A 248,792-nucleotide genomic window follows, 5' to 3' on the forward strand; every position below is an offset into this window, starting at 1 on the left:
GGAGAGAGTGCCGGCCTGTGGACTCAAGGGTCCCAGGTTCAATTCTGGTCAAGGGCATGTACCTTGGTTGCGGTCACATCCCCAGTGAGGGAGTGTGCAGGAGGCAGCTGATTGATGTTTCTCTCTCATTGATGTTTCTAATTCCCTCTCCCTCTCCCTTCCTCTCTGTAAAAAAATCAATAAAATATATTAAAAATATTTCCCACTAGAATGGTGTATTTGTCACAACTGATGAACCTGCATTGACACATCATTATCACCCAAAGTTCACAGTTTACATTAGGGTTCATTCTGTGCGTTTGGTCAAATGTATAATGACATGAGTCTACCATTACAGTATCATGCAGAGAATTTTCACTTCCCGAAAAGTCCTTTATGCTTTGCCTATTCATCCCTCCGTTCCCACTTAACTCTGGCAACCACTGATCTTTTCACTGCTTCCATAGTTTTGCCTTCTCCAGAATGTCATAGAGTTGGAATCACACAGTAGGTAGCCTTTTCCGATTGGTCTCTCTCACTGAGTAATATGCATGTCCATTTCCTCCACGTCTTTTGTGGCTGGATAGCTCATTTCTTTTTAGCACTGAGTAGTATTCCATTGTCTGGATGTATCATAGTTTATTTATCTGTTCACCTTCAAAGGACATCTTGGTTGCTTCCATGTTTTAGCAATTATGAATAAAACTGCTATAAACACCCATGTGCATGCTTTTTGTCGACATGAGTTTTTATTTAACTTCTTTGGGTAAATACCAAAGAGCAGAATTGCTGGGTTGATTTGTACGAGTGTGTTTAGTTTTGTTAGAAAACACCACTGAACTGTCCTCCAGAATGCTGTGTCAGCTTGTGTTTCCATCGGCAACCAATGAGCATTCCTGTAGCTCCACATTCTCTCCAGCACTTGGTGTTGTCAATGTTCCCGATTTTGGCCATTTCCGTGATAACATATGACAGGAAGCCTCGTTTCCTGTGCTTACTTGTGGTCTGTATATCTTCTTTGGTGATGTATCTGTTAAGGTCTTTGGCCCATCTTTTAATTAGGCTGTTTGTTTTCTTATTGTTGAGTGTTAAGAGTTCTTGGTATATTTTGGATAGCAGTCCTTAATTAGATGTGTCTTTCGCAAATATTTCCCTCAGTCTGTGGCTTTTCTTCTCATTCTCTTGACACTGTCTTTTGCAGAGCAGAAGTTTTAAATTTTAACGAAGTCTAGCTTATCAATTATTTCCTTCACAGTTTGTGCTTTTGGTGTTGTATCTAAAAAGTCATCACCATATCCGGGGTCATCTAGGTTTTCTCCTAAGTTATTTCCTAGATGTTTTATTCCTTTATGTTGTACATTTAGGTCTGTATGCAATTTGAGTTAATCTTTGTGAAGGGTGTCTAGGTTTATTGTTTTGCATGTGATGTTTGTTTGTTCCAGTACTATTTGTTGAAAAGACTATCTTTGTTCCATTGTTTTGCCTTTGCTTCTTTGTCAAAGGTCAGTTGACTATACATACTTTTAAACATATTTAAGGCTCTGTGCTATCCTGAAGTAAAGAAACCTAATCAACTTGCCCAAGTCCAAAATTTGCGTGATGTATTTTGCCATGAACTGTCCTCAAATGCATCCTCCTCCTCCTTCTCTTCCTCTTCTTCTTCTCCTCCTCCTCCTCCAGCAGAACTTGAACTGACACTTATTGGACCAACAGTTACTGAGATCCTATCGTACGTCAGGCATTGTCCTGCTTAAGGAGAACACAGCTGAGTGTATGGCAGACATGGGCCCAGCTCTTTTCCAGCAAAATCTGGAGAGTTCATGTTGTGCATGCCAAGCACTTGTCATGCTTCATGTAATTTAATCCTCTCCTGTGCTCTAGGACTTAGATGCTATTGCCCCATTTTACAGACATGAAAACGAGGCTTGCAACAATTACATGATGTCTCCACAGAAACTGAGCCAACAGAGCTAAATGACAGGGTTAGTATTCAAACGCTAGAACTCCTGACATCCGAGCTCAAACTTAGAACACTTGGGAGTTACTGCTCCAATTCAGTGCCCCTCCCCAGCCAAGGCCAAATCCCCACCCCAGCCCTAACCTCAACCCAACCCCAACCCCAACCCCAACCCCAACCCCAACCCCAGCCCCCTAGTCCTGGCTTCATCCTTAGTCCTAGAAAGCTCCTAGTCATGCTTCACAACCCTGTTGAGGACCTATAGGAGCCCCATTTGTTCCCTGGGGAACCTCAGCAAAAATGCCAACCAAAGCAAACGAACAAGAAAACCTCGTGAGTCCAAGTGATAATTTTTACAATTCACATTTATTTTGGAAAAAAAAAAAAGGTTCTGCTATCAATAAAAATACTCCTACAAAGGCATTGGAGCAACAGGGTCAGGGGCTCATGGACACAGCTGGTGAGGTTTCCTTGGTCACAGCAGTGGGCGGGGGGGGTCGGGTCCAGGTCTGACCCACGGCCATCAGAACTCCCGACCGCATCACTTCCCGACCCCCTACATTATCAGAAGAATCGTGTTTATGACCAGAAGAAACAGCGTTCTGTGAAACCCTGCCAGACCCCCCCAGTTGAGAGTTCTGGCCTGATGGCCCAGGCTGGAACTAACATCTGGGCGGTAGGGGCGGGGTTTGGGGGTAGGGTGCGGGAGTCCAGGACAGCGGCTCAGACAGTGGCTCTGAGACGTTAGGATGTCCCAGGGCCCCCAAACAGAGTGCCCCCTGGAGATCTGGGATTTGACTGGGTTTCTCTCTCTGGGGCTGAGTGAGGGTCACTGGTAGCAGCATAGCAGAGTGATTCAGAGGCAGATGCTGGGGGTCAGACACCACTGGCCGACTCTGAGACCTGGGAAAGCCCCCAAGCGGGTCTCAGTTCCCCGGTCTGTGGAGCAGGAATAACTGTACCTGCCTCGCAGAGCTGAGTGAGGATTTAGCGAGACCCTGTGTATAAAAAGGTAAGCACGGCCTCTGGCACATGGTTGGCACTCAAGAAATAGCAGCTGTGATTAGGATTTGGGGCTGAGCCTGACCAACCAGTAATTGCTCTTCTCTGTTCTCCAAAGAGGCTGGCTGTAAGGGAGGTTCCTGCCAGGCCTACCCTGGGCCAGCCTCAGGGGCCCCACCTTGTGGCTCCTGCCTACCAGAGTCCCTGTCCATAGAAGGGAAAGTAGGCAGACTGATGACTGAGCTACGAGGAGTCCAGAGGCACCTCCACCGGCTGCCCTCCCAGATCCCAAAGGCCATAGCCTCCTTAGAAAGGGTCAGAGGGCCCTTGGAATGCGGCAGGGACTGTGTGGCCATGACGCTGTAACCAGAGTGGCTCTGGGGTTTGCAGCACGACCTTATAGTTTCCCCACTGCTAACAAATAAACAACAAACAACAAACAAACAAACAAACAACAAACTGGCTCTGCACAGGAAGGCAGTGTACCTGGGGAAGACTCTTCAGCAAATTTCTGGCCCTTCAGTCCCTCCCCAAACCTAACCAGTGGGGCCCCCACTTGGCTCCTGAGCTGAGCTGTCCAGCTCACCAGCCAGGGGCACGGTGTGGTCTGGTCTGCACAGGGCCTTGCCCGCTGGGGGCAGCCAGATGTGGCACGTCTGCTCCTCTCCCAGGGAGAGAATGCCAGCCTCACAGGCCCCTGTCAAGGCGCACCTCTGATTCAGACTCAAAGGGGGAGCTGTTGTATTTGTTGTTACCTGCCCCCCCACCCTCCCTCACCATCTCTCTCTCTCTTCTCATTCTTGTTCTCTCTTTGTGCTTTGTCGTTGCCACGGTCCTCAGGTTTGGGGACCAGAGACGAACAAATGGGTAGTGAAGTCTCAGGAATGAGCAGCATAGAACCATATGGTGATGGAATATTAAAAGCATGGAATCCTCCCACCGGGATCTTAGAATCGGGGGCTTTTGCCATCTTGGAATCTTTGACCCATGGAATGTTAGAACTGCACTCTCTGCAGGAACCCACGGTGTATGTGGTCCTGGCTCTGACCTCCTCCCTCCCCTCTCCCTTTCCCCTCCTCCAACATGGCTGTGAGGCCTGAGTAGAGACAAGGACCTTCTCTTCCTCTCCCTCCTCCAGGGAGAGCGTGTGTCTTAGTCTGGGAGGCAGGGGGTTGGCGGTGGTGGGAAGGGTGGTGGCATATGAAGCTCCAGGTCCAGCTGGAAGCCCTAGCCTGCCTTCGCCTGGCCAACCTGGCCAGGTGTTGAGTGAACAGCTCTGGATCGTAGCCTTGGGGTCCGTGGGATGCCCACAGGGAGGCCCTGGGGGAGCTGCCGGGCCCCCTCTGCAGTTTTAAGTTCTTGCTTTATCTTTCTATATCAGCTTTCCTGGGGCAGCCTCCACGCTGGGAAGCTGAACTCAGACAGACTCGGGGTCTGGGGAGGTCTGTCTAATTTCCCTGAAAGCTTAGCACAGCCTGAACACATTCCTGAGGGTCAGCCCTACCCCTCACTTCATGGGTCCTAATCCATGTCTGAGTTTGGCCATCTTATCTGACGATGTCCTGCGTTGTCCTAATCCCTGTCTACACCAGCCCCTCTCTCCGCAGACACGGGGCACAGCGGGTGGAGGGGAAAGTGAAGAGAGGATTTTAGTCTGGAGGAGTCTCCCAGGAGAGCTTGTCACAAACAGAGGCCCCTGGGCCTGACCTGGGGGATTCTGACTGGGGGGGGGGGGGGGAGCTTGGGGAGGAGCCTGTGGGTCTGCAAGCTTATCAAGAGCCGGGGTGATTCTGGTACAGGTGGGCGGTGGCAGACATTGGGGAAATCCTGGGAGGTGGGAAAGAGGGAGCCCCGAAGGCAGAGGCCCTGGAGGGAATCCTCTGGCAGCACCTGTGGGCATGTTTCCTCACCGGGAGAGTGGGGATGGTGACACCCAAAAGGTCCCTGATGTATGGTAAGTGTCCGGTGATTAATGCAATCCCTGTGGCCTCAGCCTCCTGTGACCCCCTCCAGTGGGGTGTCCCTGAGCTTGCCTGTGTCAGAACAAAGGCCACGTCACCCTCTGGGACCAGCTCTCTGACCTTGGTTTCCCTGAAGGGACACTGGCCAGCTTCCAAGATGTCTTATGGCAGGACCTATGTCCTGGGAAGCTGGGTCAAGGCCGGCAGGTGGTGTGTACATGCAGAGTGGCTCCCCAGCTTCCCTCTGGGTTTCCCCAGCATAACACTGTTGTAAAGGGCAGGACTCAGTCCTTCCTGGGTGATCCTGCCAGGGCCAAGGCCTCCAGGGCGGAGATGGGCATCCTAAGCAGTTGGTATGCCCCCATGCCACCTCCAGCGCACAGCAGGGCTCGCTCTGTCCTCTCAGGGCTCTGCCATGCCCGCCTTCCTGCCTGCCCAGGCCGTCACTGCCACCCACACCTACTCAGCTCTGGTCAGAGCCTGGTAGCACTCACAGAGGCCTGGAGGAAATGGGCAGGCACCCTCACACAAAGCTGAGTTAAGAACCGGGCAGCATGAAATCCAACCCTGCCGCTCCCACCAGCTGGAGTGACTCTGTGGGTTACATGCGTCCGTGAGGATGGGTACTGACACAGCAGGGCCTGGGTTCTCCTGGAGTAAGGGAGGGCTTCTCCAGGGGACTCTCCTTCCCGGGGAGGGGGAAGCTGTGGGGCACTCTGTCCCCACCTGATGGCTGACCTGACGCCTCCCGGAACCCGCGGCTCACTCTGCTCCTCTTCTGCTCAAGGACCCGCTGTGGCTGCACTGGGGATCGTGTGCAAACTGCCTCACCCTCCGAGCACATCAACTTCCACGTCCCAGCACTCCCGCTGGCCCGGGCAGACACAACTCCTCACTGTGGGGGCCTTCCGGCCTCTGGATTGTTGGTGACACTCCACCGCCCACCTGGAATGATCTTTCTCTCAACCTCTGTCCTTTTCAAGACCGCCTCCTCCACGAAGCCCTCCCTGATAACCCCAGCCCACCTGAGCTTTCCCTTCTCTTACCAGCCATTATCAGACACCACGTCCTTGCTGTCCTCTGATGGAGTGTGGTGGAGAGGGCGGTGGAAGCAGATAAACACAGCCTTGCCCTGCCCATTCCTGGATGGGTAATGCCGAGCAAGCTACTGAGCCTCAGTTTCCCCCTTTCCTAGGGGAGAAACGAGTGCCTCCTCACCCGGCTCACCCAGCCCAATCCTCTCATTTTACATGTGGGAGGGAGGCTGCGGCCCAGAGACAGGAAGTGGCTTGCCCAGATTCACATCTTCAGTGACAAGAGCAAGGCCGCCAGGATGCATTTTCCCTACCAACCCACGGCCTCCTGTCCTTTGAATGCGTTTACACTCCTTTCCCTGGCAAGAGTCTTCCATCCTTTGGTACCCGTCTTGGAACTACAGGGGCCCAGGAGAGAGCCGGGAGTGGCCAGGGGCTCAGCCCTGGGGGGAGGCGGGGACCAGAGGCCTGGGTCCTTCCTGTGCTTCAGCCAGGGGTGCGGAAGAGCTAGTCAGGGGCAGGGCCGAGGAGCCCCCGGATTGCAGAGGGGTGCAAGGCTGGTGACTGCACACAAGGGGGTGGCGGAGAGCTCCCTGAGCGGAGACAGTGTGGGCACCAACTAGAAAAGACGGGGAAAGCCCAGCTGATGCCATGTGGGCAGGAGGCACCCCTCGTTAGTAAACAGCCATGGCCCGGAGTCCCTTAAGTGTCTGCTGCACGTCCATCATCTATTCTGATCGGTCTGCCCACGCTTTACTGGTTGAAAGATATCATCCCCCCAAGAAGAAGCCTGCTGATTGTCAACCACCGCTCATTTTGAGGGCTTCTGAGCAGTAGGAGCGGAGGCGATGGCACCGCTATTGCCCAGTCTGGCCTGCGAAGATCGGCTTGTCACACTCTGGGAGCAGCTGGTCCCATTTCCACGGTGCCCTGGCCCGTGTTCACAAGGCAGCTTTTCTTTCCTCCAGCACCCACTGCGTGCAGAGCAGCCGGAAACGCCTCTCACGCTGCTGGGCAGGTGGGGCTGGCACTTGGGGCGATGGAGCCAGGAAAGGATTAGTAACCAGGCAGCGGGCAGGCGGCTCAGAGCCGTGTGCCCGGGCCAGCAGCTCGGCCGGCCACTTCCTGCTGAGATGCAAGAGGCGGTGGGGGAGCTGCTCTAGCAGCAAGAGGCGGGCACCCTGGATGGTCACAGTGACCTCTGTCTGTCCTTCCGAAATGGAGACACAGAGGGTCCGGGGAGCACCCTTACTCTTGAGAAGCAGGCACGAGGGGGGCCCAGGACCACGGAGGACGCAGGGCCCTGGAGGGTGGATGGGCAGACGTGCTGGCGAGCAGACACCAGCCTATCGGCTTAATGCAGGAAGCCATCTGACAGGAAGCACTGAGTGCCAGCCCCTGTGGTGGCCCCAGAGCAGTGGGAGGGGCGGGGCAGGCTGGGGAGACAGAGTTAATCCGAAGAGCATCAGGGCAGCTCTCTCCAGAAGGTGACCTTGTGTGCTGGGACAGCTGCCACCCGTGCTGGGCATCTTTGGGGCATAAGGGTGGCCGACTGGGCCAAGACTGGCCAGTTCTAGGGAAACCAGCCAAGGCCTTCCCTGTGGCTTACTCTGCTGTCCCCCCACTCCTCTAATCCCTTCCTTCCCTGTGCATCTCAGGCTCTGGAGAACAGGTGAGTGACAGACGACAGGCTGGTCCATGCGGGATGCTCTGTCGGACCACCGAGAGGCCGTTAGCTGGCCAGCTGGGACCTGGAACGTTCCCTCTGGTCAGTCTCCCGCGGACAAAGGGAAAGGTCCTGAGATGAGGCCTCCCCGGCCTCGCCCCTTTAGATTCCCCGACTCCCCCTGCACAAAGAGTTCTGAGTTTGTGTGAGTGGGAGCCCATTTGCACAGAGATGAGTTGACCAGGAAAAGGTGATCCTTCCTGTGGCTTTGACTGGGGGTCCATGAGTACTCCGGGACCCTCCCAGTCCACTTCACAGCTCACTTAGTACCTAGACCCCCTCCTCCTGGCCCGGGGGAGCCGAGTGCTCACAGCTCACCGCCAACTCCCTGCTCCCGACGCGTCCTGCAGAGGCAGCAAGCGTTGCTTCCACGTCATTTCTTCCACTGCCTGTGCTTTTGACAAGCCCGAGCCAGAAAGGCCACATGGACTCGGGCACCCTCCATGTGCCTTCTCAGCCCTGGGCCTTCTCTAACCCTGAGCGAGGAAGAGCATCACGAGTCACAAGTCCCAAGGGTGCCAGGGTCTCTCTCTCGGAACTTACAGAGAACAGAGGTCTTTTTTTTATAACTAAAGTGTTTATTTCCATTCAGTTCACTAACCGGTTGGTCCGCTCAGGTGCCTGCGTTTGCTCACAGGAGGGAGACTGGCCTGACCCCTTGGCTGATGGGTTTTCCCATGGCCGAGACCCTTCACATTTGGGCCGAGGTCTGGAGGAGGGAAGGGGGTAGGAGAGCAACACGTTTTCTCCCAGGGAGGGAAGGAGCATGCCTGCACGCGTCTCTGAGGGCGGGCGATGCTCTGGAAGCTGGGCTATCACAGTGAATGATCCGGGGCCGGGCCTGGTGCAGCGTGGTGTAGGCTCCCAGAGGCGACACTGGGATCTGGCCAGGTGAGGGCAACTCAGGAACCTCACAGGGGCCCGTTTGCCTCGAAAGCACGGAATAGATGGGGGCAGAAGGAGAGTGGACAAGTGGGCAGAGGATTCTGGCGCTGCGGCCTCAGAGCCTATTTCCTGCTCAATCTGCTGCGTTCAAGAAACAATCCCGGGGGGGGGGGGAGATGCTCCTTCCCCTTGGCCCCCCAGCTCTGCCCGGATCTCACTCAGTCTCAGAACGGCCCAGATGGCCCCGTGGCAGTTGGCTTTGGTGAGGCCTGGCGGCAGGCGGGAACTCTGTGCAGGCGGAGGAGGGGAGGGTGTCAGTGAAAACCATATAAAAAATCCACGTTATGTGCATATAAAATCTCGCCCTTGGTGTATTGCCTAAGTCATTAAGCTGAAAGCACCTTCTTCCTAGAGAAGGATCAAGTCCTCGGAAAGTAGGAAATGTCAAAGTGTCACTTCATTGTCATTAAAAAACAAAAACAAAAACAAAAAACAACCAACCAACCAACAAACCCCTAAACCAAATTCACCCCTGACCAAAATATCCCCACCCCAGTCCACGAACCGCTGTAAACAAACCCAGACGCGGGCACAACCGTCCTCAGTGGCAGTTGCAGCTGATGGTGGTCACGGCAGCACCAGTCCTCCGGGTGGGGGCTGTTCGGAGTGGGCGCCCCGCGGGCCGAGCGGCCGGCTGTGCCCGTGATTCTGGACGTGGAGCTGCGTGCCTGGGAGGGTGGCAGCCTCAGGAAGGCGGACCTTCCCGGGGGCCTGTGTTCTCCCAGACCCAGGGAGACAAGGGTCCCTTTTCAGCCCCACACGCCAAGAGGGGAAACACATCTTTTTTTCTTTTTTTTTTTTCCTTTCACTGGAGTTCCTCAGATATCCTCCAAAGACAGAAAAATTCTTCTGTGTGCCCAGAGGCAGTAGGCATGGGTATTCCCAGAGTGGCTGCCCGTCTGTCCGCCAGGCACGAGGCTGTGAAGCGAGGCCCGGAAGAGCAGCCCGGGGGGCAGGAGAGGAGAGTGACCCTGGTCCCCCCTTTTCACATTTGTTTTCCTGAAAGTGTTTCCGTGGCTCCGGCCAGGTCGCCTTCTCCGAGGGAGTTGGAGAGAAACGGCTTCTGATCTCCGATCGGACCATCGCATGGATCTCCCAAGCCCTTTTTCTTTTCCCCCAAGAACAATGCTCGCTTTCCTTAGGAGAATCCTCTTTGAAAAACAGTCCGTGTATTTCCCGCCCCCTCCCAGGACCTATTTTCGTTTGTCCCCATTCCCTTTTCCCCCCCCATCATCTGAGTTGCACGTGTTCTTGGCGACGTCTCATGGCTGGCGGGCTGCTTGGTGCTTCCTGTTGCCGTGGCCTCCTGGCAGGTGGCTGACCCTTCGGTGGACAGAGAACCAGGGAGGCCAGCGTGTGGGGCGGAGGGGGCAGGGCCTGGAGGAGGAGGTGAGCCGAGGCAGGTGAGTGTCAAACCTCCACTGACTGGATCTGGTTCATCTGTGCCCGCATCACCTGGATGCTGTTCAGGATTTTTTTCTGGTGGCCGGCCAAGGTGACCCCAACCCGGAGAATGTCCCTTTGGGGAGAAAAGCACGTGTGTTAGGGGAATGTGGGGGTGGAGGGGACTCTGGGTCAGGCAGAGAGCTGCCTGGGCTTCTCCAGCGTTTCCTGCCGAAAAGAGCAAGGGGCCCAGCCGGCGTGGCTCAGTGGTTGAGCTTCGACCTATGAGCCGGGAGGTCAAGGTTCCATTCCCAGTCAGAGCACATGTCCGGTTGCAGGTTTGATCCCCAGTGGGGGATGTGCAGGAGGCAGCCAGTCAATGACTCTCTCTCATCATTAATGTTTTTCTCTCCTTTCCCTCTCCCTTCCTCTCTCTGAAGTCCATACAAATATTAAAAAAAAAAAAAAAAAAGAGAGAGAGAGAGAGATAGAGAGAGAGCAAGGAAAGGGGGAGGGGTGTGGGGGAGGGGTGTGCATCTGGAGCGGAAGTGTGTGACTACATGAGGTGGAAGGAGAATGCGGCTGGGAGTCTGGGATCGAGGTGTGCCCTCTCTTCTGCTTCTGGGAAAGGAACCTGCACTTCTTAGGCATCCACTCTACATCTCTGTTGCTCCTCCTGCAAACCCCCAGGTCACAGAAGGAAAAACTGAGGCTGAGGGAGCGCCTGTGATTTGCTCAAGGTCACTCAGCCAGTGGGTGGCAGGCGGACCTGGGTGTCGATCAGAACGTGACTCCAAAGTTGGCCATTTCACCCTTTGGTCCCCACATTCTCGCGGGGACACTGCCTATTTTCCACTGTCCTGAGCCCCCCCTTCCCTCCTTACCCCACCCGCTTGGGAGGGTTGGTGGAGGCCGCTGGGCACTTACTCCATCATCATCTGTGACACGACGTCGAAGGAGGTGAAGCCGGCATTGGCGAAGCTCTCCTTGTACTGCCCCATCTTGATGGCCTCCAGCCACTCGTCCACTGTGTTAAAGCTGGTGTAGTCGGGGATCGTGCGGTCCAGCAGTGGCAGGTTGATTCTAGGGGTGGGGTGGGCAACAGAGACAGTCAGGGCACATGCTAGGAGAGGGTGTGGATGGGCTGCAGGTGTGCCTGCACTTGTGTATCCGTCAGCATGAACACAGGTGATTGTGCATGTATGTGCGTATCTCCCTGTGGGAGGTTGTGCGTTTGAACCCGCATACATGTGCACACATCAATGTGTGAATACGAGAAAGCAAGTGTGTAGGACTCAAAGCTGGGGCTACCTGGGAAGTGGGGGGAAGCCTCTGCAGGGACCGCTGAGAGGCCGGGCCACGTGGGAGGCGGGACACACTTCCTATTTCAGCAGGAGGGAGCTCCGGGGGACTCACTGCTGATGACCCTCCTCCCCCAGTGCCACTCTCCATCCTTGTCCACCCTGGTGGTGCTGTAAGAAGCTGAGATGTGGACCGACTCTCCAAAGTCCAGACGAAGCTGGTGCGCTAATGGGAATGGCTTCCTGGCTGGCTCATACGGCTACAAGCTCACAGTATTTGTATCGGAAAGTCAGGAGCTGTTGACTCAGGGTCAAGGTGAGAAGCGACAGGTAGAGGCCAACACGAAGACCTGCTGGCCACAGGAGCCAGGTGTGTGAGTCTCTGACCCAGCTAGCCCTGGACCCCAAGGACACCTGACTGGACCCCTGCTCCTCAGAATCCCTGTGTGACTGAGGGTCCCAGAGAGGGCTGGGTTATGAGTGGGGCCTGTGACAGCGCCCAGGCAAGGCTGTGGCAGCTACAGGTGTGATGAGCCCTCTGTGGGGGCACGTGTGTATGGTGAGTCTGTACTGCTGAATGTGAGTGCTCAGGTGCCTGTGTATGTATGTAAGTGCGAGTGTGAGAATGGGTATATTCATGTGTGAGATTGTGTGTGTGTGAGAGGGAGAGCATAACCATGAGCATTTGTGCCTATGTTCATACGTATGTGTAGGACTATGTTCTTGTGCATGTGTGCACCTGTTTGTGTGTGTGTGTGTGGGGGCTGTGTCAAGGAGGATGCAAACGCAGAGAGTACAGGTTTGAGTGTGAGGGCAGTTCGGGAGGAAGCTTAGGAATGAGTAGATCCATTTACTAACCAAGGTTCTGCTAACTTTGCTTAGACACAGTTCTATCTGATCATTCTTTCAAAGGGCTTCCTCTCGCACCAGCGGGCACTGGGTCCCGCACTCCTCTGCACCCCACAGCAGTGCAGATACCCCACAAACTACCCTGCTCCATCCCAATCCGGGCAGAGTATCTACGTGAGGCAGGGCAGCCAGGGTGGGAGGGTATGTGAGAGGGCTAGGGCCAGCTGGGGTGGAGCCACAGAGAGGGGCAGGGCCGTACCCAGAAGAGAGGGGCGCCATGGCTTTGAGGCTGTTGGGGTTGCGGATCATCTTGTCCAGCGTGTTGACGATCTGCCCAAACTTGGGCCGGTGGTTGCGGTCCTTCTGCCAGCAGTCCAGCATGAGCTGGTGCAGGGCGCTTGGGCAGTCCATGGGCGGGGGCAGCCGGTAGTCCTGCTCTATGGCATTGATCACCTGGGGACAACAGAGGGGGCTGAGTGGGGTGGGTGGGTGGGTAAGAGCATCTGTCCTCTGGCCTGGCCTACCTTCCCTACAGTGCATTTCACAGCACACCTATGTGGTTGCCCTCCAACTCTTCCCGGCAACCTTCCAGGCCCAACCCAGGGATGGGCCTCCAGGTATAGCCCCAGCCTCCCCCGGCAGCTGGGTGCTTGCCTCCCCCGTCCCAGTCTTAGGGAGGCCAGAACCCTGAGATAGCCTCTTGTCTCAGGATCCACCCTCTCCCCCAACTCGGGGCCCCCTCCCGGCTTTGATGGCCCGAGGACTCCTCCTCCTGGCTCCTGACCACCTCTGGACTTCAGTGCGGTTTTCAGCTCCAAGTGAGAGATGCCTTCCTTGTCAGGCCTCACGGCACAGACTGGCACCCCTTCCCATGGCTCCCACCTGGTTCTTCTGTCAGGAAATGGAACTGAAACACCTGCCTCCCATCTGTCCTGCCACTGGGGCCAGACTCATCTTCCCCAGCTTGACAGGGTCACCCTCCCTGCCAAGCAGCTCCTTCGAGTCCGCCCTGTCCGCATTGTTGCAAATAGGAATTCCTTGAGTTGACTTTCGTACACCCCATGATTGAACCTCATCTACCTTTCCAACCACTTTCCTCCCCACTGCTCCCAACGCAACCCCTCACCACCCCACCTCTGGGCCTTCTTTCCACTGGAATCCCTCACGTCTGCAAGTCCCACTGCTGTGTGAGTCCCTCTGTCCCGTGAAGACTTCCTAAAAGGTTAGCACCTGATCCTAAAAGTTCCCAATAACTGCACCTGGTACCCGGAATAAGTGTATTGTCCCCAAATTAAACACGTGAGGGGCAGACATAGTGTCATTCAGGGCAGGCCACAAGATGAATACATCCTCAAGATTTGCTGATTTGTAGATGATGGACCTTCCTACTCCTGAGCCCCCGGAGAGTCCAGGGTCCTGTGCAGACATGTGACTCAGCCATTACAGGATCTCAGAGATGGTGCTCCCACTCTCCGGGAGATGGGCAAAGACCAGGAATGTGGGGACCCCCCTTGCCCCACCTGGCTGGCCAGAGACACTCTCTCCTGGAGACTTACGTCCTGGTTGGTCATGTCCCAGTAGGGCCGCTCCCCGTACGACATCACCTCCCACATGACGATACCATAGCTCCACACGTCGCTGGCTGAGGTGAACTTGCGGTACTGGATGGCTTCCGGGGCTGTCCAGCGGATGGGGATCTTCCCACCCTGGGGAGCAGAATGAGGAGGGTGGATGGGTGGGATGCGGGCCAGTCTGGCCTCTGCTCTCAACATGCCCCGCCATATGCCCTGTGCTGTACCAGTCCTATGAAGCATCTTACTGTTCCCAACCTCAGCATACTGCTTCAGATCTCAGGGCATTTGCACATGCTATTTCTCTGCAGGCAGTAGCTTTCCCCAACCTCCCATCTGGAAACCTCCTTCTCATCCTTTAAGTCCCTCTGAAAGTCTTTAAGTCCCAATTGTTGCTCACTCTATTGAACCCTACAACTGTGCCTGTATCTCCACCAAAGAGGCACTTCCCATACGGAGGAGTACTCTGGTCATCTGCTACTTGTCTGGCTCCGAGGGCAGGGACTGTGTCCTGTTCCTTCTTGTTAAAACCCTTCACCAACCCAAACTGCTTTCAGGAGAGGGTGGTAAGCCTGGGCATTCAGGATCTCCAAGATCTGGCCCTGCCTCACTCCCCAAACTCTTGCCCACCACTTTTACCTCGCAGCTTGCGTCCTGGTATCATCTTACCATGAGACCATGGCCTCTGACTAACTTTCACCGGCCCTTCAGCCTTAAGCTCAGATAGCACCCCATCTAGCAAGCCTCCCCAACCTTGTGTCCTGGCTCCTAGCCCTGTCCCTCCATATTGCTCTGTACATATGTGTCCCCCTCCAGCCTGTGAGCTTCAGGAGGGCAGGAACCATGTTTCTGTCTCTGCATCCCCAGGGCCGGGCACGGTGCTTGGCACGAGCAGGTGAAAATGTACTGCAGGGCAGTTGGATGTGTATGCCCTCTTTCCTGGCACCGTGACTCCATCAGCATCTTACCAGGGCGCTGGTGTAGGTGGGGTCTGAGGTATCATCCTCCAGGAAGCGTGAGAGGCCGAAGTCGGACACCTTGCAGACCAGGTTGCTGTTGACGAGGATGTTGCGGGCGGCCAGGTCGCGGTGCACGTAATTCATGTCTGCCAGGTACTTCATGCCGGCCGCGATGCCCCGCAGCATGCCCACCAGCTGGATGACTGTGAACTGCCCGTCGTTTTGCTTCAGGAGAAGTGGAGAAGACGCCAAGTCAGTGGGAGGGTCTGCATCAGACTCTGGATGGTGTTCACATTGGGAAGGCAGGGCCCACCCCCTGGCCTAGGCTCCGTTTCAGGGGCTCAGGGACCATAGGCCTGGGGGATTGGGGGAAGTTTCAGGGTGGTGGAGAGAACAGACTGTGCAGCAGACACGGTTGGTTTGAGTCTGGCTCTACCCCTTGCTGTCTGTGCAACCTTGGACACATGACCTAGTGTCTCTGAGTCTCAGTTTCCTCGTGTGTGTGCTAAGTGGAGATAAGTGACAACCACCTTCCGGGGCTGTCTGAATTAAACAAGAGGGTATATGGGAGGGGCCTGGCTCATATGAGGTACTTGGAAAATATCTGCTAAATAGTAATTAGGCCAAAGCATACTTCCGACTCCTCGTCAGTGCTGTCTGTCTGTCTGGTTGACTGCGACCTCCTAGGGGGCCTGGAGTTTTCTTCGGGGCTCTGAACAACTCCTCTGGCCTGTAGTGCTCTGGAGGAATCCAAAATCAGTGAAAATTCTGGACTGGGGGTCTAAAGACCTGGTCCCAGTCCTGGTTTTCACCTTGACCCTCTGGATGACCCTGGACAAACCCTACCTCTTGAGCCTCAGTTTTCCTTTGTGCATAATGTGGAGGCTGGCTAAGAGCATGGATGGCAACCACTTTCAGGTTGTATGCTAACTCTGGTCAACTGGTTGTGGTTTCCTGGATGGAGTCTGAGATGTGCTTTGGAGTGTGGTTGGAGAGATTTCTGGGATTGATAAGTGATGTCGGCCGTGGGCAAGGGAATGGAAACTGACTAATGTACAGGCCGTTCCTGATCTAGATCTTTTCCAAAACCCTTTGCGGCTCTGACTGTATAGGAAGCTATGCCCGCCGCTCCTTTTCCTGCCCCGCCCACGGCCCCCTACCCGGAGGAAGGAGTCCAGGGAGCCGTTCTCCATGAACTCGGTGACGATCATCACAGGCGTGCTCTTGGTGACAACACCCTCCAGGTGGATGACGTTGGGGTGGTCGAACTGGCCCATGATGGAGGCCTCGCTCAGGAAGTCCCGGCGCTGCTTCTCCGTGTAGCCCGACTTGAGCGTCTTGATGGCCACAAAGATCTCTCTCTTGCCTGGCAGTTTCAGGTGGCCACTGCACACCTCACCAAACTCCCCTGGGCAGACACACCAAGAGGGGCAAGATGTCACATGCCAGGCAGAAGTGTCACTTCCCCGCGCCCTGTAACCCCCATGCCTGGGGCTTCCTCAATGTCCAACTCATCCTCTTGGACACAGAATCCCTTTGTAGACTGGGGGGGCCCACCTTTGAGAGGAAGAGTCAACTCTTCATGGCTGTCCAGTGGTGTTTGGCTGGCATGGGGTGAGGATATAGGGGGTCCTGGGGAGATGGAGGATGGGGCATAGGATGAGTGTGGGAAGGACAAAGAACTGGGCGGAGTCCAGAGAACTGGGTTCCAGGCTTAGTTCCATCTCTGATGTGATGTACACATTCCCTCCCAGCCCTGTGCCTCAGTGTCCTTATCTGTGGATGAGGTAGTTTTACTGGATGGCGTTTGGGGGACTTATCCATTGGGCATTCTGAGCCTTCAGGCCTTGGACGGTCCTTTGAGGGTTCTGCCCCACATCCTACACTGTCTCAGGAGTACACATGGGGGTGGATACACGTGGTTGATGTCACAGCACCTGGGAGGGCACCAGCCACCTACCTGCTCCGATCACCTGCTCAATTTTGACACAGGAGATGTCAATTTCCTTGGCAAACTCCCGCACTGCCTCATTGGGGTCCTCGTAGGTGAATGGGTCAATGTAGATCTTCATGCCTGGGGTCACTGAGGGATAAGACAAGGCTTGGTCAAATGCACAGATTGAAGATGTGGACACATGAAAAGGGGAGAGCCAATCCATTCATGGATGGACATGTACCCCCCTGGGGTCCCCCCCCCCTAAGAACTTGGCCACCCCCTGCAGGCCACTTGACCTCTCTGGGCCTCGGTGAGCAGATGGGCACTGAACAGAAGCGTGAGGGGAACAGATTGCTCAGCAGGGATAGCAAATAGGTTCTAGCTCTTGTTCCAATTCTAATGGACTTCCTGGAGCTGCTGAAATACGGTCAGGATTGATTAGCAATGTCTGTTATGCGTGTGGGCATAAAAGGAAGAAAGGATAGATAGGGTTGTCACTATTGAGATAGAGAATCAGGAGGAAGGAAGTCAAGAAGGAAAGGGAAGAATTGTAATAAAAATACAGAAAGAGAAGGCAATAGATTGTGTTCTTGGGTTTCTGCTAAGGAGGTCTTCCTAGTTTTTAAGGCCTAATTCAAGCCTTCTCTCCCCCAGGAGACCCGGGCTGCCTCACCATGGCTCCTGGGACCACCTCCGGGGTCCCTCACTGGCCAAGTCTTTAAACCTTTCTGGATCTCAAATTCCCTGTTGATCAGCATGAGGCAGGATACGGACATAATTCCTGATGTGATGTGAATTTTTATTTTTTTATGCAGAGGAAGGAAGGAGGTGATTTGGATTTCAAAGACCCAATTCTGACCCTAGCACTGAGTCCACAAAAGCTTTGGGGGAAAAAAAGGGAAAGATGATCCATCCCACATTGCCCCTCCCAGATAAATGGTCTTCTGCTTCTCTGACCATCTGGCCCTCTCTCAGCCCTGGCTTCCCTCTGGCTTCCCCAGCTCCCTGCCCACATCCTCCCACTGCTCTGGGGCTGGGACTTTCTGGTAGCAGCTGTAGGAGTTGGGAACTGGAGTCCCTGGGTCACAAGGAAGACTTGGTTGGTTGATGAGTGGGGCCATTAACCCTGAGCAGATAGTGTGACCTTGGACACGTTAGTTGAGCACTCTCAGCCTCTGTTTCAGACATTCCAGGAATCCAGAGGTGGAACATCTACATAGGGATTGGCAAACTGGCCCACTATTTGTTTTGAAATAAGGTTTTATAAATAAAGTTTTATTGGAACACATTCCTTTTGCCTGTGTGGCTGAGTTGAGTAGCTAAATTAGAGACTATATGGCTCGAAAGCCTCAAGTATTTACTATCTGGCCCTTTACAGGAAAGTTTGAGAACCACCACTCTAACACCTGAGCTTTATTTTGGATTATTTGTCTAACAGTGGTCAGCAAACTCATTAGTCAACAGAGCCAATTATCAACAGGACAATGACTGAAATTTCTTTTGAGAGCCAAATTTTTTAAATTTAAACTTCTTCTAATGCCACTTCTTCAAAATAGACTCGCCCGGGCCGTGGTATTTTGTGGAAGAGCCACACTCAAGGAGCCAAAGAGCCGCATGTGGCTCGCGAGCCGCAGTTTGCCGACCACGGGTCTAGCCCTTTAGGTCAGGGTTTCTTAATCTGAGTCTGTGAACCACTTGGCAGTTCTAGGGTGGGTTTTGGGGCAGGACAGGGGGTGGAGTCTGGTAACCTCTTAAAATGGAATACATTTATTACTATTGCCCTTTTTAATTAAAAAAGTAATGCTAGTTCCTTATAGTCTGAAAATTCTGGAAGTAAATATTGTTGAAAGTAAAAGTTCTCCAAAACCTATCCCTCAGTGTAGACTTTTCTGGGTTTTCCTATCTTGTAATTTTATACACACACATAGGCAAACTTTTGTTTCTCTGGCCATAGGATCCAAAACTTTTAGCTGTCTCAGAGGAGCCTGGGACCCTCCCCACCAAAGGGGTTCAGATCCACAATGCTGGCCTGTGGGAGCCTGGGGGGGGGGGGGGGGAGGTGGGAGTGTGATTCTCTCTCACTCGGCCCTTCCCTGGGGCACTGCATAAAGCTCTGCACAAAGCAGACACGCAGTGTCAGAGCTGAGCAGAATCCAGATGACGGAGACGGAAGAATAGCAGTTCCTATTTGCTGAGGCCTTTGTCTGTGCCTCACTCTGTGGCAGGGTCTTGATATGCATTCTCTCTCTCCTCTGCTCGACAACTCGAGGAAGGTGTCATTATTCTCATTCCACACACGTGGAAACTGCAGTTCAGAGAGGCAAGTCATCTGCCCAAGGCCACACAGCTAGCCAGTGGCACAGCCGGGATTTGAACCCATGTCTGTCAGGCTTGAGCCAAGGGCCAGTCCTCTTAATTACCATGCTCCCTGCCTCCTGGAGTATTCAGCCAGGACTCCTTCTTCCCCAAGCCAACCCCCCTCAGAGCAGGGACACAAGCTCCCTGGGGATGCTCCTCCTTTTTTTGTTCGGACTCTGATTGGCCTGTGGGTCTGGGGGGCTGGCTTTTAGCCTCCCTCCTCATAGAACTGGGGGAAGCCCTTCCTGCTGGGTCAGCTGGGAGGGACGACAGGAATGGGTCAGTTCAGGGAGCTAAGGAGAAGCACAGAAAGAGCTCAAAGCCTGCTTGGGTGCTGCTAACCGATCAGATGCCATCCCCAAGTGTCACCAGAGTGATGATCAGGAGGACAGAAGCCAGTGCCTTCACTGGCATTCCATGCCCTCAGTGATGGGTTCCACGGATAGCCCCCTGATCCTCTGCATGCCAGCAAAGAGGAGTTATATACCCAGAGGTCCCAGAAACACCTCGCAAGTTACATTCATGTGGTTCCAATCACGTGGCTCCCTCCACCTGGATCACCCTTCTCTTCCTCTTTTGTCCAGAACAAGTGCCACCTCCTCTGTGAAGCCTGCCTGGGTCCCTCCCATGGAGACCCATGCTTACTCCTCCGGCTCCCGCAGCCCTGTTTCCACACCCACTCCTCTGGCCCTGATGTCTACGTGGCTTTTTTTAACCTTGTATTAGGGGTCCCAGACATGCATGCTCAAACCACACCCCCTCCTTTCTGGAACACTCTGCCGCCTGGGAGGGCTTGCTGTACCCTTGCTGCTCCAGGGCACAGAGGCTGTGTCTGTTGTACACGCTCCAGCCCAAGGGCTGGCAAGGAGGCTGCTAACTAAATGCTTTTTGATGGAAGAATTGCATCACTCACTGACGTGCCCTCTTTCCCCCTCTCCACCTCTTTGGGGTCATGAATGCCTTTGAGAATTTGGCAAAAGCTATGGATCCGCTCCTTGGAAAAACATCTACATGTGCATACACTCCCATATTCAGAATATCATTTTGGAAGTATAGGCCCTGAAGCTCTAGGGCAGTGGTCGGCAAACTATGGTTCGAGAGCCACATGCGGCTCTTTGGCCCCTGAGTGTGGCTCTTCCACAAAATACCACGGCCTGGGTGAGTCTATTTTGAAGAAGTGGCATTAGAAGAAGTTTAAGTTTAAAAAGTTTGGCTCTCAAAAGAAATTTCAATTGTTGTCCTGTTGCTATTTGGCTCTGTTAACTAATGAGTTTGCCGACCACTGCTCTAGGGGTTTGTGAGTCCAAAATAATGAGCCCAGAATATTTTCTCTGGAGCACATATGTGAAGGAGGTACACAGTAGATGCTCAGTAAACACTCACTGAAGGCAGGACTCTGAGCGAAGTCATCCTGCTTCTGTGACCCTTTGGCTTCACCTCACCCTTCAGAGCACCATTGGCTTGCAGTTCAATGTGGATTCCCAGGCAGCACACCCTGTTCTAGGCATTCACAAGGTACCGACCCAATTAATCCTCCTAACAACCCTACCGGGTAAATGCTATTTATTACACCGAGCCTTATGAAATTGTCACTATTTGACTGCTTTGGACCTATAAAAACGACAATTTCATTTGGTCCAACCTACTGTTGCACCTCCCTTTTCTTGGGTGAAGAAAGGATAGCATAAGAAAGGTGAAATGGCCGAAACCGGTTTGGCTCAGTGGATAGAGTGTTGGTTTGCGGACTGAAAGGTCCCAGGTTCGATTCCGGTCAAGGGCATGTACATTGGTTGCGGGCACATCCCCGGTAGGGGGTGTGCAAGAGGCAGCTGGTCGATGTTTCTCTCTCATCAATGTTTCTAACTCTCTATCCCTCTCTCCTCCTCTCTGTAAAAAAATCAATAAAATATATTTAAAAAAAGAAAGAGAAAAGAAAAAGAAAAGAAAAAGAAAGATGAAATGACCTGCCCAAGGGGACACAGACCAGGCCGTACGTGGCAGGAGTGGGGTTTGAATCAGGTAGTCTGGCTGAGTCTATCCTGCCAGCATTTTCTGCTGCTTCCCAGCTCGTATCTCGGAATCGAAGGGGAGCTTATGGCCACAGCCGTGCACAAGACCTGGCCCGAGGTTGGGTGATAAGCCCTGCATGCAGACCCTTCAGAAAACACTGGGCTGTTGTTCAGAGGAGGCATGACTGTCAGGGCCATCGCCTCGCATCCTGAACCTACAGGGGAAATCCAGGATGAGCAAGGAGAGCCCAGGCATTGAGAGTCCTGGGTTGGAATTCTGGGTCTGCCAGAAATGATGTCACAGAGAAACAGGACATCCCACCGGGGGCTGGCAGGGACTCAATGAGGATCTTTTCAAAGGGCTTGTAGAGTAGCTGGCAAATAGAAGGCACTAATGGTTAACTGTTATAATGAAGAGTTGGCTATTGTTAAATACTATTATTACAAAGCACTTTAATATCCATCCATTTATTTAATTCTCACAATTTTGTGAAAAAAAGTATTATTCCTGCCACTTCCCATATAAAGATGCCAGCCGGCCAGCGTGGCTCCGTGATTGGGCATCGACCTCTGAACCAGGAGGCCATGGTTCCATTCCCGGTCAGAGCATATGCCCGGGTTGCAGGTTCGATCCCCAGTGCGGGGCATGCAGGAGGCAGCCAATCAATGATTCTCTCTCATCATCGATGTTTCTATCTCTCTCTCCCTCTCCCCTCCTCTCTGGAAACAAAGGGGAAAAAAATAAAATAAATAAAGATGCGGAGACTGAGAGAGGTTCGATGACTTCCCCAAGGCAACCTAACTGGCCAGTGGTGGAGTAAGAATGAGACATCAGGTCAGTCCCTCTGGCTCTACATCCAGGCACCACAGCCCCTGGCATTCATTCAGCACCTGCTGAATGACGGAATACAGGAGCCCACAAAGGGGACACAGCCAGTCACACCCCTCTCAGCTTCCTCCCGTGCCCTGACCACACAGGGAGGTCTGCTGGTGGACCTGGGACCCCGGGGCTGGCAGTGCTTTGAAACGAACAGACCTGCTCGGACACAGGGAGTGAGCGTCGGTTTTCAATTGCGTTGGTCTATGAGTCAATCCCGGGTCTATTTTTTAAAATAGGTCCCTGCTGTCCCCTGTCTCCTTGTTACTCTCTCTCTGAACAGTGATGCTCCCAAATGGCTCCAGGTGACAGCGTGTGCGAGCCTGTCTTCTAGCCCAGCCAGGTGAAGGCAGCACCGTGTGGCTGAGAGGCTGCACGCTGGAGCCTGACACCCTCGGTTCCCACCCAGCCCCTGCCCGAGCGGCTGCTGACTCGTATTCACAGTGGGAAATTATAAGGACCAAAGGAATGCGCACATGAAAAGCAAGAAAACAACTCTTGGCACACAGAATACAGCCAATATGGTTAGCTACCTCTGCGACCATGATTTTATAACTTGGGGAGTCGGAGGCGTGATGTAATTTATGACCTTTACGTGGATGTGCAGGTGATGTTTATTTCCGTGTAGTTAAATCTGTCTGCCCTTTTCTTTGCTTTTACACTTCCGACAGTCCTTTTCTTTTCACAGAACAGTTAAATGGTTACCTAAACTGCCTTCTGGAAATTTGAATGGTTGAATCGTTGTTCCATTTATGTCCACAGTGATTGTTAAGCTTAACAGGAACATTTACTTCAAACTGAGTTTTACCCAGAGGCTTCACCTGGAATTCCCAACTCTGCCCTTTTTGCCGACCCCCCACCTCCAGTCCTGTAACAAAGTTAGTGGTTCTACCTTCAAAATATGTCAGAATCCAACCACCTCCCACCATCTCCATCACGGCTCCTGGTCTAGCCATCATCATACCATCCCTGGATTATCCCAACCACCTCCTACCATCTCCATCACGGCTCCTGGTCTAGCCATCATCATACTATCCCTGGATTATCCCAACAGCCCCCTCCCGGGTCTCCCTCCTCTGTCCTTGCCTGGCCACACCTCACCCTTCCGTGCATTTTCCACATGGCAGCCAGGAGAGTCTTGTCCGAACTGTAATGCAGAACCCGTCTGTACTTTGCTTAGGTCCTTCTAGAAGCTTCCCAGTTCATTCAGAATAAAAACCTAGGCCCTGCTCTGATTGACAAGAACCTGCATGTTGTGGCTCCTCCTAGCTCCCCCTCCTGCCCCCTCACCCTGCTCCAGTCACACTGGCCCCGTGGCTGTTCCTGAGCCCTCCCAGACACAGAGCAGGCTCAGGGCTTTTGCATTGGCTGCTCCGCGGCCTTGGATGCTCTTGGCTGAGGTCTCGCTGCACAGCTCCCCTCTCTCTCCCCCTCTCCCCCGCCCCAGCTCCTTAGTATCTTTCTTCAAACGAAACTCTCAGCAAGGCCAACCCTGACTCCCCTAGTTAAAAACACAGCCCTGAACCCACCACTCTGCTTCGTTCTTGCCTTTCCCCACAGCATTTCCATCTTTTAATATATCATATGCTTTACTCGTTTATGACATTTTTTTTTTTTTTTTAATTCTCTGTCCCTGACACTAGGATAGAAGTTCATGGGGGCAAGGGATATTTGGTCTGTTTCCTTGTATGTCCCAGCACCTATAACGGGGCTGGCAGACATGGGAGGCTACAACAAACATGCGACAAGTGAATGGCCAGGCTGATGGCCCCCCTTTATCCAGGGGCCATCTGTGGAACCCTAGGGTACCCCACTGAGTACAGTTTGAGAACACAGACGGCAGCCCTGAACCCGCTGGGGTGGGGTCAGGAAGGCTTCTTTCTCAGAGGCAGAGGAAGAGACGCTCAGGTCAAGAGGACAGGAGAGTGATCAGGCAGAGGGAGCACCATGTGCAGAGGCCGAGGTGGCGGCGAGCACGGCACGTTCAGATCACGCGGTCTGACTGCGGCAGAAAGAAGGCTGGAGGAGTTGCCGGGAACTGGCAGTGCAGGGCCCGAGGGCGGCAGGCCCCTGGGGGATACGTACTGTGGCCGCTGGTGTAGTGCTGCAGCTTGTCAGTGTACTCCGAGTCCGCACGCTCAAACCCCCGTCTTCTGGAACAAGAGCAAAGGGCTGGAGCCACCTGGAGGCGCTGGGAGCCACAGCAGGTGGTAGGGGGAGGGGCGGGGGGGCAGGCCTTTGAAATCACATTCCTGTCAGAGGCCTCCCTGCCTGCCCCTCGCCTACAGCCTCACCCGTCCGGGCCCCACTCATCTCTCCCCACTCTCCCCCTTCAAGTCCAGGCTCGCTGTTTCCCCATCCCCTCTCCAGCCAAGCCCCTTTCAAAGAGCAAAGTCATCTCCTCTGGCCATGGCCCCTGGCCCCAGAAACCCTGGGGCTTCGTCCATCTGACCTTATGACCCATGTCCTCTAAAGTGGGGAACTCCTGCCCAGCCGGTGTGGCTCAGTGGTTGAGCTTCAGCCGATGAACCAGGAGGACATGGTTTGATTCCTGGTCAGGGCATGCGCCCAGCTGGTGGGCTTGATCCCCAGTGTGGGGCATGCAGAAGGCAGCCCATCAATGATCCTCTCTCATTGTTGATGTTTCTGTCCCTTTCTCCCTTTCCCTTCCTCCCTGGAATCATTACAAATATATTTTAAAAAATAAAGTGGGGAACTCTTTAAGGAAGAAGAGTTTCTCTTTGCCTTTCCCCAGCAGAAGTTAGGGAACCACACCCCCTTCCTGCACAGCCCACCCCAGCCAGGTGGGGTGCTCTTCCCCCACCTCCTCCTGCCAGGGTCCTCTCTGTCTTTCCAGCCACCTCAGCCAGGAGGCCTTCCCTGAGCGCCTCAACCTCCCGTCTGACACTGCTTCTGGCCCTAATCATGAAGGGGCCTCAACCAGGGCAAAGGCAGGGCGATCTGTTTTCCCTCCCCATCCCCTCAGCTCCCAGCATCCCGCGGTCCTCCTGCCCGCTGCTCTGAGATGTTCTTCATGCTGACGTATTAGCGTCTCAGGGCGCCACCCTGAACAGTGTACTTGTCCAGGGCAATGGGATGGGCTGCTAAGGGGGCCATTTAGGAGGGGGTGGGAGAGGCCAGTTGGGGGTACCCAGGCCGACCCGGGCCTCTCCCCGTCCCTCGTACTGCTGGAAATGCCTCCTCTGTTCACAGGAATGGCTGGATGGCCGCACGCCAGGCCTGGGGAGCGGGGGGCACCCACCCACCACCCACCTGTTGCACACGATGGCGATGACGACCACGGCGATGAGGAAGACCAGGGCCGCCGCCGAGGAGCCGACGATGAGGGGCAGCTTCTCCTGGATGCTTGTCTGGTACTCGGCTGGGGAGAGAGCGCGGCGCAGTGTGCTCAGCCCGGCCCCGGGAGTCCTCCCAGCCCGGCGCCCTGTGGGGTCTCCCTGGAGGCCAGGCTCCGTGCTCTGTTCCTGCTCCTCCCAGGGCACCTGCCCCAGGCGCCGGGGGAGAACTGGCTGTCCCCGGCTCACAGGTAACCTTGGACAAGGCCGGGAACTGCTCTGACTCTCACGTTCTCACCAATAACACGGGCATCACACCCACACCTCAATGTTGATGTGAAAATCAACAACAATAAGCCGGCACAGAAGGAGAGTCAGGGATAAGCACAGACGCTGAGGCCAGACTCCCCGGGTTAGAGTCCCAGGGGTGCCACTTTCTGTCTGTGTGAACTCTCGTACAGGGACTGACCTCTCTGTGGCCCAGTTTCCTCCTCTGTAAAGTGGGGAGAATCATACTTCCCATTTCCTAGGACTGCCGTGGAAAGCACCTGGTAAACACTCAGTAAATATCAACTATTAATGTTACCGAGTGTTTTAGGGGTTGGTCATTGCACTAAGTATGCTATGTATCTTGTTTGATTCTCGGAACAGCCCCGTGTTGCACTGCCTATGTTAACCCATTTTACAGATAAGGAAACTGAGGCTTAGTGAGGTCATGACTTGTTTGAGGTCACACAGTTAGAAAGGCCGTAGGCTTAACTGAGATGATTCGTAAAATGCACTCAGCATTGGCCTTGCTCTTGCAAACCACTCAGTACTTTCTCAATGTCACCAACATCATCATCGTTTTAAATTCTATTATTATTCCCATTTGCTTTCATGGCCAGACGGGCTTGTCAAAGTCAGGGACAAGGTCAGTTCTGGGTCTTAGCGCCAGCACACACTTGTTGAATAATAAAGGAAGGATCTGGGACACTTCCTTAGTACCCATGTCAGTAACGCTCACCCAGCATTCTGGAGGGCTGAGAAAGGTGAAAATGTTGGCTGTGAGAAAGGGGCTTGGAGAGAGAAACTAATGCTGGAAGAGATGGGGGCACTGTGAGGGACAATGCTGGAGCCTCATCATAAAAAAAGCTTGGCTGGTTAGTGGAACGGCCCCAGGCTCACGGAAATGACAACTATAACCTAAAGTACTATTTGGTGAGCGCTATGTGAGAACTAGCACCAACCCTGTGCTAGGTGCTGTACATTTATCCCCATCCTTATCCTATGATGACAATGAGATAGTTGTTATCATCCCCCTCTATAGAAGAGAAAACCTGAGGCTCAGAGGGTTAAGGTAAGTTGTGTAGGGCCAGACATTTAGGGCTGAATCTCCGTTGTAATTTCCATCTGTCAGGCACCAGAGTACGCTCTTTAACTATGCTGCCCTTAAAAGATTATTAGAGCGGGAAAGGTACTTAGAGACCATGTGGTCCCAGACTGGGAGACACAACACATCATGGCTTCAACCTCCCATGCTCTTCCCCGGGGGGTAGACATTATTAATCCATCCCAGCGCTTCTCCCCGCTGAACTGGTGTAGAGATGAAGTAGTTTTGCGTTTTCAGATTGCATAGGATGCTTTCGTTTTACAGAGGAGGGAAATCTGGACCACAGGATGGGTGTGACTTGCTCAGAGGGACTGCAGGACAGGGCTGAGCTCCCAGGAGTCGTGGGAAAGGAAGTGGCCTGGCTGACACGCTGGTGACGGAATATCACCATCCTTTATATATGGCTGTGCCGTCTGCACAGGGCACAGAGGCTCCCAGCCAGGAGGGAAGGAGGGCTGACTGACAGCAAGGGGCAGGGGCGCCGTTTCTAATGTGCACCAAGGCGCTTTGTAGGAAGGTGGCTCTCGAGTTTGTTCTGTTGGGGGAGTCGGCGCCCCCCCCCCACCCCCCCTGCCCTCTGGCACCTCTTACCTTCTGTCATGGTCTGGAAGTACATCTTGCCACTGTAGCGCCCATAGCCCGCCACGGTGCGTGCCCGCACCTGGAAGACATAGATGGCGCCGGCTTTGAGGCCCTGCACAGTGACTGTGTTGGTGGGGCTTTTTATGGCCGTGGCGTTGTACTCACTGAGCTCCTGCCGAGGAACAGAGAAGACAGTTAGCGAGGTTGTTGCCCACAGCGGGCCCACAGCCCACTGACCACTCCTGCCACTCGCAGGGGAGTGGCGGGGGGTGGGGGGTGGGGAGGATTCTGGCCACCAGATAGATAAACATCTGTGGTTATCAATTCTTCACTCCCTCCCAGGAACAGAATCACACACCTGCAGCCTTTGCATGTGATTTTTGTAACACAAGAAAAGGCAGAGTGTGTTTCTCCCCCCTCATGGATGCCGAGTTTGTCTACGTGACCTGCTCTGGCCACTGGAATATTCTAGGGGACATGATGCACGCAGGGGCGTTACATATGCTTGTTGATTTGGCTTGGCCTCTTGTGATTCTGCAATCTGCCATGAGGTGGGGCTTAGTCTGGGTAACAACTAGTTCCAGAAAGAGAAAAAACGGGGAAAGGATCCTGACCTAACTTCTAGAGTGAAATGGAGCCGCCTCCAGCTAACAGACAGATACAACCTATGAGTAAGGAAAACAGCTACTTGCTGTAGGTTACTGGATTGGGGGTTGTTTGTTCTGCGGCACCATCTCAACAACAGGTGACTAATACACATATACTGAGTGGTCACCCTGGGGTCTAGACTGTGAATTCTTGCGGACAGCAGGGAGAAGGCCCACATTGCTCACTTCTGCATCCCTCTCTCTGACTCATGCCTTGATGGATTAAGGATTCAGCCTTAGCACACTGAGCCAGATAAGAATTAAGACCCAGAAAAGGAAAATTATGCTCAAGGTGACATGCATCAGTTGATGGCTGCTTTGGGACTCAAAACCACGCAGGAGCCACCTCTAATGTTCACGTCCTTGGGTACCTTTGAGAGATGCAGAACACCAATTCACACCTCCTAAGCACTGCCCAGGGTGACCCGAGGAGCCTGGACAGGACAAAGGGCCAGCTGCTGCAATCACGGTGATGTGTTTGAATTGAATGCAAATGTTTACCTGCCTAGTTGGTGCTCATTCAGGCATCTGTCAGCTGCCCAAATAGCCTTCTCCAAATGCCCTCTTTGCATTAGGTGCCAGGCTGGGCACTGGGGACCCACAGAGGTTAAAGCACAGGCCCTGGTCTTGGAAAGCTCAGTTCAGAAAAGCAAACAGGGTGGAGAACTTAACACTTTGAGGATCTGGAACCCTTTTGGGAAGCTGATGGAAAGCTACGACCCCTGATGCAGAGAAACACGCACATACCAGTCATGCACATGTCAGGGATGCACAGAGCCCCTGAACACTCCCTGAAACAATTAAATGAGTGCGAGCAATTGCATTAGAGATAAAAACAGTGAGTACAATGATACTATTAAAAAAAAAATTCAAATGTAACCCTGATGTCCGTTATCTTGTTTGGCGGCCCTCCCGTGCCTGAGCCTTTGCAAGCCCCGCTGCCCCATCTGAAATACCCTTTCCTCACCTGCCTGCAGGTCCCTACTCCTTATTCAAGTCCCAGCACCAGGACTGCCTCAGCGGGGGAGACTTTCCAGATACCCCAGCCAGATGGCGCAGGTCCACTGTCCCCCACCTATTGTTCTGATATACACGTCTTTCTTTTAAAAATATTAAAAAAATTTTTTATTGATACATGTGTCTTCTCTAAGGAGACTGTGGTTCCTCGAGGGAAGGGATCTTATCTCATTCATCTCTGGGAACCCCCAGGCTCCACACAGGGTAGGTGCCCACTAATGACAGACGGGAATGAAGATACTGGTAGACTATTCAGTCTATGAACCAAGCGTGCACTACCAGGCTTGGCCACTAGGGGCCGCCGTCTAACATGCGATCTTCTCGGGCTTGCCAAAGGGATCGATTGTGCAGACTGGGTGGGAGCCCACGTACATTGGAAGTTTTATGTTCCCGAGCATATGAGGGAGCTGGGAGGTAACAGCCAGTGGCCCAGGTGCCTTGGGAGGATGGAGGACAACCCGAGTGGATCCCTTCTCTAGCGTGGGGCACAGGACCCGGCAGGGGATTGGAAATCATTTCCAAAGCCAGGTCTTCCACTTGCTTGCCTTGTGACCTTGGGAAAGACCGTCTCCCCGAGCCCTGTTTTCTATCCAGAAAATAGAACAATAAATTCCAACCGCTCAGGGTTGTTGTGAAGATAAAATTTGTCCCTGGCTCAAAGTTGCTGATCTAGAGCCATCAATTTTTTTCAGACATCCCCCCCCCCCCCCCCCCCGCAAGAGTACCCTTATCTAAATAAGGGTTATGTGGGTTTGGGGAAATACATTTAGTATGAAATCCACTAGTCCTTTGTTTGAGTCCTTATCCAGAGACTAAGGGCCAATGAGGCAGAGGGTGCATTGCTCAAGCCCTATGAGCCTCAGTTTTCTCATCTTTAAAATGGGATAATACCACTATATGCCACACACAGTGGTTGTTGAGATTCAATAGGAAGTAATGGGTAAAGATTTTCGGAGAGTCTCTAACACACAGAAGGACTTAAGTGTCCGCTATTACCACTGTTGTCATCATCACCAACATTCATTAAGTGGATGAATGAATGTGCAAGTGGAAGAATGAACAAACCTCCCCCTGTAGATACTGCTCCACATATACCAGGCAACACCTGGAATACAGTCTGGACTTCCATTCACCCCCCTCTGCCCTCAACCTTTGCTCCCTCTGCCTGGAATGTCCTTTCCCTCCACTTCCGCCAAGTAGAAATTTCTGTTGAATAGATACAAAAGTCCATGTGGCCTACAAAGGCCCATCTGCCATAGTTGGCCTCACAAATGACTCTTCTGCTTAAACTCTTGGGGAGCCAAAGGGACCATGAACCTGTGAGCTCTGGGGTGGCTGCCACTGGAGGCCACCTCCCCTGGGATGCTGGAACCAATGGACCAGGCCACTCTGGTCTGACTGACACTATTTACCAGCGGCATCTAGAAGACATATGGCAAAGTGGCTGTCAGCTCTAGGCTCCGGGCCCCGGGCTCCGGGCAGAATGGGAAATCCCAGTGGAGCTGGGGAGAGGCCAGATGAAGAGCCTGCTCCACCAGGAGGAAAGGAAAAGTAGGAAAGGAGATAGGAGTGGGACTCCCATGGGGCCGCAGGGCTCGGTACCTAACTTCCCTACCTGGGAAGACCTAGAGCATTCATTCAAGAAATCAACCGCAGGCACCAGGAGGATTCTGACGTATTAGGTAGGCGCGGGCTTGGACTTGTCAGAAATATTAATAATCTCACTACTGGCAGCCTGGCTGTCCCTCCCCGTGGAAAGGAGGAAAGTGTCTCCAACACTTTCACCGACTGCATTTTCTTTCCGCCCTTACATCTTGCCATGTTCCTCCACCGGTCCTTCCCCTCTAGTCTTCCTCTGCACACTCCTGTCTGCGTGGCTACACCTCCCCGCGCCCGGCAAGCTCCACGCCCACATCTGCAAATCCCAAACCCACGTCTGCTGGGAGTGGACCGTCACCCTTCCCTCGTCCCCTGAGTTTCAAAACATTATCTGGATCTGTCAGTTTCTCACCATCGCCGCTGCCAACGCGCCAACGCCATGCCACCGTCATTTCTCACGCGCTGCCCCACGAGATCCCTGTATACAGTCTACCTGCATCTCCACAGAGCAAGCTACAGGAATTGTTTGAAGTAACGAGCCAGATCGCATCATTCCAAAACCTCCTGAAGGCTTCCCATCGCACTTTAAATGGAATCCAGACTCCAAAAGCCTGGAAGGCCCATCATAGAGTGCTCTGCCTCCCTCGCCAAACACCACCCCATGCACACCTCTCTTTTGTTCATGCTGCTCCTGCCACACTCGCCTGCTCTGTTCTGAGCGCCGCCGGCACATGCCTGCCCCAGGGCCTTTGCACATGCCGTTCCTGCCTCCTGGAACGATCCTGCTCTCATCCCTCGTCCTAGCCTCTTTCAAGGTGCAGCTCAAATGCCATCTGCGTGAAGACTTCCTCTCACATATACCGGGATGATGGGGTCCCTCTTAGTGCCCCCATGGGACCTATGCTGGCCCTTGTGTGGTGTGTATCTCATCTTGTCTAATGGCTATTTGTACCTGAACCAGTCATTTCCTCTGGACTGTACAGGGAGGGCCTCCAGGCGTGTCTAGTTGCTCTTGGTGTTCCCAGCACCCAGTCCGAAGTGGGTGACAATGAGTGTTGAATGCACCAGTGTCCCATCTCCCCTCTCTCCGGACCTCGGGCTCTGGGAAGAGGGGCTGATAGGAGCAGGGCCACGTCTTATCACGACCACACCTCAGGCTGTTCATCTCTCGCCATTTCTGCTGAAAACCCTCCATCAGAGCCAGGCTCTGTCCACCTCTTAACGATTACCCCAGGAGCATCACTGGGAGAAAGCGGGAGACAGCAGAGGCAGGTGAAGGGTGAGAGCACAGGCCCAAACCCCTGCTCTGCCGCTCAGCAGCTGGGTGCTCTTGGATACGTTCCACAATTTCTCCGTGCCTCAGTTTCCCCTCCTGCCCAACGGGGTGAAGAGCAACGCCGCGGGAATGAATGAGACAATGGGTGCGGTGTGCTTAGCGCACTTAGCAAACGTGAGCAGGCGGTGACCGTGGCTGCTGCCAGGCCTGCTGGTCCGGCCCTGCGGCCGGGGCCTGGGGATGCCCAGGCAGCGGCGGAAAGTAGGGCAGTGCTGCCTCCTGGTTCACACCTCCACCGCCTCCCCGGCCCCTCGGTCTGGGTGGGAAATGGGTTGTGGGCAGGACCGGTGCCGGGATTCCTCATTTCCGATCCAGTCTTTGGGGACACACACTTTGGGCTTCATTTAATCATCGAGCTTCTTAATTAGTTTTTTTTTTTTTTTTTCCTTTTTGAAAATCCGAGTTGCTAAGCTGTCCGCACCAGAGGAAGTGGACATGATTGGTCCTGCAGGGCCCTGGCTTCCTGAGCCTGGCCGCAGCTGGTCCTGCTGCCTGGGAGGCCCGGCTCCATCGGGCCCTCCAGGGCCAGCGAGGGGCGGAGCTGCGTCCCTCACCTCACCCCCTGGGGACACAGCAGAGACGAGCCCAGGGCTCTGCCCGTGAGGGACAGGCCATGGGAAGGGATCCATCGCTCCTTCATCCAGCCGCCACCTATCCAGTGTCCTGGGTGCCAGCCAGGCCCCCGTGCGGGGGAGCACGCTGGGAAAGGGATGGACGTGGTCCCTCTGGGAGCGCATTGCCAAGAGGAGGGAGGGGCCAGGACACAATCGTAAACCCGCTGGGTGAGGCTGGAGAGGTCTGAGGAGCCCCTAGGACCCCAGGTTTGGGGGACCCCAGCAGCTGACAGAGTGAGGAGGCTGGGCCCGCCCAGGACTGGCGGGACGGTCTCCCCCTCATTCCCTCTCAGCCCTTAGGGAAAGCCTTTCATCATTTCCGTTTCCAGTGGGCTCGGCCTCGACTTAAATCCCATCGTCATTCACTCCTCAGTCCGAAAGGGAGCCCCGAGAAGCGTTTTCCAGGGGCCCCTGCGGCCTCTGTGGCTGTTGTGTGTCCGGGAGCAGGTAAGAGAAGTCACCAGTCACAGAGCGGTCCCTGGGCCTCTGATGCTCAGCTCGTCCTGGCCCCTGCACTGTGCAGGTCTCATACACGCGCGCACACACACACACACACACACACGCTCAGCTCCCTGACCTTCCACCGTGTGGCCTGGCCCACCATGCAGCCGGCAGGGCAGGAGCGGGAGGGGGGAAAGCACCCTCCACTTTGCTGAGGGCCAGGCACCTGCTGGCACTGCACCCGCACAGCCCCCGGCGAGAGAGGCAGTCTCACTCGGAGGAAACCAGGCTGAGAGAGAGAAAGATGGTTGCCCACCTTCACACAGCTGGCAGCTGGTGGAGCTGGGATTTGAACCTACGGCTTCAGACTCCTAGTCCAGTGCTTCTCCTACGACACAGTGGCTCCAGACCCGGGGCCCCTGGCTCCTAGAGGTCCCCGGAGGGAATGACAAGGGTCTGATTTAAAAGCTGAACGAGAAAGGCTCTCTCCCCGGACAAAGGGCACGCAGGCAAATGGAAAGCATTGTTTTAGCCGGAACCCGAGCAGCTCAGGAGAGAGCGCCACGCTGGGCGGAAACGCTCGCGAGCGGTCTCTCGGCTTCGGAACGGGCGGATGACCAATGCTTGCTGAATGAAGGCAGGTTTTTGGAAACCCAGCTCTTCAGAGCTTCGGGACAGCTGGTCACGATGGAGGGATCTTGGTGGGGAAGGGCCTGTGACCACGGCATGTCCCTGAGGCTGCCGGCCAGGGCCCCAGACCAGAAGAGAAAGACTCAGAGAGGTCCAGGCACCCCCCTGAGGCCTCACAGCCAGGGAGGAGCGAAGCCAAATTCGAGCCTGAGGCCAGTGCTCTTTCTGCTTCAAGGTGGGGTCTCATCTTGCAGGACAGCAGGCCCCCAGCCCAGCCTGAGAGGGTCCCTCAGGGCGGGGGGTGGGGGCGGGGGCGCGCCCGGGACCTAGGTACCTTCTCGTAATACTGCAGCTCGTAGTCCAGGATGACGCCGTTGGGCTGGTCCGGCTGGGACCACGACAGGGTGATGCTGTCCACGGTGCGGCTCACCTGGTGCATGATGGACACCGCCGATGGAGCTGGAAGAGAGGTCGGAGGTCAGAGGTCAGGGTGGGCAGGAGAGGGTGCAGCGTCTGGCCCCACCTCAGAGGTGCCCGGAGAGGGGAAGCGTGTAGCTGAGGCCACACCCTGGGGAGATGGCAGGGTGCAGAGGGACTCACACAAGGTCACAGGTGCCCCCCCCTCGGCCGAGGTGATCCAGCCCCGGAGGGACCCTGCTCCTCCCTTCGCCTCCTTCCCTGTGATTCACCTCCTAGCAACGAGGAAAAGTGGCAGACTGTGACCCCACAAAAGGACTGCACCTTTCAAGCTCGAGGGGCATCAGGAGGCGGGTGCAAACTTGCATGGCTGGGCACCGCCGCCCGGATTCTGACGCCATCGGTCTGGGCAGGGCCCAAGATCCTGCAGCTCTAAGAAGCTCAGGTGCTGCTGGCCACCGGGCAGGGAGGTACCTTGTCCGAGGTCACCGCGCAGGCAGAGGTGGGCCAGGACCAGAGCCCAGACCAGCTGGTCTAGTACCTACCCACCACGCTGCTTCCCCACAGCCTGGCTTCTGCCCACGATGGGCCCTCTCACTGCCCAGCCAAACCTGCTCCTGAGGTTTCTGGGCCCAGGTAGTCATGAGGCAGAGGGACAAGTAGCTCCAAGAGGCGCGGGCCGAGGCTGCCGGCTGCCAAGCATCTGGGGGCCGGACCCCCAGGCCCAGGGGCCTGTCCTGGCCTGAGGCACCGGGGAGCCGCGCAGACCTGCCGTGGGGATGGGGACCTGCTCCTCCACAAGCTTGTCATTTTGTCTAACACTGACCAGAGAAGAGAAAAGGTCCTCACAGCTAACACCTCACACTTCCTGGTCCACGCTATGCCCGGCCCTTTCCCAAATGCTTTCTGTGGGTTGATTCATTTAACTGTTCTATCCACCCCGACGAGGCTGCTGTTATTGACCAGCATACCCATTTTATGGATGAGAAAGTGGAGGCACTGAGGCATGGAGTAACTTGTCCCAGTGAGCAGGTGGTGGAGCTGATGTCTGAATCCAGGCCCACCTCGGTCCCGCATATCCGCCCTCCTCCGGTGGCCGTGGCTGACGCAGGCTGGCCGGGGAGGTCTGGGAAGAAGCAGTGACCCTCAGAGCACCCGGCCCAGCTCCCACGCTGTTGCCGCAAAGCCTGCTTTCCTCGGCTCCTGTTGACTCAGCTCCCTGCCACCCACCAGGCCCGCCCCGGCTCCGGGAGCTCAGCTGTCGGTGGAGGCAGGTCCCCCGCGGCCGTGGGGGTCCGGGGCCGGCCGGCTTAGCGGGCAGATTTGGGTTACAGGCAGCTCACCCGCCTCTGATCCCGTAAGCCCCGTGTCCCTGGGTGTGGCAAGGAGGCGGCATTGCTGGGAAGATGATCAAGGCAGGCCCAGGGGGGCCGGGCAGGGCCGGCCTTTCTGCCGGAATCCGGAGGGTATTAGCTGCGGAGGACAGGGAACAGCTGGATGCTCTCTCCTCCCCCCTGCCGCCCGCTGCCCACCCCGGGGTGTCAGGTTTCCCTATGAGCTGGCCTTGGGGGATTCTGGTATTTTCAATTACCCGCCGGGCACACTGGCAGGGGATGGGGTCAGCGATGTCCTGTGACCCCTGCAAGGAGATGAAGCCCCTGGGAGGAAGCACAAAAGAGGCTTGTGACCGAGAGGGGGCGGGGAGGCCAGCCGGGCGGGGCCGCGTGGCTGGAGCAGGTGGTCAGGGGCCCTGCTGCCTCCGGTGAGCCCTGGGGGAGGATCAGCCCCTGCATTAGCTGAGACCTGGGGAGCGGCTTCTGTGTGCGCCCCCGTGTCCCCCGCAGGGCACGACGGGGTGAACGAGGTGGTCTCCCAGGGCGTTCGGGACGAGGACCCTCTGATAGGAAGGAAGTCTGGAGGCCTATGACCCGCCTGTCAGCTTTGCCTCCATAGCCCTGAGCTCTGAGGAATGAAGGCGACCCTATACTTGGCTTTTGCTCTGCACCAGTGAGAAGACCCCAGGAGCTTAGAGGGCATGGGGGTCGCTGGGCGTTGGACACCCCGAGACGCCAGCCCGCCTCTCTGATCCCCGGCCTCTCTGACATCTCCACTCCCGCAGACAGCCCTCAGTGGCTCCCACTGCAGCTGGACTAGAACACAGATGCTCCATGTGCCCGCAAGGCCCACCTGCCTGGTGCCTGCCACCTCCTGCCGCTCACCGCCCCGCTCCCACGCGCCAGCCACACCGGCTGCCTTTCCGTTCCCAGTCACACCAAGGCCATTCCTTTCCCAGGGCCTGGGCCTCACGTGCCTGCCCGCTACCCTTCCCCCACATCTTCCATGGCCGGCTCCGCCTCTTCATTCCGGTCTCAGCTAAACCGCCGCCTCCTCCGAGAGGCCCTCCCTGACTTCCCCTCCACCTGCCTACCCCTGTCACTCACCCTCTCACACACTGTTTGATTCAACCCTTTACGCCTAGTGCCTGGAACAGGGTGTGGCTCAGAGTAGGTGCCTTGTTGATATTAACTGGAGGAAGGAAGGGAGGAAAGAAGGAAGGAAGGAAGGAAGGAAGGAAGGAAGGAAGGAAGGAAGGAAGGGATGAAGGAAGGATAGAAGCGAAATGTGGCACTTGGAGGGGGTCTCTTTCAAAGGGAGGCGTCCCACCCTTAGCCCTCTCCTTCGTCCATGCTGCTCGGGACACGGAAGTGACAGCAGGAGCTCTTGCAGCCAGTTTGGCCCACAAGGACAAGACGCTGTGTGCTGAGAAACCTGGCTGTCCTAACTCCGGTCTGTGACATCCTTTGCCGATAAGAAAGAGACAAACCTTCATTCGGTCCAAGCCATTAGGATAGACAGGTTGTGTTTATCGCCTTCCTATATCTACACCCTTTGCCCTGTCCCTTGTTCGTCCCCACGCGCTCTGACCCTGGGCTCGGCCATGGACTTGCTTTGGCCAGAGGGAGGTAAGCAAACATGACATAAGCAGAGGCTTGGGAGTATCTGACACTGTCTTGGTTCCTTGGGATTGCCCAAGAAAGAGCATGCCCATGCCGAAACCGGTTTGGCTCAGCATCGGTCTGCGGACTGAAAGGTCCCAGGTTCGATTCCGGTCAAGGGTATGTACATTGGTTGCGGGCACATCCCCGGTGGGGGTGTGCAAGAGGCAGCTGGTCGATGTTTCTCTCTCATGGACGTTTCTAGCTCTCTATCTCTCTCCCTTCCTCTCTGTGAAATATCAATAAAATAAAAAATAAAAAAAATAAAAAAGAAAGAAAGAGCATGCCCAGGCTGACCTGCTGGGGGCTGAGACTGGGAGCAGAGCTGTTGTCTCAGACGGGGCCACTCCCACCAGCTGACAGCAGGCACCCCCAAACATGCACGAAAGCCCGACAAAACCCAAAGAGCTGTCCGAGAAGATAGAACGCAAACGTGTGAACGCTCCCCGCCCGGCCCCCGCCAGCCCACCCGGAGACTCCTGAGCTAAAATAAGAGCTGCTTGCCTTCACGCCATAGGTTTTACGGTGGCCGAGCGGCCTGTTATTTCTCTTCCTGTTACCTGTAGCCAAACCCGATCTTCACCGACACCCGGGGCGGGCCATGCCTTCCCTGCAGAAAGCTCGGGAGGATCAAAGAGGACGATGCATTCAGGGGGCTCGGCCCAGGGAGGGGAGCGCCCTCTCCCTCTCGCTTCCTTTCCCCAGGCACGGGCCCCCTCTTGGCCCGGCTCTCTCTGATCCTCCCCACCCCCGGGGAGAGGAGTCAGTGAGCGCACGCTCACGCCAGTTCCAGAGACGGAGCCGCTGTGTGCCCACCCCGCAGGAGGGCAGGAGGATCAGAGCAGAACACGGTGGCGGGAAGGGCCTGGGCAGGTTGAGAGTCTTTTCACGTGAAAGCCGTGGGGAGTGGGGTTACCGGGCCGGGCTAACCTGGAGACGGCCTCTGCCAAGGAGCTGCTGACTTACCTTGGGCCGGTGGTCTGCAAACTCATTAGTCAACAGAGCGGCAAACGTGGCTTGCGAGCTGCATGTGGCTCGTGAGCCGTGGTTTGCCGACCACTGTCTTGAGCAACCACTTAGAAACCTCTCTGGGCATCAGTTTTCTCTTCTCTAAAAGGAGGCGTTGGCACTGGCTCAACGCCAAGGCCCCTGCCAATGCTGATGGGCTTGCATGTGACTTGTGTCCTCTTTTAGGATACGCAGTATCATGGCCCCTAGAGATGTCCATGTCCTGATGCTGGAATCTGTGGGTACGTTCCCTGACCGGTTTGGCTCAGTGGATGGAGGGTCCCCAGTCAGCTTGCGGACTGGAGGGTCCCAGGTTCAATTCCAGTCGAGGGCATGTACCTTGGTTGTGGGCACAACCCTAGTAAGGGGTGTGCAGGAGGCAGCTGATCAATGTTTCTCTCTCATTGGTGTCTCTGACTCTCTATCCCTCTCCCTTCCTCTCTGTGAAAAATCAATAAAAAATGTATTTTTTTTAAAGAGGGACTTTGTAGATGTGATTAAGGTTACGGCTCCTGAGATGGGGAGATTATCCTGGATTACCCAGGTGGACCCAATCTAATCACTTGAGTCCTGAAAAAAAGGGAACCTTTCCCAGCGGAGAGTCAGAGACCAGAGAGCCGGAGTGGCACTCGACGCCAGATCGCTGGCTCTGAGGCGGGTGTGTGTGTGGGTGTGTGTGTGTGTGTGTGTCACATGCAGGGACCAGAGAGAGGGCAGCTCCCGGCCAACAGTCAGCCAGGACACGGAGACCTCCCTCCTACAACCACGCGGCACCGAATTCTGCTACCGCCCAAGTGAGCCGGGAAACGGGTCATCCCTTAGGCTTAGAGCCTCAGAAAGGAACACAGCCTGCCGACACCTAGGTGTTAGCCAGCCCCACGCGATCCGGACTGGCCTGGGCCCTTGGAACTGTAAGATGAGACACGGGTGGCATCCTAAGTTGCTAAGCTTGGGGCATTTTGTGACGACAGCCATAGGAAATGAGCACGCCTTCTGACTTCATGGGAAGCCTGACTGTCACGTGTTGTGCACCTACCATGTCCTGGGTGCTTTGTCCGCATTTTTGTGAACCTGGCAACTGCCTGGCGAAGCTGAGAGGCTGGGCAAGTGCCCGTTTTGAAGGGGCGGACACCGAGGCGCGGAGATGGGAGGTCTGGCCACGCAGCTTGGAAAGGGCCGTGCTGGATGAGGGCCGAAGCTGCCAAGCCCGGAACGGGTGCCCCTTCTCCCACAGGACCCAGTAGCACCTGATGACAAGGGAGCTTCCTCACTGGTCACCCTGCCGTTCAGCACGAGAACGACCCACGGGCTGCATTCACCCCGCCAGGCCCATGTGCACAGCCCGCCTGACCTCGGCAGAGGCTTGGGTCCCGCCAAGACCTCAGTGACATCACGATTTGGGTTCTGCCACTGACTGCCTGGGACCACGGGCAAGCCCCCTAACTCCCCACGCCTCGCTCTCCTTACCTAAAGGCCAGGATAATGACAGGACGCGCCTCCCTAGCGCTGTGGTGAGGTCACCGGGAAGGACTGGGGGGATGTCCGGTGCATGGCAAGCGCGTGGTAGGTAGACGTGAGCTGTTAGGATGATGAGAGCGACGGCAGAACGACCTCTGTGTTTGGAGAGCCCGCCCGCACCACCCAGACGCCGGCGAGGCACCTTGGGAACACGAGCTCCAGGCCTCACGGCGGTCCCGCAAGGAGAGGTGACGAAACGCACGCAGAGGACGCGGGCTAAGCACCTTGTCCATGGCTACGTGCTGGAGAGCAGCCAGGCTCCATGCAAAGCCAGGTTGGCTTGGCTGGATGCCAATGCCCAGACTCTGCCCACCCCTTCCCACCGGCCCTGGAGCCGGGCAGAGGCACGGCTGCTGCTCGGGGCCGGCGAGGGCGAGATCGCATCCAGTGCGCCCCTGGTGGGCGGCCAAGGGCTGGATGCGGCCCCGAGGACGAGCCCCCCCTGACGGCCGTGCTGTCCACACCCAGGCCTGCCAGGCTGCCTCTGCCTCTGGCTCTCAGTCAGAGCTCAGCTTAAATGCCACCTCCTCGGCGTGGTCTTCCATCATCTGCCCCGAGGCCCGTCCTCCCTCCTGTCCTTTCTGGTCTTGCTTGTTTGCGTCAAAGGCCACAGACTCTGGACAGCCAGACCGAACCCTGGGTCTGCCTCTTCCTCGCTGAGTGATCTGCTTAGCCTCTCCCAAGCCCTGTTTCCTCATCCTTCGAGTGGGGACTCCCAGCCCAGCCTCCTTCCTCAGGGGGTCCCTGCGAGGGCTCACGCACGGGGGCGGGGGGTGGGGTGGGGGAGCGCAGGAAGGCGTGCTGGAATGGCGGGGCGTGGTTCACAGATGGCAGGACGGCTCCATGAAGCCAGAAGACAGCTCTGGCTCCGGCGAATGCCCGGGGATCGCGCGCCAGGCCCAGTCCCTTGCCCCAAAGACATACTTTTTCCTTTTAAGGCAGCGGGCTGGATATTTACATATCAAATTTTAGGGCCTGATTAAAACCGGCCACTGAAGGCATGTGTCTGGGAATCGAGTCCCCAGCCTTGCTTCCCAGTCTTATCAGACTTCTCCACGCCCCACCCCGCTCCCTGCCTCTCCGAGCCCCGCTGCAGACGCTCACGGAGCATTCCTGTGGTGCACCCGTCTAGGTGCCGGGAGAACCCGTGAGGAAAAGCAGAGCCGGTGGTGATGGCGTGTGTGTGTGTGTGTGTGTGTGTATGATGGGGGGAGGAGTGGGAGGGGGGGAACAGGAAGGAAATGATTGAAGACATAAAGCAAAAACTCGGCTGCAGGCACGTGAGGGCCATAGGACTGGCGCATATGATCAAGTCAGGAGGAAAGTCAATGAAGATGGATTAAGGTCTGAAGGAAGGTGGGAGGGGAGAAGCATTCCAGGCGGAGGGAACAGCAGGTGCAAAGGCCCTGTGGCAGAGGAGTCTGATGCTGAGGAGAAACAGAACTCTTCCTCCCGCCTGCCTCCTGTACGTCCCTCCCCGGGGGCACCTCCTTCCCTGCAGGGCTCCACAGAGAGGCGAGAAGCCTCTCGTTCTTCAAAATGCCTCCGCTCCCCAGAAGCCTTCCAGGGTGTGCCTTTCTGCCACGCCCCAGGAAGAAATAGTCTCTCCTGCCTATGATCTCCCTCGCCTCCCTGACCCCTCTGTGGGCCCTCACCCATGCCATCTTGTATATGGACTCTGCCCAGGTCTCATCTTCCCAACCAGTACAGAAATCCATGAGGGCAGGCACTGACTTCTCCAATGTAGACTCAGAGTCACCTGCTCCCAGGTTTAAATCCTAGCATAGGCTATTTAGGGTTGAGACTCAGCATAAAGGATTCTGCTTCTCTGGACTTCCATTTCCTCATCTGACCAAGGGGATACTGCGGGGAGGGCATGGCGTGGCGGCACAGTCCCCCGCTCGGCTCTGGGCATCCCTGAGAGTGGGGATCCCTGACACGCGTCAAGGAGCTTAGAGCAGAGGAGGGGGAGGGGGAGTTATGACCTAGAAAGCCTCAGGGATGGAGGGCTTAGATGCCATTAGGTCTGAGTTTCCCACACTTGTCTGATAGCAAGGAACATCTGAGCCGCTTGATAGAAATGCAGATTCCCGCTCACTCCTGGGGTTCTGACTCAGCAGGTCTGGGGTGGAGTCCAGAACCTGCATTCTGAAAGCTCTCCTTTAGTGCTGATGCATGGTTTGGTGGGGGGAATGAGGCCCGGAGGGGGGCGTGCCCTTCACGAGTGTGATAGGATGGATCCCTTACCTTCCTTCTTCCTCTCTGTAACAGGATTATGCACCCACACGCTTGGCCATGGATTCTGCAGGACTCATGTATGTGGGTGACTGCACCACCAGCAGAGACATGTGTTTGTGTGGCGTGGCTTGGCCCGTCACGTGTGCTCCCACCATTCACCAGGAGAGAGAAAGAAGCCTGGGGGCTGCTGGTCCAATGAGAGTGAGGAGCCATGTGGAATAGGCTGAATTCAGCCCACATTCTGGAGCACTGCCCAGCACAGCCTGTGCCGATGAGCTAAACCCTAGCTGACCCGCCGACGAGCGAGTGAGAAAACAAACGTTTGTTGTGGCAAATAACTGAGCAGTGGGGCGTTTTTGTTACGCAGCATTACGGCAGCAACGACTGACTAATACACGAAGGTCACCCAGCGAATGCATGGCAAAGCTGGGATTCAGACTCAGGTTCCCTGCTCCTAATCCAGTGCTAGTTTCTTACTGCATCTGCCCCTCAATCCTGAGGGCTCCTTGGGCACCCTCCTCTCTGAAAGCCCCTCACTTCTTCTCTGCCCCACCTCTGTTCTCTGGGAGTTTGCGGCTGCAGACAAGAGGGCTCCATCCCAGTAGCTCAGACTCCATCCTTGCTGCTAATATGCCAAGGCTTCTTGAGTAGGCAGTCCCACACTCAGGGATCCCAAATGGGTTCCGGGAAAGGTCCCCCACTTTCCCCACAAGGGAAAGAAACCAGGGGCTCTGGGGAATTTTGCTTCTCCCAGCTGGAAAGAGTCCCCTCCCCTCCACTCCCCCTGGGAGCCTGGCTTCCCTGACTCGGGGCTTTGTCAGGCGGGAGACACTCGCAGCAGAGGCATCACTATCTGTGAGGTGTCTCTGCCAACAGCTGCTGGCTTTTGAGGTTCTCTCGGATTGCCCACCTCGAGTCAGCTCCATCCGGACCCCAGTCTGAGCGGGACTTTGATGCACCCATGGCCCCTGGAGAACTGCAGGCACATGCTCAGAAACATGCCCGCTCAGCCACAGCGATACCACAAACACTCACAAACCAAACCACACTCCTCCGTCTCAGACACACACACACACACACACACAGGCAAACCACCCTCAGACATTCAGACATACAAATTCATGTTCAAACACCCCCCCCCCCCCATATCCCTCAGATCCAGACACACCTACGCTCAGGAATGTGCGTGTCAGTAAGAAGTCGTCCACCAAAGTCACATGCAATCACACACACACACACACACACACACACACACAGGCAAACCACCATCAGACATACAAACTCATGTTCAAACATCCTCCCCCCCCCCCCCCCCACACACACCACGTTCCTCAGATCCGGACACACCCACGCTAAGGAATGCGTGTATCAGTAAGAAGTCACACACCAAGGTCACACGCACACACATACACACACACACAGTCACCCAAACAATAGGACATACCCACACCTTCCCCAAATACACTCCCTCACACGCACAATCAGACCCACAGTCACACTCAAGGCTCCTTGGACGTACCCTGAATTAAGCCCAAGCACTGGAGTCTGTTAGACGCAGTTAATTCCTATCTTGTATCTTCCTGCTTTGTGACTCTACTTTTCTGAGCGTCATCTGTAAAATGGGGACACGGATACCTCCTACTCAAAAAGACCAGGGGGACGCATTGAGGTCAAGCTTGGAAAGCACCCCCCAACCAGGTGGAGCTGGTTGCCCTCTCTCCTTCCATGTCCTAGGCGTGCCCTCCTCACCCCCTGAATTCCATTTTTCTTGATGGCTCCCTTCCAATTTCAATGGGCCTTTAACCTACAGGTCAAATCCTGCCTCCTAGGGCCATGGTCGGCAAACTCACTAGTCAACAGAGTCAAATAGCAACAGGACAACGATGGAAATTTCTTTTGAGAGCCACATTTTTTCAATTTAAACTTCTTCTCAGGCCACTTCTTCAACACAGACTCGCCCAGGCCGGGGTATTTTGTGGAAGAGCCACACTCAAGGGGCCAAAGAGCCACATGTGATTCGTGAGCCACGGTTCGCCGACCACTGTCCTAGGACAAGCCTCGCCACCTCCACCTCTGGATCCCCTGAACAAGAAGCCGGAGAGCCCATTCATTTGCTTTCCTGAAGCCTGGCCACCCCTGGTTCCCCCTGAGACAGGACCCAGATCACACCCACAGCAGGGGCTTGGCAAGGATTGTTGAGTGAATAACCGAGGGGCACAGTCACAGTGCCAACCACAGAGTTCTCAACCCACAGGCACCGTACGGTCCTTGAAAGTCTCACGTGGCCCTTGGTTGGGGGGATGAGGCTGCAAGTGTCTCCTGGACCTGGCCACCCGGAGGTCTCTGGGGACCCTGAGGACAGTGGTCTTGGTGGAGAGAAGGGACCGGACAAGGGGCTGGGGTGAGAGTGCATTGTTTGGCAACGTATTCTGCTGTGCAGGGTGGAAGATGGAGGGTGACATGGGGCCACAGAGAGGATTATTAAAGGTGGGCGTGGGGAGAAGAGTTTGGGTGGAGTTAGATTGAAATGGGCTGCAGGTTCAAGGAAAGCACCCATGGGATCTGCTAGAGGTCCACTCTCCGCTGTGACGGAGTCAGGCTGCAGAGATTATGCCTCCTCTGTGGCTCGGTGACCCCACACGACCAAGTTCCTGCCCGTGGACAGTGCACAGAAGTGATGCACCTCTGCACTCCTTGCTTAAAACACTGTCGCTGCCCGGGTCTCCCCCCTCCCGCCCTTCCTGCAGGCGGGAGCACAGACATGCTGACTCAGCGTTGCCCACAGAGCAGCAGCGGGGTGAGACAACAAGACGGGAGGGGTCCCTGTCCCTGGATCTCCAGGGATCAGAGCCGGCCCTGTGAACCTGACTGCTCACTCCTGGACTCCTGCGTGAGAAAGAAATGCATGGCTGTCCCCACAGCCACCCGGCCCCGGGCCCTTTTGTTACAGCAGCTTCACTTTCACGTTCACTCACACACGTTCAACAAGTGACAGCAACGACTAGAAGCACCACCACAAGGGTCACGCCCTCCCAGGTGGCAGGCTCACACACTCAGCCTTCAGAGGGAGGAAACCGCAGGTGCGAGGGCGTCTTGGACGGAGGCTGGCAGGACACCCAGTGGGCGCAGTGTGGAGCTCGGCCCTGCCCCCTGGGAGTCTGCCTCGGGAGCGCGTACCTGCTTGGTTGGTGGTGATGTTCACGGAGGCGAACTGCGGCGAGAAGGGGCTCTGGTCGGTGACGCCGTTCACGGCCTGGATCTCGAAGGTGTACTGGGTGTGGGCCAGCAGGTCGCTGATGTAGACGCGGGGCTCCGTCAGGCCCAGCTGGCGGGGCGCGTACTGCACGTTGTCCCCGCAGCGGGTGCAGGCGCCCCGGCCCGAGCCGCAGCTCTTGCAGATGATGTTGTAGACGAGATCCTCCCGGCCCCCCGAGTCGCGGGGCGGGGTCCATTCCAGCATCAGGGAGGTCTCGTTGACGCTGGAGATCACGGCCTGGGGTGCAGAGGGGATGGCTGTGGAGGGGGAGGGGGGCCGGTCAATGGGGGGCGCTCTGGGGGTACGTTCCTGCCCCGCTCCAGCCCACGCCTCCCAGAAGGCTTCCTCCAGGGACTTTCTCGTCTTCTCCCACCAGAGAGATGTTTCTAGAACACAACTCTCATCCCGTTGCACTTCTGCTCAAACCCTTCTCCCTGGACGCCAGCCTTCTTGGTGTTTGTTATGAGGGATAGTCTTTTTTGTGTTGGGGATTATGCCCACCCAATATCTACTTCCCTTTCCCCCTTACAACAGAACCCAACTTTATTCAGGCGGCAATACGTCCCCAGCCTTCCCCGATGGGGTGCTGGCTACGGTTTGTAGCAGAAGCTGTTGGTTAGGACTTTTTCTGTCCTTTTTTTTTTTTTTAAATAAATCTTTATTGTTCAGATTATTACAATTGTTTCTCCTCTCCCCCCGCCCCATAGCTCCCCTCCACGTGGTCCCCACTCCACCCTCTGCCCTTACGTTTCCCTTGCCCCCCTGTTGGGGCCCGCCCCCCCCGCTGTCCTCATCCATAGGTGTATGATTTTTGTCCAGTCTCTTCCCGTATCCCCCCACAGACACCCCTTTCCCCCTGAGAATTATCAAACCCCCTCCCATTCTATGCCCCTGATTCTATTATATTCACCAGTTTATTCTGTTCCTCAGATTTTTAATTCACTTGACTTTTACATTCACTTGTTGACATGCATTTGTTGTCCATAATTTTTATCTTTACTTTTTTTTCTTCTTTTTTCTCTTTTTAAAGAACACCTTTTGGCATTTCATATAATACTGGTTTGGTGGGAGTGGCAAGAAATACTCAAAGTGATGAATAGCGAGAACCTACAACCAAGATTACTCTGCCCAGCAAAGTTATCATTCAGAATTGAAGGGCAGATAAAAAGTTTCACAGATCAGAAAAAGCTAAAGGAGGAGTTTTTCTTAAAAGGAGGCAGCTGCAGAACATCCCTTTATTCCTTCCCTCCTCCCTGCGGCCAGGACCGTGTGTGATGGCTGGCGCCTCGGCAGCAAAGCTGGACTACGAAGGGACCCGAAGGACAGAAACTGCGTGCTGGGAATGGCAGAGCAGACACGGAGCCGGGTTCCAGAGAACCCCCTGGGTCCCCCATACTCTCCCGACACTGCCTACGCCCGGGCTTCTGTTATTAGGAGAATAAACCCTCCTGGTCTCTGCCTCGGGGGCCAGCTCTGTAACTAGCGGCCAAGGACCGTCCCTGTGGGAGGCAGGGGTTGTAACACTGCCCTCAGACTCACCCTTCCTTGGAGAGCCGTGGCCTGTGCCTCTGGCAGCCGCTGCCAGGTTAGAACCCCGGGCAGCCTTTTCTGCCACCGACACCACCTGTGTCGGTTCTTTCTCTGCCAACCCTGCCATTGTCTGTCCTTTCGTAAACCCAGACCCTGACTTTATCCTCCCTGTGACTGACTTCACAGAAGGGGACAAGGAGCCAGAGGCCAGCTCCATGGCATCTGCACGTTGGCAGCATGACCCACCCCAGGGACTGCCCCCGATAGTCCTTTTCCAACCAGTTTTCCACCCTGTACCTCCTCCCCCCCCCCCCCCCCCCCAGGTCCTCCTCACTCAGGAAAGGCTGGCTGTAGCCGGACAGCCGCCCAGCCTTCGCTCTGGGCCTCTCTGCAGGAGACTGGACTCAGGCACCGCCCTCGAGGGGCCCCCGACGTACTTGTGCAGGGCATGTCCAGCGGGTCCAGGTCCGCTCGGTAGTAGCCGTTGCGGCACACACAGTTGGTGGCCCCTTCGGAAGTGGTCCGGCTGTTGATGGGACAGTGGGTGCAGGCCTCGTCCCCCTGGTTGGCCTTGAAGGTTCCAGATGGGCAACCTGAGAGAGAAGACAGAGAGAGTGGAACAACCGTACAACTGGTTGCTATGACGTGCGTGGACCACTAGGGGGCACGTGAAGAACATGGCGGGCTTCGGCCACAGCAGGATGGTGGAGCAAGTGAGCAACTAGTGGACTCGGAGAGGACCCCGCAGTCTCACGGAGGGGCACCAGAAGAATCACGAGGGGCCAGGAGGCCGGTGGGAGGGGCCACGCAGTATCATTGCTGAGAAATACCATCTCCTGAAGTCCGTGGGGATTTCCACTCCCCCACGAGGCAGTCCTAGCTGTGCCAGGAGGTCCCAGGTGCCTGCTTTCTTGTCTCTAAAGCTGCCTATGTGTTCAGCTGGGCCCCTGGCAAGCCTTCCTTACCCACCCCAGGTCGGCTGTGCCACAGCTCCTAGGACCAACCCTGACGTAGCCCGAAGACTCTGAAGAGGCCGATGGCAGTGCCTGAGGCCCAGTCTCACTTACCAGTGGCTGGCCCTGGGTTCTGGATGACTGAGGTTGCATTCCAGTAGGCAAGCCCTGGCACAGTGCAGAGCACAGAGAGAGGCAAGACCACTGGCTTTGGAAGCAGACAGGCCTGGGTGTGAGTCCCAGTTTGGCCTTGTACTAGCGGTGTGGCCCTAGACAAGTGGCTTAACCATTCTGAGACTCAGCTTCCTTACTTGCAAAATTATGATTCTAAGGCCCATTTCTGCAGGCCATTGTGGGCCTTTGGTGTAAGCGTGTAAAGTACGTGACATGAGGTATAGGTGCCGGATGAATAGTAGTGGTTATAATAGGTGTTTGATCAGTTTACTACGTAAAGAGCTCCGAAGTACCAGGGACAGCCTGAGGAGGGCAGTGTTTGCACTTGGTGGGCACGGAGCCCTCTGGGATCTCACAGGGTCTTTGGTCTCTCTTCCCTGCTCTGGGGGATGCTGAGGATTTGGGTCCAGACCCGACAGCTCAGGCTTCGGGCCTACAAGAGGTCATCCCTCCCGTGTGGGCCTGTGGGCCCTTCCTCTGGCCCTGGCTCCAGGCCCTGCCCCTCTCCTGGCCTGTTCCTTCCTCCACCCACTGGGGTTCAGCATCCCAGCTCTGCTGTGGTGCCGTGGGGGGGGATCATGCAAGGTGCAGTGAGAAGGTGGACAGGGAAGAGCTGTGCAAGGGGCAAGTTCCTCCTTGGGATGAAATGCAGCTAAGCTGTCCACCGGCCTGGGCTCTCACCTGACCCCATTCCAGGCTGGAGTCCTGTGTGAGCTCTGGCCAGCAGCCCACCTCCCTGAGCATCCCTCCCTCCCATGTGGAAGGCTAACATACATTTCCCAAATCGTTTTTCCAGCTGCGGACTCCGAGCGTATCTTTCAAGTCCAAGGCTTAGCCAATCACTCCAGGGGTCACCTGGCCCCGCCCTCAGCTCCCCCGGGGTTGGAGCAATGTCTGGTTCGCAGCCCCGCCCCTGTGCCCAGCACAGAACCTGGCAGTCAGACGCTCCATCTAAATGCTTCTAGAAACTGCCTGCTGACGAGGAAAGAGCTTGGGCATTGGAGGCCTTGCATGTAGCAAGGCAGTGAAGGGCGGTGGTCAGCAAGCAGGCTGCCTGCAAACCCAGCTCCACCCGTGCCAGCAGTGTGTCCTTGGGCAAGTCACCTGAGCTGTTCCCTCACCTGTAAAACGGGGACAATAGTACCTACCGCCTAGGGTCATGGTGAGGAGGACATTTGGTTAATTTAGGCAAAAATGCCTAGAACAATTCCTGGCATTATTAAACTAGCTGGTTCAAATACCAATCTGCTGGGTGACCTCAGACAAGTAGTTTGACCTCTCTGAGCTATAGTTTTCTCATTGGGAAGGGCATCTACTCCCTCACGTGGCTGTGAGTATTGCAATCGATGAGCAGCACTGGGCCAGGGTTGGGAGGGGTTGGGGTTGCAGTTGCGATCTCAGGGCTTGCCGCTAGAAAATGCGCCCCCCCCCCCCCCCAGCACTTTGCAATCACCCTAACCAATACCCCCTGGGCATGCCTCTAACTGACCAGCCCAGTCTTAAAGGAGCTGCCAAGTGTGACAGACTGACACACCGGCCAGGTTAGCGCGACACCAGCGAGGACGGCGCCGGCGCCTCTGGAGGGGGTGTTGGCCTCCCATGGCACCGCTGGGAGGCGGCTCTGGAGCATGCGCGGGAGGCGGCCGGCGTGTACTGGGTCCTGATGAAATGCTGGCTGTTGTAAGGACGTAACTCGTAATAACTCATCCGAGCCTCACCCGCCCATGACGGGGTGATGTTATCACCCCCGTTTTCAGATGGGGAACCAAAGCAGAGGCGAAGTAACTTCCCAAGTGGCAGAGCGGGATTCGATCCCAGGTGGTCTGACTCCAGGGGCCACTTTCCTAACCACCACACATACCACACCACACACACCACACACACCACACACACCACACCACACCACACCACACCACACCACACCACACACACCACACACACCACACACATCACACCACACACACCACATCACACCACACCACACCACACCACACCACACACACCACACCACACACACCACACACATCACACCACACACACCACATCACACCACACCACACCACACCACACCACACCACACACACCACACCACACCACACCACACCACACCACACCACACCACACACACCACACACACCACACACATCACACCACACACACCACATCACACCACACCACACCACACCACACCACACACACACACCACACCACACCACACCACACCACACACACACCACACCACACCACACCACACCACACCACACAACACCACACACACACCACACCACACACACACAACCACACCACACCACACCACACCACACCACACCACACCACACCACCACACCACACCCACACACATCACACCAGTACCACACACACACACACCACACCACACCCACACACACCACACCACACACACCCACAACCACACACACACACACCACACCCACACACCACCACACCACACCACACATCACACCCAGACCACACACACACCACACCACACACACACACCACACCACACATACCACACCACACCACACCACACACACACCACACCACACACATCACACACACCACACCACACCACACCACACCACACACATCACACACACCACACACACACCACACCCCACTACACACACCACACCACACCACACCACACCACACCACACCACACCACACACACCACACACACACCACACCCCACCACACACACCACATCACACTACACCACACCACACCACACACATCACACCATACCACACACACACCACACCACACCACACACACCACACCACACACACCACACCACACCACACCACACCACACCACAGAACACCACACACCATACCACACACACCACACACACCACACACACCACACATACCACACCACACCACACCACACACACACCACACACACCACACCACAGAACACCACACACACACACACACACCACACCACACCACACCACAGAACACCACACATACACACCACACCACACCCACCACACCATCTTGATGTGACTTGCATTGCGTCAGTGGTTCGAGTGCTGAGCAGGGACTGGCAGCTTCTGCTCCAGGCACCTGTCCAGGACTCTCTCCACTTTGGTGTGCTGGCTCTGGGGTCCCTGCGTCCTCCCGTCCTCCCTCCTTCCTTTCCTCCACTCTTCCTCTTAGGTACCAACCTTTCCCTGCTGGCTCTATAAAGGGGCAGCCCCGGCTCCAGTTGAGCAGTTGACCTCTCTGAGCCTCAGTTTTCTCTGCTTTAGAATGGGGGCGCAGGGCTCCTGTGAGGGTCTAGGACCATTCTGATAGATGCCAAAGGGTTTTGGCTTCAAGACCAAGACCCTCCTGGCTCCATGGTTAGTGTGCCTCTTCCATCTGCTGGCGATTCCCCGGGCCCGGCTGCAGTGGCTGCCCACTCTCCCCTCCGCCTGTGCCAGCCCCTCCATCTGGACCGCCTTCCCGGCTGTCCTCTCCCATCACCGGGTCCTGGCCCCTCTCAGACACTCCAGGCTGCCTGCTCCAGGAGCTCTCTCTCATTAGGTGTGCTGCCCAGCCACGCCTTGGCCCTCCCACCGGGCATCCTGTGGTTTTTGTATCTCTTGGCACTGTGCTTCATAAAACCCTTTGTCCTGTTCTTCCTCCCGCTCCCCCCTGCAGCCAGTCAATTACCGTGTCTTCCCTCCCCAGCAGTGCCCAGTCCTGGCTGTTCTTTGCTGCCCTCCCATCCTCTCTTTAGCTTCTCCTGGCCATCTGGCCTCCTCCTGCCCACCCGCCCTCCAGGACCAGCGTTCCAAACTGTAAGCCTTTCTGTGCCACTTAAAAACCCGCCCCGGCTTATAATGGAATATTATTTGGCCCCAAAAATGAATGAAGGACTGATGGATGATGCAACACGGGTGAAGCTCGAAAACACTGCTCAGTGAAAGGAGCTGTCACAGAAGGCCACAGAGTATCTGCTTGTACGTCTATGAAAATGCATGCAGAGAGAGGCACACACAGAGAGAGGCACACGCAGAGAGAGGCACAGGCGGAGAGAGGGAACGTAGATGAGTGGTTGCTGGGGCTGGGGCGAGCAGAGCATGGGGAATGATGCTGATGGGCGAAGGGTTTCTTCCTGAGGCGAAGAGAACGTTCTAAAACTGACTGTGGTGATGGCTGCACAATTCTGAATATGCTCAAAGCCACTGACTGATACAATTTAAATAGGGGAACTGTATGGCATAGCAGGTATCATCATAATAAAAGGCTGATATGCAAATGGTTGTCATGCAGTAAAGGCCATGACGCCTTAAGGACCCATCGGCAGAGACCTGAGGCTGCATGGTGCCGGGCCGGGGCCGGGGGACCTAAAGCTGCACACCCCTGAGCAGCGTTTTTCAGCCGCTGTTGCCTGGTGTGTCGTAGGTGCAGACAAGACAAGAATTTTATAATTTTTCACTATTTTGTTTACTTAATATTTCATAATAAAGTAATTATAAAATACTTTCTTTGTGTTTATTTGATTCCTATTCAAGAGAATTACTTTATATATAGTCAATATAGGCACAGAGTTAAATTTTTTAACATTTTCTAATGGTGGTGTGCCTCGTGATTTTTTTCATGAAACAAGTGTGCCTTTGCCCAAAAAAGGTTGAAAAACACTGCCCCTGAGGCCATGCTTGACTGGGGTGGGGCCTTCCTGGTCTTGGTGTTACTCAATGGGGGTGGGGCCGGCTGGACACTTCTATTATAGACAAAGGGCAAATAGCAATATTAAAATATTTCCTCTAATTAATGCCCTTTTAATGTGCATGAATTTCATACACTGGGCCACTAGTATCACAATAAAATGGCTATTTAAAAAAAAATTCAAAATAGCCCCTAAGCACCTCAGGCCCCCAGGGCCAGAGCTGGCACATGCCCATCTCTCAGTGCCCACTACCCAAGCCTGTGCCCAATGGTCTACACAACCAACTGCATAGGGTGTCGCCCCAGGTCCCTCCATACCTCTGGCCTTGGGGGGTCCTGCCCGCGTTCCCTGGCGTGCCCTCCCTTTGTCCTAAGGGGAAGTCCTACAATCTTTAAGACTCTCACAGGTACCACCTCTGCAGGGAGGTCTTCCCTAAGATCCTTGGCCGGGCTGAGCTGACCATTTTATTTATTTATTTTATTTTATTTTATTTTATTTTATTTTTAAATGTTTTCAGAGATTGATTTTATTTTTATTTATTTATTTATTTATTTATTTAAAATCAATCTTTATTGTTCATTTTATTACAAAGGTTCCTCATTTCTTCCCCCCTCCACCAGGTTCCCACCCCACCCTCCGCCCCCTTCCCCTTCCCCATTGTCCTCATCCATAGGTGCACAGTTTATGTTCAGTTTCTTCCTCCCTCCCTTTCCCCGATAGTAAATCCCTTTTCAGATAGTAAATCAGTTACTCAGCATTTTCTCATATCAATAATACCTCCACATGCCCAATGATACACTTCACACAAAAGACATTTCCAAATAGGTCAACCAACCTCATCCAGGCCCTGCACAAGGCACTCACAGATCAACACCCCAGCACTACACCAACTCAACATATCCAGATCTAAGCTTTCATCACTTGATTCAGCAGACCCTCAAGTTCCCGCAAAAGCTTCCAGCCATGTCTGAGAGGCAGCCTTGGGGCGAGGGCAGGTGAGGAGCGAGCTGTTCCGGGCCTGGCCTCTGTCGTTCTGGTCCGTTCTACAACCAGCTGCTCCGGGTCTGGCCACTGCTGCTCCCGACCTGGTTGCTCCAGGCCTGGCCACACCCAACCCGGCTGCTCCGGGCCCGGCCGCTCCGGGCCTGGCTGCTCCCAGCCTGGCAGCTGCTGCTCCAGGCCTGGCTGCACAAGACCCGGCTGCTCCGGGCCTGGCCGCTCCCAGCCTGGCAGCTGCTGCTCCGGGTCTGGCCGCACCCAACCCGGCTGCTCTGGGCCCGGCTGCTCCGGGCCCGGCCGCTCTGGGCCTGGCCTGAGCTGACCATTTTACTTACTTACTTGTGAAATTGTAAGTACCTGGCTGGACTGTAACCTTCCAAAACGGTGCCGGGTACCCAGCGGGCGATGGGTGGATGAAGGCAGGAGAAGAACATCCAGCTCAACCACCTCACTTGACATTTGAGGAAACTGAGGCCCAGAGAGGAGCAGACACACACGGCTCTTTTCTGATCTCAGCTGCGGGATGTGCTGGGGCCTCAGCTCCCACTGGTCACCTCCTCTCCCACGGAGAGGCCTGGGGCAGCTGCCATCCACAGAGCCCAGTGCCCTAGGGGCCATGCTGCTCGTAGCTTCTCAGCTGGGAAGGCGCCCGTCCCACCAACAGCTGAGTCTTGTATAGCAGTGGGAAGACACAGACTCGGCAGCGGTGCCCCTGACAGGAGTGTGGGCTCAGTGCACCTGCCGTCTCAGTCTTCCCAGAAAGGGAGCTGAGGATACCTGCATGGGGCAGACGAAGTGAGCGTCTCACAGAGGCCTCCCTGCCCACGATGCTCCGCGATTTGATGAGAAAGAGTCGATCCACCACACCCTTAGAACCAGCCGCGGCTCCCCGCCAGGCACCAGAGTGAACCTCCACACCACACCCGGGCCCGTAAGCCCTGCACGGCTGGCTCCGCTGTCTTCCTGCCACTCCCTGCCCCTCCCCTTGTTTACTGGGCTCCAGCTGCCGGTCATCAGGAGTGTCCTCACCCAGGGCCTCTGCCTGGACCGCTGTCCCTGCTCCCCACGCCTGATCCTTCTCATCCTTCGGGGCCCAGCTCACATGTCGCCTTCTGGAGAGGCCTGCCCTGGCTATCCTGACTACAGGGATTCTCTCACTATGATGTCTGTCTCTGTCTCCTTCATCACAATGTGTAATTACAGTCGACCCTTGAGCCTGGGCTGACTGTAGAGTCAAAAGTTATAGGCAGCCACCGAAACGAGTTTGGCTCAGTGGATAGAGCATGGGACTGCGGACTGAGGGGTCCCAGGTTCGATTCCGGTCAGGGCATGTGCCTCGGTTGCGGGCACATTCCCAGTAGGGGGTGTGCAGGAGGCAGCTGATCGATGACTCTCTCTCATCGATGTTCCTGGGTCTCCATCCCTCTCCCTTCCTCTCTGTAAAAAAACCCAATAAAATATATTTAAAAAAAAAATGATTTGCCAGTGATTCTACCATCAAAGCAAATAGAAAAAAAAAAAAAAGTTATAGGCAGATTTTCAACCACACGGGGGTTGGTGCCTCTAATTCCCTCATTTTTTCAAGGGTCCACTGTATATTGGAAACAGCGTACAAACGTGCGCGCCATATTTCCCCTGCACTGGGAAGACTGGAGAGGAACCAGTTTGTCTGGTCTCAGGGGGTCCCTCGCTGGTGGGACAGAGTGGTGGGAACATAGTAGTGCTCAGTATATATTTGTTGAATGAACAAACATACCCCTCACAGGAAGTTGTGAGGATCAGATAAGAAAGTGGGTGAGGAAATACTTAGTCAAGTCATTACCAGGTCTGGTGCCACCACCATCATCTCAATGTCACCAGGCCGCATGGACGCTCAGATCCCTCTCCACTTCTCATTTGTTCTCCCCAAGGGTCTTCCCAGGGGCCTGCCCACGGGGTGCCCTATGCATCCTAACTGCAAGCCCCGGATCCTGGAAACAACCTAAGTCTCCAGCCCCATCTGTCATCTCTCATCTGTTTGCAGTCCCCTCGGTGCCATGGCTGCACACTCCCGTCCCTTTGCCTGAGTGCCCCCTCCCCTACAACCCTGTCCCTGGATTGGTGAATCTGACCTCTGCCCCTCTGAGAGGCCTGCCCTCCACTCCCCACAGCAGATAACTCAGACCTGCACTGAGCATGCCTGGCACATGCTCCGTAGGCAGTCATGTGCTGGTAAATGGCTGACCTGGGTGGGGAGGAGCCGTGATTTGTCGTATTTGCGGATTTCTGTGCTGTAAACACTCCCACCAGGGCCGTTTGAGAGACCTGAGCTGGGAGGAAATGCCCACAGCTGGCTCTTGTAAGCCAAGCTGGCACAGACCAGCTCCTTCCCACCACTGGACCTAACCCATAGGCCTGTGGTCGGCAACCTGAGGCTCACAAGCCTCATGCGGCTCTTTGGCCCCTTGAGTGTGGCTCTTCCACAAAATACCATGGCCTGGGCGAGTCTATTTTGAAGAAGGGGCTTTAGAAGAAGTTTAAGTCTAAAAAAATTGGCTCTCCAAAGAAATTTCAGTTGTTGTCCTGTTGATATTTGGCTCTGTTGACTAATGAGTTTGCCGACCACTGTCCTAGGTGACTGCTCTGTGTTCTGCCCACTGGTTGGGGTCGGTGCTGGGTCTTTAATCTCCACATGCCCAGCACCCAGGGTAGGGTCTGGCACATAGAAGGTGCTCAGTTAATCAGTTTTCTGAATGAAGGTAGGTCTGTCTCCCCACTGGACAGGGAGCAACCTGAGGGCAGGGACTGTGGGTTTCACAGGTTCAGACACACAAAGCGTTTAGAACACACAGCAAGCGCTACCTAAATGCTAGCGATGCCTCCTCACCCAGCATGCAGGGACAATAATAATTCCCACTGATCCCATGCTTCCCAGGCGCTGGGCCTAGTGCAAGTGATTTACACGGGTTTTCTCACTAAATTCACATGACTGCCCATTGAAGTACCATTAATACCCCCTTTTTACAGATGAGAAAACTGAGGGGGGGGTCACACAATTTCCAAATGGCAGAGCTGAAGACTAATGGCTCTGTTGACTAATGAGTTTGCCATTCCAAAGACCTTGTGCCCGGGTATAACCGGACACAGAAATCACCGTGTGGCTGAATATGAGGGCCGGAGACCATCTTGGGATGGAGCCTGAGGGAGCCATTCAGACACAGAACTTGGGGCCAGAGCAGCCAGCCAGCACCGGCCTTCTGCTGCCGCCCCAAGCCCTTGGCCAGGCAACTGCAGGCGGGGATGGCAGCCGGCCGGCCGGGAGGAGGATTACAAAGAACACATTTCCTCCTGCCTGCCCCCGGGCTCCGGGGATAGGTGATAATTGACCGAGTGAGCCCTCAGTCCGGCCAAGGCAGGGCTCCATCTGGGCCTGGCACGGTGGGGCCGCTAATTGGCACTGGGTGATCTTCAAAGCCTCCCTGGTTGGCTTGCTGCTCTGCCCCCTACCCCCCACCGTCCTCCCATATACTCCAGTTTACTCCCCCCGAACGACTGATGCTACAATGAAGCTGAAAGCTCGCGGCCCAGAGAGGCCGGCTTCGGGGCAGGGAAGAGCATCTCTGTCTTTTAAAATTTTTATCTTATTTTGGTATTTTTATTGATTTTTAATAGAGAGGAAGGGAAAGGGATAGAGAGTTAGAAACATTAATCAGCTGCCTCCTACACACCCCCGACTGGGGATGTGCCCACAACCAAGGTGCATGCCCTTGACCTGGGACCTTTCAGTCCACAGGCTGATGCTCTATCCACTGAGCCAAACCAGTCAGAGCCATCTCTGTCTTCTGGGTGTCCAGTGGCTCTGGGCAGAGGAGTGCTCACCATAGTTTAGCTCCTGCTCCTGAGCATTGAGCAGGAGGTCTGAAGACATTGAATCTGGGCATGGACTGGGGAGCCAGCTGCCAGGGCTAAGTCCTGCCTCTTGCAGACAGTGGCAAGTTAGCTAGCACCGTGCCTCAGTTTCCTTGTCCATACAATGGGGGTACTGATAACACCGACGCTGTATTTGTTGCAAAGATTACACGAGGCAACCTAGAGAAAGCACTGGCCACAGTGTCTGCCCGGCTCACGTGAAGCGCTACACGTGTTTGATGCTGTTGTCCTCATCTACTCTTGGCCCACCACCGGCTGTGTCAGCGGTTCTCAACCTTCCTAATGCCACGGCCCTTTCATACAGTTCCTCGTGTTGTGGTGACCCCCGACCACAAAATTATTTTCGTCGCTACTTCATAACTGTAATGTTGCTGCTGTTATGAATCGTAATGGAAATATCTGTGTTTTCCGATGGTCTTAGGCTCTACAGCAGCGGTTCTCAACCTGCCGTGACCTACATGTTGAGAATCGCTAGCAGGGTCGCCTAAGACCATAGGAAAACACAGATATTTACATTATGATTCATAACAGCAGCAAAATTGCAGAAGTAGCAATGAAAGAAGCAACAGCAGTGCCATGTGCTCAGCCCTGGGGATACAGGGACGAAGATATAGCCCCTGCCCTCGGGACAGTGGGTCCAGTTGGGGAGATGTACTAAGCCCCTATTATGTGCCAGGCACTGGGACCCTGAGACCAAAGGCCCAGGCCGTGCTTCTCAGAGTGGAGGCTAGAACACCCTCTTTTAACCAGCCTGAGTGCTGGCCGCGGGGGCAGAGGGGCCAGGGGCTGAGTTCTGGGCTCAGCGGTGCCAGGTGGTATGAAGGCAGAGGGTACAGTGTCCTGCCTTGGGATCTCCAAGAAGCCCTGGGCTTGGGTCGGGGAAAGGCATGTGACTGGACAGAGGAAAGCCCTGGCCCGGAGCAGGGAGGCCCAGACTCCGCCGCCCTCGCAGCCCTCGCTTTGTGAGCCCGCTCCGGGCACTCTGGCTGTGGACAGGCTCAGGCGCCCGGCCCTGGGCCCTGCGTTCTCCGGAGCCACGGAGAAGCTGACTTGTGTATGTTCTGGGGCTTGTGCACATGCCGGGCTAAGCCTGTGTTGTTCTTGTGGCTGAGGGGGCGGGGCTTGGGGTCTCCCTCATGCAAAGTGGCTTTTGCATTTTGCACGCTTCTTGTTTTTGCTGCTGCGGTTGAGCCAGGGGAGTCCGTCCTCTAGGCTGGCTGGGCAGGGTGCCCAGTCCTCTGTGCCATGGGCCAGGCCACGCTGGAAGCAGACGGCAAGCTCCTGGGTTAGAAGGAGCTTCTATCCCTGTGGCTAACGTGCGCCTGCCCGGTGCTAAGCCAGGAGTGTCCCTGGCCCAGTGGTCGGCAAACTGCGGCTCGAGAGCCACATGCGGCTCTTTGGCCCCTTGAGTGTGGCTCTTCCACAAAATACCACAGCTTGGGAGAGTCACTTTTGGAGAAGTGGTGTTAGAAGAAGTTTAAGTCTAAAACATTTGGCTCTCAAAAGAAATTTCAATCGTACTGTTGATATTTGGCTCCGAGGACTAATGAGTTTGCCGACCACTGCCCTAGCCCATCCCCTCGCCCAAGGTCACCCAGGGAGTTAGGGGCTGAGCCTGCGCTCACAGTTTCCGTGTTCTCTCTCACACCTGCCTCCAAAGCCCTGTGTTCCTCTTCCGTCCCCTGAAGAGGGGGTAGGGGGGAACTGCCTGGCCAGATTACATCCAGGGAGCGCCTCAGCGCCATTCCCCTGTGGTGGTAGCTCCTTCTGGGACCACCCAGGGGATGCCAGTCATCTTGCCCCCAACCCTCCACCATCCTCACATGCCCAGGACCCCTGCCTGCCCCTGCTGGGACCTGGGCTCTGTGGATCCCCACCAGCAGCTGGCAGGACTACAGACATCAAAAGGCTGTGTGAACACACCTCCTCTGTGCCTGAGCGGGGAACCCAGGGCCTCCCCAGGCCAGACTCCACACCGGCCATCTGCCAAGCCCTCCTCTGCTCCAGACCCTGCACTGCTCCCCTGAGCCTGGGGTGCGTCCTTCCAGCTCCCGGCACCGCCCAGCTGACCCAGGGACCCCGTCACAGGAGGCAGCGTCAGCTCCCAGCAAGCTGGGCTCGGCCACTTCTGGGCCTTTGCTCAGGCAGTCCCCTCCACCTGATACACTGCCCAAGCGCCAGCCCAGCCAACTCCTTCTCAGCCTTCAAATCTCAGCTCCAGCCCAAATCACCGTTGGGTCCTCCTCCTAGGACTGGGGTTTGGGGCCGCCCCACTCTGCGTCTGCCCTGCACGATTATACGATCGGAGTTCTCTGCCTCCTGCGCCAGGCTCTGCGCCCGGCTGGCAGTGGGAATCCATAATGTCCGGGGCGTCTCAGCTTTGGTGTTTGGCCGAGAGGTGATGGACAGGAGGTCTCTGGAAGTGTCTGCTGACTGGCTGAGGCTCAGGAAGGTGCATTCTTGTGCTTAAGGTCACTCATCTTGTGTGTGGGCTGGAGATTTTGTTCTAGGCCTCTGGAATCCCACCCAGCCACCCCCCCCCAAGACTATGTCAGAGCCCCCAGAACCCCTCCCTGTGCCCCCAGGAATAGCTGTCAATGCATCCCACCTTCATCTTTCTTCTTGGCATCTCGTTAACATCTGTCTCCCCATGTTCCACCTTCCCACCCACCCAACTGTCAGCTCCATGGGGACAGCCACCTCGCCTGCCTCGCCCATTGCTTGGCACAGAGCCTGGCACAGAGCAGGCCTGTAGATCCCTTGGCACCAAAGCTAGAGGAACCAGAACTTTCATGACCACTTTGTCTGTTGCATGTGGGTGTGAGGGAGTGGCAGAGCTCAGTCACCTGGGGAAGTCAGACCCTGTACCCCACAACCTGCAAAGGCAGGTGAGGGTGCTCCACGCCCGGCCCTTCCAGCCCCCTGGATCCTATGCTGGTCCCCCAGTCTGGGCTCTGGCCTGCCTCCCTTCGTGCTATCCCCACGTAGGGGCTGGGAGCTCCCACCCAGCAGGCAGCCCCATTCCTCCAATTTCCTCCCAATTAATCAAGCTCTGAACTTTTTAATTATCTGCCTGCAGGGTGACTCCCCACTCTGGTGAAGCAATTAAGGACATTTCCAAGTGCTGTGCCGCTGCTACCAGGCCTTGATGGAGGAGGTGAGTGGAGGGAGGGGCTGGTGACAGGAGGGGTGGACAGGAACCCCCCTGGGCCATGGGGCAGCTGGGAGGCTGTCCTGGCGAGGGCCCCTCAAGGGATCTGGGGCAACACTGTCCAGGGCGACCCCCAGTGTTCACCCAATGGCCCTTTCTCTGCAGCTAGACTCTGGCTTCCCCTGGGCACGTGTTAGGTGCCTTACAATCTTACTGCTTCCTCACCTTGACCCTGGGAGCAGGAAATAGAATTATCTCTATTTTACAGACAAGGAAACAGAGGCTCAGAACCATGAGGCAAGGCCCGAGGTGCAGCTGGGATTTGCAGCCAGCGCCGGGTCCACTCCACTCCATCCTATTGTCTCTCAAATATGGGCAGGGCCTGTCCATGTGCCCGGGAGCACCGAGGAAAGGGGGGGCTGAGGGGGAGCCTCTGGAGGAGGCGCCACCCAGCCCCGATGGAGTACACAGGCTCTCCACCTGCAGGGCGGGCTCCAGGAGAGGGCGGGGCCGGCAGTGGGCACAGCCCGTGCCAAGGCAGGGAGGCATGACCGGCACGGTGTGTGCCCGGGGAGCCACATCGCTCAGGATCGCCGGAGCATGAAGTTCGAGGCTGAAAGAGGTGAGAGAGGAGGCTGGGGAGCCAGGTGGGGTCGGGTCATGGGAGGTCAGGAGACTATTCATGACCTTCTGGTCCAAGCTTCTCATTTTATGACGACAGGCGACATGAGTCAGACATGGACAATGACTTGCCTAAGGTCACACGGCGAGGCCGGGGCTGATGGAGCCAGGGCTGCAGCCCCAGAGCCCCGCTGCCCTGGTGGGAAGGGAAGGCCGAGGGGAAGAGGAGTGGCTGCTGTCAGATGACTGCAGTAGCCTCCTGCCGGGAGTCCTGGCTTCTGCCCCAGCCCTCCCGCCTCCCCTCTGGCTGTGTCTGCTCTCAGCGTATCAGCCAGAAGCATCCTACAGAACAGGAGTCGGAGGTGGGCTGCTCCTCTGCTCAAAGCCCTTCCATAGTTCCCATCTCCCTGGGGGTACAGAGAGCCCTCAAAGCTCACTCCACCTCGCTGTTTAAACTTATGGCCAGGCATTTCATTTTTATTTTATTTATTTTTATAACCATATCCCCTTTACCTCTCTGCATTCACCTCGTCCTACTCTCCTTTCTGTCCACTCCATTCCAGCCACCCTGGCCTCCTGGCTGTCCTGGAACACATCTGCCACCTCTGGCCCCAGGGCCTTTGCACGTGTCCTTTCCTTTGCCTGGTTCAAGTCCTAGCTCCGCTGCTTCTTCACTCTGCTCCTCTCTGAGCCCCACACCTTTCTTCCAAAATTGAGGTTAATGCTCCGTGCTCTGCCTTCCCCTCTAGGTTAACAGGAGGTCCCAGTGAGAAAGTGGGGAACACACAGAGCCTCACCACCTCTCTCTCCCCAGCGTGAGGTCACCGCCACATGGGGCTTCTAACGGTCCTCGCCGGGTCCTTGAGAAAACAGCCCCCCACCCCCCCCAGACCTTACACGGGATCGACACGCCAGGGCCTCCCCCCGGCCTGCAATCCTCAGGCCTCGCAGGCGCTGGAAGAGCGAGTGTTAAATAATAATCACAATGTGCCCGGGGGGAAGCCGGATGTGTCGGGGACGCTTGACACATCTGGTGGGGCCGGGCCCGCGTCCCCCAGCACATCTGGCGGCTGTATTGACAGGTGGTGTGGCGGGTCACCGAGGGAGGGCCTGGAGGGAGGGCCCAGGCCCGGTGCTCCGAGCGGGTGGTGGCCGGATGGAGCTGGGGCACATCTCCCAGGCTGCCACGGGCCATTACCCCGCGGTGGGTCGCTGCGGCAAGCCGCCCACTGTGCTTCGGTGGCCGTGTTCTGGGGGGACAGCTCAGGGCCCAGAACGGGGCTGCCAGATTTCCCAATCCCTGCCTCCTTTTGTCAGCGCCTGCCACCCCTGCTGGCCTTAGGGAGCCTGGGAAAGTCCCCCTCCCTCTCCAGCTGGTGGGGGGAGTGCATTTTCGGGGTCACCTCCTGTAGCACTTCCCCTTCTATGGGATCCAGAAATGTGGTCATCAGCTCCACCTGAGGGAGCCCCCCCTCTCCCCCATGCTGAGACCGGCCGCCCCCTCCTCCCACCTGCCCCAGGAAAGCCATGGTCATTAATAAAGGACACAATTAGCTGTCAGCGGAGAACATGTCTGGAATTTTTTACCTGCCCACGAGCTCGGTTAAGGCAACAAACGCCTGGACCCCCCAGGGAAGCAGCTGCCACACACCTTTCAGGGGCCCCTCCGCCGGGCAGTGGGGGGGCCGGTGACGTTTCCAGGGTGGGTTCCGCAGGCCCGGGCCTGCGCGGGGCAGCTTTTTCCAGGCCAGTGGAGAAAGTGACAGAGCAGGAGAGATTTCCTGGCAGAAGTGGTTTTTTTTTTTTTTCTTAACCCAACAGGCAATACAAATTCAACACAATTTTCTCCCCCTCCCTGTGCCGACGTAGAGTCTTTTAGAGCAAAAAGGTCTTTAGAGAAGAGATTGTTCGATGTCTCACTTTACACCTCGTTTTACGGCTGGGGACACGGAGGGCCGGGGTGGGGACGTGGCCTTTTGTTTGTGGCAGAGGGAACTATATCTGCTTCTTCTTCTTCTTTTTTTTATTTTTATATTTTATTAATTTTTTACAGAGGAAGAGGGAGGGATAGAGAGCTAGAAACATCGATGAGAGAAACATCAACCAGCTGCCTCCTGCACACCCCCCACTGGGGATGTGCCTGCAACCAAGGTACATGCTCTTGACCGGAGTCAAACCTGGGACCTTTCAGTCCGCAGACCGACGCTCTATCCACTGAGCCAAACCGGTTTTGGCTAAATTTGCTTCTTGATGCAAGAATTAGATGATTAGAATGTGTAGCCAGAATCCGAGGGCATGTTTCCCTGTTCCCGGCGGCCATTCACATACACTGCTGAGCCCGCTCTGTGCTGGCGCCGGAGGGACAACGGCTTACGGTCCCCGCCCTCATGGAGCAGAGGGTCTAGCCAGAGAGCCAAGGGGAAAGGAGCAATGGACAAACACAAACACTAAACACAGTCTGTGACTGCCTTTAGGGCACCGATTGCCAACCGGTGGTCCACAGGCCACTGCTGATTCATGAGGACCGAGAGGTTGGCAACCACCGAAAAGGTGGCATTTAAAACACAACCCCTGGAGAGAAGGATGTGTGGCCGAGTGGGAATAACATTTGCGAAGTGGCACAACCTCAGTGCCTCGGTCCCTCCTCAGGGGAATAGGGTCACTCCCAGGCGCCTGCCACCTGGTTTGCTTGGCCCCAGAACAGACACCGGAATGCCCAGGAAGGCACGTTCTGTCCGGGCACCTCTGTCCTAACGACACCACTCGGTTGGCATCAGTCACCTCTATTCTGCAGACGAGACACTGAGGCTGACAGCGTGACGAGCCTTTCCCCGAGGCACACGGACACCAAGCTCAGGAGCCCAGGCCTCCGACGCCTGCCCGTCTCTCCTTGCCTTTCTGGGTGCTTCCCCGAAGCCCCGCCTCCCCCAGGACCCTGACACCTGGCGCCTCCAGGAGAAGGACTAGGACGCAGGAAGAAGGGGAGAGCTTGCCCACATTCACGCCGAGGCCTGGGGGGGGGGGGGGGGGGAAGCCCTGCCATCACTCTTCCTCCTCGGGGTCCAGAACCCGCTGCCCTCCTCCTGTTGGCTTCTGGGGATCAGGCCTAGGCCTCAGCGAACCCGGGCCATAAATCAAATGCACAAGATGTGGCTTTGGCAGCTATCCCGGCGAAAAAGATCTGGGGGTTTGAGTTGACCACAAGCCAAAAGCTGCTGAAAAAGCCAATGTGGTCGTAGGCTGTCAGAGTGGAAGCGGAGTGACAGCCCAGCATCCTCCCTGCTGCTCGGGCAAGGTCAGGTTTGAACTCCGCATTGAAAGGAGGCCCAGCGCGTGAGAGCAGACAGCACAGCTCAGGCCCCCAGCTTGTTCTCCATCTGTGACCGTCTCTGGATGGTGCTGGGGGGTGGGGGAGGCTTCGAGTGGGGTCTCAGCACAAGCTTTCCCCAGCGGCACTTTCGAGGCACACAGCCCCTCTAGCCCAGGAGCCTCCTCTTGTCCGGATCCCTGGGAAGTATGAGCTCTCTCCTACAGGTAGCTCAGCTTCTGCCTCCACAGCCTAGCCCTTCTGGACACTGGGGATCTTGAGATCATGTGAGATCACGTGTGTGGGCCTGCCCTTGATTTGAGAACAGACTTATTTATTAAAAAAAAAAAAAGCCTTTTCTAAGTAATATCTGTATACCCAACTCTATGTTAGGCACTAGTGGATTAGGATACCATCCTTGGCCTTGAGGTTCACTGCTAACAGGGTCCCCAAAGAAGACTCTCCAGAGGAGGGGCCATTTGAACTGGGTATTGCAGGGTAAGTAGGAGTCTGTTAAGGCCAGAAGAGATGTAGGACATTTCAGGCAGATGGACAGCATGTGCAAAGGAGGAGTGCCGGACATGGCGGGGTGGCTGGAGCATGGAATATGTATGTGGGGGAAAGGGTAGGGCTCAAATAATGAAAGGAGATCTGAGGTTATGCCACAGTGGGCTTTGTGTGCTCAGTGATGGGGTTTGGGGTTTTATTCTCTAGGGCAGCGGTCGGAAAACTCATTAGTCCACAGAGCCAAATATCAACAGTACAACGGTTGAAATTTCTTTTGAGAGCCTCGTGTTTTAAACTTAAACTTCTTCTCATGCCACTTCTTCAAAATAGACTCGCCCAGGCCGTGGTATTTAGTGGAAGAGCCACTAAAGAGCCACATGTGGCTCGAGAGCCGCAGTTTGCTGACCACGGCTTTAGGGGAACTAGTGCTGGCCCTATGCTGGCGCTCAAATGGCCCCGGGACCCTCAGGCCTTTCGTCCAAGCCGCCTGCCCGGGACCTGGCCTCCTCTCACTGCAGTCCTCCTGCTCTGGCCTCCGCTGGCTCACGCTCAGTCTCAACTCTGCCTGTCCCCTCTGTTTTCCCCAGGTATCTTCCTCCTCTAGCTCTCAAGCCCTTCCTCCTCTGGTCACCAGCACTACTGCCCTACCTTTAAAAATGAACTGGGCTATCAGTGCAGCAGCCACCACCTGTTGTGCGCCTACTGTGTACCAGGCTGAGGCTTCTGTACGTTATCAGAGGGCCATGCAGCACAGGAGGGGTCAGGAGCACAGCCTCTGCAGCCAGGGTCTCTCTAGCCTTGAACCCTGGCTCTGCCACGAACCTCGGGCAAGTTACTAACGTTTCTTTGTGCCTCAGTTTCCTCACCTGGAAAATGGGTCTGTGCGACTTACTTTCTAGTGAAGATTCAGAGTTAAAACCATAGCGTGTGTTAGCCTTGATCAGCAATGCTTACAGTAGTCCTGTAAGGTAGGTACCATGGATAATCCCATTTTTAGAGGAGACAGCTAAGGTCTTGTGAGGGTAAGTAACCCAGCCACAGGCAGCATCAGAGCTGGGAGGCGAGCGCTACACCTGAGTCCAAAGAGGGGGTTGGTACGAAGTACTCTATGACCTCCCCTCTTCCATGCTGGTATCCAGGCTGGGCCTAAGGACCTGAAGTTCCAACCTGGTGGGAAGATGCCCAGGTAAATGAGCAGTTTCCAAATAGTGTGACCAGTGCCAATGGATGGATGGGAGTGGTGATTGGGGGTGGGGGGAGTGAGGCTAGGGGGAAAGAAGGTGTTGGGGCTGGGAGCCCCCTTGGGCCTGGACATTGCTCTTTCTAGAGATGATAACACTGGCGTCAACTTCAAAGACATCAGAGGACAAGACAAAAGGATCAGAGGGGGGCATGCTGGGCAGAGGAACAGCCTGGGCGAAGGGTGGAGATTTGAAGGTGCACAACGAGGCTGAGGACCTTCGGCCGCAGCCCCGAGTCTGTGAGTGTGGGGGTGCAGCACATGAGGCTGGACAGGCAGACAGGGGTAGGGGTGGACAGCCACGAGCCTCCCCCCCCAGCCCTGGATGATGGGCTGATGCCTCTGTGCCTGCTGCCAGCTCGCAGTGCCTATGGCAGGACGGTCAGTGAATCCACAGAGGACTGGGATTCTCGGGCCACGAGGCCCCCACGGCAGAGCAGGGACGGGGGACTCCAGCCTCCTCCGCAGGGCCCCTTTGAGTCCCGCTGATCCCGGACTTTCCCAGGGATAGACTCCTTCTTCAAAAAGTTCCTTGAAGAAACACCTGGATCCCCCCAATCTTACAAAAGTCCCACAGCGTCTCCGTGTTTAAGGGCCAAAAGTTGAAAACTCTGAGTGAAACAGCAAGACTTGCAGAACGAGCGGTCTTTGGCCGACAGCTGGGAAACCTCATGACAAACGGGCCAGACGCGGTCCTTTCAGAGCGATCACCTTTACAAGGGGCTCCAACCTGCCCCTAAATGTCTCCTTTATTTGAACAGCCTGTTTATGGGGCCCAGACTGCCGTTCCCAGCTTGGGCGTTGATTTTATAAAACAGGAGGAAAGTGAGCGAGGGAGAGACAGACATCCAAACAGAGGACGATGACAAACCCCTAATCTCATAAACGCCTCTTATCTCGGTCCTTATAAAAATGGGGAGGCCTGGTTGTCGCCGAACGTGGCTCTGAATGCTCATAAACCTGACAAGCATGCCGCCCTGGCACCTACCGGGAAGGACTCTAATCCTCGAGAAAAATGAAGATAAAGAGGGAAGGCAGCTCCCGGGGAGGGGCTGCCTGCTGGGCGAGCCCACACCGTCACCCAGCTTCCTCGCCGACTTTCTCTGACCTCGTGGCAACCCTGCTAGAGAGAGTCTCCCTGGTGACGAGGGAGGCCAAAGCTAACATTTTAACATGTGTACTCTCTCCTGATAACCAACAGCTCACACTCAGAGCATACGCTGGGCCAGGTATTGTTTTAAGGGCCTTAGGTGGATTAATTCCTGTACTCTCAAATCACCCTCTGATGATCCTGTTTACAGGGGATAGGGGCACAGAGAGGTTGGTCCCTGCCCAGCGTCACCCAGCCAGTGAGTGGCGGAGGCAGGGGTGTAAGCAGAGATGGGAGCCATGTGCTTTCTGTCATTCGCTCATCAGGCAGGGGGTGGGCTCCAGGCCGGATGGGGGCCGTTGCTCAGCTCCATCACCTCCCTCCTCTCATTACAACATCCTGGCCCTGCTTTATAGCTGAGGAAACTGAGGTTCCGAGTGGTTGAGTGGCCTGGCTGAGGGCACACAATGCGGGAGTGGCAGAGCTGGGATCCACCTCGGCTGCCTGGCTCCAGGGCCTGGCAGCACCCAGCCTGCAGACCTGACCACCCCGAGAACCCCCAAGAGGCTGGGGTCAGTCAGGGTCCCAAGGATGTGTTTTCCGATGGTCTTAGGCGACCCTGCTAGCGGTTCCTGAGAACCACTGTTGTAAAAAAACACAGGTATTTCCATTACGATTCCTAACAGCAGCCAAAGTATGGTTATGAAGCAGCAACGAAAATAATTTTACGGTTGGGGGTCACCACAACATGAGGAGCTGTATGAAAGGGTCGAGGCATTGGAAAGGTTGAGAACCACTGGGGTAGAGGGAAGAGCTTATGCAAAGGCCCTTCCTCAGGAGGAAGTGAATGGGCCAGGGTGTTTGAGGAGCAGCGAAGGGGAGGCCCAAGTAGCTGGAAAGGAGTGACAGGGGCAGGAGAGTGGGAGGTGGGCAGAGCAGGAGGAAGGAGCCGAGCCAGGCCCCCAAGGCTCAGAGAGGAGGTGCAGGTGGACTCTCAGTCAGTGGAACCACTGGAGGTTCTTTTTTTTTTTTTTTTTTTTTTTTTAATATATATCTGATTTTTTACAGAGAGGAAGGGAGAGGGATAGAGAGTTAGAAACATCGACGAGAGAGAAACATCTATCAGCTGCCTTCTACACGCCCCCTACTGGGTAAGTGCCTGCAACCAAGGTACGTGCCCTTGACCGGAATCGAACCTGAGACCCTTGAGTCCAAGGACCGATGCTCTACCCACTGAGCCAAACTGGTTTGGGCTCCACTGGAGGGTTTTAGGCAGGACTGGGAAACGGCCTGTGATTTGAGCAGGTCCCTCTGCCTGCTGAGCGGTCTAGGCAGAGATGACAGTGGATGGATAGGGTGGTGACAGTGGGGGTGTAGAGAGTGGTCGGGTTTAATGAGGACCCACGAGCAGCTTCTTCTGCCCCCAGAAACACCCACCGGGACGCGAGGGGTGAGAGGTGAGGCGCCAAGGGAAGGGATGAAAGTGTTTCCTTCCGAGCATTTCGAGATCTCAGCAGAGCCTCCTCCCCAAGGACTCCCCGTCAGCATGCTGACTGCCCAGGGGGAGCCGGCGATTGGGCTTCGGGGACAGGTGCCCGAGGGGCTGGCAGTCTCTCCTCGGGGCCGCGGGGAGCCTGTGGCCACGCTGCTCCTTGGCAGCAAGTTCAAAGGGAAGAAGGCCGCTCCGGGCAGCTACCCGCTCCTTTTTTAGGGTCCTCCTGTTGCTCCTCACCCCCGAGCCCAGGCATGTGGCTTCCCAGCTGCTCGAGGTCTGTTCTTGACCGGCTCCTGACACCCGTCCTCTGCCCTGAGCCACGCGTGCACCAGGCTGGTGCCGGGAGGGGCCGAGGGCACGTCTTTGCCAGGGAATCAAATGTCACACTGCCTGTCCCCAGCGTGCATGTGAACAGGATCCTTCCCGAGGCACCAGGCCTTCCTGCCAGGAGTTAATCAATCAAACAGTGGCCATTTCAGGCACTGTGACAGGGAGGGGAGACGTGACTTTGGGGCTGACAGGGCCCAGGGATGCCGTTCCTATTTCTACGGCCTCCCGCCGCTCCCACCTTCGTGACGGACGCACCTGCTCCTGAGGCCGCCTGTCAGAACAAGCACCCCTCTGGCTTCGGTTTCCTGAGCAGTAAGTCTCCTGGCCACGGGTGCACCTCGCCAAGAAGACGTTGTTATTATTCCGTGGTGCTGATGAGGAAACGGAGGCTCAGAGGGGGGACACGTGTGTGTTGGTGGCAGGAGTGGGCCACGGTCTCCACCTCCGGCTTTGGGTTGAACGTGGTGGTCCTGGCACCACGACCTCCTGCTGCCCAGGTTCCCTCCTGCTCTGCAAGGACGGAAAGGACAGCAGGCGGCTCTGGTGAAGATCGGGAGGGGGGGGGGGGGAGATAACCCACAAGGTCACTTACGGCGAATGACAGACAGGAAGGGACAGCAAAGCGCTTGTCCTAAGAGAGCTAGTCTGACCATGACAATCACTCAGCTTTGCCACAGTCATCTTAGATGACTCGGGCATGAACCCCTGCCCTTTGTCCACTAAGAGCATTATCAGAGCCTGTCACCCTGCCGTGAGGGCTGGTGGGGTGCAGATTCACTCATTCATTTGTTCGTTCATTCATTCTTTCCACAGACACTGACTGAGAACCTGCTGCATGGCAAGTACCTTGCTGGGGACAGAAAGACATCAGATGAAATCCTTGCCCTTGGTAACTGCTACTCAGTAGCACGGCTCTGTCTCTCTGAGCTTCTCAAGGGGTGGTCTTGGCTGTAAGGCCCTGGGCAACTTACTTCACCTCTATGTGCCTCAGTCTCCCCATGTGAGAAATGGGGATAATAGCAATGTAGACCATATAAGGTCATTGTGGGGGGTTAAGTGAGTTAATGTATGTGAAGTGCTTAGAACTGTATGTCTGCACAAGGCATGTTCTAAAGACTAATAGGATTTCGCAACCAAGGCCTTATGGTTACTCCTGCGTTTTCTTTCTAACAATTGTGTCTCAGGCTCTCTTCTCTTTTAAGCATCCTAGCAGAGAGTATGCAGAATTCATTTGCCAGAAGCTATCTATCAAGAGTGTCTTTACACTTGTGCATAAGCAGTCATTGTTATCCCTTCAATAAATATTTTTTCTTTGAATGACTGGCACTATTCTAAGGGCTTTATCCATATCACCTTATTTAATCCTTACAACACCCCTGGGAGGTTAGCTCCATCTCCTCTATTTTGCAGAAGAGAATGCAGGCTTAAAGAGGCTGCATGACCATCCAAGCACCATCCATCCATCCATCCATCCATCATCTATCCAGGATTTACCAAATGCCTATTATGAGCCAGAAGGCACTGTGCCAGGACCAGGTTCAAGTCCCAGCTACAATAGTAACAAAGAGATCCAGCCCTAACCTCAGTGGATAGAGCGTCTGCCTGTGGACTCAAGGGTCCCAGGTTCGATTCCAGTCAAGGCCACGTATCTTGGTTGCAGGCATATCCCCAGTAGGGGGTGTGCAAGAGGCAGCTGATTCATGTTTCTTCTCATCGATGTTTCTAATTTTCTATCCCTCTCCCTTCCTTTCTGTAAAAAAAAAAAATCAATAAAATATTATATATATATAATATTTTACATATATATATATAATATTTTACACACACACACACACACACACACACACATATATATATATATATATATATATATATATATATATAGAGAGAGAGAGAGAGAGAGAGAGAGAGAGAGAGAGAGAGATATCCAGTACCTGCCCCCTATCAGGACCTCCAGTCTAGCCAGGAAAACTGGCCCATGGTTAACAACAAGCAGGATGATGAGGGCCACAAATGAAAAGGAGCAGGGGAGGAGGGGTGAGTTCAGTAGGGGCCTGACAGTGTACGAACAAGTCTAAGGTTGGGATTTTGGGTTGGTATGTGAATAGCTTCATCTTGCCCTCCAATTTTAACCAGTTTGGTTGGTAGCTACCTGGAGTGTTGTGCTGAGAAGGATCCTGAAGTACCAGTGGGTTCAGTGGGAAGAGTGTTGTGATCGATTAATAATGTCTGCCTTGGATTCAGGAGGAGCAGCAATGGGTGCTCCTCATTTCTGATATCCCGGGAAAGTCCCTGTCCTCTTTGTTTTTCCCATCTGCAAAAGGAGGAGCTTGAACTCAAGATATCTGACACCCTAGGATCCTCTGATATGATTTGTCTTTGGGGACAAGAGCCACCTGCCAGCCTCGCCCAGGGCCTGGTGCACAGCAGGTGTTCGGGAAGTGCTGGCTGGATGAATGATCCTTGGTCATCGTGAGACTCTGCAGGAAGAACAGGGTTTGTCCCTCCAGTTTAATACGAGGAAAGTGGGGCTAAGAGGAATGAGGATTCGAGCTCAGAGGCACATAGAGCCCACACCGGTCCCTGGGTCTTTAGACTCCTCGGCCAGTGCTCCTGTCCCCGGTCAGTTTCATGTACCTAACTGGACAGATACTTCCTCTTAAGCCAATCACAGAGCATTTTTACATTCCTGGTTGCATCTGAGCTTCACAAAGACTCTGGCCAGAGAGGGGTGACCACCGCCCTCAGCCAGCCGATTTGGACACTGATGCTCAGAGAGGGTGTGTGATTTGCTGGGGTCCCACCGAGCGGGGGCGTCTGGCTCCAAACACCATGTGCCACCCACCTGCCCTGACGAGCCGTGGCTCCTCGTCCCAGGGCCCTTCCTCTTTCCTCGCGGCCACCTCTGCTCTTTTCAGGAAAGATGAAAGACCGCAGACATAAAGGGGATGTAACAGGAGCCAGCCTCCCCTCTCCCGGGGGTCAAGCCCCACCTTGGGCCACCTCTCTCAGGGAGGGGCCTCAAAGCGGAGAGAAGGGGTCACAGGACCCGAGCAGTGGGGCGCCAGCTGGACGGCAGGCTTCTCAGGTCTCCCCCGCGACCCCGGCCGCGGCTCCCAGCAGCTGGGTAAATAGAAGCCAGCCCCATCCAAGGGCAGCGGGGGGCATTCCTGCCCCTCTCAGACTGCCCGTCTGTTGCTAAGGATTCTGGGAAGGAGGTGGGGACAGCCAAGGTGAGGAGCTGACCTGAGCAGCCACACGGAAGCACTGGTCTGGGAATTTAGGGATGACCGGAAACAGATGGGAGGGGAATGGCTGGACCTGGTCTGGCCTCCACCCGCTCCCTCTCCCCAGCACTATGCAGAGGTAGTTGCACGTAGTTATCCAAACAGATACTGCCTCTTACGTCAATCAAATAATGGTCCCATTTGAATGTTTCATTCAAAACGTTCTTGGCCTCCTATGTCTCAGCTTCATCACCTATAAGATGAGCCTAGGGACAGATACTTCAGGACTGAAAAAGCTCTTTTTTTCTCCCCTCTTTCCAAAGACCCTGACACTCCACAAAGAGCAGCTCCTAAAAACGTGTGACTCTGTGAACGCCACATGGTCCCCCGGCCCGCCCCGTGCAGGAGGGAAAGCAGGTGTCTGTGTGTAGGGAGTCACACCAGGTGTCTCTCACCCCTGACTGGGAAAAGGTCCTAGACAGGGATTCGGGGCCCCTCAGAGCCCCTGTGACGAGGAAATCCACATCCTCTCTCCAGGCCTCGGTTGCTTTCTTTGTAACGCCTGGGAGTTGAGGAAAATCCCCCCTCTGACTGGGGCTCTTTTGAATGACTCTGTGCCTCTGCTTACCCAGGGCCCTCCGAATGTTCAAATCCAGTTCTGAGAGCCCTTCTGTCATCCTCCCCGTGGTCTGCCCAGCCCTCCGGAACTACAAGGCCTCCCCTCCCACCTCCTGCGCCCCCACAGGGCTTTGCATCTTCTGCCTTTCCCATTGGTGCCCCGGTTGTCCACCTCCTGGGACTGTTGGTTCTTCTTCTTCTTTTTATTTTTAAAAATATATATTTTATTGACTTTTTACAGAGAGGAAGAGAGAGGGATAAAGAGCCAGACACATCGATGAGAGAGAATCACTGGTCAGCTGCCTCCCGCACAACCCCTACTGGGGATGTGCCCGCAACCCAGGTACATGCCCTTGACTGGAATCGAACCAGGGACCCTTCAGTCCACAGGCCACACCCTACCCACTGAGCCAAACCGGTTTCGGCGAGACTGTTGGTTCTTAAAGGCAAGACCCTGTCTTGGCTTTTCCAGCCTCCTGAGTGCCTGGCACAGGGCCTAGAGCACAGCAGGTCCCCAATACAGAAGTGTCCCCTGGACGGAAGACATGAGCAAGAGAGCCAGCCACACCCCTCCTGACCGGGTGCAGGCTGCACAAGGCCGAGGGGCGGCAGCTCTGAAACCCCCTCCTTTTCCGGACACAGAAAAGGTCTGACAGAACGAAGCCCAGCCAAAACCGGTTTGGCTCAGTGGTAGAGCATCGGTCTGCGGACTGAAAGGTCCCAGGTTCGATTCTGGTCAGGGGCATGTATGTTGGTTGCACACCCGGTAGGGGGTGTGCAAGAGGCAGCTGGTCGATGTTTCTCTCTCATCGACATTTCTATCTCTCTATCTCTCTCCCTTCCTCTCTGTAAAAAAATCAATAAAATATATTAAAAAAAAGAAAAAGAAAGAAAAAAAAGAAAAAGAAAAAAAGAACGCGAGCCCAGGCAGAGAGGGCTCAGATTTACAGCCACCCGGCGGGCTCCGGCGCGGCAGGGCGCCCGAGGGCCCTTAGAAGGCCAAGTTGAATGAACAGCTGGCTCTGAGACCTCGGCTGGTTGACCCCTGACCCAGCAGCAGCCATCCTGCATTCCTTCCTATTTGCAAGGATGAAAGCTTCCAGTGCAGAATAGTCTATGGATCAGTGTGTCGTGGAGGCATCTCTCGTGAAAACCACAATAGCGGCCTTCCTCCGTGGTGTTCTCAAATAAGGGGCAAACGGGGACAAGCAAGGTCCCCTTGACAGGCTTGGTGCAGAGCGGGACTCAGCAGAGCCTGGGGAATGAGCAGCTGACCCCCCACTTCCCCCTCAGCGCACGAACTGAGCTCTCTATGCACCGCCCCTCGGACGCACAAGCTCTGTGGAGTGTAGACGATCAGAAGGCTTCGGGGAAATCAAAAGCAACTCCTCAGGAAAGGCCGGGGCCCTGCCGGAGAGACGGCTCCATGGGCTGCTGGGCCCCCGGCCGGTGATTCATGTCTCACTTGCTTGGGGTGGGAGCGCAGGCCGGGTTATGAGCTGAATTCATAAGACCTTCTCTGTTTTATCTCACAGATGTTTCTGGGATGGATGTGTCAAGGAAAAAAAAAAAACGAGGCTGAAGTTGAAAAATTCCAACTCAACACATGTCCTCCAGCCCTAGGAGACGTGACAAGGGATTAAAACGCCTTTTCTCCTCATTTGCCCAGCATCAGGGGAGAAAGTGGAATTACATTCCCGTCAGGGCTATTCCAGGCACCTGCTGGCTACGAAGATGACCTCCTCATTAGCCCGGCTTTCTTTGGAAACAAGCTTGCAAAAAAAAAAAAAAAAAAAAATTGCATTGTGGGTACATGTGTGAATGTGTGTGCTGTCATATCCCTCCTTGCTTGCCTCCAGAATCTGCGCCCACAAGTAATCAAAGCTAACTTCTGACTGCCTACTATGTGCCAGGCAGTGCACCAAGCATCATCTCACTTGATTCTCCTAACCCCATGAGGTCCATGTTCTCTCTCTTTTTTTAAAAAAAATATATATTTTATTGATTTTTTTTTTTTTTTTTTTTTTTTTTTTTTTACAGAGAGGTAGGGAGAGGGACAGAGAGCCGGAAACATCGATGAGAGAGTAAGAGAAACATAGGTCAGCTTCCTCCTGAACGCCTCCCACTGGGGATGTGCACACAACCAAGGCACATGCCCTTGACCGGAATCAAATCTGGGAACCCCCAGTCCATAGGCTGACACTCTCTATCCACTGAGCTAAACTGATCAGGGCGGTCTATGTTCTTATTATCCCATTTTCTAGATGGTTTATCTACATGTACAAGCACATGCTCATACACATGCACTTCTCCTTGAATGCACAACATTTCTTCATTTGTATACCTCAGTCTTTCTCTAGAGACACATATGCAAACATACCTATATGCCTGTCTTTGTACATACATGTATATACATGTGTACACGCCCTCATGTTATGTTCTTATTCACAACAGGGACCCCTGCTTTTCAAGCTGATTCTGTGTAATGTGCTGTATTCATAATATTATTCTTCAGGTTATCACTAACTCTGGCAAGGCAAACAGTATTGCCCACATCAGGGTCGGCACACTAGGGTCAACGAGCCAAATCCAGCCCGACAGTTGTTTTTGAAAATAAAGTTTTATTGGAATGCAGCCATGCCTGTTTGTTTTTGTATTGTTTGTGGATGCTGTTACGCTACAATGGCAGATCTGCGTTGTATATTAATCCTCTGGATCTCTACAGTTTGTTGACTGCTAATCCATATTTTTCACCTATGGAAACTAGGATCCAAGGGTAGGTAACTGTCCAAGTCATGAATCAGGGGCTTTTAGCTAGCTAATTGATATCCCCATCTTCCTCCCCCCCAAATCTTCGCATGTTTTAATTCCAATGTATTCCTCCTATCTTCCATATGATGGCTATAATGTTGTTCCACCTATTACTTTAAAAATCCCCTAAATTAAAAAACTCACATGGAAAAGAATGAAATCAGACAGCTACCTTACACCATACACAAAAATTCACTTACAATGGGCCAAATTTGGCCTGCCGCCGGTTTTTATAAGACACTGTCTTACACAAACACCTGAGCTCTAAAGCTCTAAGAAGAACACATTACCAGTAAGTTCCTTGACATTGATTTTGGCAATGATTTTTTGGATTTGACACCCAAAGCGAAAGTAAACAAGCAGGACTAGATCGGGCTAAAAGCTCCTGCACAGCAAAGGAAACCATCAACATGTAAGGGGAACTGACCGAATGGGAGGAAATATTTGTAAATCGTATACTTAACAAGGGCTTAATATCCAAAATATAGAAAAGCTCATACAATTCGAGAGCAAGACAACCCCGAAGAATCTAATTTTAAAAATGGGCAGAAGATGCCCAACAGGTACATAAAAAGAGGCTCAACATCACGAATCATTAACGAAATGCGAACCAAAACCACAATGGAGGGACCGCTTCACACCCGTTAGAATGGCTCGTCAAAAAGACAAGGAATAACGGCGTTGCTGAGGATGTGAAGAAAGGGGAGCCCGTGTGTGCTGCTGATGGGACTGTGAATTGGTGCAGCCACTATGGCACACAGGACAGGTGCCTCAAAACTAAACCACCATATAACCCCGCAATTCTACTTCTGGTTATTTATCCCCCAAAACAGTGAAAACATCAACTTGAAAAGATATATGTACTCCTATGCTCACTGAATAAAGAAAATGTTATACACACACACACACTGGAATATTATTCAATCATTTATAAAAAAATGGAATCTTGCCATTTGTGACAGCATGGATGGACTTCAAGGGCATTATACTAAGTAAAATAAGTCAGGCCAAGAAAGACAAATTCTGTATGATCTCACTTATATGTGGAATCTTAAAAAAAAAAAAAAAAAAAAAAAAAAAAAAAAAAAAAAAAAAGGGCAAAGAAAGAAAGAAAAACCAAGCTCATAGACACAGAGAACAGATTGGTGGTTGCCAGAGGCAGGGGGTGGGGGTAAGAGAAATGGATGAAGGGGGATCAAAGGGTACAAACTTACATTTATAAAACAACTAAGCTAAAAGGATACAACCTACAGCATGATGAGTACAGCTAGTAGCACCGCCTTTTTTTAAAGTTGCTAAGAGAGTAGATCTTAAAAGTTCTCATCACAACACACACACACACACACACACACACACACACACACACACACAAATGTTTTGGTAATGATGTCTGGTGATGAATGTTAACCAGACTTATTGCGGTGACCATTCCACAATGTATACAAATATCAAATCACCGTGCCGTCCCACACCTGAACCTAATACAATGTTGTGTGCCAAATAGGTCACAAATAAAAAAAAAAAAGTCACCCAAAGATGTTCCTTTCTTCCCAAGCGCTAGTATCTTTGCGTATCCGTACCGGTGTGGGGGGAAGGGGGCGTCTATGTCAGTGCAATCTACCGTGTTCCGGAAAGGACACCCTCTTCTCTGCGTACATGCATACTCGCAGAGCGGTGTACAGCCATGACCGTGGTCTCGGGAGTGGGTCTGTGCCCACTCGCCTGCCACCCCATGTGGGAGCAGTTGCCGTAACGAACCAAACACTTACTGTGCCCTCCCCTTTCTACAGAAAGCATGGGCGGGGCCCTTAGGGTCTTCGGCGGGGACACCTAATAAGTGTGACAAGAGCTGATAAATGCTCTGACACAGTGGTCGGCAAACTGCGGCTCTCGAGCTGCATGTGGCCCCTTGAGTGTGGCTCTTCCACAAAATACCACACACCCTAATGAAGTTAATAACAATGTACCTACCTATATAGGTTAAGTTTAAAAAAATTTGGCTCTCAAAAGAGATTTCAATCGTACTGTTGATATTTGGCTCTGTTGACTAATGAGTTTGCCGACCGCTGTTCTGACAGAAGACGTTCAGAAGGCTGTTGGGAGAATAGAGAAGGAATACGTCACCGGACTGTGTGGTCAAAGCGGGCTTCCTGGAGGAAGGGCACTGAACCCTGACGGAGAAACAGACTGAGGAGGAGTGGCGTGCTGGGGTGGCCCACTGCGCTAATCACTGGGCCTGCATCCCAGCCAGGGTAGAAGCTGTGTGCTTCTGAGTAAGTCCCTTAACCTCTCTGATCAGAACCTCATACACCTTAAAGAAGTGTTGCTAGAAAATGGATGTGAATGTGCCTTAGCAAGCTGACCTAGGGTCCAGATTTTATAACCATGGCGATGGCAACAACTACCAGGTCTGGAGCACAGATTGCTCACCTGCCCAGCCACATGAAGCAGCCACCTGGTGTGCCCTTCCTACCAAGGAAGACCCTAAGGGTCAGAGGTGATGTGACGTATCCAAGGTCACACGAGGGTGGGCAGGCACAGGCTCTGTGTTCTGATGGCTCCTACCCTGCTCCTGCTGCTGCCCCTGGCCTAGATTCTCTTGTCCCCTCTTTCTCGCTCTCCATCCCTCTTCCCACTCCCTGCTTCAAGAGCCAGGGGCCTCGAAGTAAAACTGAAACCATTGACTGCTCCATTCGGGGCCTGGGGAAGCCCAATTCTTCCCTCCCCAGCCCCCCTCTCTCCCGGGGCTCCCTCTGCAGGTGTATGTGGAGCAGATAATCAGGTTAATGGAATCCTGGCTGCCTGTGGCTAGGGGGGTGGATAGCCCCCCTCTGGAACACACCATGGTCAGCTCTTGGTCCCCAGCCCAGCCTAACACAGTCCCTCCTGAGCCTGGGGGTGGGGAGGGTGGGCAAGGAAGGGGAGTGCCATCATTTCACACCTTCCTGAGGGAGCCCAGGTCAGCATCTCCCTACGGGGACTGCATTTCAGCATTCATTTTGGACCTTCCCTTTTTAAAGATCTCAGGGAGCAAGTCTTGATATCTATGCCAGCGTGGTGTGGTGGTGGGCTTAAGTTCTGGATGCGGAAAGCCCTGGCTTCCTGCCCTCCTCTGTCTGACCTTAGGCTAAGCACGCCCTGAGCCTCAGCTTCTTCGTCTGTAAAACAGAAATAACAGCGGACTCACTCGTGAAGGCTGTGGGTTTAAGCGAGCTGATTCGTGAAAAGGGCCTAGCAGGTTGCCTGGCACATGGTGGGAACACCATCAGTATTTGTTGGACCGATCAATGTTATTCTAAAGAGAGCACAGTGACTACAGTGGAGTGTTTGTGCAACATGCCGTCTCTCTCTGGGGTGGGTCAGTGGGTAGGCCATTCCCATCCCGGTTCGAGATGGGAATTATGTATCCAGGGCTCACATAATCCCTGACCATAATCCCTCTTACGGCCTGAACACCTACTGTGTGCACGACGCTTTACAGAAATCATCTCTCTGAATACCCATTCTCAGCCCTGCAGGCCCTCCCTCCTCACGCTCAGTGGAACTGAGGGGAGAGGCTGCCGAAGTGACCAAGCCGGTCAGCACTTGCTGAGCTTCTGTGGGAGCCCTCGGGTTCTGGCCTGTCTGGTGACCCCAGGATCAGACTCGGGGCTTCGCACTCCAGAGTCAGCACAGAGCACTACCCGTCTTCCCTCAGCCGGCTCCCCACCTGCAGACAACCAGCCGACGGGCCGCTCCCTCCCCGAGATGCCTGCTGCTGTGCTCAGGCCGGTTTGCCCAGCTCTGAAACGGGTGATTAGATCAGCGGTCGGCAAACCGCGGCTCACGAGCCCCACGCAGCTCTTTGGCCCCTTGAGGGGGTGGCTCTTCCACAAAATACCACGGCCTGGGCGAGTCTACGTTGAAGACGTGGCGTTAGAAGAAGTTTAAGTTTAAAACATGTGGCTCTCCAAAGAAATTTCCATCGTTGTACTGCTGCTATGTGGCTCTGTGGACCAATGAGTTTGCCGACCCCTGGACTAGATGAAAGTCTCCTGTTCATTCTAGGACTGTTGGCATCCAGGGAACAAACATGACTTGCAAGCCTCTGGGGTCCAGGCACCCACGCCCCCATGGAAAGCCTTGGAAGGGAGGGTCTGCCATCAGCCCCGTGCTGCAGGCTGGGGAGACTGAGGCGTGGGGAGGTACTGCCACTTGCTCAACTAACTCAGCAACACGAGGCCAGCCTGGGGTTCGAGCGCAGGCCCGTCTGGCCCTCTGTCTGGCATGCGCAGCCTCCTGCTCCCAGTGCACAGCTGCACAGAACTGAAAGGAATCACGCGGTCCCCACTCAGCGCCTGAGCCCCACGCCCGCCCCTCCCCTCTGAGCCACTGCCAGCCTCAGGGACAAAGGCTAAGCAGCCAGCCCCCTGAGCCCAGCCCTGGAATTCCCGCGAAAGCCCTCTCTCCGCGTTGTTGGAGCGCAGCCCAGGGTTGGCCCACCAGCCCTGGGAAGGAATTCGCAGCTTCTCGTTTCTAAAGAAGGAGAAGCAAAATTGTAAGCTCCGGTCCTCCCTTCCCCACCACCAGTCGAACCCGCGCATTGTCATGCGCTTGCACAGCCATTTACCACTGACAAACCCAGCCTCCCTTGCCTGGCGCTCCAACCTACTTCTCTCCTGCCCCATTTCCATCACTTGGCACCTTCCACGCGGCCCGAGCAGAAGCTCCCTGGTGGCTGCCGAGCACATCCCACGCACGGCTGTCTCCGGGCCTTTGCTCCTTCTGCTTCCGTTGCCTGGAATGCCCTCGCCACCATCCCTATGTGATACATCCACACTCTGCCTCCTTCTAAGACCCACCCCCCCTTTCCAGGAAGGCTTCCAGGATGCCCTGGGCATTTCTGCCCCGCCTCTGACCCCACAGCACTCTCTCTAAATCCCCGAATAGCCTCATTGTGTTATTGAGGATAGGTGGCTAGCTGGCTTCATGTCCATCTCCCCAGTGCCCAGAAGAAGGGCCTGACCTCTCAGGAGGTGACCTGAAAACGAAGACTGATGGCATGGATGACTGACGATGGGGGAAACCAGTGTGGTCATCTGGGCTCCAGACAGGCAGGGGAGGGTCGGGGCAGGTGGGGGAAGGCCTTAGGGAATCACACACCCAGGACTCCTCACACCCCGGCTAGGAATCTGGAATCTGGGCGGGGCCTGCAGGGCTGACCCCCATGAGGCCTGTGGGTTCTCAGCCCACACACTGGCAGCAGCTCCAGCGGCCCCCAAGGCACGAGCGAACAAAAGGAGAAACACTGCCCGCGCTTCTCCCCTCTGGGGAGGCGTCGGGGGTGGCGGGGAGGGGCCGAGTACAGGCCCAGACAACTGCTTCCACGTTCCTGGCCAGGACTCCAGGGCCCGGGGGGCTTTTGTGTGGGGCTTACAGGATGAGTTAGTAGAGGACACGGGATCCGGCACAACCCATGGGAGACGTGCCGCCAGCCCTCACGCTAATTCCTGAAGGTGACATAACACCTGAAGACTGCAATAGCCCACAATTCTTGACGATGGCGTTCTGCGGCTGAAGCATTCTCGAATTCCTGCCTGGGCCCACCAGTGAGCAGCCTACGTGCCGGTGTGCGTCCCCTGTAGCAGGCCCGCCGTTCCCTGTCGCAACATTCTACAATGCCTGCTTGAAAAGCTGAACGTTTTAATCATATTCCATGGCTGTAGAAGTCTATAATTCCATGATTACGACCTTTCCATGCCTGCGACCTTTGAAAACTCCTGTTTCTTAGTCCTCCCGTGTGCTTCGTCCTCTCAGTGCTTCTGTGATTACACGATTGCAACATTCTCTAATTCCATGATTATAACCTTTCCGGCCCATAGCTTTCTGCCGTTCTTGCCTGCCTGCGGCTTGAACTCGGCCCTATCCCGAGGCGATAACGGGCGATGACAGTGGTCTCTCAGGTTTCCTGACCTCATGAGAGTCCCCACTGCCAGACCCGCCAGTCGGGAGGGACTCATAGCTCCCTCCGAAAGGACTCCTGCTGTCTTCCAGGGCCTGGGCCCTCTCGTCTCTTCCTGCCAGAGGAGCGATGGGGTCAACTAAGTGTCATCAATGCAGATGGAGGAGAGGCCCCAGGAGCTCCCGGAGTGTGGATGTGGGGGTGGGGGGTGGAGGGAGGGAGTTCTGGAGGCGCCCGGACACCTCACTGCCCCCTGCCCCTATTGTTAGGAGGATGGCGGGCAGCTCAGGCCATGCAGCTGCTAAGTCCCACCGGGCTCCACGAGAGAGATGTGCACGCCCTCACAATTCCCACATCAGACACAGCCAGCTCCATGCAGCCGCTCGATGTGTGGAGCTGAGACTCAGGCACAGGTATCTCTGAGCCAGGCGTTACACAGACCTACAACAGCCATCGCCCCAGGGACCTGGCCCAGCCGAGGTGGAAGTGAGCAGGGAGCTGGGCTGGGGAAGCAGCAGACTGGAGTTCTCTGCCCTACCCTCTCCTGCTCAGAAATGTCTGCTTCTACGTGGGAGTCACCAAGAGCAGCCTCCTCTCCTTATTCTGAGTGTGAGTGTATGTGTGTGTGCGCATGTGTGTATGCATGTGAGTGTGTGTGTGTGTGTGTGGACAGGCTCAGGCACTTCACAAGTATGACAGTGTCTGCAGCTCTGGTCTGTCTCTGAGGGCATCTCTGGTTATGTCCCTGGTGTGTAGGTCTCCTGCTAAGGCTCCATGGGACAGGGGCAAGGGTCTGGTCACCTTTGGCAGGCGATCTTGTCACTGCCTGAGCCCAGCTATTTCCTGGCGAGAAGGGAAGAGGAGGGTTAGTGGGTCTCACCCAGGGCCAGTCCCTAAGCCGAGAACAGGCCTCCTTTAACCCCGTGCTGGATTTGCACGAACCATCCTGCTAGGGCTTTGGCTTGGGGCTCTAGCACCTCATCACCACCATCGCTCTCATCAGCTCATTTTACTGAGCACTTACTATGTCCTAGACGCTTTCCTCACAGAGACCCACCAGATAAGAGCCGTCATCACCTGTTTTCCAGATGAGAAAACGAACTTCAAGAGATGCAGCTCAAACTTGCCAGCTGACGGGGATGGAACTACAAATGGAAACCCAGGCTTGATGGACAAGCAAAGACACCGCCATGGCGAGAGGCCAGGCTGGCAGCCACTGGCCCCTCTGCTCAGGGAGCATGTCCATCCACAGGCCTGGGGATGGGGTAAGACACTTCCACCTGCTTTTGCAGCCCCTGATGTGAGCCAGGGTTTGGGGGGCAAGGTGTTTGGGAGACAGTGAGGTGCCAGCAATCCTGTTCCTTGTCGTGAACACGGAAAACACAAGTCAACGGAGAACCCGGGCCCAGGGACGGGCTCGAAGATCCGACCGACATGTTCACCCGGAGAAACCAGGGAGGGCTCTCTGGAGGTGGCGTAGTCTGAACAGATTGCCACGGGGCAGAGGACAGGAAGGTAAGAAAGGTGTGGTGTGTGTGTGTGTGTGTGTTTCCATACCAGTTTTGTGTGCACCAGGGGGGGGAGGCAGGCTCTCTGAATTCCACACTAATTTACTGCGAATTTCAGGAAAAACTGGTTTGTCTCTGCTGGACTGAAAACAAAGATCACCTGGAGGTCAAAGGCAGGGGGAGGGGGCCTGTGGGCCATCCAGAGAGAGACTCCACCTCAGTTCACAAACCCTCCCTGGGTTCAGACGTGTGTCAGGCTGCGGGGTCACGGAGACGGGCCACAAATGGACTCCGTGTGGGAATAGCTCGCCGCCCTGGGGGAAGGCAGGCCCGGCAGCGTTTCTCAGAGCTGGGCACGCCTGGGCCCTTTGGAAAGAGTGAGGTCCCTGGGAGACAGGCTCCCCAGACCTCAGGTGGCGGGCTGGGAAACCAGAAGGCCTCCCGTTGGGAGAGACCACTGCGAAGTTAGTGTCGCTTTAGAAGTGGTCAGACCAATTTTGTTTTTGTTTTTTATTTTATTTTGGATCAACATTAAAATTAAACACAGAAACGTTACAGTCTCTTCGAATTCCTGAGCACTTGAAAATACACCTAGGTCTTTCCCATCCTGGGGTCTGCAGAGCCAGCTGGGAAAAGCGTGAGGTACAGCCTCAGCGCGGTTGCCACAAAAAAGTTCCAAACATACTCCTTCAGGCCAAGGGGCATCCCCTTTTCGTGGCTTCTGGAAGTCTCCCTGAGCTGCTCCAGCTCTGCAAGACTTTGCTGCCTTGAGTACGAGCCCCATCCCAGCCATGCCTGCCTCCCGTCTCCTCACTCCGCTTCACTCAACCCCTGCCGATGGCCAGTCACCTGATCATGCTGTACGCCTGCTCTGAACTCTGCCATGGCTCCCCAGTGCCCTCAGGTTACCGAGAGGGCCTCCTCCGTCTGGAATCCCAGTCCTCATCCCCTGCTCTTCCCATCTAGCGCCCAGGAAAGACAAGGTGGACAGCCTGACTCAGCTTCTGGGCACTCCCTCCTTCTCCCCTTCTCCTGCCACCGGCCAGCTGCCCCTCAGGCAATCCTCATTTGTCTAACTCACCAGGCAGACACTTCTCTGGCCACTGCCGTGAGGCAAGCATGTAAATGTGTTTGCTACCTGCAGCAGGACCTCGTTACGGAGGCAGCTACATCCTCCCAGGTGGTGCCTGCTTTGCCTTGCAAAATGCCCAGGCCTCACCTGATCCCCAGGATGGGCCCACTTCCCACTGAGACCTCCCGTTCTAGATTTGGGGTTCTCCGAGCCAGCTGCACCCTCATGCTCTCACTTCATCGGAGCACGAAGGAGCTTGGCGAGCATCCTCCCTGGCCTCTTTCCATGTACGGATGTGCGTGTGCAGAAACCACAGAGGCTGAGACTTGGGGGCAGTGGCAGAGCTGGGACTGGGTTCTGGGCACCCTGACTCTGAGTCAAGTGCTCTTTTCACTTTGATATTGACAGATCTTCCCTTCCCCCATCTGAAGGACGGAGTATGACGTAAACTCCACCTGAGGCCTGGACATTCCTGAGCACCTAACCAGGCACCTTATATGGATTGTACATTGAGCCGCCAATCAGCACCTGCCAAATACCCTAAGCCTCACCCCTTCCCATTCCTCCCCTCAAAAGGCACCTTCACTCCTGCACTTGAGCTCTCTTCCTTTGTGAGGCAGCCCGGCAGGGTCCTTCTCCTCTAAGAAAGCCTGTGTCCTGGTCTCTGGCCCTCTGTCTCCTCTTTCATTGGGTAGGCTCTCTCCCAGTCCCCGCCATTTCTGACTGAAGGGTGACTGTCACAGTGTTTGCTCTGCCTGGACCGTGAGGGAGCTGGGCATGCAGATCACTCCTGAAAAACTGCATCCCTGGTGAGAGCAGGGTACCACACATCAGTCCTATTTCACAGAGAAGTCAAGTGCTTTTCCCAAGGACACACAGCCAGAACTAAGACATGAATCCAGGTCTTTCTGAACCCAGAGCTCCTGTCCGGAAAGTGTGGTCAGTTTATGGGGCCTGCTTGAGACCGGGGTGCAGTCATAGGCTGTGCTCCTTACTGAGGAATGTTCTGGGAGCAACGTGTGACCTGAGAATATTCCCGTGATGAGAAAAGTGTCCCATCCGGGGTTTTCTGCCCCCAGGGCCAGGGAGGAGCCAGGCTCTCTGGGACCAGCTCTGCCCAACACTGGGATGCCTGGCAAGGTCCCCGGGAGGCAGGCTATGGCCAGCCCACCCTGCCCTGGCCACGGGCTCCTGGGACAGAATGCTCAGAGGGCTGCCATCCTGGGCTGGAGCTGAAAATTAAATTAAAACCACGACAGGGACAGTTAATTAAAGCAGATTAGTGCGAGACTAATTAGGGACACTGACACTGGAACCATCGCACTCCAAGATGTTAATTAGCTGTTCATTAATGTCAGCTCCCCGTTCAAGAGAGAAATATGAACAGCCCTTCTCCGGGGCTTCATTCCGGAGCTCAGTACACAGGGGTGGATGCCCAGTGACAATCCCAGCCCCCGTCCCCCCTCTCCCCTCCCTCCCTGTGGCCCTCGTATCTGCCCACTCCCTTTGTCTTCCTCCTACATCCGTTTCTGAGGATGGGCACTGCCGGAGACACCCTGGACTCGGGGAAGAAAGAGCTCGGCTGGAGCCCAACACACGGAGACTTTGAAAGAAAGGTGGCTTATCTCCTGTGCAGGCCAGCTCTGCACACAGGGAGCCCCCGTCCCTGCCCTGCATCACGGCTCTCTGGCCTGGTTTCGATGGAGACCATTTTTCTTCCCTCCCTTCCTTCTATTGATCTATCAGATGACAGATCTATGGATCCATCATATCCATCCATCCATCCTTCCACCTGTTCATTAGTTCATCCATCCAAACTTCTCATCATCCCCTATGTGCACATATAAAAAATTGGTGTATAATTTCCATCCACCCATCTATCCACACACCCACCCTTCATCCATCCATCCATCTCTCTCTCTATCCATCCATCCATCCAACCAACCATATATCCATTTACCCATCATTCACAAATCCATCTAGTCATACATTCATCCTTTTTACCTATGTACTGAATCTTTTATAAAAAAACAAAACACACACACACACACACACACAAAAAACACCCAACCTACTTATTCACCCCCTCCCAAATATCTATCCTTCCCTTTGCTGGCCCATTCAGCAAGTCATTCATCCAGACATGTATCCATGTATCTACTCTATTAACCCATCCATCAACTAGTATTCTTATTCACTAATTCATCTATTTATCCAATGAACCTATCAATATGTTTATTGACTTTTCACATACTTTACCCACTCGCTCACTTACCATCATTCATTCAACTAAACACTGATTCTTCCTTCCACTTATCTACCAAATCACCCATCCATCCATCCATCCATCCCTCTAATAAACATCTACTGGATATGTACTATATGTCAGGCTCTCTGCAGGTGCTAGAGTGTAGGAGGAATACAGAAATGAGAAAATGCTTAGACAGTGGGGTCCCTACTCTCACCCCACTTTACAATGAGAACACCAAGATCGAAGGGGTTAAGTTACTTACCTAAGGTCATCCATCAAATATTCATCCAACATTCATTCAATTAATATTTACTGTATTGCCTGCCTAGTACATATCACTTGAGGATACAGTGTTAGACACGGTTCTTCCCCCCAATGCAAATACGCACACGCAGAGAACATTTTGTGGATACTTTTAGTGAGTTTATAAACCTCCTTAAAGCCCATCCATACTCCTCAGGTCCATGGTGCTCAGTGGGGAGACATATAAGTAAATAGAACACCAAACTCAGTGCGCTACACGTTATAATACAGAAGTAGGAAGAGTCAGTGAAGGCTTCTGGGAGGTGGTGATAATCCAAGTTGAGTTGTGAAGGATGAACTAGATTAGCAAACAAAGGTTAGCTAACCTCTGTTTGCATGTTTTGCTGTTTGCACAAAGCTTAGAGGAATGAGACAGCTGAGGGTGCTTTCCGGGAATTGTGTGCATGTGTATATGGAGGGAAGTTTTTTGGGGGCCAGGAGGAGGATCTGTCTGGCTGGGGTGTGACTGGATCCTACTTTGTGCAGAGGATGTGGCAGAGTTAGGACTTGGACCCAGGTCCCCTGCCCAGTTCTTCCTAGAAAATAATAAGGACCCACTTTATAAAATTCAGTCTACACCTCTAAGGGGCTGACAGAAGTCACAGGTGACTGTCCCAATATCTGGCCTCCTCTCATCCTATATAATAAAAGCCTAATATGCTAAGTGTCCAGTCAGCCATTCAACCAATCAAAGTGTAATATACTAATGATATGTTAAGGCCACTCAACCGCTCACCATGATGTGCACTGAACACTAGGGGGTAGACGCTCCGACTGGTAGGTTAGCTTGCCGCCAGGGTCTGGCAGATTGGGACTCAGCAAGAAAGGCCAGACATACCCTGGAGACCTCCTGTAATCCCTCCCTGGCTGGCCAACCTCCTGCATCCCTCCGCGGCCCCAATTGTGCACTGTGGAGTCCCTCAGCCTGGCCTGTGCCCTCTCGCAATCCAGGCTGAGGGGACCCCTCCCACCCCAAGTGCTCAAATTTTGTGCACCGGGCCTCTAGTTCCTTAATAATGGCCCCTGATTTCCAGCTGGGCATATGGCCTCCTAGAATCAAGTCTACATTTCATACCTGTCTTGCAGATGGATATCATCATGTCATTTAGATTTGGCCAATGAGATGTTAGCCAAAATGGTAGGTGTAGTCAAAACCAGTTTGGCTCAGAGGATAGAGCATCGGCCTGTAGACTGAAAGATCCCAGGTTGGATTCCAGTCAAGGGCATTTACCTTGGTTGCAGGCACATCCCCAGTGGGGGGTGTGCAGGAGGCAGCTGATCGATGTTTCTCTCTCATCGAATATTTATTTTTTAAAAAAAAATATTTTATTTTTTACAGAGAGGAAGGTAGAGGGATAGAGAGTTAGAAACATCGATGAGAGAGAGACATCAATCAGCCGCCTCCTGCACACCCCCTACCGGGGATGTGCTGGCAACCAAGGTACATGCCCTTGGCTGGAATCGAACCTGGAACCTTTCTTTCCGCAGGCCAATGCTCTATCTACTGAGCCAAACCGGTTTCGGCATCATCGAATATTTCTAACTCTCTGTTCCTCTCTCTAAAAAATCAATAAAATATATTTTTAAAAAATGGTAGGTGTAATTTCTGGGAAGTGTGCTTAAACTAGATGAGCATGTCTGTCTTTATTCTTCCTCTTCCTTGCTGGCTGGAATGGGGGTGTGACGGCTGGAGCTCTGGCAGCCAACTTAGACCATGAGACCTGGAAGGAGGAAGCCTGGGACCTTTGTGATCATGAGGCACCCGTTTCAGCCTTGAACTCCTTCCCTCTGGAAGTCATTTAGTTGCTTGAGGAATAAACACCTATCTTGTTTAAGTCACTATTCTTTGGTTTTCTGTCACTCATAATTCCGATGGGAACGAGTAGAAACGCATGCCATGGATTCAAACCTAGTTTAAATCCTAGATCTACCACTAACAATCTGAATGACCTTATGCAAGCCACTTAACCTCCGAGTCTCAGTTTCCCTGACTGTGGAATAGTTATAATAAGGCATACTACCCAGCACAGTTCTGAGGAGATGAAATGTAGATGAAAAACTATTGGCATAGCCTCAGTGAATAATGGATGCTATGGTTGCCATCGTTACTACCATCAGCTAATCTCCTCCCCGAATGCTCTCTGGCTTTTGGAGGAATCACCATCGCTTTCTACGTGGCACTTTGGGGAGGTCCATGTGAGAATGGGAAGACCAAGACATTGATGCCAGAAAAAGCTGGGTTCAAATCTCAACGTTGCCACTTATTGGCTGTGGGATTTTAGCCAAGCCTTGCCACCCTTTAGAGCCTGTCTCGTGGTTTCTCATCTTTTCCTGGGGAAGGCGATACAAATCTCATTGGGATGCTTTGAGGTTTCACCCCGGTAACCTCGAGAAGGGCCTGGGATGGGATGGGGTTCCTGCCAGAGAAAAGGGAGCTATGGCTTCAGGAAGCGTCTACTGTGGGTGTGGGTATGACCAGCGCTGCTCTCAGAGCTTCTGGAGAGTCAAGTCATGCTATCACTCATCTTTTGGCCTAACTGTCCCTGAGGGGGTAGTTAGGATGCACGGAGGAAAACCAAAACTCCCTTTTTAAAAAACCCCAATCAATTTGCAGCCGTCCAAATGAAAGCCATTAGACGTAGCTTCCTCGCTGGAGACACCCGGGGGCCTCCTCCCCACCAGGATCCCAGGAAATTGATTGGCAATTACTGACACTAATGGGGGCCGGAGAGGCCTGGTGACTTACCCATCACTCCCCAGGGACAGCGATGACACGTCAAGATCTGTCAGGCTGAGTTCGTCCTGGGACAGTCGAGACCCTAGATCTGGCCCGAGACTGGCAGCCAGCTGGGGTCGAGTCCCCCTTGGAGCCCTCACCCCTTTACTTATTTATGGCTCCGTTTGACTCATGGTGAGTTAATGGCCCACCGGAGCTGTGCAGATGGCGGGTCCCAGGATGGGAGGGTGGTGGGGGGACCGGGAAGCTTCCAGGCCTGCCCTTCGACCTGGAGACGCATCCAGGAGGCCTCAGTCCTCCCGGGAAGTCTCAGGGCAGAAAGGCAGAGAGACGGTGCTTGTGAGAGGCAGTGGCTGGAGATGGATTTTCGAGGCAGAATGAAAAGGCCCTGAGACCAGCAGAGAGTGGGGCATCCACTGGGAGGCTGAGCTGTGGAACTGGAGAGCCAGCAGGGCCCTGAGAAGTCACCCAATCCAGCCTCACCTTTTTCTAGATCCTGGGCAGCGAGGGCACAGAGAGGGGAGGGCACTGGCCTGAAGTCTCACAGCGTGGCCCTGGGGTGGGACTAGAACCTGACCAGAAGCTGTCCGGTGAGCTGGGAAGAGGGGTTTGCCTGGGACAGAGGGCCCGGGTGGGTGGGGGCGGGGAATGTACACTCACACTCACTCACTGGGGCCCCCTCTGAGCCCGGGGACGGGGACCCATGATCACGGGCGGGGGAATAAGTACCCAACGGCAATTCAGAGGGGAAGCTGCTATGACGGGGGTGTGGGAGGTCAGGACTGACACTAATGGGGGCCGGATAGGCCTGGTGACTTACCCATCGCTCCCCGGGGACAGCGATGACACGTCAAGATCTGTCTAGGGGACAGCCATAGCCCCATCTTGGGGAGTAGGGGTTACGGAAGGATTCCCAGAGGAGGTGATGTCACCACCGCGACCAGAAGGATAAATGGGTGTTCGGGGAATGGTGAGGGAGAGGGCACGAAGAAGGGAATTCTAGGCCAAGAGATCAGCACGTGCAAAGGCTTAGAGGCAGGACCCAGCACGGCCGCGCGGTTCCGTGTCTGGAGGCAGAGCGGCGGGGAGAGGTGGCTGGGGCCAGATGGTGACAGGCCTGCCTTGCGGAATGGAAATGAGTCGGAGACTGTCCTGTGTGCCATCAGGATGTGTCTTAGGTAGACACATAACGTGGCCGGATTTCCATTTTAAAAAGACGGTTCTGGAACTGCCAGAGGGGAATGGATTGACGACGGGGAAGGGGGCGGGGGGAGCAGTTAGGAGGCTGCTGCACAAATCCAGAAAAAAGACGACAAGGCCTGGGCCAGGGCAGGGAGGAAGTGGAGCCTGAGGGGGAGGCGACTATTCCGATCCTTAGGGGGAAAATGGACAGAATTTGGTCTATAACAGCCGCAAAGGTGAGGGAGGGCTGGAGGAAAACCCGGGGGTGGGACGGAGGGAGGAGGTACTGGGGGGCTGGCCAGGTGTATTGGACTCAAGGGACAGAAGGAACGGGCACAGTGACCCTGAATGCAAACAGAGGACCTGATTCAGGGAAAGGTGAAAGGGAGGTGGTAGACTGAGGCTCAGAGAGGTTAAGTGTCTTATCCAAGGCCACGCAGCTAGGATGGGCCGAACAGCTGAGCTGAACATCAAAGCCCACACATTTCCTAACTCTTGAACTGCCCTTTTGGAGGAGATCAGAGGGCTGGGCCCTTGCCACTCAGCAGCGCCACGTCTTGTGCCCTGACCACCTAGCCCACCTCCCAGCCTAACCCCAGGAAGCTTGAGGCTGGGTTTCCCCTGCTTCCCCTGGGAGGTTGGGGTGGCAAAACCTCAGGCCGGCCCATCCGTGGCCGTGGGTACGCCGTGGCTTTGGCAGACGGGCAGTGAGACTTGGACTCTTCCAGTCCAGGGTGTAGGCCCCCTAATTTAGGCCAGCCACGAGGTGGGGGAAGGCCTCGCAGGCCTAGGGTGACGGTGGGGGTCAGGCCTACCTTTAACCTGCCTGCTCTGAGCTCCCGCAGGGTGAGGAGGAGCGGGGGCACCCGTGAAGGAGCACCTGGCCACAGCACATTCTATGCCCTGGACATGCAGCGCAGGGACCACACCACTGAGAGGGCTGGGCAAGAGGCCTGCGTGGGCATTCTGGGCAGGAAGGAGCCCGGGGGGGTGTGCGGGTGGGTGGCCACAGTCTTTTTTTTTTTTTTTTTTTTTTTAATATATTTTATTGATTTTTTTAGAGAGAGAAAGGGAGAGAGCTAGAAACGTCGATGAGAGAGAGAGATTGATCAGCTGCCTGCCTCTTGCACACCCCCTACTAGGGATGCGCCCGCAACCAAAGGCACATGCCCTTGACCGGAATCGAACCTGGGACCCTTCAGTCCGCAGGCCGACGCTCTATCCACTGAGCAAAACCGGTTTCGGTGTCCTCAGTCTTCTGTGCAACTAAACAAGTAGCAGAATATTCTAGCAACAGCATGGGCTTTGAGCCAGGCAGGTGAAGGCTCTGATCCTAGCTGGGTGAGTCACTAAACCTATTCATGTCATGTTTCATCTATAAAAAGGGGGATAATGTATCAATATTTGCCTCAAAGGGTGGCTGTGAGGATCCAACGAGTTAACATACATGGAAAACAAATGAACAGCCAACTTCCAACAGTGTGTGGCACAGTGACATGGCGTGGTATGGTGGGGATGGTGGTGATGGCGCCACAGGCGGCCACATCAGATCTGCACCATTCCGGTCTGGCCTGGCCTGACCCTGCGGAGAGCATGGCCCGGCTGTGTTTATTCTCGGCCCATTCTCACCCTGGGGGGCTGGCTGTGGCATCGAGCGGTGCTGCCCGCCCTCCCCCACATCGATCTTCCTGTCGCCTGGGGAAGGCGAGATGCATTTAGCGCATCCGCATCCGTCAGCGGCCTGCCCCAGCTGGGAGCCCGCCCGCCCTCCCGCAGCCCCGCAAGTGGGTCAGGGAGTTGCAGAAAAGTAAAACTTCTCAGATGCTCCAGGGTGAGCGGGGTCTCGATGGGCAGCAGCCCTTATCCATGCCCCGGGGGAAGCCTGGCACGGAGGCCCCAGGCTGACTCGGCCACCATCGGCCTCATCACTTTGGACTTCATATGCCTTGTTCTTAACCTTCCTCTCCTTTGACCCTCACAGCCACCCTGGGAGCTGGGCAGAGCACCACATCCTCCCCACTTTATAGGAGAGGAAGCTGAGGCCAAAGAGGCCTGAGCCACCCGCCTGCCCAAGATCACACCGCTGGTGAGAGGCCCGGCCAGGCCTTGGGTCTGTCTGACTCCACTCCCAGGCTCATCCCATACAGGTGCCCGGGAGTCACTGGGTAGCAAGGTTTTCACCCCAGGAGACCTGGAGGAGAGTGGACTGTACCATTCAGTCAGCGATGGAGGTGCGAGTTCCGGAGGCTGAGGGGGTCCAGGAAGGCCACGGTGTGTGAGTGTGTGTGTGTGTGTGTGTGTGTGTGTGTGTGTATGAGTGTTTGTGTGAGTGTGTGTGTGTGTGCACGTGTCAAAGTGGGAGCAGCCATTCGGCAGAGGGAATGGCAAATTCGAGGCCTAAGGTACCAGTGGGTGTGCACAGGGTCGTTGGGCCAATGACTGGGTTGGAGGGAGGCATACTGGGCATGGCAGTGGGGCATGGAGAAGGCTGGGCCTCAGGGTCAGAGAGGTCTAGTGTGAGGAGGGCTGGCAGGCCAAATACTGCAGGTGGGCTCCCACCCTGGAGAGACACTCCCAAATTCACACCCAGGAGCAGTCAGGAAGGGATAACCAACCAGCCATGAGGGCGCAGGGGGGTGGGGGGGTGTCCTCTGTTCTCTGACTAACCCACAGAGGCCTGAGAGGAGGTGGGAGGGGGACAGTCAGGCCTGCAGAGGAGGCGGTATCACCCCCATTTTACAGATGGGGGCGACGGGGACCCAGGAGGTTAAGTAGTTGGCCTGTGAGTGGTAAAGCTGAGGTTGAGAGTCTGTCCTCCTTCTGCCAACACCTACACACCTTCTGCTCCTGAGAAGGGCAGGTGCCCCGGCAGCTTCGCAGGCCGAGTCCCTGGGGAGAAAACGGGGCGCTCTCGCTGCCAGGAGCCCCGCCTCCAGGGCTGCCCAGGGCTGTCAGCATGCTCTGGCCCAGACCACTCTCCCCCCCTCCTCGGGGATCTTCGCCGGGACGTCAAGCCACTCTGAAAAGCATGAACAACAGCCTTTGCAAATGCAACAGATTCTGGAACATTTAATCATTTTTTGGAGCCTCCAAACAGCTTCCAGGACTGACAAATTGCTTCCAAAATGTTCCAATGCCTTTGGAATCTTTGAACAGCCCCTGAGACTCGGACCCACATGGAGAGCCAAGGAGGGCCGGGGGCCAGCGGGGGCTCAGGCCGCCTTCCCAGCCAGCAAGCCCTCCTCCAGCGTGGGCTGCCACACCTCGGGCCCGACCGAGCGGCTTCTCTGGGAACGGAACAAGCCCTGGACTCGGAGTTGGAGGCAACAGGCCTCATCTGGCCTCCGCTTTGGTGGGTGACCTTCAGCAAATCACTTCTCTCTGAGCCCTGGTTTCCCCATTTACAAAATGGGATTTCTGGGCATGAGGTTTAGGGGGTGTGGGTGTGTAGCCAAGGTCTGGGATTCAGACCCAGTCCCCTGTGTAAATGCAAGGGTGGCCCTAGCTGGTATGGCTCACTGGATAGAGCATCGGCCTGCAGACTGAAAGGTCCCAGGTTCGATTTTGGTTAAGGGCATGTAACCTTGGTTGCAAGCACATCCCCAGTGGGGAATGTGCAGGAGGCAGCTGATCAATGCTTTTCTCTCATCGATGTTTCTAACTCTCTATCTCTCTCCCTTCCTCCCTGTAAAAAATTAATAACAATATATAAAAAAATAAATAAATGCAAGGGCGGTGGGCTGGGGAAAGACACTGCTCCAGAGGGGAGGGGGGAGCAGGCGCGTGGGGGGCCGGGAGAGAAGCCCTCGGCCCGCAGGGTTCTGCTCTGGTGACGGGGACCCCGCCTTTTTGCTTTCCATGGAAGCTGGAGTTAATCCCTCACCTCCGTGCCCTCAACAAGTGTCTGGGGAAAGGCTTCTGTGGATGCTCCACCCAGCGAGGCGCTGGCCCCGGCACCTGGCAGCCTTCACGCGTGGCCACGGAGGGCGGGCGGCTCCAGCCACCCAGAGCCGTCTCCATGGCGACGGGCGCGGAGCCGAGCTAGGCTTTTGAAGAACACTCATAAAGGCGCAAACTCACCCCAGATGAGCCAGCGCGCGTTTGTGAAGCAAAACATCCCGGGCCAGCCCCGAGCCTTGTAAACCCCAGCTGCCAGCGGCCCTGGCTGGCCGGGGAGCACGTGGTTTCGGGGCTGTTGGGCTTGGAGCCTCTGCTTCCTCCCGCTCTCCGTGGGCTCTGCCTCAGCCCACCCACCCCACCTTGGTGGCTCTGGAAGGAGATGCACCTCAGCTGGACTTGGCTTCTTGGCTGTGAGACGCTGAGCAAGTTCACTCACCTCTCTGAGCCCCAGTGTCCACATCTATATAGTGGCCGTGAGGCTACCATTGCAAGAACAACTGCCTGACTGAGACATGGTACCAAAGTAGGAAGTGGTTCCCCTCCATTCATCCCGGCTTTTCAGCATCCCCCCTGTAGAGGTGCATGGGGCCGCCTCCTCCTGGCAGCACCAGGGGTCCTTCCCCCTGCTCCTGCTGGGCCCCGGGTGTCTATCTGCATCAGAGCACTCAGCACGTTGAACTGCAATAGTCCACCTACTGGTTTCCCAGGCAAGCTTGGGTCATGGACATCAGGCCCTACTATGTGCACTAAGCCAAGCTCAAGGTCAGCACTCCCTAGGTCCTCAGTAAATAAACAAGAGCAAACAAACAAGCATGGTGCCTGTTGTTTCTGAACCTCAGATTTGGGAGAGTCTGGGAAGTGCCAGTGGGCGTATTTCAAGGTGGAGGGTGGAGGCAGTGCAAGGGGATAGAGTACGGGTAACTGATGAGAACCCAGCCACGGGCCCTGAGTGCTTCTGTGCAAAGGGCTGCCCGACTTGTCCCAGTGCAGCCCCCAATGTGCAGAGAAGTGAAGCCGTTTGCTGTGGTCACATGGCTGGTGGACAGTAATGCCAGCACCCACCTCCAAGGTCAATTTTAAGGTCAACCTCCTGTGGCTCAGGCTCCTCATGCTCCCACCGGAACTAGACCGCACCCTTGAATAGGCGTTGAGCTGTTCCCATCCTCAGCCTCTGACCTCGGATGTCCATTTTTCTTGATCCCATGCCCACCATCTCCCTCCCTTCCTTCACACCTTCATGTTAGATTCCTAATTGCCTGGCGTCCCGCCCAGAATGACCCACTCCATGAGGCAGTGTCCCACAAAGACAAAAGACCCAGAGTCTGAATTCTGGCCCTGCCACTTATGAGCTTTGTGACCCCTGACAAGTTACTGAACCTCTCTGAGCCTGGATTTCCTCACCTGGAAAATTGGAGGATAAGAGGACCTGCCTGACAGGTTGTTGTCAGGTGGGTGTGGATGTTCTTTGTAAACAATAAAGAACTCTACCAGATACAATATCAGGCCATTACTTAAGTACATAACACAATATGCCTAATTATAATAAATTACAAATAATCGACTAAAAGGGTACTAGGCTCTAGCAGGTTTGCTCAGTGGATAGAGTATCAGGCCACAGACAGGAGGGTCCTGGGTTCCCATCCCCGGTCCTGGTCGGGGCACTTAAAGGAGGAAGCCAATAGATGTGTTGTTCTCACATCGATGTTTCTCTCTCTGTGTATCTCCCCGTCCTTCCCATTCTCTCTAAAAAAAAACCAATGGGTGAGGATTAACAAAAAAACAAAAACAAATAAGGGTTCTAGATGTCAGCTGCTGGCTTTTGGGTGACAGAAGAAAAACATACAATGCAGATTTAAGCTCTTATGCGCAGGAATTGTGGTCTACACTCATTCATCCCACTGTCAGTCCAGTCTGTCCATCCACCTGCGCACCCACCCATCAATCCATTAATCTGGTTCTTTTCACCAAACTCCTGCTGGGTGCAGGGTGCTGGCCGAGTCTCAGAAGGGTGAGCGGCAGGCCTTCACTCCGACCCCTGGCGGGGAGGCTACTGTCCGCGCAAGCCCAGCAATGCCAGGCTCGGTCCCAGGCCTCCTTCAATTCCCACAACTGTCAGCACGCCCATTTCACAGATGAGGACACTAAGGCTCAAGAGAGGCTCAGGCCAGGACCCAGAGATTTGGAAGCCCCTTCTTCACCCGGTGCCCCATCCCTCTCCCCCGCTGGCTGGCCCTGGAGTCTCCCCTTGCCTTGGCAAAGTCATCTCCCTCTCCACAGTCCCACTCCCATTTCCTTCGCTGTGAAAGACCCCTCCCCCACTCAATCAGGTGGGTCTGGCACCTCTGAGTACCCACCCCACACCCCCTCCCCCTCTGGTTTCCAAGAGCTCATAATTTCCACCTCAACCCGTTCCTTATTAATTTTCTTACAAAATGTGTTCCATGATTTCACTGACATCACTGCTGCCCACTGTGAGTGGAAACGGAGTGGAAAATCCCCAGGTGGGTCGAGGGCCCCCAGAGACTGGGCACCACCACCATCCCCACCCCCCAACCCCAGCAGGACTATGGCTTCAGAATCTCTCTCTAGCCAGGCAGGACATCTGGGCAAGGTGGCACTGATTGGTGGTGCCTAAATTCGCTTTCACAGTCCTCCCCTGTCTGGAGAGATCGGTGCCCTGCCTACATTTTACAGAAATGTCCAGGGGGTAGGGGAGGCTGGGGGAGATCAGTGGGGGGGAAAGGAGACATATGCACTACTACTTGACTACTATTTGTAATACTTAAAAAAAAAAAAAAAAGAAGAAGAAGAAGAAGAAGAAGAGGAAGAAGAAGAAGAAGAAAAGAAAAGAAAAAGAAAGAAAGAAAGAAAGAAAGAAAGATAGATAGGCAGGGAAGTGAACAGCCCGGGCCCACACAGCTAAGCAGGCTGCGGCTGAGATTTCAGGTCCAGCCTTCTGTGCAGGCTCATTCCCCTGGCCTCTGTATGGTTTTTAGTACTCCCAGTACCCAGGCAGCGTTATTTTTAGTCCTCGTCTCACCCAGACCACCCACAAGGACAGACGGGCTCAGGGAAAGCCATACTGAGAGTGAAAGCGAAGGGGAAAAGATGACATTCTGGCCTGGACATCCCACGTGTGGCAGAGCTGATGAGGCTGATGCTCGTGGCCCTGGTCATCAGGGCGTGAGGGGTCAGACCTGGGTCACGGGAGAAGCAGCGCTTACACGTGTTGGAGCGGAACGTGGTCCTGGGGGATCTCCAAGGTCAGCGGTGCTCAAAGCACAGGATGGCTGAGCTCTTACTCAGACCAATGCCATGGGAGGGCCCACAGAGCCTCATCCATTCATCTGTTCAGCCCCCCGCATTGTGCAGATGAGACAATGGAGGCTCAGAGAGGGTAAGGAACTCATCCAGAGTCACACAGCAAGTTGGTTGTCAAACTGAGACCAGACCCTATTGTTTTTCTTCTGACAACCCAGTTTGGGCCCTTGTCACCTCGCCCCAAAGGCAGGAAATGGGGCATTTCAATAAGAGGCCACTCTGAGGCTACTAGTGGGCTGGATGGGACTGGGGAAGGAGACTTGGGGTGTAGACATCTCTGCACCCTAGCCTGCACAAACATGTACCTTCTTTGGTGTGCCAGGATGTCTGGGAAAGCCCCCATTGAGCTTTCCCAGCCTTGGGGTGGGATGGCAGGGACGATGTGACACCTCATGGGAGGCTAGGTGACAAGAAATAAGATGGGGCCTGGATGGCGGAGGGACTAGGAGGCAGAGAGGCCGAGAAGTAAACTTCCTGCCTTGACCGCTCTGTCAGAGTTGGCTGTCATGGAAAGTGCCCCAACTCCCTGCTCCCATCTCCACGGCCGGAAACTCCCCAGAGGCAGAGCTTCCTCATGCATTCCCTCCGAGAACCCTGGGTGGCCGAGGTGAAGGGCCGTTGGAGACCTTGTTCTAGTTCCTTCTTTGACTTTTGGGGAGGCTGAGGGGAGAAGTGACTTGTCCCAAGTCACGGAGTAAGTGAGTAATGGCCCACTTTGGGGGGTGGGACAAGACAAGTGGATCTGAAGCTCCTGGAAGACAGCATGGAGGAGGTGGCTCAGTGGCCAAGCAGCCAGTTTGTCCCCCTCCCTTCCCTCCTCCTCCCTACCCTGAGGCCCAGGGAACGGGAGACAGAGCCAGAGGCCGGGGAGCCCCTGCTGTGTGGTACTGAGTGGTGGCTTCCTGCTGGAGGATGGCATTGGTGGCATCCGGCTCTTGCTCGCATCTCCCGTGCCTCCTCCTTTTGGCTAGTGTCCAGCGCTCTGGCACAAGAGCCTTCCCGTCCAACCTGCTCAGCCAGACCTTCCAGGCCCTTTCCCGTCTGTCCCAGCGGTCTGCTGCTCCCTCTGCCCCTCCTACCCAACCCCGACAATCTCACCAAACCCCACACAAGGCTGGCCTATTCTCCAGCACAGAGAGCACCATAGTCTCCATGCGGAATTTCCCCCCAGGACTGCCCTTTGGCCCACTGTCACCTGGCAGACTCCTATTCAGCCCTCAAAGCCCCAAACAAGGTTCGTTTCCTCAGTGAAGTATTGCCCCACCTTCAGAACTGATTCGAGGTGGCCAGATCTTCTTGGGATAAATGGATTGCATAGCACATACCTCTAACACAGCACTTCCCAGGGCAGGAAAGGGGTCTCAGAGTCTTATTCTTCTCTGCCTGGTGCCTAGCACACACTGGGTCTTCTCTTGCTACTGGCTCATCCCCGGTGCCTAACACAGTGTTCTACGCTCTCAAAGACCAGGATTCAAATCCCGGCTCTCCTGCGTGAACTGAGAGATGTCTCCTAAGCTTGCTGGGCCTTCGTTTCCTCATTTATAAGATGGAAATAACCGTGTCTACCTTTAGAGAAAAGCTTGAGGATTCAATGAAGTAACCCAGGCAAGGAGCCTGGCACCTAGTAAATGCTAAACAAATGAACAAATGTATGTAAAATGTCATATTATTAGCTTGTCATATACGAATGAGAATGAATAAAGACCACCGTTCCCTGGAAGCTTGTTCTCAGGCACTGATCCCTTGGAAAAACATCTTAGGGGGGTTTCCATCGGATCTGTAGACATCTCTGCACCCCGGCCTAAGCTCCACTTAATTGTCTTGCTCTGAGGGTGCCGGGTAAATAGTCCAGGCCAGCTGGTGCCTGGAAACCGCCAATTGCCAGGGAGCAGCTCGTTAATTTTCCCGTCTCTGCACACAGACCCCGGAGCTTCTGCAACTCATCTCGGGGAATTGAGCGGAGTGGGTCAGCCCCGGGCCAGGGGTCGCAGGAAGTGGGGCTGGGGGTGCCAGGGGACTTGAAAGGGCCTGTGGAGGCACCACCGGGACGCTGTCCAGGCTGGAGGAAGTGGGCTCGGAGCTGCCGAAAGGCAGATGGATCCCAGGCCCCGCCTGGCCCTGCGGTTCTAACTCAGCTTTCGGTCTCCCCTGTTGGGGAAAAGCTAGCGAGGGCCTCACCGCAGGGCTGGACACACACTGGTTCTTAGGGAGGTCAGCTCCGGGGGCCAGGAGGCCCCAAACCAATGGAGGAGAGACGGGGTGGCATAGTGGTTGAGAGCCGGGCTCTGGAGCAAGGCTCCTTGGGTCTGAACCCGAATCCTGATGCTGCAAGTTAGCGACGTGCGTGCCTCAGTTTCCCCTTCCCTGTCGTAGGAGTGATGGAGGAATTAAATGTACTCAGAAGGGTGCCCGGTATAGGGACATCAGTCTGTAAATGTTATTAGGATCATGACCCCTCCCTCCCCATTTGGAGGCATCCTACTTGGAAGTTCTCATCTGCAAATTGTGAGCCTGCACTTGACTCTCTGCAGGGACGTATACTTTGCCACCCAAGCCAGCTCCAAGCAGTCTGTCTTACGGACCGGGTGGAAGAGTTCGGTGATGGATTTGTGATGTCTGTCTGGGTCCAGGAAGGGAGAGTGACAGCTGGCAGGCCTGTCCCATGCCTTCCCTGGGACATTTCATTCCCTAGGCAGATCCTTTTGCGGCTCCTGCAAAAGTGAGCAAAACCAGACATGGCTTCCCACTGGCGTCAAGGGCCCCCTGGGAAAGACCCCCGTCAACAATGGCAAGTGATGTCAATCAGACCTGTGTGGAGGAGGGGAGGGGGTGCAGCATTGCAGTCAGGGGGCGGCCGGGCACCCCTTCCAGGACCATCTGCTGTGTGACTTCCTATGGTCACCTGGGCCTCTGTCCCCTCATCTACAATGGGCACAGTGACGCCTGTCCTGCCTGAACTCCTTACTTTTCTTTGGTGCCCCTGGCCTTTGCCTAGAAGGCTCCTGCCCAACGGCATCCCTAATCACCGGCTTAAAGGTGCCCGCCTCTCCCTGCCCACATCCCTCCTGCCTCTGTGCTGCCAGCGAACCCTGCAGAGCCCTCCGCTGTCACAGGGCACTGCCACTGGGCACGGGTCCGTGCCTTCGACGAGCAGCTCTGGAGGGCATGGCTGTGTCTGTGCCCGCACCAACACCCAGCGGTGCCAGAGATTGCCCGGCCCACGTTGCAGACTCAGTCCAGGGGGGCTGGGGCAGGCAGCGCGCGGGAGCAGATGACCCTTTGGCTTCTGAGAGCTCAGGCTCCAAATGTGCTTAAATCCGACTGGTGTGCTCGGGTCAGAAGGCCTGACCTTGCATGCTGCTTCTGCCACCTCCTCGTCATGCTTGGCCAAGTTGCTTAGCCTCGGCATCGGTCTATAGAGTGGGGAGACCTCAGAGCTGGGCCGGGCTGAGCCGGGCTCCTAGCATACAGCAGGACTGAAAGCCCGTCCTTCCCTTGCCTTCCTGCTTGAGGAGGCACTCGGGGCCAATGTCTGCGCCCGGCACTGCCCGGATCAGGCAGCTGAATTCTAAACGGAGGACTAAGCCCGAGGGAAAGAAAGGAAGGTGGCCGGTCGCTCCAAGCTGCCCCAGCAAAACGTGGTGCCCACAGGCTGTTCAGAGAAGAGGGGGGTGTGTGTCCATGGCTCACGTGTGTCAGGCCACCCAGGGTCCCTGGCTCCCGCCACTCCCCCGGCCTCGCTGGGAAGCGCTCCATCCTTTCCTTGAGCCGAGCCACCGCCTCTTGGTGCTCCAGCCTGCGTTCTGACAATAAAGGCACCTCTGTGTGTCTCTGGGGAAGCGGGGCTGGGGGCGGCGGGGAGAGGGGGGCCCCACAAAGCTCCCGCAGCTGTGTGTTTGCAAACAGGGGAGCTGAGCTGTGCAGAGGGGCTGAAAGCACTAATTGTCTTTAATTAAAGGAGGTTGGAGGCAGCACAGGCTTTGACAAAAGAGATTTCCAGCCTGTTAGCAGCTTCAGCCTGCGCTGGGGCCGGGCCGCCCAGGCGCAGCCCTGGCTTTGTCCCCGTGGGGCCTGGCCCCGGGGAGGGCACGGCCAACACCTGCCCGGCGGGGGCGGGGCCGGGGGCCGAGCACACGCAGTGGGACCGCGCTGAGAGAGCCGGGCTCCTGGAGCCTGGGAAGATGTCCTGGCAGAGCCCCACTCTCGCCCCTTCATTCATACGCTCAGCAAGCATTGCTGAGCACTTGCTATGTGCCGGCCAGTGCTCAGAACCGGGGGGCAGAGACGTAACAGTCCCTGCGTCCCAAGGACTGATTCTAAACGGCTGCCTGGTAAGCTGACTGTGAGCCCTGAACCCTGGCTCTGCCTCTTACTTGATCTTGAGCAAGTGTCTTCACCTCTCTGTGCCTCCCTTTCCCACCCATCACAGGGGCCTGATAAAAATGGCACAGCCTCTGCAGGTGGCATGAGGATCACTGAGCTATCACAAAAGGAGGGAGCTGAGGCTCAGACAGAGTGGGTGTGGCTCAGGGACACAGAAAAGGGGGTGAGGCCAAACCAGGGGACCATATTCTGAAGCTCCTTCAGAACGCACAGACCAGGCCCCCTGTGGCCAGCAGGGGACGGAGATGACAGGTGGGTGATGTGGACTCTTTTGCCCAATGCACTCTGCAAACAGCATCCGTCATGATTCCTTCCTTTATTCACCCAACTCTGCACCTGCTCGGAGCCCCCAGAGGCCCCCAGAGCCGGGAAGAAGCCTGGGCTGTGGGACTGGCTGGGTGCCAGGGCCAGCTCTGCCATCCCCAGCCTCGATTTCCCCAGTTGTGTCATTAGGGCTGGGCAGGGTGGTGTGAGGGAGGCCTGGGCATGGACGCGCTCCCTGCAGCGCCCTGGGAATGGAGGCTCCTCTGAAGAACTGCTTGCCGGGCTCCTGCTCCTGCTGCATACAAATGGGCTCAGCCCCCCCCCCCCCGCCGCGGCTTCTGCAGCTCTCGCACTCTTTGTCTCTCTCACCAGGCTCACCCTCCCGGATCCTCAGACACATGTGCAGCCCCCTCATGTGCACTGGTGACCTCCTCTCTCCCTCTCTCTCTCTCTCTCTCTCTCACACACACACACTCACACTCACACAAACACACACACCTGCCTGATTCTCACCCCCATCCCCACCCCCACCTCCACCCCCACCCAACAGAAACCCAGTCTCTGTCCCCCTCCCACGCTTGAAGGCTTGCTGACCCCTGGGTCCAGGGTGGGCGGGAAGGAGGCTGCTGCTCACAGCTGGCTGGGCTGGGTGGTCGCAGGGCGGTGGAGGGCGGCTCGGAGGGTGAAAGCATCCTGGGGCCAGACTTCCCAGGCAGTGGGAGGGGAGGTCAGCTCCCGAACGGGAGGGCCCGCGGAGGCACTGAGGGGAGGGCAGGCCGGGGAGTGCCGCGGTAGAAAGCATTGCGGGAGGTTGGGAGACGTTTACTCCGGGCTGCAGCTCCTCATTTAATCCATTCAAAGGCCCTGACGAGGGCACTGAGGCTCAGAGAGGGTGGATGTGGCTCAGGGACACAGGAAGGGGGTGAGGCCAAACCAGGGGACCACTCTGGCCCTTCAGAAACCATATTCTGAAGCTCCTTCGGAACAAACAGGCAGGCCCCCTGTGGCCAGGAGGGAATGGAGATGACAGGTGGGGGATGTGGATTCTGGGAGCTGGGTAGTTCATCCTATACCTCCAGGGGGTGCCAACCCGAACCTACATGCGTCTAGCCTTGGCGGGAAGGAGAGGGGCAGACCCTGGACTGACAGACAAACTTTAAACTGACCAGGTCTTAGGCCGAACCCCCAGATATGGGTCCCACTGAGGCCCAGATCCAGCATCACAGAAAGACCAAGGCCCTCCCCCCAACCCCTAGGTTGACCTCTTCCCCATGACCCCTGACCCCAGCCCCTTATTCTGCCCTCACACACTGACCCCAGTGGCAAATGGGCTCTGATCATGACTACCAGCTCCCCAGAGTCCAAGGGGGAATGGCAATGGTCTGTGGGTCCTCTGAGGGAAGAGCCCATATCTCTGTCTCCCACAGACACCCCTGAGCACCTACTGCGTCCGCCAGAACCCCGTGAGCCTCCCTCAGTCCTTCCAGGCCAACTCTCCTGTCCCCATTTTACAGATGAGAACATGGAGACTCAGAGGTGGAGGCACCTGCTCAGGGCCCGGAGGGACTCGGAACCAGGGCTGTGAGGCCAGAGCCTGGGCTGGCCTCAACCCGGGCCTCACCTGGGCTGGGCGTGGAGACAGGGCTGCTCAGTAAATGTGGGTACAGCAAATAAATGGATGACTAAGCCTGGCTGATGATTCCTCCAGGTGGACGGTGAGGAGACTGAGGCAGCCGCCGTGTGTGTGTGCGTGCGTGCATGTGTGTGTGTGTGCGTGTGTGTACCAGGCCCCACCCTGAGGGGGCAGTGGGGGTTGCTTTCAGATTCCAGCTTGACCCCTGAGTGTCTAAGTTGAGGAGCCACAGCTCACCCAGGTCCCCTGTTGGGTCCAGGCACCAGCCAGCGGCCTCTTAGGGCCCGAGGGAAGGAGGCAGGGAAGGGCGAAGGCAAGGGGTCAGGGGGAGAGAGAAGCAGAGAGGATGCGAGATGGAGACAGAGACAACCAGCGGTGTGGCACAAAGGGCAGTAGATGAAGAGTCGTGAAGAGAAAGAGAGCACAGAAGGAGGAGGGGAGGGAGGGACAAAGGGAGGGAGGTAGGAAGAAGGCAGGAAGGCGGGAAGGAGGCAGGAAGGCGAGGAGGAGTCAAGTTCAGAGGCAGTGGTGGCAGGAAGGGGGTGCAGGCAGTGATGGGAAGAGCGGGAGGGCCAGGCGGATCTCAGGGAGGCCTCTACCTACCAGGGCCCCAGCTCAGAGGAGGGGAGCTGGGTGGGGAGGAGGATGGAGCGGTGGGCTGGGGTGATGAGAGGTCCCTAGAGAGGGCTGTCATGTGAGCTGTCCCAGCCTGAGGCACCAGCTGTGAGGGAGGGTGTGAGAGTGAGTGACTGGGTGACTGCGCCCGCGTGTATGTGTGTGTGTGTGTGTGTGTGTGTGTGTGTCAGGGTGAGAGTGTATTTGTTTTCAGGCCCAGGCAGGTATGGGAGGCAAACTGGGATATCATTTTTTTATTCCCTTCCCATTTGTATGCTCGAGAAGTGAGCTGAAAGATTAATTCATACTTAATATGGCCTTCACTGGCAGGCTGGGGGTTGGTGCTGATTTGTCATTATTGTTATTTTTAAAGGCACCAGGTAAGAAAGAATAGGTCTGGTTTTCTCCATCCATCCATCCATCCATCCATCCATCCGTCCACCCACCCACCACTCATCCATTGAGCACCTACTATGTGCCAGGTACCATGTGGTGTACCAAAACCACAAACGTAATAAACTACTGGGCACTGGCTGTGGCAGTCTGGCGTGGTGGCAGGGGTCAAGGTGCCCTGAGTCTAAATGCTGGCTCCATAAGTGAGCATGTTCTGTAGCCTGGGCAAGTCCCTCTGCCTCCCTGAACCATGTTGTCACCCACCAGTAAACTGGGGTGGCGGCTCCTACTCCCCGGCTTGGTGTGGGGTTCGAGGAGACAGTGTCTGGGCCAGAGAAATGTATCCGCAGGCATGGCGGCCTCCTGACCGCCATATTGGCCAAGGACCACCTGCCCCTCTTCCCACCCCCGTAGGGATTCTTACTAAAGATGTTCAGTGTCCGGAGGCTGTCAGCTCGGCCTGGGATATGGTCCCAACCCCATCGCCCAGTCCCCCTGGTGGGTCCACACCATCAGTCCTCAGCTGCCCCCTTCACACCCACACCCTCTTGCCTGTCTCCACTGGGAGCTCCTGGGGGCAGAGGCCGCGGCAGGTGCCCCTCTGCTCAGGCCCAGCCACAGGCCCGGCTGGCTGGAGGCTCCGGCTCTCTCCGGAGGGGCTGGTCCAGGGCCGAGCGTCAGGCCCTCTTCTGTCTGTGCTCCCGGGGATGGGAAGAGGCTGCTGTTGTTCCCGACGGCCCCAAACCCACTTCCTCAGATCTGACCCCCACCTCCGGGGGCTGCGGGGACTCCCCTCACACAGGAGGGAGGGCGTGGGGTCAGGGCGATCTGGGAAGCAGGGGAAGGGAATGAGCATCCCAGCTGTGCTGCAAACTGGCCTTCCCTGTCCATGAGCCTCCGTTTCCTTAGCTGTAAACCAGGAGGGTAACTGTGGTGGTGGGTGGGGCAGGGCATGGTCTTGGCCTTAGCCGGATGCCAGTTCCGAGGAGTGGCCAGTGGTGGGTTGTTCCTTAGACACTAGCTCTTAGGGGCCGCCCCCTCCCCGTTCTTTCGAGTCCCCAGTCCATCCTACGTAAACTGTTTGACAAATGAAGTTTCGAGACAATAGCCCGAGCCTGTAATCAATCAGATGGACCCTCGGAGCCCCCACGGCAGGAAGACATGCGTTTGACTGCCACTCTGCTTCAGTCTAGCTTTGGGCCTTGACATGCCAAGCCTCACACGGGGAACAAAATACCACAACGGGCCCATTATTTCCCAGGCACCCCTAGCGGCCGGGGTGGCCCAGTTCCTGCCCCCCAAGGCCAGGGTGCCTCCCACCTCCCTTCCCTTCCCCAAGCTAGATTGTGGGGGGCAGGGCGAAGGGCTCTACTCTCCCCTGGGATGACATTCACCAGCTTCCCTTCTGGTCCCATCTGCAGCGCGCCTCCCCACCCCCAGCCCCGTCAGCTAATCCCCACAAAGCCCAGCGCCGGCCCGGCATGACAAGCAGGCCCGCGGCCCGCACTCCGCCAGGCGTGCTCGCCGGGGCTGGGGCGGGATTCGGAGCGGCTGTCACTCTCCCGTCCGCGCCTCTAATTGGATTCCCGGCACGCAGAAGTCAGCAGAAACGCTGGGAGAGGAGAATCAAAGGGAAGGGGCATCCGCAGATAAAGAGAGGCATTCTTCCCCGGCCACAAAGCCCACAGCGCGAGGGGCGGGAGGGGGCCCCGGGGAAGGGCTGCCCGTCGGGAGGGGGTGGGCAGGGGCAGGGACAGCCAAGCAGGCGGCAGGGGCGGATGGGCCTGCTTCCTCCAGCCTGGTGCTTCCCGTCTCTGCTTACATGCCATCCTGCCCCCTGCGGGGCCCGGGCACCCTTCAGGGTGCGGCCTCTGACTCCGCCTGCTCTGGGGAGCGTTCCTGCAGCGGGCGGGAGGCTCAGGAGTCCGCCGGCCCAGGGTCCTGCTCCTGGATTGCCCCCTGCCGCCCCCTGTGAGGTTCAGGCAGGTCCCTGGGGTGCCCTGGCCTCAGTTTCCTCCTCTGTGGGACGAGGAAAATACCAGCTGCCACAGGGGGCAGCGACCAGGACGAGATGAGGTGACACTGGCCACGTGCTTAGAGCACAGGTGCAGTGTGTGTGTGTGTGTGTGTGTGTGTGTGTATGTATGAGTGTGTGTGTGAGTGTGTGTGAGTGTGTGTGTGAGTGTGTGAGTGTGTGAGTGAGTGTGAATGTGTGTGAGAGTGAGTGTGTGTATGTGTAAGTGTATGTGTGTATGTGTGTGTGAGTGAGTGTGAGTGTGTGTGAGTGTGTGTGTGTGAGAGTGAGTGTATGTGTAAGTGTATGTGTGTATGTGTGTGTGTGTGAGTGTGTGAGTGAGTGTGAGTGTGTGTGTGTGTGAGTGTGTGTGTGTGAGAGTGAGTGTATGTGTAAGTGTATGTGTGTATGCGTGTGTGAGTGTGTGTATGTGGGTGTAAGTGTGTGTGTATGTGTGAGTGTGTGTGTGTAAGTGTGTGAGTGTGTGTATGTGGGTGTAAGTGTGTGTGTGTATGTGTGAGTGTGTGTGTGTAAGTGTGTGAGTGTGTGAGTGTGTGTGTATATGAGTGTGTGTGAATGTGTGTATGTGTGTGAGTGTGTATGAGTGTGTGAGTGTGTATGAGTGTGCATGTGTATGTGTGTGTGTATGTGGGTGTAAGTGTGTGTGAGTATGTGTGTGTATGTGTGTGTGTGAGTGTGTGTGTGTGAGTGTATGTGTGTGAGTGTATGTGTGTGAGTGTGTGTGAGTGTATGTGTGTGAGTGTGTGTGTGTGTGTATGAGTGTGTGTGTGAGTGAATGTGTGTGTGTGTGAGTGTGTGTGTGTGAGTGTGTGTGTAAGAGTGTGTGTGTGTGATCAGCAGGCCCACACTGCCCACAGCTCCCTCCTTCTAGAAGCATCAGGCTCTCTGCGGGCCTGTCCACGGCCGGCCTGCTCTGCGGTATTGTGCAGACAGAAGCCTGTCTCCCCAGGAAGGAGGCAGAAGCGCTGCATGAACTTGGTGCCCGGACAGATGTGCGAGGAATGGCAATCCCCGGGCTGGGCGGGGCTTCGTCATCACACCTCCTCCACCCGGTCCTCCCGGGCAGACCAGGAAGAGAAAACGGCGGAGCAACCTGACCGCAGTCCAGTGCCCCCACCGCACCCCTCCCGGGCCCCCCATCCTTCCTTGTGAATAATATGGGGGTGCTGTGCGCACAGCCAGCGGGGGACGTGGGCGGGGCCGGGCCTCGCTGTCAGCCGGCTGGTTGGCCTGAAGCACGATGGAATCGCTGACTTTGGTTCATGAGAGAGACGTAAAGAGGAGCTCAGAGGGGATTTCTAAGAGACAGAAAATCAATGGCCTGACATCCTGCCCCCCAGAAAGTATGTGTGTGCCTACGTGTGTATCACACACACAGACACACCCTCCACTAGCTGATAGAGTGCACGCGTGTGCACACACGCACTCATAAATGCCCATTTGCAAGTGCATGTCCGTATGGCTTGATACAATATACATGCAGACCACAAATATATGCACTCTGGTTTGATCTCCGTGTGAGGCAGGACTACACATAAAGCCACACACCTCCCTCACTGACCGAGGACACATGTACCCAAGGACATAGACAGATACCCCCCCTCCCCCCCAAGGATGGATGTACTTGTTTGGTATGAAACGTGTTCCTTTGTAGGTACTGGTCTAACTGATCCACTACATGCATGAGTATGCTTCTCCCTGCACAGATGTATGCTGAGACACGTCAGACAAACACAAATACAGGGACAGTCATGAGCTGCAGCAGGCTCCAGGGTGACCTGCCTGGGCGAGGGCAGGCGCGTGCCCTACCTTGAAATGTACGGGCAGGCTCATCTAGCCACCGCACACGCGATGCGCGGTCAGCGGGCACACCGGTGCACGCACAGGCACACACACACACACTCCCCGCAGGCCCCGCGCGCACTCTCAGTCCCAGTGGGGCCGGCGTACATGCACACGCATGCGTGCTGGGGATGCTCTGCACTGACCCAGCACACGTGTACATGCACATCCCTCTGGGCCTCCAGGGAGCTCCCACAGACAGACAGCTCTGACAGCAGGGTGTGGGGGGAGGGCAGCCCGGGGCCTGGGTTGCCAGGGATACGGATGTGGGGCTCCCGAAGCTACACAGCCTGCCCAGGCAGCGCAAAAAGGCCAGCGAACATGCTCAGGTCTTTAAAATGTTGCTAATCAGATGGTGATGCCTTTGAGAGAGGAAACTCGAGTCTGATTTCCTGGACAAAGCCAGGGTGACATGAGGCCCTGGGCCCAGAATCTGCTGGGGACCCAGGGATCGAGGTGGGGAAAAGCTCCGACTGGCCCCAAACCCCTTCCAGCCCCTTGCTCCTGCTCTGCCAGAGGCTATGGGGCCTGGAGCAAGCTGCTTGCTCTCTCTGAACTTCTGCTTCATCTGCAAAAGGGGAGGGCAACAACCCTGGACACGTAGGTAGCAATTTCCTGGCCACAAAAAGCACTGACACACACCCTGTGCTGTGTGCTGCGCCCAACCCTTGACTTTCATTACCTCATGGAGTCCCCATAGTCCATTTATTATTACACCCATTTTACAGATGAGGAAGATCAAGGCTTTGGGAAGCGAGTCACCTATTCAGGGTCACGTAGGTAGTAAAGGTCAGAACCGATATTCGAACGCAGGTGGCTGGTTCTTATCTCACCAAACCTTCCTGCCGTGGGGTGGATGGGGTGTGGCAGGAAACACAGAGCCATGACTCTCCTGCCAGGTGGTCCTAACTGCCTCCTGGCCTCACGAGAGGGCCTGTGAGGACCAGCCCGATAGACATAGAGGCTATCAGTGCATAATGCTCAACTACAGATGGTGACACTGAGTTCCAGCTGTGGGGGTGGCGGGGAGGGAGGTCCCCTGTCAGGGTCCCAGGGCAATGGGGGCAGAGCCCCAGTTTGGACCCAGGCACCCTGATTGAGTGGCTTCTGTGCCGCTCAGTAAAAGCATCTTGTCTGGCTAAAGCAGTGCCCTTCCACAAGCACATATTGGGTACCTGCTGTGTGCCCAGGCCACATGGGCGACTCCCTTAAATATGTTTAAAATATGTAGAGTCAAGCCGAAACCAGTTTGGCTCAGTGGATGGAGCATCAGTCTGCAGACTGAAAGGTCCCAGGTTCGATTCCGGTTGAGGGCATGTACCTTGGTTGCGGGCACATCCCCAGTAGGGGGCGTGGAGGAGGCAGCTGATCGGTGTTTCTCTCTCATTGATGTTTAACTCTCTATCCCTCCTCTCTCTCCCTCTCCCTTCCTTTCTGTAAAAAATTAATAAAATATTAAAAACAAAACAAAAAACACCAGTCATCCCACCTCCACGGGCCTCCGTGGAGAGACGGGGAAGGCCTGGAGAGAGAGCAAAGGGCCCAAGATACCAAACAGGGTGGGGTCCCAAGGCCAGCTCACTCCTTGAGAGGACCCCTGCCTGCCCCCTCCCCCAGCTGGATGGTTGTCAGGAGCTGGTTCCCATCCCGCCAAACCCACCCACACACCACTCCTCTTTGCACAAACCATGCCTCCTCCGCTGTGAGGACCTCCTTCCTGGGGCAGCCCATCCCTTCCCACCCAGGATGGAGACTAAAGGGGACGAAAACTGGGGAGAGCAGCCATCCCAGAGATGAACAGGCACCCCCCGCCCCCGGGAGCCCAGGCCTGGGAGGCCGGAGCTCCGGGTTCCAGTCCCGGCTCTGCCCTCACGTCCACGGGCCCCTGGACGCCAGATCCTCTCTCAGCTTCGCTTCCCTGGTCTCTACAACGCGATAACCATCTGTGCTCGTGTGGGTCGCCTTCACATCAAAGTATCTCACAGGGTGAGCCCAAAGCTATACAAATGCAGCCCCCGAGCTTTTCTGGAGCGAGGCAGGGTGTAAGTAAATAAATAGTGTACATATGTAAGACATTATAATTACAACCGGCATTTCCACCCCGAGCTACGAAAACAAAACAAAAACAGTATGGTCCATGGTACGTGCAGAATTCTCATTAGGCCTTCAGGAGGCCAGGGGTCTGCTGTCGGCTCCGTAGCTGACGAGGTGAATGCACCCCGGGGAAGTCACCCCACCCTTCCCTGCCCCGAAGCAGGGGTCAGAGGTCGGTTTCAGAGGGGCTTTGTGAATTCTGCCAGCGAAGCATTAGCAGTACGATGTCCTCCCTCCCTCCTCCCCAAGGAAGGCAGTGTGGGCGGGGGGGAAGAGGAGGGGGACTCGGGCTTTGCCAGCAGGTCTCAGTTCAATCCCCTTGCCCGCTGTGTGGCCATGGGTGACTCCCTTTCCCTCTCTGGGCCTCAGTTTCTCCTCTGAGGTTAAAGTTCATACCCGGGGGCTTGAGTAGGGGGAATGGAGAGAAGCAGCAGGATGGGGGCTGCAGACAAAGGGCCCGGGGAAGGGGGTGCCCCAGCAGGGTGGGTGGAGCTCAGAGTGGGGCCTGTGGGGCCGGAGCCAGCTGCCGCAGAGCAATGAAAATCTCTTAACCACACAGAATTGTTAACGGCTCCCAAATCCTGTTGTATCACGGGCTTAGAGAGGCTTAAACTGTTAAATGCATAAACTTCCTCATTAAACGAGCCTCTGCGCCAGACCCCGAGGCCCAGCCAGATGAAAAGGCGGCAGCTGGAGGGAGGGGCACTTCCCCAGCTGTTTCTGGTCCTGCCAGAGGGCCCCGGAGCCAACCTGCGGCCCCCAACTCACCGTGCTGAGGCCGGTTTGGGCCGAGAGGACGGTGCAGGGGCTGAAAAGACACAGGGCCCGCGTTCAAATCCCGCCCCTTCCTGTGTCACATGGGACAGGCTGCTTACCCTCTCTGAGCTTCCTTCGGCTTCCCCTTTTATAACATGGGAGTGATGGCCAAACCTGGTTTGGCTCAGTGGATAGAGAATCAGCCTGCGGACTGGGAGGTCCCAGGTTCGATTCCAGTCAGGGGCATGTGCCTTGGTTGCGGGCACATCCCCAGTGAGGGGTGTGCAGAAGGCAGCTGATGGATGTTTCTAACTCTCTCTCTCTCTCTCCCTTCCTCTTTGTGAAAAAATCAATAAAAAACTTTTTTTTTTTTTTTTTAATGGGAGTGATGATCCCTAACCCCGGGGGTGACTGAGAGCCACAAAGACCCAGAGTGAGAAGCCGTCTGGTCCACGAGTACTGAGTTCCCGCCACAAAGCCTTTCCGATCCCTCCATGCAGCAGGAGAAATCAGCTGTGGGGGCGTGAGAGCACACACCTGCCTCGGACCCCTCCCAGGGGTGTCACCATGGCCCCTCGTCTGTTTCCTAACCTGACGAGGTCCCTGCGCAGAAGGGAGCGGAGCTGAGCACTCGGTAAACGCTGGGTGGGGGCGGGGACTCTGCTCTCTGGCCAGCGGTTCGCCAGGGGTGGTGCACCTCCTGCCCGCAGGCCTATGTCCCCTGAGCTCAAGGAGGGACTGTGCTCGGGGCCCCTCTCCATCCTGCCTAACGTCCCCTGATATGAAGGCAATCCATCCTGCCAGGCTCAGCCACAGGCCTCTCTCCTCTCCCAGAACACCCAGTGGTTGCCCCATGGGGTGGCCCCCCTTCCTTTGAAGCCCACAGCCCCACTGGCGAGCCCCTCGCTGGCTATCTGTCAGACCTTCCTGTCCACCCTCCCAGGGGCGCCCTGGTAATCCAGGCGGCGGGCAGGGCAGAGTCCACTCGGGCTTCGGCCCACTCCTGGTTAGCCCGTCGTCCCAGCAAGCTGGAGGAAGCCAGGTGTACCTTCTGCCTCTGCTGCTTCCCGGCTGTGTGGCTTTGGACTGCTTGCTGACCCTCTCTGGACCTCAGTCTCGTCATTTGTGAAATGGAGCAGTCATATCAGCGGAATGTTCGAGAAGATCACGGAGCACAGCAGGTAACACGGGGCTGGGCACACAGGAGGTCCCTGCTGCCTCCAGCCCGGGCCCTCCACGTTTCAGCCTCTGCCTCACTCGGCCCTTTGACAGCACAGAACGAGAGCCTGGTGGCCTCTCCATTCTTCTGCCTCTGTGTCCTCCACCCCTGTCCCCAGAGGGCTGTATTTTGTCTGGGGGTCAGCAAAAGGCCAGGTTTTAAGAGAATCAGTTTTTGCCCTAACCGGTTTGGCTCAGTGAATAGAGCATCGGTCAACAGACTGAAGGGTCCCAAGTTCGATTCTGGGCATGTATCTTGGTTGAGGGCACATCCCTGGTAGGGGGTGTGCAGGAGACAGCTGATCAATGTTTCTCTCTCATTGATGTTTCTAACTTTTTATCCCCTTCCCTTTCTCTCTGTAAAAAATCAATAAAATATATTAAAAAAAAAGAAAAGAAAAGAAAATCAGTTTTGCCCTAGCCAGTATGGCTCAGCTGGTGGGTGCCATCCTGTACACTAGGGGTGTCGAACTCAATCAGAGAAGGGGCCAAAATCTAAAATCCAGCCTAAATCACGGGCCGAATGGTTTACTGAACAGTCATAAACTGTCACTGTGATGGAAACGCAGCGGAGTGCAGTGATGACAGTGCGGTGCGGGCCACATTGCAAGGCCTGGCGGGACGGATTTGGCCCGCGGGCCTTGTGTTTGACACACGTGCTGTACACTGAAAGGCTGCGGGTTCGGCTGCTGGTTAGGGCACACGCCCAGGCTGCAGGCTTGACCCCTGGCTAGGGGGCATGCAGGAGGCAGCCAATCAATGATTCTCTCTCACATTGATGTTTCTCTCTCTCTATCTACCTCACCCTTCCTCTCTCTCCAAAAATCGATGAAAATATTTTTTAAAAATCTGTTTCATTTGTGACCATCTTTTCTCTAAATTCCTGTTCTGTTTCTCCCACCCTCCAAAAGTCATGGAAAAATGCCTCCTCCTCCAGAAGTCCCAGCTCTCTCTCACCTCCCCCCTAAGGGTCCAAGGTCATGGATACAGCTGTCTCTCCCGCCCCAGACAGGAGCTCCATGAAGCGATTTCCTCATCTCTGCAACTCCCACATCTGGCCCAGGGACAGGGGTGCACAGTAGACGCCTGGGAGTGTTGTCTGAGTGAAAAACGAAGGCGCTGTGATGAGCATCTAGAGCACATGTGTCAAACACAAGGCCCGCGGGCCAAATCCGTCCCGCCAGGCCTTGCAATGTGGCCCGCACCGCGCTGTCATCACTGCACTCCGCTGCGTTTCCATCACAATGACAGTTTATGACTGTTCAGTAAACCATTCGGCCCGCGATTTAGGCTGGATTTTAGATTTTGGCCCCTTCTCTGATTGAGTTCGACACCCCTAATTCTAGAGCCACGGAGACTCCTGGGGGAATATGAAGGCCAGAGAGGAAGAATCACCCCATGTCTTGGCATTCAGAGCCCTCAATCAGCTGACTCCAATGAGAGAGAGGACTGAAGTAGCCCTTCCACCCTTCCCAGGAGCATCCGCTCTGGCTGCCTCGGGGCCTTTGCACCTCCTCCTCTCCTGCCTAACCCCCGCTTCTCACTCAGCTTCCACCTCAACAGCTCCTTTTCCTGGAAGCCTGCACGTGACCCCTGTATCCCGGATGACACTCCCCTGGATGGATTGGTTGGGTGCCTTTGTCCACCTTCACTACCAACATCTGTCAACATCTCTCGACTAGGTGGTCCTTCAGGGCAGAGGCCATGACGGATCTTTCCAAGGACCCGATGCCCAGGCACAGCCTGGCACAGGACGGGCACTCAATGTGCGTCAGTTTCCTGGTCCTCTACGAAGCCAACACCAACCACTCCAAGGAGCAAAAGATCAGAAGCTGCTGCTCAGTGAATGTCTGTTGGCTGGGTGGACAGACAGAAGGACAGATGGATGGGTAACTGTGAATAGGAACAGATTCTTTGAGAGAATCTAGGAAAGGGGAAAGGAGGGGGGTACTTCCAATTTTTTAAGAGCAAAGACTTAAATAGCTGAGTGTACTGGCCAGGGTCCCCGTCCAACCCCTCTCCCCAAAGGCTAGCCTGTGTGGTCTCAGCCTGGGGGCCCATCCCCCCTCCCCCTCCCCCAGCTGGGCCTCTCCCCCCTGCCCTGGAAGACACGCAGAACTTTCTGGGGGGTGGGGAGGGGTGGGTCTAGGCCTCTCCTCCCACTCAGCATTCCACCCTTCACACCCTTTCCCCAGCCAGTGCAGGCTCTGCCAGCTGGCCGGCTCCCTCCTCCTCACGCCCCTCACCCCTTCACACCAAGGCTGGCCGCACCCCACCCCCATAGGCTCGTCAGACACATCTGGGCCTCGGGTCCAGCCTCTAGGTGGGAAGGGCTGACGCTGAGAACAGGGTGGGAAGCAGGCTGCCCTGAGGGCCCGGGGAGGATCCCTGGTTCCTCCCTCCCTCCTTTGGCCGGGGAAGCACAGGATTCTGGGAGAAAACGAGAAAATAAAGCCGGAGGCGGACTTTCCCTTGCTGGTGAGCAGGCAGGGGAGCAGGCTCGCTGGAAGGAGGGGGATGCAGCCCAGGCGCTCAAGCGTACCTGTCCTTTGACCCCATAATTCCACACCCAGAGACACATCCTACACAAATGCCAGCAGCAGTGCAAACAGACAGAGGGACAAGGGCGTCCGGACCAGCTAACCATCCCAGATCGTTAAGGTGGAAAAAACTGCAAGCCTCTGTGGATCAGAGAGGACCGGGGAGGAAAAAGGTGGAAAAAACTGCAAGGCTCATGTGGATCGGAGAGGACCGGGGAGGCAGGATGCACTGCACTGTGGAATCCTAAGAGCCTCCCCCAATGACACTGTAGATCTAACATGACATGAAAAATGCCCATAAAATATTAATATGTGGAAAATCCTCATGTATTTTTAGCAGGAATCCGTTTTTCCTCTTACAAAAAGGCCGAGGTGTATACATGCACACAAATACACCCAGAAGGGTCTACACCAGTCCGTTAACAGTGGTTTTATCCGACTTCAATTTAATGCGATTTAAATGTTCTCCTTTTTGGTGATCGGTAATGTCTCAAGATTCTACAAACAACCTGCAGTTATTTCCCCCCCTCAAAATGAAAAGCTCATCAGGGGAAAAGAAACATTTGCAGGCCAAAGACAATGTTGATAAAGGTCCCTATCCTTGTTTTTGTAACACTTTCCAGGTATTTTCTCGTTTACTCTGCCCCGCAGCCCTTCTGCTTATCCTGTCTCACAGAGGAGAACACAAAGGCTGCCGGAGGGTCCGTGCCTGCCCAAGGTCATGCCGCTAGCCAACGGCAGAGCCGGGGGGTTTGAAGCCAGGTCTGCAAGGCCCAGGTCAAGGAGAGGCCGTGGGTAGAGGCGAGGGTAAGGCTGGGGGCTGCCAAGCAGGGCAGGGAGGAGGAGAGGGAGAGGCTGGGAGCTGGGAAGTCTGAGCTGGAGCCAGAAGATCAACGTGTGTGTACCTTCCCCCAACCCTGCCACCCCCTCTACTGGCTCAATGCCCCACTCCCAGTCCAAAAGATTAAAAACCCCATTACGCCCCATGGTGTCACAGCCATCATGCTCTCAGCGAAACTGCCTCTAGCTCATTACAAATGCAGGGCTGCCATTGGGAGAAAGGAGGCAGGGCCCCCTGCAGTGTGGCCAGGCTGGGGCTCCTGGTGGGCAGGGGCCAGTAGGGGTGCAGGTAGGAAAGGAGAGGCCACGGGATATAAGGATATGAAGACAAACTTGGAGAAACTGAGGCAGGGACACATTCACAATCAAACCCATAGATATCTGGAGAGAGTCAGGAAAACAGGCTTGAGTGTGGGAAGGAACTCCAGGGCCACCCTCCTGCTACCCGCCCCCCCCCCCCCCCCCCCCCCCCCCCCCCCCCCCCCGGCAGAACTTCCGGAGACTGAGCAGGGGAGGGGGCAGAGTTCTTCTGAAGGAAGTTCCCAGGATTCCCCTCCCCGGCAGCTGCAGGCCCGGTGCAGGCCCAGGCTGAACACTCAACAGACAGCGAACAGACGGAAGAATCGGGGGAAGTGGTGCCCTAGCCCCTGCACCCGGTAAGTCACACAACACCCACCACACATGCCCTATCTCGCCACACCTCAGGGCCTTTGTCCATCCTTTAGAGGAGAATTTAAATTCTCCTTCCACCCATCCAACTCCTCCTCACTCTCCAGAGCCCAACTCAAGCACCGCCTCCTGCTTGAAGCCACCGTAGATTGCCCCACCGGAGAAGATGCCTGCTTCCTCATGTTCTCTAAGCACGTCGCCTGGATGGAGCTCATTTCCGGGAGGATCGTGCTCTGCCCTGTCCCCCAGGTGTCCGGGTCCTCTGCTCGTCCGGCAGTCACGTGAGGCCAAACCCCAGCTTTCCCAGGTGCCCCGTGCCAGCACCCCAAAGGGCACGGCTTCCAAGAAGTCTTTCCGTGTCCCCTGACGGAAGCGGATCTTCCTTTCCATCTCTGTTGTTGCACCCCATGTTTTCTCCCTTTCATGCATTACAGTCTGTGTTCAATGTGTTCATTAGCTTTTCCCCTCACCACCTTCCCTTTCTATGCCCACTCAGCGTGAAAACTTCGGGAGGGCAACGAATGCCTGGGTCTTGTTCACATCTGTACTTCTCAGCACGGGCATGTGCCTCGCTCCCGGGAGGCCCTCGGGAAGTGTCTGTGAGAGGGCTGAGTGGTACACGGAGGGTACACAGTACATGCCTGTTGAATGGTGATTGGCTTCTCCAGGCCCCTGTCCTCATTGTGCCCTGCACACAGGAGGCACAGAGGATGCTGGGCCGATGGACTCAGTTAGTTCTGTAAACCACTCCGCCCACTGGGACCTCCCACCCTTCACCAGCCACCAATGCCTACCTCTGGCCCCTCCCCACTAGGACACCTATCCCCCTCTGCCAGGAAGACTTTATCCAGCCTTATTTCCTCTCACTCGTATTAACAAAGCAATGGATTTTTCCTATCGAATTATGTTTCAATGTTAAATGGATTTTCCCCATCAAGTTATGATTCAATATGAAACATTAAATCACCACCCTTTCCCTCGTAGACATTCGGCTAGTGTCCCCTCTCATCCCTCAGGGTGGACGCTCCCTGGGGGGGGGGGGGTGGTGGAGGGACTGGGACTGTGGCCATCATCTGGCAAAGATGCGTTACCACATCGTGTGTCCGAGCTAACGGGCCTGTCACAGAGGCGTCCGAGCTGCTTGTTTTAAAATGCTGATTTGTGGCCCCACCTCAGAGCCACGGAACCAGACCTGGGGGAGAGGTTTGCACCAGACCCGGGAATGTGTGCTTTAACCAACTTCCTAATGAATTCGGAGGCGCAGCAAAGGCTGAGAATCCCTAAGCCAGACGATGAGACAGCACGTTGCTAAGATCTCGGATGTGAGCTGTAATCGCCATTCCTACACAAGGGGCCATCGGGGCCCGTGCCTGCGGGACTTGGGTGGGAGCGGCCCCACATCTGGGTGGCTGCAGCACAGGCCACCGCCGCAGCTGGTGTCCTCCTGGATCCCTGAGCTCATTAATCACACCCTGACTAGTCTCGGCTCACACCCAGAGGCTGGCTGGGCCTGGGCCTGGGCCTGGGCCTTGGGTGGGCTGTAGATCCAGGAGGAGGAGCGGAATATAAAGGAGCCAGGTCTGGGTGCACACCTGAATCCTCACTCCTTGCAAGAAGTCTGGATTCAGAGAAGCTGCCTGTGACAGGCAAACCTCTAGGATGGCTCCCAATGACCCCACCTCCTGTCATTCATGCCCAGTGTAATTCAGTCCCCTGGAATGTGAGCTGAATTTGGTGTCTCACTTCTAATGAAATGACTATGGCAGAAGTAATGTCACTTTTAAGATGAGGTTGATGAAAAGACTGTGGCGTTTCTCCTAGGTACCCTCTCAGGCTCTCTGGGATCCCGTTCTGGGGTAAGCCACGGCACATGTGCAAGGACTGTGTGGTGACGAACTGAAGCTGACAAACAGCCGCGTGAGTGAAATGGAAGCCGACCCTTCCCCAGTCCAGCCTTCAGATAAACCTGCAGCCTCCAGCCCACAGCCTGATTGCAACCTCAGGAGCAACTGAGCCACAGGGCCCCAACCAAGTCACAACTGGATTTCTGACCTTTAGAAACGGTGAGATAGTAAATATTTATTGTTTTAAGCTGCTAAATTTGGGGGGTAACTTGTTATGCAGCAATAGATAACTAGTACACCTCCCCTCTAGGCATCCTTCTTGAAGTCCTACACCCTTCCTGAAGTCCTTGGCCTCAGCCACAGCAAACAGTGTACTGGTCCCCCTAAGGGGCCATGCTGATTCACATCCCCAGGTCTTTTGTCATGTAGATCCACCCTCCGATGGCCTGGGCCACCCAGGCAGCATATCTCTCTCCCAAGATTCCCAGTGTCAGTGTCACCTCCTCTGTGAAGCCTTCCCTCATTTTTTATGCCCATCGCAGCCTGAGCAGTTCCTATTAAAGCACGTCCAATGCCCTGCCTCCCTTATTCACTTACCAGAGGCCCGGTGCACAGATTTGTGCACTGGTGTGTGTGTGGGGGGTCCCTAGGCCTGCACCCTCTCGCAATCAGGGACCCCCTCGGGGGATGTCGGAGAGCGAGTTTTGGCCCGATCCCCACAGGCCAGGCCAAGGGACCCCGCATACCTCTAGTATGCATATAAGATCTTTGGTTAATCTTTTCCCACCCTCTCTCCTCCCCTCTTCCCTCTGAGATTCATCAGTCTGCTCCATGTTTCCATGCCTGTGGTTTCCACTCTTGCATTGGGCATTTGCCCCCTGGTGGTCAGTGCACGTCACAGCTACCAGCCAGTGGGCTGGTCGGCCGGTCGCTTAGGCTTTTATGTATAGAGACAGTCTGTCTCAATTGTGAGGTCCTGGAAGACAGGGCCCAGACAGATTCTTCTCTGTCTTACCTGATGCTTAGCACAAGGTCTGACACAGAGCAGGTGCAAGGAAGGTCTGGTGAGTGAATAAACAATAAGCAATGTGTGACTGATTCTATCCCCCAGGTCCTGCCATCACCTAAGGCTGCACAACTTCACATTCAGATATAGACACCCAGATCTGTTATCTGCCCCCAAGAAACTGGCCTTTCTCCCAACTTCCCCACGTCTGTTCCAGGACCATCACCTCCCTGCAAGCTGGAATTCCCTGCTCCCTTTGATGCCTCTCCCTCCTCCCTTTCCTGCCTGTGTCTGCATCTCATCCAATTCACTGTCAAACATCTCTTGACGCCCCTGCTCCTCTTTCCAGCACTGTGGATGCGTTCGCTGCAGCAGCTTCCTCTCAGGCCACTGTTCCTGTCTCTTGTATTTCCATTTATCCTCCCAGGGACCCTTAAAATGCCCAGAAGGCAGGAGTGGAGGGACTATGGGCATGGTGGAGGTGACCGAATTTTATGGAGGTAAAAATCATTGCAACCACTCCAGGGTACACTTTCACTGGCCTTTTAGGGCCTCTGGAATAAGGTCCAAACTCAAGTCTGGCATTTGGAGCACCTCAGGGTCCGATTCAAGGCACAAATAAACTTTAAATCTCCTATACCAGCACCAGCACCATCACAGCTCATGTGGCAGAGTACGTGCACCAGATTCTACTCTGTTTACCTGATGCAGAGCACAAGATCCGACACAGAGCAGGTGCAAGGAAGGTTTGATGAAGGCTGCGCTTTGTATACATCATCTGTTAGTTAGCATTTATTAAGCTCTGTGTACTAGGAGCCATAATAAATGCTTTCTAGGTCTTAAGTTGCTGTATCCTCACAAGCCCCATAGGAAAGAGGCTTTCACACTTGGCCCAGGACAAACAGCTCATAACTGCCAGGGCTGGGCTTGGTACCCAAGTCTGTCCACCTTCACAGCCTTCTTACCACCACCATGCAGGACCTCACAAACCCCTATGTTTACAACCTAGGAAAGCCGTAAACTGTGCCACAGTCAAACACCACCTGTACTATTGTTTATTTAATGTTTCCCCTTGAACTAACTTAAGCAGCAAAATATAAACACTCAGAGCATAGACACCCAGAGCTGTTTGGAAGGGGAGTTTGGAATCCCACTACCTGGGTGTAAGACTCCTGGCTCCTCCACTCTCTACACTGAGTGGCCAGATTATTATGATCTTTGAATGTATAAAAATCTGGCCACTCAGTGTGTGTGTGTGTGTGTGTGTGTGTGTGTGTGTGTGTATTAGCGGCTTGGTGCATGAATTCATGCATGGGTGGGGTCTGGCCAGCCTGGCCAGGGGGAGGGGACATGGGCAGTTGGCCAGCCTGCCTGCTGGGCAAACTCCTGGTCGAGGGGACAATTTGCATATTAGCTTTTTATTATATAGGATATACACCGAGTGGCCAGATTATTATGCGTTTAGAGATCATAATAATCTGGCCACTCAGTGTATATGAGAGTAAGGCTCTCTGCCTCAATTTATTAAATAAAAAGGCACTTTCCCTCACAGGGTTCTTACGAGGATTAAATGAGTGAGACATGTCGGGTGGCCAGCACACAGTAAAAGCGGTGGTCAGGAGGCTGGTCCACAGTGGGATCGTACTTCCCCATCACTTTACATTGGAAGGAACCACGTGACTTGCGTTGTGGCACAGAGTGATGTGGAGTCATTTCGGGCTGAAGCCTGTGAACCACTCGCTCCTTCTGCCCTGGTGATCGTGACACCCCAAACGGAGGCTCCTCCATCTGGTTGGTTCCCAGAGGGAGGAATCCCAAGCTGAACCCCGATGGGCATGGGATGGTGAGGGAGAAGTAAGTTTCTATTGTTTTGTCATTTCAGCATAGCCTGGCTTATACAAAAGAAGCTCAACAAATGTTGACTTTTAAATGTGATGACCTATACATTTTCTTCAGAAGGAAACTACATCACTTCTGTTCATGAAGAAATAGAGCACCACTTAGCATCAGATAAGATCCGTATAATTATTAAAATGAGAAACAACCTCGTGTGACTAAAATCGTCTTGCAGCACCTCCTCCCACCCGAACCCCGCATAGTTCATACACGTACCACCATCAAGAAATGCCATTTAGCCCTGTCGGCGTGACTCAGTGGCTGAGCATCAACCTATGAACCAGGAGGCCATGGTTCCATTCCCAGTCAGGGCACATGCCCCCAGGTTGCACGCTCAATACCCAGTGTGCGGCATGCAGGAGGCGGACGACCAGTGATTCTCTCTCATAACTGATGTTACTATCTCTCTTTCCCTCTCTCCTCTCTCAAATCTAAAAATATATTTTTTTTAAAAAATGCCGTTCAAACGCCTCTGAGAAGCCAAACCACGGATGTAGATCGGGAAAGCCTCGCCAGAGTGCCTCCCGGTTGGTCAGCTCCAGGTCACTGCCCTTGCCAGCCTGACCTCCCCGCGGCCAGGCCCGGTAGCCACTCCACACAGGGGCGCCCGTCCCACCGCGGCCCTTACCTCGGCAGATGGTGCCGTTCTCCACGGCCTCGAAGCCCGCTTTGCACATGCAGCGCCCGATGGGCACCAGCCACTCGCCGTCCCCGTTACAGTAGAGCTTGATGGGCACGTCCACCTCCTCGGCGTTGGCGATGCAGCTGCCGCGGGCGGCCACCAGCGAGGTGCTCTCGGCCCCCGACAGCGTCTCCTGGAAGACGGCGCCGTTCTGGATGACGCGGGGGCACTTGCGGTAGAAGACGCGCACGGCGATGAGGGACATGCAGCCGCCGTAGTCCTGGAAGGCCAGGTAGAAGCCGCTGCGGGACACGGGCCCGAAGCTCCTCACCTCCGTGTTGATCTTCATGACGCGGCCGCCCAGGTCCACCTGCGAGAAGCTCTCGTCGGCCGCGATGGTGTCCACCTTCACCCACGGGTTCTCCATCCAGTTGGGGAAGGTCTTGGTGGCCGAGTCGAAGTCGGCCTCGTAGTAGTAGAGGTTGAAGGTCTCCTTGCAGGAGCCGGGCACGCTGGGAATGCTGCTGCAGTCCCGCACCGAGAACTTCATTTCCACGTGGATGCGGTGGGCGCCGCGGCGCCGGATGAACTTGGTCCGCAGCCAGTTGTTCTGGCTCGACTCGAACACATTGCAGACCTGGTAGGTGCGGATCGTGTTCATGTTCTCGTCGTAGCCGCTCACCTCTTCCCACTGTGGGGGAGGGGAGGGGGGACACGCTCGTCAGGTGGGGGAGGGAGGGGCTGAGCCCGAGGAGCACCCAAAGAGAAAAGACACCCCCCCCCCCCACCTTAGGGAACCCTCCAGTCTGAAGGGGAATAGACAGGTCTCCTAGAAGCAGGGGCCTCCTACTCTGATGGGGGAGGCACAGACTCTACCTTAGGCGTCTTCCACTTTGACGATGGATTCAGGACTCCTCCCATCACAGAACTCCCTAAGGGAGGGGGAGACTTGGCCTTGGCCTGGGGAATTCTTCAGTCTATGAGGGAGGCAGGGCTCTCTGACGGGCAGGGCGCATACTCTGCTCTTGGTATCCCCTAGTCCCGTGGTCAGCAAACTGCAGCTCTCGAGCCACATGCGGCTCTTTGGCCCCTTGCGTGTGGCTCTTCCACAAAAATACCACGGCCTGGGTGAGTCTATTTTGAAGAAGTGGCGTGAGAAGAAGTTTAAGTTTAAAAAACGTGGCTCTCCAAAGAAATGTCAATCGTTGTCCTGTTGCTAATTGGCTCTGTGGACGATTGAGTTTGCTGACCGCTGCCCTAGTCAATATGGTAGAGGCGGACAGAGCTGCGTGCTCGGGGAGCCACCAGTCTGACAAGGAGACCGTTCTGCCTGTTGGGAATTCCCTGCCTGACCAGGGAGGCACAGTCTGTCCGAGGGAAGAAGAGCCCTTACCCCTGTGACTGGGAAGACAGGACCCTACCCTGTTCTGGTCGATAAGAGGCTCAGATGGTGCCTGGAGGGAGACCTCCCGCCTGTGCTGCCCGGGGCAGGTGCTTCAGCAACCCACCGGGCCAGGTCTGGGCTCTCACACCAGCGGAGAGCGGAGCGCTCCCGGCCTCCCTGCTGGAGAGGCCGTCGGAATTGGGCCACGGAGCGTTGGAACTGCGTGGGCCCGGGACCCATACTCTCTCCTCCCAGACCCTCCAAGGCCCCGCCCCTTGCACTGCTGAGCCTTGGCGCACACGTTTGTGCCCTCCTTGCCCCCCCTCTCATCTTCTCTCCATCCTCCTGGGACCTCTTGCAGCAGGCTCTCGGTCTGGCTGCAGTGTCTGCATTCTCGGGGGGCCACCTGCCTGGGCAAGTGCTGGGCGCCCTCCGCCTCTTGGTCTGGTCCCCTCCACGAGCCTGAGAGCGTGCTGAGGGCAGCTACCGTTCCCCTCCTTCTCTGGTGTCCCCTTGGTGGTGGGCTGGCCTTACCTGGCAGACACCCGAAAGGGTAACCCCCAAAGAACCCCACAAGCAGAATACCCTCATCCAGCCTAATGGTCGGCAAACTCATTCGTCCACAGAGCCAAATAGCAACAGTACAATGATGGACATTTCTTTGGAGAGCCACATTTTTTAAACTTAAACTTCTTCTAACACCACTTCTTCACAAACAGACTCGCCCAGGCCGTGGCATTTTGTGGAAGAGCCACACTCAAGGAGCCAAAGAGCCACATGTGGCTCGAGAGCCGCAGTTTGCCCATCACGGAACCCACCCCATCGGCCCAGGAGCTGGGTGCTGACAGGGTTTCGTTCCTTTGTCATGTTTCTCACACGTGGTGCGTGTGGTCACCCCCATTTTACAGATGAGGGAGTAGAGGCCAGAGAAGGGAGGTCCCCTGACCCAGGTCACCCAGACCCAGACCCATTCACTGGCTTGCCCATGCTGCCTCGCTCTGCCAACCGGATGTGCAGTCACTTTCTCTCTCTGGGCCTCTATTCCCCCAACTGCCCGATAGGACTATGGGGGGTGGGAAGATTGTCGCATTCGATGGGTGTCCTTTGTCTGTCTCCCTGTGATGCTCTGGGCCAGGTCTGCACAGGGCGCGGAGGTAGCAGCTGGCCTGGGGAGGGCCGATGCTGGGGAGGGTGAGTGTGTGCAGGGAAGGCCGAGCTGAAGCCTGCTGGCCCAGCCTCTCCTTCCGCAGCGGCTCTGACGCTCCTTATATTGTGTTTAATTTATTTATTTATTTATTTTTTTCCTTTTTGGTGGCACCATGTGACAAAGTCAGCCCCTTGTTACAACCACTGCTCTTCTTCAGAACTTAATTAGAGCACTTAATTAGAGCACTCTGCCTTTCTCCCCTCTCTCTAATTAACATGCGGAGGCCCTGCAGCCTAAACACCCCAAATAATTGCGTCCGGGGGCCCTGCAGCCCAGCCTGGCCTCATTACCGGCAGGGTGGGGCCGTGGGCCCTGCCGCTCCGCAGATGGAAAACTGGCGACAAGAAAGAGCCACAGAAAGAAGCCTGACCCGGGGCCCTGCCTATTGAGAGCGCGGGCCTTCAGGGGGGAGGTGGCGGGGGTGGGTGGGGGAGAGGCAGGGATGGGATATGCAGCTCCATGGGCAGCAGCTGAGTCCCAGCACAGAAGCTGGGGTGGGGGAAGGGAAGGGATGGGCTGTGGAAGCCCAGAACCTTCCCCGGAGGCCAGAGGGATGAGGAGGATGATGAAGGGGATACAATGACGAAGGGGATATTTATTCTAGCTCCTCGCTTTTGGGAGCCCACTCCACGCCCAGCCCTGTGCCAGCTTCTCTGCAGGAAAAGCTCACAAGAGTCCCCTGAGGAAGGCATTCTTATCCCCGAGTGAGAGACGAGGACACCTGAGTTCAGAGAGGTCACAGCACTGGCCCCCAACCAGCCAGTGGTGAGGGGCAGAGTTGGGAGAGAATTACCCCACAGCCTGGATGCAAGTGCTAGGCTGGTTGGGGCGGGGAGAAAGCGGGATCTGGAATCGTGCCTGATCTTGCCCCAGGGGAGCCCGCAGACCACCTGGGCTCAGACCAGCAAATGCAAGGTGCGAAGAGCTCAGGGAGGGGGGCCTTGTGTTATAGGGACCCAGAGAGGGCCCAGAGGATTCGATATAAACCTGAGCCCTGCCCCTTACTAGCCTCAGGGCCCCTGTCAAGTGGCTAGGACGCTCTGAGCCTCGGTCTCCTCACCTGTCCAATGAAGCTCGTTCCTTCCCCAGGGAGTGGAGAGGGTGTGTGAAAAGGTGCTGGACACAGGATCTGACCTACTCTGGGTGCTGACGTAACGACAGGCCACTCTCCTCGTCTGGAAAAGGGGGCAGTGCAAATACCTACTTCTGAGCTTTCCCCCCCGAGGACTCCATGGGACAGTGCAATGCATCCAGGACGTTGTCATGGTAACGGGGCCTCCACCCATGATAGAGATCCCGGTGGGTGGGGCAATGAAAGGCTTGGCCTCAGGCTCTAAAGGAGGGAAAGGGGCTGGAGTGTGAGGGGGCATCCAGGCCCTGCCGCAAAACCCAAGGTGTCCTGCGGGACCAGGCAGGGTTTGGGGGACCGCGGACTCACCCCTGAAGGAGGATGCACGATCCAGCCGAGCTCCGCCGTCGCCGTGGTGGAATCCATCAGCGTCTCTGTGGGGAGAGCGAGCGGTCACCACCCACCCAATGCACTGAACAGGTTTCAACCGGCCCCTTTCAAGCATTCATTCAACGAACACACCAGATGACTGTCCTGCACCAGGCCCTGGGCTGGTGCCCTGAAGAGGAAACAACCAATAGGAAGACCCTACAGTGGAACAGATCACAGTCTGATAGGAAGTGAGGTCTGAAGACACCCAGCTATGAGGGCGTCGGTGCAGAGACCTAGAGAGAGACCTGGAAAGTCACAGCCGGATCTTTCCCGCCACCTCGCTCAGGGAGGGGGTGAGAGGCACGTCAGTGGCCACGCTCCCCTAGGTGCCCGAGGCAGACATCACCAATCCATCGCCACGCACCGCGGCGGCTCGATGCGTCCCACCACGGTGCACCAGAAACTGACCCCCGCCTCGTCAGAGCCTATCCCTGGTGCAGCCCAACCGCCTCGCTTTACATATAGGGCAACGGAGGCACAAAGAAGCGGGGAGAGACTTCGTAAGGATTGCACAAGGACCTGCCTCCTATGCGGTCAACTTCTAGACACTTCGTTTGAGGGGGATTGGGAGGGAGGACAGTGGGGGCAGGGTGCTCAGTGTCCAGGCTGCTCTGAAGGTCGAAATGGGAGTGACGAGGTCTTGAACTAGGGCTGGGACACTGGGGATGGAAGGTGGGAAACGGAGGAAGCACTTAGCTAGAGGTGGCCCCAGTCAGGGAGGGTGCAGCAGTGACCCCATGGCCACCCGTGGCTTGTGTTTCTGGCCACTGTGTCCCCTGGGGGCTGGCGATGGAGAAGGGGTGTGTGTGTGTGTGTGTGTGTGTGTGTGTGTGTGCGCGCGCGCGCCAGGGACAGTGGGATCCCAGTGCCAAGGGCATCTTTTGATGGCAAATTGGAGGTAATTCTATTGTGCTGCTTTGGAGCTGAAAAAAAAAGGGGGGGGGGTTCCTTTTCACACTCCGAGTGCTACAGATTTTTTCTTCCTGGAGAGAACAAGGGCTGAACTTTTAACCTGTTTTCTCTCGTCGGCCTCAGCCAGGGACGCGCCAAGCCGGGCTCCCTGCCTGGGCCGGAGGAACAGCTGTGAGGAGCTGTGTCACACGGGGCGAGGAGAGGCTGCTGGGGATGAGGAAGGGGTTGGGGTGCAAGCCCGCCCAGCATGGGGCCCCAGCCCTGCATTCCTGGGCTGACCCGGAGGCCAAGCCCTAGAAGATTCCACAGCCCAGAGGAGGGACTGTGGGCTGGCATCTTCATTGTACCGTGGACATGTGGGCCCAGGGAGGGCGAGCAGCTTACCAAAGGCGGACACCAAAGGCTGGCGCTCAACCCCTGGACTCCCAGGGAGCTCCGGCCGGGGTGCCCGCTACCCCCTCTGCCTCCCACGTCTGGACCAGCCTGGGGAGGATCTCAGAAGGACTGGAGGTCAAGGGCAGCTGGGTTCACGGACAGGAATGGTCTAAGAGGGAGTGGGAAGTTCGCAAAAGGCAGGAACCGCCTGTTCTCCCTTCTCCCCACCCCAGTTCTGGGCTTTGCCTGGAAGCCAATCTCTGAAAGCTGCTCCCTCGGGGCTGTGGCAGGAGGGGCATGGTTAGCTCCCCCGAACCGCGCCCCCGATCCTGCTGGGCCTTTTGCTTTTCAATGTTGACACGTCCCTCCACCCTCTGGAAAAGGGGATGGGAGGTCGAGACTTCAATCCTAATGACCCTGCTCTGCCACCTGCTTGCTTGGCAACCTCAGGCCTGTAGCCTTTCTAAGCCTCGGTTTCCTCACCTGGAGACCAGCATGGTCCCTCCTGAGTGTGGCCGAGAGGACTGAGCGCTAAGGGGAGTGGATTAGCCTGGAGCCCAGCACAAAGCCTCTCCCCCAGAGCTCCCCAACCTCCCACCCCGAGACTGTGCTTGCCAACATCTGACAAACATCAGCCTGTCTGATGGGCACGGCCTCCGGGAGCCCGCCCCGGTCTGTCCGATGCTGCTTTCCTGGACGCCGTGAGCTCCCTTCGCTCCTCTCAAACCCAGCCCAGAAGTCAAACTCACTCCCCCAGGGAAAGGCATCAGGAGTCCTGGCCCCAGGAAGCTGGGTGGGTTCAGGAAGCCAAGCCCGATTTCACCAGCATCCCTTCTCCCCCCCCCCCCCCCCGCCCCCCCAAACATCCGCTCCTCTGATCCCAAAAATCCACAAAGAGAGACAACTCCTGTCTGAAGATTCTGAGGAGCCAGCAGCCCTCACCAGCATTCTCACCACCATGCCGAGGGAGTGCTGATCCTGTCCCATTTCACAGATGGAAAAACAGAGGCATCCAAAGGCTCAGGACTCACCCAAGAGACCACACACATCTATCCATTCATGAGCTACGCTCCAGCTGCACAGAGCGGGCAGTGCACTCTCAGACGCCAGTACCTCAGACCTCACACATACCGTTTCCTCGGATCTCCTCCCCACACTGTCTCTGCCCACTCTAATTCTCCTCATCCCCGAAGTCTCCCCTCAGGGAACCTCGTCTGGGGAGTCCTCCTGAGTCCGCCCCAACCATACCTCTGTCCCAGCATTTGCAGGTCCTGAACTGGAACCACCCCTGTTTGCCAGGTTCTTCCAATGGTGGGTACTAAGGCTCTGGTTCTGGGGTCCCCAGCACAGAACCTCGCACACAGTAGGTCTTCCTCTATTATGTAGGAAACTCCCCATCCTCCACCCTCAAAACTGTAGGAATTGAACACATGCTAGTGTTCTGCTCCATCAGGACAACATTCATGACTTCAGCCATTTCCACCTACCACCTGTATTTATTCAGTTACTGTGTTTCTTCCGGTTGGCTTTTTTCTTAAATGCATTTTAAAGAGGAAAAAGTAATCATTTTCATAAGGGGAACGTCAACATCACTTGCCACACGAAGGAACGTAAATACAAGATTATTACAATTAAAAATGCCTGGACTAGTTAGTACACCACCTACCATCATTTCACTTCCAAAACCGTCTCTGAAGTGCTGGACATGTCCCCGACCGTATCCCCATCCCCACGGTGACAATGCCAATCCCTCGTGCAAGGGAAGCTGCATGCGTGCCCCCACTCTCCTCCCTTTAACTCCCCCAGACCCCAAACTAAGTGTCTAGAAGTTTTCCGGGCAGGAGGCAGGTCCCTGTGTGATCCTTAGGAAGTCTCCTCCCCACCCCCCGCCCTGTGCCTCAGCTAGCGATGTTTCTGATGAGTCACCGCACGGTGTGACAAAGACTGCACAGTGGACGTGCCCCGTGCTCTGTGGGTTAAAGGATCCGGGAGTGGGAAGCGAGGAGGAAAATGCCCCGTGTAGGGACAGCTTCCTGGAGGAAGGGACTGAATGGAGGCTTGAAGACCGAGTTAACAGGAAGTCAGGCCCTGGCAGGGTAGCTCAGCTGATTGCAGTATCAATCCATACACCGAAGATCGCAGGTTCAATTCCCAGTCAGGGCTCAGGGCACATACCTAGGTTGTGGGTTTGATCCCTGGTTGGGGTGCATATGGGAGGCGACCAATCAATGTTTCTTTCTTTCTCTCTCTTTCCCTTCCATTCTCTCTAAAATTTAACAAAAGCATACCCTCAGGTGAGGATTAAATAAACAAATAAATAAATAAATAAAGTCAGAAAGGCTGAGAGGGAAAGGTAAGGTGAGCGTAGCCTGGCTTGTGGGAAGGGCGAGGCAGGGCCTGGTGAGGCCTGGAGGTGGAGCTGGGCTGCCCAGTAAGGGTCAGGGGCTCTCCGAGGCCTCCTTGTGGGACTATGTCTCCCACCCACATTCTTGCCAGCCTCACTAGTCCCACCCACTCTCCTCTCCACTCTCCCCCTCCCCCCACCACTGCCCTTTCACTGGCCTCCGGACACGCCCGCCTTGGCTAGCCCTGTGGAAAGTCCAGTTTCCAAGCCTTGGACGCTGCAAGGGACACACGAGAAAGCCGAGGCCGTGCGCACAGATTCTCAGCATCTGAGCCGCCGGCTCAGACCCGCTCCTCGGCGGGAAGCAGGGTTCGGGCCATGGGAGCAGCTTTGGCCCGGGCGCCATGCACCCACACCCCCTCTCCTTCCTGAGCCTGCACAGAAGAAAGCAATCAGGAGGCCCTGATTGCACAGCCGGGGAGGCCCCAGGCCCCTCCGGCGATGTGTGAACGAGCAGCGTGCATTTCAGAAATATTTGAGCTAAAAGGGGAGACACGCTGAAGTCGTTAGCGTTGGGCCCAACAGCAGGGTGTCTGTGCGGGGCCCTGGAGGCAGCACAACCACCACCTCCGCCCCCCGGTTCAGGCTGGGGTGGTGGGTTGCCCTCTGCTCCCTGGTCCACCCCCGATCAGCTCTGTCTGACCTCTCCTGGGACATACTTCTCTACGGCCTCAGACACGCTTTGTCTGCACTAAAGACAGTGTAAAGAGGCAAGCAAGAACTTTCATTAAGCACCTATTGTGTGCTCGGCATTGAGCTGAGCCCTCTAAATATCTTTTCAGGTTTATGACAACCTGGGTGGAGGTATACATCATTAACCCCATTTTACAGATGAGGAAACTGAGGTCAGAGAGGTGAAGAATCTGTACCAGGGCACACAGGCAGGGCGAGGATTTGAACCCACATCTGTCTCATTCCCATATCTGTGCTATTTAAAAAAAAAAAAAAAATATATATATATATATATATATATATATATATATATATATATTATTGATTTTTTACAGATAGGAAGAGAGAGTGATAGTTAGAAACATCGATGAGAGAGAAACATCGATCAGCTGCCTCCTGCACACTCCCCACTGGGGAATGTGCCCGCAACCGGAATCGAACCCGGGACTCTTCAGTCTGCAGGCTGATGCTCTATCCACTGAGCCAAACCGGTTTTGGCTATCTGTGCTATTTTTAAGATGCCACTGCTATAGCCTTAGAAAAACAAACACAAGATAAACAAAAGCACCGGGGCCTTTTGTATGTGTTTTATTCTCTGCCTGTGTGAGGACGGGAAGGGAAAAAGGGAAGGACAGGTGGGAAGTAGGGCACAGACTGTCCAGGTGAGAATCTTGGCTCTGACACTCTCTAGTGTGTGAATGCAGGCAAACCTGTGCTCCCCTCTGGGCCTCAGTTTCCCCCCCATGGAAAGTGGGCTGTGTGAGAATGAAGTAGCATTCTGCTGATGGGATGTCTCCCGGGCCCTCACCGGGGGGCACAGCGGGGGGGGGGGGGGGCTCTGTGTCCGACTCGCTCACCACTGTATCTACCCCCACACCGAGGACGGGCTCTGGCACACAGTACACGCATGGGCCCACCGCACAGCAGCTGGCGATGTTTCCAAAGCCCATGTCGGATCATGTCTTAAATGAGCTCAATGCCTTCAGAGCCCCCCTGTCATCGGGATAAAATCCCAGCATCTCGACGACGCTGCCTGCCTGGCAGGCTAACTGCCTTGCAGCTGCGCGTTCCCAGGCCCCTGGGGCCCAGGCTTCCTGACTTTCCTTCTGCTCGCTGAAAGCTCTCTGTCTCCTCGGGCTTTGGTGACTTGACCATTCCAGACTTTTCTCCCTGGAATGCCTGGCCCTTCCAGCTTGGTTAACCGGGCCAAGTTCTCTTCCAAAGCTTAGCTCACAGGCGCCTTTGTCCTGGCAGCTGTCCCTGAATTCTACTGGGTTAGGGAACCCGATCATGGTCCTTCAATGAACGTCGATGGCACCGAATGCGTGCCAGGCCCTGTGCTGGGCCTGGCTGAAAGAGGCACCAATAGATTCCTGTTGGAATGAATGAATGAATAAATGAATGAGCGAACTATGTTAATCTCCTTGCCCATTTTTAAATTTTTTTTTTTTCCTTTTGTTTTTCTTTCTTTTGTGTGGATCCGGAGAAACGGGTCAGCAGGCCTCTCCCTGCAGGAGTTTCCACACGAGTGCCCACCATGTGAACTTCCTGCCGGGAGAGGCGGCGTGCGGAGGCTGGCCCGGACTGGGAGCTGGGGAACCTTGAGGGAGAAGGGATCAGCTTTGACCAGGGAATGAGCAAAGGCACTCAGAGGAGGTGGGTGTGAGCTGGAGAAGAGGGGAAGGGTGCACCGCCCAGAGGGAACGGCAGCACGGGGGGGGGGGGGGGGGGGGCCCTCAGAGGGATGAAACTTTAGGGGCAGCGTGGGTAACAGTGAAAACCTGGTGACTGGCGCCCAGGGGTGGGCTCTGGGCATGGTTTGAGCCATGATCTCGTGTCATGGAGGCTATTTGTAAATGAGGTACTTCACGATCTCCCTTTACGGATGGAAAACTGAGGGGTGGAGCAGCTGTCTGAGGTTACCATGGCCAGGAAGCAGTGGAGTCACATGGGCCTTGCCCCAAAGCCCGTGTTCGTGCCCGCTGCCCCACGCTGCGATTTCTGCCCCAGGCCGTGGGAGCGGAACGCTTCCTGGAAGGAGGTGGTGGCTCAGGATGGAGCCAGAATAGGCAGGGCCCCGGATGTGGGGCTAAAGAGTCGGGCCTTGTCCCAAGGTGATGGGGGAGCGATGGAGGGTTCCTGAAGAGTGCAGTGGTGTGGTCTTTCCTGAGAACGTGGACAGGACACCATAGTCTGTCCTGAAGATGGACAGACACCTGGTAGATGTGCCCGGGGGTCTTTGCTCTCAAGACGGGCCAGCAACCCAAGCCCAGGCAGCAAATCAGCCTGGCGTGTAACCCCAGCAACAGATGCCACTCTGGGCCCTTCCCAGCAGCTCCTATTGCTCCCTGTCCGGGGCTCGAGGGGCTGGGGTGACTCAGACTCAGGTCTGTCTACAGGACCGTGGCCTGGTGAGATGCCAGCCACAGCCCGGAGGCCAGACCCGGGCTGTGCATGGCTGGGAGCTGGAGCATTCCTTCCAAGGTTCAAATGAGAACGTCCAAGAGGAGGCAACAGGCAGGAACCAGGAAAGTTCAAGGCCATCAACAAGCTGGGTGACTTGGAGAAGTCACTTCGTCTCTCTGAGCCTCAAGTTTCCTCATCTGTAAAATGGGGGTCACAACCCTATGCACCTCCCAGGGTTGCTTGAGGAACGATCCACAGAGGCGTTGGATACAAAGGGTTTTTATAACAGGCAAAGGCCGAGGACCGCAGTGGAAACCGCCAACACTCCCGGGGGCCAATGGTGGGCAGCAGCTCCATCAATGCTGTCTCCTTTACATCCCCGAACAACCTCACGGGGAAACCAAGGCTCCGAGAGACCTGGGTCTCCCCCAAGGTCACAGGGCCAATGAGGGGCAGGGCAGGATCTGACCTCAGAAACCATCGGGCTATCCTGCCTCACAAAAAGGGGGAAATAACCCTGGCTGGCGTTGCTCAATGGTTAGCGTCGGGTCATGGGTTTGATTCCGTATATATCCTAGGTATACATCCCTAGGTCAAGGGTATATACCTAGGTTGTGGGCTAGTTCCCGAGCCCTGGTCAGGGCGCATGCAGGAGTCAACCAATCAATGAGTCTCTAAGGGTGGAAGCTCAGGGTGGAACCAGATGTGTTACACGCCAGGCAGATTTGCTGCCTGGGTTTGGGCTGCGGGCCAGTCTTGAGCAAAGACTCGTGGGGACATGGATGAGTCTCTCTCACATCCAGGTTTCTATCTCCCCTTCTTCCTCCCTCCCTTCTACTCTCTCTCTCTAAAAAATAAAAATAAAATAAGAATTAAATTAAATGGGGAAAAACATCCTCAGGTGAAGAATAACAAGAGGGGACACATCACAGAGTTTATGTACCACGCTCTCGGTGCCAGGCCCTGGGCGAGAATCACTCTATGCCCTCTGCAAGGCTGGCCCTGCTCTCCCCATTGCACAGATGCGGAAACTGAGGCCAGAAAAGGCTAACGGGCGGCCCAGAGTCACACAGCCACAAAGAAGCAGAGCTGCTCTTTGGACCCCGCTCAGTCTGACTGGGTTCAGGGAGGCCTCCGTCTGAAAGAGGGGAGGCTCGGTGCCTGACGGGGGGGCTTTCGGGGTCCCCGGCCCACGCCAGTGGGGCGCGGCGCTGCCAGAGGAGCCCGGGGCGGCTCTGGGAAGGCTGCGTGCGGATCTCCGAAGGCGAAACCGGCCAACAGGCAGCGCGTTGTTTCTCCGGCCCGGCCCCCTGCTCCGTCCTCGGGCTCCGGGAAAGGGGACCCGGCTAATGTGAAATCCTTCTGCCCGCAGGTCCTCGCACACATACCCCTCCTTGTCCTCCCGCCGCTCGGAGGCCCTTTGCTGCCTCGGTTGCCTGCCTGGAGCCTGCTCTTGTTTTCTCAGGCCGGCTCCTCCACTTGGTCCCCCGCCTGCCCGCCGCTGGCCTGGGCATCCGCCAGCGCCAGCCGCCCGGCTGAAACCCAATCCTCGGGGCCGGCCGGGCGGCTGGCTAACAGCGGGCCGCATTGTGAGGCCGGGGCTCCGGGAGGGTTTGGATTCGCTGCTTGGGGACCCACTTAACCTCCGCCAAGGACAGGATGATGGATGGGGGTCTGGGACGGGGTTGCTGGGGGTGGGGTGGGCGGTAAATGAACACCAGGGCTTCCTGGGGAAGGAAAGAGGGGAGGCGGGGACGGGAACAGCCCTCCACACACACACAAGATCTCCGTTCGTCCTCGTGGCCACCCTGAGGGATGCCTGTTTGCTGCTCCCATTTTCCACAGAAGGAAACCGAAAGCTCTGAGAGGTCAGGTGACTCGGCCAAGGTCACACAGCCCGTCAGAAACGGAACCCGGGACCCTTGGCCTTGAGCCTTCCGGACACACCAGGCTGCCTCTTGCAGCTGGCATTTGCCTGGAGATTCTTAATCTTTAAAGTCCTTTAACTTCAATGAGTCCGAAGACCCTCCCCACCTATTAGGAAGGTAATACAAGTATAATGAGGACAGCCGACATTACTGAACCCCTACTGTGTGCCAGGCGCTGTGCCGAGCGCTTTTCGGCTTCATCTTATGAGACCCTAAGAGTGGCCCAGTGAGGAGGGAACCACTGCCGGGGCCATTTTATAGAAGAGGAGAGGGAACTCAGAGAGGCGGTCGCTAGCAAGACTGGCAAAGCCGGGACCCACCCCGGACTGGCAAAAGGAGGCAGGAGCCTGGCACCCTGGTGAGCACCCGTTCTGAGCGGTTGCCGAACAGTTAGCGCCTCCCCTCGGCCAGTGGACGGAGCCCCCACCCTGCAGTCCCACCCTCGAGGTGTTCTTCCCCCTGCAACGTGGCTTGTCCTCCTGACTTGCCTGAGCCACTCAACCACGTTCTCTAAGACACATCTCAAATGCTGCCTCCCCCAGGAAGCCTTTCCTGATGACCCCGGCACTGGAGCTCCTACAGTCCTACGTGTACCTCCCGTTATCCCCCTGGACGCCCTGCCCGGCGACTTCCTCTTATTCCCCAGCCCCTCACCTGGACTGTGCGCGCCCGGCAGGCGGGGCTGAGCCTGGCTCACTGTGGTGGCCTTCAGCCGCTGTTAAAACCACTGCACTCCCCCCCCCCCCCCCCCGCCCCCGGCTTACCCCATAGTAAGTGCTCTTTCCTGCTTACACCATCAGTCTCAGCGTCTGGGTTTCTCCTCCAGAAATTATGGTCACATCAAGATGGCCCCGTACACCATATAATTCAAAGCTCTTACTCAGTGCCGACGGTGCTGAGCTGTCACGTGTTGTCTCCTCTGATGCTCACAGTATCCTGTGAGCCAGAAGGATTATTATTGTCCACACTGACCCACCCACCCATCATCCTTCTACTCCTTCTCTCGCTTACTTTGATCCATCTGTCATTCCACTCGCCCAATAGCCCACCACACATTCATCCCCCCCACCCCCATAAAACTAACGTGTATCCATTCATCATGCATGCATTTAACCCTGTGAACCAACTCTCTTCCTTCATCTCTTCCTTCCTTTCTTTCTATAGATGGGGGTGGGGGTAGGGGTGGAAACGAGCTTCAGAGAGGTTAAGCAACCTGCCCAATGTCACACAGCTAGTCAGCAGTCGATTCCGCTGAGCAAGGTACACTTTTTAACTGTGCTGCTATGTAGCCTCTGGCTTTCTCACTTTATTATTTATTTATTTATTTATTTTTAAATGAGACTGCCATTGACCTTTAAGCATTTATTTATTTATTTTAATATATTTTATTGATTTTTTACAGAGAGGAAGAGAGAGGGATAGAGAGTTAGAAACATCAATGAGAGAGAATCATCGTTCAGCTGCCTCTTGCACACCCCCTACTGGGGATGTGCCTGCAACCAAGGTACATGCCCTTGACCGGAATCGAACCTGGGACCCTTCAGTTCGCAGGCTGATGCTCTATCCATTGAGCCAAACCGGTTTCGGCTCTCACTTTATTTTTAACTGTCCTGTCGCATGCAGGTTTAATATGATAAGTCACCTCAAATCCTCTTGGATGCGTGTGGGTGTAAATTACACATCAATGAGTTGCAGGCCACGATAAGTCCGAGCCGGGGTCTGCCAGGTTGGAGTCAATTAGCAAGCCTGCTGCAGGACCTGCTGGGACTGGATTACTTGCCTAATTGGCATTGGTTTCTCCCAGGGAAGGACAATTAACTCAAATCCCAGAGTCCAGACCACCCCTCTGCTTCTGGGCAAGATGTCAGGCATTTAGCCACATGAGACTTTACTGTGCATTCATTCACCGCTGACTCACAGACCCACTTATCCATCTATCTTTCTAATTATCCAATCCTTGCAATCATCCATAAACTATCCGGCCATCTACTCACACATCCTATTTACCCACCTGGATATTTAGCTACTCACTTATCCTCCCATCCACCCATCTGTTCACTTACCCAACAGTCCACCCACCCATCCATCTATCTACCCATACATCCACTGACCTACCCAACCCAAGAAACTCTTTATGTAGTTGTTCTGCCTTCTTGTCATGCACTCACCCATTTGCTCACCAACCCACCCAGCCACCTCTCTATCCATCTACCCTATCATTTACCCGATCCATCAGTCATTCCGCTCACCCAATAATGCACCACCCATTTGCCATCTTATACATCTAGCATCCCACTTTGGTATCCATCCACCCAAGCACTCACCCACTGGAACAACCTCCCTCTCCTTTTTTCCTTCCTTCTTTCCTTCCTTCCTTCCTTCCTTCCATTTTCCCACCCATTTGACCATTCATTTATACCAGTCACTTATATATCTAAAAACGTGGTACCTAACCATTTAACTCCTCCCATCTAGTCAGTCTGCGTTTACTGAACACCTACTATGCACCAGGTCCACGGTAGGTACCAGAGAATCAAAAATAGACATTGTCATTGGCAGAAAAAAAAAAAAGGTGCTGATTTGGGGATTTGGGGTCAAACTCGAAACCCTTCATGGTTCCCACCCCCACTTCCCAAGGACTTTCCAGGTTCACATTCTGCCCTTGGATTTGGTCCCTTGTTCAAGCTGGCATCCTGGGCCCTCCTGCTGTCTCCGGATCTGGTTCCTCTCTGCCTCCAGATAATTTGCTTCCCGGGGTCCCTTTGGCCTGTACACCTGGCTTCCCCATCGTATCAGACATGGATGTGACTGAGGCCTGTTATACCCCACCCAGGACCCGGTGAGTGAGAACAGAAGCCCAGATTCAGCCTCACCGCCACTGTGGTCCCGTTGCCCAGTCTGGAAGAGGGATCCCAGGCACTCCTCCCCAGCAGAGGAGGGACCCCAACCCTGCCCGGGAGTCAGAGGAGGCTTTCCTGCACCCCAAATAAGGAGTAGGAGACAGGCAGGGTGGAAGGAGGGAAAGGGGAAGAACTTGGAGAAAGCGAAAGTGTGTTCCAGGCAAAAGGAGCAGCTTTTGCAAAGGCTGAGAGCAGAGAACAGCAGCCCCCACGGGAGCTGCACCAGGGAGAAGGAAGGGCTAGGTCACAGTGGACGGCAAACTGTGGCTCTCGAGCCACATGTGGCTCTTTGGCCCCTTGAGTGTGGCTCTTCCACAAAACAACATGGCCTGGGCGAGTCTATTTTGAAAAAGTGGTGTTAGAAAAAGTTTAAGTTTTAAAAATGTGGCTCTCCAAAGAAATTTCAATCGTTGTACTATTGATATTTGGCTCTGTTGACTAATGTCTGTTGACTAATGAGTTTGCCAACCACTGGTCTAGGAGAAAGCAGGCTCCAGGCTCCACAAAGAACATTGGATGTCGGGCCGAAGGGCCAAGACCATCCTGGGCCCCAGAGGAGCCATCGAAGGGCCGGATTCAGCAGTCTTTCCGTTCTCGTGTGTAACTGACCCATTTCACAGATGAGGAAACTGCAGCCTGGGGTTCAGAGAGGTGCCGAGGGCTGCCCCAGGCCACGCTGCCAGTCAGGAGCAGAGGAAAGACCCCACCCCAGGTCTGACGGCTCCAAAGCCCTCGCTCTTTCTGAGAGCAGCATTGCCTCGGAATAGAGCTATTTTCAAATTGCATGCATCCCTCCAATGTGCACGCCCCCTCCAGCTCTGCCTCTGTGGCCCTAGGCAGCGTGGGCGCCGTGACAGAGCCACCAGGGCACAGCTCTGCCCAGCGTGCCTCCCGGCTCCCTCTCTCCGAGGGCTCACCTGCCAGCCACGCCCAGCATCACAGGGGGTTAAGCTCACAGGGCTCTGCTGGGGCGTTTCCTCGCGTGTGAATGCTTTACAGGAGAGTGGCCCAGCAATTTCCCATCACTGTCTGTCCGACCAGAGCCTCCGTGTCTTCATCATTAGTGACTGTTTACCCCCTACCCCTCTCCTCCTACCAGGAGAGGCGACACCAGACAAAGAGCTGAGCTTCTGACATGAGCTGCTGGGGCTCAGGACACGGCTGGGCACAGAAGGGTTAGCGAAGGCAGGAAGGAACAGGACTCTTGAGGGAGCCCGTAGGGTGGAGAAGACACTGGGGGAAGGGCCCCCAGAGCCAGGTGCAGGGAGGAGACTGGCCAGGAGGGGAGGGCATACCACCCACCACCCCGGGCATCTCCACCATGGTGGGCACCTCCTCTGTGCCAGGCGCTGTGACAAGCAACAGGCATCCAGGATCACATCTGAGTTCACCTAGGCCTCCCCAAACCCTTCAAGGGATTTAACCCGATTCCCGTTTTGCAGATAAGTAAACTGAGGCTCAGTGAGGACAAGTTCGTGGGCCAAGACCCCCTGCAAGTTGGGGAAGACAGACTTTGATTTCTGACCTCAGGGAGCTTTGTGGGAGTCTACAGTCCCAGGTGGGGGCTGGAGCAGGTGGTGAGGCCAAGAAGCAGGGAGGGGCTGCCAGGCCTGAGGGTGGCAGCATGGAGCCAGGGAGGAGGCGCGGCCTGATCCGGAGGTGGGAGGCTGTTGCCAGGGAGGGGGAACAAGGCCACCTGGCACCCCGTCTGGCTCTCCCAGCACAATCTGTGGGGGCCCCACAGCTGACAAGTGTCAGGAAGAGGATGCTGCATGCTCCAGAGGAGGTCAGCCACCAAGCTTGGCGGGGGGGCAGGACCCCTCTGCCTCCCCTGAGATGTTACAGGGCCGGGCCAGTGCTGCCCTGGGAATGAGCAGGTGTGATGGACCAGCTGGAGATGCTTCCATCGCCGTCAGATCAGCCTGACGTTTAAGGCCTGCCATGGGCTGGCCCTGGTCTCTGACCCGGACTGCACCTCCCTCCACCCCAGGGGGCCCGTCTGCTCATGGCCAGCCCACACCTTCTTGTCCCCCACTGCCGGGACTTTGCTCCTGGCCATCCCCTTGCTGGGAGCATGGCGGGCAGGCAGAGCAGCAGGAGCTAGGCCCAGAGCAGGGAAGAGAAGTTCCTTAAATGTGCCAGACACTCCTACGGCTTCCTTCGCCTACCCAAGCCGCTTCCCCTGCTCAGGATGCCCACCTTCTTTACCAAGAACAGTCCTCTTTATCTTTTAAGACTGAGCTCAGGCACCTCTTCTTCCAGGAAGCCTTCCCTGATTACACCCCCCCCCCCCCCCCCACACACACACACACTTCCCAGGTTGGTTTAGATGCCCCTTGCCTGGGTCACTCCTCTCCAGAGCCTATCCTAGACTGGTGTTAGAACAGGGACAGGAGTCCTGCAATCCTGGCTTCCCGAGCTCAAGGAGAGACCTTGTCAGACAACAAGCAAGCCCACAAACACTCCGGGCCAGGCCTGCCTTAGAGCTGAGCCAAGAGCAGCCTTCCCAAGCTGCTGGCTGGCTGAGCCATGAGGCTGGTTCACCTAGGACAGTGGTTGGCAAACCTCGGCTCGCGAGCCACATGAGGCTCTTTGGCCCCTTGAGGGTGGCTCTCCCACAAAATACCACGGCCTGGGCGAGACTGTTTTGAGGAAGTGGCCTTAGAAGACGTTTAAGTTTAAAAAATTTGGCTCTCCAAAGAAATTTCAATCGTTGTCCTGTTGATATTTTGGCTCTGTTGCTGAATGAGTTTGCCGACCACGGCCCCAGGAGACCACAGGATCACTGGCCGCAGCCCCGGGCCCTGATCAGCCCACACTGGAGCTCCTCCTTACCAGGAATTCTGTGGGAGTGGCGGCGTGGCAGAGGCAGTGGCAGCAGCGTGGGGTGGCCCCAGCAGACCCACTGATGCTGGAAATAGGCTCAGGAATTCCTGCTCTAATGGAGAGACTCAGACATCTCACCACGCTGGCATGCACCCCGCTGGGATGGCCTGCTCCCCTGATGGGGTTAAGGTATTTACTGGGTGGCCCTGTCCCCTCATAGTGACTGGTACACCTGACCTCTTCCCTGCTGGCCCTCTCCTCCCCACACCTACCCCAGGTCTGCGGCCTCAGTGACCTCATCTGGGAAATGGGAACACTAAACAGGCCTTACTCCCAGGTATGGATGCAAAGCTCAGCTCAAGGCCTCGCACAGTCAGCTCGGGTGAGCTGCGTACCACAATTTTTATCAAACCTCATACGGAGAGCAATGGTACTGAGAACAGAGCCAATCCCTGCGATGGATGGGATGGGATGGGATGGGATGGGATGGGCAGCTGCATAGGAACAGGGACGAGGTCATAATCCCGACTTCCAGCTACCGAGGACCTACTGTGTGCCGGGAACTGGGCCAGCTACTTTCCGCACGTGATGCCGTTGGGTCCCCTGGTAACAGATCCGAACACTGAGGCTCAGAGAAGAGCAGGGACCTGCCGGGGGCCACCGGGGAGTTGGCAGCACTGGGATCCTGGGGCTTCCTGCTGCCTCCAATTGACGCTCAGAAAGTCCCCGGGGCCGGGCCTGGCGGGGAGCATTAACTTGGCCTTATTTAAAGTTGCAATTATCTGTCCCATTTCCCGCTGCTTACAACCCAGCTCTCAGGGGAGGCGGGGAGACCCTGACGGAGGCTGCCGGGAGCAGGGAGTTTGTGAGGCATCGTCTCCGAGCCCGAGACTGAACGAGCACGGGGGACGCGGGCTCTCTCCCAGTCCCTGGGCCTCTCGCCCTGCTGCCCTGCCCCACGGAGCTGGCCCGGCGCCGGGAGGGGCTTCCCGAGGTGGGCCGGCTCCTTGTCGGTCCCGCAGAAGCTGCGGAGGGGTCAGACCAGGGGCTGAGGTGTAAAAAGAGCATCCAAGGTAGAGATGGGACCTGGGGGTGGGTCACCCAGGGTAGACTGAGGCAGCCTGGGGGCTGGTCTGAGATCCCATGGTGAGGCAGCCTAAAACCCAGTGACCCAGACTGGGAGAAGGGTCCCAGGAAGCTCTCCGAGGTGAGAAGATGGGACTGGGGAAGGACCTGGAGATCGAGCAGAGGGTCACTGCCCGCAGGCATCAGCCTGGGGTTTTCAATTGGCTGGTGCCTCCTGAGGCCCTGAGAGGGGACAGACCCTCAGGCAGGAAGGTGTGGACTAAGGGTGTGTGTCGGCTACTCAGTGGCCAGATTGTCCGGCTCCCAGTCCCATCCTTCCACCTGGATCAGAAGACTCATCAGGCCTCCCTCCCTCCACTCTCCCCACGAAGTCCTCAACACCCTGCCCTCTTCTCCCATTCAACACGCCCGCTCCCTGAGCTCCTACTGTGCGCCCACCGCGGCCTCAGCCCCCGCCTGGAGGAAGCCAGAGGCTGGCGGGAGGAACGTGGCAGGAGCAGTTCTGGTTCTCGCCCTCAGAGTGAGGGGCACACGCTGGGCAGTGGGACAGGAGGGGCAGGAGGGCAGGAGCCTGGCGGTGGAAGCCGTGGATCTGTGGTGTACCCCGGGGAGCTGGGAGTATGGGCTCCGCCATCAGATCTACGTGTGAACCCCACTTCCTAACCCAGTGGCCTCAGGTAAGCCGCTCCCTCCCCGCCTAAGCCGTGGAATGGAAATAGCATCAGCACCGCCTGGCAGGTGGGTGTGACAATGAGGTCACGCAGGGAAAGCGCTTAGCGGGGTGCCTGGCTACGGTAACTGCTCGGTAAGATACTGGCAGCCATTACTGTAACTCAGGTTTCCACACAACTTGGCACCACGCAGGCACTCTAAACGGAAGTTATGGTGTTGCTATTACCATCCACAGGCCCCGCTGGCCTAGGAGAAGGCAGACTCTAGCTTTCTGGCCTGTCTTGGTAGTCAGAACAGTGCCCCCCACCCCCACAGAATCTTCACCCTCATCCCCAGAGCCTGTGACTACCGCCTCACATGGCGAAAAGGGAGGGACTTTGCGAATGGGATTAAATTAAGGATTCAGACACGGGGAGATTATCCAATGTAATCACAAGGCTCTTTCTGAGACAGAGGCAGGAGGGGACTTAGAGAGGAGAGGGATGGGATCGGAGTGCAATGATGTGCTCTGCCGATGGAGGAGGGGCCACAAGCCAAAGGGTGCAGGCAGCCCCTGGAGCAGTGGTTCTCCACCTTCCTAATGCCGCGACCCTTTCATACAGCTCCTCATGTGGTGGTGACCCCCAGCCATAAAATTATTTTCGTTGCTACTTCATAACTGTCATTTTGCTGCTGTTTATGAATCGTAATGTAAATATCTGTGTTTTCCGATGGTCTTAGGCTCTACAGCAGCGGTTCTCAACCTGTGGGTCGCCTAAGACCATCGGAAAACACAGATATTTACATTACGATTCATAACAGTAGCAAAATGACAGTTATGAAGTAGCAACGAAAATAATTCTATGGTTGGGGGTCACCACAACATGAGGAGCTGTATGAAAGGGTCGAGGCATTAGGAAGGTTGAGAACCGCTGCCCTAGAAGCTGGAACAGGCAAGGACATGGGTCCCATCAACACCTTGATGTAAGCCCCGTGAAACGCATCTCAGACTGCTGGCCCCCAGGACTATAAGAGAACAAATTTGTGTTGTTTTATGCCACTGAGATGTGGTAACTTGTTACGTTGGTGATAAGAAACTAATATGTCATTCTTTTTTTTTTTTTTTTTTTTTTTAAAAAAAATTTTTACAGAGAAGAGAGAGGGATAGAGTTAGAAACATCGATGAGACAGAATCATCGATCAGCTGTCTCCTGCACACACACCCCCCCCCCCCCACTGGGGATGTGCCCGCAACCAAGGTACATGCCCTTGACCGGAATCGAACCCAGAACCTTCCAGTCCGCAGGCCAACGCTCTATCCACTGAGCCAAACTGGTTTCGGCTAATATGTCATTCTTAACATACACCGGCAACTGCTCCATCCTCAAGAACCCCACTCACTCACTTCCGCCACAGAGAAACAGCCACCCCCACTGCTGACAGACGGCCGTGGTTGGGGTGAGGGGATGGGGATCACTGCTGCGGGCTGAGGGGCATTCTCCCAGCATCCCCAGTCCTGTTTGCCCTGTGTATGTCCCTGAGAGGCAGCGGCCGTGGCAGGACAGCGGCTGGTCCTGTGGAACTGGGCACTGGTGGGCCCAGCAGCAGTCTCTGCTCTGGACGGGTGGGAGAGCAGGGTGAGGTGGGCTATTCTTCGGGCTACTGTCTGTCTAGTGTTTACCATGTGCCAAGCCCTGCCCGGGACCCAATCTTCCCAAAGTCTGGGGACTATTACCAGCCCCATTTTACAGATGAAGAAACTGAGGCTCCGACAAGTAACATAACTAGCCCAAGGCCATCCAGCAGGATGTGGTCTGGCTGCCCCTTGTACAGGCCCAACTGTGGGGTCCCCCTGGCTTCCCTGGGTGCTCTGCCCACTCCCAGGCCACGCAGATCTGAGACCCATCGGGCAGTGGCCTCTGTTGTAGGCCAGGCTGTGGGGCCTGGGATACTCCCTGCACCAGCACTCTCTGGGCCTTGGGGCTACGAATTGTGTCCCCTTGTCTGCCTCTCGGAGGTCTACACGGTAGCTGAAGTCACAGGTGCAGGTGCAGGTGCAGGGGGACCCTGCAGAGGGCTGGACCCCCGGGGAGGGAGGGGTGCTTGAGAATCACAGCACCAGCACCCTTCGATGGATGCCAGCCCCTCCTCATGGGGGGCACAGCTGCCGCCTGTGCAACGCCGTCTCCAGTCTGACCTCGCTCAGGCTTCCCACAGCTCACCGTCACGTTCCCCTTTCACAGAAAAGAACCGTCATGAGAACCATGGCGATCTTGGCCATCAGTGGAGACCCTGTCTACGCCAGGCCGTAGGCGAAGAGCTTGCTGAGGTCCTCTCCTTCTACCGTCTCATACGTCCTCCAGGAGGAAACGGGCCCAGGGAGGGTCCTGGCTTGCTCGAGGCCCAGCGAGGGCAGGGTGGGCTGAGAACCCAGGCCTCCAGGTCCCAGAGGAGCCTGCTCCCCTCTGGGTCACGGGGCATCGCTGGTGTGACGCCCGTGGGAGGTGGGACCTCTAGCTAAAGGCCCCGAGGACCCAGGGGCAGGTGGGTCTAGAGTCGAATGGGGTGGCATAGGGCCCTAAATCCATCTTCTTGTGCCTCTTGTGGACCCAATTTCCTGGACACCAGCACCTGAGAGCTGGGGAGCCAGAATGAGGGCTCCCCGATGCCCCCAACTGGTGTTATCGGGGACCCTGCCTGCACCCCGGCCCCTCCCAGGAGGCGTTTGCCTCAGATGACTTCCCGGTGGTGCTGGTGCCAGGCGGGGAGGAGGGAGGAGGAGGCAGGCTGGGCGTCTCTGTCACAGCAGGCTACAGAGCCCTGCGCGGAATCCCAATTGAGCTATTTTTAATGCGCTTCAATTTTCATTTTCTTTTATTGGAAAACACAGATGGTGACTCGCTGCCCCTCACACACTCCGAGCGAGGCGCCGGCGGGGAGAGCGCTGTGCGGCGAACACGTGCCCGCCCCTCCCTCCCCCACGCCCGGGAGCCGTAGCCAGGCGCCCAGGCTTGCGGCTGCTCTGGGCCTCAGTTTACCCAGCTGTGAAATGGAGTTGGCTGAGGTGGCCCCCAGTGCCCCCCACCGCTCCACAGTCCATGAGGGTCTGGGCTAGAGCAGGGGAGGAGGCTCCCCCCTGCTGTGGCCAGCAAAGGGCATCCGTGTGCTGGGCACCACTGCCAGGCAAAGAGGTACGGGGAGGGGAAGGAACGATTGTTGACCAGGGGGAATTATCTCCGTGACACCTCCAGCCGTGCTCGGCGGCTTCCCCATTTTACAAAAGAGGAAACTGAGGCTCAGGAGATCAAGTTCCCTGCCTAAGTGCCCAGTGGCAGGGGCAGGGCCGAGCTGGGCACTGACCCAGCTCTGTGTGAGCACATCTCCCATTCCCATCCACAGCCTCTGTTACTTATTTCTCTCATTACAAGAGCAATACATGCTCATTAAAGACTGTTTGGAAAACGTAGGAAAGTCAGAAGGAAATATAAAGTGCAAAAGGATCATCATCTCCCCCAGTGGGCCCTCCACCCCTACAGGACTACTGCCAGTATCCTGGTGTATTCTTTCCCCCCCCTTTTTTTTTTCTCTCTCTCTTCACATAACGTGCGATGCTTTTAACATCGCTTGGTGCTGGCGCTAGGTAGCATCTGGCTGTGCACACCATGGTCTTGGGTGCCTTTTAAAAACACCAGCCCAGCCCTGGCCGGTTTGGCTCAATGGATAAAGCGTCGGCCTGCAGACCAGAGGTTTCCGGGTTCGATTCCAGTCAGGGGCATGTACCTTGGTTGCAGGCTCCTCCCTGGCCTGGGCTCTGGCTGGGAAATCGTGCAGGAGGCAAGCAATTAATGTGTTGCTCTCACATCGATATTTCTCTCTGTCTTCCCCTCTCTCCCTAACGATCAATGGGAAAAATATCCTCAGGTATGAACAAAAAAATGAAATCTGGCGTAAGGGACAACCAGTCCTGGCTGTCCCTTACGCCAGAAGATGGAAAGATTTGGAGCAAGCCGGGGACTGCGGCTGGAATCTGTGTTTCCCAGGGGATGGATGCTCGGACAGCCGCAGCCTGGATCAGCTCACAGGCCTGCGCCCGGAAGACCACGGGCTCAGGGGCAGCGGAAGCCTCCTGGCTTGACGGTGGTCTGAGCTGTGTGTCTTGGGCGAGTGAATCTGCCTTTCTGAGCTGCCGTTTCCTCCTCTGGAGCACGGGGACCTGCCTTTGCAGAGTTGTGGCGAAGGCGAGAGGAAAAGATCTCACACCCACCCAAATATAGCCCCCTCCCAACGCTGCCATCGTAACTGTCTCAAAGCCGCCTTCGAAAGGGTCCCGTCCCAGCGTGTGGCTGGTAGGGTGGAAAGGCCCCAGGAAGAGAGAAAAATGGGCTTTAACAGGGGAAGCAGCCACCGTGGGCCCTGGGTGTGCTCACTGGCCTGGTCTCCATCTGTCTCACCTCCCCGGTTACACCAGCCGCTCGGACACGGGGACATGCGAGAACCACAGGCATGTGTGGGGCATGAGTGGGGCATGTGTGACCAGGGAGACAGGCGGCAGACTTAGGGAGCCGAGGCCTTGGGAAAGGTGGGGAGCTGCTACCTGAGGATGGGGTGGAACCAGAGAAAGGGGCACGGGTGGGGCAGGAGGAAGTGTGGGAAGCAGAAAGCGTCATAGATGGTGATAAAGACCCTAGCTGTCCCTTTCCACTTCAAACCCAGACCCTGTCACTCAAGGATGATTGGCGGCTCCCCAGTACTCACAGATGGGGGTCCAAATGAGACAGGTGGACATTTCCTGAGAACCTATTCTGTGCTGGGCTTCCGGAATGAATCTCCTGCCATCCCCTCCCCTCTTCTGCCTGCCCCTCCGACCCCACAGCCAGCCAGTTCTGTCCACTGCTAAGCCTGGAATGGATCTTAGCCAAAAATCTCCCCCAGCCCACCCTCGCCGCCAAAATCCTGCTCAGCCCCAGTGCCTGGCTCATACCTTTGTGGGTGCCCCATCCCTCCACCCACACTGGGATATGATAGCTCCTGAGCACCCCACCGCCACCAAACAGCGGGGTCCAAGAGGGCAGGGCTAGGGCAGCTGACACTCCACCTGAATGACTCCAACAGGAACTTCTCTAAGCCTCAGTTTTCCCAGCTGTGACATGGGCGGGTTGTGTTACCTGACTCGCCTGCCTCAGTGGTTTGGCATCTATGGTGAATTAGAGAATGTGGTTGTATTTTGGAAACTGTCACGTGCGTAAGCCTGAGGTGCATGGCTGGGATCCGGGGCCAGCCCGTGAGGGTCACCCTGTTCCCCAGGACCAGACCTGCTGCCAGCGGGGCCCGCAGACTGGCTTTGCAGACTCTGCTGTGAGCTGCAGGAGCCACGAGGTCGGACTGGTTGTGGAGAGCAGGCCGCTACCAGAGGGGCCACTCCTGCCAGGGAAGGTGCGGTGCCGAGGCCCCTGTGCGGACCTGCCTGCACCTCCTCGGGCGTGTGTCACACACAGGACAGGGGCGGGGCGGACACTGCCTTGAGTTCTCTGCCAGAGGCTCAGAGACACATAGAAGGAAACCTGGAGGCGGAGGCACAGGGAGGTGAGGGGTGGCGTGGGCTCTTAACGAGGACGGCTCTGTGCTTCACGTTTGGGAGGCACGTTCCCCTTCTCCGTCTCAGGCTTTTCTTTTCTTTTTCTTTTTTTTAAAATATATTTTATTGATTTTTTTACAGAAAGAGAGAGGGATAGAGAGTTAGAAACATCGATGAGAGAGAGACATCAATCTGCTGCGTCTTGCACACCTCCTACAGGGGATGTGCCCACAACCAAGATACATGCCCTTGACAGGAATCGAACCTGGGACCTTTCAGTCCGCAGGCCGACACTCTACCCACTGAGCCAAACTGGTTTCGGCCGTCTCAGGCTTTTCTGACAATAGTCCCAACACATGGACATTTATTCATTCATTTATTCATCAGACCTTCCCTGAGCATCTCTAAGCCAGCCTCTCGCTGGAGGAGTAAGTGCCAGCCCCGGGGCGATGCAGATAATGGGGTGCTGGTCAGGGGAGAAGGGCATGGGGCAGACAGACCACCATTAAGTGCAATAAAGGGAAATAGGTCCCACAAGCAGGGTGCATGGGCACACAGGAGCATACGGGACACAGGCAGGCCTCAGGGTCCGCATCGTACAGGAGCATGTCTGTGGTCCCAGGAGACGGAGGGGAGGGTTTTGCCGAAGCCCCTGGTGGTGACCGCTGTGGTGTAACTCTTAGGAAACCTCGTGGCAGATGAAGTGAACCAAGAAAATAACGGGAAACCGTCCCACGCAGAAGAAAGAGCAGGTGCAAAGGGCCCGAGGAGGAAGTGGTCCTTATCCGGCCGTTTCCTGGTGTGTGCATGAGCTACCTGCGGGATGGGCACCACGGGTCCTGCAATGTGGGTGTCCCGGGCCCCCTCAAGAGGCAGCACCCATGAGTGAGGGCTAGCGGCCCCTGGGTTCCCAGGCCTTGATGGGAGGACTGCCTGGTGCCTTACCGGGTGCTGCCAGACTTCCTGCCCTCCATCAGCCTCCCGGGAAGCCCCCTTGTAGGAGGCACGGTCTCCCCTCCATCAGTCCCCCCTGCCCCTCTGCCCCTCTGCCCCTCTGGCAGGGTGCTGTCAAGTTCTGGCCACCCCCTAGATTTTGGGATCTCCCTACCTAAAAAATAACAGCCTACACATAGTGACCACATTCTGGTTCTTAGTAACATTAGGAACCCCGTGACACGGATGAGAACATCCAGACCAGGAGAACTGACATCTGCTCAGGGTCCCAGGGCTGGAAATAAAAGAGCAAGGATTTGCCGAAACCCATTTGGCTAAGTGGATAGAGCATTGGTCTACGGACTAAAAGGTCCCAGGTTCGATTCCGGTCAAGGGCATGTACCTTGTTGCGGGCACGTCCCCGGTGGGGGGTGTGCAGGAGACAGCTGATGTTTCTAACTCTCTATCCCTCTCTCTTCCTCTTTGTAAAAAATCAATAAAATATATATTTAAAAAAAGAAAGAAAAAGAGCAAGGATTTGGCTCTTGCAACTCGGCCGCCGACATGCCATCCAGACCGAGGGAGACCCGAAAACTTTGGGGTCACGTGAGCCACGGCCACGGCCGCCTCGGCAGGCACAGGAAGCAGCTGGCAGGCCGCGGTAATGTGGCAGCTTGCATCATCACAGGCTCAACTTGGACCAGTATCGCCCAGGCTGCTTCGGGGAAGCTGGTGTGAGGCATCACCGCCTAAAGAGGAACCAGAGCTTCTGCCCCTCTGTCTGTCAGCCTTAATACAAACCGTGGGCCCGGGTCAGAGCGCGGACCCAGGGAAACGCTGCCAAGAGCACAGCCGGCACTGCTCCTGTCACCGAGGCAGTGCGACCGGGCTGCTGCAGCGCTCTGGGGAAGGGCGGGCTCCCGGAGCGCCTGCCACTGCGAAGGCCGAGGAGAAGATGCAGGGTGCTGCTGGGGCCTGGGCCCTGGCGGCTTGAAGCTACATGGAGGGAAGTTCATTAAAATGTCCACAAGTAGCCCTAACCGGTGTGGCTCAGTGGATAGAGCATCAGCCTGCGGACTGAAGGGTCCCAGGTTCGATTCCGGTCAAGGGCATGTACCTTGGCTGCGGGCACATCCCCACTAGGGGGTGTGCAAGAGACAGCTGATCGATGTTTCTCTCTCATCGATGTTTCTAACTCTCTATCCTTCTCTCTTCCACTCTATAAAAAAAAAAAAAAAATCAATAATATATATCTATGTAAAAGTTCACAAGCAAAAAATAAAAAAAGTGCAAGGATTTGGAGTCACACCTGACTCGTCGGCTCACAGCCCCTCTTCCAGTCCAATCGTATCATCCTTCACGGCTGCCGCCTCGCCTGGCCCCCTCCCCTCTGTGTCTAGAGCTGCCTGCACGTGGGTCAGCGGGGCCTCCCCAGGGAGGCTGGGGTCCCCTGGGGGTAGAGGTCTCTGTGGAGAGAGAAAGACCGAAGCCCTGAGCATCCTCAGGTCCCCCCGCAGCAGCCCACCCATCCCCCACTGGCATGGAGGAAGCCCGGCCTTATCTCTCCAGCATCACCCCCTGCCATTCCTCTGAATTATAAAAACACAGTTTCTCAGTGACTACATACATGCTTATTATAAGACATTAGAGAAGAGTATAGAATGAAAAGTCGAAGCTCTTTCCCCAGAAGTAGTCACAATTAGACACCATTTAGACCTCTCTCGGGTGTAGAAAACGTGGACAGGGAGCCATCAATGCATATTTATTCCTCCGAAAGTCACAAAGGAGTCGCACTCGACGTGCTGTTTGCCACCTGCTCTTGCCATCCCTGACTCTGGTACGTTCTCCCTACTGGTGGCAGCCTCCTCCCGTCTCAGATTCCTGTAGGCCCTCTCTGCTCACCCCTCAGGGTGTCTGCGAGGAGAAACTGAGGCAGCAGGTGTGGGTTCCCGGCCTGGCCTGGGGCAGGGTCTCGGAAATGCTGAGTGGCAGGGCGGGGGGTTGTGCCATGGGCTGGGCCAGCTGGGTCCCCAGGTGGAAGGGAAGTGAGAGCGTGTCTGCGGCTGGAGAACATCCTCCTCTCCCTCTTCCTCCGGGCTGTCTCCCAGGCCGCCCCCGCCCGCGCGGATCCCCCACACCTCATAAATCTGCAGGCGGCCGGCCGACGCCCTCGGAGACCCCCAGACAAAGCTGAGAGCTGGCGAGGGGAAGGAGCGTGGGTCTGGAAGCACCTGAGGCCCTGGGCCCTGGCTTGGCTGGGCCCTGTCCTGGGGCCCTGGGGGAGGGGGTCAGTCTGACCGAAGGCTCCCTGTGCCTGCCCCCGAGGACCTGTCCCGTCAGGCCGCCCAGCTTCCCGCCTCCCCTATGGACCTCTCCGCCGCCCATCCATCCCCAAACCGCAGCCGCACAGACCCTTCGCGAACACCCCTTTTATCATGTCACTCCCTGCCTGTGGCCTGCTGGTGGCTCCCCAGGGCCTGTGGGAGAGAGCACAGACTCTACCCCCGGAATTCCTGAGCCAGCCGGCCACCCCTTCCAGCCTGATGTCTCCCACCCCGCCCCCGAGCCCTCTGCCGCGCTGGCTCCTTCAACTTCCCCACGAGTCCATGCCGTGGACACCCATGTGTCCATCGTGGGGCTGCACCCTCCCTACGGTGTGACCCTGGGCACATCATTGATGTCCCTGAAGCCTACCTCCTCCTCGGAAAAGGAACTGCCTTTCCTTCGAGTCCAAGGCAGGGCACTTCGAGTCCAAGGCTGGGTTTCGGGAGGCAGCCGATGAATGTGTGTCTCTCTCCCAATCCCTTCCTCTCTGAAATCAATAAAAATATGTTTTTTAAAAAGAACTACCTTTCTAGAGTTGATCGGAGGATTGCATAAGATGCGCTCTGCAAAATGCAGGGACGGTGCTTGGCCCTCCGTAAGATCTAAGTAAATGCCCATCTCCTTCCTTTCTTCCCTGTGCATAGTAATAATAATAACAACTAGAGGCCTGATGCATGAAGATTCGTGCAAGAATGGGCCTTCCTTACCCTGAGTGCTCCCACTGGAGCCGTCTTTCTGCCTTCCCATGCTGCCCAGAGGCCCAGAGCAGCCAGGGGCTGGTGGAATGCCTGCGTCAACGCCATAGCCTGTATTGACACAAGTGTTCCGCCCCACTCCTGGCCAATCTGTGCCTGAATATGCAAATTAACCTGCCAGCTTTGTTGGGTTAATTTGCATACTCACTCCTGATTGGCTGGTGGGCATCACAAAAGTACAGTCAATTTGCATCTTACTCTTTGCTTAGTACAGATAATAATAGCAGCAAACACACATGGTGCTTGTGCTAGGCTCAGTTGAAAGCATGTACATGTATGACTTTATTTAATCTTCCGAACATTCCTATGAGATAGGCAATGTATTATCCCCATTTTATAGAGAAGGAAACTGAGGCACAGAGCAGTGAAGTAATTACCAAGGCCATGTGACAGGCTGGGACAGAACTAAGATCTGAACTCAATGTATCCAGCATCCCCAGGAAGCCTTCTTAAAGCCAATCCTCTAATAACAGGGACTCAGAGATTCACCTTGAGGGCACTGGACTGGGGGTGAGGGGCATCGGGGAGACTGCTGGGACAGGTGGGCCTTCCTGAGGCTCTGGTTCTCCCCACGGACAATAGCTTGGCCCTCTGGATCGCCTCTCCCGTATCCATCTAAAAATATTAAAATATTGCCCTAACTGGCTTGACTCAGTAAATACAGCGTTGGCCTGCAAACTGAGGGGTCCAAGTTCGATTCTAGTCAAGGGCATATACCTTGGTTGTGGGCACATCCCCAGTAGGGGGTGTGCAGGAGGCAGCTGATCCATGTTTCTAGCTCTCTATTCCTCTCCCTTTCTCTCTGTAAAAAAAAAAATCAATAAAATATATTTTTTAAAAATATTAAAATGCTGTGAAAGTGAGTTGGGGGAAGGCAAGTCAGTGCAGGGTAAGGAGACCCAAGCTTTGCAGCCTCCATGTGCCGTGGACAAGTCCCTTCCCCTCACTGGACCTGCTTTCTCACCGGAATCGCAAGAGGCTTTAGCGGGGGCAGATACTGCATTCTAGCGACAGAGAGAATGTCCCCTCTTTTCAAGCCTCTCAGTCCCTGGACCCTGCAAAGACAAAGTCTGCCTGGGGGCTGCTGAGACGTGGCCACCTCTCTGGACCACCACGCAACCGGCCAGCAGCCAAGCCTCGGGCCCGCGGCCTGTGTGGCTCCATCTCCGGCGCTGGCTCCTCACCTTGGCTGCTCCTCACTTCACCCGCCTCTCACTCCAGCTCAGTGCCTGCAGGCCTCACCCTGCCACATGCAGCAGCACAGGGAAGTGCCAGGGGAACAGCACCCATGGCTGTGAGGACAGTGACTGTGCCGAGGTCACTCCGTCTCCAGGGTCCCACACGAGGTCCCGGGGAGATGGAGCCCCCGTTGCCCACAACAGGCACCTGTCCACAACCTGTCCTGGTATCACCTCTGCCTGCCTCCCCGCGGCCCTCTCTCTGGTCCCTACACCCTGCCATCGCCCTGCCCTGTGTCTGCTGCACTTACAGTTACAGGTACCCTCTGTTTGTGTCAAGAGATATTGGTCTCCCTTCTGGCAGGGATATGGAATTCCCTTAATACATCGACAAGAGTTAGTCCGCCTTTATCCATGGTTCCACTTTCCACCGTTTCGGTTGCCTGCGGCCAACCACAGTCTGAAGATGTTCAATGAAAAACCCCAGAAGTAACAGTAAACAGGGGGTTTCAATCGCACCCCATTCCGAGTAGCGTGATGAGATCTCAGCGCCATCCCACCCAGGACGGGCATCGTCCCTTTGCCCAGCGTGTCCCTGCTGCGTAGGCTACCCGCCCGCCAGGCACCGCGGTCACCAGATCGACTGCCGAGGTCCCACCGCACTTGAGTTCTAGTCACCCCCGTGTTCTTTGATACGTGTTCTTTTTTATTATTTGCTGTTAATCTCCTACTGTCCTTCATTTCTAAATTAAACTTCATCGTTGGCATGTATGGATGTTTAGGATAGAACACAGTGTGTGTAGGGTTTGTGACTGACTAAAGTTTCAGGCCTCCACTGTGGGTTTGGAACACGGACCCTGCAGATAAAGGGGAACAACTGTTCTCCAGCGAACGGAAAAGCGAGCCATTTCAACAGCAGTGGCGAGAACACAGCTCGAGGCAACAGAAATGGGAACTGACAACTGGAAACCACAGGAACAAACGGTTTCTGAGCCCCTTCACGCCCCACCATGCTGGTGTGGTTTAGAGACAGTCCCGCTAGCTCTGTGGGTTGAAAGGGCTTCTTGGCTGGCCTGTCTCTCTCCGGGAGTGGCCAAGGTGGGTTCAATATTTGTGGGGTACCCCTGGAGGAGCCCACAGATGTCCTGGCACGCAGACTGCTCAGGCTCAGGATTAGGGTCTTACAGGTGGGAAGGGGCGGGGGTCCTGGAACCCTCAGGGACCCGGCACCCACCCCGATCTGTCTTAGGCCCATGGAAGGGTGAAGCCAGGTTGGGGAGCAGGCTCTCAGTCTTTCCCCTCAGCGCCCCCACAACCCCGGCACCCTCTGGGCTGGAGGCAGAGGCTCCGGGAAGGCCCCTCACCACATCTGGAGCTCATTACGCCGAGAAGCTGGAGAGGCTAAGGATATAAATGGGTCCAGCAAGGGTTTAGATAAATACGGGGATGATAGATCCGCACCAGGTTATTGAGGGGAAGTGAAAGGATGCTCGGGGAAGATCCTTAACCTTGTCAAGCTCCTCCGACAAACGGTCCCCGGGGGGCCTGTCGACTCAGCAGCCTCATCTCCTGCCTCTCCCCCACACGCAGCCCACGCGAAGCCGGAGGCAGTGGCGGCAACGGCGGCGACGGCCTCTCCGGACACCACGCTTTGGCCGGGGCGGACTCCTCTGCTCGGCCTGCCCTTGCCTTCCCCTTCCTCTCGGCTCAGGGGAGCCTTCCCGGACCACCCCAGCCGGGGTGGCCCCGTGGCTTTCCTGGCGTGGGACTCCGCTGTCTGTCTGCGGGGCCAGCCTGAGATGAGTGGAGGGCCCAGGGTGTGGTCATTGGGCACCAAAGGTAGTGACCAGGATGTGTGCCAAGCGTTTTGTATGCACCGACCGACTCAATCAATCCCCACAACCACCTGGCGAGGCAGGTCCCCGGGTCCTCCCCATCTTACAGACGGGAAACCCGAAGCTCAGAGAGGTGAAGCGACGTGCCCAAGATCGCAGAGCCAGGGAGTGGGGAGGTCAGGATGCAAACCCGGAGTGGCCAGACCGTGGAGCTCATACCCTCTCTGCCTCGCCCAGGGGTGGGTGAAAAAAAGATCGTTGACTGGAAGAATGAGTGAGAAACAAAGCATGAGCCGAGACCCAACCCCACCCGGCCTTTTTCGGAGGCTCTGCCTGGAAAGGGGGAGCTATTGGCTTCGCATGTCCCATCTACACGGCAGGAGTGCTCCAGAGTGATTTTTCTGTCTACACAGGACATGCAGACCGTCCTAAATAGCAGAGTGCCTCAGACATGACAAAGACCATTCATCACGTCTGGGCCTCTTGGTAATCCTGCATGCTAGCTTTCATTTGACCAACGAGGAAACTGAAGCCAAGAGAGGAGAAACGACACTCCCGCCACCCCCGGCCCACGGCCATGGAGATAGTGATCAGCCAGGATCCGAGGCGGAGAGTGGAATTCCCGGCCAGTGCCTGATGTGGGGAGAAGCTGGCCTTGATTTTTCTCATCTTTAGGGATGAGAGTCGCATGTCCCTCCAGGACAAAGAGGTGGCCCTGAAGGTCAGTGACTCAGAAAGGAGCCGAGCAGGGGCGTCTGCTCCGGCCTCACTTCCTGCATCCCTCCGGCCCACGGTCCTCGGCCTTGTTGCTCCTCACTTGACACCGGGGGACAGCAAAGCTCGTTGGGCCTACGCATCCTGCTGAAGACGGGGACGGGGTGGAGTCAGGATGTAAACCCAGCTCCTGCCTCTCTGCAAGGCAGAGGTGTGGAACCTTCTAGAAAGGCATGAAAGTGAGTGAGGAAGGCAAGCACTGACGGCAGACTGAGGACAACTCCCAGCTCAGGCTGTACCGAGCGTGCAAACCCTGGCAGAGAATGGAGAGAATGTGATGGAAGTCAGCTCAGCTGGTGGCCAAGTGCTGATGCAGGGTTGGCGGGAGGTGAGGGCCTGCCCGTACAGGGAGCAGCCAGAGATAACGGGATCACCTTACAGCACAGGACACTTCCAGGCAGGGGAACACACCTCATCGGCCCTGAGTGCGGGAAGCAGACAGGGTGTGGGACGCAGGCGAGATCTCAGCCCCATCTCCCCTCGCTGTGTGACCCGAGGCAGCTTCCACCCCCTCTCTGAACTTCAGCTTCTCCACCAGCAAATGAAGGGCCGGGACCAGACCAGAGTTCCTCACACTTCGGTCATTCCTAAACGACTTAACCATATAACCGTTTAAACTACACTTTTAAACGGACTCCCCTATATATTTTTTTCTGAAATAAATTCAGTACAGGAAAAAAATTAGGTTGCTGCTATAACTAGGAGAAAGCCAGCACGGATCCCTCTAATCAGAAGTAGTTTGGCGAGGTGGGTGAGAACATGGCCGGTAAAGCCAGCTTGCCTGGGCTCCTAACCCTTGCTCTGACGCTCACTGTGTGACCTTAGGCGAGTTCCTTAACCTCTCTGTGCCTCCTCAGCGTACTCGCCTGTAGGCTTAAATAAATAACAGCGCCTAAATCATGATGTTGGGATGAGGATAAAAGGAGTTGATATTTGCAAAGCAGTGGCACTTAGCGAGTTTGTTTAAATAAAAATAAAAACACATAAATTACTGGCAGCGAAAGCGAGGGGGTGCCCTGGCATTCCAGCTGGCTAGCCGGGTCTGAGCGCAGAGGCCTGCGTTTCCTTATTGAAAAGGGAGATTAGGGGCTGTCAGCGAGGTGTTGGAGACATGTTGGCAGGAAACAGACTTTCTCCGTGAGTAATCAGCAGGGGTGGAGGAGAAGGCGAGGGGAACTTTCTCACCGTGTGACTCAGTGTCATTTAATGCCGTTTCCGTGTTCCTCCCAGAGTCTGCCCTGTTGGAAGCCCTGGCAGACACGGGATGAAAGCACCTCTAGAGTCTGGCTCTGACGACCTGGGACCCCGGGAAGAAAAGAGAGCAAACCTCTGAGGCCAAGGACCCACGCCAGCCGATGGCCCTTCCTCCTCCAGCCCCTTTGCCTGCTAAAAACTCTGCACTGGATTTTCCTGGCTAGCCCTGATTTAAACTGTCCCACATCAGCTGTAGCTGTGGATCAGTTGGTCGGGTGTCATCCTGTGCACAGAAAAGTTGCAGGTTCGATTCCCGGTCCGGGCACATACCCAGGTTGCAGGCTTGATCTCCAGCGGGGGGTGTGCAGGAGGCAACGGATTCATGTTCTGCTCTCACATCAATGTTTCTCTCTCTCCCTCTTCCTTCCCCTCTGTCTAAAAACAAAAAAACTACACTGTCCCACTCCATTCCTTCTCATAGGGGAGGTGGACTTTAAATCCCATGTCTGACCTGCCGTGGGCAAGTCGCATCCTTACTCTGTTCCATTTCCTCATCTGCCGATGAAGGACAAGACTAGCCACCTCAGAGGGTGGCCGGGTGCCGGGGGAGTTAACATTGTAATAACGTCAGGCAAGCCACTTCACCTCTCTGCACCTCTGTTGTGGTAAGGGCTTAGCACAGTTCTGGGTACATAGCTAGTACTCAGTACACAATGATTGTTATAAATACGTTCAATTTGAGAAAAAAAAAAAAACCCTTTATCCTACCACGTCTTGATGACAGGAATTGTAGTACTTCATGCATTCTCTCCTCAGACCCATCCTTCTGTCTGTCTGTCTTTCTGAGTATCCCACTCAACTCAGCACCCTCAGCTTCCAGTGTAGGGCTGGAACCCAATGGAAGCCCAGCCGAGTTTGTTGGATGGATGGATGGATGGATGGGTGGATGGATGAATGAATGGATGAATGAATGAATGGCTCAGGTGAACCTGAGATACCTGGGCTGGGGGTATGAGAGAAAGCAGTACCCTTCCCCTCTCCATACCAGGCCTCATACCTCAGCTTCTATTTCTCTTCCCTCCATGAGGCACAGGGCGGGACGACTCTCCTTGGTGGGAGCTGATGTCACGCTGAGATCTGTGACATCCGACAACCAAAAACTCTTCCGCCATCACCTTGGTGAACACCTTGGTCTGAACCGCTCGGCTCACGCCCAGGTCTCTGCGGGATGTCTATGATGGGCCAGCCCTGGGCGAGGCGGCGTGAGAGGAGAGGACCCACAGCACATGCGCGCGTCCCAGCCCCTGCCCTCCGTTCCTCTCTCGGGGGCACCACTATGTGCTGGGACCCAAGGTCACAAACACGAAGGAACAGGACAGCTCCTGATGGCAAGGAGCTCAGACCAAAGGCTCCGTGACATATGCAGCCTACCCTGTCCTGTTTCATAAAACACTACGTACTCCGCTATCTCCAGGAAGAATTGGAGAGTTTATGTATGATATTTAAATTACATTTTAGAAGCATCCAGAAAGCCCTTATAAATTAGGGAAAGAGGATTATTCTATGAATCTGGGATGCGATAATGGCTGTAATTGGAAACAACGCTTGCTCTGAGCTTCCCAGAGAGAATGGAAGCAGGTGGAAAGGGGAAGATCACTGGAAATAAGAACAACAGTCAAAACTTACTGAGTGCCTACTCTCTGCCAGGCATTAAGAGCTTAACATGTAAAAACATGTTGGATGGTCACAGTAGCCTAGTGAAATAGGCCAGATTTCTCGTTTCCCTTTTACAGATGGCGAAACGGAGGCAAGAGAGACTAAGTAGCATGCTCACGTGGCTAGCAAGATTTTAACGGGGAAATTCGGCTCGCAAGCCACCTTAGCGCTTAGCCACCGTGCTGCTCTGCCAGCCCCTTTACCTGGGCTTTGCCCTGGGGTTTGCAAAGCTCTACCAGCCGGATGTAGTTATCTTCATTTTGGGAACAAGGTAACAGAGGCACAGAGAGGTGAAGTGACTTGCCCAAGGGTACACAGCACGTGGTAGCAGAGGGGGTTCTGCCAGCATCACTGTCCTCCCCCTCCAGCAGATTAGCTCAGCTCCACAGCACAGAGGTCTGAGTGCTCATGGCCCCACAAAAGGGCGCCAAGTTCAGCACAGATGGCCGAAACCGGTTTGGCTCAGTGGATAGAGCGTCGGTCTGCGGACTGAAAGGTCCCGGGTTTGATTCCGGTGAGGGGCATGTACGTTGGTTGCGGGCACATCCCCAGTAGGGGGTGTGCAAGAGGCAGCTGGTCGATGTTTCTCTCTCATCGACGTTTCTAGCTCTCTGTCTCTCTCTCTTCCTCTCTGTAAAAATCAATAAAATAAAATAAAAAGATTCTATTAAAAAAAAAAAAAAAAAAAAAGTTCAGCCCAGGTGGCGAGACCAGTTACACCTGAGTGGCGGTGGAATCCGGACGGCTCTCCCCCAGGCCGGCCCGGCTGACAAAGGTCCCGGTGACAGGGGGTCTGGCAATGCCAAGGTGTTTGCTTTGGGCCTCTGGGTGGGTGAGTCATCTCAGAGCCCTGCGCCCGGCCCCTGCAGGGGGTTCGGAGGAGCTCGCTTTGCCCTTCCAGCGAGACAAAGAGCCCCGAGGACAGCCTGGCCAGTGCCGAGCTCCCAGGCCTGCGGGAGTCTGACCTCAGGCAGGTCACGGCATGGCCGGGGACACAAGGTCAAGGCCTACGTGATAGCACTCACAGTCTGGCTCATTGAAAGGATTTAATAATTTTTAATTATTAATGCAGTTAACCTGGCCTGGGCCTATCTGTGGCCCACAGCCGCTCCACCCACGATGGACAGACACGAGGGCCTGCCTTACGGGGGGCCCCGGCTCAGGGACCAAGGTCGGAGCAAAGGCGGTCAGCTCTGCCCTGTCCACGGCTCTCCCTGTTTCTAGCAGGAAGCAGCTGGTGCGGAAGGAAGCCCGAGTTTCAGTCTGAGCCCTGTCTCTAACTGGCTGGGGGGTCTGGGGCCAGCCAAGCCTCTCTGGGCCTCAGTTTCCCTTCTGTAACCTCCGAGGCTCGGGCTGAGGGGCTTACTCCTCTGACTGGCTGTCACCTCATCCTGCATTTCATCCCACGTGGCAACAGTCCCTAGGAGGGAGGGGGGGCCGTACCCATTTCCAGAAATGAGGAAAGCAGTGCTGAGAAGGGGAAGGACTTACACCCCGAGGCTGTTGTGGATCAGAGGGCGCTGTGGGACGTGTGTGGACGTGGCCCCAGACAGAGCTGGGTTTGGATCCTGGAGCCTCCTCCAACGCTTAACACCTTCCTGGCCAGGCCTTTCCCAGCTTGCAGAGTGGGAGGGAGAGCCCCTTGCAGGGCGTGGTCAGGGAGCGGAGGGTGGCCCCGGGGTCTGGCCTGGCCCACTTATTCCAGCAGGAGACTTTGTTATTCTTCACCAAAGGCCAATTTCAGCATCGCACCTCTCCCCAGGAATGGCTGGCTTCCCGCTGCTCCGGGTGTGAGGGCGCACAGGGCGGGGCTTGTCCAGAAGCCCACTTGCCTCTCCGCCCCATCCCACCCTCTCTCTCCCAACCTCAGTTCTGGCCACGCTAGGCCCTTTCAGGCACCAGGAACCCGCACTCTTGCTGGGTCTTTCCCCAAACTGTGCCCCCTCATTGGTGCTCACTCCCTTCCCTTTGAGCCAGGTCATCTCCCAGCTCACCTTTCCCACTGCCTGTGAGTGCCACTTCCTCCAGGAAGCCTTCCCTGGCCTGCCTTCCAGGCCCGATTCTCCCTGACAACTTCTGACGTAGCTGTCTAAGATGTGTCTGCCCCATGTCTGAGATGTGCTTTGATGACAGTCTGTCCTGCCACCAGGATAGGCATGTAGTGTGGTCTCCCCCACCGCACCCCGGGCCAGGGCCTGGCCACAGCGGGCACTCAGTTTTCATTGGGTTTTGATCAGAGCAGAGGTGATTGATCACTATGTGGTCAGAGGTCTTTCTCACCAGGTCTCGGTGGCTAAAGAGAGAAGTTAAACGTGCCCTGCTGTTCCCCCACTCTGCCGCTGACTGTGGGACGTGGAATGGCGAGGGGAAACGCTTTGAAAAATAAGCTGGAGATTGTCACGGAAACCAGGTGAGCACCAGCTAGACATCCCAGTCACAACCACACCAGGCACCCCCCGTGCTGCTGATCTGCCTGAGGCCCAGCCTGGGCCCTGCTGGGCAACATCCACATAGGCCCCCAATGCCAGGCACCCACAGAATCAGGCTCCTGCACAGATTTTCACTGTCTCATTAAATCCTCACAATCCCATGACACCCTCTTTTACAGAAACTGAGACTCAGAGAGGTGAAGTCACTGGCCCACAATCACACTATTAAAAAGGAGACAGAGAGAGAGAGAGAGAGGGAGGGAGAGGAAGAGAGAGAGGAAAACATCAATGATGAGAGAAACTCATTAATCAGCTGCCTCCTGCATGCCCCCTACTGGGGATCGAGCCCATAACCCGGGCATGTGCCCTGACCGAGAATCAAACTGTGACCTCCTGGTCCGTAAGTCGACACTCAACCAGTGAGCCACACTGGCCCAGCTGAATTCTTTATTTTTAACTGAGGTATAATTATATATAGGAAGGGCACAGATCTTTAGGGTTTTCAGCTCAACGAATTTCCCAAAAGTATATCCCCATGGAACTACCACCAGAAAGTGCCTCCTGTCCTTCCGCATCACCCCTTCTTTCACATGCTCTCAGCACCCCGACCTCCATCACCACGGGTTAGTTTTGCCAGCTTCTGAAATTCCCAGAAACGGAATCCTTCAGCGATCTTTGGTGCCTGGCGTCTAGCACTCAGCACAATGATTTGGAAACGTACCCAGGATGCTTCGTGTTATCAGAAGTTTGTCCTCTTTTCATTGTTGCGTGCTATTTCACTGTGTACATCCACAGTTTATTCACGTTATCTATGGGCATTTGGGGTTTCCCAGTTTGGGGCTATCAGGAGTAAAGCTCCAATGAACGTCCCAGTCTGGTCTAGTACCCGCCGTGGAGAACATGCGCACTCGTGGCATCTGAGTGCACACCTACCAGGGAGTGGTATTGCTGGGCCTTGCGGTAGACATACGTTTAGCTTTATTCGGAACTGCAGGACTGTTTCCCAAAGGGGTTATGCGATTGATTTTATTCACATCACCGCCCCAATCTGTTCCTTAGGAAAACTATGATGTGGACTGGTTTTATACTTTTGGATCAAAGTGATTTATTGTGTTCATAATAAGATGTGATTTGATTCTTTTTAATGCTATTGGGTGATTTCCACTAGAAACAAATTCGCAAATCGATGATAAGCCCTTTGTCAGACCTCCTATGTGCCGTTTGGGATTCAGATAAGTGTGGCTCCATTCATGGCTGATCTGGACACCAGGTCAGGCTTCCTGACTCAGAGCATGGGGGTTCCCGTGCAGAAGCAGATGGAGTTGCCATCTATGGCAGTGTAGGAAGAGGCCTACTGTGTGCCAGGCGCTGTACTCAGAGCTTTTCTTCATCTCCTTTCATCCTACCCAAATGCATTATGACTCTGTAATCACTATCCCATTATACAGAGGGGGAGACTGAGGCTCAGGGAGAAGGGTGTTGGTCTGGGTCTCACGGGTACATGGAAAGGGTGCCTCCTGGCATTAGAGGCCTGTTGGTATTTGGCTCTGTTGACGAATGAGTTTGCCAACCACTGGGTTAACTGAATATCTGTGATCACGGGCAGGTGGTCCACTCCAGAGCTGTTGTGGGAGACAAATCCTCCCACCTACTCACCCAGGGGCTTGGGCAAGCCTTTCTCTCTGAGCCTGGGCTTCCCATCTGTAAAGGACACGTGTGCAGCCGGGTGGGGGGATGATGATGGGCATGGCCTTGCAGGCCCCGACCAGGTTCAAATCCCAACTCTACCACTTTCCCTCACGGAGCTTCAGCTTTCCCGTCTCTAAACTGGGGAGAAGGCTCGGGAGGCGCGGCCCGTTTCATGCCCTCATGCAGGTGAACTATTCTCGTTGGGGTTTTATTGTGTGACTGTTATTATACCGAGCCAGAGCCAACGTGAGAGACAGATGGGGTTTTCTTGAGAAACGGACAGAGGCTTCTTGCTGGGAACAAAACCAGGCTGTGGAGCCAGTGACGCCTGCCTTTTCTGAGGCTTTTCACTCCGAATCTCCAAACGGGAGGCACGGACGGGCCACGGTCCACTCGCTCACTCAGCAAGTATCTAAGTGCCTACTATGTGCGGGGAGTTATCCTAAGTGTCAGGCGAGGGGCGCCTAATGGTAACTACGCATCTGGACAGGGAATCCCCTTATCTCCCCCCGGGGAGACGGGACGCCTTGGGATTTAGATAAGAGGGAGACAGGGGCGGTCGGCTGGGGGGAGAGCGGCCAGGTGTCAGCAGGGGAGGGAAAACAGACGGCTCCAGGAACGCGGTTTTAAGAAGGTTCACTTAGAAGGGGGATAAAGTGGAGGGCACGGACTCTCGAGGTGTCAGTTTGGGGAGACGAGTCCCAGCAGCCCCGGGGTGGGAAAGGAGATGTCTCCCAGGGCTGCCGCCGGAGGGAGAGCCTCGGGAGGCGATGGAAGGGAGTGAGCGGCAGGATGGGGGAGGGGCGGGCCTCCGAAGCCATCGCCATCCCCACTGTCCACCTTTATTTAGCTCGAATCCGCTGAGCCGCTTGGCACCCTCCTGGCCAACATCGCCAGGCCATGGCTGCTGGATAGGAGGAGCCCACTGTGGGGGGACTGTCCCTCCCACAGCTCTAGGAGAGGTCCCGGCCAGGCGTGGGTAGCAGAGGTGGATGGCGAGGAGCAGGGTGGACCAGCGGGGCACGGTGCCAACCCCCGCCTTCCACAAGAGAAGGCCTGGCCAGGCAGGGCAGCGCATACTCACAGGGTTTTGGCTCCACGGGCACCGAGCTAAGAGATGCACCCAGAAGGCCCACCGCGGGGCGGAAGTGGCTCTTCTGCCCCCCATCTTCCCGAGGAGGAAAAGGAGGCTCAGAGGCCACACGGCCATGGGCGTGGCAGAGCCAGCGCGATGCCCCTGTGCTCTAACAGGAGGGCTTCTTGCTTGGGCTCCAAAGGGTAGGGCTGGGCCCCAGAAGAAGATGGAGGTGCGGGGAAGGGCATTCAGGGCCCAGGGAACAGCAGGAGCAAAGGCAGGGTGGTAGGAAAGGGCAGGGTGAGCGCGAGGAATGGCAAGACGGTGAGGGCTGGCAGGACACAGGCTGCGGTGACGCCAGTGGGTCTCAACCAGGCACCGTGCCCCCTGCCCCCACCCCTGGCATTTAGGAAAGCCCGGAGCCGGTTTGGGTCCGTGTGATGACAAGCTGGGCTCACGACCACGCTTGCTCGACGCTGATGCCAACGCAGTGCCCTGCGACCTGCCAGACTGCGGCCCCCAGGGCCACGGGTGCCACCTTCGGAGGACTGCCAGGGCAGCGTGACCAGGGGAGGCACTCCTGGCATTTCGCGGGCGAGTGCGTGGCGTGTTATACACCCTGACACGGGCAGGACAATCCCACCAGAGGAAGGATGGTCCTGACCAAAATATGAATACCAATCTTGTTTAAAAAAAAATAAATAAAAAGGCATATTAGGCTGCCTGCTCCCCACAAGAAGAGAACAACTCCAATGCCCGTTGTTGAAGAGAATTCAGTGAGGCCGAGTGATGGGGCATCACACCCAAGTGAAAAGGGCCCGGTGCACTGGTACCACCGAAAACGATCCCGGGGTCACGGGGGACCTCAAGCCGTGTACGAGGAAGCAACAAAAGGCTCAGGCAAATCGTTCGGGCCTGAAGCTTCAAAAACGGGGTTTATTTAGATAATCCCTCCCCAGGCCTCCCCGCCTCAGCGCCTGGTTCCTCTAAGGATTTATTTCGTGAAAATGTCTCTCTCAACAAGTAAGTTATCCTGCCCTGAGCCGATGAGGGAATTCTTCTCTGCATTCGAAACCACAAACCCCGGGCAGCCCTTCTGCGGCCCGGCGCAACTTTCTGCAGCGTCAGGCTGTGAATCACTCAGCAGATCCGAGCCTGGTTCCGGGCCAGACTGGGTGCCTGGGGGAGGGGAGCCGGCCTCCCACTCCCAGCTCAGGGCGGCGGGGCCCCGTGGGCTCAGGCCGGACCCGTTTGTCTCAGCTCTGACTCCCCAGGGGGCATCTCCTCGGGATGCAGAAGCGCCCGGACTGGGTTCGGGCCGGGCTGTACACCAGGCCCTCCGCACAGATGGGCTCATTCAGGCCTTGGAGCAGCCAGGTGAGCGAGTCTGGTTAGCAGCCCATTTCAGAAATGAGGAGGCTCAGGCAGGGGGTGATGTGGTGAAAAGAAAAAAAAAAAGTGCGAGGACTAAGAGAGGCTCTAGGGGTTTGAGTCCTAAACCCTGAGCATGCCTCAGGATGCCCACCCAGACTCCTGAGTGAGCGGCTCACTGCTGATGCCCCAGGGGTGCCATCCCCAGCCCGCCAGGCTGCAGGGCCCTAACATCTGGCCTTTTAGTGAAGGTGGTGGTGGGGGGCACCTGGGCCTTAGGGATTCCTCCATCGTGGCTCAAGAACACCTCTATTCCTCCCTGCCAACCTCGAGGCCCCACTCACATCTCATCTCCCTGGGGCCCTCTACAGCAGAGTCCTGGCACATAGTGGGTCCTCAGGAGACATTTATTAAACGCAAAGAATGAACAAAGGATCAAAATGACTAGTAATGCCATATGCGCTCTGTAAACGGCTACGGAAAAAATAAATGAACGGACAGATGGGTGTGGAAAAGTACAAGGAAGTCACGTCGATTTGAATCCTGACTCTGTCACTTACTAGTTGGGTGACTTTAGGGACATTGCTTTGCTCCTGTGAGCCTTGGCTTTCTTACCGGCCACACGGGGATAATGGCAGCACCAGCCACAGGAGTTGTTATGAAGATGCAGTGGGATAAGGAGCCAACAGAGCTGGACCCAGGACCTGGCATCTGGGCATGCTCAGAGAGGGAAACCATCATTATTTACAGCCGACGCTTGAGGGCTTGGGACCAAGAACCTTTGAGGTTTTCCTGGCTTTGAAAAGATCAACACAGACGTGGACAGAGAGGCATATTTTAGGAACAAGGAAATGATAAAGGGAGAGAGGAAGGGAAGCTGAGACCAGACTCCCAAGTGGATACAGCCATCTGTGCTTCTCGGGGAAAGCATTCCCCGAGTGGGGGCGGGGCCCGGCTGAGTCCCCGAGAATCCTTCCGGCCCCAAAGTGGGGATTTCTCAGCTCTGAGATGAGTTGGTGTGTTTTGTTTTTTCCATTTTACATGGTTTCCTTAGGTCCTGACTCAAAGAAGGCCTGACCTTAAAGACCTCTTCAAGGCCAGCTGATAGAGGAGCACCTTGTTCTGGTCCAAACTCTAATTCTAGGGTCTACCTAGTTTTCGATGCATCAGAGAGCCTTGCCCATTATCATCGCTTCCTCCTCCTTTCAAGGTCTTGTGGGGGCGTCATGCTGAGCAGTAAAAGCTTCTAGGATTGAAGAGGAAGTTATTTTTATGGGCAGACAATGTAGTCATCCCTTCCTTCATTCCTTCATTCATAAAACAATGGTTTGAGGGTGTGCTGGTAACAGACCCTGTGCAGGCACTGGTGGCCCAGTGGTGACAAAGATAAACAAGTCTCTACATTCTGTCTAGTGGGGGAGGCCAATGTGGACAAAGTCAGCCACACCTTAGTGTTATAAGATCACCTACAAAAGGGTTGTGAATAAAGCGCTGTGGGGTGGGGGGAATTGAGCAGGAAACATTTGAATTGGGCCTTGAAGGATGACTGGGAATTAACTAGAAAGAGAAGTGAGAGGAGGGCAATCAAGCAACCCAGCCAGCAGCGAGGGCCTGAACGAAGCACAGGTCTGGGGGAAAGGGATTTATGACAGATAGCTATGAAACCTAGAACTTCAGGATGAGAATGACATGGACAGGCAGGGAGGCCAGCAGGGCCCAGGTCACCAGACAGCTGAGCTAATAAACTAGAGCAATGGTCAGCAAACTCATTCGTCAACAGAGCCAAATATCAACAGGACAACGATTGAAATTTCTTTTGAATTTTGAGAGCCGAATTTTTCTAACTTAAACTTCTTCTAACGCCACTTCTTCAAAATAGACTTGCCCAGGCTGTGGTATTTTGTGGAAGAGCCACACTCAAGGGGCCAAAGAGCTGCCTGTGGCTCGAGAGCCGCAGTTTGCAGACCACGGAACTAGTGGAAGGGGTCTGACTTGGACTTTTTAGAGAACAAGGAGCCCAAGGTCTGAGCAGGGGAGAAGTATGGTCTGAGCTGCAGTTTGTTTTTTTGTGGTGTTTTTTAAAAAAAAATTTTTATTGATTTCAGAGAGGAAGGGATGGGGAGAGAGAGAAGCATCAACGATGAGCCCGGTCAGCATAGCTCAGTGGTTGAGCATTGATGCATGAACCAGGAGGTCATGGTCTGATTTCCAGTTGGGAAACATGCTCAGGTTGCAGGCTCAGTCCCCAGTGGGGGTTATGTAGGAGGCAGCTGGTCAATGATTCTCTCTCATCGTTGATGTTTCTCTCTCCCTCCCTCTCCCTTCCTCTCTAACATCAATAAAATTAAAAATAAAAAAGAAAAGAGAGGAAGGAAGGAAGGAAGGAAGGAAGGAAGGAAGGAAGGAAGATGAGGCACTGGATAACGGCCCAAGATTCCTAGTCAGACCAAGGGCTGGGTTCGCAGATTCCCAGAGGCCTCTGGGGGGAGCCCCAAGTTCTTGGTTGTGCTTCCCCTTCAGAATCCACTCGGAGAGCCATTGCCAAGGTGGCAGCAGACATCTCCGAGCCAGTCAGCGGCCCTCAGCCCCCTCTTCCCCCAGCTCATTCCTGTGTCTCCGTCAGCAAAGTTCCATTATCCTCCGAGACACGGGGTGACCCCCTGCTGCCACCCCACAGTGCACTGGGAAGAAAAGCTCCTCTCTGACAAGAAAGCCCCACTGCAGGCCGGGCCCGGGGTCCGGGCAGCGCCTTTATCCACGGTGACCCTGCCACCCTGTCAGCGGCACAAACGCGTCGCGCGGCCCCACCCTCCGAGGGCCTTGGCTGGAGCTGTGAGGGGGCCTCCTCCCGGGGCCGATGGGAACCAGACTGCGGCCTGGGGCCCCATTGATGCTCCCAGACCGCTCCCCACCCCCTGAGGACCAGGCTCCGGCCAGCACGGTGACGGAGGAGGGTTTGCTGGCTGGGGAGGCAGCCCCCGCTCATGCACTGGGAAGGGGGGCCTGAGGAACTCGTTGTCCAGCCTCCAGAATTATTGGGGAGGAAGAGCTGAAGGGTGGAGGCTTTTGTGCCCCTGGGCCCAGCTCCCAGCCCTCATTCCCAGTACCAACCAAGCAAGAGGGGCCTCCCTGTCCCCAACCTTCCCCCGGACCTGCCTGCTCGCTCCTCACCCACTACCCCTCCAGTTCAGTCTTGCCTATCCCTGACCAGCCTCCTGCAGACAGACATCCACCTGCACACTTTGAGAGGCTGGGTGATGTGTTCCCTTCCATCTCCCACTTAGGGCAACAATAACAATGACTGACTACTATTATCTTCATTGCACACCTCCTCTGGGCCAGGCAAGGTGCCTCTTCCATATGATCACTGTCATTTTACTGACGGAGAACTGAAGCTCAGAGAGGGAAAGCGGCCGATCTAAGGCCACAGAGCATGTAAGTGGCTGAGGGGGGATTTGAACACAGGTCCATCAGACCTCAGAGCCCACACTCTTGACCACCACGCAGGACTCTCGAGGCTACTAATGAGGGACGAACAGGCAGAAGCCGGCTCTGGGTCCTTGTGCTGGAGCCGAAGAGGCCTCCGCCTGGGGCCGATGGGAACCAGACAGGGGTCTGCAGGCCCCATTGATGCTCCCAGACCAAAGCCCAGCTCTGCAGCTATCGGCCGCCCCCGGCTCCCCCTCCACCTCAGTCCTACGTGCAGACGGATTTCCAGAGAGCTCTGAGTGTCCTGTAAGAATTATGAGGCTGTCGAGAGCGGGAGGCAATTCTGGGGAAGGGAAACTCCCATCATTTAAGCCAAACAGTTGGGCTTAAATTGCAGATTTTCCAGTCACACAGAACTTTCTAAGCCAATTCCTCGGAGAGAGGGGCCTCCAATCAGACGCGTAGGAAGTGGAAGAAGAGCCATCGTGGGGCGGGGGTGTGTGTGTGTGTGTGTGTGTGTGTGTGTGTGTGCAGGGGGGGGTTCCCCGGGAGGCTGACTAGCCTGGTCCTCGGGCACACTCTCCCTGCTCAGGCCGAGGGGAAGTCAGCACGGCTCTCCTCTCCCAAACGCAGAAGCTAACAATGACCTTGAGCTTCCTCAGGGCCCTGGTTCTTGGGTTCAGCCTCTGGAGGATGCTGCAACACTGTGCCCCCTCCCAGGACAGAGGCCAAAGAGCACAACCTTCAGAGCCGGCAGAGCTGGTTCAAACCCCTGCTCTGCAAACTCAGGGAGTGTTTGCCTCTCTGTGCCTCGGTGTCTCTGCTTTGCAGCACCGCCATGAGAATTAAATGAAATCCTATAGAATAAAAGGCTAATATGCGAATTGTCCCCTCGACCAGAAATTCAACCTGGAGTTCGAATGAAGACGGGGCAAGCTTGCCAACTGCCAACGGCCCCTCTCCCCAGCCAGCCGGGCCCCGATTGGCCTCGATCCGGGTGGGCTGGCTGGACCCCACCCATGCACGAATTCGTGCACTGGCCTTCTAGTAATGTACATAAAGCAACAGACACCCTGCCTGCCACGAAATAGGTGCTCAACCAAACAACACTGCTGTCATTTACCACCGGCACCGCAGAGCAAGCAAACACAGGCATTTAACCTGCGAGTTCCCCGAAATGGCACACGAAGGCACATGTTTATTTTTGCCAAGAGGTGGGAGGTCACCGTTTTTGTCAGTTTCTCGTGACTCAAAAGAACCACAGCCACAGCCAAAGACAGCTGACATTCCTGTAGCGCTTGGCGGTAGACACACTTTCAAGCCTCAGTTTCCCCACCTGAAGACCGGGGACCCCTGCCCCGCTGTCTCACAAGGGTGTTTCAAGGCTCAGCCGAAGACTGCGGGGGTGAAAGGACCTTGTACATTGTACGAGGTGTATGTGAGGGGGAGGGTCCTTTATCCTAAAAAAGCCAGCAGGGCCGGCTGCCCACAGGCGAGGCCACAGCAGGATCTGAAAGAGACAGCCCTCCCCTCCCCCCAGGTCTGAGGGGGGCCCAGGGCAGAGCTCCATCCTCCCGGACTCAGGAGCTCCCGATCAGGGCAGTTTTTTGCCTGTGCTTTTGTTTTTGGAAGCTGGTAGGACAGTCCGAGTCCTGGATTCATCTCCTGGCTTTGTCCCCACCGACTCTAGCCAGCCTGATGTAGTAGCTCTGAGCATGGGCTTTGGAGTTAGAAGATCACGGGTTCAAATCCCAGCTCTGCCCCTTCCTGGCTGTGTGGCCCTGGGCAAGTTGCTGAGCCTCTCGGAGATGCAGTTTTCTACCTGGAAAACAGAGCGAACAGCCCTGCCTCACGGTGGTAGATCCAACAAGGCAGCAGGACTCCGGGATGACTGCAGCATATGCTAATCACTGTTCACGTGAACCCACTCTGTCAGTCCAGGCCGTGCTAGTAATCCCTGTCCTTCCGTCACTGCGCATCACCGCGGGGAATGCGGAGTCCTGGTTTTGAATGGGGGGGAGGGGGGATCCCAACTGGGAAAATTCTATCGCCTCTTCGAGCCTCAGTTTCCTCATCTATATTATGGGCCTCATTCTTCATCTGTATTCAATGGACACTGAGTTTGGGTACGTAACACTGCTGGTAAAAGCGAAAATGGTGCAGCCCTACCTCCAGGGGGTGGGTCATAGGGAGCCCCCTCTCCACCCCCACCCCAACCGCAGGAGGAGCCCCGGAGACAGTGCTGTGAACACGCCCGCTGAACTGCAGGGGGCGATAGTGTCAGCATTCGTTAGAGGTCCCCCAAGGACCTCCATTCCCAGCCAGAAAGTAAAGAGGGCTCCCTAAGTATTCACTGACTGTGCAGAAGAACCTTCTAGCAGAAGCACAAGAGGCAGCTTTAACATCGAGCCGTGTGTGTGTGTGTGTGTGTGTGTGTGTGTGTGTGTGTGTTGGGGTGTCAGATAAAATGAGGTCATACGAAAATGGGCTAGTTTTATTTCAACAAGGCATTTAAAAAATAATCTTAATTATATGAATATGGGAAAGATTTTCTCAAAAATTAGAAAGAACTGTTAGAGCCACCCTCTACCCTCCCCCCCCCCCCCCGCACCCCTTCCGAGACCTCCCTGAATCCTCCTATCTTCCACCTCCAGGATATCTGCCCCCCACCTTCTCTCTGCCCCCCTCACCTTTCCCAGGCCCCCGAAGCTCTCAGCTCCCACTTCTGGGAGGTAGCTGGCCCACACAGCTGGGCAGAAGGAAGCCAGAACTCACTGAGCCCCACCCGCTGAGCCCTTTCCAAAAGGCTTCTTATTTCATCCTCACAGCAAGCCTGGGAGGCAGGGCTTCTTCCTATCCCCTCTGCACGAGCAGGGAAACGCATCACCCCCAGGGCTCAGAGAGGCTGCTCGCCAGCCTGAGGTCACACAGCCTGAAAATGCTCTGTCTGGTGCTGAAGTGCAGTCTTCCTCTAGAGGGCGCTGTCTCCCGGGGCCACTGCTGCTGGGCTCTCCATGACACCCAAAGGGGAAACCTGGGACTACTGAACCCAGGATCAGGCCAATGCGAACTGGACACGGGCCAGGGGCCAAGGCTGGACACAGTGTTCCCAGCACTGGCTCCTGTGCTCTGCTGGCTGCACAATAATGCTGGCATTTCCTAAGCACTTACTATGTGTCACAGCCTAATAATAAGGGACTACTATTATCCCCATTTTACTGATAAGGAGACGTGTCTGTGGTCTCACCTGGTAAGAGCTGGCACCAGAACTCGAACCCAGCTGGCGTGGTTGCAGACCTCCGTCAGCTGCCCTTGCACTGCAGTCCCCTGTGTTTAATCGCCTTGGGCTCAACACCTTCCTTTTTTTTTTTTTTTAATTAAATTATTATTTTTGTACATATACCAATGCCCCCCCCCCCTCCGGTACATCCCCTCCCTCCCCAGAGTTTTGTGTCCATTGGTTGTATACTTATATGCATGTATACAAGTCCTTCAGTTGATCGTTTATCTCCCCCAGATCTTCCCAACCTCCCCGCTGTAATTTGACAGTCTGCTTGTTGCTTTACTGTCTCTATATCTATCTTTTGGTTCTTCAGTTTATAATGTTCTTGATCATCCATAAATAAGTGAGGTCATGTGGTGTCTCTCTTTCATTGACTGGCTTGTTTCACTCAGCATGATGTTCTCCAATTCCATCTAGGTTGCTGCAAACAATGAGAATTTTTTCTTTTTTATGGCTGCATAATATTCCATTGTGTAAATGTACCATAGTTTTTGGATCCAATCACCTGCTGATGGGCACCTAGGCTGTTTCCAAATCCTAGCTATTGTAAATTGTGCTGCTATGAACATAGGGGTGCATATATTCTTTCTGATTGATGTTTCTAGCTTCTTGGGATATATTCTTAGGAGTGGGATTACTGGGTCAAATGGGAGTTCCATTTTCAGTTTTTTGAGGAAGTTCCATACTGTTCTCCACAGTGGTTGCACCAGGCTACATTCCCACCAGCAATGCGCGAGGGTTCCTTTTTCTCCGCAACCTCGCCAACACTTGTCGTTTGTTGATGTTGGCCATTCTGACAGGTCAACACCTTCCTTTTGTTTAACCCGGTTTTCTTACAAAAAGGCTTAGTCCTCTCCGTAGCACACATCAAGCGCCTGCTATGTCCTAGCACACAGCAGGCGCTTAATGTGTGCAGGTCCAAGGATGCTGGCCATGGGGTTATGCAGGCCAGGCCAGGAGGTGTCAGGTCTCATCCTCTCCTTCTACAGAGAGACGGACCAGGGCCCCCCGAGGGAAGGAAACGTATTCAGTCACCCGGCAAGTCCTGTCCAAGCCGGACCTGGACTGGACCAGACTCTTCCCTGCACCTCTGAACAGTCTAGGACAACGGTCACCAATGCAGCTGTTGGAGATCGGGTTGTTAGCAAATAATTGATGTATGTTAGAAATAAAAAGATAAATGCTCCTACATCACAAACCCCAGCAGAGCCTCCTGGGTGAGTGGAGGGGTGAAGGGTCAGGGTGATCAGAAACACACAGTGCTCCCTTCCCTCCCCCTCCAACCAATGAAGAAGGACATCAGGGGAGTAAAATCAGAGCCATCTATCAACAGGTCTGACCCCCCACCATCCCTCACCTCCCCACCTGCTACCACTCCAGTCCCACCACCAGCATCTCTCACCTGGACGCTGAAAAGGCTCCTTCCTGTTCCCTGCTGTGTCCATCCGTGTCCCCACAGCAGTCAGAGTGGCGCCTTCTAAACACAGGTCAGACCCTGAAGCCTCCTCAAAACCCTCCGCAGTCCCATCTCACTCAAGGCAGACGCTAAGTCCTGGCCATGGTCCCCTCCCCGACCTCCTGCTCCAGCCCGCTGGCCTCCTTTCTCATTCCTGCCCCAGGGCCTTGGCCTGACCGTTGGGGACACCCTCCCCCAGCGCATTCTCCCTCGCTTCATTCAGGCCTCTGCTCAGATGCCGGTCCTGAGCGCTCTTCTCCAGCGGGCCCCTCCTCCTCCTTTCTCTGCTCTAGCTTGCTTCTTGGCACCATCAGCACCTACACAGCTCCCTGGCTGGCATTTGCAGCCTTGCCCACTAGAAGGAAAGCCCCACAGGGCAGGACAGTCCCCGTTGCCCGCTGTGCCTTGTCCACAGTCCCATGGATAAGAGGCTCGGCTATCCAGGCGCCAGGGCTGCGGACCCCCAAAGGCCAGGACCCTTCCTCCCCCTGCACCCCCACCCCGTGGGAGTGCCAGAGCAAAGGGGAAGGGTGCGAGGCTTGATGCCCACGGGATCTCCGTGCACATCCGTCCGCATGTAGCCACGACGTGGTCCCACCAAGCCACTTCCCCTGCCTGTGTGTCAGCATCCTCCCCTGTCCATCTCGGCGAAGAGCTATCCCAGGAGGCTAGAGTGTGAGCTCCCGAAGGCGAGGTCCGTGGTGCCTGACTCACTTCAGATCCCCCCGCCCCCACCCGGGGGCCTGGCCCCGTGCCAAGCCCCTGCAGACTCCCATCCCAGCCTGCTCAATTAAAGAGAGATGACGGGTGTCACAGCACTCTGCCAACTGTCACCCAAAAGAACAAACAGCAGCGTATCTCCTCCCTTTTGCTCGTCCCGAGAACCGTGTAGTCATCCAGTCATTGATTCTTCCAACCCAGACAGAGTCACCCAACACCTCCGGTGGGCCAGACGCGAAGCCAGGCCCGGGGAATCGGGCGACGGAGCGATTCAGTCACGGTCCCTGCTCTTGTGGAGTTGATCGTGCGGGAGGAGAGACAGAGAGTACAATCAAGGAAACACTAATTATTTTCAAATCATGACTTTGGCTCGTGCTGCAAAAGAGCCCGCGGAGCTCTGAGGAGCTCGGGGAGAAGGTCCCTGAAAAAACGTGGAGAACGGGAGAGAGTTAACTGATGAGGTGATGAGGGAGGAGGGACCAGCCTGTGCAAAGTCCCTGTGGTGGCAGGAAGCCTGGGAAGTAAGAGGGGCAGAGCGGACCGAGTGGCTGGAGCTGCTAGACCAAGTATGTGATGGACCGAGTGTGTGATGGACCGAGTGTGTGATGGACCGAGTGTGTGATGGACCGAGTGTGTGATGGACCGAGTGTGTGATGGAGTCGGGCCACAGAATGGGCTGCAGCCAGACCAAGCAGGGCCTTAGGGCCAGGGGAAGGGTGGGTCTTTATTCCCAAAGCAATAGGAAACCATGGGAATGTTTCAGAAAAGCATGACTGTACTCAAAATCCAACCCCAGGCCAAGCTCTCCTAATAGAGGGGTGCCTGTCTCTGTGTCCCAGGTGTGGCCAGGTGGGGAGTGTCAGGCTCACCCCCCCCCCCATTTGGAGGTGTCAAGGCACTAGGTCCTCTCTCCCAGCATCTCCTGCCCAGGGGAGATCACCCACCGCTCTTCGAGTGGCATCTCCCAAGGCCCCCTCGCTGCCCGTTGGCCAAGGTCTACTCGCAGGCCAAGGTCTGCTCAACAGCACAGTTGTCGCAGAGAACTAAAGTCCGCCCTGAAATTCGGGGGAACTCGGTGTGGCTCCCCCTGTGATCCTCACGGGGAGGCATTGCCCTCGTGAGCAGATTATCAGGACGTGTCATTTCTGGAATAAACACAGCTGTGTTTGGTTCTCCGCACGGCACTCCAGACAGAGTGGCAGCCCAGCCCTCCACCTGCAGCTGGAACCTCGCACCTTGGCACGGACGCCATCGGGGCCCCGAGGAAGCTCCTCCCAACAGACACGGGGCACCGGAACCTGGCAGAGCGGTCTGGAGGCCACGGAGGTGCCGGTGTTACAATCCCAGGCGGGGAAGCCAGCGTCGAGAAACCTGCAGGTCTTTCCCCTTCGGAATGGGGTCGGCCATCGTGGGCAGGACAACCTAGAGCTGTGGGAAGTCCGTGTGCAAGGACCCTGAGGAGGTCAGAGGCCAGCTCTGGAGCTTTCTGGATGGGAAAACGAGGGCCCAGGGGAAGGGAATGAAGAGAATAGGGCAACGAGCAGTCCCAGAGCAGGGTCTAAGCCCAGCTCCATTGCCCAGGAACCCCATCACCATGGGCAAGTCATATGTCACCTTCCTAGGCCTCGGTTTCCTCATCTGGAAAGTGGGGACGATATATCTATTCCACAGGGCAGTTGTGAGGATCAAGCAGGATGTGAAGGGCTTTTGCAGTGCCTGGCACCTTGTAAGAAGCCCTTTAAAACGATGGCTACTCTTCATTCATTTATTGACTGGTTACTGGGCTCCTAGTATATCCCGGGCACCTGCCTTTATGAAGCATACATCCTTACAGTGAGGAAAACAGTGACTAGATGCTTTTAAAAAATATATATTTTATTGATTTTTTACAGAGAGGAAGAGAGAGGGATAGAGAGTTAGAAACATCAATGAGAGAAAAGCATCGATCAGCTGCCTCTTGCACACCCCCTACTGGGGATGTGCCCGTAACCAAGGTACATGCCCTTGACCAGAATCGAACCTGGGACCTTTCAGTCCACAGGCTGACGCTCTAGCCTCTGAGCCAAACCGGTCTCGGCTAGATGTCTTATTTTTATCATTATTGTTCCCATTTTACAGAAGCGTGAACTGAAGTTCAGAATGGTTAAATCATTTTAAAAATGCCCAGTATTTAGCCCTGGCCGGTTTAGCTTAGTGACAGAGCGTCAGCCTGTGCACCAAAGGATCACAGGTTTGATTCCCGGTGGAGGGCAAGTCCCGCATGCAGGTTTGTCCCGCCCTGGTAGGGGCGCATTCATAAGTAAACCAATTGATTTCTCTCTTTCACACAGATGTTTCTCTCCCCTCCCCTTCCCTCCGCTCCCTCTAAAAAAAGAAAGAAAGAAATCAATGGAAAAAATATCCTCCAGGGAGGATGAACAAAAAAATAAATTAAAAAACAAAGCCCATTATTTATTTTTATCCTACGTCATTCTCAAAAGGGCTAGAGGCAGATGTTAAATACTTCATCCAAGTCTCGACAGCTTGAAAAGAGCCACTGACTTTATCTTTTAAAAACACATTTTTACTGACTTCAGAGAGAGGAAGGGAGAGGGAGAGAAACATCAATGATTAGACTCATTGATCAGCTTCCTCCTGCACGCCCCCTACTGGTGGTTGAGTTCGAAACTTGGGCACGTGCCCTGACCCGGAATTGAACCCTGACCTCCTAGTTCATGGATTGATGCTCAACCATTGAGCCGCACTGGCCCTTGGGAAGAGCTAGGAAGAGTGTTAGTGGTTAGACACTTAGCCCCAGGTTTCAGGCCTGGGACTGGGCCTCTGTCCCTTTCTGAGCCTCTGTTTCTCCACACGTCCAGCTCCCGAATTTTCTATTCAGGGATGATTCCCAGGGCACTGCTTGGGCTGTTCAGGCTCTTTGGAGGCGCTGAACCCCAGCAGGAATTAACAGCCCACAACCTTTCCCTGACACCAAGGGATGAAGGGGTGGGGCGGGACAGGATACTGAGCTTTCTGGGAGCTGGAGGGCTTCAGTCAGGGGAGAAGGGGGTCCAGACAGCTGTCCTCCCCTGACACGCTCACTGCCATGGTCCCCACCACTCTGACCCACCCACCCATGACCAGAGTAACCAGCTGGCTTAACCAAAGCCAAACCCGTACAGCTTCTCTCAACCTCTAGCCTGCATCCCCCTGTTCTTGATCCATCCCCCACAGCCCCTTTCCAGCCTCCAGGTCCTGGCTCTGGCTGTTCCGTCTGCTAGGAATGCCCTTCATTCCATCCGCTCTGTGTCCTACCTGGCCGGCGTGCCTTCCGCACCAGCCCTTGGCACTCAACAGATTCCTCCTGACACACAAGTATGTAGTCCATCACATCGCCACACATCTCCCAACCTGCTTTTTTAAAATCTGCGAAACAGGTGTTAATAACGATTATGCAGGATTGTTGAGGGGGATAAACGAGAACACGCCAGAAAAGCAGCTCGCATGGTGCCTCACACTTAATAGGAACGCAGTGGTGGGAGGCTGCGACGGTGATGCCGAGGACAGGAGAGGAAGACCGGAAAGAGAAAAAGGAGAAGGGGAAGAACAGATGGAAAAGGAAGAAGGGGAAAGGGACCTTGTCTATCCCTCTCCTGGTATCGGACATATTCACAGCAGAACGTCTTTTCTGTTTAATCCCGCTCTATGTCCCCTGGAGGCTTCCATAAATTATTACCGAATAGATGGACGGGTGGATGGATGGACGGCAGGACAGTGGGATCATGGGAAGGAAGGAAGGGTGTACAGACACATGGATGGAAGCAGGTATATCTGGACGAGGCTGAGGGTGCTGTCCCAGCAGCTCGGGAGCAGAGCAGCCCCCTGGCAGCTGGGGCTTCTGGGACCAGATGCCAAATCTGTTCCCCTTGGCTCCCCGCTCCCATGTTTGGCCGGCGCCAGCCGGCTCTCAAGGCTGAGTGAGTGGGAGCTCAGGGCAGCGGAGGCCCAGGGGAGTTTCGGCTCTTCCCCCACCTGTCGCCAGCCTCCAAGAGCACCAGCCCCTGACAGCAGGAACATGTCTCCGAAAGTGTGAGCCAAGCCGATGGAAAATAGGATTTACTTTACAGAAATTCATGCTGCGGGCCAGCTTCTCCAGAACTCCCCGGTGCAGAGACTCTGGCAGAGGACAGAAAGGGAGTATGCTGTTCACTAAGGCTTTCTAAGTCCAGAGGATAAGGAGACAGCCACAGTCCAGATAGCAAAAGGAATCGGAGGGAGAGAGATGCATTCTGATCTTTGTTGTTTGTCCATTCTCCCACCCATTTATCCACCCAAGTATCGAATGCAGTGGTCGGCAAACTCATAAGTCAACGGAGCCAAATATCAACAGGACAACGATTGAAATTTCTTTTGAGAGCCACATTTTTTTAAACTTAAACTTCTTCTAACGCCACTTCTTCAAAATAGAGTTGCCCAGGCCGTGGTATTTTGTGGAAGAGCCACACTCAAGGGGCCAAAGAGCCACATGTGGCTCGAGAGCCGCAGTTTGCTGACCAGGGATCTAACGTATGCCACCATCCTGCCATGATTCATCCACTCAGCCATCCAACCCATGCAACCTCCATGAAACCATTCTATTTATGTATGTATGTATGTATGTATCTACCTACCTATCTACTCATCACTCCAACTATCAATCACTCAAATCATCCAGGTAACCAGCTGCTAACCACTTACGCAACCAATCCTCTCTGACGGCGTGGCCGAGGACCATCACAAGACCGTTGGAGGGAAATCAGACATGCTGACACAGGGCACAGCGTGGCCTCACCTGGGCGACAGAAAAGGAATGAGCACAGGTGCCACCAAGAACACTGAGGCCGCCAAGGACAGAAGGCGCGACATGAGGGGTAGGACCTGAGAGGTCAGGGCAGGCCTCGAACCGGCGGAGATGCTCAAGCCTGGTCTAAATGAGCAGCAAGAACCAGCCACAGAGAGAACGCGAGGAGGGGACTCAGGCAAGGGCCGCAGGAAGCAGCATGGTGGATTCCAGAGTCCACAGGCCCGAGTCCTCACCCCCACTTGGTTAACGGAGGACCTGGGGCCAGTCCCCAGTTCGTCCAAGTCCACCAGCCTCGATGACTCCCCCTCCATTTACAGAGGGAAGGGCTACATGCCATCTGCTGTGCTGGGTGGTGCCCTGGTGGCTACATTAGGGACAAGCCTGGAGGGGACAGACAGGGGTCCCCCGTGTTTGGTAGGACAGCTTTGCTGCCAAGCAGACGCAGGGGTTCACCCCAAGCTCACACTTTGCTGCTACAAGCAGCTTCACCTCTGAGTGGTTCTTCCCTTTTCTGAAAATGAAGACGCCAGGCACAGTGAGGACTGAATGAAGTAATTAGGGGGTAAGAGGAGGGGGAGTGTTTGACGGGTTAGTCTTCCTAATTGCTGCCAATACCTGTTACGTTTCCTAATTGCTGCCAATATTCAAGTCCTACTGTGTGCCAGGCAGAGTGATGTAAAATAGTGCTTAGAGTAGACCTCAGACATACATGAATCTCAGTAAACAACTCTTTGTCCAAGTCCATAATTCATGTGCAAATGGTTAAAAAAATGAATGCACGTACACACATACAAAACACACACACACACACACACACACACACACACAAAGAGAGAACAAATGTGCAAATGTGGCAACAATGTGGCATGTAGGTGAAAGATATACGGGTGTTTATCTTACTCGCAACTTTGTGTTCAAAATGGTTTTTTGTTTTTAAAGGATGAAAAGAAGAGACACCAGCTCTTTGTGGATCTGTTTTGAAGTCAGGCTGCCTGCGTATGGGTTCCGGCTCCATCATGATTGGCCGAGCGACGGTGGCCACATTATTTCACTTTTCGAAGCCTTAACGTTTTAATCTAAAGAACGCAGGCAATAGTAACCCCCACAGGCAGTGCCTGGTCTCTAACAAGCCCACAGTAACTGCTAGCGGCAGCTACGGTTATTACTGCTCTTCGATTCTCACGGCAAAGCTGAGAAAGAGGGTAGCAGAGGTTCCGTGAACACCTGCTTTTCACACATTATCTCTTTTCATCCCCAAACAACCACTTGGGTGACGTGATCCCCCTTTTCCAGATGAGAAACTGAGGCTGAGGAGGGTGACGTCGCAGAGGTTCGATCTCCGAAGTCCGGGACCTTCCCCCAGCGGCTCCTGCCTCTGCTCTCTCCCTGGCCCCGGGCGAAGGGGACATCGGAACCTCTCCACCCCAAAGGGGCCCCTCAGAAGGGAGCCCGAGGGTCGCAGGCATGGCTGGGCTTCTGGGCTGGGCCCGGGACACCCCGCGCGGGGCCTCCTCGGCAGCCCAGGGGCCCTTTCCACTGTTCTCCCCAGAGCTGAGCCGCAGGAGCTGCCATCGCAGGCCGTGGGGAGTGACAGCTGACACTGACGGGGACAGGCAGGAGGACGCACGGGCCGGGGCCTGACTCGAGGGCGGGCTCCCTGGGCCGCAGCCTTTCCTGGGTTCCAGAAAGGCTCCGCGGGCTCTGGCCCAGGCGGTTCCCAGGCCCTGCCTCCCCGCGAGGGGCGGAGAAGCCCCATTCAGGCGGGACGCATCCCACTGTGCGCTAAGCCGCTTTCTCCCCGCTTACACGTTTCAGATGCTTTTTGTCCTTCCGGCTTCCCATGGACTCGGGCCAAGCGACAAGTCGGTGCCGCGGACATATGTCGTCGCCATAATGGGCATGTTGACCCCACACTCTCTCCCTGCTGGGGCCAGGCAGCTTGTGCCCCGCCCCGGTGCCTGGCACACCCCGTTCTCAGCCGCACAGGGCTCTCTCTCTGCAGCTCCCCGCATCCCATCCCCGGCGCACTCACAGGCCTCCTGTGTGGGTCTCTGCAGATGCTGTCCCGTCGCCTGCAACGCCGGCCTCACGGCTTCTTCGCCTCCCTGTCCCCTTGGCATTCATCTAAGAGGGCGCCTCTTCCGGGAAGCCCTCCCTGACCCCATTTCACAGGGGAAGAAACTGAGGCTCACAGAGGTAAGGCAAGAGGGCCAAGGTAGGGCTCTGTGTGTGTAAGCATCAGAGCCAGAGGGCCAGCCCTGGCATGGCTCTACTCCAGGGCCCCGTGCTTTCCATTCTTCTGACTCTGCCCTTGAAGGAGGAATGGGAGGAAGACAGGCACTTTGCCTGCACACGTGGCAGATGCCCGGGAGAAGGAGCACGTGCTCCCAGACTGTTCTGGAAGGCGGGACACAGAACCCATGGAGGGAAGCCACAGCAAAAGAGACTCTCCAGTGAAAGGCGAGGAGGCGTCTCCCACACCTTCCCTGCCTCCCAGCTGTGTGGCCTTGGGCAAGTCGCTTCAGCTCTCTGAGCAGTGACTTCTCCGTCCGTGAAAAGAAGGCAGCACCACCTTGCTCCCTTTCGCCCCCAAACACCTGCCCTGGAGCTGGTGAGCTGCCAGCCAGGGAGCCCGAGCCAGCTGGCAAACACGGTTTGGTGTGGCCAGACTGTATTTCAGAGCAAGGTGGATAAAAATGTAAAAACTCGTTTTTCCATAAATAGCAGAACTCTGCAGATCAGAAGAACCGGCAAGACGGAGCCCAGATCCCAGCCTCGTAACATGGTCAGGAGTGGGTGGCGCCCGCCGCTTCAGGCAGGACCTGTGTCCCTCCTCCCCCAGGGGCGCTGCTGCCCAACACCCAGCTCACAGTCCAGGCCACTCTGGTGACTCCCTGATCTGTACTGGGGCTGGCAGAGAGGAGCCCCGCTCCTGGCTCAGTGGTTCAGCACATCCGGTTTCACTCTGCATCACCCCTGGTCTTCACCGGGCCTTGGAGGTGATGCTCAGAGTTCAGTGTCCTCCGCCCGCCCCTTCACCGTTTGCACACATTTCCATGTGCTCTGCGCCAACCTGTGGTCCGAGTTAGATATGATAGCAATTGGCCGGTGCCATTAGACTTTTTAAATTTCTCCAATGTTTTCCTACTCCTCTAGTGGCTCCTGGCCAAGGTGGGCGTGACAAACCCCAGTCACACCATAACGGGCTCTTTTAAAAAAAATATATATATATATTTATTAATTTCAGAGAGGAAGGGGGGGGAGAGAGAGTGTGAGAGAGAGAGAAAGAGAGAGAGAGCGAGAGAGAGAAACATCAATGAGCTGCCTCCTGCATGCCCCCTACTGGGGATCGAGTCCACAACCCGGGCAGGTGCCCTTGACCGGAATCTAACTGGGACCCTTTAATTCACAGGCCGATGCTCTATCCACTGAGCCACACCAGCTGGGGCCATCACAGGCTCTTTTATGGTTGAGTGAAGAACACAGCTGCTCCTTCTGGGGTGGCTAACATCATGAACCCCCTCCCTGCCCCCACAATGTGCTGATGAGAGCGGGTGATGTGACCTGCTCCCTCCTCCAGATTCAATCCTACCAGCCCAGAGCCTCCTCCTCCTCTGGCCTCAAGCCCCACGCCAGGTCTTGAATATCTATAGTCCGGGCTGCCGTTTTTAATTACTGTGTAGGTTCCTTTATTGCACCAACATCTAGTTAGTGCCTATCACGAACCAGGCCTTGTGCCAGGCATAGGATAAGGTGAAACGGAGGGCACCGGCTCCCTGGGAGGAGGCAGGTAGCACTGGGCACCAATGACGGGGCAGGGTGGGAGGGAAGAGAAGGCAGGGAATGAGGTTTCTGGCTTCCTGGTAATCCCCTTCCCCCTCAATGAGAATGTCTCCAAATAATGGCCACCAACAATGCCTCCCATCACCGAGCACCAAGCCCCTCCTCCCACGTAGGTGGGCGGGGTCTAAATCTGAGTCTGGACCACAGGCTGGCCCAGAGCAGGTGGAGAAGTGGTGTGCAAACGGCGAGGGTGGCGAGTAGGGGTGATGAGCTCTAGGGGTCACCCTGAGACTCTGGGCAATAGACAGTCAACTTTTAGGTGTTAAACTGCTGAGCACGAAATGAGACTTTCTCTATGACTGAAAAGGAAGTCAAGCCCAGGACATGTCCCTCTGCCTGCACCCTGGGAGGCCGCCTGGGCAGAATCGGAGATGGCTCTGTGGCGCCCGTGGCAGGGGGGATGACAGCCTAGGTTTCCGCTTTCCCCTCTCAGGAGCCAGCCGCTCTGGGAGACAGCTGAGTCTAGACCAGTGGTCAGCAAACGCATGAGTCCACAGAGCCCAATAGCACAGTACGACGACTGAAATTTCCTCTGAGAGCCGAACACCGACTTCTGCGCATGGGCTACCAAGTTTCAATCGCACTGCAGTGGGCATCCGCATGTGGTCTTTTGTGGAAGAGCCACACTCAAGGGGCCAAAGAGCCGCATGTGGCTCACGAGGCAGTTTGCCCACCACTGGCCTAAACTACCGACAGGAAAGGCTCTTGAGGAGCGAGAGAGAGGGCGGTCAGCCTTTCAGCCGTCCCTACCAGGGCCACCTCCAATTGTATGTGAGACCATGCTGGACCTCCCAGCACCACCTCGCTGAGGGCAAGTCTCATGCGCGGCCCCAGGGGACCCCTTGGGGCAGCAGAATAACGAGGCCAGCCCATCCACGGGATCATTGCTGCTCTGAGCTAATGCTATTTGGGTTGGCTTGTTACGCAGCAGTGGGTAACTGATACACTTTCCAGGGACGGAACCCTGTACTTTTTATAGCTCTCGCCTCCCTGCTGGGCTCTGACTCCTGGAGCTGGGAGAGGCGTCCAAAGCCACTGAGTCCCACCCCCTCAGTTCAGAGCAGAGGTGGCTGAGGTCCAGGAAGGAGAAGCAATTTTATTCCAGATCACACAGAGAGACAGGGATCTAGAAGGCAACCCCGCAGGGGCCAGATAAGTAACGCAAACGTGAGCCCTCACGCTGGGGGGTGAATTACCCCCAGCGCGCACACGTTCTGTCTGAAGATTCAGCTCCAGCCAATGCGGCCATGTGGGAATGCGGGCCCAGGGAAGCCAGATTGCCTGACTTTTCAGAGAAGCCAGGAACAGAATTGCTCTGTAAAAGCTTTCGATTTTTAAATGTTGGCTAAGAATTCAAGTTGGATCGGTGGTCTCCGGGGCCGTTGAGACTGGCTTGCCTTCAAGCCCCCGGGTCTGGCCACGGACAAATTCTAGGAAAATCGTGGTATCCCTCAGGCCTCAGTTTCCTCATCTCTAAAATGGGCCTCCTGGCTCCTGCCCGCTTCACGGAGTTGCCGTGAAACCCCAATGAGCTAATGGACCTGGAAGGGCAGGCTACGAATGGCCCTGTGACTGCTCCTCGGTTCTCCGAGGAGGCGCCCCTTGCAAGGAAATGAGTTAATACCCGATTTGTCTAAGTTAGAACAGCATTATTCTGGCCATTATGACAGAGATTGCGTTTTTATGGCAGGTTTGTGAGTTCCAGAACCCTCCCGCTTGCATTATCTCAGGATGTCGATAGAGTCAGAGGCTGGACGGCTGCCTCGGAGACCCCCCGCCAGAGCCAAGCCCTTCCTCTGAGCTGGGAAGCACATTCCAGAAGCCGCTTAAACGGCAGTAAAGAGAATGCGCTTTGGAGTCCCTCAGGCCTGGGTTCAAATCCCTGCCCACCTCCCCTCCCCGGATATGGGTCCCTGGACTGCGCACGCCCCGAGCTTCAGTTCCCGAATCTGTAAAACGGACTTAATAAAGCCCCCTGGTGGGGATGGTGGAGTAATTAATGCCCTTAGTATAGTGTAGGGGTGTCGAACTCAATCAGAGAAGGGGCCAAAATCTAAAATCCAGCCTAAATCGCGGGCCGAATGGTTTACTGAACAGTCATAAACTGTCATTGTGATGGAAACGCAGCGGAGTGCAGTGATGACAGCGCGGTGCGGGCCACATTGCAAGGCCTGGCGGGATGGATTTGGCCCGCGGGCCTTGTGTTTGACACATGTGGTATAGTGTGTGGCTAAAGAATTGATGGCTGTTGTCACTATCATGGAGTGGAAGTTGGCACAAGCTGGCACTGGCGGGGACATGGCCAAGAAGGAAGGCATAGCCATAGAGGACCCTGGGATTAGGGAGGGTGGATTGGGGTGAGGATGGGGCTTTGAGGAAAACCCCGGATGAAACCCAGAGGCAGGCTAGAGGGGCCTCTCAAACCGCCCCCCCCCCCCCAAGTCAGACAGACTCAGAACGTCCCTCTGCATCTTCGGTTTTCCTGCAGCTGAGTGAAGAGGAGGTGGGGAGAGGCTGGAGACAGAATCCCCCTAGTGACATGGCACCCGCGTCCCCCTACTCTGAATCCAGCTTCCTGTTGGTACCCAGCAGCCGAAGCAGCTACAGTTGATATTTACAGCATGCTCATCACACTGGAGACACGCACTCAGCTCGGTCTTTGGTGGACTAACACATTCATTCCTCACAGCCACCTCAAGAGCAAGGAGCGACTGACTGAGCCTGATGAACCAAGGCTCAGAGAGATTAAGACACTGGCCAGAGGACACACAGTAAAAACAGGATGACTCCAAACACCCTTTTTTATTATTATCCACCCCCCCAACCCCCCCCCCCCCCCCCCCCCCCACTATTCTGCCTATCGAAAAAGCGAAGGCGGTCAGCACTGTGGGATTTCAGAGACAGAGACAAAGGAGTGTGAGTGCTGACATTTCAGAGAAATGGCAACGAATGCCTCCTGGGCACAGCCATGGGCAGGCTACTCTGCCAGTCACTGTATCCACATCTCCTTTAATCCTCTGGCAGGCAGTACCTCCAGCTGACAGGTGAGGAAACTGAGGCTCAGAGAGCACAGGGCTTGTTCAAGGCCACAGAGCGGGCAAGGTCTCCTCCCTGAGGACAGCTCCGCCCTTAAGGGGCTGCAGCGGGGGAACAGGTGGCTCCGGGAAGCCCAGGGCCCAGGGTAAGGTGAGCGAGGCAAGCCCCTCAGGTGACACGGGGCGCCAGGAGAACAGGTGCCCCCTGTCCCCCCCTTCAGAAGGCAGCTGCTGGAAAAGGCCCTAAAACCTTTTCAAGGAGCCTTATCAGCCCGCGCCGATCCCAATCAGGAAGCTTCCCGGTGCTGTCACCATCAACCGCCGCCCCACCCCTGTGCAAACTTTCTTCCCGCCCTGCCCTCCCCCAGCCCAGCCTTTCTGCGCACACCAGCCGGCAGGCAGGCAGGCAGCAGGGCCAGTGGGCGCTAACGGATTGAGTTCACTTCGCTTCAGTCTTTTGCAGCTTCCTGCTGAGGTTCTCTTCCCCTTTCCCAGGAGCCCAGTATTTTATCTTAGGCCACCAGGGGGGCAGATGTGCCTGCCCAATGGAAAAAAACCTGGGGAGTGTGTTAAAAATACAGATCCCCAACTTCCTAACACCCCAACCCCCCAACCCTGGCCTCATTACGGATCTACCAAATCTCCAGCTAAGTCAGGCTAGCAGGCCAGGCACTAGAAGGGACCAGGATCTTGGTCAGAGGTGCAGGCCAGGCCCGCCACTGCCAGGAGGCCATCCTGATTTCACCCCTCCACCCTCCGAGGGAGCACAGCTCCCTGCCTGGCCCAGTCCAGGCCTCCTGTCACCAGCCAGCTCCATCCACCCCTTCCTGTAAGGGCCGCTCTGTGAGCATGGACCTGACTTGTGGCCCAAACTAGCAGGTGAGCTCTGGGCAGGCAGAAGTGTGTAGCCCAGCAGCTTCTACCCTGGCCCTGAGGCCGAGGGAAAACCCAGAAGGAGCCCAAGTGTGCAGGAAGGACAACTTCACGGGATGGGACGGGCTGGGGGAGACACGGAGGGCTGATCTGTTGCCTGGACAATCCGGATGCCAAAAAGGAGGCCAAATTGGGGCAGAGCCATCACCAACCACATCCACGGGTGCACTGAGGGAGGGGACACCCAGGGGCCGAGAACCATCACCAACCACATCCACGGGTGCACCGAGGGAGGGGACACCCAGGGGCCGAGAACAGCGTGGAACGTTCAGCCTCGCGTGCCTGACCCCTTGAAGCAGTATCCACAGGATAACCCCGAGGAAACGGAAGTCCAGGGACTCTGAGATCCTCGTCCGGAGCACACTGAGCTCGGTGCTGGGATTCGAACCCAGGTCTGATGGCTCCTGAAGGCTGTGTCTGTTCTACCCCACCCTGTCCGTGAAGTCAGCTGGGCCTGCTCTCCACCAAAGCCAAAACCCCTTCTCCCACCAGGCACCTGACATGGACCAGGTACCCAGTGACTCTTTTAAAATAGATGGCTGGATGGAGGAATGAGTGAATGAGTCAGCTTGCCTTTAGATTCGACAGCATTTGGGTTTGAAATCTAAGCCCTGATTTCCTGGTTCAGACGAACCCATGGAAGCAGCCTCCTTTAAAACACGAGAAGCAGCCGAAACCGGTTTGGCTCAGCGGTAGAGCCTTGGTCTGAGGACTGAAGGGTCCCAGGTTCAATTCCGGTCAAGGGCATGTACATTGGTTGCGGGCACATCCCCAGTAGGGCGTGTACAAGAGGCAGCTGGCCGATGTTTCTCTCACATCAACATTTCTAGCTCTCTATCTCTCTCGCTTCCTCTCTGTAAAAAATCAATAAAATATATTAAAAAAAATAAAATAAAACACGAGAAGCAGAAGAAACACACATAAAAGGAAAACCAGTTCCAAATTAATCCCGCTGAAGGTTGCTGGGCCTTAGGTAGAGGTGGAGGATTGGGGTGGGGGTGGGGGGGAAGGAGCCGGAAGGAGGACAGGGAGTCTCCCTCAACCTCCACACGGAAGGGACTTGGTCCAGTACCTAGCTGCTGCCGGCCCCCTCGAATCCTTAGCTCTGGCTGAGCTGGTCTACCCAGCACCCCCAAACACTTCCCTGCAAACCATCCACTGGCTTCTCCCTGTAGGAAGGTTTCCATCATCTCCCCGGCCAGATGGGCCCTCCCTCTGTGTGTGGGTCATTCTCCTGATACCGTGGGACACAATATAATACCGTGTTTCCCCGAAAACAAGACATCCCCTGAAAATAAGACCTAGCGCAACTTTGGGAGAAAAAATTAATATAAGACACTGTCTTAATTTTGGGGAAAACAGGGTACATCCACTCATTCGTCCGCTCAACATTCCATTCATTCAACGCGCCTCAGCTCACTCGTCCTTCAGTGACGGGGTGCTCAGGTGACCGGGCACAGCTCGAGGTACTGGGAACGCCGCAGTCAGCATGGCAGGCAAGCACCACTTCCCTCCCGGCGTGTCCGGTCTGGTGGGCGAGGCAGACACAGAACAAGGATGCTCACACGCCTCTGCTGTGTTTCGGGCGGCGGTGGGTGTGACGAAGCCAGCCAAAGTAGGCAGGACAGAAAGTGGCAGAACTGGGTCTGCTTCAGGAAGCAATCAGGGAGGGCCTCTGGGGAGGTGGCCTTGGAGCTGAGCTCTTTCTACCACAACCATGGACACAAAAAACGAGGCAGAGGATCCTCCTCTGAGAGCTCACAGCCCGGCCGGGAGCAGACAGGCCGGCCTTTTCTGGAGAGTGCAGGAGCGGGTCCGGCCCATCCGAACATCCCACGCACTGAAAGCTGGTGTTTTTTGTGTGTTTTTTTTGCAAACACGTACCAGGCCAGGTCCCTCCATGGCTCAAGAACCTTCCATGGCTCCCCACTGCCCTCAGCATCAAGTCCAAACTCCTTCTCCCTCCATCCCAGCCCTTCAGGACTTGTCCTGCCCTCCTGTCCTCCCACTGCCTCCCTCTGCACAGATGTCCTCAGCTACACTCAGGTGAGGACCCCACCACCACGCCTCCACGTCTTTACACGCAGTTTCTTTTTCTGGGCAAAATTCTCCTCTCCCCCAAGTCTAAGGGGACCAGATGCCCTGCTTTTGGCGGGATAGTCCCGATTTTTAACAATTTGTCCCACGATGTTTTAAAAAAGTCCCGATTTTTTGCCAAAAAATTGGGACTTTTTTAAAACGCCGCGGGCCGCGGGACAAATTGTTAAAAATCAGGACTGTACCGCCAAAAGTGGGACGTCTGGTCACCTTACCCAAGCCCCAAAGTCAACCTCCTTCACTCCGAAAGCACAGTCCGTTAGTGTGACAGGTGGCTGGGAAAGTTTCGTCATCCCAGGGCGAACGGCAGTGAGAAAACAAGGCACATGATAGAGCCATAAAAGGCGGAACAGCCCTCTTGCCTCCCAAACCGCCTCTGCTGCCCCAGGTGGCTCACAGCTTCCTCCTGGCAACACCCTGGCACACGGTTACACTTTAGATCTTGCCAACTGCTTTCCCTATCAGCATTTCCCCTGCCTGCTCCAGGGTCCAGCGCCGGGCCAGCCAGAGAGGAAGGCTCCAGAAAACCGTGGAGAGCAAAAGCACAGAGGACACCCGATTTTCTCTGAACATCAACCTCTGGATTCCATCGGGTGGTTGGTCTGTCGCCGGCCTCTTCTGTGCCGGCTGTGTCCCCTGGGCACTCGCATCCTTCTCAAAGCCCCCACTTTATTTTTTATTTTCAAATATTTTATTGATTTTTTTTTTTTTTTTTTTTTTTTTTTTTTTTTTTTTTTACAGAGAGGAAGGGAGAGGAATAGAGAGCTAGAAACATCGATGAGAGAGAAACATCAACCAGCTGCCTCCTGCACACCCCCTACTGGGGATGTGCCTGCAACCAAGATACATGCCCTTGACCAGAATCGAACCTGGGACTTTTCAGTCCGCAAATCGACGCTCTATCCACTGAGCCAAACCGGTTTCATCAAAGCCCCCACTTTAGATGCTCTAGACATGTGTTTCCCCTGGGAGGGGGCCGTGGTTTGGGGGAGATACTAAGTTCGACATCCTAACCCAGGACTCCCCCACCCCAACACATACCCCCTCTCTCCTCTCACAGGCCCAAGGCTGCGGATTGCCGAGGACCTTAGGCTCGGGACAGCCTGTCACCGCAGGGCACAGGAGGGGGCGGGGAGGAAGTGGTGGCCGCCTGTCGCTGGGTACGGGGAGGCCCAGGGGCTGCCCTCCCACCACCCCAAGCTTCCTCCTGTTTCCACAGTCTGTGCTGCTCCTGGGGGGACCCGGGTGTCTTTGGGGATGTGCCAGCGCTGCCCCTCCGCATCTTTCCACCCCCACGGGCCTCACACGGGCCTTCGAGGTGGACTTTCCCCCGCTCAGCATCTGGTCTGAACCTCACAAGCACCCGCGTGAGAGGACAGGCAGGATGGGCATCATGATCACCCTCGCTTGACAGACGAGGAAACTGAGGCTCAGCGAGGGGACGTCGGGGGCATAGGATGGAACCCCAAGAGATTAGAGGGATCATCTTACACCCGGGAGGCCTCTATAGGGAAGGGAGATGGCCCAGGATCCTATGGGAAATCAGAAGCAGGCCCCCGACCTCCACCTCATACCATCTCCGAACCCATGTGGTCAGCTCCTTGTTAACCCCTAACGGACCAGACTCCTTAGTGACCAGGGGGCAAAGGGAGAGCCTGCAATGAGGTGTGGGGTCCCACTACAGCCCTCCGCCCACCCTGTCCCCAAGTGGCAGCCTGAGCAGCCCTCCCCCACTCCTGGTACGTCAGTAGTCGACCAGCCCCAGGTCCAGGGCCCAGGGTCCGGCCTGGCCGCAGCCTACCAGATACTAACTGCTCCCTGCCAAACCATGGCCGGACAGACGTGGCCCTTCCATCCACCCCACGGTAATTAAAAACACGCCCAGGCTTCTTCCAACGAGAGAGGGGCCAATTTTCCTCCCCTCCAGCACCGCTGACTGCAACCTACATAGCAATATTTATGCCAAGCTCCCCATAATACTGTAAACATCCCAACGTATAGTGGGCCAACGCATGAGTCATTTCCCCAAAGCCAGCGTTAATAAGTGGTACCTCCGCCAGCAGCCGGGACCGGGGCTGCCCTCCACACCCAGGGCCCCCCCGGCACCCTGGAGCCCCAGCGGCCCAGCTCCGGAAACCTGCAGGCGGCCTCCGAACCTCCGGGAGCCAGAACCCGTGGCTGCCGTCCAGGGTCACCCCGTGGCCCCTTGAACTATGGTCACCAAAGCGCTCATGGCTGAGAGAGAAACTGAAGCTATATCATGACCTCCCCCACCGCATTTGAGCCATCCCTCCAGGCCTATCCTACCTGTTCTGAGTTTGGGGGTTTTGTTGTTTTTTGGTTGGATTTTTTTGTTTGTTTTTGACTTGGCGTTGCAAGAGGGGATGAGAGCTACGTCCTAGCCCACGGGACAGAGACACAGACGTGTGTGCATGTGCTTCAGCCCTCAGCCCGTGGAGGCAGAATCCCAGGAAGGGTTTAGCAACAAGAGGATGCAGCGACAACGTGAAGGGAGTTCAGGCTGCAGACCTCAGCCCCGGGTTCCTTTCTGGCCACCCACCGACGCTGAGCCTAGGTTTGTTTGCCCACCCCGTCCAAGGGAGCAGGAATCATCCTCACCCGGCTTCTGGGGGGTGGAGAGAAACGGATTTGGGGAAATGGAACCCAGCTGTGGGTGGGAACGCACTCTGTCCGGCCAAAGTGCCTTGTCAACCGTGCGGCGCGGTGCAAACCACAGAGAGCTGCGTGGAGTGCGAAGTACTCCATACACTGCGAGGCGCGGGGAGGACCGCGAAGTGCTGCACACACGAGAGCCATTATTCATCTCCACGGCTTGCCCCCACAGGCTCGGCCATTCCTGGTGGGCACACCCAGGCCCCACGAACTTTCCCTCCGGGGGCAGCGGCTGGCTCAGGGGGCCTGGCAGCCAGCCCGCCCGCCTGTCCCTCTGGGGGTCCGCGGCTCCGTGGGGAGATGATGGCCCGCGACCCTGGCCAAGGCCAACACATGGCAGGAGCATCTGGCCCGGCCCTGGCGGCAGCTGGAAAGTTCCCGGGCTCCTGTGGCCATGCTGGGCGGTGGCCCGCAGGGGTGCCCGGAGCCCCCGCGCAGGGAGAGATGCCCACGGACCCATCCCCCCGCCAGTCCTCCCTGGGAGGGGACCCCATTGTACGCCGCGGGCGACGGGCGGGCACGGACGGACGCGCGGGGCCGGCGCGCTCGCTCCCTTGCGCTCTGCCAGCCGGTCCCCGCTTTTCGGGGCGCCCACCCCATCCCGCGGGGGGCGCGGACCCGGAGCCCCCACCCGGCCAGCCGCGGCGCCTCCCTCCCTCCCTCTGCTCCCTGCCAAACTTTCCAGCCCCGGCTGGGCGTCGGGCCCCCACCCCCGGGCCGGCGCTCCCTCCACCCGGTGCCGAGCCAAGCCAGGCCGGCGCGCGGGGGGCGCCCGGGCCGGGGCGGCGGGCGCGCGTGGGCAGCCCCGGGCCCTGGGCGGCGCTCGCCCGGCTGGCTACAAAGCCTCGGCGGCAAGATGGTCCCTCGCCCCCTCCTGGCACAGTCCATCCGCGCCCGCCGCTCCGCGGGCGCCCGCGGGGCCCGCGCCTCCCCGCGCGGCCGGCCGGACACACCTCCCTCCCGCGGCGGCCACCTGCGCCCGCCCGGCCGCGGGGCAAACTTCGCGGGGCCGCGGGGGCGAGGGTGGGCGCCGGCGGCCGCCCGTGCCCGGCCGCTCCCCGCCCCCATCGCCCGCTCACCTTCCAGGGCGGCGAGCAGCGGCAGCAGCAGCAGCGCGGCCCCCAGCCGCCGCAGGGCCATGGCTGCGCTTCCCCGCGCCTCGGGCCGCGGCTCCGCGGGGCGCGGGCGGCCCGGGCGAGAGCGCGCGCCCCGGGCTCGGGGGGCCGGCGGGGAGCGGCGGGGCCCGGCGCACACACAGCCGCCGCCGCCGCCGCGCAGCCAGCAGAATGAGCCATCCAGCCCGGGCGGAGCGGGGACCCCGGCTCCGCCAGCGCCGGGCGCCGCCCACCGGAACCGCGGCCGCGGGGGGAGCCCGGCCGCGCCGCCGCCCCCCTGCGCGCCCCGCACCCCCGCTGGCCGCGCGCCCCTCCCCGGGGCCCCGGGGCCCCGCGCCCGCAGGGCCCCCCGCAGGCGGCGCGGGCTCCGGAGCGCGGAAACCCCGGGCGCTCGGGCGCCGGCGGCACCGGGCTCCCCCCCGCGCCGCAGTGGTCTCTCCCGGCGCTGTGGCTCCTCCAGATAAAGCAGCGATTTCAGCCCAAATGTTTCTGAATTTTTATTGAATGCTGCAAAGCCGGGGAGCGTCTGGCGCGGCGGACAGGGGCGCAGGGAGAGGGGACCCGGGGGGGGGGGGGGCGGGTGGAGGAAGGGGCTGCCCGAAGCGGGCGCGGACCCTACCTGTCAGGGCCGGGAGGGCCGCCCCGCACCTCCGCCCCGCCGCCAGGTCCCTGCGGCTCAGAAAGGGACAGGACTGCAATGAATGAGAAAAAAAAGAGGGGTGGGGGGAGTGGAGATGGGAACAAAACAGGCGGCTTTCCCAGGCGCTGGGACTGGGCTGGGGCCTCCGCTTGGGAGAGTGGGCCTGGGCGCTACTGCGGGGCCCGAGGGGTCACTCTTGCAGCTGGCGTGGGGGTGGGGGTGATGGAGGGGTGTGTGCGGGGGTGGGGGTGGGGCTGACAGACCCACCCTCCCGCCTGAGTCAGAGCCAGAGCAGGAACCCTCCCTGCAGACCCTTCTATGTGTCTGTTGGATTTCTCCTCTGTTCATCTTCTTCCGTTGCAATTTTGGGGGGTAAATGAGGCTAATGGGGGGCATCTGGGGGAGCCCTCCTCCTCGCCACCTAGGGAACGGACCTGTCTGTGCGGCCATGGTTTTGTGCATGGCTGTCCCTTCAGGGAGGACACAGCCCCTTGTTCCACCCCTGCAGGCCTGGCCCTGCTCTGACAGCCTTCATCACCATCATCATTAACGGGCTGTGCGGAGGCCGGGTGGGAGGCGGGCCGCCAAGGGCCTTGGGGAATCGTCTCGCAGGGCCCCTGGCCTTGGGGAGCCTCCCTCCTGACAAACAAGCCTTCGCAGGGAGCTGCCCACCCTACGGAGTGGGTGTGAGCGCCCGGCGGAGGTGCAGGCGGTTTAGATTCCGCCTGGGCCTGACCCTTTGTCCCACAAACTATGGAACTAGCTCTGCCATCCCTCCCTTCGCCCCCCTCTCTCCGCCCCCCCTACAGTCCACACCAAGAAAAGGGGTGTGGGACGTGGAGACTCCATCTAAGGTTTGGAAAACTGGGTCACCCTTTGAGGCTCCAAGAATCCAACTGACATGGGTGCCCTCCTGGAAGGCCCCCGGGAGGAAGTGAACCTCAAAAGCTGGGACAGACTTTTCTGGGAAGGAGGCTGAGCAGAAGGGAACAGAGAGAGGGAAAAGGGGGTATGAAGGGGATTCCGTGTGTCCCCCTCCCCCCTTTAAGCTTACACATTCCTCCTTGACTATTGTCAAGGTCCACTGAGGCCCTAGCCACTTTGGTTTAGTGGATAGAGCGTCTGCCTGTGGGCCAAAGGGTCCCGGGTTCGATTCCGGTCAAGGGCACGTACCTTGGTTGCAGGCAGGGGGGGGGGGCAACCAACCAATCAAACATCGATGCTTCTCTCAGCCTTTCCCTCTCGCTTCCACTCTCCCTAAAAGTCCCTGGGAAAACATCCTTGAGTGAGGATTAACAACAACAACAACAACAAAAAGATCATTTTCTGTGGACTGCCTTTGTTTTCAGTTCCTGCTTCTCAGACGTTCCAGGCAATCCCAGTTTGAAACCCTGAGCTTGACCCATCCTGGGGTAAGACTCACTCTCCTGGGCAGAGCGGCTCCAAGCTATTGTGCTCACCAGTGCCAACATCCAGGCGCCCAACCTCTTCCCAATTTGAGGACTATTTCGGGAGCACCTACTATGTGCTAGGTGGGTTCAGCTCTTCCGCTGGTTCTATCTCCCCGTCCTTGCTACGATCCAACCACAGTGGAACCACCCTCCATTGACTCAAACTATACGAACAGCCGTGGCACTCATTAAGGATCTGATACGTGCCACTCGACTAAGCTTTGTTTATCCATTGTCCCCCTTTCTATTATAAAGTTTTTCCCAATCATAAAATTGTGGGGTTTTTGCCCGGCTGGCATGCCCAGTGGTTGAGGGTTGACCTATGAACCAGGAGGTCATGGCTCATTTCCCGGTCGGGGCACATGCCCAGTTTGCGGGCTCCATCCCCATTCTGGGGTGTGCAGGAGGCAGCTGATCAATGATTCTCTCATCGATGATGTTTCTATCTCTCTCTCCCTCTCCCTTCCTCTCTGAAATCAATAATTATATTACAAAATAAATGAAGTTGTGTATTTTTTTACATTGCCCCCCCCCCTTGGTCTTTCAACTCTATGAGATATAAGTGCTGACTTTTTCAGATGATGAGACTGAGGACCAGGTAAGTTAGACACCAGGCCTGTCCACCCCCCGATGCTGATGCCCTGGTGCTTCCCAGGAATGAATCATTTCATGCACTTCCCATGTTCCCATTTCACAGATAAGAAAACTGAGCCTGAAGACAGAAGCCACTCACGCAGCATTATGGGCTTTGAACGGACTAAAAAGGAAAATGATGGTATCAGTGAAATACGGCCCTCCCCTCTCCCATCTCTCCCTCCCTAAACGTCATTTTATTCCCTTTGGGACCCTATAGGCGGGTGACTGGGTTTTGCAGTCTGTCCAGGTCCCTCCGCACCGGTCTCTGTGGCAACGGCCTGTGCACTCGCCCGGCTGCCCTCTCCGCTCTAACTGGCTCGGATTGGACCTTACCCTGCCCCCTACCAGGAGCTTTAATTGACGCGGGCCTCACCCCCCTCTCCGACTATTTGCACTTATTATCTGTTTCCTGAAGAACGGCCCATTGCCGGTGTCCCAGCTTATTTCGATTTGCATCTTATCTCCACCGCCCCCCGCAGATGGCGAGCTCCCTGAAGGCAGTGCCCCGCTCAGAGCTGTACCGGCCAGGGTGGGAGGCCCCCAGCGAGCGGCTGACCCAACGCTGTCCTCTGTGGAGGAAGAGGCTGCTGAGGCTTCATTTGTCTAATGACAACAGCTACTCACATTTGCAATCACGCTTTAACAGTTTACAAAGCAGCGTTCACACCCATCCAACCACGCTGATGCTAATTCAGCCAGCCTACCCTGCCAGCCAGCCTGGCGGGAGTGGGAGCTCCATTTCTCAGAAGGGGAAACTGGGGCCCAGAGCGAGGGAAAAGGTACTTGCCTAAGGACACGCAGCAGGTTTTGGTGGGGGTGGGGAAGGGAGGTGGGAGGTGGAATTAGGCTTCGGTGACAGGATATGTCTGTGCTTCTTTCAATCAAATTTAATTAATTTGATTTATTTTACTTTATTTAAAAAAATATATTTTTTTATTGATTTTTTACAGAGAGGAAGGGAGAGAGATTGAGAGTTAGAAACTTCGATGAGAGAGAAACATCGACCAGCTGTCTCCTACACACCCCCCACTGGGGATGTGCCCGCAACCAGTGTACATGCCCTTGACCGGAATCGAACCTGGGACCTTTCAGTCCACAGACCGACGCTTTATCCACTGAGTAAAACCGGTTTTGGCTATTTTATTTTCTAAAAATATATTTTATTGATTTTTTTTTTTTTTTAATAGAGAGGAAGGGAGAGGGATAGAGAGTTAGAAACATGGATGAGAGAGAAACATCCATCAGCTGCCTCCTGCACACCCCGCACTGGGGATGTGCCTGCAACCAAGTTACATGCCCTTGACCGGAATCGAACCTGGGACCCTTCAGTCCGCAGGCCGACGCTCTATCCACTGAGCCAAACCGGTTAGGGCTCAAATTTAATTTAATAAGATGAATTGGGCACTCTCTACATGCCCATTGTCAGATACTGGGGGATGCTGGGACACGGCCATGAACAAGGCCCATGTACAAGATAATTAGGATAATGGTAAGTGCTAGCAAGACCATAAAGCAGGGTGATGGGATGATGATGGGATGATGGGGACTGGGGGGAGGGGCTTCTCTAGCCAGGGGGCATGGCGGAAGGCTTCTCTGAAGAGGGAGCGTGAAGATGGGGAGCCCACCATGGGAAAGTGGGGGGAAAGTGTTCCAGGCAGAAAGAGCCGCAGATGCAAAGGCCCTGCGTGGGCCTATGCCGGGGGCCTCCTAGGACCAGCAGCTGAGGTACGTCAAGCAGCCGGAGCGTGGAGGAGATTAGGTCATGGAGGGAGAATGTGGGTCGTCTTTCGGCACAGCAGGAAACCACTGAGGATTACAGGTAGAGAGGGAATAGATCCGAGCTAGGGGAAGCAGCATGAGCTTGGTGTAGTGGACCTGGGAGTAGCTTTCTGCCCCCCAACCCATGCCACGGTCCTCCTTGACAACGGGACTGCCGTGGCTTCTATAGCCCTACACTGAGATTCCGGGGTATGCCCCAGCCCTCCCTAACCGGCTGTGCGGCCTTGGGCAGGACACTCACCCTTTCTGGGCCCCACTTCCACAAACCAAAAGGAGCGCATTGGCTGAGATGGTTCATCGGAGGCCACTTCCAACCCTGACTTCCACCGTACTCTGAACTCACCGGGGACCGTAGGACCTGTGTCCTCACCTCAGCCGTCCCAGGAGATGCTGATGAGCTCTCCATCCCTCTGCTTTCCCAGAGGCCTTCTCCCTGAAGGGGAAGGCGGAGGGGCTTCTGAAAGGGAACTGTGCGATGCTGACAGGCAGAGCCCGAGGTCACCGCTCAGGGTACCTGGGTCTCGGCTCCTATCCCAGTGCCCTTTCCCTGCCCAGATGTGGACGGGTGGGGGCACATGGCCCGTGATGGGTCAGATCACACCTGGAGCCAGGCTGGGAGGAGCGGACACGTGGCTCAAGTTCTAGTTCTGCCACTAGTTTGCTGTGTGTCCTCACACAGGCCTCGTCCCCGCTCTGAGCCGGAGCTGGCAGTCACAGATCTCTTGAAACTCAAGGAGTAGCACCAAATACAAGCCCCATATATAATTTTTTATTTTCTCATAACACAAGCCTATGCAATGCCACATGAAAAAGGTACAAGTTAACTTTACTATATTTATTTAAGTTTGGAATTAATTAATAATTCCAAAATATTATTGTTTCAACACATAATTAATAAACTATTTTACAGTCTTTTTTTTTCATACCAAGTCTTTGGAATCTGGTGTGTATTTTATATTTCCGCATCCCTACGTTCCCACTAGCCACATTTCAAGTGCCCAATAGCCACGTGTGGCTAGTAGCCAGTGGTTACCAGATTGAATAGCATAGATGTAGACACTGACAGCAATAATTATCCCATGAAGTAAAAACTGCCCTTTCATAGAGGCCGTCCATACCCTCCGGGGGCACAAAGGAGAAGGAAGGAAGGTCTCCTGGAGGAGTTGGAGGAAAAAAAAAATTTTTTTCTTAATAGCAAATATCCTTCCTCCCTCTTTTAAGAAAAGCATTTTCTACTTATTGGTAAAAGTAGCACAGACTCATTGTTAGAAGGAAGGTACAGAATGGTTAAGAAGGGAAACAAAAAACACGCATCATTTCCCCATCCCCAGACCCACCTCCTTCCAGGCATTTTTCTAGGCATGCGTGCTTTGCACAGAGCTACCCTCTTGCTGTATGCACAGTGTTGTGCCCCTCTTTCTGCCCTCCCCCCGCCCCCCCCCCCCCCCCTAGAAATGTGGAGGGAGCATGGCCCTAGGTGGCTCAAAAACTCTCAGGTAACAGGATTGTTATGGGCAACTCTCCCGTGTCTTCCTGCTTCCCCTGAAGGTAATTGGGAGCGCAGCTCTGCTCCGGACGCTCCTCTTAGCACAGAGGCTGCAGGGATGCAGGGATTGTGGAATGGAGAAACCAAGAGGGGAGGGTTCTCTGAGAACCACCCTGTGCCTCAGTCCTCGCTGCCAGCCCTGGGTCTTTGTGACTTGGAGCCGGACGAGGCAGGGCTGGGCTGCAGCTCCCAGCAGCCAGCTTCCCTACTGCCACCTGGCGGCCCTGCAAGTGAACGCACCCTCCAAGAGTACCCGTGGAGTGGAGGTTGCCCAAGGCAGGAGGTGCTGGGGTCCTGGGTTTCCATTTTTGCCCCCTGGGGGTCTCCACCCCATTGCAGGACTAGCATTCCGGGGTCAAGGTCCCCGAGTTTTTATTCTGGGAAAGGACTTCTTTCCTACTCTCCTTTGAAGGGTTGTAGCTTTGGGAGAGGGGATGCCTGCATTGGAATCCAGATCCTCTTCCTGTGAGCCCCGTGGCCTTGGGGTAGCCGCTCCAAATGTCTGTGCCTCGGTTTCCACGTCTGTAACATGGGCAGATACCGGTATCTGTCTCCTAGAGTTGTGAGGCTGACATAAGATAACACATGGAATGCTTGCTGTTCTTAATTAGTTGACATTGGAGGGAAACTAATACAAAGTATAGGGGATGGATCTTATTTAGTCTCATCCTCTGTCTCTAACTCTGCAGCCACAGGAGGGTTTTCCTGACATTCTACATCTCCAATGACTCCAAGACTTTCCTGCTCAAAAGTCTTCAATGGCTCCCCCTTGCTCCCTGCAATACACACAAACGGCCTGGGTTGGCATTTAAGGCCCCTCAGCAATGGGACCCAGCCCTCCGTGCCAGTCCTGTCTCCCACTCTTCACCTCCAGCCAAACTCTCATCCTCGGAGCTCCAGCAGCATCCTCCGTGCCCACCTCCAAGCCCTTCTTGTGCTCAGCCTCCCTCTGGACCACACTCTCCCTGTCCTCTCTCCCAGAGTATTGCTCATCCTTGTCACAGACCCCCCTCAGAATCCTGCCGTGGGCCACCCGCCCCTCTCTGCACGCCCCAGCAGACCGATGTCACACTCGATTCCCTTCCCCTGTGTTCGTGCAAAGCAGCCTCGCAGCGTGGAAGGAGCCTGGGCTTTGCAGCAAAGGGAGGTATGTGTTTAAGTCCTGTGCAAGCTTGAGCCTCAGTTTCCTCATTTGTAAATGGGTCTGTGATGAGCACAGAATGAGGGGACACTTGCAGAACCCCTGTTACTAGTAGGTGACATGCTTTCCCTGCAAGTTTATGGTCCCTTCAGCCCCTCAGGGCAGGCTGCATCTTGCTCACCTTGGAAACCCAGAGGCCTGACACATGGGTGCTGAGTAATTGCTTCCTGTAGGGCAGTGGTCGGCAAACTCAGTCAGCAGAGCCAACTATCAACAGCACGATTGAAATTTCTTTGGAGAGCCACATTTTTTTTAAACTTAAACTCTATAGGTAGGTGCAATGCTATTAACTTAATTAGGGTACTCCTGAGCTGACCTTGGCTAAAAACTCAAGGGGCCAAAGAGCCGCATGTGGCTCGCGAGCCGCAGTTTGAGGACCACTGCTATAGGGAGTCAAAACTTGTCTCCCAACATCACAAAGAACCTCCTTGGCATTAACAACAGGTCATAAAGGGCTACGCAGGGCCCAGAGCCACAGGACTCACCACTTAGAGCCCAAGAACCGCTTCCTCCTGGGAGCGAGAAGGGCTCGGATTGTGCAGCCTGAATCTGAGGGTCCTGAGAGGGGTGGGCGGGTGTCTGTCTCCACAATGTTCCCACCCATCAGCCTCTTTGATCCTCACAACCATCTCCTGAGCCTGGCAGCCCTCCCCACCTGACGGTGGAAACAGCAGCCAGGAGAGGAAGTGACTTAGCTAAGGTCACCCAACAGACACCGGAACGCTGGGCTGGGAGCCAGGGCGCCGGGGCCTCAGGTTAGGGCCTTGGTGAAGCTGGTCTCTGTGATGTGGGCGAAAGGGCCCTGGTTTAAACATCAGGAGGCCTGTACTTTGTGTGTGGCTGCGGGTGACTGGATCCTTCGAGGGCCTCGGTTCCTCTGGGCGGAGCAGGGCGGGGGGGGGGGGGGGGGGGGGGCTGCCAGGAGGTGAGAGGGGCCGGGAGGTGGGGAACGCCTCAGTAAACGGTGGCGTGCCAGATCCAGGTGAAAGGTTATTGCTGCCGCAGAGCCTGATACGGGTGCTTTGATCTTTGCGACACAGAGGAGCACACAGGTTTTATGGCCCCTTACCTGGCCGGCCGTTTCCCAGTGCGCCTCTTTTCTGGAGTTTGAAAGAGCTGTTTTGATGGGTGCCTGGTAACAGAGGTACAGGGTGGGGTTGCTGGGCTGGGAGCTGGGTGTGGAGGTACTGAAGGCCAGGAGAGCTGTCCCGCTGCAGGCACAATGAGAAAAGACCCAGACTGCGGTGGGCACTGGGGTGGGGAAACCCACTGAGGAGGAAGGCATTCTTTATTATTATTATTATTATTATTTAAAAAATATTTTATTGATTTTTTACAGAGAGGAAGAGAGAGGGATAGAGAGTTAGAAACATCGATGAGAGGGAAACATCGACCAGCTGCCTCCTGCACATCCCCTACTGAGGATGTGTCCGCAACCAAGGTACATTCCCTTGACCGGAATCGAACCTGGAAACTTTCAGTCCGCAGGCTGACGCTCTATCCACTGAGACAAACCGGTTTCAGCTATTATTATTATTCTTTAAAGTATTACATATGTCTCCTTTTTATTACTAATATATTTTATTCATTTTTTTACAGAGAGGAAGGGAAAGGGATAGAGAGTTAGAAACATCGACGAGAGAGAATCATCGACCAGCTGCCTCTTGCACACCCCCTACTGGGGATGTGCCCGCAACCAAGGTACATGCCCTTGACCGGAATCGAACCTGGGACCCTTCAGTCCGCAGGCTGATGCTCTATCCACTGAGCCAAACCGGTTTCGGCTCCTGGAGCTTTCCTATGTCTGCAATCAGATGGGAACGGGCATCCGAGGTCCAGGAGAGATCCTGAGAAGAGGGAAGGAGACGGGGCTTTGAGATGGTGGCCCCATACTTCTCAGCCCTCCCCTGGACAATTCTGTGCGTGAGCAGTGGGCCCAGCGTGTGATGTTTTATGCAAGGGTTTGATATTGATGATGACAGAAGCCGAGGATTTTTAAATTTGGAAAAGCCTCCCATCAGCTCCCCAGCCCTCTCATTTAGAAAAAACAAACACACACTGAGTCTCAGAGAAGGAAAGCAACCCACTCAAGGTCGCAGAGAGCGAGTGGGTGACAATTGTGAGCCGTCCTCGGGTTCTCAGCAGGCTTGGCGGTGGCTTCCGGCTCGCACCTGCTGGGCTGGGACAGGGAGCTCGAGGGGCGTCCCAGGAGACCAGGGCCGTGTTTCTGGGACCATCTCGCGGGCTGGGCAGAGTTCAGCGCCGTAACTGCCCGGGATGACGTTGGAAAGCAGCCAGCTTGTCAATGCCACCTATTAACGAACTGTCTATTGTTTCCCTCTGGGATTAATTTTTAAAAGCAAACTGCACATTTTATCACACATATGAGCATTGAATCTTCTCCATGGCCGATCTCTGAGCAGGGGCCAGACCTTCCTTCCCCCGAGGTTCCCAGGGGCCCAGGAAACCCCAGGGGGACACAGGAAGCGGGGACTCGTGGAGCCAATTCAAACCTCTTGTTGCTGAATTCCAGCTCTGCACCGCGCCGGGACATATTTGGGAGGGGCCAGCAGCAGGAGGAGTGGCTGAGGGGACAATGATTGACAATCAGGAGCCTGTTCTCCTTACCCAGGACATTTCCCTCTGCTTCATTAATATCACAAAAGGACGCCGAGCCTGCATTGGATTGTGGGGATTATGCAAATGAGGCCATGGAAAGGGAGATTTCGGTGTTACTGGTTGTTCTGGCTGCAGTTAAGGCCTGTCCAGAAAACGCCCCACAAGGTAACAGCCGGGACTAGGACCATTGTGGGGAGGCTGTTGTAGGAACCCTGACTTCGAAGGGCTCAGCCTGAGGCCTGGACTAGGAGGGACCGGGAGGCCAGGCTTTCCTAGTAGAGAGGAACTTGGATGGTGATCTTTATAGAAGCTCAACCACAGAACACAGAGCTCAGTTCTTCTCCAGGAAGTTGCAGACGGAGGAGGAAGGGTGAAGCCTTTGGACAGAGTGGTGTTTGAATTGCAGCTCTGGCTGTGTGATCCTGGGTGAGCTGATACCCCTCTAAGTCTTAGTCTCCTGATCTGTGAAATGGGGGCAGTGATAGCACCTGCACAGAGGAGATGTGAGAACGGAACAAGGTGAAGTCCAGTTCATTCTTGGGTGCTTCAATAGTGTCAATCTTACTTCCTTTTCCAACGGTTTCATGTGAACTAAATATAACAATTCATGTAATATAATAGTATTAGAAGTATAAATTATATTATATTATATTATATTATATTATATTATATTATATTATATTATATCTAGAGGCCTAATGCACGAAGATTCATGCAAGATTGGGCCTTCCTTCCCCTGGCTGCCTGCACTGCCTTTGCTCTGACCAGAGCCCCCTTTCACCTGCCTAGAGTCCAGGAGCAGCTGCAGTGGTGTGGAACACCTCTTCCACCCTGCACCTGGCCACTGGGCACTTGTGTATGCAAATTAACCCACCATCTTTGTTGGGTTAATTTCCATAATCACTCCTGATTGGCTGGTGGGTGACACGAAGGTACTGTCAATTTGTATCTTAGTCTTTTATTAGTATAGATATAACACCAGGCTGTATGCACACACACACACACACACACACACACATATCACAGTGAAAAGTAATGTAATAGTGAACAGAGATAAGGACTAATGCACCCCTTTTATGGATGAGAAAACTGAGGTAAGTGAAGAAACTTGCTAAAGGTCATGCAGCTGGAGAGTGGCTGAGCAGGGATGATAAGCAGGTTTCTCTTACCCTCCTCAGTGCAGGGAGGGGGGTGGCAGGTACCTTGGGATCAGGAGATCTGGGGTTCAGAGTTCTGGGCCTGGCTTTCCCTCAGAGTCCAGGGACTGGGTGTTCTAAAAGGTCATCCCAGGAACTGTGGGTGTGAGGAGGCACACGCCTGTTGTGCTCCTGCCTCTGGCTGGTCGGGGGCCTCATTACCAACTGTGTAGGTGCTACAGAAGGGTCTTGACATTCATGAGGCTTGATCTGCCCATTTCCAATTGGGAAACTGAGGCCAGAGAGGGAAAGTAACCCACCCAAGGTAGCAGATGGAGTTATCAGCAGGTCTCCTGTCTCCCAACACAGAGATTTCTTCCCTTCTGGCCCCCATACACCACAAGGGAACTGATTTCTTTCTTTAAAAAATATATTTTTAATTTTTAAAATATATTTTTATGATTTCAGAGAGGAAGGGAGAGGGAGAGAGATAGAAGCATCAATAATGAGAGACAATCATTGATCAGCTGCCTTCTGCATGCCCCACACTGGGGATTGAACCCACAACCCAGGCATGTGGCCAGACTGGAAATCAAATCGTGACCTCCAGGTTCCTAGTTGACGCTCAACGTCTGAGCCACGCCAATACGCCAGTTTTTTAGAGAGAAAGGAAGAGAGACAGTGAGAAAAAACATCCATCGGTTGCCTCCCACATGCACCCAGGCATGTGCCCGGACTGGGAAGTGCATGAGACGATGCTCAACCAACTGAGCCACATCAGCCAGGGCTGGTGAAATGACTTCTCAGCCAACTGCCTCATGCGCTGACGATGTTTGCTGAGCTTGAGTCATGGGCTCTGAACGAGACAGCAGTGTGGGGGCAAGCATGAAGGCTGAGCCACCTTCATACCTGTCTGACCACAGAGAAAGGCCCAGACAGAGAGGGGAGCGCTGGGTCAGGGGCCAGGGGCAGAGGTAAACAGATCCTGGTCCTTGTCCTCTGAGAACTCCCCGTCTGGTGGGTAACCTGTGATAGAACAACCACCATCACAGGTGGCATTTATCCAGAGCTTACCATGTAGTGTGCAATGTGCTTCAGGCTTTATACTCATTCTCTTCATGAATCACTAGCTGATATAATAATAACAATAATACTATTGTACTAATAATAAGTTAATGATATATTAAGAATATAATGATATCACATATAGAATATAACAGTGCCACCTACATAATAATTATCACACACAGACTACCACAGCCATTTTACAGATAAGGGCATTGTGGCTCAGAGAAACTAAGTAATTTCCCAAGGTCACACAGCACTGCGGCAGGTGAAGAGGGAGAATTACACCCAGTTCTGCAGGTCTCCAGGCCTGTGCTCTACTACCCTCTGTTCAATTCAGCAGCCACTGGCCAGACATGGGTGGCTACGGAGCACTCAAAATGTGGCCAGTGAGAATTGAGATGTACAATAAATGTAAAATGCACACCAGATTTCAAAGGTTTAGTAAAAAAAAAAAAAAAAAAAAAAAAAAAAAAAAAAAAAAGTTAGATGTCTCATTGACAGTTTTAAAAAAAAATACCAGTGAGTATACCTGAAATGAATATCCTAGATATATAACAAAAGAGCAATATGCAAATTGACTATCACTCCAACACACAAGATGGTTCCCCCTTGTGGACACAAGATGGCTGACACAAGATGGCCAGCAGGGGAGGGCAGTTGGGAGGGACCAGGCCTGCAGGAAGGGGCAGTTGGGGGTGACCAGACCTGCAGGGGAAGGCAATTAGGGGTAATTGGGCTGTCAGGGGAGCAGTTAGGCATCAATCAGGCTGGCAGCGGAGTGGTTAGGAGGTGAACAGTTTGGCAGGCAGAAGCAGTTAGGGGCAATTAGGAAGGCAGGCAGGTGAGCAGTTGGGAGTCAGCAGTCCTAGATTGTGAGAGGGATGTCCGACTAACTGGGCAGTCAGACATCCCTCAAGGGGTCCCAGGTTAGAGAGGGTGCAGGCTGGGCAGAGGGACACACCCCCTCTCCTGTGCATGAATTTCATGCACCAGGCCTCTAGTCTATAATAATAAAAGCGTAATATGCTAATTAGACTGGATGTCCTTCTGGGACAAAGCCTGGGCTGCAGCCGCTGGATTGAGGCAGCCATGGTGCCTGCGAGGAGAGATCCAGGCTGCCAGGGAGCAGCTGCGAGGGAGGATCAAGGCATCTGTGGCCGCGAAGGCCTACTCTTGCACGAATTTTGTGTACCCCACCTCTAGCAATGAATATAAATCATAGCCCAACCACACTTAAGTTAAAAAGCACACACACAAACACTGGTGACGTGTTGAAATAACGTTTGGGATCTATTGGGTTAAATAAGATACGTTATTAGAATCAATTTTGTCTGTGATTCATACATAATTATATATTTATTCTATCAGTTTTGTTTTTCTTGCTTTTATTTCAGCAAAATCAGTCACTGTGGTGTTATAATCAAGATTTCCCCATAATTTCTGTTCTGTTGGGAATAATGCAAAATTAGACAACCTTTCTCAAATCATTGTACTTCTTAGGCAGTTTTTAATTAGTTTCCATTGGGAAGTGCTTGCTCTGTTGAGGTGATAGCAACAAATCGTCAATAATATCCTGAAAGCAATCGATGTGGGTGAGGAAATGAGCTGTGGGTTTTCTGTAGCAAGCGTAAATGTTGTCATGGGGTGGTGGGTGATAAGTTATGCTTACTGTGAAAAATATTACAAACTGTTTAATTCCTCTTAGAAGTCCTATCACGGATACCCGAGTCTTACTGTCTCTCAGAGCAATATCCAGATCTAGCCCTCGTGTGACTGGTGTCATGCTGGAAGTATGACACCAGTCACATGACCTACAAGTATGCAAACTTAAGAGTGCTGTGAATTATTTAACATTGCAGAATGTGCCTCAGATGCCCTGTCCGACTCTTTCAGACACCATGCCCTTCTTCTTTCCTTAAAAAAAAAAAATAAGTTTACCATCTTATTTTTATTTATTTAAATCCTCACCTGAGGATATTTTTCTATTGATTTTTAGAGAGAGTGGAAGGGAGAGGGAGTGGGAGAGAAACATCGATGGGTTGCGTCCCGCATGCATCCCAACCAGGGCCGGGAGCCTGCAGCTGAGGTCTGTGCCCTTGGCCGGAATTGAACCAGGGACCCTTCAGCCCCCAGGCTGGATGCTCTATCCCCTGAGCCAAACCGGCGAGGACATCATGTCCTTCGTCAAGTACCTCTGGAACCACCAATTGGAACGGGAAGGGAGGCGAGGCAATGGATGCTGGCACCCGTGGGAATGTACTGGGCCGGGCTATCGGAGGGGGAGGACTTAACAAGTTAATTAATTTGTCTTTCCTCTTACGGAAGAGCGAAGGCTTTTCTTCGGCTGCTAAAAGCCCCTCTGTGCTCCATACCAGCGCCCATCTGCCGTGTCAGCAGCCGCCCAGCCCACAGGCCGAGGCGGCTTCGGAGGCAGCCAGCCTTTGTGGGGGGACGCAGAGCAGGAGACGGGGAGCAGCAGTGCCGCCCTCCGCCTCCCTGCAGCCTGAACAGTGTCCCCCAGGAGGGTGGCGAGGCGTGCTGAGCCAGGTGACTGAGGCTGCACACGTCCCTTAAAGTGTTTGTAGCTGAAGCCAGTTTAGCTCAGTGGATAGAGTGTCGGCCTGCGGACTGAAAGGTCCCAGGTTCAATTCCAGTCAAGGGTATGTACCTTGGTTGCGGGCACATCCCCATGGGGGGTGTGCAGGAGGCAGCTGGTCGATGTTCCTCTCTCATCGATGTTTCTAGCTCTCTCTCCCTCTCTCTTCCTCTCTGTAAAAATTCAATAAAATATATTTTTTTAAAAAGAAAGAAAAAAAGAAAGAAAGAAAGTGTTTGTAGACACAGAGACAGGGAAGCATCGGTCAGACTCTCAAATCTCAGAGGGAAGGTAGGGGAAGGGGGAGAGATCAACCAAAGGACTGGTGTGCATGCATATAAGCCTAACCAATGGTCACGGACAACAGGGTGGTGGGGGCACACATGGAGAGGGGTTTGGGGTGAAAATGGGGCGGATGAGGACAATGATGGGATACCATCATCAATTAAAACGTAAATGAGTAAACAAGAGAAAGTGTTTGTGTTTGTGACCCCTGGGTCTCCGTGCCTCTCCCGGGCGGTCTGGTGCCCAAGCCGTGCAGGAACTCCCAGGAGTGAGGGTTCGAGAGCTTTCCCCGTGACACAGCACTGCGGCTCCAGCCCAGCTCCTGGCTCCAGTCATTCATCTTTTTTGTAATTATTTTCTAAAATATCCTAAGACAAATATAATGCTTCACTTCCTGCACAGTTTTCCTACCATTGTTTTTATGAAACATCGACTGTCATTTCAAAATTGCGTTTCATATACTGGCATCGGTCTCAGGGCGAGTTATAAAACTTTGCTTTATTGTGGTAAAAAGACACATGACATAAAATTTACCATCTTACCCTCTTTTTTTTTTTTTTTTTTTTGTTAATCCTTACCCGAGAATATTTTTTTCCATTGATTTTTAGAGAGAGGGGAAGAAAGGGTGAGAGAGAGAGAGAGAGAGAGGGAGAGATAAGAACAATTGATTGGTTGCCTCGTGCACATGCTCCTTGACTGGGCATCAAGCCCGTGACCCTTACCCATTTTTAAGGGTAAACTTTAGTGGTATTAAACAGAGACACAACGTTGTGACCCAGACCTTTGGAACTTGTTCATTTAAAAATTTATATATATATATATATATATATATATATATATATATATATATATATATATATTTTTTTTTTTTTTACAGAGAGGAAGGGAGAGGGATAGAGAATTAGACACATTGATGAGAGAGAAACATCAATCAGCTGCCTCCTGCACACCCCTCACTGGGGATGTGCCCACAACCAAGGTACATGCCCTTGACCGGAATCGAACCCGGGACCTTTCAGTCTGCAGGTTGATGCTCTACCCACTGAGCCACACCGGTTTTGGCAGAACTTCTTCATCTTGCAAAATGTACACTCTATACTCTTTGACCAACTCCCATCCCCCACTTCTATAGCCGCTGGTGACCATCCTCCCTCTTTCTGGTTCTGTGAAGTTGAGCACTCTAGACACCTGACTAGGAATTCACTTGCTTTGTCTTTTACAAATGCGTCAGTCTGCCACGTGCTGGAAAGTTAAGAAGCAAAAGGGTCCTTGGTCATAGAAAGGTTGGGATAGTTTGCTCACAAAGTCAGGGCTCCTCCTGCCTAGGAAGGTTGGAAGGCATTTCTTTTATTTTATTTATCTTTTTATTTTTTAAAATTGTTTTTTTTTGTTTTTTTGTTTAGGCACATGTGTCAAACACAAGGCCCGCGGGCCAAATCCGTCCTGCCAGGCCTTGCAATGTGGCCCGCACCGCGCTGTCATCACTGCACTCCGCTGCGTTTCCATCACAATGACAGTTTATGACTGTTCAGTAAACCATTTGGCCCGCCATTTAGGCTGGATTTTAGATTTTGGCCCCTTCTCTGATTGAGTTCGACATCCCTAGAGAGAGTGGAAGCGAGGAGGAAAGACAGAGAGAAGCACCAATGTGAGAGAGACACGTGACTTCACGGGGCCAGGATTGAGCGTGCAACCGAGGTACATGCCCTTGACCGGAATTGAACCCAGAACCCAGGGGCCGACAGCTCTGTCCACTGAGCAAACCGGCCAGGGCAGGAAAGGCATTTCTGATTCACTTCCTGGACCTCAGTTTTCCCGCGTGTGAAAGGGGTGGCTGAGCAGCAGCGCTCTGAGAGCTTTGCAGGCAGTCGCCCCGGGATGCGCTGGCCTTCGGGATCACCCCAGTCCGGCCGGGCAGCCACCGTCTGTCCCCCTTCACGGCGAGGACACCTTCGCCCCACGGACACCTGGCTTCCCGCTGCAGCCACAGAGGGCCTTTCCTGGGCGACACAGGCGGACGACGCCCACCGCCCACCACCCGCCCGGACCAAGGTTCAGCGCGTTCCCCTCAGACCCACGCTGCTCTCCAGGGACTGTCCCCTGTTTTCATGGTTCACCGACAGCCACCCACAGGAGCGGGTTGACCTCCATGAGGATGAAACCAAGGTGGGACCCCACATTTTATTTACTTATTTTAAACTACCGTGTTTCCCCGAAAATAAGACATCCTCCGAAAATAAGACCTAGCGCATGGAAAGATAAGACATCCCCTGAAAATAAGACCTAGCGCAACTTTGGGAGAAAAAGTTAATGTAATACACTGTCTTATTTTCGGGGAAACAGGGTAATGGCCCATCGCGTGATGTCACATGCAGCAGGCTGCCCCCACGGGAGCTGGGAGAGAGCTGAGCTGATTCCGAGGGAGGCGGGCTGCCATCTCCTCTCCAGGCCTGCACTTGGCCCTGAAGGCTGCAGGCTGGCCCGCCGCTGTCTCCACTCAGGGCCTCACCTGTGCAGGCCACCTCTTCCTTTCTGATCATGACCCGTTACAGCGTCCTAATTTGCATATTTCCTCTCTTCTCTCTCTCTCTCTCTCTCTCTCTCTCTCTCTCTCTCTCTCTCTCTCTCTATATATATATATATATATATATATATAATTCCACTTGACCAGCTGGTTCGGTTGGTTGGAGTGTCTTCCCATACACCAAAAAGTTTTTGAGTTTGAGCTCTGGTCAGAGCAGGTATGGGAAACAACTGATCAATGTTTCTCTCAGATATTTCTCTAACATCGATGTTTCTCTCTCTCTCTCTCTCTCTCTCTCTCTCTCTCTCTCTCTCTCTCTCAAAATTAATACAAACATACCCTCAGGTGAGGATTTAAAAAAAAAAAAAAAGGATCACCCATAATCCCAGCATCCAGTGATAACCACCTCTAATGTTTTGTGAATATTCTATACATTTTAAAGCAACAGCAACAGCATTAATAGTAATGTTCTATCTGTCTTGCTTACAACCTGTTTTTTCCATTCAGTAATCTTTCTGCTTCTATAAATGCACTGCTACACCACCCGCTGGGGCAGTTGCAGAGGATCCCATCGGGGGTGTTTGGCGATTGTTCCCTCGCTGTTATAAACAATAAACAGCATTCCTGCAGTCAACTTTTTCCACGATTTCCTGAGCACAAAATCCCAGAAGCAGAGCTTCTAGGCCAAAGGCCATACATACAGTATGTAAAGGGGCTTGGCTACAGGATTGGGCAGGACTGACCGACACTGCCATCCAAAGTGCCCAGAGTGCCCATTGCAGCTCATGCCTGCCAGCCCCGGCCATGGTCACTTTTTACCTGTTGTCACTCTTTAGTTCGCTGTTTCTTACATTTCTCCTTCTTTGCAGGAGGTTGGACGTGTCTTCCTTATGTGCACTTGCCAGTTATTGAGACACACGTTGGAGCTTGTCCATCCAGCTGTGAAAATAGGCTCAGAGGCGAGGAGCGTCTTTTGCAAGTGAGGTAGGGGACGGATCAGAACAGGAACCAGGTTTTCTGATGCCAGGAGGGGAGGGTTTCCCGGGATCCTGGGGCCCCTGGAGTGAACAGAGAGAGACACAGGGTTATGACCAGAAAGCGCCCCCTCACCCCTGCCCCCTGTGTTTCATGTCACGGTGTGACATTGATAAGTAATCCCTCCCTCTCTCACCTGTAAAACCAAGAGGCCGATGCCAAAACCGGTTTGGCTCAGTGGATAGAACGTCGGCCTGTGGACTGAAAGGTCCCGGGTTTGATTCTGGCTAAGGGTATGTGCCTTGGTTGTGGGCACATCCCCAGTGCGGGGGTGTGCAGGAGGCAGCTGATCAATGTTTCTAACTATCTCTCTCCCTTCCTCTCTGTAAAAAAAAAAATCAATAAAATATATTTTAAGAAAAATGAAACGAAGAGGTCGGATGAGCCAGCTGCTCCGATCTTTCTCAGCACGAACATGAGGGCCACTCTGCCATCTCCAAGGCCCTTCCCAGCCCCACGAGTGAGAATGAGAATCTTGCCTGCCCACAGCCCCGAATGGTTTACAAAGCATCTCAGTGGCGTGGAGAGGAGAGGCAGCGTGAGGCCTGCCGTCCCACAAAGCAGTGAAGGGAGGAGTCACACGGCCTTACCTGCACCACCACAGCTTCAGGCAGATCCCCGCCATCCTCTCCAACTCCTTCCAACAAGGCCGCTGCCTGGAAGGTCCTCCTGCATGGACACTCCGGGCCCATGAACATCTATCCCCCCGGCTCCGGCTATGCTTTCCGCTACAACATTCACGGAGCACCTGTTCTGTGCCAGGCTCTGTGCCAGGGGCGGAGCGGGGGGCAGGGGTGCAGGGGTGAGTGTGGAACTTGCAGTCTGGTGGAGGAGACACACCAAGACAGATCGTTTCGATAGGAGGGGACAGGGCATTGTGGAAGCGGTGGGAGCCAAGCTGCCGGCATCAGGCCAGATGAGAGGAATCCGGGCAGGCTTCCTGGAGGAAGTGGTGCCCGACTCTCATCTCGAAGAGGGATTCATTGACAGCCAGGTGGAGGAGGACAGAGAGGGTATACGGGGCAGAGGAAACAGACTGGAGACAAGAAAGGGACCAGCAGCACCTTCAGAGCACGTTAAAAGAGGCCGTGGGGGGAAAAAGTAAAAAATAAAAGAGGGGTTTGGACTCACTTCAACAGATGAAGAAAGCTTAGAAACATGTATTTAGGAGTTCATTTCAGAACATCAACAATAAGCCCATGACATGTTAAAATAAATAACCTGATGAAATATAACTGCATTTTTTTTTCCAAATAAAAGTATGCAGTGGGCAGAGAGGAGTTGTTTTGCACTTTTCGCTGATCTCTCTTATGCTGCTTATTGTCATGAGACAGCGCTGTCCTCCCAGCGTCTTAGGGGCCCCCAGGGCCCTCTGAGGAGGATTGGATGAGGGGCTTCTGGAGGCAGAGAGGCTGAGAGGAGGCTGCGGGGTGAGTGAGGGCCTGGATGGGAGGGGCAGGGGTGAGTGAGGGCCTGGATGGGAGGGGCAGGGGTGAGTGAGGGCCTGGACGGGAGGGCAGGGGTGAGTGAGGGCCTGGACGGGAGGGCAGGGGTGAGTGAGGGCCTGGATGAGAGGGCAGGGGTGAGTGAGGGCCTGGATGAGAGGGCAGGGGTGAGTGAGGGCCTGGATGAGAGGGCAGGGGTGAGTGAGAGCCTAGACGGGAGGGGCAGGGTGAGAGATGGTGGGGGGGGGGGTGCGGGAGTGGGAATCTGGGGTAGGCTTTGGCTGTAGGACTGGGAAGCAGGCCCAGGGCTCCAGCTCGGATGCGGGGCTGCTGGCTGCCGAGCCGGGGGTCTGGCCGAGGGGGAGAGATGATTAATGGTGTTTAGAACTTGTTGGGTTTAAAGTGCTGTGAGCCCCCATGGGCAGCGCCCTGAGACTGGCGCCTGGGCCTCGGAGGGGATGGATTCCTGTGGGATGGAGAGTGCCTCCGAGGACAGAGCTGCCAGGATGGGGGACACTCACCACTGTGGTCGGGTGGATGGTCAGGGGGGTGCGGCCTGGTGGCTGCATACCAGCCGGGCAGGGGGAGGCGTGAGGGTCGGCCTTCTCCCAGCCGTGCTGAGCAAACACCGCCATCATCCAGACCAGCTCCTAGGAGCAAGCTCAGCAAGCCCTCAGCCCGGAGGGGACCTGGGGCCGGGAAGGAACTGGGGCTGGAGGCCCAGGATCTGAGTGAAGGTTCTGGGGTTGGGGGCAGGGAAGGGGTACGAGGTGCCCAGCGAGGGGTGGGGGAAATTCGGGGCAGGAGCATGCCAGGGGCTTCAGTAAGAAGGGACTAGAGGGCCCAAAACCAGTTTGGCTCAGTGGATAGAGCGTCGATCTTCGGACTGAAAGGTCCCAGGTTCGATTCCGGTCGAGGGCATGTACCTTGGTTGCGGGCACATCCTCAGTAGGGGGTGTGCAGGAGGCAGCTGGTCGATGTTTCCCTCTCAACAATGTTTCTAGCTTTCTATTCCCTCTCCCTTCCTCTCTGTAAAAAATCAATAAAAATATATAAAAAATTTAAAAATAAAAAAAAGAGAAGGGACTAGAGGGGATTCTCCTTATCTTTGCACCTCTGCTGCGTTTTGAAAAGTCTGACACCTTGCCAGGTGGGCCAGGTGACTCCAAGGTGGGTCTTTCCAGCATCAAGCCGAGGCCCGGGTCTGAGCCCTGTGCCCTGGCACTGATCTGTGAGGTCTCCTGTGCCTGATGTGGGCTGTACACACGCCCGTCCCAGGCTGCCTTGGGCCCCCCCCAGGCCTCGGGTGAGCTCTGCCCATGCTGCAGCCCCTCGCCCGCGCTGCTGGCCCCAGGCCTTCCGATGATGTCACCGCTCACCCACTCTCACCTCTGTTTTCCTCTCCAGGGGCTCTGTCCCCCAGCGTTCTCTGCCCGTGTGCTGGCAGGACGGCTTCCTGCATAGCAAACCCAGAGAAAAAGAGGGCTCCCTTTTCTCAGTATTTGCCCAGAAAATTCCCGGATGGATTGTTGTTGGCCTGAGGGGAGTCCCATGCCCATTGCTGAAACCAGTCACCGTGGCCAGAGGAGAACGGGCTTTGCCGGTTGGCCAGGCCTGGGCAGTGGGCCCATTCTTGAAGCTGGAGGTGGGATGGGTGCCACCTCTCCCCCCTCCCCTAAACTGCACAGCCAGCAAGTGAGCGGGGGAGGGCCTTGCAGGAGAAACAGAAGGCTGCCTCTAGGCAGGCCAGGGAAAGGGCTGGTCCTTAGGCAGGCCACGGCCCTTCCCTCCAGGCCGATACCCTCGGGGATGCCGGCTTCCCTGCCTGGAGGTGAGGAATGTCTGGCCCCCTCCCCCCTTCCATGTAGGGTAGAGCCAGGGAGCCCAATACCCACACCGCAGTCAGGCCTGGCTCCCCCCCACTCTGGCTGTGTGACTGAGAGAATCACAACTCCTCTCGGAGCCTCAGTTTCCTCTTCTGTGAAATGGAGTGCGTCTTTTTATTTATTTATTTATTAACCATATTTTATTTATTTACTTAATATATTTTATTGATTTTTTTATAGAGAGGAAGAGAGAGGGATAGAGAGCTAGAAACATCGATGAGAGAGAATCATCGACCAGCTGCCTCTTGCACACCCCCTACTGGGGATGTGCCTGCAACCAAAGTACATGCCCTTGACCGGAACCGAACCCGGGACCCTTCAGTCCGCAGGCTGACGCTCTATCCACTGAGCCAAACCGGTTTCGGCAGAGTGCGTCTTGATGAGAAGAGGAGAGGATACACCGGAGAGGCCATCTGGAGGCAGAGGAGCCGGAGGAAGAGATTGGGGAAATGCCAGGAGCCCTGGAAACGGGAAGAAACAAGACGGGCTTCTTCCCTGAGCTCCCCCGAGGAGGCGGGGCCCGCCACGCCGATTCAGGCCCCGGCCCCCGGAGCAGGGGGGTGATGCATTTCGGTTGTGTTCGTCGGCCAGTGTGCGGTGTTTTGCTGCTGCTGCAGCAGCCCTAGGGGACAAATCTACCATCTGAAATGGTTTTATTGATTTATGTGTTTGTTCTCCATCCTTCTCCCCCAGGGATCAGCTCCATGAGGCCACGTGCCATCTGTGCCGGTCGCTGCTGTGTCCCTGGTGTCTGGACCGGTGCCTGCTGCACAGTAGATGCTCATGAAACATTCGGTCCCTAAAGAATGGGTGAATGCATGAGCCTCTCACTCCAGGATTCTTATTTTTTTAAATATATATATATATATATATATATATATATATATATATATATATATATTGGTTTCAGAGGGGAACGGAGACAGAGAGAGAGAGAGATAGAAACATCAATGATGAGAGAGAATCATTGATTGGCTGCCTCCTGCATGCCCCCTTACTGGGTATCAAGCCCGCAACCTGGGCACATATCCCAACCAGGAATCGAACTGTGGCCTCCTGGTTCATAGGTCGATACTCAACCACTGAGCCATGCCTGCCAGGCCTCACCCCAGCATTCTTTTCTCAGACTGGTGCCAGCCTGTGACTGTAGCCAGGCCTTCCTCTGCCCTTCCAATCCCCTCTCACCCTTACCCACACACACCACCCCTGCAGAGGCAGTGCAGCCGGGTGGTGACAAAGGAGTGGTGACCCCCACGCCTGGTTTAAATTCTGGCCCCAGGATGCCCTACGGCATCACTCAGATAAGGCCCTTATGCCTTAGTTTTCTCCTGTAACCCTCCCAATGCCTGGAATACCACAGGTACTTAGTACCTGGTGGCTGTAGTCCGCTCTCCTTGGACGTCCTACCTTTCCCAGGAGGCTCGGCTGCATCCCCTCCTCCTACAGGAAGCCCTCCCAGACCACCCCTGCCCCGGCCCGGCTGGCCCCGGCTCGGGCCCGCTGCCGGGCTGGGCTCCCTGGCCGCTCGGCAGTCTGCCTGGGATCATTAATTCTCTCTTTGTGCCGCCGCGGTCCGTCTCCCCGGCCGCCTCGGCCGTTGGCCATGTTTTAATGAGGATTTCTCTCTGTGAATAAAGAAGCAGGCCTTTGATCTCCCTTCTGGAACGGGCTGTCTTTGATAGTCCGCACCGAGTAGCTGCGGAGAGCCAGGCCGGGATTCACGGCTGGGCCCCGCTGCTGCTCCCCCTGTCGGGCCCTCGGCACGTGGTCGCCCTTCTCCAGCCTCAGTTTCCCCTCCAGGATAAAGGGGCCGGGCAGGGCAGACATTGTATGGCTCAGTGAAATGTCGCCTCTGCCCCCGTTTCTTTTGTGGTGTCCTCTGCTTACCTGTCAGCCAGATAGCCCCAGCACACTGGAGCAGTGAGGCCAGGAGAGGTGACCACGCTGCTTGTCCAAGGTGTGCGTCAGGGTCCAAATTGGAACCCTGGTTGCCTGACTCCCGTCTTGCTATTCTTGTGGCCCCTCCCAAGGCCAAGGTTAACCGGGAGTGCTCTGGCCAGCCGGTGGCTCCGTGGGGTGGAGCAGGAAAAGGACCCCCAGGCCCGCTCTGCTCCGGTAGGGGGCCTTCTGAGAATGTGGGGCGGGAGGTCAGACGGGATGATGGAGCTGGGGTCCCTGGAGGCACAGGGCGTGGGAGGCTTGTCTGGGGAGGAGGGGAAGAGACACCGGGACTTGGAGGAGGGACCCCTTTCAAAGGTGAACGCGTCCTTACAGAATTCCTCGGCTCACTCCCGGCCCTGGCTCCTGGAGCCTGGAACCCGGCCATGTGCGCAGAGGAAGAGGGAGGCTCAGACGGGAGAAGAGAGTTGTCTGGGGCTGGTGACAGGGCTGGAACCGGTCCCAACCCATGGCCTCGCACTGACCGCACACCGTACCCCAGAGGGACCCTGGTACCCGGAGAGGGACACAGCTGGCTCCCTGGGGGCGTGTGTCATGGGCTGGGGGTGGGGAGTGGGGTGGGAGAGCCCCAGAGGAGAGACAGTGTGAGAGAGATAGAGGCGTTAAGAGAAAAAGAGATAGAGAAACAGAGCGGGAAAGAGAGATGGGAAGGAGGGAGGGGCAGGAGAGGGGGAGGGAATCAGGGGTTTGGTGGCGTGTTACCCCGGAGCCTGTCCAGGGGGATGCCGGAGCAGCTGGCTTCCTCGGCCCGTGTGGACAGGGGCATATAACACGGCCCCCCTGCCCCCTGCCGGGCCGCGCGGGCTCTCCTTGGTGGGTGAGGCACGGGGGGAGGCTGGTGGGGTGCAGGGCCAGGGCCCCTGCAGGGACAGGAGGGGTGAGTGCAGGCCTGCAGTGACAGCCCTGGTCTGAGCTTCAGTTCAGGCATCTGAAATGGCTGGAATTGAGCACTCCCTCTCCCACCCCGCCCCCGGGTGTGTGTGTGTGTGTGTGTGTGTGTGTAAGAGGCAGCATCTGGGCACTGATTTTCTGGATCCCACTATTTCTGGGCTCTGGGCCTCACCCAGGAGGCCGGTGGGGGCCGCTGGGCCGCTGTCCCCTCCTGGAAGGGGTTCAGCTGGGCCCCCGTTTCTGCCTCTCGCTGCTCATCCGGCGCCTCCCTCCCCCTCCATCCCGGCTCCTTTCTCCCTCGGCCAGGCCAAACCCGACCACGGAAAAAATGAGTGTTTGGGGCCAGCCGTGCGAGGACGGAAAGTCACGGTTTCCCTTTCCCTTTTCTTCCTGTTCTGGGATCCATCCTGCTCTGGGCCATTGAATACCAGCAGGGGCAGCCATTTGGGGGGCACCTACTGGGTGCCAGGCCCCGATTGGAAGCCCCGTGGTGGGTCCTCTCGTCAGACTCTCAGAATGACACTCCTCACAGATGCCCGTTTTACAGGTGAGGGAAGAGAGGACGGCCTGGAAGATGGAGGCCAGGGCCTGGGACCCGAGTCCCGCTGAGCATAAACTCTGGGATTCCAGGGGCACTGGGCAAGTAGCCAGAGAGACAGATTCTGCTTCTACCCTTAAGTCAGTCACCTCCTCACTCCGAACCTCAGCTTTTTTTCTTTGGCCAACAAAATGGGATAAATAACAGTATCTGCTGGGGACAGCCCCGCAATCCTAGCTCCCCCGCTGGGGCACTCGCACCCGCCTGGCACCGTTGTGAGTGACAGCGGCGAATGACAATGGATGTAACGTGTGCAGAGGAGGCTCCTGGAGGCCGACTTGCCCACGGGGTTAACGCCACACCGAGTTCAGGCGGCTGGGACCGGGACGCAGGGCGGAGCCAGGACCTCACCAGGCCTGTGACCTTGGGAACGTCACCTTCTGGCCCGGGGCCTCAGTTTCCCCACCTGGCAAAGGGCCGGAAGAACCAGAGGTGGCTGTTGAGTGCTGGCTCGGTGAACCTGTTCTCCCGGGTGACCTTGGGCAGGTGACCTCAGCCTGGCCGAGCCCATTAGCAAAACACGGTGCTGCTAGGAAAAGGTAGGGATGCCTAGAAGGGCCTGCTGAGACCTCAGAGGGAGGGCCTGGGATCCCAGCCTCTCCTCCAGCCGCACCCCCCCTTGCCCCAGCCGGGCCCAGGGGTGTGGGAAGGGAAGGCACAGGGCAGGCGGGGGATTAGCCCCCGGATTCCCCTCCTGGGGCGGCGCTTTTAAGCGTGTTCTCCCGGGGATAAGCCCTGCCCCCTCCCAGGCCCCGGCCGGGCCTGTGTTTGCCGTGGGGATCGGGGCTGGCCCGGCTGCTTTTCACTGGGGGCAGCTTTGCTTGCTCTTCGTGCAGCAGGCGGCTCGGGGCCGGTCCCTGGGCCCTGCGAGCAGATGGGCCGCGGTGGGAGCGGCGGGATCCTAAGAAGATTGGGGCCTTTCTTCCCACCCTTTGTGCTGCCTCCAGGGCTGCCCGAGCCCAGACCACAAAGGCCGCTTGTTTGTCTGCCTCTGGGGGCGCGGGGGTCACAGCGATGGGCGGCGCCCCTGGAGACGGGGCACCCCCTGCCTGGGAAGTCCCGGCGACACCTCTGGGGTCCGCTGTTTTGAGTGGGTGCTTGGTGCAAAGAGGAGATATACCTCTAGGGCAGTGTTTCCCAACTTTTGACATATGTGTATCCCTTCTATAATTTTCGTTTTTTTAAAAATATATATTTTATTGATTTTTTACAGGAGGAGGAGAGAGGGATAGATAGTTAGGAACATCAATGAGAGAGAATCATCGGATCAGCTGCCTCTTGCACACCCCCTACTGGGGATGTGCCCGCAACCAAGGTACATGCCCTTGACCGGAATTGAACTCCGGGACCCTTCAGTCCGCAGGCCGACGCTCTATCCACTGAGCCAAACCGGTTTCGGCTCCTTCTATAATTTTCGTAACGCTGAGTACCCCTCATACTCATGAGAACGTAGAATTAGGCACAGCTAAGCACGGTGCAGTGCATATCCCCACCAAACTCCGTGCAATGCGTACCCCCACCAACCTCTTCCCGTCCCCCTGGGGGTGCGCGCACCACACTTTGGGAAACACTGCTCTAAGGTAAGGTGACTAGACGTCCCGCTTTTGGCGAGACAGTCCCGATTTTTAACAATGTGTCCCACGTCCCCGTGGCCTTTTAAAAAACGCCCCAGGACCCGGGACAGATTGTTAAAAATCGGGACTGTCATCTTTCCAAAACTCAGGACTTTTAAATTTTTATTATTATTATTATTATTATTATTATTATTATTTAATAAAGTGTTTTGTTCTATTGTAGTTTTTATTTTTTTATTTTTAACATATTTCATTGATTTTTTTACAGAGAGGAAGGGAGAGGGAGAGAGAGAGCTAGAAACATCAATGAGAGAGAGTCATCGACCAGCTGCCTCTTGCACATCCCCCACTGGGGATGTGCCAGCAACCAAGGTCCATGCCCTTGACTGGAATTGAACCTGGGACCCTTCGTTCCACAGGCCGAGGCTCTATCCACTGAGCCAAACCGGTTTCGGCCAAAACTCGGGACTTTTTTAAAACGCCGCGGGATGCCGGACAAATTGTTAAAAATCGGGACTGTCCCTCCGAAAGCGGGACGTCTGGTCACCTTAACCCGGGGGAGTGTATCAGAGGGACAGGTCCAGATAGGGTCTACCACCATCCCTCCCAGGTTCCCGGGCTCCAACACCCAACACAGCTCTCCGGATCTCTCTGGCGGTTTGCTCCTCATGACTGTGGGATGGGGAGGATCCGAGGAGAGGGAGGTGGGGGCCGGCAGGAACTGGAGGAGGGGCTTGGCAAGCCGAAGGCTCGAGACCCAAGAACAGCCCCAGAAGGAGCGTCTGACGACACGGTTTGAGGCCGTGCTCCAAGCGAGAGGAGGCAGCTGGGGAGAGAGGAAAGGACAGGAATTATCTCACCAGTGAGTTTATTTTTAAAAACTGCTGATGGAGTGCCTGCTCTCCAGTGGGTGCCAAGGAGATGGAGATGGAAGATCGGGTTCCAGCCCCGAGGGTCCTCCGTGTGCTGGGGGGGGGGGACAGCTGTGTAGGGAATGAGCTCTAGGCCAGGGTTTCTCAGCCTCAGCGCGACGGACATTTGGGGCTAATTCTCATTGTAGGGTCCTGTACATGGCAGGATGTCTGTCTAATAAGATCACTGGATCTCAGTATCAGACCCCCCAACCAGCTGTGACAAACAAGAAGGTCTGCAGGCCCCGCCGGCATGGCTCAGTGACTGAGTGCCGATCTATGAACCAGGAGGTCACGGTTCGATTCCCGGTCAGGCCACACACCTGGGTTGTGGGCTGCATCCCCAGTAGGGGGCGTGAATGAGGCAGCTGATCAATGATTTGCTGTCATCATTGATAATTTTTTTAAAAATATTTATTTATTATTTAAAAAAAATATTTTTATTGATTTCAGAGAGGAAGGGAGAGAGATAGGAGATAGAAACATCAATGATGAGAGAGAATCATTGATCGGCTGCCCCCTGCACGCCCCCCTACTGGGGATCGAGCCTACAATCCGAGCATATGCCCTTGACTGGAATCAAACCTGGGACCCTCCAATCTGCAGGCCGATGCTCTATCCACTGAGCCCAACCGGCTAGGGCATCATTGATGTTTTTATCTCTCTCTCTCTTTCCCTTCCACTCTAAAATCAATTAAAAAAAAATGTCTCCAGACATTGCCAAGTGTCTGGAGCGAGAGGGAGGATAACATCACCTTGGTTGAGAACCATTGATCTGTCTATACTGGTCATTGGTCTGCTCACTCATGGAGCTCTGAGAGTTTGCTGGGCTCTGTCCTAGGGCCTGGGCTGCAGCTGTGGAGTTCCGGGTGCGGAGTTCATGCCTCTGAGTGAGCTCACATCTGGAGGAGAGAGTGAACTATTCCACGTCGGGATGAAGTGGGGGCCCGGGTTCCTGGGCCGGCCTGGGAGGATATGCAGGAGGTACTGGGACAGAGGCGGTGGGGAAGAGAACATTCCAGGCTGAACAGGGCCGAATGGCCATCCTGGATTGGTTCCTCAGAGGTCTGCTGTGTGCAGGGGGCCTCTCTGTGGGTACAGAGGGACAAAGGCAGGCCCCTGTCAGCACAGAGAGGGTTCGAGGCATGCAAGGCAGGGTCCCCACCCTCTGGAGGGTGGAGAGGCGTCATGAAGGGCTTCTCAGAGAAGGGGACACAGGAGTCACATCTTGAGGCTGAGCAGGCGGAAGCCAGGCCAGCAGGGGAGGGAGGGGGCGACGGAGGCAGAGGGAACAGCCCTGCACAGGCCACAGAGCAGAGAGGGCCTGAGGCTTTGAGGCGAAGAGGCTGCTGGGCCAGGAGGCAGCATTCTGGCAGCAGAGGGAGGGAGAGGAGGCCGGGGTGGTGGGTGGGGGAGAGGGAGCAGCGAAAGAGCCTGGACTTCATCCTGGAGGTGTTGGGAGCCATGGGGGGGGGCCGCTTGAGCAGTGAGTGTTTTTATTTTAGAAAAACTGCTGTGGCTCCAGTGAAGAGACGGGTCTAAGGAGAGCAGGGCAAGAGGGAGGAATCAGTCGCTGAGGTTCCGGGGAGAGACCAGGGTGGCGGGGAGCCTGGAGTGGAGAGTGGATCTCTGAGGAGGTGAGAGCTCGGGGCTGAGGGAGCCCGCAGCGGCATCCGGGCAGGCTGAGGTGTCAGCCAGGGCAGCCCCGGAAGGAACCCCCAGATCAGAAACACCAGACAAAAGACCGCATAGAGGACGATGGGCCTGTGAACCTCCGGATGCAAATTATTTTTGCAACTTTGCTTTCATGCCTCATCTTTAAATATTAGCAAGCGACGATTTTTAAGAGCTTAACGTTGTGTCAAGCACTCTCCTGAGCACGCCGTGAGCATTCACTCATCAAGTCCTCACCACGATCCGTGGCGGGGGAGACCCTCCATCCTCTCTGTTTGCAGAGAGAGAAGCAGCAGCGCAGAGATAATGGGTAAGTTGCCAAGTTTCCACAGCCAGCGAGTGGCTGGGTCTGGATTCGAACTCAGACAGCCTGGTTCCGGAGCTGTGCTTCCTTCTGCCAAAACTGGCAGTTTGCGGAAAGCCTGCTTAACATCATCTATTTATAAATTCCCGTGATAACAGACAAGTAAACAAGGAATGGTCTTGCCGAAACTGGTTTGACTCAGTGGATAGAGCGTCAGCCTGCGGACTGAAGGATCCCAGGTTCGATTCTGGTCAAGGGCATGTACCTTGGTTGCGGGCACATCCCCAGTGGGAGTGTGCAGGAGGCAGCTGGTCGATGTTTCTCTCTCATCGATGTTTCTAACTCTCTATTCCTTTTCCTTCCTCTCTGTAAAAAAATCAATTAAATATATATTAAAAAAAAAAGTAATGGTCTTATAGTTTCTAGTTTGTGGCGGGAGGACGTCAACTGAAAAATCACATTCTGGAAGCTAAGGGAAACCCTACATGGCAGTGACTACCTTGGAGGCAGTGTACCCCAAGTGGAGCAGCCGTGATACAGGCCAAGCCCCAGTTTTGGGGGCACGGCATTGATGAGGTCTTGCAGATACAGGCACTACTATCATGAAAATTCGTCCTTTCTCTGAAAAATGGAGATGATAAGAGACGACTCCCTCCACGGGCCGCTGTGAGGACAGGAGTGAGGGCGAGGCTCCGAGGCTGGGGCTGAGGGGTGTGTACGCGGAGGGACTCTGATGGTGCTGGGGACCCGGGATGGAGTGGCCGGGCCCCATCCCCACTTCCTCCCCAGTTCCCCTGACGACCAGCATGAGGCATTTTTGAAACAGCTGGTGGAGCTAGGGTTGGGTGGGGTGTTACTCTGCAAACATGGGCTGTACCCATGACCCCGACCTTCTAATCCCAGGGCTTAACTGACTTCATTAACTCCAGGGGGCTCAAGAGAGACACCCCTCCTCCCCCCAAAATCACTCTCCATCAAACCACAGTCATGAAAGTCCCATTCCTGAGACCTAAGCAGGGAAACCTCCAGCCTGAAGGCAGGAGACTGGAGTGGTGACCTTTGGAGGTGAACTTTCTGCAAGCGAGTGACAGGGCAGGATCAGATACCCACCCCCTGCCTCACACACACACACACACACACACACACACACACACACACAGCTCCCCTCCCCCCTGCTCAGCCTGCCCAAAGGGCAGTGAGGAAGAAACTGGGTGAACGCATAGCATGCTGGGTAGCCCGGCCAGGAGCTGATGGGTCCAGCCTCCCACCCCCCACTGTGGTTGCCATGACAACTGAGCAAGGAGAGGGAGGAGGGGAGGAGGGACCACTTGCCCCTCAGACAATGGAAACCTATTCCAGGTCACCCTTGGCCTTGTCCTAAAGGTCTTGGTGTGGTCACGGGTTCTGGGTTCTCCGTATCCTGCAATATAGGGATCTGGGGAGCAGTCCTTAGTTCAGGCCAGGCGTGGGGACCCCAGAATGGGGGTCACAGACAGGATCCCCCTCTTCTCTCCACCCCCCCCCCCTAGAAAATCCCAAGCCTCTCAGAGCCTCCTCTTTTCCGGGCTCCCTGCTCCCCCAAGGCAGGCTAATTCCAGACGAAGTTCGGCTCATATTCTGAGCTCTCCCTGCACCGAAGCACTTGACCTTGTTGTGGGAGGCGAGCAGTGGGCGCAGGGCAGAGGAAGTGGCCGCTCTGGGGAAAGGCCACATGTTTTATGAGTAATTTAATATCTGGAGCACAAACCACTGAGCGGAGAACCCATCAGCCGCCCGGGGCAAGGAGCTGGTCTGGGCCTCTCCGTGCCGGGGACAGGATGGGGACGCCCGGGCCCACAGGGGAGTTAGTGCTTCCGGGGCCCCAGGAGGGGGCAGGAGGGAACGGGGCCGGCTGGCCTGCTGTGCCCCAGGGACCGTGCCGTGGGTGTCAGAGGGGAGGAGCGCTGATTAGGGAGGAGAAGAGTGGCCCTTTGGAAAAGGCACTGACTTTCAGACACACAGACCTGCATTTAGCTCCTGCTAAGTGTGTGACCCCGACTTCCCCTGTCCGAGCCTCAGTTTCGTTATCCAGACAATGGTGATGATGATCGTGGTACCTACATCACAAATAAGAACCCAGTGACAGTAAGTAGAAGGAATTTAATATGATTGCCTGGGACACTGATTCATAAAGCGCCTCTGCGAACCCATGGAGGCAGGGGGGGATGTGTGTCCCAAGATGGGCACGGGGCTCGTCAGCGTCTTTGTCTCTTGTAGCCCATGGAACGCCCCTCACAGCCACCAGCAGCTTCATGTCGTAGGCGAGGGTGCTGACGCTGCTGGGGGCTTCCTACGCGCCAGGCGCGGCAGGTGGTTCCTTTCAATAACCGCTCTTGCTTGTGGTCCTACTATGCCCCTGGCAGGCGCTTTACAGACACCCCTCATTGGGCGCTCATACCGATATCAGCCACGTTCGCTTCCTTTCACAGCCGAGGAAACAGCAATTCAGAGAGGAGGGGGCTCCACTGTCAACGTCACCCAGCTCGAATGTGGCACAGCTGGACTTGAACCTGGTAAGAACCTGGTGAGGGCTCTTGTGAGAAGCCAACGAGGGATCATGCACTGAGCGTCGGGCATAGCAGGTGTTCTGTATACCATACTTTGCTTTTTTTTTTTTTGCCCTCTTTCTGCTGCTGGCTTGTTTACATTCTCCCTGCTCCCCAGATGCTGTGAGAGCTCGTAGGGACAGATACATGACAACGTGGTACCGAGAAGAATCTGTGAAAGGCAACAGGAAACGAGGTGGGGAGGCAGGAAGTGAGGAGGGAGGCTGCCAAGCAAATATGTGCCATGCAGACCTGCACGCGAGGGGCGTCTCTGCAGGTTCTGGGCCTCAGTTCTCTATTGCATCCTCACAATGTGCGTGCGTGTGTGTGTGTGTGTGTGTGTGTGTGTGCGCGCGCGTGTGTGTGGTGGCGGTGGTGGGGGGAAGGGTGTGTCATGAGGATTAAATGCATGAATGTCTGCATGCCTGGCACATTCCTGATCTCAGCTGCGTTTCCCTCCTGCCTTTGTTTCCCTTGGAAATGCCAAACCTTCCCATGGAAACTTCCCCAAGGGCCCTGGGAACAGGATTGCATTCCCTCTTTCCAGGCAGCACGTGATTCTGACATTCCTTCCATCTTGGCTTCCTTCCTTCCATTCAGCAGCCGTGTAGTGAGCATGTATCATGTAGATCCATCCCTAGACCCTGCACGCTCTAGAATGAGAAACATTCACCCATCAGTTAGTTAACTGACATCCGTGTTTTCATCCATTTTCTTTTGGGTTCTCCAGGCCACGAAAAGCTCATTTTTGGCCTCCTTAGCTCCCCCCCCCCCCCCCCCCCCCCCCCCCCCCGGGCCATCGCTCTGTTCTGTGGAGGTGGAGATGCTGGATATGTGAGGTGTGATGGGGGACTCGGACATGGCTTCCTCTTGGCCAGTGACCGTGTAATAACTGTTTCCCCTCGTCCTGCGGGTATCGGAGTTCTCCTAGGTTCCTAATCAGCCTGAGACCTGTTTCTGTCACAAGTGAGTCTAATGTAGCTGACGAGTTAAAGCCAGGCTCAGAGAGGGGTAGCTCCTTCCCTGAGGTCACACAGCAAGCCGGGTACCAAGACCAGCCTAGGCCTGGGAGCTCTTGCCATCCCACCCGGGGTGCTTCCTGCTCGGCCAGCTCCCCCCACTGCTGGGAGCGTCCCTCCCTGGGTGGGCCCTGCGGGTTTCTCTCCTCCTGCATCTGGCCCACAGGGCTGTCTGTGAGCATGCCTCCTGGCTGTGTGCAAAAATAAACACAGCTCGCAGCTCGCTGGGGAAGGGCGTGTGTTTGTGTGTGCGCTGGGTAGGGGGTGGTTTAAGGCAGGGCACCTGGTGTCCCGTGGTCAGCAGGAGACCAGAAAGGCGGGGGCATGGAGGAGAAACGGGGTGGGGCCTGCAGCGCTCAGAGCAAGGGGTGCTCAGGGTCCGGGAAATAGGCCCCTCCCCTCCCCTTCGTCCTTGCCTCTGTCTGCTGTCAAAGCCTTCCCCGGCATCATCAGAACGGAATCACTGATCATTCTCAGGGGAAAGAGGTGTGCGGGGTGCGGGAAGAGACTGGACAAACATCGTACACCTATGGATGAGGACAGTAAGGGCAGAGGGTGGGGTGGGAACCGGGTGGAGAGGAGCTATGGGGGCGGGGGGGGGGAAAGGAGAAACAATTGTAATACTCTGAACAATAAAGATTTATTAAATTAAAAAAAAAAGAATTTGTAAATTTTAAAAAAAGAGAGAAAGAAAGAAAAAAGAACGTAATCGCAATGGCCACAAAGGCAGCAGGAACAGTAGAGGGTAATCTCTGAGTGCTCGCCCTCACCAGCCCCGTGTGCCACCGACCACAGATGGGAGAATTCAAGTTCATGTAGATCAACACGCTGAACCCGCGCTCCTGACCCCAGCCACCTAAGTGCGGTCCGGCTCAGCAGCACCAACCACTCCCCACCACCCGCGTCTTAGAAAAGCAACTTCTCAGCCCCCCCTCTATACCCCACAAATTGGAACCTGCATTTACAAAAACCCCAGGTGGTTTGAACACATTTAAGTTTGAGAAGCCCTAACCATTTTAGCACCCCAATTCTAATAACAGCCTGCCAGGAATAGCTGTAGTCAATACTATATACTGGGGGCTTTGCCCATAAAAGCCCATTGGATCCTCATCGATTCTCTGGGGGTAGGATCATCACCCCCATGTGACAGATGAGACACCTGTGACCCAGAGAGGTTAAGTAATCTGCCTGAGGACACACAGCCTGTGAGTGGCAGAGGTGGGATTTGAATGCAGCTTCTCTGAGACCACCATCCTCCCCGTTCCCGGCTTCCAGCCTCTCCTCCCTCCCTGCATGGCTCATCCTGTGAAGCTCTCAGCAGAGAGGAAGTCTATTTCCCCTTTTCCCTCCACCCGATGCAGCCAATAAGCTCCTGAGGGCAGACACTGGGCCACCACTAGTCACGGCGTTTCTGTCCATGAGCACAGCCCTCTCCTTTGGGGGCTGGGGTAGGGGGAGGGGGGCAGACAGAGGACCACCTGTGCCAGCATCACCTGGGATATTTGGGAAAAGTGAAGCTTCCTGGGCTTCTCCAGGTCCTAGGAAACTACAGCCTCTGGGGTGGAGTCTGGACTTCGATAATTTCCAGGGATTTTCGTTGCCTGCTGAAATGGGAAGCCAGGTGCCCATTTTACAGTCAAGGGCAACGAGGCCCCAAGAGTTTTTCTGTTCTGGTCCCGAGCCTGGAAGCTGGCTGGCTGGCACGCAGGCTTGGGCGCCAGGCGGTCCTGGGTTCGGGCTCCTGCCCCTCTCCCTCGGAGCCCAGAGCCACAGCTGGGTTTGCAGCGGGCTGGCAAATGCAGCCCACAGACCGTGCGCAGCTTGCCGGCTAAGAATGGCTTTTACATTTTTAAAAGGTTGGGGGGAAATCAGGAGAAAAACACCTCGTGACGCAGGAACGTTATGTAAGATCCACAGAAGTTTATGGGAACGAGGCCGCACCGGCTCATTCACGCACGGTGTGCGGCTGCTCTCTCGCTGCAGACGCAGAGGTGAGCGGTCACAGCAGGGATGGACTGGATGGCCCGCAGACAGAGCCGAAGAGAGCTCCCATCTGGCTAGTTGCGGGAGAGGTTTGGCAACCCCGGTCCAGGGCAGTGAGTCTCCAGCTATTGCTACGTCGAAATCACGTGGAGGGTGATTCAGCTCGTCGGTCGTGGGGCCCGAGAACCTGCATGTCCAACCAGCTCCCGGGTGGTGCTGATGCCGGAACCACACCTTGGGGACCCTGGCGTAGAGGGACTTGGGTCTTCAAAGCTGACACCAACCCCAGCCTGGAAGCTCACAGCCCACCCAGGGAGCAGAATGGGCTTGGGGGGAAGAGAGGGAGGTCGGAGGAGCTCTGACCACCCATCCACCCACCCACCCACCCACTCCTCTCCCAGGCTGTCCTTCCCTCGAGTGGGCTCCCCCTGGTGGCAGCAAGCCTGGACTGCGCCTGGCAGTTCAGCTTTGATTGCCCAGCCCTCCATTTGGAAACACATTTCAAAGCCTTCAAAGTTTGCACATCCTTTCTCCTGGAGGGCGTCCACTTCGGGGAACTGAATCCAACAGCAGAACCTGGAGCGGAGGTGGGGAGGCTGGGATGAGGCGCTGCAGGCAGGAGGTGGCAGACACTCAGCAGGGCCCGCCCACGTTGCTCTGAGAACTGCCCCCGCCCAGAGGTTGGGGAACAGGGCACAGAGCTTAACACCGGGGTAAACGGACCTGGATCTGAATCCTAGGTCTTCTGTGTCACATGGCAAAGTAGCACCCCCTCCCTGAGTCTCAGTGTTCTTATCTGTAGAATGGGAACAATAAGATTAGAACGGTACTTTTTAAAAAATCCTCATTGAGGATATTTTCCCATTGATTTTTAGGGAGCGTGGAAGAGAGAGGGAAAGACAGAGAGAAACATCGATGTGAGAGAAACACATTGATTGGTTTGCCTCCTGAATGAGCCCTGACCCTGCAACCAAGGTACGGGCCCTCGACCGGAATTGAACCCAGGACCCTTTGGTCCGCAGGCCAAACCAACTAGGGCCACAGTGGTTCTTGAAGAGTCACACAACCCCGCTCCCCTCCCAGCAGCACCAGCAGCTGGGAACTCTTTGGAAATGCAAAGTCCAACAGCCCATCAGATGGCGGTGGGGGCTCGCTAAGGCTGAGAACCACTGGATTAGGGTACCTTCTCCTTGGGACTGTTCCTGGGGAGAACAGTTGCCAGACATTTGCCTGAATAATCCTGAGCTGCTATTATTGCTGCTTGTTGGCCTCAGCTGATTGGGCCAGGAGTAGCCTTGCTCCAAAGAGGACCAATCAGATTCCCTCTTCTGGGATCTGGGAAATGGATGCCACTTCCATGAGGTCAAGGATGTCGTCGGAGAGGAAAGCAACCCATTACCCGCACTTGCCCAAGCAGGGATAGGGCCAGTCTGTGGAGAGAAAGATGCAGGGCCCGGAGGCTCAGCGGGACACATGGCAGCCCTGCCTGTGGACATCTGTGTCTGGATCCCATGTCCACGGAGCCATTTGTCCTAATGGGATGGCTGGGCTTGTGCCAGTCTGGGGAGCTATTTGGAGGGGAAGCCCTGGGGAGAATCAAAAGGGAAGGAGCCTTGGCTCCAGGATCAATGAAGACTTCGGAGGGGGGCCCCATGACAACCTTGGGTGGGGATGTGTGACATATTTAAAAATATATATTTTATTGATTTTTTACAGAGAGGAAGGGAGAGGGATAGAGAGCCAGAAACATCATCGATGAGAGAAAAACATCGACCAGCTGCCTCCTGCACATCCCCCACGAGGGATGTGCCCGCAACCAATATACATGCCCTTGACCGGAATCGAACCTGGGACTTTGAGTCTGCAGACCGATGCTCTATCCTAGGGGTGTCGAACTCAATCAGAGAAGGGGCCAAAATCTAAAATCCAGCCTAAATCGCGGGCCGAATGGTTTACTGAACAGTCATAAACTGTCATTGTGATGGAAGCGCAGCGGAGTGCAGTGATGACAGCGCGGTGCGGGCCACATTGCAAGGCCTGGCGGGACGGATTTGGCCCGCGGGCCTTGTGTTTGACACATGTGCTCTATCCACTGAGCCAAACCGGTTTTGGCGATGTGTGACATTTTAAGCAGAAAACCCTTTAGAGGCTGGCCTAGTCATGCTGCTATGAAGGAGGTCCCAGGTCATCCGTAGGCAGACCTGCCCTTGAATCCTGGCCATACTGTGGAATGGAGGACACTCTGTCCCTCCAAGCCTCAGTTTTCTCCTCTGTAAACTGGGCGCGATGCACCATGTCTCCAAGGATAAGTTTGAGGATTCATGACAGAAGGAGGAAAGTGTTTAGCTCAGTGCTGAGAGCATAGTAGGTGCTCAACAGATGGTGTTCCCTCCCCATCTCCCACCGTGTGGCTGTCACAGAGATGGACACAGAGCCTGGCCCTCCAGTCACCTCCAACTAGAACGAATTCCTGTTGTCAGAGGCCATTGATTCATTCATTCATTCATTCATTCATTCATCCATTCATTCAACGGGCATTCAAGCAGCATTTCTCAGCACCTACTATGTGCCAGGGGCTGGGATGCAGAATTGAATTAGACCACGGGCCCTTGGTCATGAAGAGTTTATTTGCTCATTCACTCCACAACCTCCAAGGAGACTGACCGTGTAGGGGTCGTGCTGGGGGTACAGTGAGCATTGCTGGCGGGTGAGGGGGTGGGGTGGGGGAGGAGTCAGGGCCCACAGGTCACGGCTCCGGGTTCGGGAAGAGCAGGAACCCGGAGAAGATGCTGTTGGCACCCTCGATGCCCAGCAGGGAGTTCCTGTCGGTGGCCTGCAGGAAGACGCTCTCGCCCTGCTCCAGCTTGAGGACGACGCCCCCCGTGGTGACCTGGAAGGTGCTGGGGACATAGTCGCAGAAGGTGACCACCTTCTGCATGCGCTCCCTGCCGCGCATGAGGTTCACGCACAGGTTCCCGCGGGAGCTGGCGTGGTAGGTGAAGTAATAGAGGCCAGGCACCCTGCAGGTGAACCTGCCTATGCGGGACTCGTAGTTGTTGTTCACGTTGGTGATCACGTGGTCGAAGCGGATCATCTGGTCCTTCCGCAGGGGCGTGTTGATCTTCCGGGCGGCCGAGAAGGCGACCTTCTGGGTGGCCTTGTAGTCTCCCGACTCGCCCTTGGGACCTCGGGGGCCGGGGGGCCCTGGGGCGCCTTTGGGGCCCACGGGGCCCTTGGGGCCGACTTTTCCTGGCTTCCCGGGAGTCCCCGGGTCCCCCTTCTCTCCAAACTCGCCGTGGTCTCCAGGGAGCCCTGGCAGCCCTGGAAGAGCAGGGAGAGGAGAGATGAGGCCGAGATCGCTGCCAAGAACCAAAGACGGGAGAGGCAGGGAGCCGGCCGAGTGACCTTGGCCAGGGCCCTGCTCCTCTTGGGTCTTAGCCTCCCTCCCTTCGGTGAAAAGGAGGGGGATGGGCAGAGCGCCTCCACGTCCCTTTCCAGCCCAGTTTCCGAGCCCGTGATGTGCTCGGACTGACACATGGGGTCCCTAAGGACAGGCCGGCCCTCCTCACGCGCTCACCCAGCACCCCGGTCCAGGGTAAGCCTGGAGGCCGGTAGTGCATGAGCGCACACAGTCAGCCCGCTGTGCTCCCTCCCCCTCCCGCACGGCGGACACCCCTAAGCCATCACGCCGTCTTTCTGGGGGAACTTGGGCCTGGGCCTTAGAATCCTCCCACTCGGCCACGCCAAGCAGCCACGGCCCTGGGTTCGGCACAACACAAGATAAAACCTCTTTCCCTGTAGGGTGGCAGCGCTGAGAACGTGGATTCGGGGCAGACACATGCCCTACTAGTTGTGTCGCCTCGAGTGAGTCAGACTCTCCGAGGCTCAGCTTCCTCTTCAGTAAAGCGGGGGTGCCGAGGTTCTGTGGCCTCGTGAGGATAAATGAGGCGATTTGGGGAGAGGGCTTGGCTATGGGTCCATGAACGAAGAACTAGACTTCGGGGGTCGGGGAAAGGTTCTTTATGGCAGGAAGTCTTTGAAACTAAGGTGAGCAGACGTCCCGCTTTTGGCTGGACAGTCCCGATTTTTAACAATTTGTCCCGCGTCCAGAGGTGTGTGTTTTTTTTTTTTTTTTTTTTTTTTTTTTTTTTTAAATCCCAATTCTTTCCAAAAATCGGGACTTTTACTTTTTATAAACGCCGTGGGACGTGGGACAAATTGTTAAAAATCAGGACTGTCCCGCCAAAAGCGGGGCGTCTGGTCATCTTACTTTGCACCCTGTGGCAACCCCACCAGAATGCCCTTGTCCGCATTTCACAGGGAAGGAAGCAGCCAGCAGGGAGGCAAGGCCACAGGGAACCGGGGCCATGTGCCTGCGGGGTGCCCTCTCTCTGCCTGGGTCTGGCGGTCGGAGATTCCCTGCTCTGGTCTCGGCCTCAGTATCTGCGGGGCCCCTTTGTGCAACGGGAACCAGAATCCCCTTCCTGCCAGTGGCTGCGAGGGCTCAGCCAGCGGATGGGCACCGAGTGCTTCTGGAACCTCTGAGGCGGGAGGGCCACTGGGGCTTGGGCGGCAGGAGGTGGGGCCTCGACCAGTGACCCCTGTGTGTCCCCAGAGTAGACAGCACCTTTCTCTCCCTTTGTCCCCGGGGTCCCAGGGGCCCCGTCAGAGCCCGGCGACCCAGGAATGCCCGGGATGCCCGGGATGGACCCGGCCGAGGGTCCGGTGCAGTCCTGGGCCTGGGAGACATCAGGAGGACCCAGGAGCAGCAGCAGCAGCAGCAGCAGCGCCGGGAGGCCGCCCCTCGGCGTCTTCATGGCCACAGTCTTCGCCGCTTCCTGCGTGGGGAGTTGGGGGGACAAGCAGATGGGGTAGTTACTAACTACTGTGGGGCCGCCTCGCGCGAATGAATCAATCAGCTAACGAATTCATTCATTCGTTGGCTCGCTCGTGGCTTCGTTCCGCCGTGCCCGTGTCCCCTGAGCGGGTCCTGCTCGGGGCGCTGGGGACACCATAGTGCACCGGGCAGATGTGGCTCTGCCTTCACGGAGGCCAACGTGCAGGTGAGCAGAATGGTTAGGGCCGGGTGACGGGTGCTCTGGCAGCAGGGACAGCGCCCGCCTGGAGGGAGAGGGACTGTGCTGGGGCGGGGAGGAGGGCAGGTTTGAGGAGGGGAGGCCTCCCACCAGGAAAACGTTGTAGATGGAGTGGGGGGAGGGGAAGTGTCTCTGAGAAGTGAAATTTAGGCTGGGACCTGAGGGGACAGAAAGGACCGAATGTTCCGGGAAAGGACGGTGGAGGCAGAGGCCAGAGGCAGGAGAGAGCCTGGAAGGGGGAGGACCAGCAGGGGGGAGAGCGGCCAGCAGAGAGGGAGCGGACAGAGTGACCCGGGGGTGGGGGGGGGGGTGGGGGCGCGGCCAGGGCCTGCGGCTATGGTCTGATCAGACTTGTTGCCGCTGTGGTCTGATCCTCATAGCACTCTGGGAGAGCGGGCTGTGATCATTTCCCCATCCTGCGGATGAGGAAACGGAGGCTCCAACATCAGACAGCAGCCCGCCCACAGTTACCTGGGAGTTTGTTACGGGCGGGGCCGTGGCCTAACTCCTCCATCTCCGCTGCACGCAGGCCGGGCCTGCCCAGAATTTGGCACACGGAGGCTTTGCGGGGATCACAAAACTAGCCTCACCCCCTTCCTCTGGTTCCAATCAATCCATTGCCCAGGCTCCTGCCTCATGCCAGGCTCTGGGCTGGGAGGCTGCCTGGGGCTGTGACCAGGGCCCAGGGACCAGCTTGGGCTCTGCCCGGCTCAGAACAGGGCGAGTCAGGGCATCTGCTTATTTTTAGTTTTAAATGAGCATCAGCTCCCTCCCTTGCTGGAGGTTTTACCAAACGGTAGTTTGACAACTCGAACAATCCGTGCGTTAGGCACTTAGCGGGCACCAGGCTCGGTGCCAGACCTTCTCATGCCGTTACTGCATTGGATTTGGTTCTTACAACGGCCTCTCGAGAAAGCATCCCTGGTTTCTCATTTTACAGACGAGGAAACTGAGCGTGGAGAGAGCGAGAACCTCCATCAAGGTTACAGCTTCCCCCCCTCTCCTTCCCGACCCCCCCTTCCCCCCTGAGCCTACTAGACCTCAATACTCACAGGTGTTACATCAAGAGGCTGCGGTACCTGGTGGTGGAAACCTGGGCTTTGGAGCCTGACGGCCAGCAGGGGGAGCTCATGCACCGGCTGCACGGAGAGCCGTGCGCCGGCTGGTGCCCAGTGAAGGACGCTCTTATCACTGCTGTTACTGGTGCTGTGGGCGGCAGACACCCCCGTGGTGAGGGGCCTGGAGGCCCTAAGAAAAGCAACGCCAGGTCCACATAGGCCTCCGCCACGTCTTAGCTCAGAGCTAAGTTTCTGGCCACAGTTTCTCCCACAAATGGGGCTAACACATCTCTAGCTCACAGGGTTGGTGGGAGGACAGGTGAGTTAGGGCTTAGGCAGAGTCTGGCCTGTTGGAAATGCTCACTGCATATTAGCTATTTTTTAAAACAATCACCATCATCTAAGAATCCCCCAGTTTGGGGACAGGAGGGGAGGTGGTTGGAAAAGTACAAGAGGATAGGTCCCTTTGAGAGGCTGGGCTCAGAGCGAGTGGGTGGGGGTGGGAGAGGGGGAGCAGGTCCTGAGATTTGATGAGACTCAGGTTTCCTGGGGAAGTGGGAGGTGGGTCGGGACAGTGGGAAGGTTTGAGTTCTGGCTCATTTAAGTCTCAGACCTGGATGTAGACATAAAACTCATCTGGTCTGACCACCTCCCGCCTTCACTGTCAGTTCGGTTTCGCCAGCTCAGCAGCCGTGGGGAGGACGGATTGTTCTGGGGAATGTCCACAGCGGGTGGGGTGGCTCGGGGCCTTGCTCCTTACTCTTGTGTTTTTCCTGCATCGCTGACCCTTCCATCTCCATCCTACCCCATGACGCCTTGATCCCTGACTTGGAGTCAGGCCCACTTGACCTTGAACCCTTCCCCCTCCTGCTGCTACCTCCCTGCATGGCCTCACACAAGAGCCCGGACCTCTCTGGCAAAGTTCCTTTCTACCTAACAGGGCTGCCAGAGGATTAAGTGAGACGGAACCTATAGAACAAGAAGGCCCCCGGGGCGGGGCCTGATCCCACCCCCTTCTTTCCAAATGCTGAGCTCGCTCAGTGCCAGCTCATAACCAACCACCCCTCACCTGCGAGAGCCATGATTTCTTTGGAAGAGTCATGCTGAGCTTTCTCAGAGAATGCATGGGAATAAGAAGAGGCAGGTGTTGGGGGTGCTGGGCTGGGTGGAGGGGCACCTGGGTCCTGCCATCCATCTGCCTCTGACATCTTGACCCAGGTAGTAGGCTAACCACTGGGTGACCTTGACCTCCGTTCGGGCACAGAAGACCCCTGAGAGGTTCTGATGTACCCAGCTGAGAGGTACAGGACTGGCCCCAGATCCTCACCAGCGCTTCAGAGGCAAAAGCGGGACTCACCTTAGGCTGGCGGCTCCCATTTGAGGCCGCCTCCCCACCCCCTGGGCCCCGGGCAGTCAGGTCTCCAAGTTCACCTCCCGAGAGATTCAGCCCCGAGGCCTGGGCCCAGGCAGGGGGTGCCAGGTCTGCACTTTGGGAATCACCACCCGCCACCCCATGGGTCCCGCCGGCCAGTCCCCCAGGCACCACGCCCCCTCCTCACCTGGGAGCCGGGTGTCCTGGGAGGCCGCTGGCGATGCCGGTGGGCCGGGCAGCAGTGGGACCGGGAGCCGGGAGCCTGATGCTCTCAGTCCAAAGCGGAAGTTCCGTTCCCCAGAGAAGGGAAGGGCCTTCCCTGGGTGGCCCCCTCCCCCCCCCCGGGGCCCGCAGCCCGGCCCCCCTCCTGTCACCCCGCTCTCACGGGGTCCTGCTGCCCTCAGGCAGTTTCAGGTCCTGTTTCTGCCATCGGCAGGGCCTTCCTGTAAACGGGGAGGACAGTGGTCAGTTCGGTTTCGCCAGCTCAGCAGCCGTGGGGAGGACGGATTGTTCTGGGGAATGTCCACAGCGGGTGGGGTGGCTCGGGGCCAGGACCTCTGACCTCATGGCCTTTAGGGGAACAGGGATGTTCCTCAGTGAGGCGGAAGCATGGCCGGCCTGGGGCCTGGGGCCTGGGCGCTGGGGTTGAGACATAAACTTTGATTCCCAGCCTGGCTCTGCCACGTGGCAGCTGAAGGCACTGAGCCAGGGGAGCCCACAGGAGTCTCATTCCCTCCGTCACATGGCGGGACCATAATGCACCTGCTCCAGGGACTGCGCGGCGCTGAGGGGGACAGGGGGGAGGAAGGGAGGGTGAGCCGTCAAGGGCAGACCACCTGTGAGTTGTTAATATCACACCACGTCCCAGGCATCTCCTTGCTGGGATCCTCTCTTCTGCTTTTTCCTCATTCTGCACCCCAGCTCTTTCCCTGTCTTCAAAAAATAATCTCATCATGAAAAATGAATTTTAAATGTGGTCATTACTTATTGATACCCCTCCCTCTGCTTCCAGCGGGGCGTGAAGCTGAGGGTAATTATAGGCACAGGCAGGGGCCTGTTGCTTGTTTTTTTTTTGTTTGTTTGTTTGTTTTGTTTTTTTTAAATTTTAATATATTTTTATTGACTTCAGAGAGGAAGGGAGAGGGAGAGAGAGAAACATCAATGATGAGAGAGAATCATGGATCGGCTGCCTCCTGCACGCCCCCTACTGGGGATCCAGCCTGCAACCCGGGCATGCGCCCCTGACTGGAACGGAACCTGGGACCCTTCGGTCCGTAGGCCGACGCTGTATCCACTGAGCCAAACCGGGCAGACCTGTTGCTTGTTGACCGGGGAATCACACCAAGTTCGAGCTGGAGAGGGCCTTGGAGGTCACCCAGCCCATCCATCCCCTCGTTCTAACTATGGGGACATGAGGCCTGGGTGGGAGACGCTTGCCGTGAGCCTGCAGGTGCCCTGCTCTGGGAGACTGAGCCGCAAGCAGCCCAGCCTGGTCCCCGCCCCCAGGGGGCACCCCTTCTACTGGGGAGACATGGCACGTGGTTCTTGCTCCCGTGTGGCTGCCGGAGCCCAGACCTCGTGCACGTGGTGGGTGTGGGACTTAGCGGGGGCCCCTGACACCGGCCAGCGGCCCTTTCTGCGGCTACGTCTCAGGCCAAGGGACGCCCACTCGGGGACGATTGCCCGGAGGCACAGCAGCTGGTGCAGGTCAGGCGGCCCTTCCTGACACCTGTGCTCGGAGACAGAAAACTGTTGGGCGTGTGGGTGCTGCTCCTGGAAATGGTGAACGGCGGTGGGTGGCAGGGACAGAGCAGAGGGATGAAACCAAAGGTCTCTGGGCGCAGCCAACTATGGACCCGAAGGGGCCCAAGCCGGGGTGTGGAGGAGACCCAGGCCTGGGTGGATTCTGGGCAGGGAGAGGGGGTTGGCAGGTTGCAGGTCCAGGGCTCCGTCTGAGGGTTCCTGAGGTCACTCAGTGGCTGATGGCAATGGGAGAAGATGAACTTAAACCTGGGGTAGAATCTGCAGGGGGAAAAAACCCTGGCTGGTTGCTCAGTGTTTAGAGTGCCAGCCCGCAGAGCAAAGGGTCGTGGGATCGATTCCCAGTCAAGGGCATGTTCCTCGATAGCAGGTTTGATCACTGGCCCCAGCCTAGGCTGGTTCAGGAAGCAGTGTGTGTGTGTGGGAATCATTGGGTGATGCCCCAGCTGGTGTGGTTCAGTGAATAGAGTGTCAGCCTGCAGACGGAAGGGTCCTGGGTTTGATTCCAGTCAGGGGCACATCAGGGTTGTGGGCTCGATCCCCAGTAGGGGTCGTGCAGGAGGTAGCCGATCCATGATTCTCTCTCATCATTGATGCTTCTATCTTTCTCTCCCTCTTCTTTCCTCTCTGAATTCAATAAAAAAATATTTAAAAAAAATCATTGGGTGAGGATTTTTTTTAAAAAAAAGAAGAATCATCAGGGAGGAGGTAAAGGCATGGCTTCGGAGTCAGCCTCTCCAGAGTCTGAATCCCAGCTTTGCCTTTTTCTGGGTATGTGGCCTCAGGCGCATTTACCGATCTCTGTTTTCCCATCTATGTGCTGGGGGCATGGGCACCCACTCATGGGGTGGCTGTGGGGGGCAGTGAGGTAACCCTGCATATCTGGGGCCCAGCAGAGTGCCCAGCCCTTGGTGGGCACAATGCAAAACTGGGACAGTATGATTTATATGAGAAGATAGAATTCTCAGAGCCGGGGACGGAGGAGCCATGCCTGGAAGAGGGGAGGCCTAGACTAGGGATCAGGAGCAAGGGGGTCTCTGTGCCTTGGCTCCCGAGTGGGAACCAGCTGGTCTCTGTGCCGCTGGAATTGCTGGCTTGGTGGGAGAGACTCCTGACAGTTTGGGGTGTCTCCTTCTGGCTCCTGTCCCACCCCCATACCCTCTTTTCCTGCGTCCCATAAAGACCCTCCCCTGATCCCTCTCAGCCCAGCAGATAAGCTGGCACTTTCAAAGGCCTGTCATTTCTGACAAAATGACAGCAGGAAGACAATTATGGAAATTGAAATGGCACGAAATGGTCGTTTCCAAAGTCCAGGCTTCTGGTCTGACACTGTGGCCTACAAAAATGGCACATTGATTTTTCAAACAAGAGAGAAATGAGAGGAAAGATGTATCACACTGCACTGCTAAGTGCTGATGGCGGGAGCTGTGGCCGGAGCGGCCCTGTGACCCTGTGACCTGGCTGTGTCCCTGCCAGAGGCACCCTGACTCCGTAAACCAGGCTGGGCTCTCGGCCCCGCCTCTGTCCTCGCTCTCTGTGTGTGTCTTTCCTGCCCCTCCTTCCTGTCTTACCACTTTTCCTGCCCCTACTACTGTGTTTCCCCGAAAATAAGACATCCTCTGAAAATAAGACCTACTTACAGGTTTCCTTCTGAGTGAAATATAAGGCATCCCCCGAAAATAAGGCCCCCCAGGCTAAACATGAGAGATTTGGTCCACTGATTCTGAAAGAAATGGAGTCACAAGAAATTCACCAGGAAATTCAGGAATTGGATTGTTATGATGATGTTCCAGAAGATGATGACATGATTGTCATTGAATAAATGAGTAAATTCTTGATACTGTAGGATTCACAGTTTGTCTGGTTTGTGTTGACAACTACCGTACTGCCGTACCGTATACAGGTAATAAATTTCCTTTATTTTCATTTAACAATAAATGTGTACCATATTCTTCTTTATGGAAAAATGAGACATCCCCTGAAAATAAGACCTAGCGCATCTTTGGGAGCAAAAATTAATATAAGACACTGTCTTATTTTCAGGGAAACGGGGTATGTGCAGGCATGTGACAAAGCAGCCCTGCCTCAAGGATGCTTCCCGTTCAGTTGGGGAGGCAGATCTTTAAGTGAATAAATGCCCAAAAGCCAGCTGGTGGACTGCGTGTATTGGCCTTACCTGGCAAACCGCCCACTCACCCACAGCTCGGTCTTCCCTGAACATTTATAAAAAAAAAAAAAAAAAAAAAGCTTTGGGTCCTGAAATCTGTGTGTGTGTGTGTATGTGTGTATGTGTGTGTATGTGTGTGTATGTGTGTGTATGTGTGTGTGTGTGTGTGTGTGTGCATTCTGTAAATAAGTCTACAGGTAATTTTATTGCGTTTCCAGGTTTGGGAACTTGGACTTCAAAGGGTCAGGCGTTTGTGGTCCAAGTGTGTGGAGGGCTCTGTGGGGACATAAAGGGGAGCATCAAGGAAGGCTTCATGGAGGAGGTGGTCCTTGTGCTGACTCTTGACCGCATCGAGGTGACGGAGGATGTGTATGAGCGGGTGGGTGGGGGCTCCCCAGGATGAAGGAAGACCGAGTGCAGAGGATGGAGGTAAAAACAGCCCCTTTCAGGAATAAGCGTGGGAAAGCCGATGGAGATGGTGGTGGAGCTGGGATCAAGCCGCTCCTGATGTGGCCCACCTCAGCCGGGCAGAGCCTCCGTGAGCTCTGTGGGGCTTTATGGGACCTGGCCGGGCAGGTTGTCGCAGGTCTGAGTGGGTCTCCCTGGTCAACCCCTTCTCATGGTCAGTGAAAGCAACGCCGCTGACGGCCTCTGGGTCCTCCAGCAAGGATTGGGGGGCTGAGCCTGGCCGCCAGGAGCATCACAGTGAAGTCCTGACAGCTCGCAGGCGGTGGCCAGGGCTCCCAGAGTCGGAAGACGTGGGAAGACAGATTCTCTTTCTCTGATTCCGAATGGTTTCATGCTGACCTAGAACTTGGTTATGCTGCTAACTAATTTAACAGGTTGGTTAGCATCATGCCTGGTGCATAGTAAGTGCTCAATAATGTTAGCTATTGCCCTGCTGGTGTGGCTCAGTGGCTGAGTGTGGACCCAGGAGCCAAGAGGTCAACGGTTGGGTTCCGGTCAGGGCACATGCCCAAGTTGCGGGCTTGACTCTCAGTAGGGGGCGTGCAAGAGGCAGCCAATCATGATGTTTCTCTCTCATGAATGCTTCTAGCTCTCTAGCCTTCTCCCTTCCTCTCTCTCTCTCTCTCAAAATCAATAAAAACATATTTAAAAAAATAACGTTACCTATTATGATGTTCTTATTCATTCATTTATTTACTCTCTTTCTCTTTCATTTTTCCACTTACCGTATTTTTCAGACCATAAGACGCTCCGGACCATAAGACGCACCAGTTTTTAGAGAAGGGAAATGAAGAAAAAAAGATTCTGAAACAAATAGTGTCCTAAAATATTTTATGTGCATTAAAACCCAACATCACAGTCATAAACACATGTAATCAACCCTGTAAAGTAAACAGCAGCATTTAAAACCATTTTAGAGCCGGGCAAGCACACAGAGACCACACAGAGCCGGGCAAGTAAAAAAACTTTTTTTTAAAAGTATATGTGTAGGCTATATTTGGACCATAAGACGCAGGGACTTTTCCCCCCCACTTCTGGGGGGAAAAAAGTGGGTCTTATGGTCCAAAAAATACGGTATTCATTCATTCACTCATCCACCCCAGTTCACTCACTAATTCAGCACCAGTTCATTACATACCTGCTCTTTGTCTATCTATGCTGGGCTTACCTGCGCCCAAACCCCTCCTGTGATTGAACTTAGGTCAACCTGAGTCTGGGCATTCAGACACACTCCTGTGTACCTGCGCACTGGTGCCTCCCCTGACAGCAGTGCCGCTCACCCAAACAAGGGAGAGCCGACGGCCCCTGGGCGACCTCTTGTAGCCTTCAACCTGCTTCTCCAAGGCGGCCGTGAGAAATCAGAGCCACGCATATTTATCGATTTAAATCATTTATTTGTATATCTCTCAGACTTCCAAGACTTAGGGGAAAGAATGATAACAGGGAAGGTGTCAGTAAAACGTCAAAGGAGTGACTTCTGCAGGAACTCAGAGAAGGGGTGGCAGTCAGGGTGGGCTTCCTGGAGGAGGCGTCCATGAGACAGGGAGAACGGCCTGAGCAGGGACCCAGCAGAGCCGCTGAGAGAGGTGGGGTGGCCCGGGGCCGGGGGGCAGGCCTGCCCCCCTAGTCGGGGAAGAGCAGGAAGCCAGAGAAGACGCTGTCGGAGCCCTCGGTGCCCACCATGCCGTTGTAGTCGTTGACCCGCAGCCACACCTGCGCGCCCTGCCGCAGCTGCAGCAGCACGCCCCCGGAGCTGACCTGCTTGGTGTTGGACATGTGGTCGCAGAAGGAGGTCATCTGGACGTCGTCGCGGTACAGCTGCACGCACAGGTTGGCCGTCTGGGACGTGTGGTGGACGAAGTAGTAGAGGCCGGGGACCTTGCAGGTGAACTTGCCCGTGCTCGTGTTGTAGTCCCCCTGCGGGTTCGTGATGACCGTGTTGAACTTGACCAGGCTGTTGGACGCCGGGTGCTCCGCTGTCTGCCGCGTGACGGTGAACACCGACTGGTGCTTCTGCTTGTATCTGCCCTCCTCTCCCGGCTCCCCGTTGGGGCCCATGGTGCCGGGAGTGCCCGGCTGCCCGGAGGCGCCCATGGGGCCGTTTTTCCCGGGAAAGCCAGGCATGCCGGGTTCTCCCTTCTGACCCTTGGGTCCTCGGGTCCCAGGAATGGCTGGGATTCCTGGGGAGAGAGCAGGTGGGAAGTGATGGGGCAGGGGACGGGGCAAAGGGACCCTGGGGCTGTCCTCCAGGGACACACTCCAGGCGTTTGTTCTCTGAAACCTTCTTCCCCCAGATGTGCTGTCCACTGGGAGCAGTGTGCAGGGAGTGAAAGGGGTGGCCAGAGGGGAAGCAGACCCCCTCCCACAGACCTGCCCTGAGAACTTGGTGAAGGCACCTGTCTCTTGGCCTCAGTTTCCACATTCGTGCTGGGGTGGGTAGGACTCGCCGGCTCAGGAGGTGCCCAGGGCAAGATCTCAGAGTGTCAGAGGCCAAGACTGTCAGCCCACAGACAGCACATGGCCTCAGAGGCCATCTGTTGGGCCTGCACGACTTTAAAAAAAAACAAAAAACTTTATTTAGAGCCCTATGATAACAAATTCAGGCCTCACCCAGAAGCCTAGGTCCTTCGTTTTTCTTGACAAAAAGAAGAAGCTTGGTCACAGGCAGATTTCCCGGAAAGCTCAGGAAACTTGTTTCGGGCCCTGTTCACTGGCATTGGCTTCTTCGAGGCCCTTTGCCTGGTTTTATATTTATAATTTTTTCAACATTTTTATGTTGAAATAATTATAGATTCAAAGGAAGTTGTAAAAAAAAAAAAAAAAAAAAAGTCAGGAAGGTCCCATATGCCCTTCACCTACTTTCCCCCAGTGGCACATCCTGCAGAGCTGAAGCACAACATCAAACCGGGAAATCGACCTCCGTGTGATCCACATGGCTCCCCTTTCCCACGTGCTGTGTGTGTGTGTGTGTGTGTGTGTGTGTGCGCACGCGTGTGTGGTTCTAATACAATTCTGCAGCATGTGTAGGTTTGTGTAGCACCCCTCCCTGCCTTTCAAATGCATCCCTAATTTTGTATTATTTTTCTTAAAGAGGGCCTTCGCCATTTTATAAGTTGCCGAGCCCTACAAAACCTGTATCTATTCCTCTAGCCAGCTTAGCACATGGGAACCACTGGATGGAGCCAAAGGGAGCCTGCCCCTTTAAGGGGGCTGCTCTCTCTCCAGCTCCCCCAGCCCCACTCAGCCCAGGTCAGCCCCTGGTTCACCTTCCCTCGTGTTGAAGATGAGGCCACGGAGGCCAGAGCTCGGCCGAGGCCATGGAGCTGGTGTGAGGCGGAGTTTAGACTCAAAGTCAAGTCCAGCTGAGTTGCAGCCGGATTGTCTGATTCTCGCGTGTGACTGCCCTGATCATCTGCGCGTCTGTGAGATTCATCTCCTCTGGTCCAAACCATGATCATTTTTTAGGGCCTGATGCCAGACTCTTCTTCCAGGAAGCCCTCCCTGACCACCCTTGTCTGCCCCCATGGCCGTTTCCTCCTCTGACTTCCTCCTACGAGGGGGTAGTCTGTGCAAACCTCTCTGCGACAGATCCTCTATGACTTGTGAGCCTTTTAGGTCCAGGGTTACGAGTGGGGGCTCAGGACCCAATAGACCTAGGCTTCAGGCCGTGTGACCTCCCTCTGTTGACCAGTTGAGATAAGGGCATAATGGGGGGGATCCCACCGAGCTGCTGGGAGAGTGGGGTGGGAGGATGCAGGCGCCTCTCAGTAAGGACTCAGTTATGTCAGGGCCCTGCCATGGCTGAGCAGGGCCCACTCTCATCTTTTGGTTGGGAGGGCAGGACTCTGCAGGGGGCAGGGGACCTGAGAGGCAGGGAGAGAAGCAGTGAAGGGAACGACCTGTGGAGCTGGACAGGATCCTACTGTGCGACTTCAGGCTGGTTACCCAATCTCTCTGAACCTCAGCTTTGACACTTATAAAACGGGAGTGCATCACTCCTTCAACGGGTTTTGGCCTCAGTTTCCTCGTTTCCAAAGGAGTTAACAATTTTATCTGCGCCATTTGGAACCGGGCCTGGCACAAGTAGGAGGTCAAAAATGGGTAGCCCTCAGGCACCCTGGGCAGTAAGGAGGCCAGAGATTCAGGCTCCCCCAAAATGGCACCCCCAGGATTCTCACGCAGCTCACCCCGAATTGCAGACTTCCTGCTGGGATGCTGGTAAAATTCCACTCCATTGCCAGGAGGGAAGCTGATAGGGAGGGAATTCTAAGGACATTCCTCTCCAAGGCCCCCACCCCCCAACCTCTGCCTCCCAGTCACCTCTGCCCACCCCCACCCCCGCCTCACACGTGCCACCTCCAGACACGCTCCGCTTCCCAGATAGGCTCCTACTTTCAAACGAGGCACCAGAGACTCCAGTCCCGCCCAGTGTCAGGCCCCCCCACCCCCCTCATGCTGGAGCTTGTCGTGGAATCTCCGACAGGAGGTCCTGTGCCTGTGGCCCTGACTCCACTCTCCCCACCCCTCCAACTACCAGACCCCGGGGAGCACAGATTTCTGATGAAAACAGTGATGACAACAGCAGCACCTACCATAGCCTACACTTATCCCATGCTGACCACAGCTTGGTGCTGTTTTATATTTAAATGGCATCACCATAGCATCCCTGCGCAGTAGGCACTGCCACCTCCCCATTTTACAGGTGGGGAAACTGAGGCTCTGGCTATTAAGCAAGTCACTTGCACAAGGTCACACAGTAGGAAGTGGTGGGGCTGAGATTTGAACTCGGCTCGTCTGTGCTTTGGCTTCATTCACTATGGGGGTCCCCCCCCCACTTCCCCAAGGGCCCATGGTGCAGGGCAAGAAGTGGAGGGGTGCTGACCAAACAGGAGCCTAGCACTCTAGGTCACACATAGATCCTGTCCTGTGGGGCAGGAGCTTGTCCCTCTCCCTGCCATCAGATGAGGACTCTGGGGGGCGGGGCGGGTCTGAGGCCTGGGCCCTGACGACAGAGGGGCTATACCTGCTGTGAGCGCTGGGCTCTCTCTGTCCAGGGAGCAGTGCAGCAGGAGGGACCACACTCCTTGCCATCTAGTTGCCAACCTTTCCCCTCCACTCCTGCCCCCTGCCCCTAGGCCCTAGGTGACCCCTCCCCGCCAGGCCAGCCCACTCACCTGGTTCACCCTTAGGCCCTTGCAGCCCGTCATGCCCGTCCTTCCCTGGGGCCCCGGGCATGCCGGGCATTCCCGGGATGCCGTAGCATTCTGTGGCGGCCAGGCCCCCGAGGGGCAGTGCCAGGAGCAGCAGCAGCAGCAGGTTCAGCCAGAGGCAGGGCCGCAGGGTGCTGGTGCCCCTGTCCATCCTGGGGAAGGAGGTGGGTGGCAAAAGCTCTGTCGGCCCACCAGCCCCTCGCCCACCTCCTCACCGTCCCCCTCCAGGGCTCACCCCTCTCCGCCCTCAGGAACCTCCCTCCCTTCCCGGGGCCCCTCACCCTTGGGACCACATGATGGAGGCGCAGTGGGGTCACTTCTTTGAGCTCAGAGAGGATGGGGACCCTCCTTCCTCACCAATCAGGCTGTCCCTGGGGCCACATCTCAGGAAGGGGGTGGGAGAAACGCTCCCCGCTGCCCTCACCCGGACAGGAGCCCTGCTCACCTGGGGTGGGAGGCTTCTGGTCTGGTCCCTGAGGCGCCCTCCGATCTGCTTCCCTCTCCCGGGCAGGAGGACACGGTGTCGGAGCGGACGGAGCGAGGAGGGCCCGGAGCGGACTGGGCGGCCCCCTCCTTCCCCCTCCCCCTCCCCCCAGTCCCACATCCCCTTTCCCATGTTTTCCCTGACTCAGTACTTTCTTTCGGGTGCTGAGCCAGGCTGACCGCAGTGACACCCTGTGCCCTCCGCCCCGGTCGTAAGGGAAGGTCCCCACTCCGGATCCGGGAAGGGTGTGTGTATGTCTGTGTCCGTAAACACGAGCCTCCCGGGCAGACTTCCCCTCCGTGTGGCCAGCCCCTGACCTGGCCGTCCCCGTTTGCGGCATTCGCTCTGCCTGAGACTCAGCTGTTTCTCAGTGTCACAGGAGGAAGTTGTGACCTCCTCACGGATGGGGAAACTGAGGCTCAGGGGGGTGCAGGCCTCGGCCCAAAGTCACGGCCGGAGTGGAGTCTGGGGGTCCAAAGCCCTTGCTCTCACCCCTCTGCTTAGCTGCCCCCAGAAACCATCCTCATATATGCACTGGTCAAGTGGCAGGACTTAATCTAGAAAATTCCATACCCCCTCCCACCCCCCTATGTTAGTTAGGGGGCGGACACCCGGATGGGCAAGATTTGATGGCAGGCAGCCTGCTGTGTTGGACAGAATTCTCTGGCTCCAGAGCCGGCGGCTTCTGGGTCTCCTTCCAGCCAGGCCACCCCCTTCCCTGAGGCCTTCAGCAAACCTCTGACACCCCCACTTCCCTGGGGCCCCAGCCTCCGGCCTGTGTGCTGGGTGGTGGGGAGGCTGGGGCCCCTCTTCCTCTGCCCCGGCCCCTGAGGGCCTCGCCTCTCCTTCCTCACCGCTTCTTCTTCTTCACCCCCATCCCCAGCACCCGCCTTTGGTCTTGGTGGGGTTGCCAGTGGGGTCGAGCAGGCAGAGCTGAGCGAGGCCCCCTCCTCTCTTTAGAGTCATGGAGGAAGGAAGTGTTGGGCTGCAGAGGGTCCAACCCCGGCCCCATTCCCGCCCCCTATGTCCCTCGTGCGGGTTTCCCCTCTGTAGATGGGGCGGGGAGGGGCTCCACTAGCTCCGTGCAGGGCAGTGTGAGGTCTCTGTCTGACAGATGTACCCATGATACTTAGCCCTGCGCTGGGCATGAGCAGAGGTTCAGAGCCCTGCCCCTGCCCCCCAGCTGACCCTCAGGACCACAGCTTCCCCCTCTGTTCCTCCGAACGTTGGCACGGGGCTGCAGAGGGGGGACGAGAGTGAAGAAGTGAGTGCCCCTGACCCTGGGCGTCTGGGGCGAATGGAGGGACGGCACCTGAGCGCCCTTCTTCCTCGCCTCCTTCACGCCTGGGTCTGGTGTGTCCAGCAGATGGCAGCCTCGGCCCGCGCTCAGCCTTCCCCGCCTCGCCTGCCTGGTCCGGCTGCCTTCCTCTCTCCCGGAGGCACAGTGATTTGCCTCCCCAGAGGCGGGCAGGTAGGGGTGGCCTTTAGGGTAAGGAGCCACCTGCAGCCACGTTCCTATAGCCTGGTCTCTTTGCCACTATGGGGCTCCCCCGCTGACACTTCCTTTGGGGCCCGCTGCAGTGAAAGAACCTCCACTTTGGGGTCAGGCAGAGCTGGTTCAGATCGAGGCCCTGCCACTCTCTGGCATGGTGACCTTGAGTCAATGTCCCCCTTCTCAGAGCCCGTGTCCTCGCCGACATTGCTGGGCTTACACACATCAGTGACCATAAAATGTCCGGCACACAGGAGGTGCTCAGGGCCCTGTACCTTTTCCGAGTCCGCGGTGGGGGTGTTCCTGGGGCTGGGGGCCTGCTGGGGCAGAGCAGAACCCAATGGGGCGCTGAGGGCCTGTGGAGTTCATCGCTGCCCCGCGGGCACCTGGGTCACTCTCTTCTTCTGGCTCCCAAAGGTTGTTGGGGGGCAGCCCCAGGAGAGGGTCCTGACTGTCAGAGACAGAGGTGGGGGGGGGGGGGTGTGCATACGTGAGACTCCGAGGCTGCTTGTGTGTCAGTGGATGGGAGAGACGGTCCCTGGGAGGTGTCAGCACATATGGAGGTCAATGTGTGAGCAAACACGGGCATTTCTAAGGCACATGCATGTCAGGGGTGTGTCCGGACACCTGTCTTAAGGTGTGTGTGTGTAAGAGTTACTTCTGATGGTTTCAGGGAACACTCAGGTGAATGAGGCAGGGGTGTGTGGGTATGATGGCGTGTGTATCCCCAGGGTATGAAGGCATCAGTCATGTGGATGTTCAGGAGTGTACATGGGTGTGTCTAGGAAAATGGGCGTGTGCTGAGGGAGGGGATCATGTGTTCATGTTTCAGTGAGGAGTGGACAAGTCTTGGTCCAGGAATGTGGGTCCCTGTGCATTTCACGGGAGTTGTACATGGATGCTGTGGTATGGTGTGTGTGTGTGTGTGTGTGTGTGTGTGTGTGTGTGGTGTGTATGCATGCCTGGTGTGTTTGTGTGTAGCGTGGTGTGTGTGTGGTGTGTATGCATGCCTGGTGTGTTTGTGTGTGTGCACATGTGTGTGCATACATGCAACACAGAGATAAAACTGCTCCCTCTGGGGAAACGCACAGGGCCTTGGGCATGTTCAGGACTGCACTTCAGGTCTCCTTGTTCTCCTCGCAGACAAAGGACACGCTGGGGCTTCTCGCTCCTGGCAGCTCCCGGACTGGCCACGTGGGAATGAGCCACAGACATTGCAGATCCACTGTGCTCCCCCTGCCCCGCCTCCACATCTGCCAGGATGGACCAGGGCTGGACTCAGGAAGCTGCCTTTGGGGAGGACTTCTGGGTGCCCTGGGCCAATGGCTCCCCCTCCCTGAGCCCTGCCGCAGTCTCCCTGGGTCCGCGTGGAAAGCAAGGCCATGGTCAGTGTGTGGCCGTGGAGGCTGACGAGGAGAGCGGTTAAACACACAGGCTTGGGCCCTTGGAAGGCCTGGAGTCATATCCCAGCTCCTCCCCTTGCACACTGACCTGGGCTTTGTGTCTAG

General features: G+C 55.6%; 3 protein-coding genes and 1 long non-coding RNA gene across 13 annotated transcripts; 1 reads left to right on the plus strand and 3 right to left on the minus strand.

Annotated features, from left to right (window-relative positions):
- Positions 1 to 9,830: 9,830 nt before the first annotated feature.
- On the minus strand, positions 9,831 to 192,961 carry EPHB2 (EPH receptor B2). 5 transcript variants are annotated; one of them, XM_036443955.2, is made up of 17 exons: positions 192,796 to 192,961; positions 126,354 to 126,418; positions 122,331 to 123,015; positions 46,782 to 46,937; positions 44,736 to 45,071; positions 33,716 to 33,840; positions 27,107 to 27,176; positions 25,121 to 25,229; positions 23,933 to 24,000; positions 16,628 to 16,750; positions 16,225 to 16,299; positions 15,828 to 16,075; positions 14,677 to 14,892; positions 13,694 to 13,843; positions 12,397 to 12,590; positions 10,915 to 11,070; positions 9,831 to 10,123 (listed from the first exon to the last, which is right to left on the minus strand). In XM_036443955.2, exons 1-17 carry the CDS (start codon positions 192,854 to 192,856, stop codon positions 10,015 to 10,017), a joined length of 2,946 nt encoding a protein of 981 aa, XP_036299848.1. In that variant the 5' UTR covers positions 192,857 to 192,961; the 3' UTR covers positions 9,831 to 10,014. The 5 variants fall into 5 exon arrangements, with proteins under 5 accessions (XP_036299848.1, XP_036299849.1, XP_036299843.1 ...); XM_036443956.2 differs by having other exon boundaries at positions 27,107 to 27,269; positions 192,796 to 192,960; XM_036443950.2 differs by having other exon boundaries at positions 23,933 to 23,997; positions 27,107 to 27,269; positions 192,796 to 192,959.
- LOC123652752 lies at positions 126,353 to 140,896 on the plus strand. The gene is made up of 3 exons (XR_006742240.1): positions 126,353 to 126,420; positions 130,303 to 130,306; positions 140,866 to 140,896. It is a non-coding gene; the product is annotated as an uncharacterized LOC123652752 (long non-coding RNA).
- Positions 192,962 to 230,783: 37,822 nt separating the features above from the next.
- Positions 230,784 to 236,041, minus strand: C1QB (complement C1q B chain). The gene is made up of 3 exons (XM_036443964.2): positions 235,890 to 236,041; positions 232,804 to 233,014; positions 230,784 to 231,497 (listed from the first exon to the last, which is right to left on the minus strand). Exons 2-3 carry the CDS (start codon positions 232,991 to 232,993, stop codon positions 230,923 to 230,925), a joined length of 765 nt encoding a protein of 254 aa, XP_036299857.1. The 5' UTR covers positions 232,994 to 233,014; positions 235,890 to 236,041; the 3' UTR covers positions 230,784 to 230,922.
- Positions 236,042 to 241,471: 5,430 nt separating this feature from the next.
- On the minus strand, positions 241,472 to 245,899 carry C1QC (complement C1q C chain). Of its 6 annotated transcripts, none has more exons than XM_036443963.2 (3): positions 245,754 to 245,899; positions 245,273 to 245,460; positions 241,472 to 242,278 (listed from the first exon to the last, which is right to left on the minus strand). In XM_036443963.2, the coding sequence occupies exons 2-3, from the start codon at positions 245,457 to 245,459 to the stop codon at positions 241,722 to 241,724; spliced, it is 744 nt and encodes a 247-aa protein (XP_036299856.1). In that variant the 5' UTR covers position 245,460; positions 245,754 to 245,899; the 3' UTR covers positions 241,472 to 241,721. The 6 variants fall into 6 exon arrangements, with proteins under 6 accessions (XP_036299856.1, XP_036299851.1, XP_036299855.1 ...); XM_036443958.2 differs by having other exon boundaries at positions 245,273 to 245,480; positions 245,763 to 245,889; XM_036443962.2 differs by having other exon boundaries at positions 245,733 to 245,880.
- Positions 245,900 to 248,792: the final 2,893 nt, after the last annotated feature.

This window comes from Pipistrellus kuhlii, unplaced genomic scaffold (genome assembly GCF_014108245.1).
Source record: "Pipistrellus kuhlii isolate mPipKuh1 unplaced genomic scaffold, mPipKuh1.p scaffold_m20_p_2, whole genome shotgun sequence".
Lineage (NCBI taxonomy): Eukaryota > Metazoa > Chordata > Mammalia > Chiroptera > Vespertilionidae > Pipistrellus > Pipistrellus kuhlii.

Bases quoted from the DNA above. Each gene is read 5' to 3' on its own strand.
- EPHB2 (XM_036443956.2), bottom strand. From the start codon at position 192,856: ATGGCCCTGCGGCGGCTGGGGGCCGCGCTGCTGCTGCTGCCGCTGCTC. The intron at 13,844-14,676 runs GTAAGATGCTGA...TCTGCTCCCCAG, and splicing joins CCACCTACACCAGCGCCCTG to GGTGGGAAGATCCCCATCCG. The intron at 12,591-13,693 runs GTAAGTCTCCAG...TGTTGTCCCCAG, and splicing joins GGGACATGACCAACCAGGAC to GTGATCAATGCCATAGAGCA.
- C1QC (XM_036443963.2), bottom strand. From the start codon at position 245,459: ATGGACAGGGGCACCAGCACCCTGCGGCCCTGCCTCTGGCTGAACCTG. The intron at 242,279-245,272 runs GTGAGTGGGCTG...CTCTCTCCCCAG, and splicing joins AGGGCCTAAGGGTGAACCAG to GAATCCCAGCCATTCCTGGG.
- C1QB (XM_036443964.2), bottom strand. From the start codon at position 232,993: ATGAAGACGCCGAGGGGCGGCCTCCCGGCGCTGCTGCTGCTGCTGCTG. The intron at 231,498-232,803 runs GTGCTGTCTACT...CTGCTCTTCCAG, and splicing joins GGGGACAAAGGGAGAGAAAG to GGCTGCCAGGGCTCCCTGGA.